The 256,915-nt window shown below is 41.9% G+C and overlaps 4 protein-coding genes and 1 pseudogene across 18 annotated transcripts; 3 read left to right on the top strand and 2 right to left on the bottom strand.

Annotated features, from left to right (window-relative positions):
• The first annotated feature begins 78,526 nt into the window (after window positions 1-78,526).
• On the top strand, window positions 78,527-162,118 carry UBE2E1 (ubiquitin conjugating enzyme E2 E1). 4 transcript variants are annotated; one of them, XM_024245074.3, is made up of 6 exons: window positions 78,527-78,718; window positions 79,873-80,057; window positions 84,126-84,176; window positions 158,339-158,471; window positions 159,921-160,068; window positions 161,322-162,118. In XM_024245074.3, the coding sequence occupies exons 2-6, from the start codon at window positions 79,906-79,908 to the stop codon at window positions 161,417-161,419; spliced, it is 582 nt and encodes a 193-aa protein (XP_024100842.1). In that variant the 5' UTR covers window positions 78,527-78,718; window positions 79,873-79,905; the 3' UTR covers window positions 161,420-162,118. The 4 variants fall into 4 exon arrangements, with proteins under 4 accessions (XP_024100842.1, XP_054408481.1, XP_009237553.1 ...); XM_054552506.2 differs by lacking the exon at window positions 78,527-78,718 and adding an exon at window positions 78,935-79,230; XM_003776300.5 differs by lacking the exons at window positions 78,527-78,718; window positions 79,873-80,057 and adding an exon at window positions 83,046-83,187.
• On the bottom strand, window positions 144,714-150,620 carry LOC103890232 (ADP-ribosylation factor-like protein 4A; annotated as a pseudogene).
• Window positions 162,119-162,868: 750 nt separating the features above from the next.
• On the bottom strand, window positions 162,869-187,998 carry NKIRAS1 (NFKB inhibitor interacting Ras like 1). 8 transcript variants are annotated; one of them, XM_054552507.1, is made up of 5 exons: window positions 181,765-181,879; window positions 178,471-178,540; window positions 173,731-173,836; window positions 171,655-171,896; window positions 162,869-164,146 (listed from the first exon to the last, which is right to left on the bottom strand). In XM_054552507.1, exons 2-5 carry the CDS (start codon window positions 178,513-178,515, stop codon window positions 163,904-163,906), a joined length of 636 nt encoding a protein of 211 aa, XP_054408482.1. In that variant the 5' UTR covers window positions 178,516-178,540; window positions 181,765-181,879; the 3' UTR covers window positions 162,869-163,903. The 8 variants fall into 8 exon arrangements, 7 of the variants coding, with proteins under 7 accessions (XP_054408482.1, XP_054408484.1, XP_009237550.1 ...); XM_054552509.1 differs by lacking the exons at window positions 173,731-173,836; window positions 178,471-178,540 and adding an exon at window positions 187,867-187,998 and having other exon boundaries at window positions 163,091-164,142; window positions 171,651-171,896; window positions 181,765-181,875; XM_009239275.3 differs by lacking the exons at window positions 173,731-173,836; window positions 178,471-178,540 and adding an exon at window positions 187,867-187,998 and having other exon boundaries at window positions 163,091-164,146; window positions 181,765-181,875.
• Window positions 187,999-188,096: 98 nt separating this feature from the next.
• RPL15 (ribosomal protein L15) lies at window positions 188,097-191,796 on the top strand. Of its 2 annotated transcripts, none has more exon segments than NM_001134220.1 (4): window positions 188,097-188,138; window positions 188,814-188,995; window positions 189,401-189,537; window positions 190,163-191,792. In NM_001134220.1, coding segments are annotated over 3 exon segments (615 nt in total). In that variant the 5' UTR covers window positions 188,097-188,138; window positions 188,814-188,823; the 3' UTR covers window positions 190,469-191,792.
• A 24,765-nt stretch (window positions 191,797-216,561) lies between these two features.
• NR1D2 (nuclear receptor subfamily 1 group D member 2) lies at window positions 216,562-253,540 on the top strand. Of its 4 annotated transcripts, none has more exons than XM_024245073.3 (8): window positions 216,562-218,953; window positions 227,902-228,168; window positions 229,387-229,475; window positions 232,690-232,834; window positions 235,001-235,629; window positions 237,957-238,142; window positions 240,772-240,982; window positions 250,148-253,540. In XM_024245073.3, the coding sequence occupies exons 1-8, from the start codon at window positions 218,938-218,940 to the stop codon at window positions 250,342-250,344; spliced, it is 1,740 nt and encodes a 579-aa protein (XP_024100841.2). In that variant the 5' UTR covers window positions 216,562-218,937; the 3' UTR covers window positions 250,345-253,540. The 4 variants fall into 4 exon arrangements, with proteins under 4 accessions (XP_024100841.2, XP_063578237.1, XP_054408479.1 ...); XM_063722167.1 differs by having other exon boundaries at window positions 218,922-218,943; XM_054552504.2 differs by lacking the exon at window positions 216,562-218,953 and adding an exon at window positions 219,486-220,014.
• The last annotated feature ends 3,375 nt before the right edge of the window (window positions 253,541-256,915 follow it).

The raw sequence follows: 256,915 nt of genomic DNA, 5'->3' as shown, positions 1-256,915 counted from the left end.
CCTGAGTACCTGAGACTACAGACATGCACCACCACACCCAGCCTCACCAAACTCCTTTGGTTTCGGTTTCTTTCATTCAACATAACGTTTTTGAGAATCATTCATGTTTCTATATGAGTAGTTGATTTTTGTTTTGATTGCTGAGTAAAATTTCATTGTATGAACACACCACAACTTGTTAACCCATAAATAGTGTCTTGCATGTATTGAAACTTCACTATTGCCAGACACTGTGTTAAGCACTTCCCAATGTCTCATAACCACCAGAGGAAAGGTGTTGTGATGGCCCTTTGTGGAGGTTTTGCCTTCTTCTGTTCAGTATCAGATCTCAGTCTTATTAGCAGCTGGATCTGTCTTGCTGTGTGGTTTTGGTGTGAAGTAAAATGCAAGAAATTAGATCCTCCTTCTTGATGGGGGTGACCTTGGCCTGGCCAGTCTGATGCTGTCTTCAGGAACTCTGGAAGCTAAGTGAGTGACATAAGGACCCAATGCAGGGGGATCTGCAGGGCACAGAGAAGATTCTTCCTGCCGCGTGACCTCTGCCGTGACTCCTGCCTGGCCTTCTGAGCATCCTAGCTTCCTGCCAGTTTTCTACTCCTCCAGGCTTCCCTCAGTTCCAATAATTTCTTTTTTTTTTTTTTTGAGACAGAATCTCTCTCTGTTGCCCAGGCCGGAGTGCAGTGGTGTGATCTCAGCTTACTGCAACCTCTGTCTCCCGGGTTCAAGCAATTCTCCTGCCTTAGCCTCCTGAGTAGCTGGGATTACAGGCATGCGCCACCACACCCGGCTAATTTTTGTATTTTTAGTACAGACAGGGTTTCGCCATGTTGGCCAGGTTGGTCTTGAACTCCTAACTTTGCGATCCACCCGCCTCGGCCTCCCAAAGTGCTGGGATTACAGGCGTGAGCCACCATGCCCAGCCTCCTTTTTTGTTTAATGTAGGCAGACTTGGTTTCTCTACTTGCACACAAGGCCATTACTGATATACCAGGTATTATCCCCATCATACAGATTAAAAAATAAAACAAAGCCCAGGGTCAGTGTGGTCAGTGACTCTCCTGGGGTCACACAAGCTACTAGGTAGCAGGATAAGTAAGGATTAGAACCAGACCGGGCATGGTGGCTCATGCCTGTAATCCCAGCACTTTGGGAGGAGGAGACAGGAGGATAGCTTGGGCACAGGAGTTTGAGACCAGCCTGGCAAAAATGGCAAAACCGTGTTTCTATTAAAAACACAAAAATTAGCTGGGCATGGTGGTGTGTGCCTGTAATTCCAGCTACTTGGGAGGCTAAGATGAGAGGATCACCTGAGTGTGGGAGGCGGAGGTTGCAGTGAGCCAAGATTGCACCACTGCACTCCAGCCTGGGAGACAGAGTAAGACCTTGTTTCAAAACAAAAACCAAACAAAAAAAAAACAGAGATTAGAACCAGTCAATCTTACTCCATGCAAAGGGAGAAGCAACATCACAACTGACACTGATAACCCTGGCCTCACTCCAGTGCTGTGACTTTGTCCCCATCCTTTTGCACCCAGGGGACAACATGGGCATGCTGGCATGAGGAGAAATGCACAGATCCCTTTCACAGCTCTCCGCTTCTCCCAACAAGGCCAACCAGGGAGCTTGAGATTGTGCCATCTCAAAATCTCACCCCTCCAACCAGATGAATCCTCCACATAACCCACTCACTTAACCATTTCTCTCTTCTTCAGAGCAGAAACAAGAACCCAGCCCAGTGCATGGGCTTCCGTGCCTTTTTCTGTGGCTTAGCTGAGCATTACTCTTAAATCCTTATTCTGATCTTTGTTTCATGTTTACAAAAGTGGATTCTTTTTATTCCTTTCTCCTGACAAGAATAATCCCTTTGGAATTTAAGCTTTTAAAGAGTAGCTCCTTGTGTTATTTGAAAGGCAGCCTACGGGCTGCCCCTTTGCACACAGATCTCCTCCTTGCAGGAGGGGGTGTGGCTGGCCCAGGGCGGTGTGGGGACACAGACCTGAAGAACGTGAAGTGCACAACAAGCTCAGGCAGTCCTGGGGAAGGGAGTTCTCAGCTCCTATCTGGCCTCTCCCTCCCCCAGCTTTCCCCCATTTCTAGACCAGTCTGCACCAAGGGCAACCCTGAAACAGGAGAGGGAGGGATGGGGGGAGGCTGTCAGCAGGAGGGGAGGAGCGGGCAGAAGATAACACTGACTTGTCACCTGCAGCCAGGGAGGGGGAGGGTGATGCCACAGTCGGCCCACCCTGGGACAGAATCTCACCTTTCTTTTTGTTGTTGTTGTTGAGATGGAGTCCAGCTCTGTAACCCAGGCTGGAGTACAGTGGTGCAATCTCAGCTCACTGCAACCTCCACCTCCTGGGTTCAAGCGATTGTCCTGGCTCAGCCTCCCAAGTAGCTGGGATTACAGGCATGCACCACCACGCCCAGCCTTTTTTTGTATTTGTAATAGAGATGGGGTTTCACCATGTTGGCCAGGCTAGTCTCAAACTCCTGACCTCAAATGATTCGCCTGCCTCAGCCTCCCAAAGTGCTGGGATTACAGGCATAAGCTGCCGCACCCGGCCAGCCTCTCACTTTTCAAGGTTCCCTGGTTATTGAAACATGAAGGCACCCTAGAGGAGGATTACAGACTCTAGGGGGCAACTGAAATGCTGTCTGGATCCCTATCCACGAAGGAACTGGCACCCAGCTGCTGGGAGGAGGCCTGTGGTGGCCAGCCTCAGCCAACAGCCTTTTCAGAGATTGCCTCTGCCGCAGACAGCCACTTCAACCAGGTGAGAAGGACAGCAAGAGAACAAAAGCCTGGTCCTATCAGCTCAGCTGAGGACAACGCTGAAAGGCCATTTAAGACTCCCTGTGAGCGCAGCACAGGCTGCCACTGGGCCACATCCCAGCCTACTTCTCACCCTGCCCACTCCTGCTTCCTTTTGCCCCCCTCCAATGGCTGGTGATCCAAGGGTGGTCCCTAACAAGTATCTTGTCTGCTAACTCCGTTGGCTTCCATAACATTCCTAATACATAAACATGCAATGCAATAGTCTGTACTTTTACATGATAATTATGATTTTTTTAATGCTGATTCACTGTGTGTGACATCAATGAATTTTTTCAATACTTGGTGCATATCTCTGTGTGTAGTATTTAGTGATACAAAGTTATATGAGTTAGTTACTATTATCCACTTTTTTTTTTTTTTAGAGACAGTTTCTCACTCTGTCCTACAGGCTGGAATGCAGTGGCGTGATCATGGCTCACTGCAGCCTTGAACTCCCGGGCTCAAGTGATCCTCCTACCTCAGCCTCCCAAGTATCTGGGACTACAGGCACATATCACCACACCTGCTAATTTTTTTTTTTTTTTAATTTCTTGCACAGACAGGTTCTCACTATGTTGCCCAGGCTGGTCTGTAACTACTGGCCTCAAGCTATCTTCCTGCCTCAGCCTCCCAAAGTGTTGGGATTACAGGTATGAGCCACTGCACCCAGCCACTATTATCCTCTTTTACAGAAGAGCCAACCAAATAACAGACAGGAAAAATAACTTTTCCAACGTGACCCATCCTACGGCGGAGCCAAGATGTGACCCCAGGCAGGCTGGTTCCAGAATCTGCGCTTACAGGGCTCTACTCACCTGCCTGCCATCACTCTCTCTGCCTGCCAACATCTCTGGGCTGTTTCTACCTACCAGGCTGAGCCATGAGGTCAAGGATTGTGTCTCAATCTTAAACACTGTCAGGGGCAGGAGGATAAAAATAAGTCTAAGAATATGAGAGAAAGGAATAGCATGAACTTGAATATAAATGGCAAATCTCAAAGTAAAAAAAAAAAATTTTTTTGAGACAGAGTCTCTCTCTGTCACTCAGGCTGTCACTCAGGCTGGAGTGCAGTGGTGCCATCTCGGCTCACTGAAACCTCCGCCTCCCAGGTTCAAGCGATTCTCCTGCCTCAGCCTCCCAAGTAGCTGGGACTACAGGTGACCGCCACCACACCTAGCTAGTTTTTGTATTTTTAGTAGAGAGGAGGTTTTGCCACATTGGCCAGGCTGGTCTTGAACTCCTAACCTCAGGTGATCCACCTGCCTCGGCTCCCCAAAGTGCTGGGATTACAGACGTGAGCCACCACGCCAGGCCAAGTTAAAATTTTTCAAAGTTAAAAACATGATTCATAAGATGAACACATACCAAACATTTAACCGATCCTATAGCTCCCTAGGGCTGCTGCAACAAATCATTACCCAGCAGGTGGCTCAAAACAACAGAAGCATATTCTCTCACAGTCCTGGAGGCCAGAAGTCCAAGATCAAGATGACAGCAGGCCTCACTCCCTCCAAAGGCTCTAAGGGAGAAACTTTCCCTGCTTCTTCCAGTTTCTGGTGGCTGCCAGCATTCTCCGGCCTTCTTGGCATGTGGCCATGTCTCTTATAAGGACACTTATCTTTGAATTTCAGGCCCACATGGGTAATCCAGGATGATCTTATCTCAAGATCCTTAATTTAATTGTATCTGCAAAGACCCTTTTTCCAAATAAGGTGACATTTCAAAGATTTGGACGTAGACATAATTTTGGGGGACCACCATATAACCTACTACACTCATTAATGAGGAAACCAGCAGGATGGTAAAGTTAATTCAAGGGAAAATTTGAGGAACAGGAGTTTATCTAGTCAGTCAGCAAAGGCATGCTGAAATAACTTTGCACAAATTGAATGGTTACTGTCTCACGGGACAATTAACTGTAACCTTTGGGGTTATCTTTTCCCGCAGACAGAAACCTATTTGGGCAAAAATCTATAAGTTAACATGTGACTTCACAGATTCTGGGCCCTAATCAATAGTAAATCAAACAAGGTACATTTGCTAGATCAACATTCCTCAATAGAACTTTCTGCAATGGTGGAATGTTCTAGATCTGCACTGTCCAATACGTTAGCCACATTTCAAGTGCTCATATATGGCTAAGGAGCTCTTGAAATGTACTTAATATGACTGAGAAACTGAATTTTAAATTTTATTTAGTTTTAATTAATTTAGATTTAAATATAAATAGCACCAGGCATGGTGGCTCTCATCTGCAATCCCAGCAATTTGGGTAGCCAAAATGGAGGCTCACTTGAGTCCAAGAGTTGCAGACTCGCCTGGCAACATAGTGAGACTCCATCTCTACAAAAAAAAATTTTTAATTAGCAGGGTGTGATGGTATGTGCCTGTAGTCCCAACTACTCAGGAGGCTGAGGTGGGAGGATCATTGAGCCTGGGGAGGTCAAGGCTACAGTGAGCCATGATTGTGCCACTGCACTCCAGCCTGGGTGACAGAGTGAGATCTGTCTCAAAAAAGAATAATAATAAAGAAAGAAATATGGATAGCTACAGGTAGCTAGCTAGTGGCTACAGTATTGGAAGGTGTGATCCCATAGATTTAAATAATCTCTACCAGGACCTAATAGACATGCTTGAATATAATATTGAAAAATATGCTGTTGCCTTATTTTCAAGTTTTTGTAATTTTTCTTAACACATTAACAGCAGACCTCAGATGAGCAAAGTATGGAGAGTGGTGAGGCCTGTGGAAAACTGACAATTGCACGTCCGTGTAATTAGAAAATCACTTCCAGTTAGTTCCAATCAATCATTGCCCTGTTGTCAGAACTATTCATTTTTTAGACTATGCCAGATGTGTGGGGTTTTATGCAAAATATCTTAATATTTAAATATTAGCCAAAGATTGGTAATCTCTGCTCTAGAGGAAATTGGCACATGCTAATTAACCTCTTACGATCTGCTTCATTCCTAGTTACTCTTGTTCATGTGCCATACTATACAGCACTGCGCCTCGTACATATTAGACCCCCCTCCTTAGTAGTACAACTCATTTCAGTTCAACAGATATTTATTGAGCACCTACTGCATGCCAGGAACTGACCAGGAAGCAGGTCATTATAAGAATTAATAAAGTGCCTCCTTGTTCTCACAGGCTCCCATTCTGAGCCAGATACCACACAAAGTCCTTTGTAAAGTAGGGTGATGGAGATCAAGGCACTAGGTGTCTGGGGAGTCAGGATGGCACTTGGCTCCAGTTGGGCAATTGAGGGAAGAGAAAATGGCAACCGAGCTGAACCTTGAGTCAGAAGAGTTGGTTGGGTGAAGTGAGATGGAAAGAGCATATTGGGCAGAGGCACTGCTGGGTGAGAGGGAAGATGCGTCTATGGGCACAGCATGGCATATGAGGGAAACCTCAAGCAGTCAGTATGACTAGAGCTTAAAATTTGAGGCCAGAATGGCCAGATGCGGTGTCTCACACCTGTAATCCCAGCACTTTGGGAGGCTGAGGCAGGCGGATCACTTGAGGTCAGGAGTTCAAGACCAGCCCGGTCAACATGGTGAAACCCTGTCTCTACTAAAAATAAAATATTAGTGGGGTGTGGTGGCAGGTGCCTGTAATCCCAGCTACTTGGGAGGCTGAGGCAGGAGAATCGCTTGAACCTGGGAGGTGGAGATTGCAGTGAGCTAAGATCAGGCCACTGCACTCCAGCCTGGGCAACAAGAGCGAGACTCCGTCTCAAAAAAAAAAAAAAAAAAAAAAATTGAGGCCAGAAGAAATAGGAGGTGAAAATAGGGAGGAAAGAAGGGTGAGATCATAGAAGGTATTATAGTCTATGATGTGAAGGGTGTTTTATCTCTGGCTTATCAAGACCATGAAATGAATGAATAGATGAATACATTCATTCAACAAATATTCTCCAAAGCTTGGCATTGAAGACAGACACTGGAACTACAGGTAACAAAATTTGTAGTTTTCTTCTCCTGGGGTTTATGTTCTAGCTGGGAGAGAAAAATGATAAACAAGTAAATAAGTGCAAAAATAAGATAGAATTCTAACCTGGGCACAGTAGCATGAGCCTGTAGTCCTAGCTACTTGGCAGGCTAAGGAGGCAGAATCAGCTGAGCCCAAGAGTTCAAGGCTGCAGTGAGCTATGATTGTACCACTGCATTCTAGAATGGGCAACAGAGCAAGACCCCGTCTCTATTTAAAAAAAAAAAAAAAAAAATGGCTGGGCACAGTGGCTCACACCTGTAATCTCAGCAGTTTGGGAGGCCAAGGCAGACAGATTGCTTGAGCCCAGGAGTTTGAGAACAGCCTGGGCAACATACTGAAATCCTGTCTTTACCAAAAATACAAAAATTAGCCAGACGTGGTGGTGTGTACCCATGGTCCCACCACCTACTTCAGAGGCTGAGGCAGGAGGATGGCTGGACTGCAGTGAGCCGAGATCGTGCTACTGTACTCCACCCTGGGTGACAGCGTGAGACCTTGTCTCAAAAAAAATAGGGCCGGGTGCACTGGCTCACACCTGTAACCCCAGCACTTTGGGAGGCCGAGGCGGGCAGATCACGAGATCAGGAGTTTGAGACCAGTCTGACCAACATGGTGAAACCCCGTCTCTACTAAAAATACAAAAAATTAGCCGGGCGTGGTGTCACATGCCTGTAATCCCAGCTTCTCAGGAGGCTGAGGCAGAATGGCTTGAACCCGGGAGGTGGAGGTTGCAGTTAGCCAAGATTGCACCACTGCACTCCAGCCTGGGCGACAGAGCGAGACTCTGTCTCAAAAAGAAAAGATAAAATTCTAGATAGAATTCTTCAGCCTTGAAGAAAAGGAAATCAGAATGTTGGGGGGAGTGGTTTAGAGCTGGGAATCAGAGGTAATTAGGTAGGTGCTCAGCAAAGGTGGTATGTGACCTGGACCTGAATGTTGAGAAGGAGATAGTTGTATGATACAGATTCTAGAAGAACAGCATTCCAGGTTCTTAATCTTCAGAATCATTCAGTAATGTTTATAGCCAAACTTAAAATCTAAATAGGAAAACAAATAGCATTTGAAAACAGAAGAGAGAAAATTCACTTACAATCTTACTACCTTAACACCACTTCTATTTTTAGGCAGAGTGTATTTCCTTTAATCTGGGCCTGCATGCATATGTTTTTTGTATCATTTATCATAATCAACTGTATATACAGTAGTTAGCTCTTTTCACTTAAAATTATAAGCATTTTCTGTGATAACCATTATATTCCCGACCATTATAATTTTCCATTTCTTCATTATTGTCCATCCAGTGGCTCTGACATATACAGGAGTTAACCTTTTCCCTATTGCACATTTAAGTTGTTGTACAAATTGATGCATATGAGCATAGACATCTTTACATACGCATATTTTTCTTCTGCTTTTGTATAACTTTCTTAGGATAGACTTCCTGAAATGGGAGATTTCTGTGTCAAAGGGAACACTTAATCTTAGAGGTTGTGATACAGGTTACCAAATCTTTTTCCAAAATAAATAGGAAAAGAGATAGTGGTAGAGAGACAGAGAGATGGCGGGGCCTCAGGGTCGGGGGCTGGAATATGAGTAGGCAAAAATATGAACCTTTATGCTCTATGGGAGTAGGGAAGGATATCCTGGTCTCTTTTGCTTATTGTTGTATATGCAGTGCCTGGCACACGGTAAGAGCCCAATAATGGAGTAGGTTCAAGTTTTGCAGCTCAAGATTGATTTGCAGCTGAATTTGTTGTTGTGCTCCAAAGGAGAGACATTTGCTAGGCAGGAGCAAACATTTTACATCACTCTGCTTTTGTAGCTTTGGCTTGTGATTAAAAGAACAAAAACAAAATAGATGTTTATGGAGATTCGACCGAGAAGGCAGGCTGAGCATATGTTTAAGCCTCCTCCTCCAATTCCTAGAAAACACTTAAAAGGTACATATTCTCCTGTTATAGATCCATTTATATGTGTGTGTTCACACATCCCACCCAGCCCCTTCCCCCAGCCAGTGGATCCAGGCCATGGTAAACAAATCCAGTACTCACAGAGATGAGCACAGCTTCAGGCTGGGTTCTTATAAATAGCTTCTGAGATGACTTGTAGGAAGCTGACTTATTAGAAAATATTCACAATAAGAATGGGTAGGGATATGGGGAATTGGGACCAGGAAGGGAAGAGAACATCCAAGGAGTGATGGCAAACAGACCCCTCAGAGGATATAACCCTGGCTTCATACAAGGAGCTCTGGAGATAGTACAGGTCACACCACAGAGGTGCCCCCATCAAGCGGTGAGGGGCCTGGAGGATCCACATCTCCTGTGCCCATCAGTACATAAACTGTCCCGGGGGACATAAGCTCCCAGGCCCTTCTGGCTGTTGGTGTACACTGGCAAAGTGCCCATCCATCAGGCTGAGGCCTGGACCTCGACAGAGGCACAGATGCTGGCTATTGGAGTAAAAGCATTCAGGAGCCTGTTTAGACGAAAGCGGTAAAGGGATTTGGGGGCAGGTGGATGGAGCTCTGCCAGCTCCTGCTTCAAGCTCACAACAGGAATCACCGTGAAAACTAACCCCATGAAAGGAGACATCAAATTTTACAAATGAAAGAACAAGCTCTGAGAAAAGAGTTAACTGAAAAATATAGAAAATGACTCTAGAATAAGTTTAACCTATATCTTCATGGAAGAGAAGCAGATATTATGTCTGCTGAATCAGAGATCTTGAAAATTAAGTCTTCGATCATAGACATATTTTTTTGAAAATTAAGTCTTTGATCATAGACATTTTTTAAAAAAGTAGATGGACTGAATAGAATGAGAGAACAAATTAGTGAGCTAGAAGATTGAACTAAAGAACTCCCTGGAAAGAGATAAAAATATGAACGAAAAGTTAGGAACATGGAAAATAATTTCATAAATTCCCATATCCAGCTAAGATTTCCAGGATGAGAGAACAAAGAGGATAGATAAGAGAAAATACTTTGGGCCGGGCGCAGTGGCTCACGCCTGTAATCCCAACAGTTTGGGAGGCCGAGGCAGGTGGATCACCTGATATCAAGAGTTCAAGATCCGCCTGGCCAACGGGGTGAAATCCTGTCTCTACTAAAAATACAAAAATTAGACAGGCATGGTGGCACAGTTCTGTAATTCCAGCTACTCGGAGGCTGAGGCATGAGAATCGCTTGAACCCAGGAGGCGGAAGTTGCAGTGAACCGAGATTGCACCACTGCACTCCAGCCTGGGTGACAGAGCCAGACCCTGTCTCAAAAAGAAAAAAAAAAAACAGAGAGAGAGAGAGAGAAAGTACTTTATTTATTTATTTATTTATTTATTTATTTATTTATTTATTTATTTTGAGATGAAGTCTCGCTCTTGTCCCCCAGGCTGGAGTGGCACAATCTCGGCTCACTGCAATATCTGCCTCCCCGGTTCAAGCAATTCTCCTGCCGATTCTCCCAAGCGATTCTCCCGAGTAGCTGGGATTACAGGTGCGTATAAAAACGCCCAGCTAATTTTTTGTGTTTTAAATAGAGATGGGGTTTCACCATGTTGGCCAGGCTGGTCTCGAATTCCTGATCTCAGGTGGTCTGGCCGCTTCAGCCTCCCAAAGTGCTGGGATTACAGGCATGAGCCACCACGCCCAGAAGAGAGAAAGTACGTTAAAAGATAACAAAAGAAAAATGTCCCAAGTTAGTGAAATATATGAGTCAATTAAAGTCTCCAACAAGACCAAGCAGGACAAATGAAAAATGCTGCATAAATAGTGGTAACATTGTAGTAAAATTTCAGAACACCAAAGACAAAGTCCTAAATATTTCTGCGAGAAAAGCAGATCACGCACAGGCAAAGAGAAACAGAGAAGGAGAATGGCACACTGACCTCACACTTCTCATCAATAGTTGATGGAAGATAGTGAAGCTAGATCTTTAACATTCTGATGGGAAAAGGTTGTCAACATAAACATCAAATGCAAATATTAGAAAATGGTAATGAGGAAATAAATTGATCGACTGTAATGTTAAGAAAAGCAGGGAGGTGTGGTGGCTTATGCCTGTGATCCCAGCACTTTGGGAGGCCAAGGCAGGAGGATTGCTTGAGGTCAGGAGTTTGAGACCAGCCTGGCTAACATAGCAAGATTCCTGTCTCTATAATTAAAAATACATAAATAAATAAAACCAGACATAGTGGTGTGTGCCTATAGTCCCAGCTATTCAGGAGGCTGAGGCGGGAGGATCATTTGAGCCCAGGAGCTCGAGGCTGCAGAGAGATATGATCATGCCACTGCACTCCAGCCTAAATGTCAGCGACACCCTATCTCTAAAAAAGGAAAACAAGGCCGGGTGCTGTGGCTCACGCCTGTAATCCCAGCACTTTGTGAGGCCGAGGCGGGTGGATCACCTGAGGTCAGGAGTTTGAGACCAGCCTGGCCAACACGGTGAAACCCGGTTGCTACTAAAAATACAAATCCCAGCTACTCAAGAGGCTGAGGCAGGAGAATCACTTGAACCTGGGAGGCAAAGGTTACAGTGAGCCAAGATGGCACCATTGCATTCCAGCCTGGGCGAGAGAGCAAGACTCCATCTCAAAAAAAAAAAAAAAAAAGGAAAACAAATACTAACTGGGATTCCCATTTATTAAACACTGTGTGGGCCGGGCATGGTGACTCACGCCTGTAATCCCAGCACTTTGGGAGGCGGAGGCAGGTGGATCACAAGGTCAGGAGATCAAGACCATCCTGGCCAACATGGTGAAACCCCCATCTCTACTAAAATTACAAAAATTAGCCAGGCGCGGTGGTGGGCACCTGTAGTCCCAGCTACTCAGGAGGCTGAGGCAGGAGAATCTCTTGAACCTGGGAGGCAGAGGTTGCAGTGAGCCGAGCACTGCAGCCTGGGTGACAGAGCAAGACTTTGTCTCAAAAAACAAAACAAACAAACAAACAAAAAAACCACTGTATGAACACTTATAATGTGTGTGTGCGACAAATAGTAACTTTGCTTATGATGACCTTCAAAGAAAGTGTCAACCAAGGAACACTTTCAAATGGATAACCTCTGTAATTTTTTAATGAACTTCACTGAAAATTGGAAAATGCACAGAGACAGGTCCACCACAGTCATAATATGTGACTCAATTAGTATGAAACTGTGAAATTAGGGTCTGGGTGGAGCCACACACCTGAGTTATTTGTCATCTGGACTAAAGGTCTTTGTCCATTGGAATGGCATCCCGTGTATGGAATGGCATACACGCCCATTGATGTGCATTCTTTCTTCTCAAACCACAGGTTCTCTTATTTTGTGAAATTTTTGGTTGACTCAGAATAAATTTGTATAATTCGCCCTTCTGGTCTTTCTATTAGAGCACTTAAATTATTCCACTGAAACCTGCCAAAAGCTTTCAGACCTTTAGCATTGACTGGGAAGTGATTGAATAACAAATGAACTCAAGTCATCAGGGAAACTGTTGTTTAAAAATAAAGGACTCAGCTGCTTTTAAACAGTTTTGCTTCAGCCCCCACTTATTTATCACACCTCTTAGAAGTTTAAAACTGTTTGCTTTTCTCTGATTGATTTGATCCTTGGATTTAGCTGTCTTCTTCCAGGGCAGGCAATGGGCGGAGGGTAACCTTCTTTGTTCAGGAGCCATGTCCTCTGGTTAAGACAGTGCATTTTTGTTTCCATATCAGGAATTTCAGTGATATCCATTCTCCTGAGGGATTAGAGATTGTTAATTACTTTCTGTTAAAAAAAAAAAAAAAAAAGAACACACAGCACTGCAGCTTGGCAGGTTCTCTAAAAATAGAGGCTTTAGGTTATTTTTAAAAACCCTCATCGAGGGATCATGACCATGAGTCACATTTATCTCCAGAGTTTGCCTGCTGAAGGAAAACCACATGGCTCTGTGGACATTTAAACCCTCCCTGAAACACTGCCACCTCTGCAGAACAAACAGTCCCATCCACCCATCCATGAGGAAATGGAGAAGAATTTGTGCATGTGGAATTTGAGGACCCAATTTAGTTTAAAATAGATATTTCATGTCCAGAGGCTGTGAACTGTTTTCTAAGCACGAGCTCTTCCTAATGTTTGTCATGCTGCTGTATGGCTCATTTTACTTATTGTTAGGTTTATTCTTTTCCTTTTTCAGAAATATTCATAATCTAATGTAGAAATATTCATTGAGGAAGAGCTCTATGGCCTGGGAGGTATCAGTCTTCTCCGAGACATCAATTTTACTTGCTTACAGAACATTAAAAAGAAATTTTATGTGATAAATGCATTAATCTACAGCTACTTATGATTAGGCTGTTCTGGCTAAAATGGAATACATTATCTGTGAGACATCTTTCATACTCCCAAGGCACTTTAAAATAATGAAAACATATAAAATAATATCTAAGTAATTAAAGTAATGGCAAATAAAAACTTAGCATTATATGGAATTGCCTATCAGAGTAATATATCTCTTTTTATAAGCCCTTTGTGACATTGCTATTAATTTTTAAGTAACAAAATATTGCTCTTGAACCAAAAATGGGATATTAACTAACATATCCACTATTAATTGCTTTACAAATGTAAAGTGCTAAGTTCTAGTTTATAAAAATAAACCTTTGAGGATATCTAATAAAATCTATACACAGTGCCTGCTTCTGAATCATCTAAGGAGTAGAGGAGACTCCTCATATTGCTTCATAAAAAAAGAGACACTGTGTCCCTTCTGTGAGTGGATTTTTCTGCCTCAGGAAACCTGGTATTGTCCATCCTCTCTCCCCACCTGGCAGTCATTCTTTCCGTTCACCCCTCTCCTTCCTAGATGACTCGGGTATTTATTCACATCCCCCTTTCTGATAATGAGTCCCCTAAGCCACAAAGTAAAACCCGCATCTTTCAAAACATTGTCACCTTCTTTTTTTTCAGTTTAGTTTGTTTTGTTTTGTTTTGTTTTTTGTTTTTGTTTTTTTCAGACAGGCTCTCACTCTGTCACCCAGGCTGTAGTAGTACAGTGGCACAATCATGGCTCACTGCAGCCTCCACCTCCTGGGCTCAAGTGATTCTCCTACCTCAGCCTCCCTAATTGCTGGGACCATACCTGACTAATATTTTGTATTATTTTGGTGAAGGTGGGGTTTCACCATGTTGTCCAGGCTGGTCTCAAACTCCTGGACTCAAGCAATTCTCTCGCCTCAGCCTTCCACAGCGCTGGTATTACAGGCATGAGCCACTGTGCCCGGCCATCACCTTCTTATGGATGGTATTCTGCCCCAGACCAGCCTGTTTTCTCGGCAACCTCCTACTGTCGTGATGTTTCCAGTCCTGTGTGTCCCACAGAATTGACCTAATGCCAGATTTTTCTTTATTCACCAGAATGTGATTGATTCAGCATGTCCTGGATTACTTAGTCCCAAATGAACTCATTTCCCTGGGGACCACACCCAATGCCCCTGTGTACACGCACTTATGCCAGGAGCCTTAGGTGCATCATTTAAGGAGGCAATCACTCTTGGATTCATGTAAGTTTAGGGTTAGCAGTTGTATAATTCAGAGAGCGAGTGCTTCCTTAAATTTGGTGCCCTTCTTACCTGAGCCCTAACTTATTCACAGTCCAGCTTTTCCAGCCCTCAACTTGTAAGTAGGTTTTACTGAAAATATCAAGCAACAGGTAGAGAGAGGAGTTAAAGTGAACGATTACTTAAAAGTGGGTACAAGGGCCCCTTTTCCCACCATACTTTGCAAGGAACTCTTCTTCTATTTCCTGAAAATAGTATCCTTGGAACTGACAGAATGGACTCCTCAGCATTGGAAATGAATTCATTTTTAACATATGAACTGTTTCTTAGCAGCATTTCTATAAACTATTTGGAGGGAAATCGCATGCTAGGTGTGTGTAAAATCATGAAATCATCTAACATTTTTAGGGTTCCCTGTTTTTCCTCTTAGAGAGTTTTAATGTATATTCATTCTAGTAAAATTCCAAGGCTGGGCACAGTGGCTCATGCCTGTAATCCCAATACCTTGGGAGACCAAGGCGGGAGGATCCTTGAGCCCAGGAGTTCGAGACTAGCCTAGGCTATATAAAGAGACCTTGTCTCTACAAAAAATTTAAAAATTCGTTGAGCATGGTGGTGGGCACCTGTAGTGCCAGCTACTCAGGAGGCTGAGGTAGGAGGACTGCTTGAGCCTGGGAGTTCAAGGCTGCAGTGAGCTATGATCATGCCACTGCACTCCTGCCTGGGCCACAGAGCGTGATGCTGTCTCAAAAACAAAAACAAAAACAGAAGATTCTGAGAATTCCTGGAAGAGGAAAAAGCAGTTTGTTTAAATTTGTTGTAACCAGCATTTGAACACAGAACCCCTTGAGATGGGGGACATCTGTTAATGCCATACAGAAGTGGTATTCTGAGAAACTGTGTTAGGGAAACCATGGAGTAGACTGAGCATTGGATTTAGGATGGGAGACTTGGATTCTAAGCCTGTTCAGGAGTAACAGGACTCAGCACTCTTATTCACTCTGTTCCCAGATCTGTACATAGAAGGATTTGGATCAGGCTAAGGACACTTCCAGATGTAAGACACAAGTGCTCTATAATTCACCTCTGTTTTTCTTTCACTGGTGACCATCTTTCCCTGCTGGGTCATAGGGGAAAAGAAAAACAACAACAACCTTTGTATACAAATATGCCAGCCCAACTTGGTTCTCTTGTATTTGGCTGCAGATCAAGAACAAACTTTTAAGTGGCATTTCAAGAGAATCCAGGAAAGCAGTTTCAATCTGGAAATTTGCTCTCCTTAAATATTTCAGAAACACATTTAGGTAAAATCAAACAGTGAAGTAACTGAGTGCCACCCCCTCTGCTAACCCAGAGGCTGAGAAGTTTCTCAGGGGCCCCCGGCATAGAAATCCAATATCAGAAACACCTACCAATACTGTAACACCCTAAATCTTTCAATAATTTTGCCAAGAATTAGGCTTTGGATTCTGCACCAGAGTTTAGTGACTTCAGTTAATTCCAGCTCCAAGCAAACTTTGGATGTTAACACTGATTGTCAGCCTAATCTTTATTCAAATATATCAATACTTTGAAGGCCAACATAAAGACAAATATTTGCCTCTTGTGCTAAAGTAGCCAACTTTTAAACAACAAAGAGACTGAGTGAATCACTAATTACCATTTTTAATCATTTTTGTCCCACGTTTTGAGAGATTTTGTCTAGCAAACTATATTTACTAAGCAATTAATTTGTTTTCCTTGTAAAAAATTAATCCAAAATGCATACCACTTGGCTGTCTTCCCAGGCAAAAGCAGACGCTTGTTATTTGAGATATATTTATTCATTCCGTTTTTTAAATTTTTATTTATTTTGTCTTGCTGTAGCTTATATTTAAGTAAATGTACAGAACTTTGAAGATTCCATTTCATAAAATACCTGATGAATACCACTGAAAGCTTGCTCTGCGCTGCTGCCGCTTCTGCTGACAGAGGCTTAAAGAATGGAATTCAGGCACATTTTAATTCATTCACTCACTTGGTTTTCAGTGGACAACTGTGAGACCTTTCCTCGGGAGAGCTCGTGTCCACTGAAATTTCCTATCCTCAGTGTAATAAACCTGTCACTAAGATCCTAAAAAATTGGTAGGGAGCGCTTATTAAATGCAGGCCCGTGGTGCGCCGCCATCCATGGCCCCACCCCGCGCCGCCTCCAAGTGTCGCTGTCGGCCCCGGGCACCCTGCAGGCTCCGGTGGAAATACCTTTCCACCTGCCTTTGAAGAGTGGCGGTTGGGCTGGCAGTTCCCCAGAGCTAAGAGACCTCCCCTCCCGTTCCCTAAGACAGTAGGGTACAGTTATGAGCCCTCTGGGATTTGGGGTTATTTTGTGTCCAGGGGTTTATTGACTCATCTACCCCCCCAAATCGGTTATTTTGGGGGGGTAGATGAGTCGATATCCAAGTGTCAGGGAGATACTAAGGATAGATGCAAAGACAGATACATGGCGGAATCAAACAGGCCAATTTCACCACTATTGGAGTGGGTTGTTACTATTTCTGAGTTAGCAGTATCCTGCCACCACCCTGGATTTTCACTTTTCCCCTCATCCCACTCCTCACCTCCAATGCAGGCTTGTTAGGTTGCTTGGCAGCAGCTCATTGCCCCAGGGGAAGGATGTGCCTGGGCAGAGCAGAAACAAAGGCATCTTCGCAGCTGAAACCTCTGGAGCTGACAAAATGTTTGCAGAAGCAAGATGTTAGAGGGATTGACGTTTGGGGGAGAGTTTCTCTAGGGCCAGAGAGAGGGGAGAAAGGGCTGAATGGGGGTAAAGAAGCCATGGGCTTTGCTTCCTAGCAGAACCCCGGGTAGGCATAAAGCCCTAAACAGGTTGGTGAAATTTAGGAGCTGAGGGCTCCGTTGTCCTGCTTCCCCTGGAGCCCCACACAGGCAGGGAGACCCCACAGAGGAAACAGCTCTATGGTGCATCCAGGCAGAGCAGTCTTAGTTTCTCCAAGATTTCCACCCCATGGGAAGTCACAGAAACAGCACAATGGGGCCTCCACTCCAACACAGGACCCAGCGCGGCAATTTGGTGTCTCTGATGATCTGAGTAGGGTTATGACCAAGGACTCCCCGAGCCCCCCATACCTTGACAAATACATAAGCCCCCTGAGGAAAAGGAGAAATGACTTAGATTGAGGTTCCACCACTCTAGGAAGATTGGAAACCTAAAATAGAAATTAGTGAGTTGTTTTAAAATTTTTGTTTTGAAAATTAAGTTGTGTTTATTTTCCATCAAAGTTATGGTATGAGATTCCTATCCACCACCTGCGGATAAGGGGAACCATAGGTGACCTTGCCTTAGAGCACAGGCTGGAACTTCCAGAGTTCCCTTCCCCCATCATCCCAAATAGATGAAACCCTTGCCCTCTTAGAAGTCAAGTGCATCCTTCCCTAAATGCCTAGAGCTCACCTCTCAGCAGTCAGTGTCAATCTAAACCTGGGGCTTAGGATAAAGGCAGGGTGGGCTCATGCCAAGGACTTAATCCCAAAGACCAACCATAAATGACCTTGAGAAAGACCAGAAAAGGACGACTGACTCTCCAGCTTGGACCAGTGTTTGGATGCAAGTGTATACAGGAAGCCGAAAGAAGGTGAATGGGAAAATCTTCTGCCTCTTCCCCTTTAACCCAGGTTCCTAATCCTTTGTTTTCTTCAAGTTTCTAGTGGCAACAAATTGGGGGGACGAGAGAAGAAAGGTTTAATTTGCCCCATCTTTAACCACATTATTCCTCTTTATTCTACAAAAGTAATAAAAATCATGTACCCACACCCATACCTTAACAAAGTATCAGAGTTACACAGAGTAAGCTCATCTTTTTACAAGAATGGGAAATTGAGCGGGGCGCGGTGTCTCACGCCTGTAATCCTAGCACTTTGGGAGGCCGAGGCGGGTGGATTGCCTGAGCTCAGGAGTTTGAGACCAGCCTGGGCAACAGGGTGAAACCCCGTCTCTACTAAAATTAAAAAAAAAAAAAATTAGCCGGGCGTGGCAGTGTGTGTCTGTAGCCCCAGCTACTGGAGAGGCTGAGGCAGGAGAATTGCTTGAACCCGGGAGGCAGAGTTCACGGTGAGCCGAGATCGCACCACTGCACTCCAGCCTGGGCAACAGAATGAGACTCCATCCCCCCCCCAAAAAAAAAAAGGAGGAAACTGAATCCCAGAATTAATAATATAGTTTAACTAAAATCCAGTACTCAACTGATATATTTGGGTAGACTGCTTTTCTTTGAAGAGGAAAGAATGCTTTAAAACCCAAGGGTCTTAACTTTCAGATTTTGCCTAGGTCATTCTCCATTGGCTATACAGCTGCTAGCCTCCCACCTCTGTCCATGATACCCGTCGGTTGTTCAAAGACTCAGCTCAAGACATGAAGAAAAATGTGGTATGGATCTGGTGCAACTCTGACATAAATTGTTGTCAAATTGACCCATCTCCCGGTAGTGGAGGTGATTGGAAATTGGAAGTTCCCAGCATTGATTCTTGTTCATTTCCACTCTGACACTAGCCTTTTCCTGTTTTCTTTCCTTTTTTTTTTTGAGACAGGATCTTACCCTGTCCCCCAAACTGGAGTGCAGTGGCATAGTGGCATGATCACAGCTCACTGCAGCCTCAACGAGGGCTCACGTGATCCTCCCACCCCAGCTTCCTGAGTAGCTGGGATCACAGGTGCACGCCACCATGCCGGCTATTTAAAAAAAATTTTTTTTGGACAGACAGAGTCCCACCTTGTTGCCCAGGCTGGTCTCAAACTCCTGAACTCAAAAGATCCTCCTCCTGCCTCGGCCTCCCAAAGTGTTGGAATTACAGGCATGAGCCACCTGCCCAGCACCAGCCTTTTCTTATCTTAACCAAGCCTCGCTTCCCTCAAGTCATTTAAAATAGGGGAACTTTATTCATAAGACTCCAACTCTCAATAGCCCACCCAGCTAATAATAATAATGATGATAATAAAAAGTCTATGTGGAAACCTGAGATAATCCAAATAACTAATTCTAGCCATTAATTTTGGACTTCTCCCTCACTGGGAGATTCGAGAGCTGCGAAACACCAGAAATAAATCACTGAGCTTCACTTCTCACAGTCTACCATCTGGTGAAGGTGCTAATGAGCAATGATGTGCCCCACAGGAAGGAAGAAATTAGGAGAAGGAGGAGAGGGACAAGAGCACCACAGGGGCTGGGAATCCAGCCCTTGGTGCCTCAAAGTTGCCTGGATTTTAACCAAATCTGTTTAGGTTTTACTTCTCCAGGTTTCATTAGCCATTAGAAATGCAAATTAGTTAGATTCCTCCAGAAAACATTACCCTGCTTCCCCCATCTCCGGCCCTCCCTTCTCCCCCTCCCCTTCCTTCCTGCCTTTCTTCCTTCCTTCCCTCCCTCCCAGCAGCATTGTTGAGCATTTATAAAGTGCCTGTCACACCATCGGTTTGACATTGCAATGTCAGGGGCCTGAAAGTAGATATGAAACTGCCAGTTTTTCCAAGGCTGCCATCAAATAATGGAGCTGTGGCCTCTAACTAAATTCCAGGAGGAAAAGATATCTCAAAGCTGGGCTAATTCTCTTTGTTTATAGCTATTTTATGTATTTATATATTTGTTGTATATATGTATGTATATATATATGTGTGTGTGTGTTTTACATATGTAATTTTTTGGCTCTTTTTTTTGAGAGGGGGTCTCACTCTGTCACCCAGCCTGGAGTGCAAAGGGTCAATCTTGGCTCACTGCAACCTCCACCTCCCAGGTTCAAGCGATTCTCCTGCCTCAGCCTTCCAAGCAGCTGCGATTACAGGCGCCCGCCACCACGCCTGCCACCACGCCCGGTATTTTTTAGTGGAGACGGGGTTTCACCGTGTTGGCCAGGCTGGTCTCGAACTCCTGACCTCGAGTGATCCGCCCACCTCAGCCCCCCAAAGTGCTGGGATGACAGAGGTGAGCCACCGCGCATGGCCCCATATGTAATGCTTTATATATAACAATGAGAATTCTTATATTATGTCCATTTGAAAGCTTGACCTTGTCTTTTGAGACAGGGTCTCACTCTGTCACCTAGGCTGGAGTGCAGTGATGCAATCATGGCTCATTGCAGCCTTGAACTCCTGGGCTCAAGCGAGCCTCTCACTTCAGCCTCCCAAGTTGCTGGGACTGCAGGCATGCATCACCACACCTGGCCAACCTTGTCTTTTTCATTATAGACACTGAAGAATGAACAAAATGTAACTGCTTTTCCAATAAGTATTTTCTTTAAAAACAAAACTCAGTAAGTAAGAGAGAGAACATTAAATGCAGATTTCTTCAGGTGACATAAGTTGAAGGGCCCCTATACTTGAGTAAGTTAGAAAGTGCAGAACTATATAATGCATATGGTACAAGAGGCATGTGGCAATTTTCCTCCTGAATTCACATGTGGGAATAATGGGAAATTTGCCTTGCTGTAGAAAAACCTATGTTTTGCATTCCCAGATATCTATCTTGACTTCCACTCTAGCATTTTATTATCAGCAGCTGTAACTCTGAAAATGTGTTAGAGTGATGTTTTGCTTAAACAGAATAAAAACTTGCTTCACCAGAGCATAAGAAAAAAAAAGTAATTCTGTCCAGTTTTATAAGCTGAAGCTGTATTAAAGTGATTGATTACTATTCTGAATGTCTTTTTCTGGGCCTCTTGTAACCCTAATAACATTTAAACCATTAAGTGTAAGATAATTGCCTTCTGAAAAGAAAGGAAAATGTGGGGAGTGTTTGCTTGTCTTCTTCAATTCAGTACCAAAGAATAGTATTGGAAGTAGGTTCTGGGATTTTCAGTTAACATTATATTTTATACACGTATCACTTAGACTATCAGATGAAGAAGATCTAATTCTGGTAGAATGTGACAGCAGAGAGAAATACAGGGCCATTGTTAGGCAAACCAGGAAATGTGACCCTTCATCTCCACCTTCCTTCTCAACCCTTCCTTGTTTATTACGAAGTACTAAATATGACAAATACATAAAATATCTGCAAGCTGGGTAAACATTTAAAAATTAGGTAAGGGTGAAACGAAAGAATAAGAAAAGAAAGTATGGAAGGTAAAAAAAAAAAAAAAAAAAGACATCAAATGGCAGAGCAGAAAGAGTTTCAGGGTCCATGAGCCTGCATGAGAATCCTAGCTGCCCCATTCAATAGGTGTATGGCCTTGGACAAGTCACTTAATCTCTCTGAGTCTCTGTTTCCTCATCTGAAAAAATGGACTAGTAGTATTTACCCTACTGGGTTTGTTACATATAAAGCACATGGTTAGTGCTCAATAAATAGTTTTCCCTGATTAGCCCACATAAGTTAAGGTTTACAGCTCAATATGTTATCATTTTTCATGGCTAATTTTGTGCTTTCACATCTTCATAAGAATGTCTGGTGCTTTAACTCAAAAGAGGAAGCCCGGTAGGAATTTCCTACATTGTGGCAGATCAATTGCAAAAGATGTGTTTGTGACATCAAGAGCCTTCAGGGAATTTATCCAATCATGCCACCAAGATATTTCTTCTGGTGCAGTATTTAAAATAAGATCCACTCTGAATCTAGGGTTTTCTGTGTCACCCAAAAACTCCTGGTCTTTTTCTGTTGGTGACATCATTGTTTGTGCTGTTACTAGAGCAGATGGTGGCCTGGGACCTGGCACTCAGAGAAATCCAGGGATGAGGTCTAAGAGGAATGACCTGCTCTTCTCTTAACATTCTCAAGTGGGTCAGAGTTAGGGTGGCTAGAGGTTTTTGTTTGCCTGGGACAGCGCCTGCATACCCCTGTTGTCCCTGAGTAATTATTAACAGCACCTCCCTTTTTGCTCCTAAAATTATCCTAGTTTGAATGATAAATTATGGAAATACCTCAATCATCCGTTCTATGGGAAAACTGGGCAAAAATGAAAAAAAAATTAAAGAATTACCTTAATCAGAATGTTTTTTATTAAGTTTACTTTTTTAAACTAAACTTCATAGTAAATAATTCAGGATGATGTTTATATGAATAAGGATAAGTCACAAAAAGGAAAATAAGAAAGTTCCCCAATTCATAGGCTCTCAGATGCTTAGATTTCATCAATTATAAGAGGCACTACCAAGTCACACACCATTAAGAAAGAAACAGACCCACCGTATTAGTTTGTTAAGACGCTCATAACAAAGTACCACAGACTGGTACAGAAATTTAAATTAGCGGGGCGTGGTGGTGGGCACCTGTAATCCCAGCTACTCAGGAGGCTGAGGCAGGAGAATCACTTGAACCCTGGAGGTGGAGGTTGCAGTGAGCCGAGATCACGTCATTACACTCCAGCCTGGGTGACAGAGGGAGACTCTGTCTCAAAAAAAAAAAAAAAAAAAAAAAAATTTGTTCACAGTCCTGGAGGCCAGATGTATGAAATCAAGGTGTTAGCAGGGTTGTTTCCTCAGGGACCTTTCTTCTGGCTTGCAGATGGCACCCTCCCGCTGTGTCTTCTCATGGTCTTCCCTCTGCATGTTTGTGTCCTAAACACCTCTTCTTCTAAAGACATCAGTCACATCAGGTTAGGGCCCACTCTAAGGACCTCATTTTAACTTAAGTACCTCTTTAAAGACCCTGTCTCCAAATACTGCCACATTACGAAGTACTGGGCGTTGACTTCAACCAATGAATTTTATTGGCCAGGTGTGTGGTGGCTGATGCCTATAATCCCAGCCCTTTGGGAGGCCAAGGCAGGAGGATCACTCGAGGCCAGGAGTTTTGAGACCAGCCTCCTGGGCAATATAGCGATAACTCACCTCTTAAAGAAAAAAAAAAAAGCTAGGTGTGGTGGCATGAACCTGTCGTCCCAGCTACTTGGGAGGCTGAGGTGAAAGGATCAATTGAGCCCGGGAGTTCAAGGTTACAGTGCACCCCTGCACTCCAGCCTGGGCTAGAGTGAGACCCCTCATCTCTAATATATATATTCATATATATATATGAATTTTGTAGGGATATAACACTCACTAATCAATTCTGACATGCGATGGGTTGTTAGAGATGTACCCTGATGTCAGAGAGATTAAAATGTAAATGATGGGCTGAGAATGGTGGCTCACGTCTATTAACCCAGCACTTTCGGAGGTCCAGGCAGGAGGACTGCTTGAGCCCAGGAGTTTGAAACCAGCCTGGGCCAAGTAGCGAGACTTCATCTCTAACAAATAATAATAATAATAATAATAATTAATAATAATAAATAAGCCGGGTGTCGTGGTGCATGTGCCTGTGGTCCCAGCTACTTGGGGAGGTTGAGGTGGCAGGAACTCTTGAGCCTTGGAAGTCGAGGTTGCAGTGAACCATTATCACCCCACAGCACTTCAGCCTGGGAGACGGAGTGCAACCCCGTCTCAAAAACAAACAAACAAAAAAGTGAGTAACTGGATCTCAGAGCTGATAAAAGATATGCTGGTTTGGAAGGGCGAGAGTCCCTTCTCTATGCTTTGGTGATGGTGGACATAGCAATTTATAAACCTGTTCCTTTGAAACCAACACTTTCTCCCCTGCAGTCTCCAAAAGATCTGGGATAGGAAGGTAGAGCTCAGCTGCCCAGATTGCTATCTTGATTGCTTCCCCTCCCTGGTGCCTCGCTTCCTGCCAATTCTTCTTTAGTAACAGTGCCCATGACTGCCCCTTCCTCTCTCCCTACCCACACCCGAATCAGCCCTTAGCTCATACCTGGACAGTTTCCACAGCCTCCGAACCGGTCTTCCCACATCAGTCCCCTTCTTTTCCCTCCTGATCCACCCTCACACAAGAATTGATCTGCAAAATGACTCTCAAAACGGCAGCCTTGGTCGTGCCACGCCCCTTATAGAAAGCCTTGGCTAGCTGTTCATTCCGCAAGGGTAAAGACGAAAGGTGTCTTGGCCTAACCTTCAGGCCCCCTGTGCTCAATCTGGCCCCCAGCCTCTCGTGCAGCTGCATCCGCTGTGCCCCTGCCTCTCACCGCAGCCAGCGTTCCCACCTCAGGGCCTTACACGCTCCATACCCCTCCTCTGGCAGGCCTGTGCTCTGGGCCTGTCTGAATGCTACCATGTAATTATTGCACGTTGTTATTTATGTCTGACTCCCCAGCTAATAGCTATCCAAATTATCAAGACTGTAATGTACTCCATTAACCGCTCTGGCTGAGAAAGGAGTTGTTTCTCCTTGGCTCCTCCAGAAAGAATGAAAAGTATTTCCCCCACCCCCTCCCATCTCCCTCCCCTGAGAGAAGGTAGCCGGGCCTTTGTGTCCTGGAAGTCTGACTTCCCTTAGCCCCAAGGAGAGTTAACAGCCTGTGTGTGTATGTGTGTGTGTGTGTGTGTTTTTCTGGGGGAAAAAGGAAAGCTGCCTGGTGGGATGGATTACCCCTTTGCTTTCTGAGATGGAAAGTTGGTGTGGCTCAGGACATCTTTGATTTGGCCTGTGAATTATTTTATATAAATTTAAAATATTAGTTGCAATTTTCTAAAAGTGAGAGATTTCCCATGAAAATCTAAATCTCTGGGTTCTCTGGAAAAACTCAAAGGTTTCCCATTTCTGGGCCCCTATTTTCACATGGAAAAATGGGAAGGATCCAAGTCCAGCTGGCGCCTTTAGGCAGGCTGTGTGCTTTCCATTCACCACAGTCCCCACCACCCGCTAAAGTCTAACACCACCTGCAACATTCGTTTGTGTACCTGCTGGTTCTTATATGTGTCGGAGTTTTCAACCCCTGCTTAGACACATCAAATGGTTAATCTGAGACATCTAACAGAAAGGAGATGGTGGCCATGAGCTTTAAGAGTGAAAGAGAGCATGGCTGCCCTATAGGTCTTGAGAACGTGAGCCTGCTCTAAACTACCCTCCCTAGGGGGCAGGACCAGAGATAGAGATGGTTGGCTGGGAGCCTGCAAGGACTAGGCTGTGAGTGCTGTCACCTTGAGAATGTCAGGGAAAACCTCCACAGCTGAGCTGGGCCCAGAGGGACTGGAGCCACGCCCAGAACTGACCGCAGAGATACCGATCTTCAAAGGAGAGTGGGCCAGGAGTAACAGCATCAGGGACCACACCAACCAAAGACCAGGCCTACCTCCATTCCCCGCCTGGCATAAGCTCCACAGTTCTTTTTTTTTGAGACCAAGTCATGCTGTTGTTGCCCAGGCTGGAGTGCAGTGGCGCAGTCTCGGCTCACTGCAACCTTTGCTTCCTGGGTTCAAGCAATTCTCTGGCCTCAGCCTCCTGAGTAGCTGGGACTACAGGTGCCCACCACCACTCCTGGCTAATTTTTGTACTTTTAGCAGAGACGGGGTTTCACCATGTTGGCCAGGCTGGTCTCAAACTCCTGACCTCAGGTGATCCGCCCACCTCGGCCTCCAAAAATGCTGGGATTATAGGCATGAGCCACCACAGCTCTTGTACAGCTTAAGCAGAGTGCGGTGAAGGGCATTACACTGCATTACAATGATTCCAGAAGGGGCCTTTTGTATCATAGTCTTTGGTATAACTTATCCTGCAGTTCTGCAGTATACAACCTGAGTGCCATACATCTGGTGGCCCTGACTGGGCACACTGTGTGTGTGTGTGTGTGTGTTTGCGTGTGTGTGTTTAAAGCTTCTCAATTGGACTGACTTAAACTTCTCACCAACCCTGAGAATGGGGGTCTAGAACTTTAATTTTTAAAAATAAATTAATATATCTTACTCCTCAAGTGTGGTTTATTAATCGAATTGTCATAAAAATATATACTTCTCAAAGACAGAAAGCATGTTTTGTACTTCTGTACTCCCCCACAGTGTTTTGAAAAATAAATGTGTTAACTCTGAATGTAAATCTGAACACCGAATCTCTCTCCCTAGTAAAAGTTAATTTTTTCCATTTTCCTGTTTTGATCGGTCCTAGTCAAAACTGGTTTGTGTCACCCAAACTCAAATTAAAGCAAAGCCACTTTAATATTTTTTATTATTATTATTATTATCATTATTTTTGAGACGGAGTCTTGCTCTGTCGCCCAGGCTGGAGTGCAGTGGCACGATCTCGGCTCACTGCAGGCTCTGCCACCCAGGTTCACACCATTCTCCTGCCTCAGCCTCCCGAGTAGCTGGGACTACAGGCGCCCGCCACCATGCCTGGCTAATTTTTTTGTATTTTTAGTAGAAACGGGGTTTCACCATGTTAGCCAGGATGGTCTCGATCTCCTGACCTCGTGATCTGCCGGCCTCGGCCTCCCAAAGTGGTGGAATTACAAGCGTGAACCACTGCACCCAGCCTATTTATTTATTTATTTATTTACTGCAGATTCAGTAATTCAGAGATGAGGCCTGAGATTCTGCATTTCTACTGAACTCCCAGGGAGGCTCATTGACCCTCATTTTGTGACAAGGACCACACCTTGAGGTGCAAGATGCTAGAAAGCTGAGGTAGGTGCCTTTAGTTCTTTTTAAACAAGCCCAGCACCTGCTTTGCATTAAAGCTATAGTAATTGCTTGAACGAAAATAAATAAATAAATAATTAATTAAATTGTGGTAAAATAAAATATAAAATTTACCACCTTACCTATTTTTAAGTGTATGGTGACATTAAGTATTTTCACATTGTTGAGCAACCATCATCACCACCCATCCATAAAACTCTTTCCATCATGGCAGGGCATGGTGGCTCATGCCTCTAATCCTAGCACTTTGGGAGGCTGAGGCGGGTAGATTACCTGAGGCCAGGAGTTTGAGATCAGCCTGGTCAACATGGTGAAACCCCATCTCTGCTAGAAATACAAAAATTAGCCAGATGTGGTGGCGCGTGCCTGTAGTCTCAGTTAGGAGGCTGACACAGGAGAATTGCTTGAGCCTGGGAGGTGGAGGCTGCAGTGAACTGAGATCTGCCACTGCCACTCCAGCCTGGGTGACAGAGTAAGACCTTGTCTCAAAAAAAAAAAAAAAAAAAAAAAAACCTCTTTCCATCTTGTGAAACTGAAATCCCACACTCATTAAACAATCACTCTTGTTCTCCTTTCCCTTCAGCCCCTGGCAACCACTATTCTACTTTCTGTCTCTATGAATTTGACTCTTCTAGGTACCTCATATAAGCAGAATCATCCAGTATTTGTCCTTTTGTGACTGGCTTATTTCAGATGATAATGTCCTCAAGGTTCATTCATATTGTAGCAGAATCTGCTTTTTTTTTTTTTTTTTCTCCTGAGACAGGGTCTCATTCTGTCACTCAAGCTGGAATGGAGTGGCACCATCTTGGCTCACTGCAGGCTTGACCTTCCGGGCTCGAGCAATTCTCCCACCTCAGCCCCCCAGCCCCCCACTCCCCTCACCCCAGTAGCTGGGAGCACAGGTGCGAGCTACCATAACTGGCTAATTTTTTTGTATTTTTTGTAGAGGGTTTTTACCATGTGGCCCAGGCTGGTTTCAAACCCCTGACCTCAAGCAATCTGCCACCTCAGCCTTCCAAAGTTCTGGGATTACAGGCATGAGCCACGGCACCCAGCTAGAATCTGCATTTTAACAAAATCTTGGAATTGTGTGTATGCCCATTACAGCCTGAGATGCACAGCTCTACTAGATTACTGGGGCCAATACAGGGGAGATAAGAAAGTCCAATACAACAGTCCTGGAAGAAACTCAGGTTTCCTTACTCCTAGAGCCACCACTTGGGGACCATTTCCATGGTCATATTTGTGGAGCAATTTTGGTTTTCTGAGATCAACCTCTTGGGCTCCAATCTATCAAAAAATGAATGGCTAAACTGGCCTCTGAGCATCAAAAGTTTGAGGCCTACAGGAGACCTGCTTGCAAAAGAATAACTTGTAAAGAACTCAATACCACTGGCAAATAGGTATCTGTAACTGGACTATATAGAGTTAGTAGCTCATTTAGGTTTCCACTAACTTAATAACACATACACTTACATAGTGCCAGTCATCATTCCAAGTAGTTACGGAATATTAGCACCTTTAACCCTCATAACAATTCCAGAAGTAGGAACATTTTTAATCCCAGGTTTACAGATGTGGAAACTAAGGCACAGGCAGGTTAAGTAACTTGCACAGGGTGATGTGGCTGGTGAATGGTAAAGCTGGGATTTGAACCCAGGAGCTGCACTGTTTCTCCTCTCTGGCAATTGCTTGACCAAGTCTTCTGTTGAAACTGAACTATAAGGAATTATGCAGATTGTGGGTGTGTTATGGGGAGGGACCTACATTTAACCATAGACATTAGTTTATATGTAAGAAAAAACAACAGAAGCTAGAATGTCAGAAGTAAGTGGGAAACCCTCGTGACATGGTGGATTTTTTTCTCAGTAGGGCAGAAGAAAATTTGGGGTCCATGCCTACATTATTAAATACTTGGACTCAAATTCTCGGACTGGTTTTCCTCCTCCCTTCCTAACCACACCTCCTCTGCCTCTTTCACAGGCTCTTTCCCCTTAGCCTTCTCCAAAGGCTTTCTTTCCTCCCTTTCTAATCTCAGTTGTTTTCTTGGCTTCCAAGCAAAAAAATCCCAAATCCATGTTGCTTGCTGTGATCTTTCTTCCTGGTTCAAAATCATAATTCATTGCTTCCTGATGTCAAAGCAAAAATGTCACAACAAGATCTCAAATTCTACGTCTGGGAAGATGAACCACATTGGCTGATACCCTAGAGATGAGAGAGGAGCCCGATGTCACAGCCAGACTTTTCTTATATTCAGCACGCCCCAAACAGGACCTGCCACCTGCCCCTCCCAAGCTCACTGCCACAGGCCCTGTCTCATTCCTGACCCCTGTCGTCCTCTCTATGAGGCTCAAAGCCTTCATTATCTTTTCCTCCTCTCTTTCTCCATATCTGAAGGAGTCTCCCTCCTCAACTGGTCTCAAATCTGTCTTCTGCTTTACATGTTGTCATTGTCTAAGCTCAGGCCCTTCCCACCTGCCTCCAGTCTCCCCGACCCTCATGTGCCTTCCCTCCTACACCCACCCCTACACACAGCTGATAGGCATTCTCCCAAACACAGATCAGCTCACACCACTCCTTGGCACTGCCTCCCAACTCCATCTCTGGACCTTGGGTGAATCTGCCAACTGCTCAGTGAAAATGACCTCCTTCTTGGCTCTTAAACAAACAAACAAACAAACAAAAAACTGAAACTTACAGGAAAGTCACAAGTACAGTACAAACAATGCTTTTGTACCCAAACCATTTGAGAGTAAGTTGCAGACCTGACCTGGTGCCCTGAAAATTCTAGTATACATTTCCTACAAACAAGGACATCCTTCTACATACACAATACAACCATTTTTAAAGCTAGGAAATTAACACTGATACATTACTACAAATCCTTGGGCCCCTTTCAAGTTTTGCCAGCAATCCCCATAATGTCATTTTTATAGCAAGTGGATTCAGTTCAGAATCCCATGTTGCACCCAGCTGCCGTGGCTCTTTGGGCTCCTTCAGTCTGGAACAGTTCCTTATTCTTTCTTTAATTTTTATGTCCTTGACTTTTTTTTTTTTTTTTTTTTGAGACGGAGTCTTACTCTGTCACCCAGGCTGGAGTGCAGTGGCGCGATCTCAGCTCACTGCAATCTCCCACTCCCAGGAGTTCAAGCGATTCTGCCACCTCAGCTTCCCAAGTAGCTGGAATTACAGGCATGCACCACCACACCCAGCTAATTTTTGTAATTTTTTTTTTCTGAGACAGAGTTTCACTCTGTCGCCCAGGCTGGAGTGCAGTGGCACGATCTTGGCTCACTGCAACCTCCACCCTCTGGGTTCAAACAATTCTCCTTCCTCAGCCTCCTGAGTAGCTGGGACTACAGACACCTGCCACTGCGCCCGGCTAACTTTTTGTATTTTTAGTAGAGATGGGGTTTCACCATCTTGGCCAGGCTGGTCTTGAACTCCTGACCTCATGATCCACCTGCCTCAGCCAGCCACCCAAAGTGCTGGGATTACAGTAATTTTTTTTTTTAGACAGAATCTTGCTCTGTCACCCAGGCTGGAGTGCAATGGCGTGATCTTGGCTCACTGCAACCTCCGCCTCCCGGGTTCAAGCCATTCTCCTGCCTCAGCCTCCCAAGTAGCTGGAATTACAGGCACCCACTGCCAGGCCTGGCTAATTTTTTTGTATTTTTAGTAGAGATGGGGTTTCGCCCTGTTGGCCAGGCTGGTCTCGAACTCCTGGCCTCAAGTGAACTACCCTCCTCGGCCTCCCAAAGTGCTGGGATTACAGGCGTGAGCCACCGCACCCAGCCTGTCTTTTGACATTTTTAAAGACTATAGGCCAAACATGTAGAATGCCATCAATTTTGGTTTCCTCTTGTTTAGATTTAGACAGGAATATTGCAGAAGTGATGCTGGATTCTTCTTATTGTGTGGGGTACAGTTTCCATTCATCCTGTTCAGGGGGATGCTCACTTAGACCCCTTGATAAAGTGGTGTCTGCCAGACTCATTGCTACAAAGTGACTCTTTTCCCTTTCATAAGTATTTTGTGGAAATCCTTGAAACTATGTAAATATTTCATTCCCCATCAAACATTTAATTGAATTTTTATTTATATCAGAATGAGCTAGTGGTTTCTTTTTTTTTCTTTTCTTTTCTTTTTCTCTTTTTTTTTTTTTTTTTTTTTTTTGAGACAGAGTCTTGCTCTGTTGCCCAGGTTGGAGTGCAGTGGCACTATCTCGGCTCACTGTAACTTCTGCCTCCTGGATTCAAGCAATTCTCCTGCCTCAGCCTCCAGAGTAGCTGGGACTACAGGTGTGCACCACCACACCCGGCTCATTTTTGTATTTTTAGTAGAGACGGGGTTTCACCATGTTGGCCAGGCTGGTCTCAAACTCCTGACCTCACGTGATCCTCCCACCTCGGCCGCCCAAAGTCTGGGATTACAGGCTTGAGCCACTGCGCCTGGCCTGTGGTTTCTTATTTTATTCATTGTGTTATGTATAATCTGTTACTATCATTACTTGTTTGCTCTCTCTGATATCTCAGCCATCCCACTGATGGAAAAGGCTTTTAACCACATTTCTGTCCACAGAAATCTGTGTTTATTTAAAAAAAAAAAAAAGTGCTGCGTTCCTATACAAGGGATGGTTGTTATCTGAGTATTTGTTACCCAAGTGCCTACAGTTATGACTTGCTTATGAAGCAAAAATTATTATCATATGAAACTATTTGCTAAGGGAACATAACACAGCCTATGCACAAATAAAGTCTCATCCTGTTCCACAGCCATTGTTACCCATCTCATCGACACCTCTGTGGTTTGTAGCACCTCCAAAATTACCATTCAAATTCAATGCAAATTGGCTCACAAAGCGAACTTGCAAATCTTGCAAAGTCTCAGGGTTTCATGGAGTTCATGAAAGTAACATAGCAGGACTGCTCAAAACCTTGAGTGAGACCAGATAACAGCTACCCAGGAGAAAATAGACCAGGGGGAGAAGACAATGTAAATTACAAGGGTTCAGAAAACTCCTTTAAAAATTGATAAGGCCATCAAATACTTTTGTGGGGAAAAAAATGACCTTCTTTATGAATGTGAAATAAAAGTCAAAAATGAAGTGAAGGATACCACTCAATTTTATCAGAAAAAAAAGTTTAGATTCTTTGTTCTAATAATTAGCACATAGCCTAAACCATGATCTAAACTTTGTTAGAAGGTGAAGTTATTTTCAAAATTTTTTGTGTCCTCTTTTTTAAATTAATTAATTTATTTATTTATTTTGAGACAGAGTCTCATTCTGTCACCCAGGCTGGAGTGCAGTGGCGCCATCTCGGCTCACAGCAACCTCTGCCTCCAGGGTTCAAGCGATTCTCCTGCCTCAGGCTCCCTAGTAGCTGTGATTACAGGTGCCCGTCACCACGCCCAGCTAATTTTTTTGTATTTTTGATTGAGACAGGGTTTCGCCATGTTGGCTAGGCTGATCTTGAACTCCTGACCTCAGGTGATCCACCCACCTTGGCCTCCCAAACTGCTGGGATTACAGTTGTGAGCCACCGCACCTGGCCAAGGTGTCCTTTTTTTCAAAATAAAATGCTAATCTATTTTTTCCCCCTCTATTTACTGTAAAGTTTCAGTCCCTTCAGTAAGTAGGTTCAATTTACATGACTTTATCTTGGTGTCATTATTCTGCAGGTCAGGACCCCTCCCTTGCACACAGTGGGAAACTTAAAGCTGCTGTGGCAATAGGGTGGGCCTGTCCCCTTAGATGCTCCTTGCTCGTGTTAGCCATCTCCCAATCCTATGAGCCCCTCTCTCTCCCCTTCGCCTCCTCTGGCCCCATGCTTGCTTTTTACTTTCTGATCTCACTTTCCTCACTTATCAGAAGAAGAAAATATCCCAGTCCGACCAACTTCACAACAAGTCATTCTTATAGTCAAATGAGTTCATGGATAATAATAGTAGTCATGGCTGGATGCGGTGTCTCATGCCTATAATCCCAGCATTTTGGGAGGCCGAGGTGGGCGGATCACCTGAGGTCAGGAGTTCAAGACCAGCCTGGCCAACATAGCAAAACCCTGCCTCTATTAAAAATACAAAAATTAGCTGGGCATGGTGGTGGGCACCTGTAATCCAGCTACTAGGGAGGCTGAGGCAGGAGAATCGCTTGAACCCAGGAGGCGGAGGTTTCGGAGAGCTGAGATTGCGCCACTGCACTCCAGTCTGGGCAACAAGAGCAAAACTTTGTCTCAAAAAAAAAAAAAAAAGTAGTCACTAACATGTATTGAACCATCATTCTATGTCTGACCATGTGTTGAGAGCTTAACATAGACCACTGCAATTAACTCTCCCCAGACTTATAAAGGTAAAGGCTGTTATTATCTTGCATTTCACAGAGAAGCAAACAGAGGCTCCAGGATGTTAAGTAATGTACTGAAGTTTTCTTAGTCTTTGGAGGAGTCAAGATTTAGTTCAAGCATTTAACTACTAAACTATCCACGCTATAAAAGAGCTATGAGGACAGAACGGTGTTCTATAAATATAGGCATCAGCATTATTATATTTCCCTGTGTATGCTCTGAACTCCCAAAGACACTGAATGATAAAGCAGAAATTATTAACAGGTCTTTTTTATGTGTATGACTGGTTGTTTGGACCCCAAAATATTCCACTAGTGGCACTCAGTGGCACCCATACGCATTGATTAATCCCACTCAGAGTCTCTAAGCCTTGGAAGACAAATTTCACTGTGAGTGGTAAAATAGAAGCAGACTAACTCACCCCAAAGAACATTTTACATGGTCCCCAAGCCCTCTCCCAGCAGCTCTGGCAGAGACGAACCTAGTCATTCTGCCCTCACTTTTGCAGGCCAAAGTGGCAGAGGCCAGGCACAATGACCTATAAGGAAATTTGGTTCTGATAGACTAACAGAGGAGATAGGATATGTGTAGGGTTCTGTGCTTGGCACTAGAATTTGTGGTTGGCAAATGCAAAGAGGCTGTTAAGTGCCCGCATATAAGATGATGAAGAATACTTCTGCCCTGTAAGCCTATTCTCAGCACTCGCAGGGGCCCCCTGTAGCAGGAGAAGTTGAGTTTACAGGGCAGGGTCCCTTCCTCTGCTGCAGATGCCCCTGTTTAATGGTCCTCCCTCTGCTCAGGCTGAGAGGGCCTGACCCTCACTGGACAGAAGTCAGCCACTGCCGTGCTTTGCATTTTCAGGTCTTTCAGATGCATTGTGTTTGTCCCCAGCCAGCTTCTGCAGGGGCCCAGGCTGGTGAGTGGGTGCTAATTTGCCTAACAGGCAAAAGGGGGTTTGTGTATCACCAATGTCTTTTGGGAGGGAAATTGCAACCTGCTGAAGGGGGAGCTGGAGGTGATCAAATGTGACTAAATGCGGTAAAACCACCAACTTCACACATCTGAGGAGACCAGCTGGGGGAAGGGGGCTGGAGGTAGAATTATACTTGTTGGCACAAACAGTGGGAAACTGGGAGAAAAGAAAGACCCCCAAACCACAGGCCTCCTTCCAATCTGGACCTTGAGTAGGAAGGAAGGATTTTGGGAAGGGTCCCCTTATCCTACAAATGAGGAAGCTGATATCTAAAAAAGCCTCAGGACTAGAGCAAGTATGTCCTCATAGTAAACACAGAGCTGCAATCAATCCCAGGCCTCCTGGGCCCCAGGTCTGGACTTTTCCATCCCAGTGCTCCCTCTATGGGTTAACATCACACACCCAAGTTTGAGCAAACATTTAGTTGTAAAACGGCTGATGTGCACGTTCTAATGAATAAGCCACAGTTTAAGCATGTCAGGCAAGAAACCTTGGGGTAAGGCATCTATTTTAGAATGGTTGGGGGTGGATGTGGAGGACATATGTTGGTTTTCCTGCCCACCAGTGCCACCACTTACAGTGTTCAGGTGTCTGTCACACAGCACAATGTTGTCCTGCCAAGGAGTCAAGTGAGTCAATATCCACCTTTAGTTCTGCTCACTCAACTGTCTGTCCTAGGTGTGGGTTTGCTTCCGCCCAGAGGAAGGCAGGTCAAAGGTGCCATCTGCTCCCCAAGAAGTGGGGGTATAGGTCTGCATCAGCCTGGAGGGGGTGCCTGTTTCCAACTCACAAGGGTCCCACATAGGCTAGCTATGGCATCTTGCATCCATCCCTTCTTCTGTTGAAGCTGAAACACAATTTTCTTTCGTGGAGTCAAGCCCTACCCAATCTCAGTCCTGTGGTTTGATGGAGCAGACCCCACTCTCATCTTCAGGAATGGACCACTGACCCAAGCCTGTAGCCGGTTTAATGATGGGCACCTGACTTAGTGAGAATAACTACAGAATTATTGCTGGAACTGTTGATACCAAGCCAATCCTTTTCCTGGAGTTGCTAATCTTGGGAGAGGTGGAGGGAGCAAAAAAGGAGATAGCATTGCAAGAAGCCTCAGAATCAGTTGAGTCTGACCAGATTCATCCTCTTACTGTTAGTTATATGAACCAATTCTCTGTTTTACTCAGGCTGGGTTAGGTTGACTCTCCCTGGCAACCAAGAGAATTCTGACCAATACAATGAGAAAGCAAAAGTTTCACCTTAAATGGATCCTCTGCATCCTCTAGCAGATTTGTCAAGAGATCTTTCCAAATCTGAACCAATCCTAAAAAGGCATCCCTGTCCCCCCCACCGGGCTTGTTGGAAAGACAGGATTGTGAAGGGCCTGTCCCACAGGCATGTAAATTATATTGAGGTTTATTTGCACACACTTGCAATATCTATTCCTTCACTTCTAGTGGTTCTAGAAGATGCTGGAGCACTTATCCCTCAGGTCACTAACAACACTGTCAAGAAAAGACCCATATTTTAAATTCCATTTAGTCTCTTTCTGCAGAGCTGGGTAACCAAATGAGACAGCCATGGAAAATATATGACTTTCATTATTATGACATGGAAAGCAGAGCTGTCTAATTGCTTTTGTCCACTGGTGTATAAAGATTGAGACCAGATGTGTTTAAAAAAAAAAAAAAAGGAAAAGAAAGAAAAAAAAGGGCTTGAGTTGGCCGTTGCTTTGAACAAAGCAGTCTGATTTCCTCTCTCTTTCTCTCTCTCTCTCTCTGGAAAAGACGACATGAAAGTGTTTTAACTGCTTGTAATTTTTCATAGCCTCGTTGATTTTGCTTTTCACAGAAGATGAAATTGTGAAATTGGCCTTGAAAACTTTATTTTCGCTTTCCTCAATTCAAAGGGACAATTGTGGAAGGAAAGAACTGAGCTGCTTGCCAGACCCAGCGCACTCCTTTTTCTCTGGACAGCTGCTGCTTTGCAGAGGGTCGTGGGAGGAGGTGAGCCCTAACGCAGATCAGACCCTCCTTCCCTCAGCCAGCCGCTGGGGAGTAGAGTCTTCGCATGTAAATCCACAGGAATGGATGAGATGATGATCGGCTTTAAATAGAACCACCCAGGGCCCAGCTTCTGTGTTTCATTTTCCAGAAGAGCCCCTAAATCTGCTTCAACATTTTTTTAACCTCTCCAGTTATTTTTAGCACACCCAGCCAACAGCGTTCAGCAGGCCCGTGGAGGCGCTAACATGTCCCCTAGTTCATCTCTTTCTGCAAAGGTGCATTTGAAGCATGAAAAAATAAAAATAAAAAAATACGTGCTGACCCAAAGAGGTGATGATTTAGAAGCCAGGTTACATGGCCCTGCTGCTCTGTATCAAGCGAGTGCTGCCCACTGGAAATACAATTCTTGTAAAGATTATATCATTATTTTCAAAATTAATTTTTGAGGCCGGGCGCGGTGGCTCACGCCTGTAATCCCAGCACTTTGGGGGACCGAGGCGGGCGGATCACGAGGTCAGGAGATGGAGACCATCCTGGCTAACACGGTGAAACCCCGTCTCTACTAAAAACACAAAAATTAGCCGGGCATGGTGGCAGGCGCCTGTAGTCCCAGCTACTGGGGAGGCTGAGGCAGGAGAATGGCGTGAACCCGGGAGGCGGAGCTTGCAGTGAGCCGAGATCGCGCCACTGCACTACAGCCTGGGCGACAGAGTGAGACTCCATCAAAAAATAATAATAATAATAATAATAATAATTTTTGTCTGAAAATTAATAAGAGTATGCATGGTGGATTGGGAAAAGAGGAGGCTCCCACAGCAGCAATTTCCTGAGGGTCCCAGTAACCATGGATCACGGTGTTGAGCGAAACCTGGGAAATGGGAAGGAACGGAAGCAGGATTCCTCCAGAAAACCTCAGAGGGCTTCTGCAGCCCCGCTCCCAGTGGCCAGCAGAGTCACTTTCTCATTTACTGGAGAAGAAGTTGGTAATTTACTGCTCCCTATGCAGGGGTTTCCCTCCCATTCCAGGGTCTGAAGCCATGTAGTTGCATCTCAGAATATTTACAGGGATCTCATAGTTCACAGGGGTCTTTTCTATTCTCTGCTAGAGCCCCCCACAGTTCATCTCTAATTGGGGCAAAATAAATACTTTTAATTAATTTCCCTCACATTTTTATAGGCAACAAACCCTCAGTGATACCAGAGACAAGAAAAGACTGTGCAAAAGAATGTAAGATGCTAAATGCTTCTGCTGGAGTGGGTAACTTTCCCCAGCACTTACTCCACACATCCATTTCCCTATACTTATGTGTATTATCGTTCCAAATCAGGGCTCTATAAAATCCAGGCCTCCCTTTTCTCCCAGTGCCCGTGGCTTTCAATTAATTCTGACATGATTTCCATAGGGAGTGATTAATGTGTAGGATGAATGGGAACAGCCATTACAGAGCAATTGCAGTGGAGAAGACTGGACTCATTGGTGCTGTACTTAGGAGCCAGGTGACCTTGGGCAAGTAATTCAGCCCCTATTAGCCCCGACTTCCTTCTCCATAGAATGGACTCCTTTGCAGCTTTGTTATAAGGATTAAAGGAGAAGGCCGGGCGCAGTGGCTTACGCGGGTAATCCCAGCACTTCGGGAGGCCAAGGCGGGCAGATCACCTGAGGTCAGGAGTTCCAGACCAGCCTAACCAACATGGCAAAACCCCATCTCTACTTAAAAAAAAATGCAAAACAATTAGCCAGGCATGGTGGCGCCAGCCTGTAATCCCAGCTACTCGGGAGGCCGAGGCAGGAGAAACGTTTGAACTCAGGAGGTAGAGGTTGCAGTGAGCTGAGATCATGCCACTGCACTCCAGCCTAGGCGAAAGAGCAAGACTCCATCTAGGAAAAAAAAAAAAAAAATTAAAGGAGAAAATGAAAGTGGTGCTCAACAAATAGGACTGCTACTATGATTAAATCATTGCCAGAGCCTCCTTAGAATGTGACCCCAGGATTCATGCTGTATGTCCCCTTAAAAGTGTGACTACCTTACAGGGAGTTTGGCACTTTGATAAATGGAACACAGGCTTGGGTACAATGTGAAACCCAGGATTCCACTGCATTCTCCTCCAAGGGCCTGTGCAAGAGAGGTCTGCTCAGATATGCTCCTTCTAAGGGAGGCTGTTGCTCCACCAGCTCACTGGAGACACTGAACGAACAGGGCTGGGAGGACAGGTTTTGAATCATGTGGCGCTACCCACCCTACCCACCTTTCCAAGACACCAACATATCAGATCAGGGAGAGACGCCTAACCTAATACCAGTACTTTCTCAGGCGGGCCAGCAACCTTTGAATACTTGGGAATTTGAATTGGGAAACCTGGAAAGACTTCCCCATAACAATGGTGTCCAAAGCTGAGGGTCATGAAGTTGGGACTAAAGAGAAATCCTGGGAAGCAAGAACAGCTAGAGGAAGAATGATAGAGCAGAGCTGTTCTCCAGTTCTCCCTTCTGTCTACCTATCTTCTTAGCATAAATCGCCTTTCTCCTGGGGCAGAGGAAATAAGGAGCACTCCATGCTTCATGGAGTGAGCTGAATTATGGCCCCCAAAAGACATGTCCACATCTTAACCCCTGAAACCTGTCAATGTGACCTTATTTGGAAAAAGCATTTTTACAAATGTAATTAAGTTAAGGCTCTTGAAATGAGATCATCTTGGATTATCTGGGTGGGCCCTAAATCCAATCGCAAGTGTTCTCAGAGAGACAGAAAAGGAGAAAACATGGAGAGACACAGGAAAGAAGACAGATGAAAGATGAACACTGCGTTTGGCATAAAGCAGAGGATCAGTAAAGCTTTAGCTTTCTTTGTCTTCTTCTTTCTTCTTTTTTTTGAAACAGAGTCTCGCTCTGTCACCCAGGCTAGAGTTCAGTGGCGCAATCTCGGCTCACTGCAAGCTCCATCTCCTGGGCTCATGCCATTCTCCTGCCTCAGCCTCCCAAGTAGCTGGGACTACAGGCGCCCACCACCACGCCAGGCTAATTTTTTGTATTTTTTAGTAGAGACGGGGTTTTACCGTGTTAGCCAGGATGGTCTCAATCTCCTGACCTCGTGATCCGCCTGCCTCGGCCTCCCAAAGTGCTGGGATTACAGGCGTGAGCCACTGCACCTGGCCCTTTTTCTTCTTCTTTTTGAGACAGTCTCACTCTGTTGCTCAGGCTAGAGCACAGCAGCACAATCACTGCTCACTGCAGCCTCTGTCTCCGGGCTCAAGCAATCCTCCCACCTCAGCCTCCCAAGTGGCTGGGACTACAGGTGTGCAGCACCACTCCTGGCTAATTTTTTTTTTTTTTTTAGTAGAGACGGGGTCTCATCATGTTGCCCAGGCTGGTCTCGAACTCCTGGGCTGAAGCTATTCTCCTGCCTTGGCCCCTCAAAATGCTGAAATTGTAGGCATCCCACAGGCAAAGCTTTGAGATGAGAGAAAGCCTGACCCTGAGCCTGGCAGTCCTCCAGAAACAGTGCATCTCAGAGACCCTTGAACTAACATCCAGTCATGCAAAATGATATCTTACAGTCTCTCGTCTCTCCAGGAGGTAGATTTCCCCCTTTGTACTTTGTCTTCCTTTCTTTTTTTTTTTTTTTTTTTTTTTTGAGATGGAGTCTTGCTCTGTCGCCCAGGCTGGAGTACAATGGCGCTATCTCGGCTCACTGCAACCTCCGCCTCCTCAGTTCAAGCGATTCTTCTATCTCAGCCTCTCGAGTAGCTGGGATTACAGGCAAGCGCCACCAGGCCCAGCTAATTTTTGTACTTTTTTTTTTTAGTAGGGATGGGGTTTCACCATGGTGGCCCAGCTGGTCTCAAACTCCTGACCGCAGGTGATCTGCCTGCCTTGGCCTCCCAAAGTGCTGGGATTACAGGCATGAGCCACCGTGCCCGGCCTCCCCATTTGTCTTTATTTTACTTTATTTATTTATTAAGAGATTTTCTTCATCTGTTGCCCAGACTGGAGTGCAGTGGTGCAATCATAGCTCACTGCAGCCTCAAACTCCTGAGTTCAAGGGATCCTCCTGCCTCAGCCTCCCAAGTTACTGGGATTACAGGCATGTGCCACCACACCAGGCTCCCCTTTTCCTTTAAAGCTATGCATTTGAAGTATTACTTAACAGACTTTTCTGATCAGGAGACTCATCTGGAGAATTCACATTCCAGGGCCTCACCATAGAGTCATTGAATTAATCTCCACTAAGGGAAGCAAGGGAACTGGAATCATTTAATAAGTAGTCCCAGATGGTTGTTATAGTTAGAAAAGTTTAGGTATCTCTGCATTAAAGCAGCATTACCCAAATTTTAATGGGCCTGCCAATCACCTGGGGATTTTGTTGAAATGCAGATTCTGGTTCAGACTTCTAGGTTGACCTGAGACTCTGCATTTCTCACAAGTTCCCAGAAAGTACCAAGTGGCTGGTTGGGGGACCACATTCTCAGGAGGAAGAGGAACTAACAATGGTGTGAACCGAATGTAGAGGCCTTAGTTATAATCCTCATTCATTGTCTATCAGTGCTTTATGACTTTGCAGAACTTTCACATTCATATCCTCTTTTAACCATCAAAACTAACAATCAGGCAGACTTCTGTAAGGAAAATTGCAGTTTCCCATGGATGCCCATTTATAAAAGGGAGACCATGCTCACTCATGCATGTAGTCAACAAATGGATTGTGCACCCATAGAGCTGCTAATGATGTCCCCAAAGGGGAAGAGAAAGGCTGGGCACATGGGTTCTCTCCACCTGCCTGGGGCTGGGTTTCTTGTTATGGAAGTGCTTTAATAGCACTTTTAAACTGTGTCATCCTTTACAAAAATTTTCACTCTGGAATCTTCCATTAAGCTGCCTATGCCAGTCATTCTAACCATCTGAGTTCACACGCAGGTCTGGCCTGTTGGATGAAGCTCACTCATCACTTCCCTACTTCTGTGCACTTAGGTGTCCTTCTGCCTGAGTGTGCACTTACTAATTTTTTTTTTTACTTTGAAATACTTTTAGACTTTGAGGAGAGTTGTAAGGACAGTACAAACAGTAAAATGATGCAGCCACTGTAGAAAACAATTTGGTAGTTTCTTTAAAAGTTAAATATATATTTACCATATGATACAGCAATTTCACTCCTAGCTATATACCAAAAGAATTAAAAACAGGCGCTCAAACAAATTCTTGTATGTGAATGTTCATAGTAGCACTGTTCATAATAGCCAAAAAGTAGAAACAACCCAAGTGCCCATCAACTGATGAATGAAAAAGCAAGATAGGTACATTTGTACAATGAAATATTATTCAATAAAAGCAAGATAGGTACATTTGTACAATGAAATATTATTCAACTATAAAAAGGAATGAAGTATTGATGCATGCTACAGTGAGGATGGAACTCAAAAACATGTTAAGTAAAAAAAGCCAGACACAAAACGCCCCATATTGCATGATTCCATTTATATGAAATACCCAGAATAGGTACATCCATAGAGATAGAAGATAGCTTGGCGGTTGCTAGGGACTCATGGGAAGGGGAAATGGGACATGACTATTTAATAGGTCTGAGGTTTTCTTCTGGAGTTCGTAGAGGTGGTGGTTGCACCAAATTGTGAATGTTTTTTGTTTTTTGTGGTTTTTTTGAGACAGAGTCTCACTCTGTCACACAGATCATGCAGTGGAGTGATGTTGGCTCACTGCAAGCTCTGCGGCCTGGGGTTCATGCCATTCTCCTGCCTCAGCTTCCCGTGTAGCTGGGACTACAGGCACCTGCCACCACGCCTGGCTTTTTGTATTTTTAGTAGAGACAGGGTTTCACCGTGTTAGCCAGGATGCTCTCCATCTCCTGACCTCGGGATCTGCCTGTCTCAGCCTCCCAAAGTGCTGGGATTACAGGCGTGAGCCACCATGCCCAGCCATGAATGTATTAAAGGTCACTGAATTGTACACTTTAAAATGGTTAATCTGACCAGGCATGGTGGCTTAAGCCTATAACCCAGTACTTTGGGAGGCTAAGATGGGAGGATTGCTTGGGGCCAAGAGTTTGAGTTCAGCCTAGGCAACACAGCAATACTCCCTCTCTATATAAAATAAAAATTTAAAAATTAGCCAGGGGTGGTGGCACGCACCTGTAGTCCCAGTTACTTAGGAGACTGAGATAGAAGGATCACTTGAGCCCAGGAGTTTGAGGTTCACATTCATATTCTCTTTCAACCATCAAAACTATTGTATGAAATAGACATTATCCTCTTTTTACATACAAGGGTCCCAGTAAACCATGATCACGCCACTGTACTCTAGCCTGGGCGGCAGAGCAAGACTTTGTCTCTAAAAAATAAAATAAAATAATTAATTTTATCTTATGTGAATTTCACCTCAATTTCTTAAAACTGCAAGTAGGGCCGGGTATGGTGGCTCATGCCTGTAATCCCTGCACTTTGGGAGGCTGAAGCAGGCGAATCACAAGGTCAGGAGTTCAAGACCAGCCCGGTCAACATAGTGAAAACTGTCTCTACTAAAAATACAAAAATTAGCAGGGCATGGTGGCAGGCGCCTGTAATCCCAGCTACTCGGGAGGCTGAGACAGGAGAATTGCTTGAACCCGGGAGGTGGAGGTTGCAGTGAGCCAAGATCGCTGCACTCTAGCTTGGGCGACAGAGCAAGACTCTGTCTCAAAAAGTAAAACTGCACTTAGACTTGTGGTACTCTATGTTTGTTTGAACCATTTATGCCAACCAAATATTTCAGCATGTACGCCATAAAAACAAATACATTATCTCATATGATTCTGGGAAAATGATCAAATTCAGAAAATTGAACATTCATGCAATACTATGATTTAAGCTACAGTCCACATTCAAATTTTGCCAGTTTCTCAATGATGTTATTTAAAGCAATTTTCTGGCCAATTTAGAATCCAAGATCATAAAATACATTTAGGTGCCAAGTCTCTTTACTCTTCTTTAATCTGGAAGCACCTCTCAGTGTTTAAATGTTTTTTATTGATTTTTTTTTGTTCTTTCCTGACATTGCCATTTTTGAAGGGTACAGGCCTGTTGCTTTGCAGACTGTCTCTTGTTTTGGGTCTGTCTACTGTTTCCTCATGAGTAGAGTCCGGTTATGCATCTTTTGTAGGAATACCCCAGAATTGACACTGTCCTTCTTCATGCATCACATCAATCTGTCCCATTACTGATTATGTCCACTTTAATCACTTGGATTAGGTGGTGTCTGCCAGGTTTCTCCACTGCAAAGCCTTTTTCTTCTTTGTACTTAACAATAGTGTATGCTGGCTAACAAGGAGAAACCCCGTCTTTACTAAAAATACAAAAAAAATTAGCCGAGCGTGGTGGCAGGCGCCTGTAGTCCCAGCTACTCGGGAGGCTGAGGCAGGAAAATGGCGTAAACTTGGGAGGCAGAGCTTGCAGTAAGCCGAGATTGTGCCACTGCACTCCAGCCTGGGCAACAGAGCCAGACCCCATCTCAAAAAAATAAATAAATAAAAATAAAAAAACAATAGTGTATGCTATTTCTAAGGTCTAACAAAACTAATTCATAAAATCATTTTTTTGGTGCCAGCTGCTATTTTTATCACTCAGCCATTCATTCAGTCTCTACTTAGTCCAGGGTTGACATAAAGCTATAGTGCATAGAATAGTCCTTGCCTTCAAAGAACTCATTGCTCTGTCAGGGAAACAGGTTCTAAAGCCCCCAAACTCTGGAGTATCAAGTCTGTTCTTTATATTAGCTATGTTTTTAAGTCAATTCTGGCCAGGCAAGGGGGCTCACACCTGTAATCCTGGCACTTTGGGAGGCCGAGGTGGGAGGATCACCTGAGGTCAGGAGCTCAAGATCAGCCTGGCCAACATGGCAAAACCCCATCTCTGCCAAAAACACAAAAATTAGCCGGGTGTGGTGGTGGGTGGCTGTAATCCCAGCTACTCGGAAGGCTGAGACAGGGGAGTTGCTCAAACCCGGGAGGCAGAGGTTGCAGTGAGCCAAGATTGCGCCACTGCACTCCAGCCTGGGTGACAGAGTGAGAATCCTTCTCAAATAAATAAACAAATTCTGTAAGCTGAATGCAAAAGAGAGCTGTATGAGAACCAAAGACAGAGCGTAATCATGTTGGCCATGAAAACCAAGCACTTGTTAAACTCTCTTATAAACACTAGAGCTAATGAGTGTAGAATATTCCACTGGATTGAGCAAAGAGCTGAAATAATAACACATAGGCTCATGCACAGACTTTTGTTGTAAAACCTATTTCAATATTTTGTGCCTTTGGCATAATAATTGCTTTTTCTTTTTAGTTTAATATTTTAATAGACTGATTCTTGAATTGTTGGAATAAAACTTGAATTAAAAGGGATACTGAAAGAGTAATGATAAATAAGTACCCAACCTGGAGGCACAGTTAAGCTGCTGTTATGTGACTGCCAATGGACTTGTTTTCACTTATTCACTTTCCCTTGTGTGATTAATCTTTACTGTCCCCAGTGTGAATTGTCAAAAGGAGGGGGAGAAGCATACTGACAAAAATATATTTCTTGTGCAACTCCTAAGTATTTATCATACTGTGTTGCTTTATTAATTTTGAGTACTGGGAAAATGGTAAAAATACAATGTAGAATTAAAGAATAACATATATATGTGTAAAATCTCAGATATTTGAAAAGATTATAGGCTCAGTTTCTAACAATTTTGCAGCAGTTTCTAATAAATACACTGCACCATCATCGTTTCAGTGCCTTATCTAGAAGAGATAAGGCATCCTCACCACCACATACCTGATGAAGACACAAGAGCAGGCAGCCCAGAGGAGGGTGGTCAGTGGGTATTTTAAGTCACTGCTTTTTTTTTTTTTTTTTTTTTTTTTGAGATGGAGTCTTGCTCTGTCGTCCAGGCTGGAGTGCAGTGGCATGATCTCCACTCACTGCAACCTCTGTCTCCCGGGTTCAAGCAATTCTCCTGCCTCAGCCTCCTGAGTAGCTGGGACTCCAGGCACACGCCACCACACCCAGCTAATTTTTTGTATTTTTAGTAGAGACGGGGTTTCACCAGCTTGGCCAGGCTGTTCTCAAACTCCTGGCCTCAAGTGATCTACCTGCCTCGGCCTCCCAAAGTGCTGAGATTACAGGTGTGAGCCACTGTGACCAGCCAAGTCATTGCTTTTTTTTTTTTGAGATGGAGTTTCGCTCTTGTTGCCCAGGCTGGAGTGCAGTGGTACGACTTCAGCTCACTGCAATCTCCACCTTCCGGTTTCAAGCGATTCTACTGCCTCAGCCTCCTGAGTAGCTGGGATTACAGGCACCCACCCCCATGGACAGCTAATTTTCATATTTTTAATACAGATGGGGTTTCACTGTGTTGGCCAGGCTGGTCTCGAACTCCTGACCTCATGATCCACCCACCTCAGCCTCCCAAAGTGCTGGGATTACAGGTGTGAGCCACCAAGCCCAGCCGTCATTGCTTTTTAAACTGAAAAAAAACCCAAATGCTTCTTCTTTGCTCTCAACCTGCCTTCTCTCAGGCCTGGTTACATTTTTTTTTTTTTTAGATAAAGAATTTTAATACTTCATTTAAAAAAATAAGCCTTTGGCACTCCTAAGGCCTGGTTACATTTCTAGATCTGTTAGTTGTGATGTTGTTTTTTTAAAAATAGTAATTATTGAGCTAGGCATGGTGGCTCGTGCCTATAATCCCAGCTACTCAGGTGGCTGAGGTGAGGGGATTGCTGGAGGCTAGGAATTTGGGGCTGCAGTGAGCTATGATTGTTCCATGATTGTTCCACCGTATTCCAGTTTGGGTGACACAGCGAGATCTTGTCTGTCTCCAAAAAAAAAAAGTCATCATTTTGTTTTGCTCAAGTAATGCATGTTTATCGTAGAAAATGTAGACTGCAGCACATTAAAAGAAAAAAATTACTCATAAATCCCATCCAGAAACAATTATATATAAATAACTCTATATACAAAATTTTAAGGCATGTTGAGTTCCAGTTCCCTTTCATAAGATAAAATATATGCAGATGATCCCTGACTTATAATGGTTTCACTTTTTTTTTTTTTTTTTTTTTTTTTGAGACAGGGTCTCACTCTGTCTGTCACCCAGGCTGGAGTACAACGACATGATTATGGTTCACTGTAGCCTTGACTGCCTGGGCTCAAGCAATCCTCCAACCTCAGCATCCTGTGTAGCTGGGACTACAGACACATATCACCATGCCTGCCTATTTTTATTTTTTGTAGAGACAGGATCTCACTATGTTTCCCAGACCAGTCTCAAACTCCTGGGCTCAAGTATTCCTTCTGCCTCAGTCTCCCAAAGTGCTAAGGTTATAGGTGTGAGCCACCAGGCATGGCCCACTTACTGGATTTTTTTACTTCAGAATGGTGTGAAGACAATATGCATTCAGTAGAAACTTCGAATACCCATATAACCATTCTGTTTTTCACTTTCAATACACTATGCAATAAATTACATGGGGGCTGGGTGCGGTGGCTTACGCCTGTAATCCCAACACTTTGGGAGGCCAAGGCGGGGGGATCACCTGAGGTCAGGAGTTTGAGACCAGCCTGGCCAACATGGTGAAACCCCGTCTCTACTAAAAATACAAAAATTAGCTGGATGTGGTGGCGTGCATCTGTAATCCCAGCTACTCGAGAGGCTAAGTAAAGTAGGAGAATCGCTTGAACCCGGGAGGCGGAGGTTGCAGTGAGCCAAGATCACACCACTACACTTCAGCCTAGGAGACAGAGCAAGACTCCAACTCAAAATTAAAAAAAAAAAAAATTACATGAAATATTCAAAACTACTATAAAATAGGTTTTGGCCAGGCATAGTGGCTTATGCCTGTAATCCCAGCATTTTGGAAGGCTGAAGAGGAAGGATTGCTTGAGCTGAGAAGTTCAAGACCAGGCTGGGCAACATAGGGAGAACTTATCTCTACAAAAATTAGCCAGGCATGGTAGCACATGTCTGTAGTTCTAGCTACTTCAAGAGGCTAAGGCAGAAGGATCACTTGAGCACAGAAATTTGAGGCTGCAGTGAACTATGATTATACCACTTCACTCCAGCCTGGGTGACAGAGCAAGACTCTGTTTCTAAAAACAAATAAATAAGTAAATAATAAAATAAAATAGGCTTTGTGTGAGATGATTTTGCCTAACAGTAGACTAATGTAAGTGTTCTGAGCACATTTAAAGCAGGGTAGGCTAAGCTATGATGTTCAGTAAGTTAGGTGTATTAAATGCATTTTGACTTGCATTTTTGGCTTACATTTTTAATTTGCAATGGATTTGTCAGCATGTAACTCCATGATAAGTCAAGGAGAATCTGTATACAGTATAATACACACGTGTGTGTGCACACACACATGACATTTAAGCCAAGTCTTTGTAAACTCTACTGTGAAGAAACTGCGAATCCCCACGGCAAATGTAAAGCCACCTCCATCCCTCCCCTGGCCAAACCTCTTTGCAGGTTATTTGAGACACAACTACTGGTGCGCTCTCTTGTTTGCAAGCAAAGACAGCTTTTTCTACTCTTTGATTTCCCAGTGTATAAATGAGGGGCTGGTCCCCCTGGGCCCTAAGCAGCATCCTCTCACAACTCAACTACTGGGCGGGTGGAAGGGTGCCAAGGCAGAAGACACATCTTGCCGGTTGCTACCCTGTATCTTTGACTTGCTGCATCTCAACTTAAAAGGTGACAGTGGTATCTTCAACATCCTCTGGACAAATGAAAACAAGCCACAACCTCTTTCTTTGGACCTATATATTTGTGCTGTAGGCAAAAAGTCAGGAACTCCCAAGAAAATAAAAGAAATGGCAAAACTGCAAACAAAATCCTAGGGCAAAAACTGCTGAGTGGTTCCAGTAATAATAACCAATATTTAACAAGTGCTGCTATAAGCTGCTCCTTATGCTGAGGACTTAGCAGGCCTTTTATATATATATATATATATCATCCTTCCTATGAGATAAAAACTATGATGACCTCACTTTTCAAAACAGTACATGAAGCTTCGAGAGTATAGCAGATGCTGCCATTGTTCTGCCCACATCCCTTTACCATTTTGGTGCACCCCAGCCCGGCTCCCATTGGCCATCTCCTGCGTCTCTGTGAGAGCTGCCTTTGGGCTTTGTCCATGAACATGACAGAACAGAAGTGTCTGGGTCTTCACTGCCCCCTCAGGAAGCCCTTAACTTGTGCCTACCAGGTGTGGGGATATACATATCCCAGCTCCCTCTCCACTTGGCTGGAATGATTGTAAGCTGTGTATTCTACTCTGTTTCCCAGAGTTTTCCTGAAGGTTTAAGCTTCAGCTGCCCATTGTGGTAGCTGGCTTTAAAATGCACCCTTATTAGCTTCCTTCCCTCCACCTTCCCTAATCCATTCCATCACCTCCCAAATAATTGACTGCACTGAATCCTCATCTTAGGGTAGGAATCTGTCAGAGGTTCAACTAAAAGAAATGTTGAGCAACTTGCAATTTGGCCACACAGGCAGTAAATAGCTGAGCCAAGGTTGGAACTGTGAAAACTCTTTCCAAAGCCAATTCTCTTAACTTTTTTTTTTTTTTTTTTTTTGAGATGGAGTCTTGCTCTGTCACCCAGGCTGGAGTGCAGTGGCGCGATCTCGGCTCACTGCAAGCTCCACCTCCCGGGTTCACGCCATTCTCCTGCCTCAGCCTCCCGAGTAGCTGGGACTACAGGCGCCCGCCACCACGCCCGGCTAATTTTTTGTATTTTTAATAGAGACGAGGTTTCACCATGTTAGCCAGGATGGTCTTGATCTCCTGACCTCGTGATCCGCCCGCCTCGGCCTCCCAAAGTGCTGGGATTACAGGTGTGAGCCACAGCGCCTGGCTGCCAATTTTCATAACTTCTAAGAGGAATAACCTTCCCTGATGTGGGGGCTTCCATGGGGAACCTGAACTTTGGGCTGGCAGGGATTCAAAGAAGTCAGGGAGAAGGAAGTCGCTTTCTCAGGTACGGTTACAAAGTTTCCTCTGCTGAGCCCATAAAACTCACCACCACTTTCATGGTTACTTCAGCAAAGGAGACATTCCTCCTCAGCCCCCATGTCGCACACTTGTCAGACCATACACTATCCTTCCATCTGTTAAACTAAGTTGTCTATACTGGCTTTTCAAACCTCACCCTGCTGTATATAAATGCCCAGGCTCAGGCATGGGGTGGCCTGAGGCTTGTGCCTAGGCAGCTCACCCACAGCTTGGGACAGGAGCAATGGCTGTCTTTGTTCCTGAGCAGTGTTCCTATTGATGTGGCCTGGCAGAACCACCTTGCCCTCCATGTGGCAGATGGGCAGAAAGTTTGGGCAGACTGTATGCCTGGCTCAAAGCCCCAAAAGGACACACAAATGTCTTTGTGGTGGACGCCAGGGCTGAACTGTGCCACAGAGAGCCTTGTGATATCTTTTAAAAAGGACGAGGCATCTTTCCTTTCAAAGGAAAACCCATGTTTCAGAACCACTAGGGAGTAAGTAGCCAGACAACATGAAATCATTATCCTTTGTCCCTCTGGGACTGAGTGTGAGGTTGCAAATTTCCCAAGGAAAGCATGTGATTTCTTTCTGTAAGGAATGATTCATTTGAGAAAAGTCTATTTTGTTCTGCTAGTGTCAGGGAATTAGAATGAGCAGCCTGAACATATAAACCAGAGCAATGTCTCCTATGATCACACTGAAAAAAAAAAGAGCCCAAATCTTTAAAAACTTTGTGAAACAGGAGGGAGTAATGATGTTCAGAGTTTCCCGATGCAGACTCTTTTAAATATTTTAATGTTGCTTAACATAATGTCAACTTGATGCTTAAAAGTCAGATTTATATTCATTCTAAAATGGCAATGCATTGCTGCTGAGTTTTAACATTGTTAGTTCAGATTTGGAAAGAACCATTATTCCATTTTATATTAAAATCTCACGTTAGCCCTCATTCTGAATCCATAGGTCCTTACTGAAAATCTGTCATGCCAACCATGAGCCTGGTGTGAGCAGAAGGTAGTTTCATTTATTTTTCACAGTGGCTCATCTGGATTTGCAGGAAGGAGCCAGGTCAGCATAGGGCAGTCAGCTGCCCTCCACCCAGAGGCCAGAATGCCAACTGGGAAGTTCTGAGACAACACATCTTTAGGATAAACTTTAACAGAAGTGTACCTAGGCCCTCCTCTTGGGAAGAGCCCATGTCTTCATTACCTTGCCCCAAGTCCCAAGAAGTAAGACCACTTTCCTTTCCTCTCTCCCCCAGCACCATCTTCCCCAGCTCTTTTTTTTTTTGCAACCTGGTTTGAACACACTATCTCCAGCTCTTGGGGTCTCCCCTCCTGTCAAGTCTGGTGCTATCTTCCCAGATTTCCTTTCTTTATTGTCCTTGTAGAAAAGCCCATGAGCCCTTTCCATGTAATATTTTTACCATTTACTGCAGACAGACTGAAAGAAAGTCAACAAATATGGGAAAAAAGATTTTTTAAAAAAAAATCATAAAATTGCAGAATGATTATTATAGGAATGAAAATGAGGTCATATAGACAAAGTTTCCAACCCAAGAAAATAAAAGAATTGGTAGAGCCAGGCATGGTGGCTCATTCCTGTAATTCCAGCACTTTGGGTGGCTGAGGCAGGTGGATTGCTTGAGCTCATGAGTTCAAGACTAGCCTGGGCAACATGGTGAAACCCCATCTCTACAAAAAATACAAAAAATATTAGGCAGGTGCGTTAGTGCATGCGTGTGGTCCCAGCTACTCAGGAGGCTGAGATGGGAGGATCGCTTGAGCCCAGGAGGCAGAGGTTGCACTGAGCCGAGATCTTGCCACTGCACTCCAGCCTGGGTGACAGAGCCAGACCTTGTCTCAAAAAAAAAAAAAAAAAAATTTGGTAGAATTGCAAAAGAAAGTCCTGGTGTGGGACATACTAAGCTGAGCTGTCTCAGTAATAATGGCCACCTCATAGTGTTCACACTCTAAGTGTCTAACTCAGCAGTGTGCAATAGAAATATAATGCCAACCACATATGTAATAAAACTTTCTAGCAGCCACATTTTTAAAAAGTAAAAAGACACAGGTAAAATTTATTTTAATAACATGTCTTATTTAACCAGAAATGATCATTTCAACATGTAATCAATATAAAAAGTTAATAAGATAGTTTATGCTGTGGTTTGAATGTCCCCTCCAAAACTCATGTTAAAATTTAATTGCCAATGTAATGGTCTTGGGAGGTGGGGATTTTAAGAGGTGATTGGGTTTCGAGGGCTCTGCCCTAGGATTAATGCAGTTAATTGTGGAAGTGGGTTAGTTATTTTGGAAGTGGGCTCCTGATAAAAGGATGAAGTTTAGTCCCCCATCTCTCTCCCATGTGCTTGCTTTCCTTTCTACCATGATATGATTCAGCAAGAAGAATTTCACCAGATGCAATCCCTCAGTCTTGGCCTTCTCAGCCTCCAGAACTGTGAGCCAAATAAACTTCTATTGTTTATAAATTACGCAAATTACCCATTCTGTGGTATTCTATTACAGCAGCAGAAAACAGACTTGCAATTTTATTTTTATTTTTATTTTTTTAAGAGAAGGTCTTGCTCTGTCACTCAGGCTGGCGTACAGTGGCACAATCACAGCTCACTGCAGCCTTGAACTCCTGGGCTCAAGCAATCCTCCCGCCTGAGCCTCCCAAGTAGTCGGGACGGTACTATAGGCGCAGGCCACTATGCCCAGCTGCAATCTTTTTCTCATACTAAGTCTATGAACTTTTTTTCTTTATCTTTTTTCTTTTTATTTGTGTTTTGTTTGTCCTAGTCTACGAACACTTTTCTTTTTTTTTTTTTTTTGAGGTGGAGTTTTGCTCTGTCGTCCAGGCTGGAGTGCAGTGTCACTGTCTTGCCTCACTGCAACCTCCATCTCCCGGGTTCAAGTGATTCTCCTGCCTTCACCTCCCGAGTAGCTGGGATTACAGGTGCCCACCACCATGCCCAGCTCATTTTTGCATTTTTAGGAGAGACGGGGTTTCACCATGTTGGCCAGGCTGGTCTCGAACTCCTTCCTGACCTCAGGTGATCCACCTGCCTTGACCTCCTAAAATGCTGGGATTACAGGTGTATTTTACTTGTAGAGCATGTCTCAATTTGGACCAGCCACATTTCAAGTGCTCTACAGCTACATATGGATAGTAGGCATCATACCAGACAGCACAGGCCTAACATGTCTTATTTTACTTAATCCTCCCCACAAGATGAGAGCTATTACTATTGCCATTTTATAAACAGGGAAACTGAGGCTAGGAGCAGCAAGTAACTTGTCAAAAGTGATCAGTAATGAACAGTGGTTTTATTAAACAGAGTCCTATTTGAATCATGGTTTTGCCACTTCCAACTTTCTTTTTCTTTTTTTGAGACAGAGTCTTGCTCTGTCGCCCAGACTGGAGTGCAGTGATGCGATCTTGGCTCACTGCAACCTCCACCTCCCAGGTTCAAGCGATTCTCCTGCCTCATCCTCCTGAGTAACTGGGATTACAGGTGCCTGCCACCACAGCCAGCTAATTTTGTATTTTTAGTAGAGACGGGTTCACCATTTTGACCAGGCTGGTCTCGAACTCCTGACCTCAAGTGATCTGCCCTCCTTGGCTTCCCAAAGTGCTAGGATTACAGGCAGGAGCCACCGTGCCCATCCCACTTCCTACTTTCATAACCTTAAGCAGGTTGCTTCAAGTCCCTTAGCCTCAATGTCCCCCTAACTGCAATAAATGAGATAAAACAATACCTACTGTTAGAGTGGTTGCAAGGATGAGAGATCATGTATGTGGAAGACTATCAAGTGGCTGGCACATAAAAAAGGCTTGATAAATGCTGGTTGTTCTAATAGAAAGAACTGGGCATCATGTCTCTGCTCAAGGTAAGTGAATAACTGCTTCCTCAGTCTATGAGCCTGAAATGGGCACCTCCTCCTCTTGTCAACAATCTTTCCTCATGCCCAGCACCCTCATGCACACTCTTGGTTGCCCCAGACCCAAACTGTCCGGTCACCAGTTCCTGCCTTCCAGAACAGCCCCACATTCCTCCTCAGACCCAATAATCTCCCCAACCCCTGTCCTTTTCTCTGAGAGACCTGCTTTCTACCGTTAAGCTAATGGAATGTGTCTATTCCAGTTATCTATTACTACATAAACATAACCCCCAAATTTAGTGACTTAAAACAACAACACTTACTTTGTTCACAAATCTGCAACTTGGGCATAAATTCAATGGCCAAATTTGAGAGGTATTTTGTGTACCTATTCAGTGCCAGGCACTATGCAGGTTCTGTGGACATAGAAATGAAGCAGATTTAGAATCCCAGCCTCGAGGGAAACAAGAATCTGGTAGGAATCTTCTCATGGAAGTGCCAGCTTTGCCCCCCATGTCAGCCATTCTGCTCCTCAGGAAGGTCACGCCTCAAGGATTCCTTGTGAATCCAGGTAGCATCAGTGACTATACTTCCACAGACTTGAGAACCCATGGTGAGGTCGGAAGACTGTAATGTAGATAAGGGTTTAGGTGGGACAGCTGTTTGGAAAATGTGCTAAAAGGGATTCCTATTAAGTAATTCCATCTTATTCCTGAAGCTGGATTTTTTTTTTTTTTTTTTACTTAAAAAACTTAGCTATGGTTATACTTCCCCATAATTGTACTTTTAAATATCCCCTATTCTACTTTAGGTAAAAATGGTTAATTTAAAAATTTCAACATCTTCTAGGGGCTTTTGGTTCAAGATGGCTGCCTAAACATGTGTGTATATCTCTTCCTTACTTAATCTTTCTGAAATGGCGGAAGAAATATAACAATGACACTAACCAACAGCAGTGCTGGGAGCTGGGTGGAATGCCACCAAGAGATGAGAGAACAGTGAGGAACAGAGGTGGGATGAGCAGCAAAATCTTATGAAACTGAAGGACTCAGCCTTATATAACCCAGAGAAAGTGCTCCCCACAAAAGTAAAATTTCCCAGCAGAACCAAGGAAAAACCCTAAGAAAAGAGGAGGCAGAGCCAGGGGAAGGAGTGAGCAATGGGTAGTCCAGTAGATCATTAATGAAAGGGCAGCAAAACTAGGCCCTCCCCTTCAGAGGCTAACTCTGGAATATGCCCCTTGGGAAATGCTGTGAGGACCTAGTTATAAAAAGAAAGTTCCCCTCAGGAAACTCCCTGAGTGGTATTGGGTGTACTACTCCTTGGATAGTGCCTTAGGTAACCTTTGCTGCCACCAGGACCTGGTAGCTCCATATCTAGGAGACACTGGAGAGGAGAGACCACTTGGTTGCACATGCTGCCTCCTGTCCCTTCACCTCTTTCTGGAGCAAAGGCTCACCTCATAAGAACATGCATTGGCTGTCAGGGGAACAAGGAGTGTACCATTCCATCTAGACCATCATCTACAAATAGAAACAGACACCCAAACATTATCAGATACTTCAGGAAAATCAATAGCATGGAAGAGAGTCATCTAAATTAATACAAGAAAGAAGAAAGCCTTAAATTATGTATCGTGAGTCTCCTCAGAGAAAGTCAAAGTTAGAAGACCCATAATAGACCTGGAGAACACATTCATAAGTTATATAAAGAAAGCACTATTATCCATAATATACAAAGAGAGCCTACAAGTCAATAAATGAAAAACAAACATCCTGATAGAAAACTGAGCAAAACTGAGTTTTCTGTCAGTTTCCTGATGGATACCTGGGCAACATAGCAAGACCCCATCTCCACTAAAAACAACAACAAAAAAAGCCAGGTGTGGTGGCATATGCTTTTAGTCCTAATTACTTGGGAGGCTGAGGTGGGAGGATCCCTTGATCCCAGAAGGTTGACAGTACAGTGAGCTATAATCATGTCACTGCACTCCAGCCTGGGCAACAGAGTGAGACCTTGTCTCTCAAAAGACAAAACAAAACAAAAATAACAACAAAAACTGAGCAAAGGGTAAGAATAGGGAATTAATGGGAAAAAGAAATGCAGGCAACCTGTGAACAGAAACACTTAGTTTTATTAGCAATTAGGGAGGTAAAAATTAAATGAGATAATTTTGCTAATCAAATTGGTAAGTTTAAAAGGTTGATAAAATACAGTATTGGTGAAGATGTATGTAAGCAGGAACTCTCATATGCTCTTGATGATATAAGATAGCAAAGCTGTTTTGGGAAGGCAATTTGGCAATGCCTATCAAAATTTTAAATGTTCATAGTCTCTGACCTAGCAATTCTACTTCAAGTAATCTAATTTACAGAAATAATTGCACACATGCACAAAGATACGTGTAGGAGGAAATTTATTGCCTCAGTTTTTTTCAACAGTGAAAAACAAAATGTAAACAACCCAAACGTTCAATAATTCAGACGTGATTAACTACATGTGGTAATACATGTGCAGTGTCTGCAACAATGTAGTCGCTTTTTAAGAGACAGATCTATATATTCTGACATAGAAAGACCTCTAACTGTATTTAGTAGAAAACAAAAAAGTCACATCTAGTGTGATTCCACTTCTTTCATTCATTCAACAAATATATTGACTTATGGCTATGTGGTGGACCCCGGGGTAGAGGCTGGGGATTCATCAGTGAAGGTAATGTTCTAGTGGGAGTGCTAGACAACAAACAAATCAATGAATACATCACAAGACAACCACAGCTTGTGATCAGCTCTATGAGAGAATAAAGTGGGCAAAGAAAGGGGGTGATTGGGGAAACCACTCTGGGGCAGGCTGGGAAGGCTGCTCTGAAAGGTGACATTTTTAGGAGACGTTGAAGGATTCAAATAATTCAGCTGAGTGGGGAGCTATACAGAGACCCTCTTGGGCAGAGAGAAAATAAGCACAAAGGCCTTCAAGAGGTAAAGAGCTTAGCGTCTTCAAGCAAGAGAAAGGAGCAAACAGAGTGACGGCAGACATGTTGTGAGGAGGCAGAAGAGGACAGGGGACAGCCTGACAGTAGAATGTGTGGTGAAATGGCTGGTGCAACCAAGTCAAAGTTGCAAGCAGGGGAGCAGGCACTGGGGTGGGGACAAGAAACTGATAGGCTGAGTACTGAAGATTCCTGATGTGGGTATCAACATTACCAACAGTGAGGACAGGCCTCAAATGTAAGGAAAACAGTAAGCCGGGAGATTAAATACTCCACGAAGCAAGTGCAATGACACAGCAGCTGGTGGAGGGCTGTGTGGGGTGATGCCAGGGGGTAGAGTGAACTGTCAAGCCCTTCCAAAGTTGTTTAGGTATTTGCAAGAGGAAGGAGGTGGCATGGTTTAGCAATAGCTCTGGGGATCAAAGTGGACATCAACTCTTTTCCTGTTCCTAATGCCCGCTCCCCCGACACCTTTTTTAATGCATAGAAAATGGCCTGAAATGATATGCACCAATCTAGTAACCATAGATACTTTGGGTGTGGAGCTAGAAGTGGAAAGGGATTGAAGGGGATTTTCTCTTTTGACTCTATATTTCTGTTTGGTTGGTTTTTTTAAAACAATGAATGGATATGCATGACTTGCACCTTTTTAAAAAAATAAAAATGGAGGATAGGATTAATGGTGGGGGAAGCCAACATAACATTATACCACCCCCATGAAAAGTATTAACAGAATAATTTTCACAGAAAATAGTAATTTTTGGAGTATATGAGTTCTCATTACTGAGTTCCTCCAATCCTATAAAATCACCAACTAGACTCCTTTGATGGCAGAGCTACCTTCATGTTCCTTGTCCTTGTTCTAATGCCAGAAATAAACAGTGGGGGCCTATTTAATAACTGATTGGGTATCAAGACATTCTCAAGCTTTTTATTTTTATTTTTATTTTTATTTTTTTGAGACAGGGTCTCACTCTGTCTCCCAGGCTGGTATGCAGTGATCATGGCTCACTGCCTCAACCTCCCAGGCTCAAGTGATCCTTTCACCTCAGCCTCCCCAGTAGCTGGGACTACAGGTGTGCACAACTACACCCGGTTAACTTTTCCTTGTTTTTACAGATGGGATACTATGTTGCCCAGGCTGGTCTTGAACTCGCAGTCTTAAGCGATCTGCCTGACTCAGCCTCCCAAAGTGTTGGGATTACAGGTGTGAGCCACCATGACCATTCTCAAGTTTTAAAAGAAAAGTGTCACTATGAATCTGTCATCCTAAAACTTAACTTGATAAAGTGAAAAAGAATCATCTTTTGAAGCTATAGTCAGAAAAAGAGAGTTGTGAGATGTTGAATGATTCTGAATCTGTCTCTATTAAAGTACAATATCATTGGGTGTCTCCGCAATCCTCTACCAGTCTTCCTTTCTGGGGAGACACCTTTATTAGGCCCCAGCAGAACAGTCCAAGAGAAAGAACTGTCTTAATGATGAACATCTTTCAGGAGCCACCTCCCTGTGCAGAGCTGCCTCACCAGCAGCGTTTGTGGTTTATGTTGAGTGTGGTTCCCGCCTGCCGGTGGTTTACAATCTATCAGGCTTCTCAGGAGGAGGCTGTGCCAGACACCCTCAGAATGCTAGCATTTCAATGCTGCTCTCTAGAGCCCCTCCCCAAAATGTTTTGAATCCAGATCACTATGAGTGGGGCTCAGGAATTTACACTTTTAACAAGATTCCCTAGGCGACTCTTCTGCACAGTGAAGTTTGAGAAATATTGATGTAGGGGCTGGACTAAGGTTGTGAAGGGTCATTTCAGGGGCATAATCATCAGCATTTGTGCAGTTCATAAAGTTTGCTTTCCTCCTTCCTGGGCATATAGTTTGACAAGTGCCATTTATTAAGTTATATACTTAAACACAAAGAAGTAAAGAAAATTATCGGGACAAAGTTGTTGCATTGTTTCTGAAGTTAGACAAAAAAAAATTTAATGTAAGCTAAATTGAAACAGGATGTATCTGTTGAGTTTTACATGCGATTAAATGGATTTTCAAATATTTTCTAAAAGTCAAGTTAAGAAAAGTCATCTCTCAAATTCCTGAGTGCTCTGAACTCTGGTGTTTAACCTTTAGATCCTCGTACTCAGTTCCCAAATCCAGAGGCTAAACCTGAAATGACAATGCTAGATGTTCACACACACACACACACACACACACACACACGGTATTTTGCTCTTCTTAAAATAAACAAGGAAATTTAGGCACACGAGGCAGAATCAGATCCCAGCTATTACACAGCCTTGTTTGTGGAGCAAATGAAAAAATCATTACATGTTTTATTACCCTTCAGAATCTATTTACAACCACGTAGTCATTCTGAGTTTGGATTTTCCTTTGAAATAAAAAGCCCTGTAACAAAAAACAAAAGAGAGAGATACTGTGTTGGAAGACTGGTGATGAAACTATAAGAAAATCAAAATAAATTATACCATTGTTGTTGTTTAAGATTTGTTCAATATTCACTTAAAAAAATAGGATCCAGGCAACATTCTAGGCACTCAACAACAGCTGTGAATAAAACTAAACAATCATCCTTGTTCTTGTGGGGTCTTATTCTAGTTGGAAAGGAGATAAATACACAAATATATAGAATATCGTGTGTTGAGAGATGCTATGAAGAAAGATAAAGCAGGGTTAGGGAAAATTGAACAAGGTAGAGGGGACACTTAAACAGAAAGGTGGCTTAGTAAACCTGGGCTCGCCCTAGGCTATGCCCTTATGGAGAAATCTTTTCTAAGTCAGCTCTTTAGGTGACAACCACGAGGAAGCAAGTTCTGCTCTTTACTAGTCTTCTAAGAGAAAGTCTCCAAGTTGTGGGGTTACACTCTTTCCCATGCCAGATTATTCCATCTTTGCCAGGAGGAACAATTTCACCCATAAAGAATTTTTATTGGGAAGAGTCCATTGACTGACCTCTCTGCTCTCCATTCTCTGAGATTTTAATGGCAAAGTCTCCTTGCTCCTGCGGAAAACACCCTCGATGGGCACACAATTGCTTTATAAATATTTAAAAGGACAGAGAACTTGGCTTAGGAAGCTGGTTTACCTAGAACAGTATTGACTATGCCAGACTGTAGGAAATCCCCTTCCTAAAATCCCAGCATCAATGTATTTGCAAAGGCTGTTTAATGGAAACAGGTAACCCTCCGAGGGATGCTTGCTTTTGGTGCAAAAAAAAAAAAGTGTAAAAAAGACTGGCTGGAAAAAATAATCTCATGGTGGAACTTGAGGCATGGAGAGCAGCTGTTTGAGGCCAAAGTGGGATTGTAAGAAGATGTCTAATTCATGTCAATAGGCACCTGTCCACCTTCTCCACTTTATTCATTCATTCATCCATTCACTCACTAATTCATTTATTGATCCATTCATCCATCAACTTTTTTTTTTTTTTTTGAGATGCTCTTGTTGCCCAGGCTGGAGTGCAGTGGTGCAATCTCGGCTCGCCGCAACTTCCACCTCCCGGGCTCAAGTGATTCTCCTACCTCAGCCTCCCGAGTAGCTTGGATTACAGGAATGAGCCACCATGCCCAACTAATTTTGTATTTTTAGTAGAGACAGGGTTTCTCCATGTTGGTCAGGCTGGTCTCAAACTCCCGACCTTGGGTGATCTGCCCGCCTCAGCCTCCCAAAGTGCTGGGATTACAGGCATGAGCCACCGCATCCGGCCTTCATCCATCAACTTTATTGATACCTACTATGTGTCAGGCCAAGTTCTGAGCACTGGGGCATAGAGATGTATCAACAAAAGCAAAAACAAAAAAAACATAATTCCTATTTTGAAGGAGCTTGCATATATGGAATGCCACTTCTCATTCTGTGTCCCTAAGGTCAAAGCTACTATTAAGAGAGGTGTTGCAACACCCAGAACAGACATGGGTCCTCTGCAGAGACTTAGAACTGCTGAACCCCAAGAATCTCCTGGGTTGGCCTTCAGTCCAACCCCCATGCAGTTCTTTCTCTAAGCATGGAGTCCACCACTGAAATACTCAAACACAGGGCAGTTCCCATCTGAATTATTGGTTTTTGTTTTCTTTCTTTTTTTTTTTTACTGTTGTTTCTATTTATGTATTTATTTTTTTAATTCTTTTATTGAGACAGGGTCTAGCTCTGTAGCCCAGGCTGGAGTGCAATGGTGCAATCACAACTCACTGCAACCTGGACCTCCCAGGCTCAATGAATCCATTCACCTCAGCCTCTTGAGTATCTGGGATTACAGACGTGAGCCACCATGCCCAGCTGTATTTTTTTTAGAGATGGGGTCTTGCCAAGTTGCCAAAGCTGGTCTTGAACTCCTGAGCTCAAGTGATCCGCCCTCCTTGGCCTTCCAAAATTCTGAGATTACAGGCATGATCCACCATGTCCAGCCCCCATCTGAATTCTAAAACTGCAGCTGAAGGAATCAAAACTAGATGGAAAGAACTTTTTGATCCAGAGTCTGAGCCTTAAAAAGCAGCTTGTGTATTCATCAGTTTAACTATTTCAAAAATGCTCATCCTGAAAATATGAAGAGAAAAAATTTCAGGATGTAAATGTACACATACAAAATGATCCCCACATATATATATACACACACACACACACCACACTCACACACGCACACACATATGCACATATGTGTAGAGAAAATATTGGACGGAGTCTCGCTCTGTCACCCAGGCTAGAGTGCAGTGGCATGATCTTGGCTCACTGCAAGCTCCGCCTTCCGGGTTCAGGCGATTCTCCTGCCTCAGCCTCCTGAGTAGCTGGGATTACAGGCACGCACAACCACACCCAGCTATTTTTTGTATTTGTAGTAGAGACAGGGTTTCGCCATGTTATCCAGGCTGGTCTCAAACTCCTGACCTCAAATGATCCACCTGCCTCGGCCTCCCAAAGTGCTGGGATGACAGGCTTGAGCCACCACATCTGGCCTTCAGGATGGTGTTTTTATGAGGGAACTTTTATGTTTTCTTCATTTTCCAAGTTTCCTGTATTAAGTGTGTATTATTTCTATTACTATTGAAAAGTAATTTTTTTAAAGAGATGGTGTCTCACTGTTGCCCACACTGGAGTGCAGTGGCACAATCATAGCTTATTGTAACCTCGAACTCCTGGGCTCAAGCAATCTGCCTGCTTCAGCTTCCCAAGCAGCTGGGACTACTGACATGTGCCACCATGCCTGACTAATCAAAAAAAAAAAAAAATTGTAGGGTCGGGCATGGTGGCTCATACCTGTAATCCTAGCACTTTGGAAGGCTGAGTCAGGGGGATCACTTGAGCTCAGGATTCAAGACCAGCCTGGGCAAAATAGGGAGGCACCATCTTTACTAAAAATTTAAAAAATTAGCGCAGCTTGGTAGCACATGCCTGTAGTCCCAGCTACTAGGGAGGCTGAGGTGGGAGGATCGTTTGAGTCTGGAAGGTTGAGGCTGCAGTGAGCTGTGATTGCATCACTGCACTCCAGCCTGGGCAACAGAATGAGACTCTGTTCTATTAAAAAAAAAAATTGTTTTTTTGAAAAAAAATTTTTACATATTCCTACTGTTTACATAGGAGCCATTTACTCAAATTTTCCCCTCAGGTATGTGAAAAACAGGGTCCCAGGAGCATCAGAATAAAAACCTATGCTCAGGGCAGCCAATATACTTAGCGATCAAGAACAGCACTAGAATGTGTACACTGATTGTCTGGGGGCTTGTTAAGGTGCAGACTCTGACTCAAAAGGTCTAGGACAGGGCTTGAGATTTTGCATTTCTAACAAGCTCCAGACGCTGCTGGTCCCTGGACACACAGGAGTGGCAGGGCAGGGAGTCAGAGGGCTTGTGTTAGAATTTCAGCTCTAAAACTGATCAGCTGTGATTTCAGATCCCTTACCTCTCTGCGTCCCAGTTTCCTCATCTGTAAATCAGGAAAGTTAGTTTCTACTTTGTGGGGTGGTTACGAAGATAAAACAAGAAGATGATATCTGTAGAACATTCCACACAATGCCAGGTTCACATGAATATTCTATAAATGTTAGACATTTTTCAGAAACCCAGTGCCTGTCCCCCAAGTTACACCATCCTTACTCTTCTTCGATGCCCACAAGCCTTACTGGAATCTATCAATGCATCTCTTATTCCAACTGCCCCAAGCACAGTCCCAACTCACCCACATGTAGATGTAAATATTGTCTAAGGGGCCTCTGTTTGCATGAAGGACTGGGAAAATACTAGGTCTTTCTTTACTGGAGAAATTTACTTTGCACTTTTTTTTTAAGAAGGTAAGGAATCCCTGGTTGAAATGTTAGGTTGGGGGCTGAGAATTAAAGAGTATGTTCCTGAACCCACCAAAACAATCTGCTGTGAAAACGTGTTTTAAAAACTAGTGCAAAGAAACATGGAGGAAGAAATAAAGAAACATGGAGGAAGAAATGAAGAAACTTGTTTGTTTCACAGATATGTCAAAGGGTTTCCTCTTCCACAGATGGAAGGAGCGGGTGGTGACTGGGAGAAAGTGGAGAGGACAGAGAAGGGGGGAAGTAAGGAAGACGCTACAGAGAGGGAGCATCCATTTACAAACTATCTGTCACATTATGTCTTTTCTCCAAGATCTGACTGTTTGGGGAATAGAGCTTCCTGAGCAAATGTTAATTGTCTCACTTGCTAAGGTAAATCTTAACAAGGAGGAAGAAGCAAATTAGAATGAATCAAATAAAAGTTCACCTGAGTTTTGGTCCCCATGCCCCTCGCCTTTCCCCCCACCACCCCCCCAACAGTGGAGGAGGATGGATGGAGAGGGGAAGGTGGGCTCTGCCTTCTGATGATGACAGGAACATGCCCACCTAGGCAGGTGCTGTGGCTCAAGCCCAGCATTTTCCTGCAGGATGACTGTCTCAAGGGCAATTGCATGGCTTAATTACACAATCTAGTTGTCAGCTGTCAGTCAGAGCCTTGACCGAAGGGTGGTTATGGCTGAGATGGAGACAAGGAAGAGCGAGATGATTCCAAAGATTTCTGGGGCTTTTCTCAGATTTTCCTAAGGTGCAACTCAGCTGCTGGCCTTCCTTGCGCTGTGGTCCACCTGCTGCAGCCTGGCATCATGAAAGTCCTTCTCAGGCTATAGTTTTGTTTTTTTCCTGTGAGTGGCATCAGGGACCCCTGAATTTTTTCCGCAATACTCTCCTTTTTTTTTGAGATGAGTTTCACTCTTGTTTTCCAGGCTGGAGTGTGATGGCGTGATCTCAGCTCACTGCAACCTCTGCCTCCCAGGTTCAAGCGATTCTCCTGCCTCAGCCTCCTGAGTAGCTGGGATTATAGGCATGTGCCACCACACCTGGCTAATTTTTTTTGTATTTTTAGTAGAGACAAGGTTTCTCCATGTTGGTGAGGCTGGTCTCGAACTCCTGACCTCAGGTGATCCACCCGCCTTGGCCTTCCAAAGTGTTGGGACTACAGGCGTGAGCCACTGCGCCCGACCTAATACTCTCCTTGAACAATGCATTTAGGCACGCCCAACTAGATGTACAAAGACTACAAATATCAGGGGCCAATAAATGCATGATGATGACAGCATCCATCTACTGTATAGTTTACAGAGCACCCCCTCCTACACACAACGTGACCTTATTTGATCCTTAGCGCAGACCGTGAGGTATGGCTTCATAGCATCATTTTATAACTGAGAAGACAAGGACCAGAGAGATGAAGTGACTTGACCCAATCACACAGAAAGTGAAGTGTTGAATAATACTGAGGAAACCAAGTTTGAAATATGAAAAAGATAACATGATATCTTGTACAGAATAAATGTTCCCCAACTTAACATGAAGTTTGGTGGAATTTACATTCTGGTCAGGCTATTTTAGGTGACCAGCTTACTATTTATGTACCTCTGCTGACTTTCTCATCTGTGGCTAGTTTGACAGCTGTTTATTCATTCACTCATTCATTCATTTATTCATTCAACAAATATTTATTGATTGACTCCTAGGTGAAACCCAAGGGGATGCGAAAGAAGACACACTCACTGCCTGCCAGAGCCTTGAGGGGGGAGGCGGGAAGGGCAATGCGGGGTGCAGAGCAGCTGTAGACACCAGGGCGGCTGTGAGCATCTTCATGAATAATGCCCACAGACTACCCAGGGGAGTGAGAAGGAGAGAAAACCTCTGGGAGTGGCAAGAATTCTCTTCCACTGCTGATGCAGGAAACAGGAGTTTGAACTCCAGCTTCTAAAACTGCATTTTATAACTCAATTCCTCGTGTTGTGTAGTTCTAGGTTTAGCAAAAGACATTCTACTAGGTTTTGAGTTTGCATCTTTTTTGAGTTTGAAATTCAGTTGATGAAAATTGTTTTCATTATTTATTTTCATCTGTGCGCAGCTGTGAGGTTGGGCTCTGGAGTCAGATAGTTCTGACTCTGCTGCCTAACCTCCATGTGACTTGGTTTAGCTACTTAAACCCTCTAAGCCTCAGTCTTCTCATCTGTAAATTGGGGATAATAAACGCAGCTACCTTACAGGGCTGATTAAGTGAAACAATGCAGGTGAAGTGCTCAGAACTAGTAAGAAAACAATATATATCAGCTAGTATTAACACTGTACAAACCCACACCCAAAGATAATGTTTAGAAGCTTTTGAGTAGAAATAAGCTATATGAAATTTCATGAAACCACTTTTTTTCTCTTATAGCCATTTAGGCATGATAAAAGACAGTTTTGATTTTTAAATTTTGTCATATCATTAGTTACCTTACCATAGCTTGCTGATCTTTGGAGTTTGGTTTCCTTCCTCCAATGGGTGATGTATATATTTTTAAATTGATTTCAAAGGTCTTAATGGCTTTCATGTAAAGTCATAATAAATATTTCCAGGATTAGGACTATTACAGCTACCAAATTAAACATTTTATATTTCTAATAGTTGAAACAGAAGGGGAAGGCAGAAGAAAAAAACCTCCTAGTGACTTTAGTGGCAAAGAGCTTCTGGGGAAGGCACACAGTGTTCACAGCTATCTTTATCGTGTGTGGGCATAAAACGTGATGGCTTTGGCTGAGGTTTCTAGGGGCTCAGATACTGTTTGCCAAGTATGATTTCACACCTTGGAGAAGACAAATGCTCATCTAAGAGGTTAACACAGAGGGCACACAGGGCAGTGTCTCTTTAGATACCGTAAACATAACCTTTAAAAAAGAAAGTGTGGCTGGGCATGGTGGCTCACACCTGTAATCCCAGCACTTTGGGAGGCCAAGGTGGGTAGATCACCTGAAGTTAGGAGTTTGAGACCAGCCTGGCCAACATGGTGAAACCCTGTCTCTACTAAAAATACAAAAATTAGTGGGGCATGGTGGCGTGCACCTGTTGTCCCAGCTACTAGGGAGGCTGAGGCAGGAGAATGGCTTGAACCCGGGAGGCATAGGCTGCAGTAAGCTGAGATCGCGCCACTGCACTCCAGCCTGGGTGACAGAGCGAGACACCATCTCAAAAAATAATAATAATAAATTAAATAAATAAATAATAAAATAAAAATAAGAAAGAAATTGCATGGTCACCTTGTTTGGGTATAATTGACCAACCAACTATCTTGATTCAAAAATCAAGATTAAAAAAAATCCTTTAAAAAAAAAGGACTTTTTTTAAAAAAACAGAAACAGCAGAATGGATCCTTCTGGAACCACATGGTCCCTTAATATTGTTTTAAGACCAACTAAAGCTATTTGGAAATCCATATTTAAACATTTTTGTGAAGTAAGCCATATGTCAAACAGGACAAAAGGAGTAAAATTGTAAAGAAGAAAATATAGAATAATTGTTTATGGTGTTATTTCCTATGTCTATTTGCCTCTAGGCAAAGTTTTTTTTTAATTATTGTTGATGTGATTCCTTTTATTCTGTTGTCAGTACCACTAGAGCAGGTACTTAATAAATGATTCTGATTATTACTTTATATTCATATTGCATGTCTCACTTTAAGTACCTATTTGTTTTATGGTTTTTAAAGTAATAGAGTAGCAGCAATGGAAGTCTGAAAAATAGAGAAAAACAAAAGAAAAATGTCTTCTCCATCCCCTAATACAACAACTGGTATTTCTGTGTCATTGCTTTACTTTTGTATGATACATACAATTTCCTACAGAGGCTCTGCAGCCGGGCTGGCTGAAAACCAGCTGTTTGACCTTGGCCAAGTTGCTTAAACTCTCTGTGGCTCGGTTTCCTCACCTATACAATGGAGGTGATAATAGTACTCATCTCTCATGGTTATTGTGGGGATTAGCTGAAATAGTGAGTGGCAAGCTCTTGCACAGGGCTTGACATAGTGATTGCTCAGTGATAGGTGGTGGTGGTGTTATTATGATGTTGCTGTCATTGTCTCCTGTGGTTTTTATCATACCTTGTGAAGTTAGAGAGACTAGTATTAGTTTTGTCTCTCATAGAAAACTGATAAAAGAGGTTAAATGATGTTCACAGTTCCAGCTACAGTTCCAGCTTCAGTTCCAGTGGTGGTAAGACAAATGAGAAGTGGTAGATATTGCTCCTTCTCAAGAGACGCTTTTTAAGTGGCAAGCAGTCATCACTTCCTGATGTGATACAATGGGACATACACAGTGTCACCTATGCTATGACTTGACTATCTTGCCAAAAATGTGTAACTGGCATTGAATCACGCCTTACTATGAAATCCTAAATTATAAGACATAGAAGAGATAGAGTTCCTCAAAAGAGAAGATCGCAGAAAAAAAAGAAAAAAACAAGAAATAAAAAGAGATAGAGGGGTCATGTTAAATGGTACCGTGTAGAAAAACAATCAAGCTAATCCAGAATGTGAGACATTCTGCAATACAAACTGGCCATATGTCTTTTCAACAAGTCAATGCTACAAATAAAAGAAAGGCAGAAGAGGTGGAATAATTAGGGGATTGTTCTAAATTAAAAGAAACATAACAGGCCCAGTGTAGTGGCTCATGCCTGTAATTCCAGCACTTTGGAACGCTGAGGCAGGTGGATTGCTTGAGGCCAGGAGTTCGAGACCAGCCTGGGCAATATTGCAAGATCCCATCTCTATAAAAAATACAAAAATTAGCTGGGCATGGTGGCTCACATGTGTAGTCCCAGCTATTTGGGAGGCTGAGGTGGAAGGATCACTTGAGCCTGGGAGATTGAGGCTGCAATGAGCCACGTTTGTGCCGCTGCATTCCAGCATGGGCGACAGAGTGAGAGACAAAACAAACAAAAGCAATGTTCATGATCTTTAGTAGAATAGTGATTTGAACCTAAAAGAAAATTAGAGAATTAAATATGGATGGAATATTTATGCAATACCAGGGACCTATTGCTAGTTTTGTCAAATGTGATAATAGTATGTGTCTAGCTTTTGAAAAATCATATTGAAGAATTTAAGGGTAAATTATCTTTTTCTTTTTTTTTTTTTTTTGAGACAGTCTCGCTCTGTTGCCCGACTGGAGTGCAGTGACACAATCTCGGCTCACCGCAACCTCCGCCTCCCAGGTTCAAGCAATTCTCCTGCCTCATCCTCCTGAGTAGCTGAGATTACAGGCTCATGCCACCACACCTGGCTCATTTTTGTGTATTTAGTAGAGATGGGGTTTCACCATGTTGGCCAGGCTGGTCTCAAACTCCTGACTTCAGGTGATCCGCCCACCTTGGCCTCCCAAAGTGCTGGGATTACAGGCGTGAGCCACTGTGCCTGGCTGGGTAAATTATCTTGCTATCTATAATTTACATTAAAATGATTTAGCAAAAAAAGATTTGAAAATTTTTGATAATAAAAAGTAAACAAAATTTAAAAGAACCATTTTAGAAAGCAGAAGCTATGTGTCAAAGTTGTTCAGGACGTGACCCAGCACAGTGCCATATCCAAATGTCCATTCAGTGATAGTGACACACAGCACAGCTCTGCCTTCCACATCTTACACAATTAGGAGTTCATGTACATTTCATGAGGAGAGGACACAAAAATCCTACATTTAAGGGGGTAAAAACACCCCACCTTATACTCCTAAGGAAAACCTCTTTAGCCATTCCTACAAAGGGTCACACATAAATTCTCTAGTTTCGGGGCCTGTGTAGCACTTAGATGTGCAATGAATAAATGATAGGATAAAATTAATAATATGGGTTTATAATATAAACACATTGGAACTGTAAGTACTTTTTAAAAAAAAAAAATCAGAGCACGGTTAATAGTCTGGGTAAAGATTGATTCACAAGCAGAGACAGAGCTAAGAAAAATCTATAGGATTTGAATTCCCAACTCTGGGATCTGCACTAAGCCACTCATTTACAAGTGAGAAAGTTTGAGGAGAGTAAATGTATTCACCTCCCAGTTCATAAAATCTTTATTTTACTTTCAAGCCAAGTTTGAGAAAAATCACAAGTTTTCATTTTATTCTCTAGCAGTTTCCAAAAATAACATCTTAAATATATACCTCATACACCAACCCACCACCCCAAAGATTTATTTTAAGCTAAGACACAACTGGAACCAAGTGAACTCTCAGCATTGGAACATAAATCTCAGTGTTAGAAAGAATCCCATCTATCTTTCTATACTAGTCACAGATACACTGGTACCAAGGAGTGATCGAGAAATTGGGGGTAACTGGCTTTTTTTATTATTTGAGAGTTTCTGAATAGAAATCTTAACTTTTTATAATTACGAGAAAAAAACTGTTTTCAAAAAAAGTTATGGCTCTCAACCCCTCAATATAGTAAAAATTAAGAACCCTAAGAAGAGAGCAAATGTTTCCTCAAATTATCCAGTCTTAAATCTTTCTTCTAGATTAGACATAAGAACCTGAATAACTCACAGATGTTTCTGAGAATGGCCTTTTCAAACAAAAAGTGCTGATTATGATAGGTGTATTGCTTCCAAGAATAAATGAGCGAATCTTACAGAGGAGAATTAGCCTGTTAAGAAGCCTAAATATTTTCACCAACATTTTCCATACTTGCCCATCTTGTGATTGACAAACTTCCCAGGGAAGTTTTTTTGTGCTTTAAACTTTGAAAATCCTAACTTGCTCAACAGCCAGCTGTTTTTTAGATCTCTCAATTTAACATTTCTAAGAGGCTGGACTACCTTTCCATCTAAAGAGAAAGAGAATTAATTCCAGTAATGGACATAAATCCTTTGAAAACATCCTTCTCTTGATAGTTTTCCAGAACAACTTAAGCAGAAGCATCACGTACATGGGCCATTCTGATTCATTCATTTAGAGAGGAACATTTCTGGGCAAAAACCCCAGATGTTTTCTGACCTACCTGTTTGTTCATGCTCTTTCAGGGCTCTTGTCAGTGTAATAATCAATCAACAGGTGGTTACTCAGCTCCTGGAATGAGCTTGGCACTGGGGTGGAGCTGTAATACAGCAGGGGTCCTGGCCTCCCTTTGCTTGCAACTTCTTGACCAGCAGGAAACAACACAAAATTGTATATAAGTGAGATTCGGCTGCATGCATTCTGGTAGTAACTAAAGCTTTCATTCTTAGCAACTCTGGATCAGCCAAAGAAAGGTCGCTGAATTGAACGTTGAAACAATACGTTAGGCCAGGAGACATGTTAGACTGGACTGATAACAGCTACTTTTTTTTTTTTTTTTTTTTTTTTGAGACGGAGTCTCGCTCTGTTGCCCGGGCTAGAGTGCAGTGGCGTGATCTCGGCTCACTGCAAGCTCTGCCTCCTGGGTTCACGCCATTCTCCTGCTTCAGCCTCCCGAACAGCTGGGACCACAGGCGCCTGCCACCACGCCCGGCTAATTTTTTTGTATTTTTAGTAGAGACGGGGGTTTCACAATGTTAGCCAGGATGGTCTGTATCTCCTGACCTCGTGATCTGCCCGCCTTGCCTCGGCCTCCCAAAGTGCTGGGATTACAGGCGTCAGCCACCGCGCCCGGCCAACAGCTACTATTTATTGGGTAGTTAGGCCGTGCCAGGAACAAGACTAAGCATTTTACAGATGTTTCTCGCTTAACCTTCAAAAAAACCTTATGAAGTGAGTTTTACTTTCCCAATTTTACATATGCAGCAACAAAGTTTCAGGCAGATTTTACAACTATCCAAGGATGCGTAGCCAGTAAGCAGCAAGGCAGGTATGAAAACTCGGGTCTGTTCATTCTCATAACTACCCTGAGCTGGGCTCTTCTCTGGGATGGAGGAGTGGAGAAAAAGGAAGCAATGGGGAAAAGGGGGCAAGGATACTCCCCAAGTTTCTGCCCCTGACTATCTGTGGAGAACCCAGTGGTGATGTGTGTAGTTTCAGCCACAAAACCAAAGTGATTATGCTCACCATTTTCCTGTTTCCTGCTACTTCACCAAGATCTGAAGAGACTTTTCAAGATGACTAAAGGCAGAGATGAAAAGGGGATGTAGGAATCTTTGCTTCTATCCTCTCAATCACGTTGGGAAAGTATCTGTGTGGGCTTCTTTTTTTTTTTCTTTTTGGGGCGGAATCTTGCTCTGTCGCCCAGGCTGGAGTGCAGTGGTGTGATCTAGGTTCACTGCAACCTCCGCCTCCCAGGTTCAAGCCATTCTCCTGCCTCAGCCTCTGGAGTAGCTGGGACTACAGGCACACGCCACCATGCCCAGATAATTTTTGTATTTTTAGTAGAGACGGGGTTTCACCACATTGGCCAGGCTGGTCTCGAACTCCTGAACTTATGATCCACCTGCCTCAGCCTCCCAAAGTGCTGGGATTACAGGCTTGAGCTACCACGCCCAGCCTTAGGTTAGCTTTTAATTAAGTAATTCAGGAAACAAGGGGTGTGTGTGTGTGTGTGTGTGTGTGTCCGTGTGTCCAGCCCAATGCTCACTACTGGGTGGATATCAAAGACTATGAGACAGCCCAGATCCTGGAAAGCAGTAGTAGCTGGGTGGATAGAACGAGAACATGCCTGCCTCCATGGAGGTTTCCTCTTGCTTCTGTAGTCCCTGACCGCTGCTCCATGCTTGAAGGATAGAGATGTGGATTCCACAAGTCCCCATAGTCAACTTTGATTCCCTCAAGGGAAAGGTCTCGGTTCTGCTGCTACCTACTTGCCTGGCCTCAGAAAACTCATCCTTCCTTCCTGCACCTTGGTGTCTTCATCGGTCAATAGAACGGGGAACACTTGATGGTCTCTAGAGCTCTTCCGGTTTGGAATTCTGTGACTCTTATGTCAAGGCTTGAATTCCTTACAATGCTGGGGGCTGGGGGGTGGCGGTCACTTTAGGCTTCACCTTGGGGTCACCCACCCCCTTTCAGTGAACAACACCCACCCACATGTTCCTTGTCAACTGCTTGATGGTGTAATCATGTATGCATGAATCACGGAACATCAGAAGAGATGGGGAAAAGAGAAAGAAAGGCATAGTGCTAAAGGCAAGGATATCTTTCATTCCCTACCTTGGTTAACCTTTTCTTGCATGCCTACTAAGGGCCAAGCACTGTTCTTAAAAAAACAGTTCTAAGCAGACAAATTCTCTAACATGGGACTTAGATTCCCAGAGCTTCAACATTAAATTAATTAAAATAAGCATGGAGAATTAGGAATTAGGAGCTGCTTCCCCAAGCCTAGACTTCCTCAATGGTGTCTTCCTTGGTTTCCTTGACTCCTTTCTGGCTTTTCTATCAAACTAATCTTCTTAAAATACCCAGAGGCTAAAATGCCTGTAATGTTTATCCCTTGTACTTTTCATCCTGTAATGAAATCCAGGCTTCTTAGCTCATTGTTGAGCCCCTCCACAAGCTCTTGGTACCTACTTTTCATCCTTCTTCCTCTCCGTTCACTTTGTTTTCTGAGTCTTTCAACCAAAATTAGTCTATTCATGGTCTTCCCAATCGCCTTCTGCATTTTTCTGCTTCCATAGATATTTTTTGTTCTTTAAAGATTCAGTGGTTGGATTTTAAAAGTATACTAAAGTAATGCACATTTATTTTAAGAAATGATACAGAAATATGTAATGAGTTAGCAATCTCTCCTTCATTCCACTCCGTTTCATTTCCTCTGAGGTAACTACATATTTATATTTTTTCAGTTTCAAACTTATGGAAAAGTCGCAAAAATAATACAGAAAACATCCATGTACCTTTAGCCAGATTTACCAATTAGTAACATTTTTTTAACTCTTTGAAATAGTTTGCAGACATCACGTGCATTTATACCTTCATAGCTCAGTGTCTATTTCCTAAAAGCAAAAATATTCTTCATATAGTTATCAACTTCAGGAAATTTAACATTGATACAATACTTTAATCTAACTTCCATACTCTAATTTTTTCAGCTGACCCAATTCTGTTCTTTATAATTTTTTTGCCGTTCAGTACAGGGTCTGATCAGGATCACATATTATATTTAGTTCTTGTGCTTCTTTAGTCTCCTTTAATCTAGAGTCTCAATTTTTCCTTGTCTTTCATGCCAGTGATGCTTTTAAAGAATAAAGGCCAGTTTCTTTTTGTTTCTAATAAAATACTATTTTGATAATATTTTACAGTTTATAATTTATATATATGTAATTTTATATTTTAATAATAGTCTATTTCAGGTCTGATGTTTTTCCACATCATTTTCAATGTCATTTCAATACCTGAGAATGTCTCTTCATTTTCCCAAGCCCTACTTGTCCTTCTAGGCTCAGCTCTAATCCCTTTTCCTCTGGTCCTTACTGGAGGCCAGAGGGTACCTCTTGGAACTCTTTACATCTTGGGTCCAGTGTGGTAGCTCATGCCTGTAATCCCAGTGACTCCACTGGGGAGGCCAAAGCAAGAAGATTGCTTGATCCCAGGAGTTTGAGGTTACAGCAAGCTATGATTGAGCCACTTCACTCCTGCCTGGGTGACAGAGCAAGACCCTGTCTCTAAAAAGAAAAAAAAAAAAAGAAACAACTTTTTACATCTGTCATAGCACTTAGCACTGTACTTAGCCTACACAGACTAATTAATAAATATTTGTTGATTAATTTATTTGAGGCACAGCCATGACTTCAATCGGTGGCAAAGACAGAACTTGTCCTGTAGGCTTAGCAAGTTGTGATTGGTATCTTTGCTGCCAATTGCTTCTGGGGTTTACAATTGAGGTAAATTTTGGATTCAAATTGGATCCCTGACTATAGATTTGCCACACCATGGAACTGTGGAGAAGTTGATATTTTTTAAAAGTTTCACAATAGATAATTAAGAACATGAAATAAAAATATTTATTCTCTACTATTTTATTCCTCCAAAGTTCAGTAAACTGGAAGAGTGTTCAATTCAGGAAAAGGTTTCAGAGACTAATGAACCAAACTGCTCAAATTATAATCCTACATATTCTAATGTAGTCTATTCTTGTGTGATCAATGTATAGAAAGTTGAAGAAGGCTAGTTTGTTTAAAAAATGGGTCCTACAGAGGAGATGCTAAATTATAAACTGAGAAGAGTACTTTCATACTAATCACTATCCTTTTGTGGACATCAAATCAACCTTTTTGCCCTTGCCTGAGGCAACATTAGACTCTTACCAAGTCTTGATAAATTTTGAAAATCACATGGTTGTTCAATGCCTCCATGTGGTAGAAAAAAATAATTTAGCTCTGTCCTACCTTCCTGTGTTAGCAATATTCAGGCCAATAAAGTATGATAGTGCTTAGGGTCCTTCAATGGGATCAGTGCTATTTTATTTTTTTTAAAAGGCCTATGGAAAAATGACCCAAATTGAAGGTAAATGCCCCAGATCACATTTGTCTTTATGGAATCGACTCTTGTTTTTGAACTTTCCTTATCTTTCTTACAAGGAATGGATTTTTCAGCCAAAGGAGAATTATAAAATGAAACAAGTCGATTGAAATCCAGTGAGTCCATTTTTCCCAGAAAGGCTTTATATAAATTCTTTATAAGTTGCAAACACAAGATTTTTTTTCTTTGGACGGAAAAAGGAAATCTTTTCTTTTTCTTTTTTATGGAGTCTCACTCTGTCACCAAGGCTGGAGTGCAATGGCATGATCTCGGCTCACTGCAACCTCTGTCTCTCAGGTTCAAGAGATTCTCCTGCCTCAGCCTCCCGAGTAGCTGGGATTACAGGCACGCACCACCACATCCAGCTAATTTTTGTATTTTTAGTGGAGACGGGGATTTCACCATGTTGGCCAGGGTGGTCTCAAACTCCCGACCTCAGGTGATCCGCCCACCTCAGCCTCCCAAAGTGCTGGGATTACCAGCGTGAGCCACCGCGCCCAGCAAAGGGAATCCTTTCTATTCAGCAATAAGGTAAGTTAAAAAACTATATTAACCAACATTAACTTGCTTGACAATTCTTTGGACATGAAATTGGCCAAAGAGAATCTTTATGAAATACTTGAATTTCAGTGTAAGTAACAAGTCAAAAAGTTAAACCAAGTCTCCTTCTTTCAACTGTATTATTTCACCTCCTAGGGATCAACTAGCACCTTGATCTTCAAGTGCTTCCACTTAAATGTACTTGATACACTAAAGATGACTTGAAGGAGAGTTGGGTCATTCTGAAAACCAGGAATAGGTACTAATAAAAACTGGAGCCCACTTTCTCAAAGTCCACAAGATGTCACAGTGTAATACTACTTGGGCTTCTGTGACTGGATGTGTTTTTTAAAATGTAAATTGAGCATTACCATCAAAGCATTCAGTGCATATGTATGCATTTGCTTTACACATGCATAGACTACAACTGAAAACTGCTTTCTCCAAAGGAAATTAGGGGTGGGAGAAGGGGCAGAAAGATATTTTCGTGGCATATTCTCGGTTTCTTTAGAATAATATAGCATGAAAATGTATTATCTATTTAAAATATATCCATATAGGCAAAATAAATAAATAATGAGGATTACTCTCAGGATGAGGATGGAGGTGGTGAACTTCAATAGCAGTCATTAGTTCAAGCAAATGTTACAAATTCAGTGATTCCCTTAGCTTGCTTCCCACTTTCCAAACTGCCTTGATTGTTAATATATTCTCAAAAATATTATCAGAGAATATTATATTTATTTTATTTATTTACTTATTTTGAGACAGGGTCTCACTCCCACCACCCAGGTTGGAGAGCAGTGGCACAATCACAGCTCACTGCAGCCTCAACCTCTGGGGCTCAGGTGATTCTCCCACCTCAACCTCCCAAGTATCTGGGACCACAGGCATGTGCCACTAGGCCTGGCTAATTTTTGCATTTTTTGTAGAGACAGAGTCTTGCCATGTTGCCCAGGCTGGTCTTGAATTCCTGGGCTCAAGCAATCTGCCTGCCTTGGCCTCCCAAACTGCTGGAATTACAGGCGTGAGCCACTGCACACGGCCCTTTTATATTTAATACATTTTTCTGCAATGTAATTGAGGCTCTTCTCCCACTCCAATATTGCCAGAACTGACAAGATCATCTGTGGATAGCACGGGTCATAACAACAATTTTGCCACCAATTTACTGCATGACCTTGGATAAGACATACTGGCTTTCTTTTTTTTTTTTTTTTTTGAGACAGAGTCTTGCTCTGTCGCCAGGCTGAAGTGTGGTGGCGCGATCTCGGCTCACTGCAACCTCCAATCAAGACTCGCTGGTTCAAGAGATTCTCTTGCCTCAGCCTCCCGAGTAGCTGGGATTCCAGGCACATGTCACCAAGCCCAGATAATTTTTGTATTTTTAGTAGAGACGGGGTTTCACCATCTTGGCCAGGATGGTCTCGATCTCCTGACCTCGTGATCCACCTGCTTTGGCCTCTCAAAGTGCTGGGATTACAGGCATGAGCCACCGCACCCGGCTAACATACCGGCCAACATAACTTTCTTTGCTTTGATTTCTTTATCTGTAACATGACAAGTGTGAACTAGAAGATATCTTAGGCCCCTTCTAGGCATAAAATGCTATGATTCCTTGAGTGTATGTTTCTCCTGGAAGGTTTCTTATATTTTCATCAATTCTAAGTTATAAAAACCCCATGTCCTCTTTTCTGCCCTGGTGACAAAAAACAAAAACATAAAAGCAACAACAAAAAAAACCCCAAACCCATGTCCTAAGAAAATTCCACTAGAGTGGAATTATTAATAATTTACTTTGCATAACAGCTAATAAATCACCTTACTTACAGATACACATTTGACCCTGCCAGTCAGTAGAGCACAGGTATTTCTGCCCTTTATGGATGAGGGAACTGAGGCTCAGGGAGGTCAATTTAGCTTTTTAGGCCTTGTAGTTAATAAGAAGGAGAGATAGAAAGTTGTGTACGAATTTTTTTCCCCTAAGACAGCTGCATACAGGTCTTAAAAACAATTTGACATAAAGATTAGTCTTTTGAGAGGACTGGATTCTTTTCTAAACATTTTGAAGTTTTTATTCCCTGTCATCAGGTCATTCCAAAACCATAAAGCACTAACTTAACCAGCTGGTATTAGAGATTAGAGGGAACGGTACGCAAAAGAGGGCAAGAAACCTTCCAGACAGGTGGTTGGGAAATCACTTTTCCTTATAGGAGGAGCCGTTAGATTTCATGATTTCTTTCACAAGGAATCAGTCCAACCCAAGCATCAGTAACGCAACACAAAATATCATGTTCTGTTTCAAAAGAATTATTATTATAGCTGGTAGGCAATTTATGCAAACCAGTATTAAAGAAAAAATTCATCTACTGTCCTGATCACTTCAGCAATTCAAACCTTTTACTTTCCTGTGATATCTGCTAGTTCTTGTCTTTATAACACATGATGTTTTTACTGGTTGTATTCATAATGTAGACATATATTTTTAAGTATCAGAAATCCAAATTTTCATAGGAGGAAATTTCAATTTTAATAACTTTTTAGATTATTTTCCTCATCCTGAGTTTATTTCATTTGCTTATTGTTTTCTTCTGAATTTACATCTTTTCATCAGAACAAAAAGAATACAATCGGTTTTTCAGAAGTTTAAAAAATTTTTTCAAATATACAGCAGAGAATGTCATCATTTTTATATACTCTACCAGGACTCCTGAAACCAAACACTTAAGAAAGGTTATGTCTGGAGATTTTTTCAAAATCTATATGCATTTCAGTGGTGGAGAAATAGTTCTGTCTGGAAGCAGGAGGCTGAAATTATGACCCTGAAGATTTCTTCCAGCTTTTGAACTTCTTATTCTATGACAACTCCTGGTAGATACAGGTTTCCTGGTAGGGATTGAGCAAGAAGCATGCACAATTACTTTATGAGTCTTGATAAAGCTGGAATTTCAGGTTGATGGTTAGAAGGAGTTCAGCTGGGTCGTGAGAATGCTTGTTTTCCTGGTTACTGGATATGCCATGGGCTGTGTATCTTGTGTTGTCCTGTGGTGACTGAAGCCACTGTTGCCGTGGAAAATGATGGCAGTTTGAATGAGATAATTTAGAGTGACCTATGGAAATCTGAGGCTGTCTCCTTAATGTACAAGACCTTGTATGTGTGGCACTGTTGTATTTGAATGGCACACATCTCTTTAGTTCCCTTCAACTGAAATGACAAAAGGTGAGAAACTGAATCGTAATTTGATGGCTTAATATTAAAAAAAAATTTGGCAAAAATGCTAAATAAGGAACGATTCAGAAGAATTGCTGATCATTTCAAAAATATTATTTGCATAGCATTTGTAGGTAGCTAAAGAAAGAGAAAAATGGCTTAATATTTTTTAAAAATTTGGTCAATTTAGCGATCTGGGAATTCTGCGATCCCCAGAACTTTCCATCCAATTTCCAAAAACCAAACCTTACATCTAATGTAAAATGACACAAAAAATTCTAAATCCAGTCTAATTCAGTAGTATATAGCTTATTCCCAGTGATTTCTCACATTCGCAAGCCCGTTACACGTTGGTTTTACCTGTCACCTAAACCTTTGTATCACTCTTATAAAACCACATCACTTTCTATAAAAAGTGACTGGAAGAATCTAATATTGTAAAACTGCACGTGCCTCGCGTGACCTGAGCAGAAAATTCCTAGTTTGGGATTTTCTCACAGGCGTGCCTAAACTGACCTCTGCTCCTAGCAGGTAAATTGCTAGAAGGAGAAGCAAGTGTCAGTCCAAAGAAAACCCTTGTTGTGTGATTTTTTTTTTCTCTTTAATCGCTTTTTAGGTGGAGTTCCCGCTGCATTCTCTAAAGTCTTTGCCACCACCAGATTACCATCGTTTTCACTAATTTGCCACCTCCCTACTCCTCTCCTTTCCAAAAGCCCTCATTGGAAAGAACTTTCTCTCGTGACCCCCCTATTCCATCTAGTTCCAATCACTCCCAGCGCCCCCCATCTCCATCGGCTTCCCCTCTCCCGCCCAGAATCCAGGTTCCCAAACCACTTAAGAGAAAATTCACAACCCTCGCCCCCTTCCCGGGCGTCCAGAGGAGGCGCTGGGCTGGGGGTGTGTGTGGGGGACAGGGTTTCCTGGGGTCTCCTGGGTCTTCCTCGCGCACCCCCAGGAGGTGTTGCAGGGGGAGGGGAGCGCGGGTGGGTGGGACCGGGCCGGGTGGGGGAGGGGTGAGGGCGAGGAGGAGGAGGAGGAGGAGGAGGAGGAGGAGGAGGAGGAGGCGGCGGCGGCGGCGGCGGCGGAGGAGTGGTGTGTGTGCGAGCGTGTGTGGCTGGGGGAAGCCATTGCCTGTTTAATAGTTGCTGTTGCTGCACTTCCGCTTCTCTCCCAGCGAGAGAGAGACACGAGTGGCCAGGCCCAGCCGCAGCCGCAGCAGCAGCCGCCGCGGCGGCACGGAGGAGCCAGACACAAAGAGAGGTACGGGGATCCCCCCAGCGGCCCGCCGCCCCCCGGCCGCGCCGCCGGGCCTCGGGGACACCCCTCGCCGCCTCCCCCGACTCGCGCCGCCGGGGCCGCCGGGCCGCAGGGCACGGGGCCGGCGGGGGGGGGAGCGGAGAGGGGCTGGGGAGCCCCAGGGGTCCGGGGCCCGCCCGCGGGGGATGGGCAGGGACCCCGGGCCGCGTGGGGTGTGGGGGCCGCCCGCATCGGGGGCGGGGGTCATTGTGGCTCGAACTGTCAGCGCTGCCCCAAGAGCCCCCACTGGCCACCGAGGGGCCCGGGAGCGGGGGTGGGAGGGAGTTGGGGGAGCCCCGTTTTCCCCAGGGGCGGGGGGTTCGCGGGGATTAACCCCTCCGGGGCGGAAGGGCTCATTGTTATTTCTTCGCTGCGGAGGCCGACCCCCCCCCGCCCCATTCCCCGCCGCAGCCCCTATCCCCCTACAGGAGTGGCGATCGGGCGTGTGCTCCGGACCCCCGCCCGACCGTGTAGACGTGAGCAGGGCGGCCCAGAGGCAGGCAGGCCGGGAGGGGCGTCGGGGCGCGGCGCGGGGGGGCCTCGGGCCTCGTCGCCCCTGCCCCCCGCCGGCCTCTCCCTTCCCCCACCCGGGCACCCGCTCCCCGCCTCCGTACCCCTGTTTCGGCTTCCTCTCTTACTCCTTCCCGCCCCTCCTCTCTTCCCGACCTCGCCAAACTCCGCTCGTGGCCCCACAGTCTCACCCGGGCCACCGGCCCCTCACGACCCCCGGAAAGCGGACAAAAACAGCCCCGAGGCCGGCCGGCCGCCGGGACCTTCCCTCCCAGCCCCGCCGTGGCGCCCCGCGCCCCCGCCCTGCCCTCCTTCGCCTCCCGGGCTACTCCCTCCCTGCCCAGCGGAGAGCCCCGGGGGGCGAGGGAGGGGCCGCTCTCCTAGCTCCAGACCGTTTTCCCACAGCGTTCCCCACTTGGGGCCAAAAATAAACAAGCCGCGTCCGATTTGCAAAAGCCTTAATGGGCCTGCAGACTTTGAAAAGCGAGTGGAGGGCGGTGGGCGGCCGCGTGCGCCCCTAGTCAATGCCCTCCTGACAGCACCCGAGTTCCTTATTTACACTGGCTGCATGGTTTGTGTGTTTCTGTTTTGTTTCCCTCCCCCTGCAGGGGCTGTTTGCGGGGTGGGGTGGGGGGTTCGCTATGTCGGATGACGATTCGAGGGCCAGCACCAGCTCCTCCTCATCTTCGTCTTCCAACCAGCAAACCGAGAAAGAAACAAACACCCCCAAGAAGAAGGAGAGTAAAGTCAGCATGAGCAAAAACTCCAAACTCCTCTCCACCAGCGCCAAGAGGTACTGTGCTCTTTTTTTTTTTTCCACAGGCTTCCTATTTTCCGAACTGCCTCTTGCTGCATTTGGTCTGCCTCCCAATGAGGATAGCTTAAACGCTCCTCATGGTTTATGTGTTCTTAAAAATGAAAGAAGGGCCTTGGAAGCCCTAATTATTTTCTCTATTGCTGCTTCTGTTTTTTTTTTTTTTTAATCATTGCTCACATGCAGCTGTTGCGGCTTGCCTCTCGCATTTCTCGCAGAAGTTTGTAAGATTCCTCATTACTTTTATTAGTGACCCCCAAATCTGATTTCAGATTTCTTGTCCTGCTAATGGTTAATCTGTGACCTTCCCCAAGGCCATGATCCCATTTCTTAATTACTAATATCAGCCCAGACAACTGCATCAAAATGAATTCTGTGACCATTTTACCTTCTCGTCACCTGTTGCATGGATGATCTTTTCTAAATAGAGCTTTCTTCACAAATTGCATAAGAAATAAGAAACTCATATTAGCAGGTACAAAATTTAGTAGGTGAAGACAGATGTTTTCTGGTGGAATTTAAAGAGATTTTTCTGAGAGTTGAGGCGAATGAATCAGTAAGGGATTATAAAATGGTTATTCTAGGTTATTTTTGTGGTTCTCTTTAAAAACTTCAGTTTACCAATTTCAGGGAGACTTGTCTTTTTTTCATGCTATTTGCTGTCCTCATGCTGTGAAAATGTTACTTTGCCTTATTTTTTCAATTTAAGTGGTCTCCCTTTTACTTTATTCGTTTCCTCTTAAGGCTCTGAAGGTAGCTACTTTTTATCCCTGCCATCCTAAGTGGTCTCCCTTTTTCTTTATTCTTTTCCTCTTAAGGCTCTGGAGGTAGCTACTTTTTACCCCTGCCATCCTTCAGTAATATCCTCTGATTGCCATGACCCTCAAAATAATCTTTAGTGGATTCCTAGGAGCCCTGAGACACCCTTTCATAAATCCTTCTGCTCTCAGAGTTAGGCAGTTGTTAAAAAGGTGGCAAACTAGGAAGATAGTAAGAACTCCAAATGATGGGTTAGATAGGGATACCCTTCTTAAAAATTTTTAAAATGAAGTAGAACATGAGACTTTAGATCTCTCCCCTGAGTAGTGAGCCTGGAAGTCAGGGTTTGAGAGTTTGTTCTGTCATTCTGCCTGACTTGTAATTTGAAAACTTGGCAGTGTTTTGGTGACCTAACCATGGGCTGATGAAGGAGTGACTTTTAAAAAATAGTGTGGAGGTCTTAAGTGGCAAGGTGCCTCTGCAAGATTGTTTCTCATTTTTATAGGTTTGGTTTGATTGTACAGCTTCTCAGAGGCCTAACTGACCCTCACTGATTAGCCCTGTGCGGTTTTCCTGGAACCTGACATCTACTCTGCCCACTTGGGACGGGCCCTTCCTTAATACTGCGCCCCACCTCAATCCTCTAGGCTCTCTGATCCTCATTCACGTTTTGGCCTCACGTGCTCAAGCCAGGATACTTGCTTTTGGTAATTTGCATTTTTATATTTTGCTAGATATCCCTGGTGTACATGAATATATTTGGGGGTAAAGACACAGGTATCAAATAGAAAATACTCTGCTTTTGTTGTGAGTGAATTACAGAGAGGGGGATTTTTTCACTAGACATACTTTGTCTGTTTATTTTAAACAAGTTAAAAATTTATTTGGAAGTTCTGGAAAAGAGATGATAGGTGTAGAAAAATGAAAGGTGGGAAGCTACAAATAGTAATTTTACCTATAAATTAACATCAGGGCTTTTGTTTTGTTTCTGCAATGAATTTAGCTCCCTGATAATCTTGCTGAAAGAGTAGCTATTAGTGTTAAAGCAGACCTAAGGTTAATAGAAAAAGGTAAAAAAATGGAGAGGGACAGTGTATCCAGGAAAGAGAATGAGGAAAATTGATGTTAGTGGGACCCTATAGAGGCTGTTCTGTGAAGTATATTGATTTGGAAGGTAGGTGTTGCCCATAGAATTGGAAGGGGCACATTCACCAGGAGTAGGAGTGAAAAAGAAGCCTAAATTGGCAAACTAACAGGCTAACTGCATGTTGGAAAGTGGTTTCTAAACCGTGGGTAGAGGAAAAGCCCCCATTGCAAGTGGTCTGAACAAGAATGACTCTCTGGAAATAGGTATGAGTTACTCCTGCAAATCTCTCGCCAGTTTTTTGGAAATGCAAATGCTGTCTGTCAAGATGAAGTTGATAAAGCTTTTTGGTATTAACGCTTCTTAGGTATTAAAGAAACAACTACCTTTTTTGTGACTTTTATAGTGGGAGTTGGGTTGGCAAGGAGGACTGAAGTCAATATGTATTTTTATATGCGTTGTGCTCCGGGGAGGAAATTTTTGCCTACGCGTGTAGGTCTTAAAATACAGTTATTTGAAAAGATGCAGGTAAAGAATCAGGAAATCAATGTTCCAAACTTTGAGTCTAATGTACAGTCATGAGTCAAACAGCGGGAGTATGAATGTCTCAGAAATGAAACGCTTTTTGGTAGCAGTAGAATTTAGCAGGACACAAATACGTGTCAATTGAGATTGTGAACAAACCCCTTTCTAAAGTTGACAGATATGTAGGGACAGGAAATGTCCTCCAGTAGGAAGGTTTATAGAACCTCCCCCAGTCGTCGTCCTTAAATCCTGTTCCTCATTACATATAGCTCGTCCGTCCTCCTGTCCTCCTACCCGCAGAAAACCTTTGGAAAGGAAAACGCATCCTTTGTGAATTAGATTGCTGTGTATGTGTGTTTAAAATTTTTTTAACTACAGTGCTGCCTCGGTGAGATTTTTAAGTTGTAACATAGCCCCATTGGGCTTTATATGATAGGAGGAGGAAAGGTTATAAAATTAGGCACCGTTTAGAAGGTGGAAGAAGCTTAGAGGCCTTAAACTTTGTCGTATTAATTGATGCTCTAAGTGCCTAGGTAAGCAAAAGACAAAGGCCAGAGCTTGGTGTGAACTGCCTGGTGGCTTCGGCCTATGAGTGGGGGATGGGGCCCTTTGTGAAGTCGAGGGTTGGTGCGGAGGGAGAAAACTGCAGGTCTCCGGTCTATGCTCAGTGTGAGCTAGAGAGCGGACCATGAAGGAAGGCGGCAGACCCCGGGAAGTTAGAGGACGCCCGGGGAAAAGCAGGTCCGGGGAGGTGGTCCGAGAGTCCCGGCGAGCGTGCGGGGCGGAGGCAGGGTCCGCTGCACCTGTGCGGCCGCGGGCCGACCACTTGGGGTCCGTGGTGCCCGAGGGGCGGGCGGGGGTGTTCGCGCCCTGCTTTCGCGCGCGGTCTCGGGCCGAGGTTCTGGGCGCCGGGAGAGGAGAGCTGGGGCGGCGCGGAGCAGCCCCCGTGCGGGCACCCTGTTCCCTTCCCCCGCCCGCAACTTCACCGGCGCGGCGCGAGCCATCGGGGGCGCGCGCGGGGTGGGGGCGGGGTGGCCGGGAGGTGGCAGCCCACCGCTGGGGAGCGACCTGCGGTCTGGGCCTCCCGGGCACGCCGCGAAGGCTGGCAGGTCACTCGGGCCCGAGGGGCCTCGTGGGGAGCGGCCATGTTGGCTTCGTCACTGAGGACTCCGGGCGGGTCGGGTGTCGGGAGAGGCCTCGGACCTTCGGCCTGTCGGGGACGCCCTGCCGGGGTGGGCATGAGAGCATCTGAGGTGTGAAAGGGGCAAGGGAGGCTGGAGGCTGGCGTCCTTCCCACACACCGATGGCTGTGATCTCTCCGTCCTGGGGAGAGGAGGTGCAGGGGAGGGACTGAGGAAACCGGTCCGCAAGTGAGAAACTTTAAAATTAGGTCCTACGTGGAAAACACCGAGGAATAGAACTGCCCTGGTGTGCGAGGCAAGATTGGAAGCCAAACTTTGCAGATGAGAACAGGAGATTCCAGGCTGCCTCACTTCCTCCGTGAAAAGTTTTTTTCCTAAACTAGGAACCTGAAGTTCTTAATGTGTAGTTTCCTCTTTGCCCAGTAGAATCCAGTGATCGCGCTTAGGTTTATCTGCAGACCTGCACGTTACAGGTGGGAGGAGGCTTCCACGCCTTAATGCTTCTTGTGTTTGTCTTTCCCATTTCTCCCACTCCAGAATTCAGAAGGAGCTGGCGGACATCACTTTAGACCCTCCACCTAATTGCAGGTGAGTTGCTTTTCAGATTTTTTTCATTTTTAAAATTGTTCTTACCTTTGTCTTGGGTTTTTTTTTTATTATATACTTTTTCTTTGATTCTTCGGCTAATGCTTGTTATGGCACTAACATCACGTAACAGCTGAAATTTATTAACCTGAGTATAATGTTTTGATGAGCCTCTGACAAGCTCAGTACTGTTGAGGAGAAGTAATGGATTTATTTGGAGTGGATTTTTACATATATGAAACAAAACTAAATTTAAAGCTGTATCCTTGGCGTAGTCATGGGTCTTTGATATGCCATTAAGGATGATGTAAAACCTTTTAGATGCGAAGGACATTTTGGTTTGGAAAACTGCTTTGCTATAGTAATCTCTTATTCAATCTCTGCTAAGCTAAAAGAACATAGAGTTAAACACTGGATCTTCAAACTTACTCCATAGCATATAGATTTTTTATTAGACTTTTGGCAGAGCAATTCAGGAAACAATTTCTGGCTTTGATAAAGGTTTTCTTTTAAATTGTAGATTTAAACTTTCATGGGGGTGTTTTTTTCACTTGCTTTATTCAGACTGTATACATATGTGTGTTTCAGTTTCAAAACAAATTGAAACCAGCTTTCTAAGGGTTTGTTGATCACAACTTTATTTAGAGAAGCCATTTTGCTACTGTTGAGTCAAGGTGGAAGACTTGATGATTTTACTAGATCAACAATGAAGTGAGGGGTGACTTACAACTATGTATTAGAATAGAGCCATTTATTTAAGGGAGGTCCTGTAACTCCCATACTTTAAAAATTAAGTATAACATTTAACCTAGTTCTCAGGATCGGCGTTGGAAAGGGATGTGAGATTTCAGAAATACTCTAAACTTACTGGTAGGAGTAGAAGTTACTGACAACAAAGTATTCAGTGGCTATACACAATTTTTAAGATGAGTGTGTGAGAATAGTCAGGTTGGAAAGCTAAATGAAGTATTTTGTTTATTAACAGTGAACTTTGGAAACTAATTAGTAGATTAAATATAAAACTTTTGCCGTTTTGGTTACATTCATTCTTAATGTTGATTAGGTGTAGGATGCTCTTCCGTGAAACTTTGTCCTGTTTTGTAAGGAAAGTCATTTTGAGTTTGAAATGCTCTTAAACTATAGTTTATAATTGAAGCACTTAATCATTCTGGGGAATTCTTTCCTGGCTAATAATCTCTCAAGATGGTTGAGAAGTGGAGAAACGATAAGACTTAGGCCTAACTCATTATTTTGATGGTGGTGGTTCACATGGAAGCCTGTAGCTTCCCTTGGTTGTTTGTGCGGAATCCATGTACATTCCCTAAGGTAGTTCTGTGCTGTCTGGTTATTGCTCCTGCTTGGTATTGTGTGTCTCCTGTGTGTGTGTTATTAATAACATTGATTAAAACATATAATGGTTTTCTTGTGAATAAGCACAGTCAAATCTAAAATTGTAAACCATTTGAAGATTTTCATGGGATTAAGCATTTTTAAAAAAACCAGCATAAGTACACTTCAGTTTCACATCATTTTAACTGAGTTTATGTGTGAGAGATTTATGCTCCTGAGGCATGTGGAACTTTTTTATCTTTGGGAAACCCTCCCAATTACCCCTTCAAGGTGAAACGTTTGGGAATTACCTGTGGTCAGGGGATGCTCCAAACTGGGTGGCTGTTGGGTGATTGATGTTACGGAGTCAAAGCTCAAAATACTAAATTTTAAGAAAAATCTCAGATTTGAGAGAAAATACAAGGCATCTTCATTTTGCAAGAGAATGTATATTATATTGTCTTTTAACAATAAAGATGACTTTATTTTCTGAAGATATTTTCCAGTGGGGCCGTTTGAGTAATGTGAATTAAAATTTTTACTTTTGGTTGGCTTACTAATGGTGCAGTCTTAATGTTATATAGTAGTCCCAATATTCAGCTCTCTTAAAAGAGTTTGGTTTTACGTTTTGTGCTGTTACCTTTTGGGATTTAATTATTTAGTATTTTAATGTACTTTATTGGAGATAAAGATGGATTATTTATTTATTTATTTATTTATTTATTTATTTTCTTTTTGAGACGGAGTCTCGCTCTGTAGCCCAGGCTGGAGTGCAGTGGCATGGTCTCGGCTCACTGCAACCTCCGCCTCCCAGGTCCTGGTTCAAGCAATTCTCCTACCTCCTGAGTAGCTGTGATTACAGGCACGTGCCACCATGCCCAGCTAATTTTTGTATTTTGGGTAGAGATGGGGTTTCAGCATGTTGGCCAGGCAGATCTTGAACTCCTGACCTTGTGATCTGCCCACCTTGGCCTCCCGAAGTGCTGGGATTACAGGCGTGAGCCACTGCACCCAGCCTTAGGGATACTTTTTGAAGTCAGCATCCAATGAAAATCTATGAATTAAGTGATATATTAAGTGCGTACATGTTTAAAATTACCCTCAGCATGAAAGCATGAGATTTGAATGAGTTAAATAATTGGTTTTCAATTAGTCTGTCTTATATTTTTACCCTTTGCCATACTTCCTTTCTTCAGTCAGCATTCATTGTGTAGTTTTAAACACATTATTAAAATATGGCACTTGGCACATAGTAACTTCTCAGTAAATACAAAAATTAGCCGGGTGTGGTGACGCACTCCAGCCTGGGCGACAGAGTGAGACCCTGTCTCAAAAAAAAAAGTTGATTATTGCAAATCAGTAGAATTGCTCCTCTTGAAGGAAGGTGCACTGCTTGTGTTCACTAATTTTGGCACTTGGCAAAAATATTTGAAGTTATTGAGCATCAAAACTTATGTGAAATGCAATTGCTCAATATGTTATAATGTATGAAAGCATAAAATTAAATTCTTAATGTTGTATATTATGTTGGGTGGATATTTTTTAGAACACAGTACAGGTTGTGTTCAATGACCTGGTCCAAAGTGATTTTAAGTAAGTATTTTCAAACTGCTTTATGTTGCCATAGAAATCAAACTCTTAATTTAGTATCTCTGCATTATTTGTGTGTGTATGTGTATATATATGCATACACACACACACAAAATAGTTTCCCAACTCACTCTTCATTTTGGTTAGGCTTTTATTCCCCTATCATTTAGCTCTATTCTTTTAGGGGAAAAAATATGTTAACTTTGTAATGATTCCCTAAAGCGTGCCAGATCTTAGATTGTAGAATTATGCCTTTTAGATAGCTGATGAACTCTGGGCCACTAGAGTCAGTTTTGCAGCTGTTATTTATAGCCCAGGGCTCAAACTTCGCTAAATTGACTAGTTATAACTAGCCTGTAGACACGAATATCTGTAGACAGTATGTCTATACAGACTAAATGGCATATTTTGCCTAAGTCCTTTAAACTTCAGATTTTATTTAATGGATATATTTGTATCATGAGTAAATGTCTCAGTAGTGACTTAACCTAAAAATTGAGATGGGGTGCTATTTTAGGATAAAATGTCTGAAAAGTCATTAAACCCTTCAAGCACGGGTGAGAATAATAAAAATACATTTCATTTCTCACTTTTTTTTGAGACAGGGTCTCATTTTGTCACCCAGGCTGGAGTGCAGTGGTGCTCACTGCAGCCTTGACCTCCTGGGCTCAAGATGTCCTCCTGCCTCAGGCCTCCAAGTAGCAGGAACTACGGGCGCTCAACACTACACTCGGTTAATTTTTTGTATTTTTTTGTAGAGACCAGGTTTTACCTATTGGCTGGGCTGATCTTAAACTCCTGGACTCAAGCAGTCCACCCACTTTGCCCTTCCAAAGTGCTGGGATTACAGGCGTGAGCCATGGTGCCTGGCCCTGATACTAGTTTTTCTGTATGTGACAGAATTTCCATTTAGCCTTCTTTTGATAGCTTTTTTTTTCCGCTAACACTGCCTATATTTTAAATAGTTTTAAGCCATTATATTATACAAGAATGCATGTTTTTGAAAAATTCAAATACAGAAGTTTGTGGAATAAAAAGCAAGAGATAGTCCTGATGACCTCTTCTGATCCTGCTCCTTGCACACAGATGCTCCAAGTTAGCACTTTGTATACTTCCACGTAGTTTCTGTGAATTTACATTGTGTTTTTCTGGCATTCCAATACCTCCTTGAATTGGTGGTAATGGTAATGAGATGTCAGTTCAGAAGTCCCAGGCTGCTCATCATGGTTCACAATGGAAAGAGATCCTTTTCTTGCAACAGTGGAGTGTTACATACCTCGTCCAGGTTCAGCATGTTTTAAATGGTTGTTTGGGTATAAGAAATAGGTTCAGCAGAAGTCATCCTTTATAAAACCCTGTATCTTATGTGCTGAAAAGTATTCTTCCTTTTAGCATCTTTCATTTATCTGATGTTACTAAATGGCGTTAAGGATAGAAGTGTGACTTAAACATCTGAATGAGGTTTAGTTTCACCATTGCAGTGTGTATACCTTTATGCATGTAAAGACAGTGTTCAAAAATTGTGACAACCAGGAGACTGGGGTTTCAGCACAATCAAAACAGCACCCATACTAGGGTCAGGCTGTTGGGAATTAGATCGTCACTGGAGGCCTTTCCTATTAGAGAGTAAAGAAACCTATCTGGAGATGAATTGCCTTTCAAATGAGCAGGAAGCCTTGTGGCGGTTGTGTTTACCAAAAGACTATATCTGGATTGTAAAACTATACTATTGTTATTCCTCAGAAAGCTAAACAGAATTACTGTATGACCCAATAATTTTACTGCTAGCTATGTACCCTGAATAATTAAAAACAGAGGCTCAAACAGATAACCTGTATGTCAGTATTCATAGCATTATTCATAGTAGCCAAAAAGTGGAAAAAACCCAAGTCTGTCAACAAACGAGTGGATAAACAAAATTTGGTTAATCCATAAAATGGAATATTCATCTATAAAAAGGAATGAAGTTCTGATGCATGGATACAACGTGGATGAACCTTAATGTTATACTAAGTGGGCCGGGCGCAGTGGCTCACGCTTGTAATCCCAGCACTTTGGGAGGCTGAGGCAGGCAGATCACGAGGTCAGGAGATCGACACCATCCTGGCGAACACAGTGAAACCCCGTCTCTACTAAAAATACAAAAAAATTAGCGGGGCACGGCGGCGGGCGCCTGTAGTCCCAGCTACTCAGGAGGCTGAGGCAGGAGAATGGCATGAACCCAGGAGGCGGAGCTTGCAGTGAGCAGAGATCGCGCCACTGCACTCCAGCCTGGGCGACAGAGCGAGACTCCATCTCAAAAAAAAGGTTATACTAAGTGAAATAAACTAGAACCAAAAAGACAAATAGCGTATGATTCCACTTACGTGAAATACCTAGAATAGGCAAACTCATAAGGACAGACAGTAGATTAGAGGTTTTCAGGGACTGAGGAGAGGGGAGAATGGGGAGTTATTTCTTAATGAATACAGTTTCTTTTTGAGGTGGTGAAAATTTTGGAAATAATGGTGATGGTTGCCCAATATTGTGAATGTAATTAATGCCACTAAATTGTACACTTAAAATGGCAAATTTCATGTTATATATATTTTATCACAATAAACAGCTATACCACTGTTAAAATATTAATCAGTATTTTGAGAAAAATGCTTATAGCTTAGAAGGCAATACTCACAGTTTTTAGGGATTCTTGTTAAATTCCTGTCACAAACTTTGAGGGCCTGTTATAAATGAAAAGGCACAAGCTGGCTGCGGTGGCTGACACCTGTAATCCCAGCACTTTGGGAGCCTGAGGCGGGTGGATCACCTGAGGTCAGCAATTTGAGACCAGACTGGCCAACTAAAAATACAAAAATTAGCTGGGCATGGTGATGCGCGCCTGTAATCCCAGCTACTCGGGAGTCTGAGGCAGGAGAATCGCTTGAAACCTGGAGGCGGAGGTTGCAGTGAGCCGAGATCGCGCCACTGCACTCCAGCCTGGGTGACAGAGTGAGACCCTGTCTCAAAAAAAAAAAAAAAAAAAGAAAGAAAAGAAAAGGCACTACCTTCAAGGAGTTCATAATCTAGTCAAGATGTTAAGACATGCACACACATATTTTGAATGGTACTTGGAAATATAAATATTATTTGGAAAATAATAAAATGCAGATATCATGTTATAAAGTTTCAGAGGAGTGAGAGATTACTTTGACTTAGGTTTGAGGGATTGTGGCTGGAGTACTTAGTGATCTGGGAAGGCTTCATGGAAGAGGTGAGAAGTGGGGTGGGGAAGAATAAGGGATATTCCTGATGGAGGAAACAGTGTAAGCCAAGACAGCAGAGGGAAGACAGAAAAAGGACACTATTGGGCAGAAGTGAGTAAAAGCTGTGTCTAGAGAGTAAGAAACATTAGTGGGAGAATAAATAGTAATAGATAAAGCTTGTGTTCTTCAGTGTCAGGCTAATGCTTTAAATTTTATTATGTAGATGCTGGAGAATCATTAAAACCCTTTTGAATAGGGGCTGTCATTCAGATAGAGTTGGCTATCTGGATAGAGACAGAGTAAGGATTGAGTGGAGCTCGGTAGGAACCAGGAGACTTGGAGATTGCTACAGTAGTTAAGGTGGAAGGTCAAGAGGGTCTGGGGTGTAAGTGGTGGCCTTCAAAGTGGAGAGGAAGGAGAGGTAGAAGACAGTAGAATCCATAGAACTTAGCCACTGATTTCGATATGGAGGACTTGAAAAGGAGTCAGGTTCTTCTGGATGTTGGGGAAGTTGGTGGTGCATTAACAGAAATAAATAAGGCAGGAGGATGAACTGGCTTGAGGGAGGCAGAGATGTATAGACCCTGTCCCCAGGGTTAAAAAAAGGTTTTGTTATTTGCTTCGTTGATCACATGCAATGCTTAGCATGTTGCTGCCACTTAGTAGGTCCTCAGTGAATATTTGCAGTTTGATTATATATTTGAGTTTATTATTAAATGAGTCATTGAACTCCCAGATCTACATGGCCTACTTTTAGATTAGATTAGACAAATTAAATAGATTATAAACTTCCTAAAAGGCAAGGACGATGATTTCTGTCTTTGATTCTGACCCTACATGTTCTTCCCAACTGCTTTAGTTTGACGATTTTCACAGCTACAGGAGAAGTTAAAAGAATGATACAGCAAGCTCCCACCATTCACCATGATTCCTCAGCAAAATTTCACTATGTTTGCTCTGTCTCTGTCTTATCTATATATGTTAATTTTGTGGAGTCATTTGAAAGTGAGCATTTTGATGCTTTCGTGTGTTTAGCTTTGCACACATTGAATCTGAGGTGGCCTGACAGTGGAGCTGAGGCTGGAACTGGTTTTGGTAGTCCACATTAGATTTGAAAGTTTGGGTGATGGTAAAGTGCACAAGATTGCTGAGATTGGAGGAGGAAAGAATTGTGCTCTGAAGGATGTCTACGGATGGAGGATGGGAAATGAAGAGGACTTGGAGAAAGGAGTAGGAGGAAAGCCACAAGGTTGCAAGAGTCCCTAGAGGGAGATCAAGGAAATTTTCTCTTGGGGCTCTAAAGTATAAGAACTTAGGTGTATGTTTTGTAGGCTGAGAGGAAGAAGCAAATATAGAGAGAAAAAGAGTAAAAATTGCTAGAGAGGCCAGGCACGGTGGCTTATGCCTGTAATCCCAGCACTTTGGGAGGAAGAGGCGGGCGGATCACGAGGTCAGGAGATTGAGACCATCCTGGCTAACATGGTGAAACCCCATCTCTATTAAAAATACAAAAAATTAGCCAGATGTGGTGGCATGCGCCTTGTAGTCCCAGCTACTCAGGAGGCTGAGGCAAGAGAATCGCTTGAACCCGGGAGGCAGGGGTTGCAGTGAACCAAGATCGCACCACTGCACTCCAGCCTGGGTGACAGAGCGAGACGCCCGTCTCAAAATAAATAAATAAATAAATAAATTGCTAGAGAGGCAGATTTAATGTTTTATAATTGTAGAGAAAGTGATGGCCCTAGAGAACTTAGGCCGTAAGTGGGAGAATGTATGTTTAGAAAGGCTCGTAGCCTGGAATTTTCTAGAGGATTAGAAGCATTTTTGGTGCTTGAGTAGCACTCTAGGTACTTGTATAGAACTGAAAAGAAGCAGCATCTTTCTGGTGTTATTTGGTTTGTGTTCTTTCCCAGCAGACTTTAAGTTCCCTGAGAGTAGGGATTATTATGTCTTTATATCCCTACAGTGTCCGAGAAAGGGTAGGTAAACAATACATATTTGTTAAAACACAAAACACAAAAACCTAATTTGGTTGGATGGTTTAATAGAACATCTTCATTACCCTCCTCAGAAAATAGTGGAAATTGCTGGGGAAATTGCTGTCACATTTTACAGCTGTCCATTGCTGGCAGTCTTTCTGAGTTGGCACCCAAGCAGTTTTAGCAATTTTGACCTTCCTGCAATCACAGAGAAGCTCTGGACGTCAGTGTGGCAAAAAAGACGTGATCTCTGCTGCAGGCTCAATTGAGAAAAGATGTATTGGAGAAAATATAACATCTTTGAATTGCTTGTTTTGACTTTATGTAAGGTTTATCATCTATGTAATGTGACATGGACTCTTAGTCTACAGAGTTACAAATGGTAACCTTATTATAAAGTTACCTTATGCTAACAAGTGAGCAAGGGTCTAGGGGTGCTAAATACATTGGGTTCCTAGAGATGGTCCCCCAAGTCCTAAAGCTATTCCAGATAGTTGATTATGTTAGAGATGCTGGCACCCGCCTGAGACATCTGACACATTCCCTGTCACCAGTGAAGTGAAACTGGGTTTCATAATAAGCCCATTCTTATTCAGCCTCTTTTATGCAGCCATGCTCTAAAGTGAAACAAAAGACCTAGTAACTGGTGTCAGAATATGCTTCTAATCCTCTGGGAAACCTCCTCTTTTATAGGCTAAAAGCTCATCAAAGCCTCTGCTTGAGAACCGTAATCCAGGAACTCTGCTGTATGCCAATGGCTCTTTTCTTGAAACATACATGCAGTGATTATGGATTGCTTTGTAGAGTCCGTGCCACATTACATAGATGATCAACCTTGGGAAGGCCAAGTTGATGTCCCATCCCACTCAGGAAATCTTACAAAGCCAAAGGTTTTCACATACAGAACATATTTAAGTTGTCACTCGGTTTTGCTACAGTCACAGCAAACCATTGGGGCAGTGTATTGTTCACTAATACTTTTAACAGAGTAGTTAAAACCTGAATTCTGTCTGCTCTCCAAAGTACATGCTGACCCAAATATGATAAAATGAATGCAAAGCCCTCATATAGCATTCAGAGGCAGATTTGCCACAGGTGCCACGTCTGACTTGTCTGTAGTGATCTGAGTCATTATTAAATTTTAAATAGTAATACAACGGAGTAGTCTTAGTAGAGTCTACTAGCATTGAAATGATGATCATTATCCATACTGCCAGTACGTTGGCCATTTGTATTTATTTAAATTGATCGATGGAAAATTGGTGTGGGATGGACCTCTAGTAAATTCTACAGAAAAAGGCATTGAGGCACATTTTCAAACAGATGAGAGTAAATAGAGTAACTTGGGATGATCTTACTTGGAGAAAAGTTTTAGATGTGATGCAGCTCAAAAAGTCAGCATTATTATGAAGCAATGTTGTACATGTGACAGCAGCATGAGTAGATCATTTAAAACATTACAGTGTCTGCTGTGTGCTAGGCATTGTTCTGTAGGTGACTAAAACAGACCTGGCCTCTGGCTTGTGAAACCTGAATTTTAGTGGACAATACAAACAGCAGCTAAGCAAAAGGATTAGTACAAGTTGTAATGGCTGGTAGGAAAGAAATTGACAGAGTGCAGTGATGGAGAATAATTGGGGAGGGTATGAGGGTTACCTAGAGAAGGCTTACAAAGACATTTAGTCAAAGACCTAAAAGATAGGAAATGGCCTTGTGAAAAGTGCCAGAAGACATCTGGGACAGAGGGAAGGTAAAAACAGGCCCCGAGGCGGGGACAAGTCAGGTGATGCTGATTATGTAAACCGTGCTAAGTAGAGAGTTTGGATTTTTCTCAGTAATGCTTTAAAAGTCTTTCCCCACCCTCCCTGCTGCATGGAAAATAGCTGGGAGGAAGACACTAGTGGAAGAAGGGAGACCAGAAAGGAGGGTATTGCTCTGTTTCAAGCTAGCTGGTGCAGGTGGCTAGGATTAAGGTGGTGGCAGTGGAGATATGGTAGAACACTGGGACCTGTTGATGGATTGCATGTGAGAGATGAGGGACAGGAACAAGAACGACTCCAAGTTTCTGTGTTTTTTTGCAGTTGGCTAGATGATAGTGATGTTTTACTGATAGGTAGACTCCTAGGCCTAGAATAGGGCCGTAGGGCGCGCGTGTGGTGGGTGGCGGGGGAGATGAGGGCAGGGTGGAAATGACTCCTTTTTGGACTTGATAGATTTGAAATCTATTCCCATGAGGCATCCAAATGAAGGTGTCAAAAATAAGTTAGACATAAGTAATTGGAGCTCTGAGGAATATTGTGAGCTTGAGATACATACACATTTGTAAAGGAGACTTTACCAAATAGAGGCTCTTGAGTGTCTTGGGAATGCCTTTCTCTCTCCTAGAAAGGAAAGGCATCATGAGAAGAGTGCCCAGGATGAAGACTCAGGCATCTGGCATTTAGAAGTGTACACCAGGAAAAGCCAGCAAAGGAGACAGAAGGAAAATCAAGAGAGTGTGGTATTAGAAAGCAATGAGCGGAAAGTTTTGAGGTAGAGCGATCAAGTGGGAAATGGTGCTGTGAGGTAGAAAAAGATGAAGACCAGTAAGTAACCACTAGATTTTACCTCAGGTTTGTTGGTGACCTTCACATGTCAAACCTGGTTTAGAGGAGAGACAATGGAAAAGGAGGAATTATTTTCAAGAATGAAAATGTGTTCGTTATTACTCTTCCTAGTTAAAATTTTTCATTGTATTTATCCAGAAAAGTGATCTGGTGTTATCTACTTCCTACACTTTAGGGCAGAATTTCTTAACACAGTATATTTAATTTTGGGGGGAGGATGGGGAAAGGGCCTACCATTTTCAGTGGATTCTCAAAGGAGTTTTTTTTTCTGATCTCCCCTCTTTCCTCACCAAAAAAAGCTAACTTCTACTTTATGAGATTCAAGTCCTTTGTGATCTTTAGGATAACGTTGTACCATGGATGTTACAAGTAAATAGTGTCAGGTTCATGTATTACATCTTGATGAATCTATTTTTCAAGACTTGGTTTGAAATTACTGGATAAATTGGAAAATCAGTAAATTGCTGCTGTCATCCTTAAAAATATTTTACATGCTTTGATTTGCATCGAACTTTTTTATTCTGTTCAAGCTGGAGAATGCACTAGAATGAGTTGGGTATATGTATTTACTTTTAACACAGCATAAGTTATTCATCATATTTAATGTTTTTCATCCCTTCCCCCGCCCCCCCACCCCCAACCCCCGCCGCCGCCCTTGCACAGACGGAGCCTTGCTCTGTCGCCCAGGCTGGAGTGCAGTGGTGCCTTCTTGGCTCACTGTTACCTGTGCCTCTCGGGTTCTAGCGATTCTCCTGTCTCAGCCTCCTGAGTAGCTAGGGTTACAGGCGTGTGCCACCACGCCCAGCTAATTTTTGTATTTTTAGTGGAGATGGGGTTTCACCATGTTGTCCAGGCTGGTCTCAAACTCCTGACCTTGTGATCTACCTGCCTTGGCCTCCCAAAGTGCTGGAATTACAGGCATGAGCCTCCACGCCCATCCTGTTTTTCATCCTTTTAATATGGGCTGTTTATGTTAATGCTTTACGTTGGATATACCTAGAACTCTTAAAGCAATTATAAAAGCATTATTTTTTTAATTGTCCACTGATCATGTCTTAATAATTTGTTTCAGATTATGCCAGATACTCTTGGTCCTGCTTACCTTGATAATTGAGGGTAGAATTAAGAAAGTTTTAGGATTAGGAATCATTCTTCTAATTCAGAGAGTAATTAGTTGGAATCACAAAAGCATTAGGTGCTGTACTGCCAGAGAAAAGCAACAAATAATACACGGAAGCACAAATGTTTTGGCTACATAGGAATTTTGCTCCACAAGTAATTTAAATTGTTCTACTACCACTTACAACCTTTCCTCCTCTATGGGAGTACATCTCAATTTTTAAGGTAATTTATTAGAATTGGTGTTATAAAAATTTATTTCTTAGCAGACTTTGCTACAACACATTTATCCTAAATAAAAGGAGATGGTTGACTTAGCAGAGAAAAAGACCCTAAAAGAAAACATTTGTTTTATTACAAGCACCCAGGAGGATTTTTTGTAAACATGAAAGATAACTTTCCTCTAACCTAAGTAAATATTTCAGAACAGACGTATGTTAAGTGATTATAGTAATGTGTGTGCAGAGACTGGCAGTACAGTTAGCAGCATCATATACTACTTGCTAGTATATCACACTGCTTTGGCCTTTTTCTGAGTAACCCTCTCTCTGGAAGTCTTCAGAATGCCTAACTTCATCCTTCAGGGAGATTGGTAGCCCCCGAAAAGACATTTATTTTTTGTAGCTTGGTATTCTGAGATGTTCTCACATCCAAAGTAAACATTGTCAAGTGATTTGGACCAGTCCTAAAGTAAATCATATATTGAGGACACAGTTCTTGTTAAAACTGAAATTTGAAGTTGTTGCCATTTTCTGCATTCACACTACTGGATTCTTTGTAGATGTGGGGATTTCTGCTTCTACATTTTACTGTAACTATTTACATTTACCTGTATTGGGAGGAAATTCTATATTGTAGCAAGTTAAAACACATGATTTTGGTAAAAAAGTAAAAACTGTTAAGATCTTGGAGCCCAAACTTATTTCTTACGGAGATTTGGAGCTAGGAGGGACCCGATGCTCACTTCTCTGTCTCTGTGTCCTGTTTATTTGTGAGGTGTATATTGATAATGAATTTGTGAAGAAAGGCATTCCTTGATGACTTAGCAGAGAAAAAAGTGATAGTAATTTTATCCATTCTGTCTCCAGATGAGTGGTACCATGTTTTACTTTCTCCTCTTTTCTCCAGAGTCACTCTTAAAATCTTTGTACAGTTAATGGTTTGTTATAGTCCAATTTTTATTGCTTTCCAAGATTTGAACTTTCTATCTGAATGTAAGCCCCCCTCCAAAAGCAGTCATCTTTCAGTTCTGAAGCTCCTCTGATACTCTTCAAGCCCCTCAAGGAGCACTAGGTTTGAGGATAGTAACATTTACTTATTGTCCTTTGACCTGAAGATGCACAGAAAGAAATGCTATGTTGGATCTCAGTATACCTAATAACAGTCCTGCAGGCTGAATTTGCATTTTCCTTTCTGGTTGAAATCTTGTCAGTTTACTCATGCATTTCTGACTTTCTCCCATTCTGGTGTGCCTCCTCCCCTTCCTGCTCCCTTAAGAAAAAAAAAAAAACAGCCAGTTCGGTGAAGTTTTCTCAGAAATTTCTTGTGGACAGTGCTAACTTAAGCCGGAAAACAGTTTGTGACACTTGACTTTTCAAGGAGATAAGATTTTGTGTACCCAGACTATATATCAATTATTATGGGGCTAAACTTTGAAAGTATGACTAATTCCCCAACAAGTATATACCAAACCTTGTAGGATTAGTAATTATACTTCTTGAATTAATTTTAAAAATATGTAACATACAACACACACATCATTTGCATCATGAGGATTGTCCATACTAATAAGAGATTTTTGTTTGTTCCAGTTAAATCTTACTCCTAGTTTTGCAAGTGTATTCAGGCCTGCATGGTTGTCAGTGACTCAGCTGGGGTGGTCAGGGCAGTCTCCAACCTGCCCCACCTGCGTTTCTCTGCCTGTTTACTTGTGACCTTGGCTGAGCAGTACAAATCATTGACAACACTGGCAGTGCTTTGGTCTGTGCCTGCCCTGGCTTATTCCATTTTTTGGCCCTTTGATTGAAGATGCAGTTACAACCAGTGACTCCTCACTATATTCAGTCATTCATTCTGATATTTATTGGGCATTTATTGTTGTGCCAGGTACTGAAGATACAGCAGCAAAAAAGACACTGTCTCTGCACTCATGGAGGTTTTATTCATATAGAGGGAGTTACAATAAAAGAAACAAATGTACAAAAGTAATTTCAGAAAACAGTACTAAGAAATTAAAATAGAGTAAAATGGCTTGGTGAGTGACTGGGCAGTTCGGGACATTGGTTGGTGCCACATTGGGGAAATGACCCTGAATGATGACAAGGACCCAACCATGAGAAGGGCATTTTAGGCTGAAGGACAGCAGATAGAAAAGGGCTGAGTGGGGTAGGCCAGTGTGGCTGGACATCGTGAATGAGGGTGAGAGTGGTAGGAAATGAGGTAGGCAGGGGTCAGATTTTATTCGAATTTCAGTAGAAAGCCGTGGGAGAGCTTTAAATGGAGGAGTGAAATACCAGATATTTGGAGTATACCTCTCGTAAAATTTCCTACTCATGAAAAGAGAGAAGGCGGGTGCAGTGGGGCATGCCTATATTCCCAGCTGTTAGGAGACTGAGGCTGGAGGATCACTCAAGGCTGGGAGTTTGAAGCTGTGGTGTGTACTATGATTGCACCTGTGAGTAGCCACTGTGCTCCAGCCTGGGCAACATAGTGAGATCCTCATTTGAAAAATAATTAGTATTCTGTTCAGTGTTTTGAAAAAATTGTATTAAAAAATAGAGGTTATGCAGATCCTCTGTAAAACTTTTTTGGCATTATATGCAGTTTTACTGACCTTTATGTAACAGTTCTATTATATCTAGATATCTGTGTATCTAACAAATTTAGACATTTTGCAAAAACTGAAGACATGTTACCAAAAATTGGTGTCTCAACCAGTGAAAGGAAGTATAGCATTACTCAGCTGGTCTTGACATAAAGGTTGGATGAAGTGTGAATGTTTGTAATGCATACATTAGTATTTAAAGCTAACAGAAACAACTTCTTAGTTGTCTTTGTAGTGTGCTTGCCTTGGTTCCTGGCTGTTCACCTGAAGTGAAGACAGCCTGAGTCTGGCAGTAGGGAAGCATCGAGTTTGGCTTCCTCCTCCTTCAGAGCAACAACAGCAAATGACACAGCAGGGAAACTAGGAGAGTTGGGCAGCTTGGAAACAGGGAACCTAAGTAGTCTGGGAGGCAGCTTGCCAGAACTCCTCCCAGCCCTCACTTGGTTATCTGTGATATCTAAAAGATTTATCTCTACGGTGTGAAGCCCCAAATCTGTGATATGACTATGGAGGGAGACTGCTTTCCAATTTTCTTGATTTGGTAGATACTTTTGTGGAGTTGTAATTTTTTCATAGTTTTTTGTTATGATAGCTGAAATATTTGTTTTGAAGGGGAGGTCTAAACACAGGTAATAAGGCTAATGAAGAGATTGGAGTAGCAGTGTAATCATTCCTAGACGTGTATTTTAAACTTTAGGTACTAAATCCCTTTTTGATATATATGCTATAAAAATGACTTATAAAATGAAATGTAATTCTAGCATATCTTACACTGTTGCCAGGAGGTTTTTGGGTTGCACTGATAAGAAATTACATGATGTCTTGCAGAAGGGTCATTTGTCTTGCTAAAGGACCAGTTTCTCATGACTCCCCCCGTCCCCACTAATAAACAGCTAAGAAAAGGGCCCTTAGGACATTTTTTTTCACTTATCCATTATAAAAAGTTATTCACAATTCTTAAAGGGACAAAATTTCAGTGCACATATGACATGGCTATTTGCTCAAAGGGAAAAACCACCAAATAATAAAAAAAATCAAAATACAAAAAAAAAATCCTGTATTTTTTATTTGGCTTTGGGGTGAATTTTGGTAATTCTAAAATGATATGAATGCATGGATATATCCAGTATTCTGGCTGTTCATTCACTTTATACAGAATAATGAAGGAACAGTAGAAAGCCTGATTTATGATATTCTGGACAGCTTTTTAGATTTACTATACAAATTTTAGCTTAGTTTCTTTTTGCTTCACACTGTGTGCTGTGGAGATCTTAAATATAGGATAAAGCTTTAATAATAACAGCTAACTTTATTAAGTATATCAATATGATTGTTATTCTCATTTTATAAATGAGGAAAGAGAACCTTAAAATGCTTAAGTACCTTGCCCAAGGTCACTAGGCTCTTAAGAGGAGAAGCTGGTATTTAGGCCCTGGCCTTCAAAGCCTAACCATTATGCTCTACTGCCTCTTATAGTGGCTTTATGAATTATAGACCTTCTTTTGAGTTGTTGATGTTAAATTTTACTCATATGCAGAGCTGTATTTAAATTTAAAAAGAGGCTTATTTTATAACATAGCCACTGATATTTGTCATTGGAATTGCCATCTACCTCTACTTGTTCTCCAGTGTAGATTTAATTATTATATTCTTTTGTTTAAAAATCTAAGGTCCCAACTGCCCTTAGAATTAAGTGCCCAAAATCTTTATGTAGTATTCAGATCCCCTACAACCTGATCCCAGCTTTTATATTCCCATCTTATTTCTTCTCTCTGTAACTTGCTGTTTTCAGTATGCCCCCTAGGATGTTCTCTCTCCCAGCTTCTTTCCTTTTTGTTTTTCAAAACTCTGATAAAAATGACTCACTCCACACAGCTCTCATCCCAGGGCACTTTAAATACATACTCTTTAAAACATTTATCACATTCAGTTAAGGTCATTTGTGTTTGTCTCTCTGTCAAGACCAAGTTTTTGAAAAATATGATTATTTTTATTTCTTGTACCTAACACCAGAAGATGCCTAAAAAGTATGAATGATTATTGAAACAAATTAAAGTACAGCATTTAGTAGTAGTTATATAAATGTTACCAGTTACTTCATTTAGATGTTACCATCAATCACAGAAATATGTAGGCTGAAGCAATGAAATCATAAATACAGTGTTTTAATCTTTCATTGTGTAAAAAGATCAATTTCTATATTGTATGTAAATGTAATATAACATTTTAAATGTAGGTTTAATTTTTGAGAAGATACACAGTATACTTAGTGATTAAAAAGTTAGGTATTTAAAGCTATGAGAAAATGGGATCATTATTTGTATATTTACCAGTGCTAATCAAAGCAGTTGCTGGTAAAGGCATTGGAGTTGATGCATATAGATAGAAGTTACTTTTGCAATAAAATGTTAGAGTCACCATCAGAACAGAAGACTTAAAAAATTTTATTTGACTCAAATTACAAACTGAGCATTTATGTGTGTCTGTGTGTGCATAGCACTGAATTAGATCATCTGAGATACGAAAGTGTGATAGATGCTCTCAACATAAAATAAACATTACTGAACAAGCTACTGAACAAGACATTATATAAAGGTTCGTTAATGACCTAAGATGTAAATTTGTTTATAATTTTTATCATAATTCAATTTCATCTAAACCTTATGTGATTTCAGTGTTTTCCTCAGATTTGTCTCACACTCTAGTCTGGTGATTTCCAGGCTTGTCCCTGTCCCAGCACACCTAAGGAAGAGGGAAAATGCCCATCAATAAGTCACAGGGGTTTACTTTCAGTGGACAGGGTAGATGGAGAGATTAGCAAATTTGGGGTGAAAAATAAAAGCCCTCCAGTGGTTCTGACAAGCTGTAGCTAGTGGGGGTGGCAGTTGCAGAAGGGGCAGTTTCTTCATATTGTGTTTTTTATTTTTTTCTTTGATTCTTGAAAATAAGTTCTTATTTTTGATAAGATGGAGGATTATTATTATTATTTTCTTTTTGAGACAGGGCCTCAAAAAAAAAAAGACAGGGCCTCGCTTTGTTCCCTAGGAATGCAATGGTGTGATCATAGCTCACTGCAGCCTTGAACTCCTGGGGTCAAGCGATCCTCCCACCTCAGCCTCCTAAGTAGCTGGGACAACAGGTGCACTCCACAAAGTCCAGCTTTTTTTTTTTTTTTTTTTTAAATAGAGACGGGATCTCACTCTGTTGCCCAGGCTGGTCTGGAACTCCTAAGCCCAGATGATCCTCCTGCCTCAACCTCCCAAAGTGCTGGGATTACAGGTGTGAATCACCACACCCAGCCCCAGCTGTTCTCTAAATTTTTTTGGAGAGGTGGGGTCTTGCTATGTTGCCTGGGCTGGTCTCAAACTCCTGGTCTCAAGCAGTCCTTCTGCCTCAGCCTCCCAAAGCACTGGGTTTACCAGTAACCTGAGTCCCCATACCTGCCCCTCTCCTGGAAAAGTGCTGAAGTGGGAAAGTTTACAGATTTAGGGAGTCCAAGGAAAAGGTTGAGGTCGAGCTAATAAGAGAAGGAGAAAGGAAAGAGGAACTGAGAAAGGAAAGGGGTCTAGAAGAGTGGTTAGAAATGGGGACTTTGGTTTTCCCCTCAGGCTTAGCTCGCTACTTTCTATAAATAAGAGATGTCTGAAAGAGAAGCAGATAAAAGAAAAGGAGAAAGCCTTCAGCAAATTTGTGAGCTGATAAGCATGGATTGATTGGCTCTGTTGGCCTGGGTTCTTGAGGAGTTTGCTGCTATTTCAGAATTTCTGTAGAGAAACCCTGGCATTGTCAGGATATGGGTATGCCACATGTTTCTTTTTTTCCCCCTTCCCTCCACTCCTTCTTATTACCTAGCTAGCTACACCTGGAATTTTGGCTCTAGAATAATTTAAAAGATACTTTGTCAAGAAAATATCTTTGGAAAAATCGTGCATATATTATTTTTCCTTTTTTCTTTTTAACTACTTCCTGGTCCTTTAGGATCCTCTAATTCTTACATGCATGTGCTTGATCTCTGGGCCATGCTTGCTTCTAGTTATTAAGTAGCCTTTCAGGATGGTGTTTAATTCATTCTGAGCCCTTTATAATATCCCCTGACAAGACCATGGGGTGGATAGAGGGAGTCTTAGTCATTATGTATTATAAATAGATTTAGGGTTCACAAAGGTCAGCAGCCTTCATCTCTTGCCCATCACACACAAAAATAAAAATCACAAATAATAAAGGATTTTAAGAGTTATACCAGTCGGGAGTGGGTTTGTTTGTTTTTTTGTTTTTGTTTTTGTTTGTTTGTTTTTGGCAAGCTGAAGTCATCTGTTGGATCCAAAAATGCATAAAAATCTTTAGGCTTATAGAACCAACAGCATCAAAGGAAGAGCAGTGTGACTCAATATTGGGGTGGGGGCAGGTTTGGGGTTTTGATTGTGTAGAAGCTCCTTATGAGAGAACAGTGTGATGCTTGGAGCTGTGGAGAATCCAGCACTGCTTTTTGTCTCTCTCCCTTACCTTATTACTCTTCTTGATTCACCTAGATGTGGAACCTGTCCCTGTTTAAGAGTGGCCTTGTCGATGCTCTCTATGTATCATGTGTACAGTAGGGAATGTGTCAAGCCAGATGAGTGGTCTCATTGAAACATCAGCAAATCAGTATATCGTAGAATTTAGATCCCCCTTGGAGGTGGTGGTGATAGCTAACTTCTGTTGCGCTCTTAACTATGGGTCAAGCTTTGTTCTAAGGACTTTGAACATTAGAAACTCATTTAAAACTTAAACCATTCCTGTTGGTGGTCACGTATTCCCATTTTACAGATTATGAAATCAACATTAAGGTTATGCAGCTTAGTAAGTGGAGAAGCCAGAAGAACCCACGTGATCTGGCTTCAGGGCCCATACTCAACCACTGTACTTTGGAGAGAATTAGTCATTCTGATACCACTTTTGTTATTAGCTAAGACTCTTTATGTTGCAGGTAACAGCAGTCTAATTAGTTCATTTAAATAAAAAGATACTATTATAGGGATATTTGAGTGTGTGTCTGATAACACAGGAACTGAAACGTTCTGGATATCAGAAACAACAGAAACCAGGAATTCTTTCCAACTCGCATCTATGCTCTCTCTCCAAGTGCGCTTTATTTTTTCTCACATTGCAGATTGCTGCTGGCTGCCCACAGCCCGCCTGAAGAACATGACCACAGGCACCCAGAGAGAAACTTACTTTTGGCCAGTTGTAAAACTCTTGGGTGAGGGACTAGTTAGTCTAACTTGATTGAGTTTTGGATCAGTCAACTATTTTGGTAATTAAAGTGAAACGGTCCAGATGACACTAGTATTGGGAGCTAGTTTAACAAAATATTTAACAAAATGAATACTTTTTTTTTTTTTTTTTGTGACATGGTCTCACTCTGTTGCCCAGGCTGGAGTGGCAGTGGTGTGATCACAGCTCACTGCAGCCTTGATGTCCTAGGCTCAGGTGATCCCCTCCCACCTTAGCCTCCTAAGTAGCTAGGACTACAGGCGCATGCTACCACACCCAGCTAAGTTTTGTATTTCTTTTCTTTTTTTTTTTTCTGTGAGACAGAGTCTCACTCTGTTGCCCAGGCTGGAATGCAGTGGTGCGATCTCAGCTCAGTGCAACCACTGCCTTCCAGGTTCAAGCCATTCTCCTGCCTCAGCCTCCCAAATGCTGAAATTACAGATGCCCACCACTATGCCTGGATAATTTTTGTATTTTTTGTAGAGACGGTGTTTCACCATGTTGGCCAGACTGGTCTTGAATGCCTGAGCTCAGGTGATCCGTCCGCCTCCACCTCCCAAAGTGCTGAGGTTACATGAGCCACCATGCCCAGCCAAATACTTTTTTCTAAAGGAAGAAAACTTAGTCATTTATCTTTAATAATTGGCTTTTTGAGTTTATTCAATACTCTAAGCTCTGTGAGCATATGGGTCATGTCAGCCATCTAGCACAGGGCTTAGAAAACAGTAACTGCGCAAACGTTTGCTGTGAATGAATGAAGGAGCAAATGAATGATTTTCCTGACAGAGAAGTAAAAATAGCATTCAGTTTCTGATCATTGTCCAGGGAATGGCTTGGATACAAATAGTTGACCTGTTGGAAGAGAATATACATTTTTAATAAAGGAGAAGGGACTGTGTTTTTCCTGGAGGGAAGAGACCTGTAAAGAAAAATATAGAGGTGTGGGGGGCTGGGCGCAGTGGCTCATGCCTGTTATCCCAGCACTTTGGGAAGCCGAGGTGGGCAGATCACCTGAGCTCAGGAGTTAGAGACCAGCCTGGTCACCATGGCAAAACCCCATCTCTACTAAAAGTACAAAAATTAGCCGGGTGTGGTGGCGGGCAACTGTAATCCCAGCTACTCAGGAGGCTGAGGCAGGAGAATTGCTTGAACCCGGGAGGCGGAGGTTGCGGTCAGCCAAGAGAGAATCGCTTCAACTCAGTGGGTGGAGGTTGCAGTGAGCCGAGACAGAATCGCTTGAAGCCGGGAGGCGAAGGTTACAGTGAGCCAAGATCTTGCCACTGCGCTCCAACCTGGACAACAGAGCGAGACTTTGTCTCAAAAAAAGAAAAATATAGGGATGTGGTGACTCACACCTGTAATCTCAGCACTTTGGTTGGCTCAGGCGGGTGGATTGCTTGAGCCCAGGAGTTTGAGACCAGCCTGAGCAACATGGTGCAACCCCCATCTCTACAAAACAAACTTTAAAAAATAATCCAGTTGTGGTGGTGTGCCTGTAATCCCATGTACTTGGGAGGCTGAGGCGGGAAGATTGCTTGAGCCCAGGAGATTGATGCTGCAGTGAGCTGTGTTTGTGCCATTGTACTCCAGCCTGGGCGACAAAGTGAGACCCTGTTTCAAAAAGAGGGAGAAAAAGAAAAATATAAAGTATTCAAGTTAATTTTAACTATATAACACCACACCTTTTGGTCAGTTTTTCAATTTTTGTCCCTTTTCTCCCATTTTTCCTCAGTCTCCATATATTTGTCTCTTAGCACTTCCTTTTATTTTCCATAACTTACCTCTCAGTAGAGTATAAAATGGAGATATTTTTTATTTTTTATTTTTAAAATATGTGTTTTGTGTTGCTTGTTCCTAACCTTAAAAAATGATTGGTATATGGTATGTGCCTTTCTTGACAGTGAACTATTTGATAGTCATATATTTAAAAGTAAGAATTTAATAGACTTTCCCACTAGGGAAGCATTTGTTTCCTAGGCACCTTTGGAAGCTGCTACATTAATGAATTTAATGTGTTTTATCATTTTAGATAAATTGTTTTTCTCCATTTTTAGAATATTAATAGAGTCAGGTTGGAAGATACAAATAAACACTGATTCAGAACGCCACATGAGAGTCTGAAAGCCATGTCATAGCAGTAGTTAAACAGAGTATTAAATGCAGATGAACAAGATGTCAGAAAGCAACGGTAATGTTAACAAAGCTAGAGAGAAGATAATTTCTTGTATTTTACAGCAAATGTTGTTGTCTATGTAAAGAAAATTATAGGCATGACTGTGAAGAAATGAGGTTTATTTAAGATGCCAAAAGTTGCTGGGCATGATGGCTTACGCCTGTAATCCCAACGCTTTGGGAGGCCAAGGCAGGAGGATTTCTTGGGGCTAGAAGTTAAAGACAAACCTGAGCAACACAGCGAGACCCTATCTCTACAGAAAATTTAGGAAATTAGCTAGGCGTGGTGGCATTTGCCTATAGTCCCAGCTACTTGAGAGGCTGAGGTGGCAGGATCACTTGAGCCTGACAAGTTGACGCTGCAGTCAGCCATGTTTGTACCACTGCACTCCAGCCCTGTCTCAAAAAAAAAAAAAAAGATGCCAGAAGTTTTGTATCAGAATTTTTCAACAATGCAAAAAAGCCTTCTGGTAAAAAATAAATAGAAATAAAATAAAACTTCAAGAGGTTAACTCTTGGTCCATTATTTAAAACATTTTTTGAAGTGTCTTTGGACAAGGCCTTTTACAGCTCATTTGTGATAGTCATACAGTTTTCTTTGCTGTAATAAAAGCTTGGTTTTGAGTCTCACCAGTGTGAGTTCAAATCTTAACTCTGCCTCTTGATGGCACTATAATCTTGGGCAGATCATTTAACCTCTAGCAGCTTTATTTTCTCATCTATAAATCAGAGCTAATAACCCCCATCAAATTCTCCTTCAGAGGACAAATGTTTGTCACCATTTAGGGTGATTTTTCTAAAATATGTCTAATTGTTCTACTTGCCCACTTAAAATTCCCCCATCTTTCTCACATACCTCTGTAGCATGTCTCATTACTCTGTAGCTTTTCTGTGTTTGCCTCTAACCTCGCTTCCTCCTGTGCTTTTTCCAAGTTCTATTCCCTGAACAGCACTGCTAGCTGCTCCTGGAAGCTTTTTATTTAAAAAATGAAAAAAAGGCCAGGTGCCATGGTTCAAGCCTGTAATCTTAGTGCTTTGGGGAGCTGAGATGGGAGGATTTCTAGACCCCAGGAGTTTGAGGCTGCAGTGAGCTATGATTGCATCACGGCACTCCTTCCTGGATGATAGAGCGAGACCCCGTCTCTAAAAATAAAAAAGGAAAAAAAAAACTTACACTGCTCTCTTTAATACTAGGAAAGCTCTTTGAGATTAGAAATTGGCTGATGTTTTTTCTTAACAGTTTTGTTTTATAAATTTTTTAACTTAAAATATTAATGTAATGAAAAATCACTTTGGAGGAAATTTAAAACTAAAATGAATTCATACTGAATTTTGTTTTAAGACTTGTGGTATTCCCTGTAATGCATAAAAAGCAATGTGAGGAATCACTGCTCAAATTGATAATGTTTAAAATAGAGAATAAGAGCATAGAAAAAAAATACAGGACTAATTGTACAATATTTTAACATTTTTAGGTTTCACATATTGAGTTAACCTGATCACCTACTTGAAGCAATCTAGCATTAACTGTTAAATGTTTAATGAAGTAGTTCTCAATGTTGGCTGCTATCACAGTTACATGTAATGTTTTAAAAAAATGCAGGCCAGGTTGGGTAGCTCATGCTTGTAATCTCAGCACTTTGGGAGGTTGAGGCAGGAGGATTGCTTGAGCCCAGGAGTTTAAGAGCAGCCTGGGCAGTATAGCAAGATCCTGTCTACAGAAAATTTAAAAATTAGCTAGATGTGCTGGTGCGCACATGTGGTCCTAGCTACTCAGGAGGCTGAGGTAGGAAGATCACTTGAGCCCAGGAGGTGGAGGCTAAGTGAGCTAAGATAATGCCAGCCTAAGCCACAGAACAAGACCTGCGTCAAAACAAAAACCAGAACAAAAAACAGTCACACCAGGGCCCCATCCTATTGGAATCATCTCTAGGGGAGGTTCCCACACCTGCATTAAAACAAAACTCAGAAGCCAAGGGTAAGAACCAAGGAAGTAATGTATACTTTTAAAGTAATGTATACATTTTAAAATTTACATACAGTGTACCTCTGGTAATTTCTAGGCTTTTATGACATATAATCATCAATTATTCAAAATAAAAAGTGAATCAATTTTAGAAACTCCCCTCTTCCCCCTTTTTTTTAGACATTAGAAGTTAAATCTCAGGGTTTACCTGTATCAATTTGCAGATTATTGTTTGAAAAATTCTGGTGAATTGAGACTGCATTAAATTTCTCTGGATAATCTACATAAATAATCCTCAAAATAAAAGGTTCATTTCAACATGTAATAGCTTTATATTTAAAGGCATTAGGAAAGGGGGAGGCAGGGAGGGAAAGTTAGCATCTGTTTCCTGTGAGTTTTAAGCTATTTCTAATAACTTCTTTTCAGCTGCTGCTTTTATGATCTAGTTTATGGCACAGATAAGATATGTATTTCAGAAAAAATTTTTTGAGCTTTTGCTGTTGATGTTAAGATTACGATTTTTCTGTTAAATAGGACATTTGGAACAAGAACTGTTTAGGATATAGATGAAATACATTGAAACAGCAAGAAGTTAAAGCATTTTAAAAAGCCTTGTGAATAAATCTTTAGAAGAGAGTTTTTATAACTAAAGTTAATAGGAATATCTAAAATGAATATCCAGCTAGTAAAATTAGCCATCCATTCATGAATTTAGGAAATAACTGATTTAGAATGCTATATAAAAAAAGAGTTTCTCTTTTCACTTAGTGCTCACAAGTTTTCACCTATAATGCATTTACTCATTAAACATCAGATGTCTTCCACATGCCATGTGCTGTATTGGGGAAGACATAAACAGGAGAGACTAGGTCCAGACTCTGTTGGATCCCTTAGTCTAGGGGAGTAAGGGATTTTAAGTAAGCAATGGAAGAGATGCGTGTGTTCCTCTGAAAACTGCAAGGTATTTCAGTGAGGCAGCTCTTTTGTTCTTTTTCCAAAAGAGTGACATTGGCTTTTCTTGGAAGTTTTAGAGCTGAAAGGGAACTTAGATCTAGTTCAGTTCCTCATTTTACAAATGAACACACTCAGCTCTAGGGAAGTGAGGTGACTTTCCTAAAGTGGCTCAGCTGAGGACTGGTATGGTTGGGATAGAACATCGGTCTTCTGATTCTTAACCATTGTACACTCTCTACCAGTAAATGACATATGACAGACAGAATCATGCCCAGGAATCTATTCATTCTGCACACTATGATTGATCTGTTTTATGCTCTCTTTGTGCTAGATGGTGGCATCACTCATGATGAAGAAGATAAAGCTCTTATTAAGTAGTTTATGGTCTATCATGAAAAGATGGGCAATTTGGGAAATCTGTGGCTTGTTACTTGTTTGGCATATTGAGTAACATGGCAGGTTCTGGAGCCAGACTGAGTTAAAATCCTAGCTCTCACATAATAGCTATGTAATTTGGGGAAGGAACATAAATCTCTACTCTGTTTCCTTATCTGTAAGATAGGGATAATAATGCCTACCTCATAGAGTTTTTAGGGTTTAGAAATGTATATAAAGCACTTGGAACAGTGCCTGGCTCGCAGTAAGCACTAATACTAACAAAAAAGTTATACTATTATTTTCCCCTCAGTTATACAGGTGAGGAAGTTGAAACATAAAGAAGTTAAGTAACTTGCCTGTGATCATAAAGCTAGAAAGTTTGGGAGCCAGAATTAAAATACAGGAGTCTGAGTGCTCTGTTTAGATTTAGGACCTGAGCCAGGGAGTGTGTTCCAAACCCAGCACTAATACTTGAGAAGCTCTCAAAACTGTAAGTATCCCCAGGATACTGGTGTCTCAAAAAGATAGTAATGTGTTAACTGTAAGCTATTTAGTGATACATTTGCTTTCTTCTGCAGAGAGGAGGGACTGAATTTTGGGACTGTTGCCTGCACCATCCCAGTCCAACTTGCTATGTGTTTTTATTTTTAGCCATTGGCTGATTCCAATTTTAAATTCAGAGGATTTGTGATATATTATGTGGTATGTTTTAAAAATTACTAGCTTCTTGCTGCATTTTATAAAGCGTTGGAGATAGTTTTTCTTTGGTTGGCTGATTGGTTTTGGTGTTTTATTTTTTAGAGGACTAGCCTACATCTGGTTTGAGTAAGAAAGTTTTGTTTGAGAAGCAGCGTTTTTACCACCTTCAATCTTTTGAGGAACTTTTGGCATGTGGAAAATTAAATACTACAAATTTTCAATAGAAGGTAGACAGGTAATATGGAGAACTGAGAATTAGAAATCTTTACCATGCTGTTGGGAATTTCCCTTTCTTTCTGCTTGTCCACTAATCTGCGTTGCTTATTAAAACAAGTTGATACTTTTAAGGCTCTACAAAGAAGTTCTTTTCATTGGTTAGTGTCTAATAAGTGATAGCTGGTACAGGACTTTAAAAATATATAATAGGGGTTTATTTTCTTTATTTTTATTATTTATTTTATTTTTTTGAGACAAGGTCTTGTTCTGTTGCCCAGGCTAGAGTGCAGTGGCACAATTACAGCTTACTGCAGCCTCAGCCTCCCGGGCTCAAGTAATCCTCCTACCTCAGCCTCCTAAGTAGCTGGGACTATAAACGTGAGCCACCACACCTGGTTAATTTTTGAACTTCTTGTAGAAAATGTTTTGCCATGTTGCCCAAGCTAGTCTTGAACTCCTGGGCTCAAGTGATCCTCCCTCCTTGGCCTTCCAAAGTGCTGGGATTACAGGCATGAACCACCATGCCTGGACTAGTGGTTTCTTTTAAACAGCATATAATTGGGACTTGCTTGTTTTTCCAATCTGACAGTCTTTGCTTTTAAATTGGAATGGTTAGACCATTAACATTTAATGTTATTGTTGATATGATTGGATTTATTTATTTATTTTTATTTTTTGAGATGGAGTCTTACCCTGTCACCCAGGCTGGAGTGCCGTGGCCTGATCTCAGCTCACAGCAACCTCCGCCCTCCAGGGTTCAGGAAATTCTCCTGCCTCAGCCTCCTAAGTAGCTGGGATTACAGGCATGCACCAGCACTCCTGGCTAAATTTTGTATTTTTAGTAGAAATGGAGTTTCACCATGTTGGCCAGGCTGTTCTCAAACTCCTGAGCTCAAGGGATCTGCCTGCCTTGGCCTTCCAGAGTGCTGGGATTAGAGGTGTGAGCCACCACCATGCCAGGCCTGATATAATTAGATTTAAATTAATTTTCAGTTTGTCCTATTTGTATTTCCTTTTTTCATGCTTGCTTTTGGGTTGAGTTTTTTTTTTTAATGATACTATATTAATTAATTTCTCTGTTGGATTACTAGCTATAACTCTTTTTTTGGTTTGTTTTTTAGTGGTTGCTTTAGAATACATCTTTATAGAATACATCTTTAGCTTATCACAGACTACCTTCACGTGATAATTATACCCCTTCACCCACAGCGACCCCTCAACAATCCCTCTCCCAGCATTAGTGCTGTTATTGTCATATATTTTATTCTGCATGTTATAAACCCCAAAATATATTGTTACTGTTTTTGCTTTAAACATTATCTTTTAAAGAGATTTAAAAAATAATTTAGCTGGGTGCGGTGGCTCATGCCTGTAATCCCAGCACTTTGGGAGGCTGAGGCGGGTGGATCACGAGGTCAGGAGATCGAGACCATCCTGGCTAACATGGTGAAACCCTGTCTCTACTAAAAACACAAAAAAATTAGTCGGGCATGGTGACACATGCCTGTAGTTTCAGCTACTTGGGAGGCTGAGGCAGGAGAATCACTTGAACCCAGGAGGCAGAGGTTGCAGTGAGCCAAGATCGCGCCACTATACTCCAGCCTTGGCGACAGAGCGAGAGTCTGTCTCAAAAAAAGAAAATAATAATTTAAAATTTTATATTTTCCACACATTTATTACCATTTCTGGTGTTCTTTTTTTCTTTGTATAGTTTCAGATATTCACTCACTGTCATGTCCTTCTGCCTGAGAGACTTCCTTTAACATTTCTTGCAGTCAGGTCTGCTGGTGACAAATTCTTTGTTTTATTATGTCTGAAAAAAATCTTTGTCTTTTTTTTGGAAATGTTCCTGTTGGATATAGGATTTTAGGCTGACAGTTTTGTTTTTTACTTAAAGATGCTATGTAACTGTCTTCTGACTTGCATTGTTTCCAGTGAGAACTCTGTAATCCTTAGTTTGTTTCTCCATATAATGTGTCATCTTTTTGTCTGACTACTTTTAAGAATTACTCTTTATCACTGGTTTTACACAGTTAGATTATGATATACCTTTTGATGTAGTTTTTTTATTTTTCGTATTTCTTGTGCTTGGTGTTTGTTCAGCTTCTTGGATCTATGAGCTTATAGTTTCATCATATTTGGAAAGAAAGTTTGTTTTCTGTGTTTCATTTGAGTAATTTTTATGGCTGACTTCAAGTTTATTATTTTTCCTTTGCATAGTCTAATATGCTGTTAATTTCAGTGTATGTTTAATCTCAGTTGTTGTATTTCTTCATATCTGGAAGTTTGATTTGGATCTTTTTATAATTCCTATGAGTCCACTTACCATGGTCAGGTATTTATCATTTTAAATTTATGGATACGGTTATAACAAGCATTTACTGTCTTTTTGTCCACTAATTTCATTATCTGGGTCATTTCTGGATCAATTTCTATTGATTGGTTTTTTACCTTATATTTTCAAGCTCCTGCACATGCCTGATAATTTTTTTGTTGGATACCAGACATTGTGAATTTTGCCTTTTTGCGTGCTGTCTTTTTGTATTCTTAAAAATATTCTTGAGCTTTGTCCTAAGGTACAGTTAAGTTGGAACTTAGTCTGATCCTTTTGAGGCCTGCTTTTAAGCTTTTAAGGCCTCCTTTTGAAGCCTGCTTTCGAGAGTGACCAGAACAGCTATTAAGGCTAATTTTTACCATCCACTGAGGCATCACCATTCTGAGTATTCTGCTGGATGGCCCATAAGTTACCAGGGTCTTTTTCTTTCTGACTAGGGGCAATGCAAACTATTCTCAGCCTTGTGCGAGCTCCGGGGAGTGTTCTCTGTGTTCTCTGGATGATTCTTTCCCTGGCATTGCGTAGTGTCCTCTCATGCATGTGCTAATTCGTGCTTAGGTAAATACTTGACGGGACCCTCTACAGATCTCCGGAGTTCTCTCTCTATGCAGCTCTGGTACTTGTGAACTCTGACCACTTAGGTTATTCCTTCCCGCACCACAGGCAATTGTAGGTCTCAATATATTTAGTTTTCCTTTCTCAGAGATCACTGCCTTGCACTACCTGATATCCAGTGTATGGAAACTGCTGTTTTATATATTTTGTCAGTTTTTTTGTTGTTTAAGTGGTAGGGCAGATTTAGTATCTGATATACCGTCTTGGTTAGAAGCCGAAGTGACTTTACGGCCCATGATACTTTTTGTAAATAAAGATTAGTCGTTAGAAAACAATACTTTCATGCTGTTTCAGCTTTTATACATCTATAATGATACTATTTACTTTTAGAGATGTGGGTGAACTATTTGAAAAGATTGAAAAGATATAAAGAGTTATTGGGTTCTTTCCATAATGAGTGAGGAAAAAAATTAAGTTCGTCTTAAATGGCTATGTTTCAATTTTATCTGCTATAAATGGGTAAGAGTTAGATTTTATTTAAAATTCGTCTTGGCATTTAGAGACTGATACTGTTTCTGGCCATATCAGCTGAACTGTGTTATTAGAATTTTTAATTGTTTTAGGGTTTTTTTTTTAAGAATAGATGATTTTTTTCCCTCTCTCTCTACTCTTATTCACTTAGAATTAGATGGGCTTTGAGCACATATTAATTCTAATACGGTTAAAGGTCAAGCCATACCACAAGAATATTTATATGTGTTGATTAGAGTTGGACTTGTAATGGCCGCATTGTTAGAGATTACATTTCTACTTTCCATGAATTCTGTTGGATTTGCAGATAAAATGTTTTCTGTCTAATAGGGAGAAAATATAAATATCATACATTCATCTCTCGTGCTTTTTCGTGTATCATGCCATTCACAGTTCTAGGATTCTGGAGCCACATTTGTAGTCACCATTAACCAAAACAAAAACAATCCCACGTGACTGTTACCTTTGAATTCAGTATTGTACTGTATTATTCTGACACAGAAATTTGAAATCCTATGGGTTGGTGAGTGAAAAAGTCACATGCAGCTGAGAGTCACAGTTTTTATATGACTGTCCTAGATCTTTTTGTTTTGTGGACGTATGTTTGGGGGTAGATGGTTTAGAGTTCTATTAGGAGAGAGATGAAGGTATTCTAGGCGGGTGTTGAGTGGCTGACTGCTTTTAGAGGGCAAAATGGGATAATCTTTTACAAAAAACTTGAGGTACATGATTTAGTACTTTGATTATCCTAGTGATTGTTACACTGGATCAGAAAATGCATTTACCTTAAAACCTTTATTGTAACTAGGTGAAAGTAAATGTGGTGTAACTTTTGGTTTGACTGTAATGGGCAGTGGAATCTCAGATGTTAGGATCAGGTAAGAAGAAAGATTGAACTATGTCATGACCCAGTAAGTGAAGGGGTGTGTGTGTGTGTGTGTGTGTTGTTGTTGTTGGCGACAGGGTCTCAATTCGTCGCCTAGGTTGGGATGCAGTGGTGCAGTCACGACTCACTGCAGCCTCAACCTCATGGGCTCAGGCAGTCCTCCCACCTCGCCTCCTGAGTAGCTGGCACAACAGGCACATGCCACGACGCCCAGCTAATTTTTCTATTTTTTGTGGAGACGGAGTCGCGCCATATTGCCCAGCCTGTTGTTCGTTTTTCTTTGAAGAATATACCTTTTTATTTTATTATCATTTGCTATAAATATCACTAAACTTTGTCATCCTAAGTGAGATAATAAGGCAAGATATTTCAAGGCCTCCTTTTGTTATGTAAGCTGAATTCATAGCTTGAGGAAATAAGTTGGAGTCTCATACCTCTGTGTCAACACTGAACAGCATTTTTTGTGACGTAAAATCTCATTATCACAAATTACAAGTGCACTATTAGGTTTTTTAAAATTTTAGTTTGGGTTCTTGAAGTCACATATAAGGTTTTATACTTTTTGAGGGAATAAAGATTTCTCATTGTACAACAGTAAATGGAATAAACAATTAACTTTGAGTCTTCTGGAATAGATGTTCAAAAGATCAAATTTTCCATATCTCTGTAATCTAACTGTAACCTCTGAGGGCAAGGGCTTGTTTTATTTGAATAAAGAACTCTATAGTAGCATGATTATGGTAGTTATGGTATAACTTTATACCATAAAATATCCCATGTGCTATTATACTATGGCATAGCATATATACTATATATGTTATAGTTACATATAAAAATATTTATTATAGTAGTATATAGTATGATTATTTGGCTTAAAGCTGTTTTTTTAGCAGGAGCATAGTTCAAGGACAATTTTTTTCAGATTAAAATGGACTTTCTTTGGGAAGCCATCTGTCCACCCAGACTAAGTTTTGTTGAGAGTAGTGACAGGGACAGAGGCAAGACCATTAGGTTACCATAATACCTGGACTTAGTTTGTATAATTATGAGGTTAATGCCAGTCTTGTTGACTGCAGGACATATAGTTCCTAACATATTGCTTAGCATATAATATGTGTTAAATATTTGTTGACATTCTGAACTGTGCACAATGTTTTATGAGTCAGTACCATTGAGTTGCACAACTGTGGCACACCATTCATGTAATGATAATATAGATTTTCTCAGTTCTGAGTTTGCTTGCTGCATAAATGTCTTAAGTCTTTGGCACCTACTGCTGTTAGAATATAATGGCATCTGAACACAAAATTATGTATTTAGCTTATACATAATCAACTTTCAATAAATGAGATCTATAATAATTTGCCTACTCCACTCTCACCTTCCACAGTCATTTCTCCCCTGCTTCCTATTGGTTATTTTGTTTTGAACCAGCACCCTTCCAACTCCCCCAGAGCATCCCACATCATTAGCTTCACAAGCATCTTCCATACCAGCGTCATCTTTAACAACTGTGTGGCAGTTTGGACAATTGACAATCCAAATGACCCTCAGATGTATTCTAGCTATTCTTGACTGCCTTCTGGAGTCCGTATTTTCAGCCAAATAGTGAAACTTAACAACAAACTGTGTCCAAAACTGAAAACTTAATTCTTCTGTCACCCAAATGCTTTTCCTGTGTTTTTATATTTTTATCTCTTTAATGTATTTTTTTTCTGGTTGCCTGAGTTACAGATATTGCCATCTTTATCCTGCAGTTGTACTGACTTACGGTATCTTCTTGATATTTCTTTCACCATGTGTAATTTTTTATGCTCTTAGGGCTCCTTTAATGAAGGCAACTTATATGTAAAATTGAGTATGTAAAAATAATTTGTGGCAGAGCCATGTGGGTGGAGTTTGTGAGTAGTCTGTAAGGCGCAGGCTACAGCTAGCTAGCCTGGTGTTTGTGAGCCCTCCCCTTCCCCCAGTAAAGGTTGATTCCTTTTTTTCCTCTTTCCTACTTGTTTATTTTATTCCATTTTATCCTCATTTTCTACTTCTGCCCCAAAAGCACCCATTCTAATGCCTTTCACTGTATTGTTTGTGTTCTTGTAAAATGTATTTAGTGTGTTTGTATTTTTAACTTACATAAATGATTCCTAATTCTTTCTTACATTTTTGTAAGCGCAATGTTTTAAGCTCTCTCCCTGTTGCTATGCAAGCATCTAATTCATTGCTTTGAACAGCCACATAGTATTCCAAGGGGTATACTCATTTTATCTTGTAGAAGACCAGATTGTTTCCAGCTCTCCATACCCACTAACAGTGAACATTCGGGTCCATAATCTTTTTTGGACCTCTGTAAGAATTAAGCAGAACTGCAAGGGGATCATAGGGCTTACTTAAATTTGATTTGACTTAAGTTGTGCCAGATTGTTCTCCAGAATGGCTGTACTCATCTCCATGCCCACCAGTAGCAGAGCGTGAGAATTCCTGTGTCCTCTTAGGTGCGTTCTGATTTTCTAATTTTTGCCAATCATACTCTACACTTACATATGGAGAATATATTCATGAACATGTAGGTCAGTCTTAGGTGTGATGCGTGGGAGACGGGTTGTTGCTCTCCCAGATATGAAGACGTGCTCCAATAATACTACACTGTATTTATTACCGTAGCCCTGTGGTAAGATAAACAGACCAATGAAGCTGACTTGGAGCACCCAGAGATGGACACGTGTATATGTAGGATTTTAATATATAATATATAATTTATGGTGGCACCAAACACTGAGGACAAGATGGGATTGTTCATAGATGGTATAGGGAAATTGACTTACCACAAGGAGGTAAATAAAACTGGATTCCTACTTAATACCATATATGAAGGTAGACTAGGTAGATTAAAGGCTTACATGTGAAATTTTAAAACTATACAATGAAAAAAGAAAATGTGACCCACAGGCCAGGAAGGATTTCCTAAGTGTAGCTTCAAAATCACAAATCTTGACAATAAACTAAAGCAAATTTTATGTGAAATTAAAATTTTCTTCTTAATGGACAGGATATTTTCTTCTTTTTACCTCAAGATCTGAGTGTCTGGCAGAATGCATTGCACACTCTTCAGGAGTGGGGAGGCTGAATTGGCTATGCACATATATACTTTCTTGATAGAAGAAAGCAAGCCTCTGTTTACCAAGTTGCCCCCATTTTATTTAGCAATGAAATTGTAAGCCACATGACAATTCCCTTTTTCTAAGCATATGGAGGAGTAGAGTGTAGATCAGTGTTTTCTGAATATATTGTTTATATCAGAATTACTTGAGGCAGTTGTTAAAAATGGAAATTCCTCTTTTGTCCATCTCCCCACTGTTTTGGTTTCTCTCTCTCTCTCTCTCTGTGTGTGTGTGTGTGTGTGTGTGTGTGTGTGTATATATAAAATTTAATTTTTCTTTTTAAACAAAACCTCTCTAGAGTGGAGGTTAGCAAAGCTATTTAGCAGAAGTCCAAGTAGTAAATATTCTAGACGTCATAGGCCATTTGATCTCTGTTAGAACCGTTCAGCTCTACCCATAGTACAAAAGCAGCCATATACAATTCATAAATGAAAAAATGTGGTTGTGTTCCAATACAGCTTTATTACAGACACCGATTTCAATTTAATAATTCGATATAAAATTTATTATTAATAGTTTTCACGTGTCATAAAATACTAGTTTTCTTTAGATTTTTTAAATCTCTTAAAAATGTAAAAACCATTCTTAGCTAGTAGACCAAACAAACAGGTTGAGAGCCTGAATTGGCCCATGTGAGTCATAATTTGCCAACTCTTGCTCCTTAGGCAACTAAGGTTTTCAAACCAGTGCCCTAGCTTATCTGATAGTTAACTGTCATTCTCTGTATTATTTGGGGAAAATTCTTATGTCAGTAACACGAATTTTCAGTACCTGTGAGAGAAAGTAGTTCTTAATGGTTAGGAAGGGATAATTAAATAAATGTCTTACATAAATCTAGTTTAAGGTAAATATAATGTTGAAACAGTTGGGTTTTTAAATTCCTTTTAAGCCTATTCAAGAGTGGGTAATAGAGCTGGGTGCAGTGGCCCATTCCTGTAGTCCTAGCTACTTGGGAGGCTTGAGGTGGGAGGACTGCTTGAGGCTAGGAGTTTGAGTTCAGCCTGGGCAACATAGCAAGGCCACAGTCTCTTAAAAAAAAAGAATGGGGCCAGGTGCAGTGGCTTGCACCTGTAATCCCAGCACTTTGGGAGGCTGAGGTGGGCAGATCACCTGAGATCAGGAGTTTGAAACCAGCCTGGCCAACATGGTGAAACCCCGTCTTTACTAAAAATACAAAATTTATCCGGGTATGGTGGCGCATGCCTGTGGTCCCAGCTACTCGGGAGGCTGAGGCCTGGCAATCACTTGAACCCAGGGGGCGGAGGCTGCAGTGAGCTGAGATCATGCCACTGCACTCCAGCCTGGGCAACAGAGCGAGACTCCATCTCATCAAAAAAAAAAAAAAAAGGAATGGGTAATAGAGTTGGAAAATGGAATGTTTAAGCTGTATTTAATAAGTCTTGGAGTATACCATTTGAGATGGAATTGTTAAAGATGGGACACAGAGAAACAGTCTTTTTAACTGCCTGTAGTAACAATAGCTAGGTGTTTAGCTACTTTTTTTTTTTCCTTTTTAAATCGATTTATCAAGATGAATAAATAGCTGCTATCTTGAAATATTCTAAGGGCAGGGGCCAGGTAGGCTGTTCGAGGTCAATATGTTAATCATGTTATTACACGTTTTAAGAAGAAAAGCTAATTCTTGAAACTCACAATAGAGGAATTCATTGTACAAAAGAATATAGTTTATCCCTAAATTTGATGGAATGGTCTTTGATTGATGTTATAAGAAGAATAGACTTATTTTCCCTTTGGTTCATCAGTAGGGCAATCATATAATTACTAATAATTACATGAGGGCAGTAGGCATAAACCAAGATTGTCTTGGGTAAACCAGGACATGTAGTGATCTTATATACCAGTCACATATAGTACTTTTAATATAAGGGGTAGATAAGTCTTTTAACTTCCTAGATGAAAAGAAGGCATCCATTAATGTCATGACATCAGTAGTACATAGTGAAAAGAGCATTTTCAAAGAAAAAAGGTGATAAACATTAGTATGATAACTATGACTGAAATGAAGCTTATTTTTACACGCTTAAGGGTAGAAATACCCTGTGGTATTAATACTTTTTAAAATATATTTCATATCTGTGTGTGTACATGTACTTTAATTTTTTTTTTTTTTTTTTGAGACAGAGTGTCTCTCTGTCGCCCAGGCTGGAGTGAGGTGGCGCGATCTCGGCTCACTGCAAGCTCCGCCTCCCGGGTTCATGCCATTCTCCTGCCTCAGCCTCCCGAGAAGCTGGGACTACAGGTGCCCACCACCACACCCGGCTAATTTTTTTCTATTTTTTATTAGAGACGGGGTTTCACCGTGTTAGCCAGGATGGTCTCGATCTTCTGACCTCGTGATCCACCCGCCTCGGCGTCCCAAAGTGCTGGGATTACAGGCGTGAGCCACCGTGCTCAGCCTTAAAATTGTTACTTGGAAATAATGCACATGATAGACAACTCAAAACAGTAGAAAGGGATATATAGAAAAAGTAAGTTTTCCCATTTCTAGCCCCAAAGGCAATAGCTGTTATCAGTTTCTTGTGCATCCTGTGTGAGTTACTTTAGGTATACTTAATCTATAATAATAGATTATACACCCCTTTCCCCTACCTCCTTTTTTAAATAAACACAAGTGGTAACTTGCTGTAAACACTGTTCTATACCTTGGTTTTTTAACTTTAGATATCTTGGACTTTGCCCACTGTTTTCACAATAAACCTGTGCAGTAATTTCCTTATTTACAAATGAAGAAAGGCAGGCTCAGAGTTTAAAGTAACTTGCTTTAAGGAAAAACATATATTAAATATCTAGGCTGGGCGTAATAGCTGATGCCTGCAATCCCAGCACTTTGGGAGGCCAAGGCGGATGGATCACTTGAGGTCAGGAGTTTGAGACCAGCCTGGCCAACATGATGAAACCTTGTCTCTACTAAAAATACAAAAATTAGCCAGGCATGGTTGCCACGTGCTTGTAATCCCACCTTCTTGGGATGCTGAGGCAGGAGAATCACCTGAACTTGGAAGATGGAGGTTGCAGTAAGCTGAGATCGTGCCCCTGCACTCCAGCCTGGGTAGCAGAGTGAGACTGTCTCAAAAAAAAAAAAAAAAAAAAAAAAAACTTTAGCTAAGCAGGTACTTAGTAAATGTTAGTTTCTATCACGTTCTCTTGCCCAAATATGTCCTTATGCTTAATAAGCTTGGAGGAAGATAATCACAACTTTAGAAAAAAAAAAACAATATACTTAAATGCTCACATAATGTGATATAATCAGTAACTACCTTGACAGTTCAGATATGGGAGAAATCAAGTGGTTTGGTTGGGGAAAACTTCATAGAAGAATAGGGAGAGATTAGAAAAGAATTTAAACAAAAGGCCAAAAGGGAGGACATATAAGAAAGGAAGAGGGGATAGCATTAGCAAGAAAGTCCTAACTGGAAACAAAGAGGGAGAGGTGTTGGTAAGCCAAGGGGGCCTAATAAGCAGTGAAGACCATGAGTTCATGTGGTTAGTGAGTGGCTTCTTTCACTTAGTACAGTGTTCTCAAGGTTCATCCATGTTGTGTCATGTATCAGTACTTAATTTATTTTTATGGCTGAATAATACATATTTCATTGTAGGGATGTACCATGTTTATCCAAATGGTGGACATTTGGTTGTTTCCACCTTCGGCTATTAAAATAATGTTGCCATGAACATTCATGTGCAAGTTTTTGCATGGCTATATTTTATTTTATTTTTTTAGGAACCTGGGAGTGGTTTTGCTGGGTCAGATGATAATGATTGTGTTTAACATTTTGAGGAGCTGCAAAACTGTTTTCCTAAGTGCATTATTTTACATTCCCACCTAGCCAGTTCCCATCTTGCTATTATCCATGTTTTTTATTGTAGTTAGCCTAGTGAGTGTGAAGTGTTGTTTCATTTTGTCTTTGATTTTCTTTCTTTTTAAAAAATTTTTTAAATTTATTTTTGAATTTTACTTTAAGTTTTGGGATACATGTGTAGAACGTGCAGGTTTGTTACATAGGTATACATGTGCCATGGTGATTTGCTGCACCTATCGACCTGTCATCTAGGTTTTAAGCCCCTCATGCATTATGTATTTGTTCTAATGCTCTCCCTCCCCTTACCCCTCACCCTCTGACAGGCCCTAGTGTGTGATGTTCCCCTCCCTGTGTCCGTGTGTTTTCATTGCTCATCTCCCACTTATTAGTGAGAACATGCAGTGTTTGGTTTTCTGTTCCTGTGTTAATTTGCAGAGGATGATGGTTTCCAGCTTCATCCATGTTGCTGCAAAGAACATGAACTGATTCTTTTTTATGGCTGCATAGTATTCCATGGTGTATATGTGCCACGTTTTCTTTATCCAGTCTATCATTGATGGGAATTTGGGTTGGTTCCAAGCCTTTGGTATTGTAAATAGTGCTGCAATAAATATATGTGTGCAGTGTCTTTATAGTAGAATTATTTATAATCCTTTGGGTATATACCCAGTAATGGAATTGTTGGGTCAAATGGTATTTCTGGCTCTAGATCCTTGAGGAATCGCCACACTGTCTCCAACAATGGTGTGTCTTTGATTTTCATTTTTAAAAAATGACATTCAGAATTGTATTTTTCTAATAGCAATGATGTTGAGCATCTTTTTTCATGTGATTATTGGGTATCTTCATTGGATCAAAATTGGCATATTCTCATTGGAAAAATGTCTATTTTAGATATTTTGCCTGTTTTATTAATAAAATTCAGGCTTTTTATGGCTGAATTTTAAAAGTTCTTATTTATCTATCTAATATATCAATCTATTAAGACAAGGTTTCACTATATTGCCCAGGCTGGTATTGAACTCCTGGCCTCAAGTGATTCTCCTGCCTCAGCCTCCCAAAGTGCTGGGATTACACATGTGAGCCACTGTGCCTGGCCATTAAAAATTATTTTTATTCCAGATAAAAGTACTTTATTAGATACATGATTTACAAGTGTTTTCTACCCAGTCTGTGGGTTGTCTTTTTATTTTCCTGATGGTATTGCTTGCAGTACAAAAGTTTGTGGTTTCAGTGAAGTCCAGTTTACCTGTTTTTTCTTTTGTTGCATGTGTTTTGGAATGGTATTTAAGAAACCATTATCTACTCCTCTTTTTTTTTTTTTTTTTTTTTGAGATAGGGTCTTGTTCAGTCACCGGAGCAGTGGTGCAATCCTAGCTCACTGCAGCCTCAAACTCCTGGGCTCAGGTGACGCTCCTGCCTCAGCCAAGTAGCTGGGACTACAGGCATGCACCACTGCATCCGGCACACCTGATTTTGTTTTGTTTTGTTTTGTTTTGTTTTGTTTTGAGATAGGGTCTCTTTCTGTCACCCATGCCAGAGCTGTGGCATGATTATGGCTCTCTGCAGCCTCGGGCTCAAGCAATCATCCCACCTCAGCCTCTCCAGTAGCAGGGACTACAGATGTGTGCCGCCACACCCAGCTTTTTTTTTTTTTTTTTTTTTATTTTTTTATTTTTTTTATTTTAAGAGACAGGGTTTTGCCATGTTGCCCAGATTGGTCTTGAATTCCTGAGCCCAAGCAGTTTACCTGCCTCAGCCTCCCAAAGTGCTGGGATTACAGACATGAGCCACCGTGCCCAGCCTATTCCTATATTTTCTTCTAAGAGTTTCATACTTTTAGTTTTTCCATTTGGATCAGTAATCCATTTTGAGTTAATTTTTGTGTGTGGTGTGAGGAAGGGTTCAGTTTCATTTTTTTGTTTGTGGCTATTCTTTTGTTCCCAACACCATTTGATAAAAAGACTATTCTGTCTCCATTGAGCTGATTTGGCACTCTTGTCAAAAATCAATTTACCCGTAAATGTAAGAGTTTATTTCTGGGCTCTTAATTAGGTTCCATTGATCTTTGTATCTATCCTTTTGCTGGTACTACAATGTCTTAATTTCTGTGGCTTCAATAGTAAGTTTTGAAATTGAGAAGGAAGTCCTCTAGCTTCGTTCTTTTTAAAGATTGTTTGGCTATTCTATGTTCCTTGCATTTCCATATGAATTTTAGGATCCGCTTGTCAATTTGTTTTTTTGTTTTTTTTTTTTTTTAAACAGTCCAGCTGGGGTTTTTACAGGGTTTATGTTGAATCTGTACACCAATTTGAGAAATATTCCCATATTAATTTTAGGCTGGGTACAGTGGCTCATGCCTACTATATTCCCAGCACTTTGAGAGGCCAAGGTGGAAAGATCACTCGAGGCCAGGAGTTTGAGATGAGCCTGATTAACAAAGTGAGACCCTCTTCTCTATAAAGAATAAAATAAGCCAGCCATGGTGGTGCACATCTGTAGTGCCAGCTAGTCAAGAGGCTGAGGTGGGAAGATCAGTTGAGCCCAGGAGTTTGAGGCTGCAGTGATTGCACCACTGCACTTCAGCCTGGGTGACAGAGACCCTGTCTCTAAAAAATTAAAAAAAAACAAAATTCAGATCTGTACAGTTTGGATGTTTGTCCTCTCCAAATCCTGTGATCCCCAGCATTGGAGGTGGGGCCTGGTGGGAGGTGTTTGGGTCACAGGGACAGAGCCTTCATGTATGGCTTGGTGCTGCTCTCACAGTAATGAGTGAGTTTTCACTTGCTTTGTTCATGCAAGATCTCATTGTTTAAACAATGTCTGGGACCTCCCCGCTCTCTCATGCTCCCTTTCCTGTCATGTCACATGCCTGCTCTCTCTTCATCTTCTGCCATGAGTGGAAGCTTCCTGAGGCCTCACCAGAAGCAGATGCTGGCACTATGCTTCTTGTACAACCTGGAGAACCATGAGCTAAATAAACCTTTTTTCTTTATAAATTACCTAGCCTTAGATACTCCTTTATAGCAACACAAAATGGACTAACACATGATTCATGAACATTAAATGTCTTTTCAGTTATTTATATTTCCCTTAATTTATTTCAATGATGGTTTTTAGTTTGCAGTGTACATATTTTATACTTCTTATGTTAAATTTATTCTTATGTATTTTACTCAAATACTATTGTAAATTGAATTTTTAAAAATTACATTTTCTGATTACTCACTGGTAGTATATAGAAATGGTTGGTTTTTGTATATTAATTTTGTATCCTACAGCTTTGTTCAGCTTGTTTATTGGTCCTAAGAGCTTTTTAGTGGATTTGAGTTTTCTCTCTACAAGATCATGTCATCTGCAAATACAGATCATGTTACTTCTTTTCCAATCTGAATACTTTTTATTTCTCTTTTTTCTTTTTTTGAGACAGGGTCTCACTTTGTCATCCAGACTGGAGTGCAGAGGTGCAATCTCGACTCAGTGCAGCCATGACCTTCTGGGCTCAAGCGATCCTCCCGCCTCAGCCTTCCCAGTAGCTGGGACTTACAGGCACATGCCACTGCACCCAGCACACCCAGCTAGTTTTTTGTATTTTTGTAGAGCAGGAGTCTCACCATGTTGCCCAGGCTGGTCACGAACTGCTGGGTTCAAGTGATCCTCCCACCTTGGCGTCCCAGAGTGCTAGGATTATAGGCATGAGCCACCATGCCCAGCCTTATTTTGTTTTTTTTGTTGTTGTTTTGAGATGGAGTTTCGCTCTTGTTACCCAGGCTGGAATGCAATGGCATGATCTTGGCTCACCACAACCTCCGCCTCCTGAGTTCAAGTGATTCTTCTGCCTCAGCCTCCCGAGTAGCTGGGATTACAGGCATGCGGCACCACACCCGGCTAATTTTATTTTATTTTTTGTTGGTCAGGCTGGTCTCGAACTTCCAACCTCAGGTGATCTGCCCACCTTGGCCTCCCGGAGTGCTGGGATTACAGGCGTGAGCCACCGCGCCCGGCTGCCTTATTTCTTTTTCTTGCTGTAATTCACCTGGCTACAACTTCCAGTAAAAATATTGAATAGAAGTAGTAAGGGTATCAAGTTCTTTTGCTCTGAAAAAAATGAAAAATAAAATAAGTAGTAGTGAGGGTGGACATGTTTGTCTTGTTCCTCATCTTAGTCATTTTGTTGTCACCATTAAGTATGGTGTTGGCTGTGGGTTTATCATTAGTGTCTGTTTAAGAGCCAAGCATTTTAATTTTGATGAAGCCCAGTTTGTCAGTTTTTTCTTGTGTGATTCATGCTTTTATCTCCTCAGAAATCTGCCTACCCAAAGATTACAAAGGTTTTTCTTCTGTTTTTTTTTTTAATATAAGTTTTATGGTTTTAGCTGTTAAATTTAGGTCTCTTCATTTCTGTTCACAATTCAGTCTTTAAATGCATATAGGAGAGTTGGAGCGGAGAGGAGACACTTGTCCCTCTTAACTTGTTTCTTGGTAATGAGTGAATTGGTGAAAACAACTACATGTACACCTGTAGTCTTGCTTTGTACAGGTTTTGCATTTGGTAGTCTGCCAGTGCTCAAAAATTCCTGGTGGTGGTTTTTCAGGGATACCACCCAGTGACCATCTGTGGTGGTCATATGTTATGTGTTCACCCAACATCCCCCTGGGGTACCAACACTCCTCATTTTATAATAATTCGTTGCATCCACGTGGTTCAAGTGGGTCTTCTTTTACCCTCCAGCGGTGATGGGCTGACCCAAACCCAGCCCATCAGAATGCTTTATCTTGGTCAGGCATGGTGGCTCATGCCTGTAATCGCAGCACTTTGGGAGGCCGAGGTGCGTGGATCACCTGAGGTCAGGAGTTTGAGACCAGTCTGGCCAACATGGCGAAACCCCATGTCTACTAAAAATAGAAAAATTAACCGAGTGTGGTAGTGTATGCCTATAGTCCCAGCTACTCGGGAGGCTGAGGCAGGAGAATCACTTGAACCTGAGAGGCAGAGGTTGCAGTGAGCCAAAATTGCGCCTGGGCAACAGAGAGAGACTCAGTCTCAAAAAAAAAAAAAAAAAAAAAGGTTTATGCTTCTACCCACAGTGATTGGTTCAGAGAGGGTATTTAACTTAATCTGAACTGATGAGAGATATACCAGAGTATTTGGGAGGGATGTTTTTAAAGCTTACCTCTTTTCCTGAGGGTATATTATCTTTTCCAAGCTATCCTATGTGGAGAGCCAGTCTCAAAATGAAGTCAACCCAAAATTGAGGGGTTAGTGAGAAACTCTTAATGACCCTGTCTATCCCTTCGGGTCCATCCTTGGCCTGAAGCCCTCTCGTGGCCTTTTTGATTATGTGGGCCAGTTTATCTTTTGACCCAGGCTCTTTTGAGTGAGGTATCTACACTTGGTAACAGAAAAAGCCCTAACTAATAAGCTATTAGTCTTCTTGAATGAATTTTTAATATGTAGGAGTTCCAGATACATTAGGCTGTGTCTTATTAATGGACAGTAAAAGGACAATAACTTTTGTGTGTGCTCTTGGAAGTAGCAGCTCCTTGTGGCTTTAACGAAATTCTGTTAAATATGTAGGATTATGATACTGTTTTGTGGAAGACTGAATTTAAGTCCTAAGGTTACATGAGAATTCACTGAGAAGCATATCTTTAAATGTCTGCTTTTAATGAAGATATAGATTAATTATTCACTTGACAAACTTGTTGGTATTTTATGGGAGAATTCAGTGCATATAGAGGCTTCAAAAGGCAGATTGTGAAGGCAGATTGTCCACTGACAGGTTAGGATTCTCAAGTGTAATTTTTTATTCCTTTAGAGCTGTAATTATTTTGTGAGAGACAGTATCTTTGAATTAAAATGAGAAATATTTTTCAACTTACAGATTCAACTCATTTCAGGGATGTGTTTAATCCAAAAATATAGAGTTCATTATGTAGTGGTGAAATTAAAACATTTATTAAAAGCAGTCTGGGTTTAAATAGGTAGATCTCAAAAGTGTCTTTTTCCTTCTTATTGGTTAACTAAGGGACACAAATACACAACCTTCTCTAGGAAACACTTCCACCATTCTTACTAGTTTATGTTTTAATTTTTCAATTTTATTAAATTAGTACATCTTGATACGTTAATTTTCATATTGTTTCATTTCATTATAATATCTTCATTAGTTATATGGGATTTTACTATGTTAATTTTAACCTTTAAAGTGAAAAGACTAACTGTTGATTATTGGAAAGCAAAAATATAGCTTTAGATTTTTGTGACAGCTGTTATTAACACATAGTTAAGCAGTCATTATTTCTTTGGAAGAGTTAGCACTTGTTCCTTAAAAATAATTGTATGCATAGAAATAGTGCTTTAGGCCGGGTGCGGTTGCTCACACCTGTAATCCCAGCACTTTGGGAGGCCGAGGCGGGCAGATCAAGAGGTCAGGAGATCGAGACCATCCTGGCTAACATGGTGAAACCCTGTCTCTACTAAAAATGCAAAAAAATTAGCCGGGCGTGGTGGTGGGCGCCTGTAGTCCCAGCTACTCAGGAGGCTGAGGCAGGAGAATGGCGTGAACCCGGGAGGCGGAGCTTGCAGTGAGCCGAGATCGCGCCACTGCACTCCAGCCTGGGCGACAGAACAAGACTCCATCTCAAAAAAATAAAAATAAAAAATAAAAAAAAGAAGTAGTGCTTTAGGGCTTAAAGGCACTTACATAGCTTACTTCCTTCAAGGTTCATTTCAGTGAGGTGTGGTATGTGGAATAGCATTAGCTATGTTTTCCAGATGAGGAAACTGAGGACTGAACTGGAATTTGCATGCTGTTCAGATTTTTTAAGTTCCCTGTGTGGTTTTTCTTTTCTTTTTTTGAGACAGAGTCTCGCTCTGTAGCCCGGAGTGCAGTGGCATGATCTCGGCTCACTGCAACCTCCACCTCCCAGGTTCAAGCAATTCTCCTGCCTCAGCTTCCCGAGTAGCTGGGATTACAGGCGGGTACCACCATGCCTTGCTAAATTTTTTTGTATTTTCAGTAGAGACAGAGTTTCACCATATTGGCCAGGCTGGTCTCAAACTCCTGACCTTGTGATCCACCCACCTTGGCCTCCCAAAATGCTGGGATTACAGGCGTGAGCCCGGCCATGGTTTCTTATATCATACTGTTAAGTGTACTTTTAAAGCTTTAAAAAGCAGTGTTAACCCTTTCTTAAAACAGATTTCAGGGAAGACAGACGTTTAAAACATTAGCCTTCTCTCCCCATCTGGAGTATGGTTTGGAAGTCATTGCTTTGTAGTAAGGCATTATTTCCCTAGTACATTTCCAAGGACCAACAACTGTTAAATCAACAAACTAAGATTTTCTTCTAAATTTTATCAGATTGTAACTTTGCTTTCTCCCTTTCATCACCCATTAATGCTTAGTAAAGCCACTATGGACCTCACGTATCTAAACCCTTCCCTGAAATGCATCTCCCTTTTCATACCACTCCAATGGGAACTCCTGTTGGATTTGTTTCTGGGCCCTGACAGATTAGCAGGAAAAGAAAGCGCTTTAGAAAAGTGAGAGGGGAGTTCAGAGGTTAGAGGGGAATCAGAAAATTAATGTCATGATTATCAAGAATGTTTCCAGAAGGCAGGGCTTATCAGTCCTTGACAAAAAGGCTGATGAAAAAAATGGAGTTGAGTGCAGCCGCTCACCTCTATAATCCTAGCAGTTTGGCAAGCTGAGGCAGGAGGATCACTTAATTCCCGGATTTTGAGGTTGCAGTGCACTGTGATCACAACACTGCACTCGGCCTGGGTGACAGAGCTAGACTCTCTCTTAAAAAAAAAAAAAAAAGAAAATGAGAAATGCCATTTAATTTTGAGCCTGGCAGATCTTTGGTGACCTTTGAGACTAATTTACTGTGGAATATTGAGGTAAAGTAGGACTGAATCGCACGTAGAGGGGTTTGTGTGTATTTAGGAGAAGCATCAGGAAATTGGCACTGAAGGGCAGGAGAAAGCTGGCCCAGCAGCCTGGAGGGGTAGAGGTGTTCAAGGAGTATGTTTTAGAGTCTGTGGGTTTTTTTTCTTTCTGCATGGGAAAGTTTGAACTTTTTGTAACCAAGTGTTCTATTCACTGTTAAAGTAAAAGAGGAATTAGGTAAAGACCACATGTTTATCTTAGAAAGAAGCACACATTTTTGTGAAATGAAAGAAGAGAGGAGTGAAAATAGAAATTTTCATGTGGGGAGAATTGAAGTTGAGGTAAAAAGGAATACCAAGACAACTGAGAAGTCCTTACAAAGAACACATTCAGTACTTTTAAGATGTTATTTTCCAAAACATACACTTTTGGGTTGCCTATCAGACTGGAGATGTATGCCTGTCGAGTCACGTTACACTGAATTTATTTAGGAAATAGTCTGACATACAGAAGTTTCACTTCTCCTGCCACTTGTGAAGGATTTGTCTCATTGGTGTGGGGTCAGCCTGGTGAGATAGGACTTGCTTGTGGTTTGGAAGCTGTCTGTGGGCACCTCCAAGAGCTGTTGTGCTCTGCCTCTTTATGAACCTTCTGTGTTTATGGAAATGGTTCCCAGCGTGTCCTGAGTGACACAGGTGCCAGTAGGCTATAAGATGGTAGCAATGACCTTAGCTAGTCTTTTTTGTTTGTTTTGTTTTGAGACAGAGTCTCGCTTCGTTGCCCAGGCTGGAGTGCAGTGGTGCGATCTCGGCTCACTGCAACCTCTGTCACCCAAGTTCAACCTCTGTCACCCAGGTTCATGCCACCGTGCCTGGCTAATTTTTGTATTTTTATTGGAGACAGGGTTTCACCATATTGGCCTGGCTGACCTTAGCTAGTCTTTCTTAAGAGGCTGGGAGCCTGAGGACAGTTGAGAGGTACTGAGCTAGTTAAACCCCAGGCGCTTTCCCTGCGAAGGCTCTATGGCAGATACCACTTGGGGCTATAGAAGCTGTTACCTACAGTGTAAATTCTGGATTTCAATGCAGAGGGCAGACATAGGGCTACTAATTTTATTTTGTTTTGCAAGGACTTTGAAAAAAAAGTCATTGTTTACTGTCGTCAGCATTTTATAAAAGGGAGGATACTTTTTAATCACAAAATATGAAGAAGTTTATTATTATTATTTGAGATGGAGTCTCGCTCTGTCATCCAGGCTGGAGTGCAATGGCACGATCTCAGCTCACTGCAACCTCTGCCTCCTGGGTTCAAGCAATTCTCCTGCCTCAGCCTCCCGAGTAGCTGGGATTACAGGCACACACCACCACACCCAGCTGATTTTTTTTATTTTTTGTAGAGACAGGATTTCGCCATGTTGGTCAGGCTGGTCTTGAACTCCTGACCTCAGGTGATCCACCCACCTTGGCCTCCCAAAGTGCTAGGATTACAGGAGTAACCCACTGCGCCCGGCCAGGAACTTTATGAGAATGAAAGACAAACCTTTATATTGAGCAAATTAAAATTTATGAAAAAAATGTAAAGCTTTCTCTTATTCTTACCACTTATATGTAAGAACAACTGACCTGCAGCACTGAAGCTGTTCATTTTTGAGAAACTTGTTCTAAATACTTGTCCTCCCTCCTCCCCACTTTCTCACAAGTAAAAGAAAGGGAGCTTGAAAGCTGGTGTGCTATCCGCTTACAGGTGAGGGAGAGGAGGGTTGCCCATAGGAAATTTTTATATTGGGCCCATTTCTAAGCCACCCTCACTTGAGCTCGTCTGTAACAATTTACCTCATATCAAATACCTCGTATTTTAATCATTTATTGTTGGATACTCCCCCACCCCCCAATTTGGCTGGTAGTTTTATGAGAGAAGGCATTAATTTTTACCATTTTTGTGTATCTTACTAGAATTTTGCCATATTCATTAAATGGAACTGATTGTTAGTCTAAACTTACTACCAGTTACCTCACTAAACACTCCTGGCCAAACAATATCTAGTGCCAGCTCTAGTTCAGCCTGCCTTTGCCTGAGGCCAGATCCTTCTGCTCTGCCCATGGAAGCTGGTTGAGAGGAAGTGATGTTTAATCTTTGACCTACTTTTCATCTTCCCAGAGAGTAATGTGCCCGCAGCTGTTCTTCACTCTCTTGTTAAATTCTTGCTTTCTTTTACTCCTTAAGGGAGGTATGAAGCATGGAAATTTTCCTCCATCTCCAACACCGCTACTCCTCACTTCACCTGAGCACATGCCCCATGACTCTCCATATTACCTGCTCCCACCTTTGTGACTTTGATATCCATGTGGATGACCCATATCTATCTGCTTACCAGTGTCTGCTTACCAAGTTCTTCATCCAGAAACATTAGCCCAAATGAAGCTTCACTCACCTGAGCAACAGTTGGCCATGCCATGGCAAATGGAGTGGCGTTTGTAATACAGAGATTTGAGTCCAATCTTTGCCAGTTAGCAGCTGAATGACCTTAAGTTAAGGTTAACTGCTTAAAGTCTCTGGGCCTCAGTTTCCTCTAATGCAAAACAGGGATATTCTCTCCAAAATGGTATTGAAGAACTTGCTGTGGCTTTGCCTTACCCAGTTCATTGAGGGTAAACTGTCTTCCCTGGTTTTTAAAGCCCTTGATGATTTGGCCTCAACCTGCCCATCCAGCAGGCAAAATTCTTTGGTACCTAGCATAATATTGAACAAATACTAAGTATGAATATGTATTTTTATTGGTTTATTATATGATTATAAAGCACATAAGGATTTATTTCGTACTCTCATTGTTTCATGCCTAACAGTCCCGACTGCTGGAGCCACTGAAATTTTCATTTACTTTGTTTTGAAGAAGCAGTTCAGAACCATGTCCTGTATGCAGGTTTTGCACACAGCAGATGTGTAAGGATGTCTTGAAGTAAGGGATGGTTCTTCTGACATTGCTGAAGGAGAAAATCATTTTGCTCTACCAGACTGAAATTCAGAGCTCAGCCCTTTGCTGCCACCTTGCTCTCACAGCTGTCTGTCCTTGGCTTCTGGGTGCTTTCACCTTGGCTAGATGAAGATGAACGTTCTGACCCGCTCAGGTTTCTGTAGGGTTGAGACTCTGCTGCTGCTACTGCTCCTTTGATGCTGGTGACTGCACCTCACTAAGTTAGCTGTTCGGCTAGACAAATCTTTAGCGCTCTGGTTTTACCTTTTTAGCAATGTTTTAGCTGGTGTGCTTCCTTGTGGCTTTGTGTGGGGCTCATGGTTAATGGAAGCGCACATTAACAAAACACTAAAATGGCCAAACAGCAACAATGACTTTAGTTAACAAAATTCTGGGAGAGGTACAATTAGTAGTCAGAAATGGACTGTATTAAAGTGGCTATCCCATGAGTTTATCTTGATACTATCTTAACCTCATGCTTATGTGGTGTTGAATGTGCCTTGTGTCTAAAGCTGTGGGTCCTGGCTCTTACAAGAAGCACAACCCAACCAAGATATCAAGCGAACTGACTAAAAGTATTCATTTTGCTTAAATGTGTTTCTTTCCCATATACTTACCCCTTTATTTGCTATAAGCCATAAACATTGAAATGGTGTTTTTTAAAGAATATGAAGCCTTATTTTTTAACTTCTTGAAATAAAACTAGGTAGTACCTAAAATAGCATGTACACCATATTTAAACTATTGCATATAATAGTAAATGAATCCATTAGGCATGTAACTAATGGTGAACACTCTTTGAACTAAAATGAAGGTACATGATTTGATTGTTTTTTTGAAATGTTAATATATAAACAGACAAGGATATATATATGTAAAGTCACATTTTATTTATTTAGTAAGTGATGACTTCACCAAATGCTACACATCCATGCTTGGAATGATGCTTGGGATGTCTATTTAACAATACCGCGGGGAGACTGCACAGGCCAGAAAGAGACAGTTTGCATTCCCTTCTGCTCCTTAAAGATAGAATGTAGACATCTTATTTGTATATGTGTTGATGCCTTCAGAGGATCTGTGGTTTATTGATAACTCTTTAGTATTGTTACTATGAAGTAGTTATGATTTCCCCAGAGACAATTTTGTTTCCATTGCCAGTGCTCTCGTCTAGGTTGTAGACCTCCTATAGCCTCTTTAATTAGGCTCTCTGCTTCACTTATTGAAGGCTCTAAGTAGCTTCTTGTTTCTGAATTGTTTGATATTTTCAGTGTTTGGAGTTACCTATTTCTGAAGACAGTGACTGGTTTTCTGTTACCTCACTCCTGATACGGAAGGGAGACAGGGAAGTGCTCGGAGGAGAAGGGCGGGTCCCTGGCAAGGGCTCCACCCCCGGGCCTGTGCCCACAGACCTAGGTGAAGACAGGCACTCCTGCCTTCACGTCCAAATGTTGCATTTCCCAAGACCACTCTGACCCACCATGCCCCCATTCTGTGCCTATAAAAACCCCAAGACCGTAGCAGGAAGACACACAAGCTGGATGCCGAGAGAAACACATTGGCGAAGGAATACACAGGTGGATGGACGTTGAGAGGAATGCACTGGTGTAGGAGCACACCGGGACTCCAGCAGGCCATTGACTGGCGGAATGACACAAAGTTTGGCAGGCAGTTGGAGAAGAGTTGGGCCACCAAGCGGCCAGACTCCAGGGGAAAACCATTTCCCTTCTGGCTGCCCCATCTGCGGAAAGCTACTTCCACTCAATAAAACCTCGCACTCATTCTCCAAGCCCACATGTGATCCTATTCTTCTGGTATGCCAAGGCAAGAACCCCAGGATACAGAAAGCCTTCTGTCCTTGCGATAAGGCAGGGGTCTAATTGAGCTGGTTAGCAGAAGCCGCCTGTGGACGGCTAAACCAAAAGAGCATCCTGTAACATATGCCCACTGGGGCTTCAGCTGTAAACATTTACCCCTAGACACTGCCGTGGGGTCGGCGCCTCACAGCCTGCCTGTCTGTATGCTCCCCTAGAGGTTTGAGCAGTGGGACACTGAAGAAGTGAGCCACACCCCCATCACACACCTGCAAGTGGGACAAGGGAACCTTTCCCATTTCACTGCTATAGACAGTGCAAAGCTATTAAAATCTGAATCGCTTAGCAGGCATGTAAGGTCCTCTCTGATCTGGTCTCATTTAGTCTTTCAGGTTCCATCTTCACCTTCATTTCTGCAGGAGAAACACATCTCTGTACCAAAAGTTCTTCGGTTTGGTCACCCTTTCCCCTGAAAAATACCTATTAAGCTCTGTAAGCATAACTTAGATACCATTACACTATGAAACCTTCTCAGTTTTCCATAGAATACATTTCTGTGTTCTGTCTGTTCCTTTGAAAAAATTTTTTTACTTTGTATTGTACTATATATGGTACAGTGTACAATGAACTATATGTCCCTGGCATATAGTTATCCCTGAACTTTATGTGCTGAATCTATAATATTAAGCTAATATGTTATGCTTGATTTCTGGGGACCAAGTAGATGATCATTTGGAAAAATATACCACCATTGTGCATGGCAGAGGAACTTCATTTGGTAAAGAATTGTGTCACATGGTTATAGGTTGTAAGGTATTTTTTCCTTTCCGTCTTATCTTTCTTATTTACTTATTTATTTTTTGAGACAGAGTCTTGCTCTGTCACCCACGTTGGCATGTAGTGGTGCCATCACAGCTTACTGCAGCCTCAAACTCCTGGGCTCAGGCATTTCTCCCACCTCAGCCTTCCAAGTAGCTGGGGCTACAGGCATGCACCACCACACTCAGCTAACTTTTTAATTTTTTTTGTAGAGACAGGGTCTCCCTGTATTGCCTAGGCTGGTCTTGAACTTGCGACCTCAAGCAATCCTCCCACCCTGGCCTCCCAGTAGTTTTCATTTTTATTGAAATTATACACTAACATAGTTTAAAGACTTTAATATTTCTTTGTTTGTTAAAAAAAAAAAAAACTTCCCAGCATTTTGCTCTCTAGTGGCAACTACTTGTACTTCGTTGAGCCGAGTACTTTGTTGTTTATATCCTGTTTTTAGGTATATACTCATATTACTTTATATTTCAATTTTTACCAGTAACTCTTGATTCATGACAATGGATGATGACAACTTAGTTCTTTCCTCCCCAGTCACACTCTTCCTTTATCCTGTTTTGCTTAGATCAGTGTTGATAAAATATTCACTGTTTATATTATGTGAGCATTATTCACATGTAGCAAACTGTGGTTACTTTTCCTTCCTTGCTTGACTACTTCCCTCCCTAAGTTAATTATTCTCTCACCTTTTCTCCTCTCCCTTTCTCCCTTCTTTCCCCTTCCCTACCCACTACATATATATACTTGTCACAAATTCAACCCCAGATGCCTTCACAATTATCTAAAAGTCCTCAAAAGACATTCAGATGCATAGGTTTTATATAAATTTTATCTTTTTTTTTTTTTTTTTTTTTTGAGACGGAGTTTCGCTCTTGTTGCCCAGGCTGGAATGCAGTGGCGCGATCTCAGCTCACCGCAACCTCCGCCTCCCGGGTTCAAGCGATTCTCCTGCCTCAGCCTCCCAAGTAGCTGAGATTACAGGCATGCGCCACCACGCCTGGCTAATTTTCTATTTTTAGTAGAGATGGGGTTTCTCCATGTTGGTCAGGCTGGTCTCAAACTCCCAATCTCAGGTCATCCACCCACCTCAGTCTCCCAAAGTGCTGGGATTACAGGCATGAACCACCGCGCCCAGCCTGAATTTTATCTTTTTTGAAGAAATCTCTCATCAAAGCCATCTGACCTCTTCTGGTTTTAACAGGCTACCTGCTAATTCTGTTTATAGCTGTCATACCAGATTCTCTTGTCACTGTCTTTTGGGGAATTCTCTTTACTATTCTACATAGAAGTTTTGTTTCCTTTATCTTTTTCTTGTTTATGCCCTTATTTTGCAGAGTACATCCCTCAGGAACTTCCTGAAAAAGGATTCTTGGGAGATAATTTTTTAGAGACCTCAAGTATCTGAAAAGATCTCTATTCTTCCCTAGCACTTGATTGATAGTTTGTCTGGTGTGGAATTTGTATTGGAAATCATTTTGAAGACATTGCTTCAGTGCCAGCTTACTCCCACTATTGCTTTTGAAATCTAAAGCCAGCTGATTTGGGGTTTCTTACACATTACTTTTTTTTTTCTCCCTGGAAACTTGATGTGCCACCTTGTGTAGGTCAGTTTTCCTCCAATGTACTGTGCCTTTTCAATGTAGAAACTCATGGCCTGGTAAGTTTTATTTTGGACCTCCTCTCTGTTTACCCTTTCTGGATCACTCTCACCATTCAAATCTTTGTCCTTCCTATGGTCCTTTAATTGTTGTATCTTTTCTCTCCTATTTGCAGCCTTTCTTCTACTTTCTTGGGAGATTTCAACTTTATCTTTTATTGAGTTTTTGAAATCTTTTGTTTGTTTGCTTGCTTTTGTTTTTAATTTCCAAAAGCTACTTTTTCTCCTCTGAATGTTATTTTGTTTTGGCTTTATTCTTTTTTCATAAGTGCAATGCATTCTGTCTCTCTGGATATTAATAAGTTTATTTTGAAATTCTCCCTATAATTTCTGTTTTCTGTAGTTGGCTATCTTCTAGTTTGTTTTGATTTTTTATTTTTATGTTAGAAAAGAACCATGTTCCTCAGTTATCTGTTCCTTAGTTAGGAAGGTCTTTCCTCTGAGTCGCTCATATTCCCCAGAAGAGACTGCCTGGAGAGCGAAGGCCGGCCTGTGTTCTGGGAGCTGAGTGGAGAAAGAAAACTGGGGTCTCACTGTCCTGCATGCATAAGCTCTTTTTTAGTACAGCACCTCTGCCCTCATCCATGTTAATGACCACTGGTGCAGAGACCCTCTGTTTCAACTTCTTCTGAAAATAAATTCCAGACTGTCAGGATTTCTCTTTTTGTGTAACAAATTACTGCAAATTTAGCAGCCCAAAACAATACACACATTTAGTATCTGACAGTTACTGTGGGTCAGGAATCCAGGCATAGCTTAGCTGAGCCCTCTGCTCAGGGTCTCCCTTGGCTGTAGTCAAGGAGTCAGCTGGCCTGTGTCCTCATCTGTAGCTCTTACAAGGTCACATGGTTGTTGACAGAATTCAGTTCCTTGCAGCTATGGGACTGAGGCCCAGGCAACTCCTAGAGGCCGCTCATAGTTCTCTAGCCCTTTTCTTAGGGAGTTTATGTCATAGGAGCTTGCTTCTTCAAGGCTAGCAGGAGACTCTTCAGTCAGTTAAGACTTAGTCCTTTTTTTGAGATGGGGTCTCACTCTGTCACTCACCTAGGCCGGAGTGCAGTGGTGCAATCTCGGCTCACTGCAGCCTCAACTTCCCGGGGGCTCAGGTGATCCTCCTGCCTTAGCCTCCCGAGTAACTGGGATGACAGGTGCATGCCACCATGCCTGGCTGTGTTTTGTATTTTTTTTAGAGATGAGGTCTCACAATGTTGCCCATGCTGGTCCCTAACTCCTGGGCTTAAGCAATCTGCCTGCCTCGGACTTCCAAAGTGCTGGCTCACAGGTGCGAGCCACTGCACTTGGCTGGAATAGGACATGTTTGTAAGTTAGCACCCTTCTCTGTTTGGGGATAATGCTTTTGGCTTCTTGGTATTAAATGACTATTTGAATCATTTTAGAAACCAACTGATCCCAACATGAGGTAGCATATGACTCTGCCGTCTGTTAACTTACAAGCCAGTTTCGTGCCTGACCAGTGGCCACCAGTATTTGCTTACCAGTCATTCTAGGCTTGTTACATTTAGGTAGCTGTGAAATGTCCCACATCAGCCCTCCATCTGTGGGCCTCTTTAGCTGCTGCTGCTGCAGCATCTAGCTTTTTGAAAGCTGTTGTCTACTGCTCAGCTAGAAGGGTGTGTGTAGACAGCAGGACCAAGGATTCGCCTGGGTGAAAGAGTTGGCAATGAGAAAGCAACCAGACCCTCCCCTCCAAGCCCAGCCCTGTATTTGACATGCAGGGCATAACCTCACTCATTCAGTCTCTCAGCCCTATGCAAATATAAACAGCCTTCCTCTTGTCTCTCCAGGCCAGCTGGGGCCAAGAAAGAAGCCAGTGATTCCCCCAAGTGCAGTAAATAGCTCTCCTCACCTCCTGACCCTGTTATTTCCTGGTAGTTCTGAGTTGTGGATCCTGCAGTGGAGAGGGAGGGAACAAAGAAGTTGCAGAGGCCTCAGCTTCACAGAGCATTGAGCAGTGGGTGATATTGTATCCTCAGGCAGGGGTTGACCTCACATTTCAGTGCAGGTCATTCTAATGACTGCTGGACCTCCCAGTGCCACTGTGAGCTAGAATGGAATAGAGTGAAGTGGATCTGAATTCCTGGACTGTGGGACCAACCTAACTTCTGAGCTGGAGAAAGTAGGTCTCATGTTCTATACCTGCTTTTTTTAGCTCTAGGGGGAAAAAAAGAATTGTGCATCTTGTTCTCTTTGCAGCTTAGGGGCATAACATTTGGACTGTAATTGAACTGATGCTTGTTTCCCCAAAATCTCTTTGGTTTTCATTAAGGTGGGGGATTCTCTGCATTTTGGGAGTCGTCCCATTATTACCGAAATTCCTCTCCTCCACACTAAGTACTCTGTGTGGTATGCTTTTATTTTCACCTAATTCATTTCTGCAAATAAAGTGATTTAATTTTTGGTATTAAGAAATTTTAATAACACCTTTTGGCAGATCACAAGATTTTCTTGTTCTTATTTAATCCTAGCTTCCATCCAAATGTGAAAGAGAAATGAAATAATAAGGTAGGAAAGGCAGACCAGTAAATGTGATTAAACAACTTTTGTGTTGAGTCCAAAGACAGATAACTTCATTTTAAGCTTCATGGGTGTAGTAAAAATATATCACCTTAAGAAAACCTGGATTGCCATTAGCCGGAACTGACTTCCAAGCTTTCTGACTTTGTACAAACAAATCACTTAATCCTGAATCCTTCTCCTCATCTTTTTTTTTTTCCTCTTTGTTTGTTTTTAAATATATTTCTTTATTTTGTATTATTTTCTTATTGTCTTTTTTATATTTTATGTATTTTATTTTCCTCATCTTTAAAATGGATAAATGTTACCTTTCCTGATTCAAAGATTCTGGGCAAAGATCAAAAGAAGTCAAAGTTTATGAAGGAACTTTGAAAATTATATATTTCTCTGCAAATGTTAGGGTACTTTTCTGTCTTTGATTTATGTTGGTTCTTGGAGTGATATTTTAGATGTACAAATAGTAGGTCAGAACAAACCTGTATGTAATAAATTCTGGAGAATTGAGTTCAGACTTTTGTTTTGCTTATATTTGGATAAATTATCATCAACTTTGTTGAGGTGTAATTTACACACAATTGAATTCACCCATTTCAAGTCTTCCATGTGTTTTGACTGTTCAGATAAATTGACAAATAGTTATCTTAGCTAACAGTTGGTATTTCTACATTAAAGAAGGGAGAAAGAGCACCCTCTTTTGGCAGAAGTTTCTCCTGTGTGGGCTCTCCGGTCCCCCTGTCTCATTTCAAAAGCAGATTTGCATCCTGCTGTTGGAGTAAACTTGAGCCCTTTCGTTTATACTGGTGCAGGTTTTGTAGTCTCTTGGAGATTCAGTATCTCAGTCCCATGTCTGAGAGCAAAGAAGAAGGAAGAGGGGTAGGAAAGAGCACCTGAATTGAATAGAGGAGGGAGCAGAGAAGGCAAAACAGTGAGATAGTGTCCATTTAGTCTGAGTATTTCCAAATTTTCCAATAAAATGTCAGTGGAAGCTTTTATCATAAGGCCAAAATCTGTCCTTCAGTGTGACCACAGAGCCACAGGAGACCCAAACCGCTTGTAGTCACTGATGATTTTCATTGGGCTATAGATGGGAATGGCAGCAGTCATAAATATTTCCTATGAATGAGTGTTCTAGATAATTTTTACCCAAAGATGTAGCATATCAGTGCGTCACTATTGAAAACATGTTTGGAATGAAGCAGGAAAATGAGTCAAAAGATCTCCCCTCAGTTCCTAAGCAACTTTGTTGTAAAAATAACTGAAAACTGGGCTTAAATGAAACACACGTTCGAATGGCTGGAGTAAGAATATTGACAGCCCAGACTCAGTATTCCCCCCACCTTTCCAAGTCCTTAAAGCATTGGCTTTCTACTCAGAAACGCTACTTACCCTAGGGTGACCATAGTTACTTTTATTTTTTATTTTTATTTATTTATTTATTTTTAGATGGAGTCTTCCTCTGTTGCCTAGGCTGGAGTGCAGTGACACGATCTCGCTCACTGCAGCCCCCACCTCCCGGGTTCAAGCTATTCTCCTGCCTCAGCCTCCTGAGTAGCTGGGACTACAGGCGCCCGCTAACACACCCGGCTAATTTTTGTATTTTTATTAGAGATGGGGTTTCACCATATTGGCCAGGCTGGTCTTGATCTCCTGACCTTGTGATCTGCCTGTCTCAGCCTCCAAAGTGCTGGGATTATAGCCGTGAGTCACCGCGCCCGGCCACTTTTACTTTCTCTTATTACTTTACTTTCTGTATTAATAGGTAGATTAGATTCCATCTCTTCTACCTTTATTTTGTCCTTCAGAATAGAAATTGGGAAGTAAACACAGTGGTTTTTTTTTTAATCTCAATAATTGGAATCTGTTTGAAGGAGAAAATCCCCTGCATCTCATCCTGCAAGTATAACCACTATTAAGTTCCGGTATATTTATATCTTACAAAAATGTTTGTTTTGCATACTGTTGTGGAACTTGTTTCTTTCAATCTGTCTGGATTTCTTTCCTTGTTCAGTATATATACCTCATTTTATTTAAGATGTACAGTATACCGTCATATGGTTGTACTCCAATGAACCTATCTCCTGTCAGTAAGTTAGCTCATTCCAAATTTTTTTCATCATATATAAGTAAGAGTCTCCAAAATATCCTTATACTATAGTCACATGCACATGTCCAGTTATTTCCTTAGGGTACATTCCAAGAAGCAGAATTTCTATATCAAAGTGTTTACTGGAAACTTTTGCCATTCTGATAGGTAAAAGTACCAGAGTGTTTAACTTGTATTTCTTTGAGTCTAAGTAAGATTGTGCATCTCTTTATTTGCCATATGTTTATTTTCCACTTTTGAGAACTGCCTGTGTACTTTATCCATTGTTATTATTTAAATTAGTCAAGATATTAGCCCTTAATCATGAACTGAAAATCCCCCCCCCCAACCTTTTTATAAACTTTATGGTATCTTTTTTTTTTTTTTTTTAAGGATTTTCAATTTTTATGTAGTCAGATCTGTTGGTCTCTTCCTTTGTGTGTGTGTGTTTTAACTTCAGTGATGTCTCAGTTTTGGTCATTCCTGCACTCCTGCCTGCCCTCTCACCCCAAGGTGACTCGTGAGATGAGAGTTCAAATACAAGTAGTTTATTTCCAGGTACAAAGAACAAAGGGAAGCTAAGGAAGAAAAGATAGTCAGTAAAAGATGTCTCATCTGGGCTCAGTGGCTCATGCCTATAATCCCAGCACTTTGGGAGGCTGAAGCAGTCGGGGATCACTTGAGCTCAGGAGTTCAAGACCAGCCCAGGCAATATAGCGAGACCCTGTCTCAAAAAAAAAGATGTCTTATTAAGCCAACCCCCACAGGGAAAATTGCCTATGCAGAAACTGGGAAATTGGGCAGAACACTTGCCTCAGAATGATCCCGCCCAAATGATCAGTTATTCATTGAGGGCTGCTCTTGGGGGGAGTGTTCCAGTTATTTATTGCTACATAACAAAATAAACAAAAACCACCATTTTTTATTATGATTATAATCTTTCATAGATATAGAGTTTGGGGCTGGGCTCAGCTGGTTGGTTCCTACGGAAGCTTTCTAATGCAGTTACAGGGGCTAGGACTGGAGTCATCTGAAGCCTTCCTCACTCACATATCTGGTCTTCCACCTGGGCTGGGAAGGCCCACATAGCTGAGGGCTGGAACACTTTGGGCTTCTTGGCTAATTCTCATTCTTGATGTGGTCTCTCCACACAGTCTCTGCAGTACTAGGCTTCTTATGTGATGTTTAGAGTTTCCAAGGCACATAGAAAGGGAGAGACAGACAGCTGCAGGATGAGATGGCGGGCCGGGGGGACCATAGCTCCTTTTTTTAAAAAAAGGAGCCAGTTGTGAAGTCACACTTATATCACTTTAGACTTAAATATCACCAGCCCATATTCAGAGGGAGGGGAATTAGACTCTGCCTCTTTGAGCAGTTTCAAACAATCTGTGGACAGTGTTGTAAAACTGCCACATGGAGTTAATTTACCTGTATTTCTGCCTATTGCTATGGGCAGAGCAGCTTTAAGCACAGAGGTGCAGATAAGGGTAGCTAGAACTTGGCCATAGCACACCAGAATCCTAAGGGATGTGTTGGTGAGGCACTGACAGCTTCTGCTGTAGTTTGTCAGTGAGCTCAGGAGTTCAAGTGGCTTCTCTTATTTCCAAAAGTATAAAACTGTTCACTTATATTTTCTTTAAGTTCCTATTTAAAATTCTTAGTTTAACTTTTGTTTTTTAATGTCTGGGAGTAAGAATCAAGCACTTATTTTAATGGTTAGCCAATTACACCAAAATAATTTTAAAATAATCTGCCCAGTGGTTCTCAAACTCTTTGGTTTCAGGACCCCATTACACTCTTAAAATTTATTTCAGACCCCAGCAGCTTTTGATTATATGGTTAACAATTATGGATTTTTACCATATTCAAAATTAAAACAGAATTATTTAAAACATCTATGATTGATTTTAAAATAACAAAAAACATATTAATATAAATAACATTTTAAATGAAAACTGTTTTTCAAAATTAAACAGACTAGGCTGGGCGCAGTGGCTCATGCCTGTAATCCCAGCACTTTGGGAGGCCAAGGCAGGTGGATCACGAGGTCAGGAGATTGAGACCATCCTGGCTAACATGGTGACACCCCGTCTCTACTAAAAATACAAAAATTAGCTGGGCGTGGTGGTGCATGCCTGGAGTCCCAGGAGGCTGAGGCAGGAGAATCGCTTGAACTTGGGAGGCAGAGGTTGCAGTGAGCTGAGATCACGCCACTGCACTCCAGCCTGGGCAACAGAGCGAGACTCCATCTCAAAAAAAAAAAAAAAAAATTTAACCTAGAAAACTGGTACTATTTCACATATTTGCAGATGACTTTAATGTCTGACTTACTAGCAGACAGGTAGGTTTTCATACCTGCTTCTGCATTCAGGCTGTGGCCTTCTCACACCTGGTGTAGATTCAGGAAAATCTCACAGTACAAATGTGAGAAAATGGGAGTAAAAATGGTAAGTCATGTTTTAGATTTATGAAAATAGTTTTGACTTTATGGGGCTCCCTTGAAAGGGTCTTGGGCGAACTGCCTAGTTTTTCCCTGATGATATAAATGCTACCTTCAGCTGAAGGCATCTTTATCCTCCAAATTCACATGAGCTCTGTACTGAGAGAAGATACAGGGAGCTGGACCTAGGATGAGAGACCCCACAGCCCTGGGAGGGTGCAGGTGGAGGTTGAAGCAGCAGCAAAATTGTCAGAATTAGGCAGTCGGGGGCGGTGGCTCATGCCTGTAATCCCAGCACTTTGGGGAGGCTGAGGTGGGCAGATCATGAGATCAGGAGTTCGAGACCAGCCTGACCAACATGGTGACACCCCGTCTCTACTAAAAATACAAAAATTAGGCAGGCATGGTGGCATGTGCCTGTAATCCCAGCTACTCGGGAGGCTGAGGCAGGAGAATTGCTTGAACCTGGGAGGTGGAGGTTGCAGTGAGCCAAGATGGCACCACTGCACTCCAGCCTGGGTGACAGAGCGAGACTCCGTCTCAAAAAAAAAAAAAAAAAAAAAAGAGACCGGCAGGAGAGTTTCAGGCTGATTGACCAGTGCAGGGAGGTGTTCTAATTCCTTCATAAATAGGGTAACCATGTAACATGCAAGTTGGAACACTTTTGAAAGCAAAAGTGGGCAGCAAAAAACTGAAAATTATTATTACCAGATAAAGTCTTTGCCAAACAATAAAATAATAGATTCACATCACAGTGACCAAAAAAATCACTATGCAAGACTGTTCACACAACTCTGCTTTGTAGCAAGTTATTGAAGTCTGTTTCTTGAACTCTATACTTGAGTCACTTCCCATGCTTCCCACTGACCTAGCAGCCCCCTGACTGCCCCACCTGGAGTTTGAGATTGGCAGCAGTTGCAGTGTGGAAGCTGCGTAAGGAGCTGAGTGTAATGGGAAACCTTTAGCTAAAATTAATTTCATAATCAAAGATGTAGGTCAGAATCTTTTCTTAGAATTGAGTAAAACCTGATAAGCTCCTTTAAGAGAATCTTGGTATCCTTTTAAAACTTTCTTTGTGACACTGTTGCTTTTGGGGATCAGCACTAAATGTGTGGAGGGTAGAGGTGTTAACCATACGTTCTCCCCTCAAAAAGTCTGAACAAGATGCTCTGCTTTTCCCCCAGCTGACTCTCACTTATCCACAATATAGTTAATCATCCCAATAGAAGAGTTGGTCGTGCCCTGTGAACTGAAGAACCAGGACTAATAACCCGTTGGTATTTACTCATTTAAATAGCAGTTTTGTATATCGTAGTATAAGCATTGCAGCTGAAGAATCTGGACTCGACCATAAGGCAGATACCAGATACCCAAGCTCTGGATTCTTTAGTGGGAGTAGAGGAGTCATCACCACACACACACGGCATTGGATTCTGTCCTGACTCATTTTTTCTAACTTCTTGGGCGAAAGGGCAGATTAGAATTGTTCCAAGTCAGGCTTGTGTAATTCCTGCAGAAAAGATCTATTGTTGGATCCACCTTTATCCTGATTTATGTACATGTTTAATCTTACGGAGGAAAATGGCTTTCAAGACACAAGGGATACTGATCTTACTTTAATTCTAATCACTGCTGTACCCCCAACCCCTGCTTCTTTCCGGCGCTTGGCATTGAACTAGTTTTGTCATTTTACTTGCTTGCTACCTACCCTCACAACTACCCTGACAGGCCAGAAGGGAAAGTGTGGTTCCTTAGCTCACTGTACTAGTAACTCCTCATTTAGCCATCCCTAGTTAAGAGTGACCCCCTAATGTCCACATTTTTTTAGGTCTGCTCTTCTTTTGTCATCCCTACCAGAGTATCTTAACCCTTTACTTACAAGTTACTTGGAAGTAGTTTTCTTTTAAAAATAGTGTCCTTACTCTATGTGCATCTAATTTTTTTCAATATTGGAATGTAAATTTCCGGATGTGCTGGACTGTCAATAGAGCAACAGCATATACAGTAAAACCTACGACTGAATGACTAACTGGGCAAGATTGAGCTTTTGTGATGTTTTAATTATTTTACCTAATTTGGAAACACTGTTATATAATCCCAAACAGTAGTACATATTTGATCATCTAATTAAATATTGGTAACTGTTAGTGTGCCAAGCCCTGTAGTATGTGTGGGAAATTACTACTCCCTAGAGACTTAAATTCTGATGTACAAAAGATTGTATCCAAATGACTATAGCATTCTGTGTAAATACCCAGACAAATCTATTCTCTTCCTGGTTTGGAACAAATTTTAAAAATGAACTCTATAGCTTCCATAGGCCACAAATCATCCTTGTGTGTCACAAAAAGTTATGTCAAAAATTCCTTTGGAAGTTTATCTACTTTATGCTGGAGGAAGACAGTAGGCACCATTTCCTCAGTGTTGGTGTTATAAGACTTTTGGAGGGCTTTGTTAGGCGGCCATTAAATGGCCACACTGTTGTAGATCTTAAGTGCCTGGGATAGTCTCCTTCCCATAGTTAGGAAGATATACCCCCTATTTAGCCCCACCGTGTTCCAGTATAACTTCCTTGATACAGTGGATACCACTAATGTGAATTTTTTTTTTTTTTTTTTTGAGATGGAGTCTCACTCTGTCGCCCAGGCTGGATGCGGTGGCGTGATCTCATCTCACTGCAGCCTCCGCCTCCCAGGTTCAAGTGATTCTCCTGCCTCACCCTTCTGAGTAGCTGGGATTACAGGCGCTCACCATCACGCCCAGCTAATTTTTGTATTTTTAGTAGAGACGGGGTTTCACTATGTTGGCCAGGATGGTCTCTATCTCTAGACCTCGTGATCTGCCCGCCTTGGCCTCCCAAAGTGCTGTGATTACAGGTGTGAGCCACTGTGCCCAGCCAAATATGTAAATTCTTGTGTGTGGGTACTAGTTTTTCTGGGGAGCCCTTTAGGTTGGCTCTAGGTCTGCAAGTTCTTTCCAAGGGATAGTTACCTGAATGGTACACTCCTCACAGTACCAGAGCCTCTTCCTTTCCTCTTCTCCTCACCTTAGGTGAGGAGGCCTTCTAACTTAGTTATTAGGACTATGGCAGTGGTCGCCCTGCTTTTTAATAGCACTTACAAAATCGTGTCACTACCCTGTTAGTTTCTTTAGTAAGGTTTTGTCATTTTTCAAGTTCCTTCTGCCACTTGCTTCTAGGTTACAAATGGTTATTGTTTTATGAAGGGATGCTGAGGGTAAAAATGTACCAAATAGATCTCATGGAGAAGGCAGCTTTCACCCGGTATCTCTGGTAGATTGCTACCTTCATAGCTTATCTTCTCTATGAATTTCTTAGCAATAGAAGAGTAAATCAGGAATGGATTTTTAGTAGTAGTTTGTCATAGGGAATGCAGATGTAATTGGATTTTTTTTTCATATAAGCATTTTGTAAATTCAGTTTTGGGTTTTTTGTTTTTTGTTTCTTGTTTTTGTTTTTTGTCTTAATAGAGCTAGGCATTACCAGGGTTGATGCATATTTGTTACTGCAAAGAGTTGTAGACAAGGGAGGAGGGAGCTAAATAATATTAATGGTAATTTAAATCTAGAAAATCAGAACTGTGGCTCACTACTGTAATGTCAGTGCTTTCAGAGGCCAAGCAGAAGTATCGCTTGAGCCCAGGAGTTCAAGACCAGTCTGGGTAACCTAGCAAGACCCTGTCTCTACAAAAAATTAGCCAGGTGTGGTGATGCACGCCTGTAATCCTAGCAACTCAGGAGGCTGAGATGGAAGGATCACTTGAGCCAGCTGTGATTGAGCCACTGCACTCCAGCTTGAGCAACAGAGTGAGACACTGTCTCAAAAAAAAAAAAAAAAAAAAAACAGTTGGTATTCATTGCTCTTAATAATCCTCTATAGCTGGCTTCTCAAACTTTAATGTGCATAAGAATCATTTGTTAACATGCACATTGATTGGGTCTGAGGTAGAGTCTGATGTCTGCATTTCTAACAAACTCCCAGGGGATGGATGTCAATGTTGCTTGTCCAGAGGCGGCATTTTGAATATCAGTCTACAGAACATTCAGGGTATATGCAAATTAACTTTTAATAATAACAACAACAACCATATATATAGATCCTTTTTTGGTGTACCAGGCACAGAAAAATAAAATAAGACTGGGATTGGAGTCTAACAGCTGGGATTCAGATTGAAGCTCTTCCCTTTACTAGCTTAACCTTGAGCAAATTTTCTCTAAGGCAGGGTTTCTCAGCCTTGGCACTGTTGACATTTGAGGCTGAGATCATTCTTTGTGCGGGCTGTCTGGTGCACTGTAGGATGTTTAGCAGCATCCCTGGCCTCTATCCACCAGATGCCATTAGCACCTCCCTCCCATTTGTGACATTCAGAATGACTGCAAGTATTGCCAAACGTCAGGGGGTGGGGTAGGAGGCAAAATTACTTCCAGTTGAGAACCACTGCTCTAAGGCTACTGTTGAAATATGGGTGTTTGGGGGGGCTTGTGATATGAATGATGTACTTTATGTAAGTGACACAGAAGCTTATCATGAAGCTTCCACAGACAAAAGGAGAATAGGCATGCAGTAGCTAATAAGCAGTCTGTGCCACATCTGGCTTTCTGAGGATGATGATAAAGCTTATTCCAAGTGCCAGTTCTTTATTTTTACGAAACATTAGTCATTGCACTATGAGATAATATCAGGAATTACTTGAGATTTTTAAATAGGTAGAACTGAGTTTCTAATTCAGTTGATCCCAAGCCTCTGCCCTTTTTTGAAATACGCTGGCACTGTTGCTACTCTGCCCCTGCCTCTGCCCCTTTCTTCATTGTTACTTCCTGCTGCTGTCCGCATGTCTCTTTTTCCCCCCCCTACTCTTTAAAGTTTTATTTCACTAATTTGAAGTCAAATGTCACAACTGTGTTCTGGTCAATTTACTATCCTTGCTTGGCTTCCCCAAATGGCAGTACCAAAAGATTTGTGGGGTAGGGAGAAGAGACCACTTTAAGAAGCACTGCATTTACTCATCTTCCACAAGGCAACAGAGTTGGGCATCTGATAATTCAACAAAACAAAGCTTCAATAGCACCCAGGAGGGCAGACAGGCAAACCAGGCTGAGACACACTGCATTTGTCAAAATCGGACCAGAGAAAACCTACTCCCCACAGATTAAAAGGTAGCGATAGTCATCATTTCTTTTTCTGTTGCCACAATGTTTTTCTTCTTTTAATTATTATCATGTAGTTGTCTCAAGTCCTTCCTTTAGTCCAGGGTTCCCCAGCGCCTGGGCCACAGACCCCGTACTGGTCCCTGGCCCATTAGGAACTACACACATAACAGATGAGCAGTGGGTGGGCAGGCCAGCCAGCTGAGCGAAGCTCCATCTGTATTTACAGCCACTGCCCATGGCTTGCATTACTGCCTGAGCTCTGCCTCCTGTCAGATCGGATCAGCAATGGCATTAGGTTCTCATAGGCATGCGCAAACCCTATTGTGAACTGCTCATGTGAGGGATCTAGGTTGCGTGCTCCTTATGAGAATCTAATGCCTGATGATCTGCTACTGTCACCCATCACCCCCACATGGGACTGTCTAGTTGCAGGAAAACAAGCTCAGGGGCTCCCCACTGATTCTACATTATGGTGAGTTGTATAATTATTTCATTCTATATCACAATGTAATACTAATAGAAATAGAGTGCACAATAAATGCAGTGCACGTGAATCGTCCCAAACCATCCTACCCCCCCACCCCCACCCCTGATCTGTGGAAAAATTGTCTTCCACAAAAGCAGCCCCTGGTGCAGAAAAGGTTGTGGACTGCTGCTTTAGTCCATCTCCTATGATTGCACAGGTAAGCTGCAAATGCCAAGGACTTGATGAGCTCAGTTCACCCCTTGCCAACAATGTATCAATTCCTGAGAGAATGAGTTCCTGAAGTCTTGTTGTTAGCAACAATAAGTAGAGGAACTGCTTGGTTTTCTGTATCCTAGTTATTTTATGAAGTTAAGTTTTAGTTTCTTCCATCCTTCCACATCTACAGAGTCCACAACAAATACAATGCCATCTGTGCATCTGGCATATGACTTCCACAGTGGCCTTACTTTGTCCTAAACACCTACATCCCAGAAGTGAAAAGAGACTGTTTTAGAATTTCCCAAGGTTATCTTAATTTTCTCAGTGTTAAATCTTTTGGTAGGTACAGAATTTACAAATTCATGAGCTGCAGCCTGTATAAGACAGTTGTCTTTCTAGCACAGTACAAACCCAGAAAAACAGTGTGGAAAGACTGAAATGAAGGCCGACTGGACAGGATAGAAATCTGGTCTGATAGTCCATTTCCCAATTTCCCACTGCAAATAAATGTCCCAAATTGAAATGCTTTCTTCTTGCTTTAGAACTTCTCTTCGTAGGTGTTCCAGGTGTAAGACTAACCATCCTTCCCTTCTCTTCACTCAGTGTCTGTCCTAACATCTGAGGAGGTGCTCTGATACCTGCCCGTGGGCACCAGGGAGGCCTGGGCCACGGCGGAGGACAGGGCACCAGGTGGGTGCTGTGTGCGTGGCTGCTTTAACAGTGCTCGCCCAGCAGTCCGCAAGTCTGTTTCTAGCATGCTTATCTTCCCATCTTCCCAGCCTCTCATCCTCTCACTTTTTTTCTAGGATATGACAGCAGATAACTAAGCCTTCTAAAATTATGCCTAGAATAATATCTGAATTATAGTTTATGTGTTTGTAGGCAAGGGTCCTCTCTCCCAATAAAAAATGTAAAAATTCATTTGATAGAAAGACTTTTAAAAAATTGATACTGGCCAGGCACAGTGGCTCACACCTGTGAATCTCAGCACTTTGGGAGGCCCAGGTGGGAGGATCACTTGAGCCCAAGAATTTGAGACCAGCCTTTGCAAGCTGGTGAGAGCCTGTCTCTACGAAAAATGTAAAAATCAGGCTGGGCGCGGTGGCTCACGCCTGTAATCCCAGCACTTTGGGAGGCTGAGGCGGGCGGATCACCTGAGGTCAGGATTTCGAGACCAGCCTGGCCAACATGGTGAAACCCCATCTCTACTAAAAATACAAAAATTAGCTGGGTGTGGTGGCGGGTGCCTGTAATCCCAGCTACTCAGGAGGTTGAGGCAGGAGAATTGCTTGAACTTGGGAGGCAGAGGTTGCAGTGAGCCAAGATGGCACCACTGCACTCCAGCCTGGGCGACACGAGTGAAGCTCTGTCTTAAAGATAATAATGAATAAAATTTTTTAAAAAATAGCTGGGCATGGTGGTATGTGCCTTTAGTCCCAGCTACTAGGGAGGCCGAGGTGGGAGAATCACTTGAGCCCAGGAAGTCAAGGCTACTGTGAGCCGAGATCACACACTGTGTTCCAGCCTGGGTGACACAGCGAGACTGTGACTCAAAAAATATCCTAAATTTCACTTTGCTTCAGGATGTTCTTTAACAGAAATCAATAATGTCATTTGAAAATTGAAATGCAGATTTGGTTTCTGACCATTGAAATGGAAGAACAGCAGAGTAGTCTGTAATAAGTTTGTACTGAGAATGGGAATGGGGAAAGACTCACAAAAACATTATTTTAAAACAAAAAGAAAACATGAATGTTACTTTGTGGAGTTACCCTGGAAGATTTTAAGTCAGTCCAGGGAACACAACAGATTCTAGTAAGACTGTGCTAATGACAGTCTTTGACAGTTGGTTTGTTAATACCTCAAATGATTTGTAGTACAGTTTATACTGTGCAGATGCTGTTTAAGACTGTGTATGTGTAAAGCAAAAGTTACTACCAGTTGATAGTTTTTTACTTTGTATACTTATCAATATAATATTGAGGCATAAGATATGTAGCCATGCTGTCCAGTGGTCATTAGGGAGAAAATGTCTCCAGGATTGTAGGAAAAGCTGTCAGAAGTGAGTCCTTGTTCATTGCGTTTATTCAGTGGAGAGTTTCCTGTCAGTTAACAGACACAGCTTCCTGTATGACAGAAGTGTCGTGGCTCGTGGCCATCCCTGCTCCTATTGTTTACATACCTGTGTGAAGTCAGAATCCTTTATAGAAAGAAGACAATATTGTGTTAAAGTAGAAATGACTCTTTTCTTAAAATCTGTATCAGAGTAATATTTATTTTGATTAGAAGAAAAAACTATGTTATCTTTTTTTCTTTTTGCCTTGTATGTATTCTGCTTATATTTTGAAAAGTGCTTTTAGTTACAAATAAACCTTAAACCTCTGTGTAGGAAAATGTGAAAGGTATAGGCATGGTCTTTTCACTTTCTCAGTTACATCCTCTTATGCAAAGGTTCTAATCACAGTTAAATTTCAATGTCTTCAAACAGGGATAAGTGGGTTTTTTAAAAGAGGCACAGTCTTATTTCTGTAACCCCAATGATACTTTGGTTGGCTGGTTTTAAAAAATCATATTACACAAAACTGAGATGACCCAGTTTAGAGAATCTCAATTAAAATAAGTGCTCAGGTGAAGACAGGGTAGACTTAATGCAAAATTATGAAATGTACTTTTCTGCTCCCATTGTGTCTGGAATTGGTGGGTTCTTGGTGTCACTGACTTCAAGAATGAAGCTGCGGACCCTCATGGTGAGTGTTAACAGTTCTTAAAGATTGTGTGTCCGGAGTTTGTTCCTTCTGATGTTCGGACGTGTTCAGAGTTTCTTCCTTCTGGTGGGTTTGTAGTCTCGCTGGCTTCAGGAGTGAAGCTGCAGACCTTCGTGGTGAGTGTTACAGCTTTTAAGGCAGCACGTCTGGAGTTGTTCATTCCTCCCATCCAGAGTTGTTCATTCTTCCTGGTGGGTTCGTGGTCTTGCTGGCCTCAGGAGTGAAGCTGCAGACCTTCGCGGTGAGTGTTACAGCTCATAAAGGCAGTGCGGACCCAAAGAGTGAGCAGCAGCAAGATTTATCGCAAGGAGTGAAAGAACAAAGCTTCCACAGTGTGGAGGGGGACCTGAGTAGGTTGCCACTGCTGGCTGGGGCAGCCTGCTTTTATTCCCTTATCTGGCCCCACCCACATCTCACTGATTGGTCCATTTTACAGAGAGCTGATTGGTCTGTTTTGACAGGGTGCTGATTGGTGCGTTTATAATCCCTGAGCTAGACACAAAAGTTCTCCAAGTCCCCACTAGATTAGCTGGACACAGAGCACTGATTGGTGCATTTACAAACCTTTAGCTAGACACAGAATGCTGACTGGTGCATTTACAATCCTCAAGCTAGACGTAAAAGTTCTCCAAGTCCCCACTCGACTCAGGAGCCCAGTTGGCTTTGCCTAGTGGATCCTGCGATGGGGCTGCAGGCGGAGCTGCCCGCCAATCCCGCACTGTGTGCCCGCCGCACTCAACCCTTGGACGGTCCCCATCGGGGAGGTTCGGGCCACAGGGGAGCCCACTGCGGGGGCGGAGGGGAGGCTCCGGCCTGGCGGGCTGCAGGTCCCAAGCCTTGCCCCACGGGGAGGCAGCTGAGGCCCGGCGACAATTCAAGCCTGGTGCTGGCAGGCTGGCACTGCTGGGGGACCAGGCGCACCCTCCGCAGTTGCTGGCTGGGGTGCTAAGGCCCTCATTGCCTGGGACCAGTGGCGCCGGCCGGCCACTCCAAGTGTGGCAGCCTGTGCCCACCCGGAACTCTCGCTGGCCCGTGAGTACCACGTGCAGCCGCAGTTCCTACCCGCGCCTCTCCATCCACATCTCCCTGCAAACAGAGGGAGCCGGCTCCAGCCTCAGCCAGCACAGAGAGGGGCTCCCACAGTGCAGCAGGGGGCTGAAGGGCTCCTCAAGTGCGGCCAGAGTGGGCACCAAGGCTGAGGAGGCACCAAGAGCGAACGAGGGCTGCCAGCATGCTGTCACCTCTCACCATCTTTCTTTAGTATCTTAATTTCAACCCCCCCTTTTCTCAATTCAGGATTTTCCATACTCTAATCATTTGGATTAATAATTTAAATTACATACCATTCTATGGTACACTTCAACCAGTATTTAAAATTAAAGTTGTATTTCTTCTTGTGGAACCGAAAGTATCTTCTGGAGGAGACAGGACATTATTAAAGGGTATACTTAGGTGACCTGAAGGCAAACCTAGTCAGTCATTTTATCAAGAAATAGGTGGGATGCGTGAACAGCCTCAAGTAAAGCTTCTCTTATTCCCTGTTCTTCTGATACTGGCCTGAGAGTTGTTAACATTGTCCTCCACCCCTGGGGATGGGACTGCCTGCCCACTTTGTAGACCAGCAGATCCTAACTTTTCCAATGAGAACTTAGGAAAAAAACAAAATTGTAGGCCCCTGTATCAGAATTTTTCTGTTTTATTCTCTGATTAAGAAAGTACACATGATAAAAAGCTACCTGAATTCATCCAATAGCAGCTTTAAGTGACTATCTAAAGCTTGATATTCAGGGCCGAGCATGGTGGCTCACACCTGTAATCCCAGCACTTTGGCAGCCTGAGGCAGTTGGATCACAAGGTCAGGAGTTTGAGACCGGTCTAGCCAATATGGAAACCCCAGCTCTACTAAAAATACAAAAATTAGCTGGGCGTGGTGGCGCGTGCCTGTAGTCCCAGCTGCTCTGGAGGCTGAGGCAGGAGAATCGCTTGAACCCACGAGGGGGAGGTTGCAGTGAGCTGAGATCACGCCACTGCACTCCAACCTGGGTGACAGAGCAAAACTCCATCTCAAAAAAAAAAGTTTGATATTCAGGTAACAATGCTTGGTCTTTTCCAGTGGATTCTCAGACCATTCACAGTAATTCCTGAGGGCCCACAGGTTAGGGATCCCTTACTATTGAATTTTCTTCAGGGTCAACTACGTTTGATATTATTTCACTTAGCATTTAATTATTTTCATATTATATTGCACCTTTATTCTCCAGTTTTGAAGTTTAATACAAGTGTAATATGTTTTTTGTCATTATGTAATTGTACTTGATTCCTTAACTTTTCTGTTTTGTCTACTTTTTTCTGAACTTCCAAAAAAATTAACACCTAAACTGCAAGCAGATTACAGAGAGATAGCAATCTTAACTGTATTTGTGGTTATATCACAGGTGATAAGCTATCACAGGTGACAAACTGTAAAATGTTCAAGCTTATGCTCCTAACTGGTTGTCCCACTAGTAACCTGTAGCAGTGGTTCCCAAATGCCAACCAACTACCTGCTTAAAGGTCATGGTTGTGGGTGGGGCACTTAAATATATAGATTCTTGGGTCCCCCTCTAGATATTCTAAATCATTGGGCCTGGGGTGGGGTCTAGAAATCTTTAATCTTTAAAGTTCCATCGATTATTTTGATGCACAGTGAAATTTGGGAACCACCAATTTTCTGTACAATCCATAAATCTGCATGTAGTGACATATTGGTAAACCTTTATCTTTTTTGTATACTAAAGGACCAACAGAATTGGGCCCATGCCAGCATGTCACCTCTAGGGCCTAGACTGCCCTCACTTTTGTTTTTTTCTAGATTGGTTTCTTAGCACTACCAAGTTGAACATGAACAGTACGACTCCTGAACTCTAGTGTTTTTTTTAGGAGGCAGCTTGGAATATTGTCAGTACTGGATTTTAGAGAGCCTGGCTTCTCTGAATGAATTCTTGGCCTTGGTTCCTCATCTGTAAAAAGATTTTAGAGTAGCCTTTTACCTCTAAGTGTTTACCATAAACTAGATAAGAGAGCATTCCTATTTATCTGCAACCCCTATATTAGTGTTATTTTCATATACAGTCCACTTTTCATTAACTGCACTCCAGGTGTCATAGCTGTATCAGCCAGTGTCTCTAGACTTTCTTCAGTTCACTATAACAAAGTACCATAAATTGGATGGCTTATAAACAACAGAAGTTTATTTCTCACAGTTCTGGAGGCTAGAAGTATGAGATCAAGGTGCTGGCAGCTTCAGGTCTGGTGAGGATGCATTTCTTGGTTTCCAGACAACTGTCTTTTTGCTGTATCCTCACATGGTAGAGAAAAGTTAGAGAGCTTTTGAGGTTCTCTTTAAGAACACTAACCCTTTTCATGAGGATTTCTACCCCCTAACCCAGTACCTTCAAAGGCTCCACCTCCTAATACCGTCACATTAAGGGTTAGGATTTCAACATAAAAGTTTCGAGGGGATGCACAGGCAAACTTACGATGACCAAGAACCGGTTCTAACCTCAGGAAATGAAGCAATAATGGCAATATCATTTCACTGGAAAAGTTACTGCCTGTTTCCAGAGGGAGTGGGCTGATTAAGAGCTCTCCCTACATTCCACCTTGTGAAAATTGCCATCAGATATCATGTAAAAGTATGAAGTCATCTTTTTTAAACACAAAGTATGACTTCATGGTGTAGACAATGTTTAAAAATCTCTGGCCGGGTGCGATGGCTCACGCGTATAATCCCAGCACTTTGGGAGGCCGAGGCGGGCGGATCACCTGAGGTCAGGAGTTCAAGACCAGCCTGACCAACATGGTGAAACCCCATCTCTACTAAAAATACAAAATTAGCCAGGCATAGTGGCGCATGCCTATAATCCCAGTTACTCAGGAGGCTGAGGCAGGAGAATCGCTTGAACCCGGGAGGCGGAGGTTGCCGTGAGCCGAGATCATGTCCAGCCTGGGCAACAAGAGCAAAACTCCGCCTTAAAAAACAAAAACAAAACAAAACAAAAAAACTCTGTGTATCTGAAACAAACTTTTTGGTGGCTTACACTTAACAATCCCAGCACTCTGGGAGGCTGAGGTAGGAGGATTGCTTGAGCCCAGGAGTTCAAGACCAGCCTAGGCAACATAGTGAGACCCCCATCTATACAAATTAAATAGAAAACATTAGCCAGGTGTGGTGCTGCATGCCTGTAGTTTCAGCTACTCAGCTGGCTAAGGTAGGATGATCACTTGAGCCTAGAAGTCAAGGCTACAGTGACCCGAGATCATGCCACTCACTGCATTCCAGCCTGGGTAGCAGATCAAGACCCTGTTTCAAAAATAAAAAATAAAACAAGTTTTTAATAGTTTTTGGTAATACCCATCACAAATAGATATTAAAGAATTAATAATAATGGTGATCACTGCCATTTAATGAGAGATACCTATGGGTGTGTTGCTCTACAGTTTCCTTCTTTCTCTCACTTAATTCTGAAACATTCCTGTGAGGTAGACAGTGTCCGAGCTCTTTCTGCCTCTTGGCCAGTCTGGGCCTTGTTCTTCCCATTACCCGCTATTCGGTTGCCCATATTTTCTCCCTCCTTTTTTGCCATGTCATGTTTTCTTCCCCAACTTGTATTCTCCTTTGCTTTTCCTTTGTAATAAGCTCATTCCCCTAACCTGTTGCATCTCTCACACCAAATTTCAGACCAAAAGAAAAACCTGTGATGGGTTTGGGGAAAGTATAGGCCCATGGGTAGGCTTTTTATTCCCTCCCTCTTCATCTCTTCTGTCTCTTAAATGAAGGCATCAGACTTTGTAACCAGTTAGCAGAGGGCATCTTGAAGGAGTTTGTCTTGTTCAGTATCAAAACCCCTGACATTTAACCCTCTGCCTAGTACATGGGCATTCAGTAAGTGAGTGAATAAATCCAATTCACATCATACATTTATTTAAAAGAGTAGTTTTGCTGGGTGTGGTGGCACTCTAGAAGCCAACACAATGCTTTAGAATGGTATTGTGGCCAAATTATGGTGTACCCAAGTGTATGTAACAGTGATTTATGATAACAGCTAACAGGGTTGGAGGAATGTCTCAAGTATTAGTATTTAGAGAAGCCAATTATAGAATACATATTGAAATGAAAATTGAATAACCTGTAACTGGATACTTACCATTCTCCTTCTCCCACCTAACATGGTTTATAATGTAAAAAGTATGGCCATCTATTAGATTCTTTTTAAGGTGAGATTATGGAGTAGAAGAGCAAGGAGGAGCCAGTTAGTGGGTCAGAAAATGAAACTTCTGTGCTTAAAATGGTCATAAGTGATGTAGCTGTGAGCAAAAACTGCTCTCATTTGTCACTAATTTAGCTTCTAGGTGCTGAGACGTGTTTCTCATTTTAAGTATTGTTTAACTTTCCTACGTGTCAAGGAGAGTTTTGAGAATTGAGGAAGGTTTCCTGCTTATTCGTAGCTAGGTAGGCTTACAATGGTTTTAACATTCTTTTATCATCCAGTTTACTTGACCAATGGCTATGAGTTTGTTGCAGCTCTGCATCCATTTCTATACTTGTTTTGTAAAGAGAATCCACACAGTAAACAAAAGAGGAGAGAGGTAATCTTTCCATTTTTTTTAATACACTGTAAAAATTGGGATAGTGCCACCATCTGTTTATTTGTTGATGTATTATTCACAGTGCTGGTCCCAAAGGCGATAACATCTATGAATGGAGATCAACCATTCTAGGGCCTCCAGGATCCGTGTATGAGGGTGGTGTATTCTTTCTCGATATCACTTTTACACCAGAATATCCCTTCAAGCCTCCAAAGGTAAGAAATCTCCCTGTATGCTCAAATTTACTAATTCCCACAAGAGAACAACTGTTGAGGTTTTTCTAAATTTAATTTTTAATCACAGAAACTAGATTTATCTTATGTCCTAATAGATCTGAGTATTTTAACATACACAAAACACTTCTTTAGGTTGATTTTGCCTTATCTGGCAGAGACCATTCTAGGAGTAAGTGCTTTGTTTTGATGGTGCTTAAAATTGTGCTATTTATAGTAATATTGTCAGCAACCTAGAATTAATCCCCTATTTTCCAGCGCAGAGAGAAAGGTTTTTGAACAGTTAAAAATGGTGTCAAGCCAGGTGCAGTGGCGTGCACCTGTAGTCCAGCTACTTGGGAGGATTGTTTGAGCCCAAGAGTTTGAGTCCAGTCTGGGCAACAAAGTGAGACCCCAAAAAAAAGGCAGGGCAGGTCAGGGGGTCAAACAACTAGAGAATCAGAATCTCTTACCAAAGCTTTGGATTCTGTTCTGCTCCCTGTCATGTTTTGGTCTTGTTCAATTCCTTACCTCCAGGCCTCAGTTTTCTTTCTAGGACAGGTGAGGATTGCCCAAGTCACCCATCTCTTGTACTCAATCTATGATTCTCATTCAGTCAGAAAGAAAACCCTGTCTTAGGGATTAGGTAGACTGCCAGATAAAAGTATAATTGCAGCAATAAGAAGTAATTGAAAGTCACTTTTTAAAAAAATTGGTAAAATTACAGGTAATTTTTACTTTGTGTTTTGGTATATTTCACAAATAAAAATTAAGAGACGCAAATAACACCTGCTCACGTGACTTGTGTTCAGCTGTGGTCCTTGCCCATTACTGGCTCTGCATCCATGGACACTCGATTATATAATAGTAAATTCTGTGATGTAGGTAGACAGGATGTCTACGGGACCTGATGTAACGGTCAGAAAAAAGCAAAAATAGACTTCTCTTCAAATTTTGTTCAGCCTTTTGGGTGTAGTCATTGTTTGCTAAGTATGTTGTTTAATTATCTTTATGTACCCATTATGTTGCACTTCAGTTTTTAAGAGGTATTTATGATTCTCAGTATTTTAAAGCTTACTTTGAGGCAGTGTAGTACTACCAGCTAACACAAGAGGTCAGCAAACAATTAGCTATTCAAACTTGGAAATGTTAATATTTAAAAGATTTAAAATTGCTAAAGATGAAATTAGGAAGTACTGAACTTGCCATCAGTGGACATAACATTTTAAATGAAATTGACACAGTCCCTGAGATGGTATCAATGAACACTTTCTAATCAAATTTATTAAGTCTATCTTCTTGACAGCTTTAATTAAAACTGCTTTTATTCACCTTCTTAAAAACTACCTATCTGGGAGTAGTTGTTTTTTTTTTCTAATTAGGGTCATTCAGTTGAATATTTAGTAAAAAGTTTGTTTGCTGTTTAAATATTGTTTGTCACTTGTTTTTTAGGTTACATTTCGGACAAGAATCTATCATTGTAATATTAACAGTCAAGGTGTTATTTGCTTGGACATATTGAAAGATAATTGGAGTCCAGCACTAACCATTTCTAAAGTCCTCCTTTCTATCTGCTCACTTCTTACAGACTGTAATCCTGGTAAGGTTCATAATTCTTTACCTTGTTTTATTCTTCCTCACCTGAAAAATACTTGTTTCCAAAAGCTTTCAAAGGACAAAACTATTTTTTCTGCACAACTTTGTGAATATAAAAACTAATCTGCTTTTCAAAAGAAAGTTTTAATCAAGAGAAGTTCAGTCTACTAGTTGAGACACACAACATTAATCGGTATATTCTAGCAACAAGGTATTTTAAACTGAAGACTGACTTAAGTTTGCCTTGGGCTTTTACAGTTTCAATTATTCTTCCTCCTTTTTTTTTTTCCTGTTGCTTAATTTCCCATATAGTTCTTATAAAACAAATCATACACTTCTAAATGTCGAGTCTTCTGCCTGGCAAGCCGCACCTGTGCCTGTGGGGTTCAGTGAGCATGTGCCCCATAGCTGGTCACTGAGATGGCACTCAATTTTGAAAATGGTAGTTGTTAAATACTTAGTGACTATTGAATTGTGACTTTTTGGGGACTTCATTTCATTTTAAAAATATTTTTCTGTAGTCACAGCTACTAGGGTGGCTGAGGTGGCAGGACTGTTTGAACCCAGAAGGTCAAGGCTGCAGTGAGCCATGAGCATGCCACTGCACTGCATTCCAGCCTGGGTGGCAAAGCAAGACCCTGTCTCAAAAAGTATATATATACACACATATGTATATATACACACACACATATATATTTATTTTATTTTCTAGGTAAACCAAATATAAATTTATTAAAGATCCTAAGATTCAGAGAAATACTATACTTAATTGGAGGTCCAGGTTTTGCCTGGCAACCTGGCTCTTTAACCAGCGTAAAGGTAAATAGTGTTGCACTGCAACAGCCCCAAAGACTTCACAGTACTCACAATGCCGTAACTGGTGACATTGAGCTAAGGGTCACATGAACACAGCTGGATGTTCATTGTAGTCTGGAGCCTTGACCGTTCATTCTCTACTGAACTCAGCCTAACACATAAAAGTAAAGAAACTCCAATCGAGTGTTGTTTGTTGGGAGAAAAATGGAATGAACTAAGATAAAGACAGATCAGTACACTAAAGCCTGAGCATTCCCTCTTTCCCCCGTTACGTTTTTTGAAATTTTGATGGAAAAATATCCAGCATGGTGGAGTGGTGTTTCGAAGATGGGTTTGATCACACATACTTTGTTGTACATATCTACCCAAGCTGTCACTATTTGCTAAAGTTTAAAATGTTCTTTTCCTTTCTCCAAAGTAATCTACATTCTTTTCTTCCAGCCGACCCCTTGGTGGGAAGTATTGCCACTCAGTATATGACCAACAGAGCAGAACATGACAGAATGGCCAGACAGTGGACCAAGAGATACGCTACATAAATTGGGGTTTCACAATTCTTACATTATTTGTCTGTCACAGAAGAGAGCTGCTTATGATTTTGAAGGGGTCAGGGAGGGTGGGAGTTGGTAAAGAGTAGGGTATTTCTATAACAGATATTATTCAGTCTTATTTCCTAAGATTTTGTTGTAACTTAAGGTATCTTGCTACAGTAGACAGAATTGGTAATAGCAACTTTTAAAATTGTCATTAGTTCTGCAATATTAGCTGAAATGTAGTACAGAAAAGAATGTACATTTAGACATTTGGGTTCAGTTGCTTGTAGTCTGTAAATTTAAAACAGCTTAATTTTGTACAGGTTACACACATGGCCATTTATGTAAAGTCCCTGTAAGACTACATACTTTTTGTTTAAAACAAAATTGGAATTTGTTTTCCCTTCTTGGAAGGGAACATTGATATTTAACAGAGTTTTTAGAGACTGTCATCTCATATATATAAAATGGACACGTGGCTATAAAACACCATATAGAAGATGAGTAATGCGTTTTATTTTATATGCCAATCTACTTTGTTTAAAAAAAGGTCTGAATCAGGACTTGTGAAAACCTGTAGTGAAATACCTTAAGCTGTTAACTGTAAGGCGTGGAATAGGAGTTGCTCAGTGGATTGGTTATATGTTGTGGACTACTTGTCTGCATTTGTTACTGTGCTAATAAACAATATTAAAAACCACCTAATACTGCTGTGTTCATTTACTTTTCTTTTGCCTTTTGGTTGCCGTTTGCAGATTCTTCTGAAATCGATAGGTATCTGCTTCTAAAACAAGCTAAAAATAATGCATATTTAGTAGATATTATTTACCTATATTAGGATCTGTACTTTACACAGCCGTAGATGAGGTATCCTAGAAAAGGTTAAATAATCTACCCCATTTAGGCTTCAAAGATGAACCCTACTGCATCTTTTTAAAAGCATTTTCTAACTTGCAGATGCTGTAGTAGCAAGTACATGAGAAATGGATTCCATCATGGATAAATTGGTACACTGCCTTAGGGGGCATTTTGGCAGTACCTAAGTATACACGTCATGACCCAGCAGTTCTGTTTCTGTATGTCTCTTTCAGAGAAACTTATCCAGATACACATACATTCATTATAGAATTTAAAAAGAATTGGTAACTGTTTGTACTAATATAGACTAAGTTGCATTAGTAGGAAACAAAGCAAACTGGAAGGTACTTATTTAAAAATCATTATGAAAGCATTTGTCCATCTATAACATGCATGGGGGGAAGCTAGATTAATATTCAATAACTGGGGGAAAAGGGTAAGGGGTGAGTTAGCATCTGAGTGGTAATTTTTTGACCAAAAAATGAATTTATGATGAGAAATTTTGAAGAATTATACTGTAGCAGCAATAGCTGATTTGTAAGTATTGTCTTTTATATGTAGTAGTTCTTTACTAGAGCTCATGAAAAAAGTATTCCATTTAAGATGTTACAAATTACTTGATGTTTTAATATGTTCTTTGCTGAATAGCTTATTTTACATTTCAGTCAAAATAGTTATTTCACAGGTGAAACCACTAAGTAGCTTACTTCCTACCTTTTAAATTAATAAAGTTAGTCAGCCACATTGCTCGAGTCTTGCCAAAATCTTTAGAGAAACAACACAAACTCAGACATCTAAGTTAGATCATCTAGAGCCCAGTATTTTTGATACTTTTATTGTATATGACTAGTTTTCTAGAAAACTATTCCAGAAGATACAGTCTTCCTTCCAGAAAATACAGCTTTACTGTCCTTAAGTGCCTAATCATTTTCAAGAGGAGGAGCAAACAGTGTGCCCTCAAGTATCTAATCTATCAACAGGGGTCTGGCTGAGGATTTTAAAAAGGGCCTTAGAGCGTGATGAACCTACTTACACTACCTGGTACCTCAACTCGTGCTAAACATTCTAATTTGAGCAAAGCTAAATCATGGGTCTTAGTCTGTTTAGCAAAATCTCCACAAGATGAAATTTAGCTTACTACCCCAAACTGTTCAATGTTTTGGGTCCAATTTAGACACAAAAAATGTTGTTTTATAATCCTAGACATTAGATTAATGAACTTTTTAAAAACGAAGTCATGTTTGGGCTTAGAAGTTTGCATAATGTTGCACAGAATGATTATGATATCTTCCCAAACAGCTTGGGGTTGGGGGGAAGTTACACATAGGTGCATTTGCATAACTATCCAAACTATTTTACTGTTTTCACAAGTACAACATAAATAACAAAGGTGCTAATTTCAAAGACAGGTTTCAAACAATGAGAATAAGAATATATTATTTCATATCAGGCAATAATAACCTTAGCCCAAATACTTTTAACATCTAAAGTGCATTAAATGACTTCCTTAGGAATTTTCCTAAGGACCAAAGGTAGATACAAATGGCCTATTTTGAATAGTAATATTATTCCATGTTCACAGACACTTAAAGGCAATCACTATTCAACATACAATTGTGGAATTACTGATTTTTAGTTCTCAGAACTAGAGTTCCCTTTGTTTTTCCTCCCAGGCAAAGGAAAGCTTGATTTGCTCTGGGGTTGAGAAAGTTTACTGGCTAATAAAGTGAATGGTTCAATCAGAGTTTTCCGATCTGTAACAGTCACCTCCCACAGTCTTACTTTCTCACTTTTTGCCCACTGCTGTGCCACTTCAGCGTCCACTTGTCTCTGCTCAGAAAGGTCGATTTTGTTTCCTAATACAACAATTGCTACCTGAAAGAAAACGGATTGAAAAGATCATACTAGTACTTTGCCAACATCAGTTCCTGGGCAAAATGGAGACATAAGGAAAATTGTTCCACTTAACAAACCTGCTTCATTAAACTGATTCTCAAGTGTGACTGGATATTAGGATTTCACCTTACTCCTTAATGCATTTTTGTTAAAAATGCAGATGCTCGGCCGGGCGTGGTGGCTCATGCCTATATTCCCAGCACTTTGGGAGGCCGAGACTCGTGGATCTCTTGAGGTCAGGAGTTCAAGATCACTCTGGCCAACATGGTGAAACCCCATCTCTACTGAAAATAAAAAAATTAGCCAGGCGTGGTGGCGTGCGCCTGTAGTCCCCTCTACTTGGGAGGCTGAGGCAGGAGAATTGCTGGAACCTGGGAGGCAGAGGTTGCAGTAAGCCGAGATGGCGCCACTGCATTCCAGCCTGGGTGACTGTGCAAGACTCCATCTCAAAAAAAAAAAAAAAAAAAAAAAAAAAGCAGATGCTCTGTAGTTTGCTAACTGTAAAAAAAAAAAAAAAAAAAAAAAAAAAAATTAGCTCAGGTATGAATGGAAGATAGACTTGGGAAATTGGCATCTAGGATACAGACTGGTTTCAATGAGTCTGCATTTCAGTTTGGCTACACTTGACGTATGAGAGATTTGCAACATAGTACTTCAAAATAAGACAACTGGAGCTGTGGGGGAGTTCTGTATCCATGAGAACAGGAATTGTTGTGTTCACATTATTCACAATACTAAAAAGGTGACTGCTAAGTATCTGTTAAATGTATGGGCCAAAAAAAAAAAGTATGTACCAATAGGAACATTTTATACGAATGCTTACTATACACCAGACACTAAAGGTGACCAGAATACAGCAGTCAAAGCTCGGGGGGGGAGAAGAGACCCCAAACCAGATTTTCAGATAGTGCCCATAAAGATTACACAAGACGATGTGACAGTAGACGATGGGCAGCAAGAACTGTCAAAGAAGGCCTCTCTGAGGAGCAGCAGTGAACTCATCAGATCTTGGAACCACTATTGTCTTCCTTCCTGTCTTACGTTGAGCTTGAGCTCCCTGTGCTCCAGGTAAGGCCATGCCTTGCTGGCAGGATGAAAGTGGGCCCAGAGCTCGGATTTTCTAGGGGAATCACATACTCTATCTCATCTTTCAAGCCCTCCTGTCATTCTTCATCACCCAGACTTTCATCTTCATGTATCTCCCCTACTGTGACCTCCATCTCCCTCTCCTCCCAACTGCAGAAACTTGTTCACTTTACCCCTTAGAACTCAGCAAGACTCACCCCCACTGCATCCTCCACCTCTGCTTTGAATGTTCCTTCACCTTTCCTAGTTGCCTTGCAGTCCTGCTTCCCCTATCACTTCCCTCCTACCACTACCACAAAGTCGGGGTAAGATGTCCTCCTTGTCCCTCAATGCTACCTCCAATGGTGTCCTTCTCTAAAACCCCTGCAGAAAGCCGATGCTATCAGTCTGTTGTACCTACTAACTCCAGGCCGGCCCCCTAACTGCTCCTCATCAGAGAGCTGACTCATGGTCAGCCTGCCCTCGCCGTTATTCTGGTCATAATTCTTAGTGATTTCACTGGCCACGTAGATGCTGCTTCCAGTAACCTGGTCTCTTATTCTTTGACTTCTCCAATGGTCTCATCATCCTTACCTCAGCCATTCACCACTCCTGTGGTCATATTCTAGACCTTGTTTTTTTGTTTTTTTTTTAAAGAGACAGGGTCTCTCTCTCTGTGTCACCCAGGATGGAGTGCAATGGCTTGATCATAGCTGGTTGCAGCCTTGAGCTTCTGGGCTCAAGCGATCCTGATCCTCCTCAGCCTGTCCAGCTATTTTTTTAATTTTTAGAGATGGGGTCTTACTTTATTGCTGGAGCTGGTCTCAAACTCCTTGCTTCAAGCAATCCTCCTGCCTCAGCTCTGCAAAGTGCTGGGATTACAGGCATGAACTACCACACTCAGCCTAGACCTTGACATTGTAACTGCTCTCTATGATCTCAGTTCCAGGCATCCCACTCTGACTCCTGCCTTCCCAGTCATGCCTAATGCCCCCAGTGCAAGAATTCCAAACACCACAAGGACATACAACCTACTGGCTCTACTACCTTTATCACTGTCCTTCCACCCTACTCATGTCCTTAATTCCTCCCTACCCAGCTTAGATTATTTTTATTCACTCCCTTGCCCCCATTATCCCACCATATTCACCTGGCAAAACCCCTCCCTTGTTAAATTTAACTATTAACCAGACTGTGCCTACACCATTTAGCTGAATATGGCTGGAGAAAAACATACAACCCCGCTGGCCCAGATCATACCACTGATCTCAAATGAACTGGTGTTCTCTGGCAAATGTATTACATTTTCTCCATTTACTCTGTAATGAGACATTTCATACCTTGGTGCCCTTCTAAAAGTTCCAGTATCTCCTCTTCCTTCCCCACTTTCCTTTCACCTGATGCCCATATTGTTTCAGTAAGATACGCAATTAGAAGAGAATTTCAGCCGGGCACCGTGGCTCACGCCTGTAATCCCAGTACTTTGGGAGGTGGAGGTGGGTGGATCACGAGTTCAGGAGATTGAGACCATCCTGGCTAACACGGTGAAACCCCATCTCTACTAAAAATACAAAAATATTAGCTGGGCGTGGTGGCGGGCGCCTGTACTCCCAGCTACTTGGGAGGCTGAGGCAGCAGAATGGCATGAACCCGAGAGGCAGAGCTTGCAGTGAGCCGAGATCACGCCACTGCACTCCAGCCTGGGTGACAGAGCAAGACTGTCTCAAAAAAAAAAAAAAAAAAAAAAGTTCCCACATTCTTCCGCCACCACATCTAACAACCTACCATCTTCCAAGCCCATTTGCTCTGCCCTAAAACCCATCCTCCTTTACCCAGACAAGGATGTCACTCCAGCACTTAGTCCCCTCATCATCAATTTTCTCCCATTAGCATACAAACACAATCTTATCTAAATAAAACAAACGGCCGGGCATGGTGGCTAATGCCTGTAATCCCAGCACTTTGGGAGGCCCAGGTGGGTGGATCACCTGAGGTCAGTAGTTTGAGACCAGCCTGTCCAACATGGTGAAACCCTGTCTACTAAAAATACAAAAATTAGCCAGGGGTGGTGGTGAACGCCTGTAATCCCAGCTACTTGGGAGGCTGAGGCAGGAAAATCGCTTGAACCTGGGAGGCGGAGGTTGCTGTGGGCTGAGATCATGCCACTGCACTCTAGCCTGGGTAACAGTTAGACTCCATCTCAAAAAAAACAAGGATGATACATCTATAGCCACAGGATGAATATTATACATCAGTTACCAAGAAAAAAAACAGGTGGGTGGGTAGGTGTGGTGGCTCACACCTGTAATCCCAACAGTGTGGGAGGCTGAGGAAGGAGGACTGTTTGAGACCAGGAGTTCAAGACTAGCCTGAACAACATAACAAGACCTGTCTCTACAATTAAAAAAAAAAAAAAAATCTGGGTACTGATATGGGAACAACTCGAAGATATGTTACATGAAAAACAGAAGGTACAGGATAGTGTGCTACCTGGTGTAAGAAAGGGAAAAAGGCTAGGCACATGGTGGCTCACACTCATAATCCCAGCACTTTGGGAGGCCAAGGCAGGAGGATCACTTGAAGCCAGGAGTTGGAGACCAGCCTGGGCAACATAGCAAGACCTTGTCTTTACAAAAAATAAAAATAAAAATTAGGCAAACATGGTGATGCATGCCTATAGTCTCAACTACTCAGGAGACTGAGGCAGGAGGTCACTGGAGCCCGGGAGTTTTAGGCTGCAATGAGCTATGATCATGCCATAGCTCTCAAGTCTGGGCAACAGAGCAAGACCCTGTCTGAAATAAGGAAAAAAAAAAAAAAAAAGGAGGAAAAATATTTTTTAATGTATACTCCTATTTGCTTGTATTTATATAAAGAAACTCTGGATGACTGCCCCAAAACTAGTAAAGGGGTAAAATATTTTAAAAAGCACGCTTAATGTACAGGATCTTGGTGGTTGAGGACAGCTGTGGGAACCAGACTGAACACAGTCCTTTTTACATATGATTGTCATTTTTGAACCATGTGCAAACATTATTCAATTTTTTAAAACCAAACATGAAAATAAGTAAATGCAACTTAAGCCATATCATGTCATTCCTTTGCCCCACTTCTGATCTCACTAAAAGTGAAAGGCAAAGTGCCCTCATCACCTACAACACACCTCCTAGCCCACTCTGACTTCACTGCCGATTCCTGAACATGGCAAGCAAATTCCGACTTCAGATCCTTGGTACTAGCTATTCCCTCCACCTGGAGCACTCTTCCTTCCAGACATCAGCTTTGCTCCCTCCCTCCTTACTTCCTTCAAATATCTGCTAAAGTCACCCTACAGAAAATAGCACCCTCATTCCCCATTCTGCTTTTCTACATAGCATCACTCATTGTAATATATTAAATATATTTATTTACTGTCTCTCTCACTCCCAAAATAGAAGCTTTATTGGGATATGGACTGTTTTGTTCTCTACCACATTCCCTGTACCTAGAACAATGCCTGGCACATAGTAGTTGCTAAATAAGCATTCGCTGAATTAATATGATTATGGGGATTGAAGAAGCATATGAGGAAGGTACTATTATTCTCCTTTTACAGATAAGGAAACTGAAGCAGAAAAGCTGAGAAGCAAAGCCAAGATTTAAGTATCTAGTACGTGAGTGTTCATTGACCTTTCAACTTCTGTGGGGCAGAGAGGGGTCTCTGGAGTATACCCAAGTAAATAATTACAGCATTTGCCTGTTTCGGTGGGAAAGATGGGAAATATCGGGGAGAGGAGCTTTCATGCCTTCTTACATCTTTTCAAAACCTTGTGAATATGTTATCTATTCACAAAGTAAATTAGTATTCTAAATAAAATATCAATAACCCAGATGTCCTACAACAGATAAATGGTTAAAAAGAGTTTGGTACATACCATGGAATACTACTCACCAAAAAAAAGAAATGAACTACTGATCCATGCAGTGACTTGGATGAATCTCCAGAGGATATGTGAGTAAAAAAAGCCAATCCCAAAAGATTACATATTGTATGATTTCCTTTTTTTTTTTTTTTTTTGAGACAGAGTCTTGCTCTGTCACCCAGGCTGGAGTGCAGTGGCATGATCTCAGCTCACTGCAACCTCTGCCTCCCGGGTTTCAAGCGATTCTCCTGCCTCGGCCTCCTGAGTAGCTGGGATTACAGGCGTGTGCTACCATGCCAGGCTAATTTTTGTTATTTTTTTAGTAGAGACGGGGTTTCACCATGTTGGTGAGGCTGGACTCGAACTCCTGACCTCGTGATCTGCCCACCTTGGCCTCCCAAAGTGCTGGGATTACAGGCATGAACCACTGCACCCGGCCTGTATGATTTCTTTTATACAAGGGGTCCCCAACCCCTAGGTCATGCACTGGTACCAGTCCAGGGCCTGTTAGGAACCGGGCCGCACAACAGGAGGTGAGCAGGGAGCGAGCAAGCATTACCACCCGAGCTCCCCCTCCGGTCACATCAGTGATGGCATGAGATTCTCACAGGAGCTTGAGAATCAAACTGTGAACTGCACATGTGAGGGATCTAGGTTGCATGCTCTTTTTGAGAATCTAATGCCTGATGATCTGAGGTGGAACAGCTTCATCCCCAAACCACCCCAACTCCATCTGTGGAAAAATTGTCATCCACAAAACTGGTCCCTGGTGCCAAAAAGATTGGGGACCACTGATTTATATAACAATCTTGAAATGACACAATTATAAAAATGGAGATCAGATTAGCGGTTACCAAGGTTTAAGGTGGGGGTGAAGATGGGAGGGAAGTGGGGCAGCTATAAAAGAGTAACATGAGGGATCTTTGTGGTGAAGGAAACGTTCTGTGTCTTGACTGAATCAACACAAATATGGTGGTTATGATGTACTAGAGTTTTGAAGATGGTACCACTGGGGCAAACTGGGTAAGGGATCTCTCTGTGTTACTTCTTAAAACTGCATGTGACTCTATAATTGTCTCAAAATAAAAAGCTTAACAAAAAATATATAAAAATCTAAGTTAACATCTAGCCAGTACTTTTTGTTGTTGCTGTTTGTTTTGTTTTGTTTTTTGTTTTTTTTCTACCATCTAGCCAGTACTGTTAATCAGTATATTATCTGGTTTCCTAGACAATGAAGAGTCTGCCACGTGAAGATCTGGAGAAAGATTTGAGATAAGAGAGTTCCAGGCAGGGAAACAAGCAATTGAGAAAGCTTAATAGGAAAACAAAACTATCATATTGAAAAAACAGAAAGTAGACCAGTGTCACTGGAGTATAGTGAGAGACAGGCAGATAATAAAGATGAGATGAAAAGGATAGGCATGGGCCAGGTAATCTAAATCTTTACAGACCACTGTAAGGCATATGAATCTTATGTTTAAGTGGTATGTGGGTAGAATCCAATAATTATTAGGTTTCCTTTTTTTTTTTTTTTTTGGCAAGCCTGAAGACAAGAATCCTATGTACCCAAGGAGATAATAAAAAGCCCAAGGAGGCCAGGCATGGTGGCTCATGCCTGTAATCTCAGCACTTTGGGAGGCCAAGGCAGGCGGATCACAAGGTCAGGAGATTGAGACCATCCTGGCTAACACGGTGAAACCCTGTTTCCACTAAAAATACAAAAAATTAGTGGGCATGGTAGCACACGCCTGTAGTCCCAGCTACTCAGGAGGCTGAGGCAGCAGAATCGCTTGAACCTGGGAGTCGGAGGTTGCAGTGAGCCAAGATCGTGCCACTGCACTCCAGCCTGGGTGAAAGAGACAGACTCAGTCTCAAAAAAAAAAAAAAAAAAAAAAAAAACCCAAGGAAACAGCAATACCAAAAAACATAAAATGAATTATGTAGTACTTGAGATAAGAAGTCATTAAAATTCAACTTGTAGATGGTAACGAGCAACAGGCAGAAAGTCAAATTCTGGTCCTAACTAAATTTAGTCAGACCTGTATTTCTTGGGTTAAGAAAAAAATTCTAGGCCAGGCACAGTGGCTCACACGTGTAATCCCAGCACTTTGGGAGGCCAAGGCCAGCAGAGCACTTGAAGTTAGGAGTTCAAGACCAGCCTGGCCAACGTGGTAATACCGTCTCCACTAAAAATATAAAAATTAGCCGGGCATAGTGGCACACGCCTGTAATTCCAGCTACTCTGGAGGCTGAGACAGGAGAATAGCTTGTACCCGGGAGGCGGAGGTTGCAGTGAGCCAAGATCGCATCATTGCACTTTGCACTCTTGCCTGGGGGACAAAGCGAGACTCCGTCTCAAAAAAAAAAAAAAAAAAAAAAGAAAAAAAAATTGTAAAGGTTTTACAGATACTAAGAATACATACACATTGTAATGATCTGAAAATAAACTACCCAAAAGTCTGTGCTATAATTTAAATGGTATTATAATTCATATTTGGCATTTTTAACATATCCACTTGCCTCTTTTTTGTCTTTGAACTTATCGATTTCTTTCTTCAGAAGCTCCACTCTTTGAAAGGATTCAAGGTTATTCACACTGTACACAAGAACAAAGCCATCAGCAAATGAAAAATAATGCTTTGGCAGCTCCACGCCTTCCTGTAGACCTCTGGTGTCATAAAGATGTAACTGTTCTTTTACTCCTCGGTCTGTTTCTACTGAAGCCATGTATACATCTTCCATTGTTTCACAATCTTCCATTCCTGGGATTAAGAAAAGAAATTACTCTTTCTGGCTAAGCCAGTGTCAACTGCTCCGTATTTTCTTGTCCTTTAGAAATTGGCTTTCTAGGTTTCCTATTTACCACATATAATAATCACATTTCTATTCTACTTTTTTTTTTTTTTTTTTTGAAACAGGGTCCTGTTCTGTTGCCCAGGCTAAAGTGCAGTGGCTCAATCTCAGCTCACTGCAACCTCCGCCTCCTGGGCTCAAGGGATCCTCCCACCTCAGCCTCCCAAGTAGTCCCTCCCAGCTGGGACTACAGGTGCCATCATGCCCAGTGAATTTTTGTACTTTTTGTAGAGACAGGGTTTCACCATGTGGCCCAGGCTGGTCTCGAACTCCTGGGCTCAAGCAATCTACCCACTTTAGCCTCTAAAGTGCTGGGATTACAGGTGTGAGGCACTGCACCTGGCGTAAACCAAATTCTTTTAAAAAATATTTCTTCTGCATATTTAATAAATCCCCTTATTTAATAAAAATCCCCTTCTTGTTTATGATCTTTTAAAAATGCATTTTACCACTTTGTTTCATTTGTGCAAGTTTTATCTCTTCAACTAGTCTCTAAGTTTATTAAGTGAAAGGAACCATTCTGTGTACACAGCAAATATTCAATAAGCCCTTATTGATAAAGGAATTAAATGGGGAAGATTAATACTCTTAATTTTAATAAGTAATGGAGAGACATGTGATAAGACAGGTAAGGTATAGTCCCAGTAATCACCTCCATATTTAAATATGAGGCCAGGCACGGTGGCTCACGCCTATAATCCCAGCACTTTGGGAGGCCTAGATGGGCAGATCACCTGAGGTCAGGAGTTCAAGACCAGCCTGGCCAACGTGGCCTAACCCCATCTCCATTAAAAATACAAAAATTTGCTGGGTGTGGTGGCAGGCGCCTGTTATCTCAGCTACTCAGGAGGTTGAGGCAGGGAGAATTGCTTGAACCTGGGAGGCAGAGGTTGCAGTGAGCCGAGATCATGCCACTGCACTCCAGCCTGGGTGACAGAACAAGACTCCGTCTCAAAAAATAATAATAAAAAATAAAAATAAATCAATGTGAGATACATCCAGAGGTAAAATCACATGGGTAACATCCTATACCCCCCCAATCATACTATGTTATAGTTTTTTTAAAACTAGTTACAGTTTTCCTAAACAACCTAAATACTGTAGAATGATTTGTTCCAGATGCCTTACATGAAATGTCCGTTAAGTATTAGATTACATAAAATCTCCACAAGTATTAGATTAAAAGGAATAATCACAAGGTAATACATAAATTGGATCATGAGAAACCAAAAATTTACTTTCATCAACATAACTCATAAGGAATGTATTCAGTGTTTAGAAAGGTAAAATTATTCATAAATCTGATTATGTATATACGTGTCTGTGTCATCCTGTCATAAATTAAGCCCTAAGGAAATTAAAGGTTATCTACTAAGACACAAACATAGTGGGCTTTGATTACAAATTAATTTAAAAGCAAAAACTACCAAGCATTTTGTCATGTGATTTTTTATCCACCAAAAGCCAGTCCGGTTACCCCACCTCCACCTGCCTCTCCAAAAGGGGGTCTAAAGTTTAGACCTTTTGATATTTTGGTACTCTAAAGATCAAATGAAGTCAAGAGTCTTCCACTAGTTCTCTAGATCTCCTCTCCCACTCCATGCTGCTGGGCAACTACCCATCTCCCACACCAGGGGAAGGCTTAAGGGTGCAATCTCTGGGGAATATAAAATAGAGGCTGTCTAGACTGTGGGATAAAGGGAATGAGTTCCACCATGAAAACGGAGCAATTATGTAACATGCCTGCGCACACACACATACTGAATGTTGAAGTCCTCCGGCTCTCCCTTTCTGCTCCCAAAACACTGGCAGCCAGCCCTTTATCCCCATCCAGAGGAATCTGGAGAATCTGGCCAACGGAAAAGGAAAAAATCCTAAATATACTGACATCTAGGCTTCCCCAATAAATGCCCCTGCCAGATCACTTTAGTGAAGCTCAAAGTCATGAACCCCATCCATATGCTTAGAGCTTCCAACTGGCTTTTTAAATCTTTTATTTATTTATTTGTTTTTGAGACAGGGTCTCACTTTGTCATCTAGGCTGGAGTTCAGTGGGACAATCTCAGCTCATTGCGGCCTCAACCTCCTGGGCTCAAGCGATCCTCCCACCTCAGCCCTTCAAGTAGCTGAGACTACAGGTACACATCACCAAGCCCCACTAATTCTTGTATTTTTTTGTACAGATGGGGTTTCACCATGTTGCCTAGGCTGGTCTCGAACTCCTGAGCTCAAGCTAACTGCCTGCCTCTGCCTCCCAAAGTGCTAGGATTACAGGCATGAGCCACTGCACTGGGCCTAGGGGTCCATTTTTAATTATCAACAGATAACCAAGGTTTAGCAGACACCTGAAGAAAATAAGAGACCAACAAGAAGAGACCGCTACAGAGAAAACCAACTATACAAAGAAAAGAAAAACAAAAACAAACAAACAAAAACTACCTAATCTATCAAAAAAATATGATAGTACATCCATGAAATAAGAACAGGATACTAACAAAAACTCAATAGAAGGGCTGGAAAATAAAGATGAGGATATCTACCAAAAAGTGGTACAAAAATATTGAGAGATGATAAACAGGAAAGGAGCAATAAGAAAATTCAAGGACTACTCCAGAAGGTCCAGCATCCAAAAAGAGAGTTCCAGAAAAAAAGAACAGAGAACACAGAGGAAAGAAAGCAACGACAAAATAATTCAAAACTGAAGAACATGCATTTCCATATAGAAGGGACTCTCTAAGTGTCCACTACAGTAAATGAAAACATACTGGCCAGGTGCGGGGGCTCACACCTGTGGTAACACCAGCACTTTGGGAGGCCAAGGTGGGTGGATTACCTGAGGTCAGGAGTTCAAGACCAGCCTGGCCAACATGGTGAAACCCCATCTCTACTAAAAATACAAAAATTAGCTGGGCACGGTGGTGCGCACCTATAATTGCAGCTACTTGGGAGGTTGAAGTGGGACAATTGCCTGAACTCAGGATACGGAGGTTGCAGTGAGCTGAGATCGTGCCACTACACTCCAACCCGAGCAAAAAAAAAAAAAGAAAGAAAGAAAGAAAAGAAAAGATCAATTCTATGACGCATCACTGAAATTTCAGAACACTGGTGTCTTAGTCCATTTGTGCTTCTATAACAAAATAGCACAGACTGGGTAATTTATAAACAGAAAATTTATCTCTCACAGTTCTGGAGGCTGGGAAGTCCAAGATCAAGGTGCCAGTAGGTTTGGTGTCTTGTTATGGCCCAGTCCCCACTGCAAGATGGAGCCTTGTTGCTGCATCCTTGGGAGGGGTCAAATGCTGTGTCCTCACATGGTGGGAGAGACAGAAGGGCAAGAGAGCACTCCCTTCAACCTCAAGCCCTTTTATAAGGATGCTAATCTTTCATGAGGGATTAGTCCTCATGAAGGTGAAGGGTGGAGCCCTCATGACTTAATCACCTCTTATAGGCCACACTGCTTAATACTGTTGCATTGGAGATTAAGTTTCAACATGAATTTTGGAGGAGACACTATCCTTCAAACCACAGCAACTAAGAACAAAGAAGAGAGCCTAGAAAAGCTTCCAAAGACAAAGCATCAAGAATCATAATGGTTCCCAGATTCTCAAAAGTAGCACTAGAAGCAAGAAGACAATAGAAGCCGGTAAAGTTAAAGAGACACACCTTCTATGAATTAGCAATTTCATTCCTAGATATGATACCAGAATTTATCACATAATAGCCAGGATACATGTACAATAATGTTCCAGAGTAGCATTATTTCCAATAGTTCCAAACTGGAAATAACCCAAATGTTCATCAAGACAGAACAGACAGAGGTAGTTTCATGCAATAGAATGTTACACCAATGAAAAGTAAACAACCACAGCTATGGCCAAATGGATGAATCTTTTTTTTTTTCCTCTAAATAGAGATGGGGTCTCCTGATGTTGCCCAGGCTGATCTCAAACTCTGGGCTCAAGTGATCTTCCCACCTTGGCCTCCCAAAGTGCTGGGATTCCAGTGGTAAGCCACCATGCCTGGCCTGATGTGTCTTACAAATATAATGTTGAGTAAAAGAAGCCAGACATGGATTAATTTAATTCATAGAAAATCCATAGGGCAAAAATAAACTAGACCATTTAGTGATACACATATGTGGCAATTAAAAATAAAAGAATGATTAACCAAAAGTCAAGGGAAAGAATGAGTTGCAACTGGACAGAGGAACACAGGGAGCCACTGGCCTGTCCTCAATGTTGTACTTTTTGATCCACGTGGAGATTATGTGAAGGTTTGTCTTATAATTATTGATTAAACCATATATGCAATGCTTTCAAAATTCTGAAAGTATATTATTTTTGACCTAGAGTTCTATACCCATCAAAATTACAATTCAAATGTTAGTGTAAAATAAAGACAGTTTCAAACATGCAAAGCCTCAGAAAATGTATCACGTATATTTTCTCAGAAAACTATTTGAGGAGACCCTCCATAAAAACTAACATGTAATCATAGAAACAGGAAGAAACAGAACCTAACACAGATATGAAGTAAAGGAAATCACAAGCACAATTAGTAAATATCTCAATTCGGAAGCCCCAGGGTCACAACTATGTGCCAGGCAGAGGGCATGTTGAAGGCCGTCATCACAGGATGATCTGTTCTACTGTACAAACTTTTCAACCCCAGAAAAGTACTGGAAAATGTGCTCCAAAAAAAAAAGGTATAAGCCAAAAGAAGATGACAAGAGATCTAGGAAACAGGAAATCAAAACCAGGGAGAGGCCAGGTGCAGTGGCTCACGCCTGTAATCCCAACATTTTGGGAGGCCGAGGCAGGCAGATTGCTTGAGGCCAGGAGTTCAAGACCAGCCTGGGCAACATGGTGAAACCCTGTCTCTACTAAAAATACAAAAATTAGCCGGGTATGGCGGCGCATGCCCGTAATCCCAGCTACTTGGGAGGCTGAGGCAGGAGAATCACCTGAACCTAGGAGGCAGAGGTTGCAGTAAGCCGAGATCTTGCCACTGCACTCCAGCCTGGGTGACACAGCGAGACTCCGTCTCAAAAAAATAAAAAACCAAAGGGAGAAACAAAGGGGAAGTTCCATGATGATGGTGGCACAGTAGATAAGAGAACACAGAGCTCCTGAAAGGACACAGCCAAGAAAAAAAATAGATTATCTGATGGAGCTGACGTCATGGAGAACTGAGAAACATCTTGACTATGCGGAAAGAACTAGCAAAAGGTATAAACAAAACTAAAGAAATGACAAATAAATATTAGCTTCCATGAAAACAAAAAAAAAAGAATCACAGTATACTATACTGCTCTGCTGAGAATACCACTGACCCTTTAACAACACAGGTTTGAACTTCACGTCTTACATGTAGATTTTCTTTCTCCTCTGCCACCCGACACAGCAAGACCAATCCCTCCTCCTTCTCCTCAGTCTACTCCACATAAAAACAATGAGGACGAAGACCTTTACAATGAACCACTTCCAGTTAATAAATAGTAAATATATTTTTTCTTATGTTTTTTTTTTTTTGAGATGGAGAATCACTTGAACCCAGGAGGTGGAGGTTGCAGTGAGCTGAGATCGCACCACTATACTCCAGCCTGGGAGACACAGATTTTATTTTATAGGCATTATCATCAAAGAAAGTGTCTTATATCCTTTGCAGTGGCTATTTTTCACTTACATTCTTCTTTTTAAATTTAAATAATGGCAACCTCTTATACATTTTAAAATAACCTTTATTTTGTAAAGCAGGTTTTGTTTTATTTTGTTTTGTTTTGAGAGAGTCTCGCTCTGTTGCCCAGGCTGGAGTGCAGTGGCGTGATGTCGGCTCACGATAAACTCTGCCTCCTGGGTTCAAGAGATTTTCATGACCCAGCATCCCAGGTAGCTGAGATTACAGGCACATGCCACCATGCCCAGCTAATTTTTATATTTTTAGTAGAGATGGGGTTTCGCCATGTTGGCCATGCTGGTCTTGAACTCCTGACTTCAAGTGATCCGCCTGCCTCAGCCTCCCAAAGTGCTGGGATTACAGGTGTGAGCCACCACACCCAGCTTCTTCTTATGATTTTAATAACATTTTCTTATCTCTAGCTTACTTTATTGTAAGAGTACAGTATATAATACACACAACATATAAGACATGGCAATTAACTGTTTATGTCATCAGGTTTAAGGCTTCTGGTCAACAGTAAGCTATTAGTAGTTAAGTTTCTGGGGAGTCAAAAATTTGGTTTTCAACTGACTGGGGGGGCAGTGTTGGCACCCCTAACCCCTGCACTGTTGAAGGGTCAATTTACTGTATTTATATATGCCAGCAGCTCTCCAACTGTGGTCTGCAGATCTCATGAGGTCTGCCTTTCAGGGAATCCACATGGGCAAAACTATATTCATAATACTACTAAGCCATTTGCATTTTCCACTATGATGACATTTGTACTGATGTTGCAAAAGCAATGGTGGGTAAAACTGCCGGTACCTTAGTGCAAATCGAGTCAGTGACACTAAATGTATAGGTCGTCATTAGATCCTCTCTTCACCATCTTGTGCTTGCGGTTAAAAAATTAAAAAGCCAGTTTTACTTAAAAATGTCCTTAATGAAGCAATAAAAATGACTAATTTTATTAAATCTCAAGCCTTGAGTATATATCTTTTCAATATTCTATGAAATTAAATGGAAACTATGCATAAAGCATTTCTGCATACAATTACGGTAACTGTCTTGAGGGAAATCTCTTGTGTGTTTTGAATTGCAAGCTGAACTAGCCATCATTTTTAAAAAGAAGAAATGACAGAAAAACTATGTATTTACAATATTTGACAAACATTTTCTCAAAAATTAATAAAGGAAGGCTATCATTTCAAGGAAAGTAACTATGGTAACAGTATTTGTTGTCAATAAAATTTGAGCTTTCAGGCAAAAATCAGAATTGTATCCATCATCATGAACTTGATAGATTCCCAATACTGACAAAATTGGTATTTCATCAGATATTAACAAAAGTGATATGGAAGATTTCCTTATCTCAGCGAACCAAAATTTCCCAAATGACCAATTCACGATGCTAAAAAATTCTGCTTGGGTAAAAGATCCATTTAAAATGCTGGATCAATCAATGAGATTTTAATTTAGCAGAGTAAAGAAGTTCACGAATATGATTTCAGATTCTACACTGCAATAACCTTTAAGTAAACATCACTTGTTGAGTTTTAGTGACATACCAAAGAAAAATACCCATAATTGCCTGAAAAGGCTATTAAAGTATTCCTCCTACCTTTTCCAACTACATATCTGTGTGCGGCTGGATTTTCTTCATATACTTCAACTAAAACACCTCATCACAACAGACTAATTACAAAGGCAAGTGTTAACAGATATGATAATTGCCTTCTATTAAGCTGGACATCAGAAAAGATTTTCTAAAAAGTAAATCAATGCCACCTTTCTCACTATTCTGAAAATATAATTTTTTTCCTAAAGTTATTTTAGGATACAATGAGTTCATTAGTGTCATTTAGAAAAAATACGTAGTTTACAAATGTCTCCATTTTCCTTTTCTTTTTTTCTTTTTTGAGACAGCGTCTCCAAAGCTGGAACGCAGTGTAGCCTCAACCTCCCATGTGATTCTCCCACCCCAGCGTCTCAAGTAACTGGGACCACAGGCGCATGCCACCATGCCCACCTGGATAATTTCTTTCTTTTTTTTTTTTTCTTTTTTCTTTTTTTTGTTTTTTTGTTTTCTTTTGTTTTTAGTGGAGATGAGGTCTCAGGCTAGTCTCAAACTCCTGAGCCCAACTGATCTTCCCACCTTGGCCTCCCAAAGTGCTGAGAGTTCTTACCTCTTAATCTCTTTTGGTCCCTCTGGATTATACCTCCCCTTTATGTACCATCAACCACCTTTAGTTTAGCATGACCAACAAAAGACCCCTGACAGCTCCCAGAACCTAGAGACAAACTAGAGAAAACTGTGAGCCATCACGCCTGGCCACAGTTTTAATTTCTAATACAGTAAATGTTCGAAGATATAGCCCACATAAACAAAAGTTGTTTGGGGTCCTCAGTAAGTTTTCACAGGGCAAAAGGATTCTGAAACCAAAAAATTTGAGAACTACTGACACAGGTATTATAATAAACACTAAATATGAATTTAACCACAATTGTTAAACATTATTTTAGAAAGCTAGAAGAGAAGCAGAGCACATCGAAATGGTTAATGAAAAACAGAAATGTGGGCCAGGCGCAGTGGCTCATGCCTGTAATCCCAGCACTTTGGGAGGCCGAGGTGGGCGGATCATTTGAGGTCAGGAGTTCGAGACCAGCCTGGCCAACATGGTGCAACCCCGTCTCTACTAAAATAAAAATACAAAAATTAGCCAGACGTGGTGGCATGCACCCGTAGTCCCAGCTACTCAGGAGGCTGAGACAGGAGAATTGGATGAACCTGGGAGGCGGAAGTTGCAGTGAGCCGAGATTGCACCACTGCACTCAAGCCTGGGAGATAGAGTGAGACTCCATCTCAGAAAAACAGAAATGTGCTTTAAGTTACTTGCCAAAAATAAATGCTTTGATGATCTCTATTATCCAACACAAACGTTATTTCATTCTAACCTGTGATATCTATCTTCCTTACTAAGCCATGACCTCCAGAGATGCTATCTTCACCTCTGTAACCCAAGGCCTGATTACATGTATCATATACCAAATATTAATAAATAATTATTTGACTCAGTGAATGAATAAATGAATGAGGTAGCCCAATTCACAAAATTAAGTCATACTAACCAAACGGCTGTTTCTTCCATTTTTAAAAATCTATATAAAGCAGCTCTGGAAAGTTGTGTTTTCTTTTTTTTTTTTTTGAGATGGAGTCTCGCTCTGTCGCCAGGCTGGAGTGCAGTGGTGCGATCTCGGCTCACTGCACCTCTGCCTCTTGAGTTCAAGCAATTCTCCTACCTCAGCCTCCTGAGTAGCTGGGACTACAGGCGTGCACCACCACACCCAGCTAATTTTTGTATTTTTAGTAGAGACGGGGTTTCACCATGTTGTTCAGGAAGGTCTTGATCTCTTGACCTCGTGATCCGCCTGCCTCAGCCTCCCAAAGCGCTTGGATTACAGGCGTGAGCCACCGCGCTCGGCCTTTTTTTTTTTCTTAAGACAGAGTCTCGCTCTGTAGCTCAGGCTGGAGTGTAGTAACACCATCTTGGCTCACTGCAACCTCGGCCTCCCAGGTTCAAGAGATTCTCCTGCCTCAGCCCCTCAAGTAGCAGGATTACAGCCACCTGCTACTAGGCCTGGCTAATGTTGTATTTTTAGTAGACAGGTTTCACCATGTTGGCCAGGCTGGTCTTGAACTCCTGACATCAGGTGATCCGCCTGCCTTGGCCTCCCAAAGTGCTGGGATTACAGGCCTGAGCCACCATGCCCAGTGGAAAGTCATGTTTTCTTAATCAGTGATTCTATGATTTGTAGACCACCATTCATTATGTAAATACACAGAAAACCACATATATACAAACGAATATATATCCATATTGATCTAGCTATATTGGCCATTTCTTTCCTTACCTGTGATAACTTACAGCAGGCACTCTTGAATTTCAATAACACTAAGACTTTTTTCCCTCCTCTTTTCTTACCTCTTAATCTCTTTTGGTCCCTCTGGATTATACCTCCCCTTTATGTACCATCAACCACCTTTAGTTTAGCATGACCAACAAAAGACCCCTGACAGCTCCCAGAACCCAGAGACAAACTAGAGAAAAACAATCTTACCAATAGTATGATTTCCATAAAGGAGCTGCTCCAAAATTGCAGTTTTCCCCACAGATAACAATCCACAAACCACAACCTTGCAGCCCTTTCCCATCTTCTCTCAAGATATCACTGTGGAGAGAATGGAAGGTCTTTTAAATTGTATACTGTTGAAATTAACCATTTCTTTTTCTTTCAGTATTTCAATTTAATAGGTAACACATGCACAGGGGAAATTTTCAAATACAGAAAAGGAGATACACAATAAGGTATAGCCTTCCAAACCCCATTCCCCAGTCTCCCATTTGCTCCCTTAGAGCAATAAGCATTATCAGTTTCTTATATATCTCACAGAGACAATGAAGATAAATATAAGAATATAGGCCAGGCACAGTGGCTCATGCCTGTAATCCTACCACTTTGGGAGGCCAAGGTGGGTGGATCACCTGAGGTCAAGAGTTCAGGACCAGCCTGGCCACCATGGTGAAACCCCATCTCTACTAAAAATACAAAATTAGCGAGGTGTGGTGGCACTCGCCTGTAATCCCAGCTACTTGGGAGGCTGAGGCAGGAGAATCACTTGAACCCAGGGGGCAGAGGTTGCACTGAGCCAAGATTGTGCCACTTCACTCCAGCCTGGGTGAAAGAGCTAGACTCCATCTCAAAAAAAACACACATAGATAGGTATGAATACATCTTTGTTTTCAAAAAGAATAAATACATTTTATATGAAGAATATTTCAATACTGATTATAGCAATCCAACAGACTCTTAAATCCTTGAAAGAGGCTGCCTACTCATGAATATTTACCCGGAAAAATAAACATTTAAGTAAAAATTTAAGGAGGCATGAGGATAAAATTTTTAGAAAATGGACATGATTTTTCAAAGACACATGAATGTTTATGTCAGTCTTTTCTCAGGAAGGGAAGAAACTGGATTTTGGTAGTTACGTGGGCTTTTTTTTTTTTTTTTTTTTTTTGAGACAGGGTCTAGCTCTGTCACTCAGGCTGGAGTGCAGTGATGAGATCTAGGTTCACTGCAACCTCCGCTTCCCGAGGGCAAGCGATTCTCCTGCCTCAATCTCTCGAGTAGCTAGGATTACAGGTGCCTGCCACCATGCCCGGGGAAATTTTTGTATTTTCAGTAGAGACAAGGTTTCACTATGTTGGCCAGGATGGTCTCAAACTCCTGACCTCAAGTGATCCGCCTGCCTTGGCCCCCCAAAATGCTACGATTACAGGCATGAGCTACCGCGCCTGGCTGTCACGTGGGCTTTCTTAATCATACTTCTTTTTGAGGAAGAATAGACAACACCAGAAAAATTGCCCATGCACAGGACTTGATAACTAAAACACCAAAAGCAATGGCAACAAAAGCCAAAATAGACGAATGGGATCTAATTAAACTAAAGAGCTTCTGCAGAGCAAAAGAAACTACCATCAGAGTCAACAGGCAACCTACAGAATGGGAGATTTTTGCAATCTACTCATCTGACAAAGGGCTGATATCCAGAATCCACAAAGAACTTAAACAAATTTACAAGAAAAAAACAAACAACCCCATCAAAAAGTAGGCAAAGGATATGAACAAACACTTCTCAAAAGAAGACATTTATGCAGCCAACAGACACATGAAAAAATGCTTATCATCACTGGCCATCAGAGAAATGCAAATCAAAACCACCAGATAACATCTCACACCAATTAGAATGGTTATCATTAAAAAGTCAGGAAACAACAGGTACTGGAGAGGATGTGGAGAAACAGGAACACTTTTACACTGTTGGTGGGACTGTAAACTAGCTCAGCCATTGTGGAAGACAGTGTGGCAATTTCTCAAGGATCTAGAACTAGAAATACCATTTGACCCAGTAATCCCATTACTGGGTACATACCCAAAGGACTATAAATCATGCTGCTATAAGGACACATGCACACGTATGTTTATTGGGGCACTATTCACAATAGCAAAGACTAGGAACCAACCCAAATGTCCATCAATGATAGACTGGATTAAGAAAATGTGGCACATACGTCGGGCGCAGTGGCTCATGCCCATAATCCCAGCACTTTGGGAGGCCGAGACGGGTGGATCACGAGGTCAGCAGATCAAAACCATCCTGGCTAACAAGGTGAAACCGTCTCCACTAAAAATACAAAAAATTAGGTGGGGCTTGCAGTGAGCCGAGATCATGCCACTGCACTCCAGCCTGGGCAACAGAGCAAGACCCCGTCTCAAAAAAAAAAAAAAAGTAGTACACTACAAATGTACTTTGATCACTCATTGATAATATAATTATCAGGATAATAGGATTAACAGACAACGTTTGCTAAAAATTATACATTGTTTTGTATTGTGTGTGTATATTAATAAATTGGGGAGTTCATTCTGATATTACCAAAGAAGTCTTCACCTTGGGCAAACAGTAAAAGTAACTGAATAAAAGTAGCTCAAAACACTAGCTAAGAATTTTAAGCATTTTTTGGAAGGAAAGCGAAGAGATAAGACAGAACAGACCTCATTAAATATTTAACACTATCAAAAAGAAAACAAAGATGAAAAGATAAGTGTAATTAATCAAAGCATGGCTGAAATATCCTAGGTTCCTGGTTGCCTTCCAAATAGGAAATACTACTACTACATAAAGCAGATGAGTGCCTTGCTACCATCAATTATAAAGTTAATAATTCTTTAAAAAATAATTAACATTTTGAATAAATAACACATACACAAAAATACTTTATTTTCTATATATGATCACTATGGCAGGAACTCACATTACAAATAAGTGGTTCTCATGCTTAGATATTTTCAGATTTACAAATAAAAACTACTAAAAGTTTGGTTCTTAAAGCACTTATAATTATGTAATAATTCCCAAACACAATAAATGTACACCACTTCCTGCGAAATATACAAAGGTGGTCATCTGCAGTATCCTGAATGGGCAATGAATCAGATGAACCGATCTTGGGATAACCAAGCCTCTTACTTAAACCTAGGTTTCAAGAATTTGAAAGGCTCTGTAGTACATGGGTCACCTTTAGGTTCAACACTGTGATGCCATGATATTAGAAGTTGCTTATCTAGAGAATACATCAACACTGAGGTGAACACAAAAAGCAGTAGTTACAACTACTTGTCACATCCCTACCCTAAGAAACTGGGCAATAAAATTCAATCTGTGACCTATTAAACCTCATCTGATGTAAATTACTAAGAGAATGTGCTTAATAGGCAAGATTCAGGGCAGTCTTAAGTACTTATTGCTTTACTTTCCAGGCTAATCAATAATGTTGCTAGAGAATAAATACAACTTCCTCTCTCCAACTTGAGGCTAAAAAAAAAAACAGAGAATAAATATGTGACCTGGTCCATTCCTGTGAAATGCTTTGTCAACATTCTCTTTGAAGAGGCATCAGAAACAGCTCCCCAAAACTGTTAGTGCTTCTGTTCTTCTATGTAAGTGGGTCATTCTATTTTTATAAGTAAAACACAACTTTCTGATGCAACCAGAAAAACAATACCAAAACACTGTTAACATCATAGGAGAGATATTATAAATCTCTAAAAATACTGTCATGTAGGGAAACCACCTACACTGTGTATTTACTTATGTCAACATTATGTATAGTGTGGAATACTTTCACTTACCCATATATGAATATATTTACATACATAAAAATATATTCAACAGGTTTTGCACACAGTATTGCACAAAATAAAATGTAATAAGAAGATTCTAGCTTACCATTCTTTTATTCATTTACCAAACATTTACTGAGGGCCTACCATCATGCCAGCCATCAGGGACAAACTAGGGGGCAAAAACAGAAATCATCCCTTGTCCTCAGGAATCTCAAAATCAATTGGAAACACAAATCCAAATTTTGTAAAACTGTTAACTGAGAAATTGAGAAACAATGTAAATGTAAATTGAGAAACAATGTAAAACTGTTAACTGAGAAACAGAAACAAATTGAGAAACAAAACTGCAAATGTGATTGATAAATTAGCAGTGATTATTCACACTACTAGAATTTTTTTTCCAAATGATTCATCCAACTTTTTTATTTTTACTGCTCCTTTAGGAGCAGGACTATGTCCATAGGCAGTATACCTACAATAGCGCATTCAACTTTTTAGTCATCCTCACCTTTGAAATACATACATGGCTGCACTACTTACCATTTTCATCACTACTGAAGTGGTCTGGGTGAGGCACCATGTTCTCTCACCTGGTCTCTCAAAGACATCGTAATCCCCCAAACCTGTTAATATGTTACTTTACATACTCATACAAGAATTTTGCGGGGGTGATTAAATTAAGAACTTCCATATGAAGATATTATCCTGAATTATCTAGGTGGGCCCAATGTAATCACAAGTGTCTTTATAAGAGAGACACAGGAGTGCTGGAGAGGACAGAAGGTATGATTGGAAGATGCTCTTTTGCTGGCTGTGAAGATGAAGGAAGCAGTCAGGAGTCAAGGAATTCAGGCAGGCTTCATAAGGTGGAAAAGCCAAGGAAATAAATGTATTCTCCCCTAGTACCTCCAGAAGGAACACAGCCCTACTGACTTTGGTTTTAGCCTGGTGATATTTACAGATTTACAGACCTAGTCTGATGTACAAACTAAAAGACGATAAATTTGTATTGTTATTAACCAACAAAGTTGCTGAAATTTGTTACAGGAGCAATGGAAGACTAACACAATTTCCTAAGTAGTCTCTCTGCTTCCATTTTTTCTCTCCTTTTAGCCTCAAAAGGAGCAATCCAAGTTATCTTTTTAAAATGTACGCCATATGAAGTCATCCTTCTGTTCAAAATCTTCCAATGAAATCCAAAGTCCATGTAAGAACGTTCACCTCTCTGACGTCATTTCCCACTTTCCCCTATTACGAATTTCAGCCACACTGCTTCCCTGCTGTTCCTCTATTAATCTTGCATGCTCCAGTCATGGCTCTTTTCCCTCTGCCTGAATCAGACCCCTACTCTTACTCCCAGACTCCTATCCTTGAGGTCCTTTCTTAAATGTTATCTTCTCTAAAAGACTTAACCTGGACATTCCATCCCAAATTGCAATCCTCACACGCTAACACTCCCTCATCAATTTCCTCCCCTTATCTTTTTTCCTTAGCATTTACCACCAAACAAAATACACAGCTTACTTCTGCTTACTGCCCGTTTCCAAGAAGGCCAAAAATTCTGCGTTGTTTGCTGCTGCAACCCCAGCAACTATGCCTGGCACATATTAGACACTTAATAAATAATTGTTGAATCAATCAATGAACCAGATGGAGACTCTTAAAAACGTAAAGCTGTGATTTAAAAAGAAAGAAAAATATGATGTAGGAAAAAAGATAATCAAAACCGCTACGATTAAGAGATAATGATTCTCTTAAGCCTTTGCCACATCTGAACGCATAATCTGGAAGGAAATTAAAGCCACATGACTTAAATTAAAGCCAAATGAAAATATTCTGGAGAAGCAAAATAAGCCAGTAACCTATTTCTCAATTAAAAACAAAAAAAACCCGCAACGCAAAATGCCAGCATTTTCTCGGTATTTCTTCCCTAAAACATTTACACCTGCCAAACAGGTCTTGGCAAATAAACATTTTGCTTTTCTGAAAAACTGTGGTTCTCATGTTAGCAAATTTGGGACGAAATCCGTATGCAGAAAAAGCGCCGAGCCGCCCGCAATCCACCCACTCCATGACCCTTTTTTAGGACAAAATCCCTGGGCGCTGGGGCCTGCTGGAGGAGCTTCACGCAGTCTGGAGCTGAAGGGACACAGCGAGCGCCCCGACCCGCGACGCCTCGACTCCGCGAAGGCCTCCCTGGGGGGCTGGGGAAGCGTCGGGGGATCTCTCAGCGCAGCGCTGGGGCCCAGATTTCTGCGCCCGTCGTGCGGTGGCCAGAGAGGGACAGCGCAGCGCGGAGACGCGGAGACGCAGAGACTCCGCAGGGGGAGAGCCCGCGGTGAGTGAAACAAACCTGTTCTCTCCTCAGACCTCAAAGACAGCGGCTCCACCGCGGTACGCGGCCACCGGCTTTGGAGCCTGGACCCCAACTTGCCTCCTCTCGCGGAGAGACAGTCGCCGACGCTCGCTTACCCGCCGAGACCTCGCCGCCAACTCTCTCACCCCTCGAGACGCCCAGGCCGCTCAGGCTCGAATCTCGCGGAGCAGGGGGCGGGACAATAGGGGCCTCTGCGCCCCCCTCGGCAGAACTCCGCCCACCAGGCGCGATGCCGGAACTACATGTCCCATGACGCTCTGGGAGGCCGCAGCTGTCCACCGGAAAGAGGTTGGCTGAGGTGGGGGAGGAGCCCAAAAGGCATTGTGGGAGTACAGTTCTTTCCTTTCCGTCTGGCGGCGGCCATCAGGTAGGCTGCGTTGAGGATCTTTGCTCTTCCATCCGCCTTTGATCGTCTTCCTCTTCAGCCATCCAGGCCCGGGGAAGCTGCGTCCTCCGAGATAGGTCTCCCTCCTGTGCGGCCAGAGTTTGGTCAGGATGCGGGACAGCAAAGGGGTGGAGAGGCGGCCCCCGGGGCGGGTTGAGCGAAGATGTGATGGCGGCGCGAATTCGAGCTGGGCCCGGATACTGGAGGAGGCGTGGGGCTGACGAATGGGGCGCCCGGGACAAGGCAGCCTAAAGTGAGGCTGCTGGTTGGGTGGGGTAGATGCATTTTTCTCGAGAGTTAATCCTCGGCGGCCGCAGCAGTACCTTGCCCTGTGGTGTCAGCGGCATCTCCTTTCAGGTCCCCGTTGGGGACGCCGCCTGCCGCAGCCGCCCGCCCCCTTGGTGCTCAGCTCTGGTTCTGTTCATTCGCCCCACCAAAACGTGCCGAGCACCGCTCTGCGCTAGGGTTGCGGAGGTGACTGAACGCGGCTCCGTGGGCGCCGTGGTGGGGGTTGGGCTAGCTGTCCCCGGTAGTTGGTGCAGAGCCATTTTCATTCCCGGAGGTTTCCTTGTGCTTGTTGGGGAACTAAGATGGACGGGTACAGTCGTCTTTTGTACTTCAAGCGGATGATATTTAATACACAGTTTGATTTCACAGGTAAGCCAAGATGGGTGCATACAAGTACATCCAGGAGCTATGGAGAAAGAAGCAGTCTGATGTCATGCGCTTTCTTCTGAGGGTCCGCTGCTGGCAGTACCGCCAGCTCTCTGCTCTCCACAGGGCTCCCCGCCCCACCCGGCCTGATAAAGCGCGCCGACTGGGCTACAAGGCCAAGCAAGGTACGTGATCGACTGCGTGGATGCTTGGATAAAATTATATTCGAGAAAAGTTGGAAACCAGCTGTTAGGAAGACACTGCTGCCCCAGTGTCTGTCTTCGCATAGGGCTTTGGCAGAATAGAGCTAGCAACACTGATCAATTACTGTATGCACTGTCTAAAGTGGCAAGTGTGTCAAAGGTTACAAATCTGAATGAGTTCAGACTACAGCAGAATAAACAGTGTGCCTCCCTGTGTGAGTAGCCTAAGGTACATTGAAGAAGACTGGGATGTGTTTTATTTTTTTCCATTTGATAGCATTAACTTACTGTTGAAGTATTTTTGGTGGAGTATTAGTGACAAGCCATTGAGTCTTAAGCCTTATGGCTTCCTATAAAATCACTAATTGTGTGTGTGTTTGTGTGTAGGTTACGTTATATATAGGATTCGTGTTCGCCGTGGTGGCCGAAAACGCCCAGTTCCTAAGGGTGCAACTTACGGCAAGCCTGTCCATCATGGTGTTAACCAGCTAAAGTTTGCTCGAAGCCTTCAGTCCGTTGCAGAGGTAAATGGTTTTGAGTAGCAGTTATATTGAATACTGCCTGGGGATGGTGGCAGAGACAGATTTAAGCAACTTTTCTGATTGTACTGAGGTGAGCTGTCTCGTGTATAAAACAGGGTTTGTGATTTTTACTAGTCTTGGTAAAGAGTAATTGCTTGAAAGATTTGTAAGTCTTTGTTACAAATGCGTGTGTATATACTGGAAGTACTTGTGGAACCTAAGCTTTGAAGAGGCAAGAATATGCAGAAGAGACCAAATGTGGCCTGCACAGCCTAAAATATATACTAAATATTTTTAAAGCTAAACGTTGCTGAGCTCTCAGTTGTATTGGAAAAAGATAAGGTCCCCAAACCCTAAATTTTGTTAACCAGATATTAACATATTCATGCCCTAGACAGGAATGGAGTATTAAGAGGGAATGATGTGTTTCAGTCTATGTGTGTTGTTTTAGCAAGTCTGCTTTATCTGATTATACTTGTGATAGTCTAGGGAGAGATGCTTAGTAAATAACTTGAGTAGTAAAAGACTCTTGTCTGGTGGTGAACTAGAGTTGAGAATTAAAATGCTTTCTGACTTGCTGCTATAGGCAATGTGGGAGACTGACCTTGGGCCTTTTTTCCTATTCTAGGAGCGAGCTGGACGCCACTGTGGGGCTCTGAGAGTCCTGAATTCTTACTGGGTTGGTGAAGATTCCACATACAAATTTTTTGAGGTTATCCTCATTGATCCATTCCATAAAGCTATCAGAAGAAATCCTGACACCCAGTGGATCACCAAACCAGTCCACAAGCACAGGGAGATGCGTGGGCTGACATCTGCAGGCCGAAAGAGCCGTGGCCTTGGAAAGGGCCATAAGTTCCACCACACCATTGGTGGCTCTCGCCGGGCTGCTTGGAGAAGGCGCAATACTCTCCAGCTCCACCGTTACCGCTAATATAAGTAAAGTTTGTAAAATTCATACTTAATAAACAATTTAGGACAGTCATGTCTGCTTACAGGTGTTATTTGTCTGTTAAAACTAGTCTGCAGATGTTTCTTGAATGCTTTGTCAAATTAAGAAAGTTAAAGTGCAATAATGTTTGAAAACAATAAGTGGTGGTGTATCTTGTTTCTAATAAGATAAACTTTTTTGTCTTTGCTTTATCTTATTAGAGAGTTGTATGTCAGTGTATAAAACATACTGTGTGGTATAACAGGCTTAATAAATTCTTTAAAAGAAGAGAACTGAAACTAGCCCTGTAGATTTGTCTGGTGCATGTGATGAAACCTGCAGCTTTATCGGGGTGCTGGCAATGCTCTGCTGGTTTATTTTCAAGTGGCTGCGTTTTTTTAGTTTGGCAGGTGTAGACTTTTAAATTGGGCTTTAGAAAATTTGGGTTAGCCTGGAGAAAATTGCCTCAGCCTCCACAGTACCATTTTAAATTCACATAAAAGGTGAAAGCTCCTGGTTCAGTGCCATGGCTTCATGGCATTCATTGATTAGTGGTAATGGTAAACACTGGTGTGTTTTGAAGTTGAATGTGAGATAAAGTTATTAAGATTGGTAAGCTAGCAATGAATGCTAGGGTGGGAAGCTGGTGAGGCAGTGGCCATTAGATAAATACCTTTCAAGTGTGAGCTTAGATGTCAACCCTAAAATACTTAACCGTAACGCTAATTGTGATCATTATGAATCCCTTCAGTCACATTAGGGGGAAAGTAGTTGGCTATAAGTACCTCATTCTTAGTCCAGTCAGTCTTAAAAACATCTTGGGTTACCCACTCTGTCCACTCCCATAGGCTACAGAAAAAGTCACAAGCACATGGTTTCCAACCGTATGTGTTTTCTGCAGTTATTTCTCTTGTTCCTGGCCAAACAACCCTAAAAATCCTTACCATTCCACAAAGTTGGACCATCACTTGTGCACCCACTTTGTGAGTATACCACCACATTGCATTTCTGTTTGCATCATGTCTTCCAGGAGACTAGACTACTGTTTTCCAGGGTGAATTTGAGTGTAAAGAAAATGTAGACAAGGAATTGCCCAATTTTAAATTCTGACTTTGCTGACAATGTAAATGCTCGTTCTGAACCAATTTTCTCCTGTCTTCTCTAGGGGTTTCAAAAGGCTCAGTTAATTGATTGCCAGGAAGTACTCATAGCAAGTTCATAAAAGTTCTTGAGACCTAAATTTCTTCACAAAAAAAGATCTTAAGTCATACATTTTAATTGTGTAGAGGTTGTTCAACTAAAGGAATAAATGTCTATTAAACTAAAACAAATGGACGTTCTGTTATTTTTTGTCATCTTATAGTGCTAATGTACTTTAAAGCAAACCAAATACCCTAACCAGCAAAAAGGCATCAAAATGTGATTATAGAAATAATATAATTTGAGATAGCATAAAATGTACTTATTCTCTCAGTTCTTTGATCATTGCATGAGTTAGGTTTTTATCTAAAACTGTTCAGCTGGGTGTGGTGGCTCAGGCCTGTAATCCTGGCACTTTGGGAGACAAGCTGGAGGATTTGTTGAGGCCAGCCTGGGCAGCATAGTGAGACCTCTGTTTAAAAACAAAAAAAAAACTTAAACATGGCTAATTTGGGAAGGAGAGAAAGGGTTCGGGCCAAAGGTCAGCATTGTCTCTACAAGAAAACCTTGTTCCTTTTCTTGCTACCCTACAGTTTTATCTCCACACAGTAGCCCAAGGGATCCTATTAAATTGATCATGGCACTCCTGTGCAAAAAAATCAAAAGTCCTCATGATAGCTTTCATGGTCTTCCCACTTTATGTGTGACCTCATGTCCCACTGCAGTCCTCACCCCAGGCTCCTTGCTGTTCTTCAAATACGCCGAACACTTCCTAATGCCTGTATGATGGGAAAGCTTTACTCCAATACTAAGGGTCACTTTATTAGCTATACCCTGACCACCCCACAAGCTGTTCCCATTTGCTTTACTATTTCTATATTGGCATGTAATTCACACAGCAACACTGATTATTCAGTTTTGTTTTTTGTTGTTTTTTTTTTCAGATGGAGTCTCTCACCCAGTCGGGAGTGCAGTGGGGCAATCACGGCTCACTGCAACCTCTGTCTCCCGGGTTTGAGCAATTCTTCTCCCTCAGCCTCCCAAATAGCCAGGACTACATGTGCACACTGCCACGCCCAGCTAACTTTTGTATTTTTAATAGAGATGGGGTTTCATTATGTTGGCCAGGCTGGTCTCGAACTCCTGACCTCAAGTGATCCACCTGCCTTGGCCTCCCAAAGTGCTGGGATTACAGGTGTGAGCCACCACACCCAGCCCAATCTTTATTTTTTGTATAGACAGGGTCTCACTATGTTGCCCAGGTTGGTCTCAAACTACTGGCCTCAAGCAATCCTGCCTTGGCCTCCCAAAGTGCTGGAATTACAGGCATGAACCACCACACCGGGCCCAAATTTACTTTAGTAATAACAACAATTGGCTGGGTGCGGTGGCTCAGGCCTGCAATCCCAACACTTTCGGAAACCAAGGTGGGCTTGAGCTCATGAGTTAGAGAGCAGCCCGAGCAACGTGGTGAGAGCCCATCTCACAAAAATTAAACAAATTAGCTGGGCATGGTGTTGCATGCCTGTAGTCTCTGAAATCACACCACTGCACTCCATCTTGGGTGACAGAGCCAGAACTTGTCTCAAAAAAAAATAACAATTGGTTTCTTACAATCCCAAAAGTTGCAGTTACTAGTATTAATTAATCCTTTTTTGCCAATGAGAAACACAAAGATGAAGCAACTTGCTCAAAGTCATACAGTGACAGTCTGAATTCAAATCCTGTACACTTAATTTGTTTTGTTTTGGTTTTTGTTGAGATGGAGTCTCACTGTGTCGCAAGGCTGGAGTGCAGTGGCATGATCTCAGCTCACTGCAACCCGGGTTCAAGCGATTCTCCTGCCTCAGCCTCCCGAGTAGCTGGGACTACAGGCACGCACCACCACGCCCAGCTAATTTTTGTATTTTTAGTAGAGACAGGGTTTCACCATGTTGGCCAAGATGGTCTCGAGCTCCTGACCTCAGGTGATCCTCCCGCCTTGGCCTCCCAAAGTGCCGGGATTACAGGTGTCAGCCACTGCACCTGGCCAACTTAAAGTTTTTGATAGATAATACATTAATGTTAAAAATTCAAAGGATAAGTATAGGCTCTACAGTACAAACCCTTCTGCCTCCTAGTTCCCCTCCCTGGAGGCAATGTGATCAGTTTAACAATATTTTTTTATTTTGAGATAGGGTCTCACTGTTGCCCAGGCTGGAGTGTAGTGGCGCGTTCACAACTTACTGTAGCCTCGACCTCCTAGGTTCAAGCAATCCTCCCACCTCAGCCTCTCGAGTAGCTGGAACCACAGGTGCACACCACCATGCCAGGCTAATTTTTGTATTTTTTGTAGAGACAGGGTTTCACCATGTTGCTCAGGCTGGTCTCAAAGTCCTGGGTTCAAGCAATCTTCCCGTCTCTGCTTCCCAAAGTGCTGGGATTACAGGTGTGAGCCACTGTGCCCAGCCTACATATGTATTTTTTCCTTTTTTTCCCCAAGTGGTAGGATATGATATACATTGTTGATTTTTTTGTTTAGTTATGTATCTCAGAGCTTATTCTTTATCAGCTCATGAGGAACTTCATTTTTTTTTTTTTTTTTTTTTTTGAGACGTAGTTTTGCTCTTGTAGCCCAGGTTGGAGTACAATAACACAATCCTGGCTCGCAGCAACTTCTGCCTCCCAGGTTCAAGCGATTCTCCTGCCTCAGCCTCCCGAGTAGCTGGGATTACAGGTGCCTGCCACTACATCCAGCTATTTTTGTATTTTCAGTAGAGACGGGGTTTTGCCATTTTGGCCAAGCTGGTCTCGAACTCCTGACCTCAGGTGATCCACCCATCTCAGCCTCCCAAAGTACTGGGATTACAGGCATGAGCAACCATGCCCGGCCAGAACTTCATTCTTTTGGTATAACTGCATGATATCCCATCATGTGGATGTACCATGATTCATTGGATGTGGACCCTCCTGATGGACATTTAAATTTCTTCCAATCTGTTGCTATTACAAAAAGAAAAATGTGTGCATACATCTTTATTCATCTGTAGAATAAATTCTTAGAAGTAGAATGGCAGAGTTAAAAATTGTATGTATGTAATTTTTTATAGATATTGCCAAATTGTCTTCCATAAAAGTTGAACCAATTTTCACTACCACCAGCAAAGTAGGAGAGGACTTGTTTATCCACACCCTCTTTAATGTAGGTAATCAAATTTTGGGATATCTGCCAGTCTGTTAGGGGGAAATGATACTGTTCTCTACTTTTATTTTGCATTCTGAGTGTGGCAGAGGCAAAGCTATGTGCATACCATAGCTTTTTCTCCCCCTGAAAACACAACTAAACTATGTTGTTTTCCTGGCCTCTCATGCATTTAGGTTGGGGTCATATTACTTCCCTCAAAGAAAAACAACAGTTGGTATGCCTCCTCCACACTTCCCACAACTGTGGAAGCCAGTGATCCAGATAGCATAGCTATTAATACAAGATGGAAGAAAGCCACTCAACCCCATCAGACAGCATGAGTGGTAAGATTTTATTGTGTCAAACGACTGCATTAGTTGTGTTTTGTTATTATGGCAGCATAGCCTAGCTTGGCCCTAACTAATTCAATAAATAAAGTTGAGCATTATTTGTACATGTAAGAGTGTTTTTTTTGTTTGCTTTACAGTGGCTTTCCACTTTTCTGTCAGAGAATGCCCCCTCCCTTATGTACCATGCTATATTAATAAATTGGAAGGAGCTGCTAGCTCATTTCTCCTATGCTTCATAATTTTTCTGCTCATGAGATTCTTATTTTTTTGAGACAAGTCTCTCGCCCAGGCTGGAGTGCAGTAGCACGATCTCAGCTCACTGCAACCTCCACCTTCCAGGTTCAAGTGATTTTCATGCCTCAGCCTCTTGAGTAGCTGGGATTACAGGTGTGCGCCACTACTAATTTTTTTGTACTTTTAGTAGAGGTGGGGTTGCACCATGTTTGCCAGGCTGGTCTATTACCCCTGATCTCAGGTGATCTGCACCCGTCTTGGCCTCCCAAAGTGCTGGGATTACAGGAATAAGCCACCAAGCCTGGCCCTGCTCATAGGATTCTTGAAGGTAACTTTATGTAGAATAAATTCTTCAAATTTCAACTGTTCATTTTCACCTTTCAATTCTAAGTTCTGATTTCATCTTTAAGTTCTGAAATTCCTAAACCAAAATAGTAGCTCTATTGTATCAGGCAGACTAAATGAGGCAACAGTAATAACCTCCAAATTTCAGTGGCTTAAAATAATAAAGATTTGTTTCTTGATCATACTTCATGTATTTTAAAGATTGTTCTCACTCTAGAATCCAGACTGTTAGAACAGACACTATCTGGAACATTGCAAGGTGTCCATGGCAGAGGGCAAAGAGCATGGTGTAGAACACCCTAACTTGTAAAGCTTCTGCTCAGGTTGTCCCATGGCTATTCCTGGGTTCAAAGGGTGGGAAAGTGAAATCTTCCAGTGCTTGGAAAGAGAGAGAGAATCAAATATTTGTGAACAGCTCTAATGTCTACCACATACACTAATCCATTTTGTTTCTCTTCAGTCTTTGTACACATTTGAAGTATTAGGGAAAACAGCTGGTATACCAAGGTGGAAGCAGGAACCAGCGCAGTCCACACTGGTAGAGAGAGTATTTTGTCACTGACATTGCTTAGCATTGCCAGAATATGATGATGATGAAAAAGAACATACTGAAACTGGGCTTGGTGGCTCACACGTGTAATCCTAGCACTTTGGAAGGCTGAGGCAGGTGGATTGCTTGAGCTCAGGAGTTTGAGACCAGCCTGGGCAAGATGGAGAAACCCGTCTCTACTAAAAATACAAAAAATTAGCTGGGCATAGTGGCATGCGCCTGTGGTTCCAGCTACTCGGGAAGCTAAGGTGGGAGAATCACCTGTGCTTGGGAAGTTGAAGCTGCGGTGAGCCAAGATTGCGCCACTGCACTCCAGCCTGGTTGACAGAGTAAGACCCTGTCTCAAAAAAAAAAAAAAAAAAAATTAAAAAAAAATATATGCACTTTTACCCAGTTTTTGTTTTTTACAATTCTCCTACAGACAATGCATTCCCTTGTTGAGTTCATTTGGTAAAATATGGTTATCTGCATAAAACTCTGCAACCAATTCATTTGACACTTTATTATGTGATAGCTTCCTTGCTGTATACCCACAAATATTCACTGAAAAATACTTTAGCTGTATGCTGTTCAATATGATAGCCACTAGCCATCTGTGACTTTAAAATTTAAGTAGGATTTAAAAGTCAGTTCTCCAGTCATGTTAGTTACATTTCAAATGCTCAATGGGCACATTGGCTACCATATTGGACAGCACAGAAAATATTTTGACCATCACAGAAATTTCTGTTGTATAGTGCCAATTTATTTATTTTTATTTTTATTTTTATTTTTTTTTCAAGACGGCGTCTTGCTCTGTCGCCCAGGCTGGAGTGCAGTGGCGCAATCTTGGCTCACTGTAACCTCTGCCTCCCAGATTCAAGCAATTCTCCCTGCCTCAGCCTCCCAAGTAGCTGGGATTACAGGTACCCGCCACCACACCCGGCTAATTTTTGTGTTTTTAGTAGAGACGGGGTTTCGCCATGTTGGCCAGGCTGGTCTCAGACTCCTGACCTTAGGTGATCCACCTGCCTTGGACTCCCAAAGTGCTGGGATTATAGGTATCAGCCATGGCGCCTGGCCATAGTACTGACTTAGACCCTTGAAATTCTTCTTTATTTCTTCTTCTTTCTTCTTCCTCCTCCTCCTTCCTCCTCCTCCTCTTGCTCCTCCTCCTCCTCTTCTTTCTCTTCTTCCGCTTTCTCTCCTTCTCTTTCCTCTTCCTCTTCTTCCTCCTCGTCTTTTTTTGTGTGTCATTCTCTAGTAGATGAAGATGAGGCATATGAAGTCTAGTTTTACCATAAAAAGTTTGATGTATAGATTTCATATCCGAATAGTATTTGTTGCTATAGATATTTTAATTGTATAATTACCACTTCCTTTGTCAGGGTGATTTTAGGTTTTTAGAAGTTTTTGATAAGAGTTTTATCCCAATGGTACAAACTGTAGAAGAATGAACTGCTACAACGCCTTTTCTAAGAAAAAAGGTTTTGGTCGAAAAAGACCTTTAGTTTTCCATTGGCTGCAATTTGGCTGCATCTTTTGCCAAACTGTTGGATCTTTGAAATCAGTTTTATAAATATTCATCATTCAGAGAAGAAACAATTCTTTGGATTTGTCCTAGAAGGATCAAGCTGGCCTGAAATACCAATAGGGGGTGACATGCACCAACAAGCTACACTTTGACCATCAGCTGCCCCAAACAGAATGAAATCCATGTGGCAGTTTTTAACCGAGCAACACTCTCCACAGCCCCAACATCATTCCAGTTCAGCCTTGGGAAGGTTGGCTAGACATTTAGCTTGTCCATCGATTTTAGTTATTCTTATTAATGATGCAGTGAACATCATCACTATACATATGGTTTTCAACCTATTTTTATATAGGAAAAATAAACTGAAAATAAAGCCTTTTAGTATAAAATGCTGCTCAAGTTTTCTTTAGAAAAAGAAAAATTTGCTGCAAGGCTGAGTGCAGTGGCTCACGTCTGTAATCCCAGCACTTTGGGAGGCCAAGGTGGGAGGATCACTTGAGGCCAGGAGTTCGAGACCAGTCCAGTCAACATAGTGAGGCCCCCATCTCTATATTTCTTAATTGAGGAAAGAAAAAAAATCTACTGCAAAGGTGCTATAGTTGGCTTGTGACATTAAACCTCATAATCAAAGCATTCAAACTTAACGAAATGCTGTAGCTAGAATGCACACTTCAGCTCACTCTGAAATCCTGGCAAAGGCCAACGCACTCCTCCAAAATTGATGAAATCATTTGATTTAATTGGCATGCTGTGAACATCTGAACTCATTTATTGGCAATTCTCATTGTCATTTGGAGAGAAGTTCATTATTTGGCAGTCCTAGTTAGTTAGAGATATTAACTGATGGATGATGTAATTATCAGTCATCAAATCACGAAACTTCTTTCTATGAGAGTGTAAACACACTATTTAGCTTCCCGAGGTTGATTATTAACTAAGCTAGGATGTTTTGCTTATCAAAAAGAAAGATTCAAAAAATGATCATCCAAGGCTGGGCATGGTGGCTTGTACCTGTAATCCTAGAAATTTGGGAGGCCAAAGTGGGAGGACTGCTTGAGCCCAGGAGATCCAGACCAGCCTGGTCAACATGGTGAGGTCCTGTCTCTACAAAAGATTAAACAATTAGCCTGGTCTGGTGGTGCATGCCAGTAGTACCAGATATGCAGGAGGCTGAGATGGGAGAATTGCTTGAGCCTGGGAGGTCGAAGCTACAGTGAGCCATGTTGGTGCCACTGTACTCCAGCCTAGGTAACAAAGCAAGACACACTCTCTCTCCTCTCTGTCTACACACCACACACACACACACACACACACACACACACACACACATCTGAGCCAGGAATGGTAGCCCACACCTGTAGTCTCAGCTACTCAAGAGGCTGAGGCAGGAGAATCGCTTGAACCCGGGAGGCAGAGGTTGCAGTGAGGCAAGATTGCACCACTGTACTCCAGCCTGGGCAACAGAGCAAGACTCTGTCTCAAAAATAAATAAATAAATAAATAAATGTTATCATTTGAATACCATTAGTGCTCAGTAACCCTCCAATCCCCCATAACTCCTTGGTGAACTGACATTAAGTTTCTAAATATATAAAATGTAATTTACATTCTTAATTCTGATGTGTGTCATGTTTGGCTTGTACAGAAAAGTAAAGATCCTGTTGCATCTTAAAAAAATGTTTATACTAATTTTTTTCCTAGAAACACTGTAATTTCAGATAATGCCATATGTGGAAGCTGACTCCAAGTCAAGATTTGTGTGCTAGTTTTTTATTACTGAAGTGCTTTTAGGGAAAACCGACAAGGGTGTGAGGAAGTCAGACCAACAAAACAGAAGCCTCAAAGTATGATTTAGGCTTTAAAAAAAAAAAAAAAAAAAAAAAGAGAGAGAGAGACAGAGAGAAGCCAAGTCAGATTGTGATTTAAATCAAAGTCCTACATGGAGCTGTTTCTTCCTGACCCCACAGGAGAACTCTGGAGTGAAGTTACGCCTCAGAGTTTCTACCAACTCATGGCAAGAATACTGGTTTTTGCGGATCACTTGAGGTCAGGAGTTTGAGACCAGCCTGGCTAACATGGTGAAACCTTGTCTCTACTAAAAATACAAAAAAAAAAAATAGCAGGCTGTGGTGGCAGGCACCTGCAATCCCAGCTACTGGGGAGGCTGAGGCAGGAAAATGGCTTGAACCCAGGAGGCGGAAGTTGCAGTGAGCCGAGATCAGGCCACTGCACTCCAGCCTGGGTGACAGAGCTAGACTCCGTCTCAAAACACACACACACACACACACACACACACACACACACACACACACCCCAAACAGACAAAAAGAATACTGGTTTTTATATTCTTGCATCTGTCAGTCATGGGCGAGGGGCTACCCGAGGAGAATGTAAACTCCCAGGCACTTTGCTCCAGTAGTGGCTTCAATAGCTCAAGGGCAAGCCTTCCAGGAGAGTTGCAGGTAAGGCCAGTAGAAGCAGAAGCACACAGAAGCTGAGGAGGGCAACATAGAAACAGTAGAAAGATCCAAAGGGATCTGGGTGAGCGTTAACATTGTCTGTCTCACAAAGTAACAGTGATTTCATTATCCTCACCTTAGTTGGGATTTTTTTTCTGAAAGCATTTTTATTATCAATAAACCACCATTTCAAGTATGACAAAACCAGTGAACAATTCTATATTATTTATCTCACTGGATGTTTTAGAACTGTCATTAAAACTTAACCAGTTTTAGGTAAATATTTAAATTTGGTGTTTCAAAATACATTTGTGCGTGTACCAGAAGCATAATTATTTAATTACATATAGTCTCTCTTACATACAACGATTTTCTAATAAGCAACTAAATATTGTAAATTCTAGGCCAAGGATATTCCAAAAAATCTTCTCACATATCTTAAAATACATGTGAGTGTTTTTAACAAAGCTTGCCCTAAATCAGTTTTAATTTTGAATAAGTAGTAAACACATGTTTGGCTTACTTCCTAATGAAGTATGAAGAGTATTCCAAGGAATAGTAAGTTGCTTTAAATTTTTCACAACATTATTGTTATTGTTATTATTGAGACAGAGTCTTGCTTTGTCACCCAGGCTGGAGTGCAACGGCACGATCTCGGCTCACTGCAACCACCGCCTCCTGAGTTCAAGCAATTCTCTTGCCTCAGCCTCCCAAGTAGCTGGGATTACAGGCACCCGCCACCACGCCCAGCTAATTTTTTGTATTTTTAGTAGAGACGGTGTTTCGCCATGTTGGCCAGGCTGGTCTCAAACTCCTGACCAGGTGATCCACCTGCCTCAGCCTCCCAAAGTGCTGGGATTACAGGGTAAGCCACGGTGCCCGGCCCACGGCATTATTTAAGATAATATTCAGGCTGGGTGCAGTGGCTCATTCCTATAATTCCAATACTTTGGGAGGCTGAGGGAGGAGGATCTCTTGAGCCCAGGAGTTCAAGACTAGCCTGGGAAACATGGCAAGACACTGTCTCTTGAAAAAACTGAAAAAAATGAGCTGGGCTTGATAGTGTGTGCCTGTAGTCCCAGCTACTCGGGAGGCTGAAGTGCAAGGATTGCTTGAGCCCAGGAAGGTGAGGATGCAATGAGCTGTGATAGTACCACTGCATTCCAGCCTGGGCAACAGAGTGGAGCCTGTCTCAAAAAAAAAAAAAAAGAAAAGAAAAGAAAAGAAAAGCTGGGCATAGTGGCTCATGCCTGTAATTCCAGTACTTTGGGAGGCCTAGGTGGGCAGATTATGAGGTCAGGAGATCGAGACCATCCTAACTAACACGGTGAAACCCTGTCTCTACTAAAAATACAGAAAATTAGCCGGGCATGGTGGCACGTGCCTGTAGTCCCAGCTACTCGGGAGGCTGAGGCAGGAGAATCACTTGAACCCCAGAGGCAGAGGTTGCGGTGAGCAGAGATCACGCCACTGCACTCCAGCCTGGGCAACAGAGTGAGACTCCATCTCCAAAAAAAAAAAAAAAAAAGGCTGAGCGCTGTGGCTCACACCTGTAATCCTAGCACTTTGGGAGGCCGAGAAGGGTGGATTGCCTGAGCTCAGGAGTACAAGACCTGCCTGGGCAACACAGTGAAGCCCCGTTTCTAATAAAATACAAAAAATTAGCCAGGCGTGGCGGTGTGCGCTGAGCCTGTAGTCCCAGCCACTTGGGAGGCTGAGGCAGGAGAATTGCTAGAACCCAGGAGGTGGAGGTTGCAGTGAACCGAGATCGTGCCACTGTGCTCCAGCCTGGGTGACAGAGCGACACTCCATCTCTTAAAAAAAAAAAAAAGAAAAGAAAAGAAAATATATTTAAAACAAAAATTAAAATTAAATGTAAAAACCGTGTTTTGTGCCAGGCGTGGCGGCTCATGCCTGTAATCCCAACACTTTGGGAGGCTGAGAGGGGCAGACCACTTGAGGTCAAGAGTTCGAGACCAGTCTGGTCAACATAGTGAAACCTCGTCTCTACTAAAAATACAAAAAAATTAGCAGGGCATGGTGGCAGGCGCTGTAATCCCAGCTACTCCGGAGGCCGAGGTAGGAGAATGGCTTGAACACAGGAGGCAGAGGTTGCAGTGAGCCGAGATCACGCCATTGCATTCCAGCTTGGGCCACAGAGCAAGATTCCGTCTCAAATAAATAAATAAATAAAATAAAAATAAAAACCATGTTTTGGACTACTGAAAAAATTTGTTTATTTATTTATTTATTTTTGAGACAGGGTCTCGCTCTGTCACCCAGGCTGGAGAGCAGTGGCGTGATCTTAGCTCACTGCAACCTCTGCCTCTCAGGCTCAAGCGATCCTCCCACCTCAACCTCCTGAGTAGCAGGGACTAGAGTTATGTGCCACCAGACCAGGCTAATTTTTTTTTTTTTTTTTGGTAGTGAAAGGGTCTCCCCATGTTGCCCAGGCTGTTATTAAACTCCTGGGCTCAAGTGATCCTCCTGCCTCAGCCTCTCAAAGTGCTGGGATTACAGACATGAGTCCCTGCACCCAACCTCTATGTTTCAATGTATTTAAAATTTGTGGGATGCCTAGACTTCTTAAACATAATACTAGCACATAAGAGATATTTTATTTTTGAATTACAGGAAATTTGGAAAATCTAGACAATAAAAAATTACCTGAATCCCATTACTCAGAGAGAACCATGTTATCATTTTGGTTTATTTTCTTCCAGTCTTTCTTGTTTTTAATTGGAAAAAATGATAGGATTCTAGTTTTCATAATGATGGAATAAGTAATTGGTGGAATGGATAATCTGGACAAACACTTCAGGGACAACTAGAAAGGCAGGTCAAATTATAAGTACATAGAATATGTCATATATATTGAGTCTACTTAAAGGCATTGGAGAGCTAATAAGCAATGAAGAATTACAGAACCCAGATCTGGAAGAACATGGGGAATCCAGAGAAAGTGTCACATTCAGAGCTGCTTCATCCTGGGGGGTATTTGCTGATTCTAGAAGGGGTAGCTGAGTGTGTGAGAGGCTGAGTAACACCCTGACAGCCTTGGTGGGCTAAAGGGATAAAAATGTAGTGGAATAAGCGGTGCAGGGGGAAGGTCCGGCTAAGCCCAACACTTTGGGTTGGATTCCCTGCAATTCGTTCTCCCAAATGCAGCAAGGATGATGTTTCTGAAGTTAGTTACATCATGGCAGTATTTTGCTTGAAACCCTCCATTGATTTTGAACCTCAGAATAAAAGATAAATAAGACCCCAAAAAAAGGACAAAAAGTCTACGCTATACAAACAGTTTTCAGTCTTATTTTGGGGTTGAAAGGACCCACCATTCCCTTTTTATAATAGGAATTTACAATGCCCTCTTTACTATTATGAAATTAAATTTACAGACAATAATCTATAAATATAATTTCATAATTATAATGATCATAAGAGTCAATAAGATGCCCAAATTGTAATATGAAGAAAAAAATAAAAGTAATCTCTTTAATTTTTTTATTTTTTGAGACAGGGTCTTACTCTGTCACCCAGGCACAATTGTGCAGTGACACAATCATGGCTCATTGCAGCCTCCACCTCCTGGGCTTAGGTGATCCTCCCACCTTTGCCTCCTGAGTAGCTGGGACTATAGGCGCATGCCACCATGTCCAGCTATTTTTTTTTTTTTTTTTTTTGGAGAGACAGAATTTTGCCATGTTGCCCAGCTGATCCTCCTGCCTTGGCCTTCCAAAGTGCTGGGATTATAGGTGTGAGCCACCACAGCCAGCCAAAATAAAGGTAACCTATAATAAAACAATATGTATTTCAATATGTAAATATCTGGATACAATTAGATCACAGGATATAATGAAGTTGTAAGATGGTGTTTATACCTGTATTCAGAATCTTTGTGTGTGCAGCCTGATACAGTTGTGTATGCTATCAGTGGCTCTAATACCATAAACAGTGTTTCCATCATTGACCTGGTTTCTGAAGGGGTTTGAAACTCTTGGTAAAGTTTCAAACAAAAAACCAACCTTCCCTTCAATCACAAGATTATGTTTCTGATTTCATTTCCTACTACATTTCTCTTTACTTTTGCTTCTGCAGCCATCCTGGCCTCCTGTCTCTCAAATTTGATTAAGTATGTTCAGCTTTAGGCTCTTTCAATGCCTGTTCTACCTGGACGTTCTTCTCCCAAATATAGTCGTGGCTCACTCCCTCACTTACTTTGGGTCTTTCCTCAAACATCCATTTCTCAGTAAAACCTTCCTGGATTCTTTACTTAAATTTAAACATAACTCGTCGTCGCCCTTGGCACTTCCTTGTCTCCCTTCCCTGCTTTATTTGTCTCCTTAGCATCACTATCTGACATGCTCTTGTGTTTTACTTATTGTTTATCTAGCCACCTTCCCACCCCCAGAGGTTTTAAGTTTAATGCATTCATTTTCTCTTTGTTTTGTCCACCAATACACTCAATAAGTATTAGTGGAAGGGAGGAAAAAGAAATGGAAAGCAAGGAGAGAGAGAGAGAGAAAAAAAAAAAAAAAGAAAGGTAGAGAAGAAGGGCGGGATTCAGGAAGTAGCAAACGGTCATGAGACCCAAATTTGGTTTCTTGCCTTCAACCACCCAGTGACTTCAGAAACTCGGCATTGGCTGTCAGCTCCTTGCCCCAAAGGCTGTCCCCTTTCTATGGGCACTGGGCAGAGACAGGGTGTTCTATCAAGTCTTTGTCTGGAGTAGTGATGCTTATTATTAGTCAGCAGAGTCTGCTGCTTGTTTTTAATTTTGAGGGGAGAGATGGGGGAGAACTTCTGTAAGCTATACTACCCCGAAACCAACTGACTACAGGTGATTAGAAAGGAGTATGGCTGGCCGGGCGCGGTGGCTCACGCCTGTAATCCCAGCACTTTGGGAGGCCGAGGCGGGCGGATCATGAGGTCAGGAGATCGAGACCATCCTGGCTAACATGGTGAAACCCCGTCTCTACTAAAAAACACACAAAAAAATTAGCCGGGTGTGGTGGTGGGCGCCTGTAGTCCCAGCTACTCGGGAGGCTGAGGCAGGAGAATGGCGTGAACCCGGGAGGCGGAGCTTGCAGTGAGCCGAGTTCACGCCACTGCACTCCAACCTGGGCAACAGAGCGAGACTCCGTCTCAAAAAAAAGAAAGGAGTATGGCTTGAAGTTTTTGATTCTCTTTCCAATGAGATGTATATAATTATGGAATTGAAAACTCACAACTAAATGGAAGTCAGAAGTGATCATAGAGTGACAGAGTTTGCCAGGGGTATTTAGAGTTAGTCCTAGGAGGCAACCTTTAAACATCTGTGAGAGTGCCTAGAAAACAGGGCTCAATTAAAGGAGACTCAACAAATAAATAAATTACATAATGAAATTCCAGTTATTAGCATAACTTTCTATACTAAATGATATACAGAGGTCCCTTACTTAACCTGTGATTTAATGACCTGAAGTGTACCTCTCTAACAAATTAATCTCGCAGAAGGACTGTCTATTATCATTTGCTACAAAATAACTTCTAGGCCTGTAATCCCAGCACTTTTGGAGGCCGAGGCGGGCGGATCACCTGAGGTCGGGAGTTCAAGACCAGCCTGACCAACATGGAGAAACCCCATCTCTACTAAAAATACAAAATTAGCTGGGTGTGGTGGTGCATGCCTGTAATCCCAGCTACTAGAGAGGCTGAGGCAGGAGAATTGCTTGAACCCAGGAGGTGGAGGTTGCGGTGAGCCGAGATGGCACCATTGCACTCCAGCCTGGGCAACAAGAGCAAAATTCCGTCCCCCCCCCAAAAAAAAACAGTAACTTCTATAGTTTTAGGAAGAAAACTGGCAGAGAAGATCACTGGTGCCTCTCATAGGAAAGAGCAAAAACCAGCAGTTTTTGCTGATTTTGAAACCAAAATCTGCTTGATTTCTCTACGCTGGGAGTCAACAATGTTAACAGTAATAGAATCACTCCATATGTATTTGTGGGAGGCAGAATAATGGCCCCTCCAATGATGTCCACTCCTAATACTGGAAATCTGTGACTATGTTACATTATAAAACAAAGAGGAATTAAGGTTGCAAATCAGCTGACTTTGAGATGGGGAGACTTCAGGCCTAATGTAATCACAAGGCTCCTTGAGATATGGAAGAGGGAGGCAGAAGAACATGACAGCCAGAGAGCGATGGCTTGATTTTAGTTTGTTAGACTCTGACCTACAGGAACTGTTAAGATCATACCTCTGTATTGTGTTAAGTGCTAAGTTAGTGGTAATTTGTTAGAGCAGTAATAGAAAACAAATACAATATTGTTCTACTGTCTGCATTTGTCACTTAATCTCACACACAGAAGTTATTTTCTCTCCTGCCTCACGTCTCCAGAATTCTTTCTCACTGTTGCTGGTTTCTTGTAAATTACTCTATCCCAGTGGTTCTTGATGGGGTAGGGGAACAATTTTGTCCCCCAGGGACATTTGACAATGTCCAGAGACATTTTTGGTTGTCACAACTGGGAAGTGGGTGGTATTGCCACTGGCATCCAGTGGATAGAGACCAGGGATGCTGCTAAACATACTACAAGGCACAGACAGCAAAGAATTGTCCAGCCCAAAATGTCAATAGCACCACTGTTGAGAAAACCCTGTTGTACGTATATATCAGCTTGTATCACATATGGGGTTTGGGGATAAGTGTCTACGTGCAAAGAATTCCTGTGTCTATCTCCCCCACTCCTACTCCCCACTTTTTTTTTGGTCCTGCTTTTTTATACGTGCATTCTCAAGGGGGTAATATCACCCCTAAGGTGATTTACCCCTAAGGGGGTAAAAATTGGTTTTTGAGGGATGTCTTAGTCACTTTGTGCTGCGATAACAAATTACCATAGACTGGGTGGCTTAAGGAACATTTATTTATCACACTTTTGGAGCTGGAAAGTCCAAGATCAAGGCACCAGTAAGTTGGGTGTCTGGTAAAGGGCCCAGTCTCTGCTTCCAAGATGGCGCCTTGGCTGCTGCATGCTCATGTGGCAGAAGAGCAAAAAGGGCCAGGACGCTTCAACATCTTTTACAATGTGGCTACTATCATTCATGAGGGTTCTGCCCTCGTGACTTAATCAACTCCTAAGGGCCCACCTCTTAATACTATTGCATAGTGATTAAGTTTCAATATATTAATTTGGAGGAACACATTCAGACCATAGCAAGAGGTTTCTAAATTTAGCTCAAAGAATGGCAAAGTAATGAACTGAACTTTATATTAGTTCAAACGAAATGGGGGAAGGTTTGTCTGTATGTGTTTATCATTCATTTCTCCCTTCCTTTATTCCATCACATATATGCAGAAACTTTTTTCCATAAAGAAAAACTAAACGTCATCTCACCTTTCCTCACCCCCAAACAAACCACTCCAATAAACCAAAACCAAAAGCCAAAAATAATTGTATCCTTATGCTCTGCCATGAGTATAAAGAAAGCACACATTTTAGGCAGCTGTGGGCCATGCTGTCATAATGATATGTCTCTTGTGATATTGGGAATTTGAATGATTAAACTGAGTATTCAGTTATTTGAATGATGTCATTCTGTTGCAGGTCCTCTGGCTATTCTGCTTTCGTACTGCAAATGTGTTAAAAATTTAAGTCCCAGCTTGAACTTTTCTTTATGCTGAGATCAGCCCTGTGGATTGTCTCATTATACAGTGCCTTCAGGGGTGGCACTTCTGGGCACGCTGGCAGCACTCTTGGGTCAGCAGGAACTATTTCAACTCAATTTATAAAGCAAAAGAAAGGGATCTGGTTGACCTACAAGGTCCGACTCTGCAAGAATTAACACTAACCACAATGGTGATTATTCACAACTTGCCCATCTTCTGAGAAACAGAGCCTTTTTCAGAGGTATTTTTCCCTCCTTTAAATAGAAGCATCCATTCTTGCTCTCTTGAAAAAAAAATTTACAGAGAATATCACAAGACTTATTATCTCTGAATTGTTTTTAATCTATAGAAGATTGCTTAAGAGATCCATGCAATAAATGATTTCTAAATCCCGAAAGAATGGCAAAATAAGGCTGTGAGGATTGCTCAACAGGACCCGCTCCAATCCAATCCACCCTCTATTTCCCTTTGTACCTTGAAGGTGATCTTAAAGCTTTCTCAGTTCTTTTTATTTTTATTTTTGAGACAGGGCTTTGCTATGCTGTCCAGGCTGGTCTCAAACTCCTGGGCTCAATGGATCCTCCTGCCTCATGAATTAGGTAAAAAAGAAGCAGAAACCATCAGGCTTTAAAAGAATATCAAATTTATAATGAATATTATTGTTTAAAAAACCCTGAGAATGGCTAAAACTAAACATGGTAAGATTTATTGCCAACTCAAAAATAATAAATCTTAGCAAAGAGAAAATCTACAAAATTTGATAAGGCAGATGGAAGAAATTAGTTTATGAAAGAAAAATGTTAATGGCTGAGGTTCTGATTAGCCAAAAAAAAAAAAATGAACTGATCAACAACTCTTTTTTCTTTTTCTTTTTTTGTTTGCGATGGGGTCTTGTTCTGTCTCCCAGGCTGGAGTGCAGTGGCGTGATCAGGGCTCACTGGAGCCTCTACCACTAACACCTAGGCTCAAGTAATCCTCCAACCTCAGCATCCCAAGGAACTGGCACTATAGGCACGTGTCACCGTGCCCAGCTAATTTTTTAAACATTATTTGCAGAGACGAGGTCTCGCTAACGTTACCCAGACTAGTCTGGAACTTCTAGGCTCAAGTGATCCTCTTCCACCTCAGCTTCCCAAAGTGCTGGGATTACAGGTGTGAGCCATCGCACCTAACAAGAAGTAAATTTGTTTTCTAGAATGTAGATAAATACATCTATAGATAGATAATTAGTAAAGGCTCATGGTCAGGCACAGTGGCTCACGCCTGTAATCCCAGCACTTTGGGAGGCCAAGGCAGGAGGATCGCTTGAGCCCAGGAGTTCAACACCAGCCCAGGCAACACAGCAAAACCTCGTCTCTACAAATAATTTTTAAAAAATTAGCCCGGTATGGTGGTGTACACCTGTAGTTCCAGCTTCTTGAGAGGTTCAAGTGGGAGAATTGCTTGAGCCCAGAAATTCGAGGCTGCAGTGAGCTATAATCACGCCACTGCACTCTAGCCTGGGAGACAGAGAGGGACCCCATCTCAAAAAAAAAAAAAAAAAAAAAAAAGCGGGGTTGGGGAGCTCATTGGTGATAAGCATAATACGAGTGTTTATTATGCGAATAGCAGGTTTGTCCTAGAGTCTATAGGCAGAAATCCATCCAGGCATGGAAGAAGATCTGGAATCATAAACCCAAGCAATGTGCTCTTTGCATTTAAAATTCTATCCTGTCATATTACAGGGCAGAAATACTGGTCGCTTGAAGGTGTGGAGCAGAAATTCTAAAGGGAGGCAGCCACTAACCTTATATACTTAGTCACATTGGCCTGTTAAGTCCTGGAATACAGGGCTGATCAATTTTCTGGCTACTGGCTTTCTAAGCTGGTGCTCTCCCAAACTTGAGAGTGCCTCAGAATCACCTGGAGGGCTTGTTAAAATACCAATTGCTGGCCCTGCCCTTAGAGTTTCTGATTCATTAAATCTGAGGTAGAGCCCGAAAAATTGCTTTTTTTTTTTTTGAGACGGAGTCTCACTCTGTCGCCCAGGCTGGAGTGCAGTGGTGCGATCTCGGCTCACTGCAACCTCTACCTCCTGGGTTCAAGCGATTCTCCTGCCTCAGCCTCCTGAGTAGCTGGGACCACAGGCGCGTGCCACCACACCTGGCTAATTTTCTGTAGTTTTAGTAGAGATGGGAGTTCACCGTGTTAGCCAGGATGGTCTCGATCTCCTGACCTTGTGATCCACCTGCCTCGGCCTCCCAAAGTGCTGGGATTACAGGCGTGAGCCATTGCGCCCGGCTGAAAAATTGCATTTCTAACAAGTTTTCAGGTGATGCTGACGCTGCTGATCCAGTGACCACACTTTGAGAATTATTAGTCTAGGACTTTCCCAGTGAGGGAAGAATGCGCTGCACTTGGAGAATTCACCAGTGGAGGAGAGCTCCTAATAAACCGAAGCTGAGTGAAGAGTTGATTGTTGAAAAGGGACCCACCTGGGTCTCTAAGTCTCCTCTGAGTATTGGCGACAAGGTAGGCTAGAAAATTTAGGAGAGACCTGGGGTGGTGTAATTCCAGCACTTTGGGAGGCTGAGATGGGCAGATCACTTGAGGCTAGAGTTCAAGACCAGCCTGGCCAACGTGGTGAAACGCTGTCTCTACAAAAAATACAAAAATTTGCCGGGTGTGTGCCTGTAGTCCCAGCTACTCAGGAGGCTGAGGCATGAGAATTGCCTGAACCCGGGAGGAGGAGAGATGGAGGGCCATAGACTCTGTCTGGAAAAAGAAAAAGAAAAAAAGAAAAGAAAAGAAAAATAAAAGAAAACTTGAGAATGGTCAGTTAATGAACTCATGCTAGGAGAGATTGCACTGCTGGAAGGAATTCTCACTGAAGTGGATTTTCAAAAGAATAAACAGGAAGATTGAATGGGAAAATTTGTGAGTCAGCAATATATATTGTTCCTTTAGAGAGCATGCCCTGTTGTTAGGGCAAGTTTTGTGTTTGATGTCTTTTTTTTCCCTCACCCCAGGGAAAAAGTAGGATCTCTTTTTTTAACTGTGACCAAGAGTACTGAAAATAATGAGGCATTTCATATTGAACTGTCATGCAACTTTTCTTATTTTCTTTCTTACTTTTTAAAAAATATCTGTTTAGTATGTTATTAAATCAATGCGGCACTTAAAAATTTCAACTAGGGTTTCCAGGTGGCATTAGATATTTTTTCCACTCTATTCAATGAAGTATCTTGGCCAGATGGTTTCTGTTGTTGATTGTTTTGGATTTTTATATATACATTATTGTGTAGACTGCACTCATTACATGTAGACATAACCCTTTTTCCTACTAGATTATTCTCCAAATGAACGAAAAGATATTAGATATTATTAAGATTGGACAATAAGAGACTCAGAATAGGCAAGAAACTGGGTCTATATCTGAAACATCATTTTACTGACCTTCAGCTCCACAGAGAATAAGCTCCTCAAAAATAGAGTGGAACCATTATGTGGAGTGGGGGCTTTTCTGTATCCACTTCTTATCTGACTTTCATTCCTTTCTCTGGAGCACCCATTCTCCTTATCCTAACACTTAGAAAAACACTTCCAGGGTGGAGGGGATAAAACCCTCTCATTGAGAAGTACAGTATCTTTTTTTTTCTTTTTTTCTTGAGACAGGGTCTCATATTGTTGCCCAGGCTGGAGTGCAGTAGTACGATCACTACTCACTGCAGCCTCTATCTCCCAGGCTCAAACGATCCTCCCATCTCAGCTGCCTGGGTAGCTGGGACCTCAGGCAGGAGCCACCACACCCAACAAATTTTTTAATTTTTTATAGAGACGGGCGCGGGGGTCTCACTATGTTCCCCAGGCTAGTCTTGAACCCTTGGGCTTAGGCCATTCTCCTGCCTCAGCCTCCCAAAGTGTTGTGATTACAGGTGTGAGCCACCGTGCCCAGCCATGTTAAAATTTTAACAAAGTAATGTGGTCCTTGAGTCAGGGTGCACTGTATATGTGTCTGATTCTTTAAAACTGTTCCCTTTTGAAAATGATAGTTGCAAAATATATTCCATCTCTTATGCTATTCAAGATATGACCTTGATGCTCCTGTTATAAAGAGATGAGGTCCATGTCCCCTACCCTTGGATCTGGGTGTGCTTGTGACTCCCTTTTAACCCATAATGCAGCAAAATTCATACCACATGTCTTCTGAGGCATGATCAGAAAAGGTGATGCAACTTCTCCCTTATCCCATGGAACACTTGCATTGGAGCCCTGACCTGCTCTGTAAGCAGTCTGACTGCCCTGAGGCTGCCATGTTGTGAGGAAGTCCAAAGTAGCCCACATGTAGAGATCTTGTGGAGGAGCCCTGTGACTACCTAAAGAGGGAAGTGCAGCTAGCTCCTAGCTGCTCCAACCCCCTGCTGTTCCAGCTCCACCCACTGTCTGATTGCCAAGAGACCCTGAGCCAGAAATGCCCAGCCAAGAGCTTCTCGGCTTCATCATAGATAACAAAATAATGCTGCTATCTTAAGCCACTAAGTTATGGGGTGATTTGTTATACTGCAGTAGTTGACTGGAATGTTCCCTAAAATGGGTGAGAATGATTCAAAATAATTCTATCAGTGAGGTTTCCTTAGTTACAAACAGGAGAAACTGACTCTGGCTAATTGAACAAATGTATACGATAAATGTCCAAATCAAGAAATGAGAAAAATAAGATAAAAATAAAATGGAAGGATGGAGATCAAGATAAAGAGCAGAAATCAATGAAACAAAAATAATTTAGTGAATCAATAAAGCAAAAAATTAGGCCATTGAAAAAGTTAACAAAGTAAATAAAAGTTTTGTAGGACTGATCAAGAAAGAAAAAGCACAAATAAATAAAATTAAGAATGGGAAACCAGGCCAGGAATGGTGGCTCACGACTTGTAATCCCAGCACTTTGGGAGGCCAAGTTGGGTGGATCATGAGGCCAGGAGTTCGAGACCAGCCTGACCAACATGGTAAAACCCTGTCTCTATTAAAATACAAAAATTAGCTGGGCATGGTGGCATGTGCCTGTAATCCCAGCTACTCAGGAGGCTGAGGCAGGAGAATGGCTTGAACCCAGGAGGAGGTGGAGGTTACAGTGAGCCGAGATCGTGCTACTGCACTCCAGTCTGGGTGACAGAGCGAGACTCCGTCTCAAAAAAAAAAAAAAAACAAAACAAAAAAAAACAAACAAAAAACAAAAAAGGGAAACTGTAGAGTTGATATCAATCAAAGAGATAAGAGGATACAAACAACTGTATTCCATTAAATGTGAAAGTTTATACAACATGGACAAACTCCTAGAATAATAGTTTATCAAACTGATTCAGGAAGACCAAGAAAGCCTCTAAATCTGTAATGATGAATTTGGTTGCCACTAGTCACTTGTGGCTATTGACACTTGAAATGTGACTACAGCAACTAAGGAATGAAATTTTGAATTTTATTTCATTTTAACTAATTTAAATTTAAATTTAAAAACTGACCAGGTGCATAGGCTCACACCTATAATCCTGGCACTTTGGGAGGCTGCGGTGGGAGGACTGCTTGAGGCCATGAATTCAAGACTAGCCTGGCAACATAGGGAGACTCCCATCTCTACAAAAAAAAAAAAATTACTGGGGTGTGGTGGTACACACCTGTGGTCCTAGCTAATTGAAAGGCTGAGGTGGGAGCATCTCGAGCCCATGAGTTTGAAGCTGTAATAAGTTATATGATTGCACCACGGTACTGCAGCTTGGGCGACAAAGCCAGACCTGTTTCTAAAAAAAAATTTAAAAAACTGCAACAGTGTGAATTTTTTTTTTTTCATGAAACACAACTTGACAGTTTTGGTTGGGCCGTATTTAACTTCAACCACTACATCTCATAAGCTATTATTATTGCATTGTAGTGTGTGTGCTGGAGTTGTGTACTGTTTTCAGTATTGCCCATAAACACATCACTGATCTTGTTGGTGTCAATGGATTGATTCAGTTTGAATGAGTTTTTTCTATGCACAGATGTAATAGTGGAATGTGTTTATTTGAATATTTTATGAAGACATCAAATCAGAAGACATAATTTACACAGTGATACATAAATCGTAATGGAAATTTTTATTATTTCGTTATAACAAAATCATTTTTCTAGTTAAAAATTAAGTGTAGACAAAGTTTTAAATTTAAAATAAAGACATATTATTGAGGCAGAATTGTGGAGAAATATAGAAGCTAATACCATGAATGAAACGGTAAAGAAAAAAATAGCCTGGAAGAAGGTACGTCACAAATGTCATGATGAACGGCAACTGCAATTGCTGTGGCACAGCAAACTGCCAGAGCTATTTGTTGCTATGTGATGACGTCACTGCTCTGAGACAAACATGCTTGGAAATTTTTGTGTTTTAAATGTCTCTGTTATCATTTCTAATAAGTAGATCTTGATATAGTCCACAAAAAAAGCACTTTGTGGTCTTCAATAATTTTAAGAGTGCAGAGTTCTGAGATCAAAAGTTTGAGAACTGCTGATCTAGGGCATAGAAAAGGCAGTTTAAGTGGCATGTTGTTTCGGTATTAGGAGCTAGCAGGACTCATTGGAACATTTTAAAATGAGGAATGACCTTAAATGTTTTTAATTGGCCTTATCTTTAATAGACTTCATCTTTCTCTTTTTTTCCTAATGCCCCTCCTTCATCTAGGTCCTCATACTGCAGTGCACCACTTGGCCTATCTTACTTGAGTTTGGGATAAGAGGACTCTAACATTTAGGCTCTTCTTTCCTTTATTCATATCTAGATGGATCTATCTTGTGTTGTTTCGCAGGCTCTGTTAATTGTATGTAAGGGCTAATGAGGTAGCTTTCCCAGGAAGTAATTTGCATTTTTAACAGATAACTTTTGAAGACATAGTCACTTCATTCAACAGTTATTTTGGTCAGAATGAGGAAGGTGGAGCAGGTAGAAATCCACCATGAATATTCTGAGAATCCCAACAGACTAAGCCATAGACACCACAGGATTAATAAATGAGGCTCCTTGGAATGACAGCAGCAAAAGGCAACTTCCACTGCAGCTACAGCACGCTGGGTACTGCTCAACCAGAGGATGCTGCTGAGCATCCTCCTCTGGCACTGAGGAGCCCAGCGAATTTCCAGTGGCCAGTGGTGTGGCTGGTGACCGACTTGGGTTATAGCTCTATAGCCTCTACTAGTTACTTGCAAAATCTCATAGGAAGAAGGCAGCCTCTAAAAAACGCTGAGGCTCATAGACACTGATATTATTTTACAGACATTATCATCGAAGAGAGAGTCTTATATCCTTTGCAATGGCTATTTTTCACTCACATTCTTCTTTTCAAATTTAAATAGTGGTAACCTCTTACACATTTTTAAATAGTCTATTTTATTTATTTACCTATTTATTTATTTATTTATTTGAGACAGAGTCTCAATCTGTTGCCTACGCTGGAGTGCAGTGGCATGATCTCAGCTTAAGATAAACTCTGCCTCCCGGGTTCAAGAGATTCTCGTGACTCAACCTCCCTAGTGGCTGGGATTACGGGTGTGTGCTACCACATCCGGCTAATTTTTGCATTTTTAGTAGAGACGGGGTTTTGTCATGTTGGCCAGGCTGGTCTTGAACTCCTTGCCTCAAGAGATCCGCCTGCCTTGACCTGTCAAAGTGCTGGGATTACAAGCGTGAGCCACCTCGCCCAGCCTAGAGCAGTACTGTGAACGTCAGAGTTCCCAAGCACCTCCTGCCTCCACAAACGCACAGCTTCTCCCACTATCAAACATCCTGCAACACGGTGGTACATTTGTTACCACTAATGAACCTACACTGATACATCATTAAAAGCCACAGTTTATTTTTTTATTTTATTTTTTAGAGACAGAGTTTTGCTCTTGTTGCCCAGGCTGGGCATGATCTCGGCTCACCGCAACCTCCGCCTCCCAGGTTCAAGCGATTCTCCTGCTCCACCCTCCATATTAGCTGGGATTACAGGCATGTGCCACCATGCCCGGCTAATTTTGTGTTTTTAGTAGAGACGGGGTTTCTCCATGTTGGTCAGGCTGGTCTCGAACTCCTGATCTCAGATGATCCGCCCTCCTCGGCCTCCCACAGTGCTGGATGAGCCACCGCGCCCGGCCTCAAAGCCATAGTTTACATTAGGATACACTTTTTTTTTTTTTTTTTTTTGAGACGGGATCTGCTCGCTCTGTCACCCAGACTGGAATGCACTGGGGAGATCATGACTCACTGCAGCCTCAACCTCCCAGATCAAGAGATGCTCCTGCACCAGCGTCTTGAGTAGATGGGACTACAGGTGCACACCACCAAACCCGGCTAATTTTTGTATTTTTTGTAGAGACGGAGTTTCGCCATATTGCCCAGGCTAGTCTCCGATTCTCCAATACCTGGGCTCAATGATCCTCCCACATCAGTCTCCCAAAGTGCTGGGATTACAGGTGTGAGCCACTGCGCCCAGCCAGGGCTCACTCTTGACGTTGTAGGTTCTACAAGTTTTGACAAATGTGTAAAAACATATATTCATCATTATAGTATCATACAGAATACTTTCCCTGCCCTAAAAATCCTCTGTGTTCTATTCATCCCTCCTTCCCCTCTAGCCTTTAGTAACCACTGATCTTTTTTACTGTCTCCAGTTTTGCCTTTTCTTCTTCTTTTTTTTTTCTTTTGAGACGGAGTTTCGCTCTTTTTGCCCAGGCTGGAGTGCAATGGCGCGATCTCGGCTCACCGCAACTTCCGCCTTCCGGGTTCAAGCGATTCTCCTGCCTCAGCCTCCCGAGTAGCTGGGATTACAGGCATGCGCCACCACCCCGGCTAATTTTCTATTTTTAGTAGAGATGGGGTTTCTCCATGTTGGTCAGGCTGGTCTTGAACTCCCGACCTCAGGTGATCCACCCGCCTTGGCCTCCCAAAGTGCTGGGATTACAGGCGTCAGCTCCCGCGCCCGGCCCAGTTTTGCCTTTTCTAGAAGGTCGTATAGTTGGAATCATACAGTACATAGCCTTTTTAGAGTGGCATCCTCTTTTATTTCTTTTCTGCCTTCTAGTCTGTTCATATTAACCTCATTTTACCTGTGTAGAAGCAGATGGCAGTTGATACATGAAAATGAAAAAGAAAGCAAGCAAGCTACAAAGTGTGGCCTGGGGAACTCTTGCATCAGCATCACATGAGGGTGATAAATTCCAGAAGTAGGGAAGAATAGAGGGCTACTGTGGTTAGGGAACTGTGTTTAGAAGGGTTTGGGTATCAAGAGAGCCTTGGAAAGAGAAGCAGGACCCACATCTGTGCAGGGCGAAGCAGGTCACGTTAAGCCGTTGAATTTTTTCAAAGTGTAACACGAAGCCATTGGAGAGTTTTGAGCAGAGTAATCAGATCTTATTTACATTTTAAAAATAACACTTTCACTGCTGGGGAGAAGTGACTGTAGGAGGACCCAAGGAGCACTCTCCTAGTTAGGGAACCAGAGCAGTAGCTGAGCCAGGAGATAATGGTTTGTTCTAGCAATGCCAACGGTGAGAAACAGGGATTGAACATATTTTGAAGGTAGAATAGCTCAGACTTGCTAATGGATTGAATGGAGAATAAAAGGCAGTGAGAGAGAGTGTTAGGAGAGAAACATAACTTTGCTGGCTTCACGAACTTGCAGATTTACCAAAATAGTAAATATTGATATGGTGAAGACACCTGGGGGTGGGGAAACAGGGTGTTGCACATGTAAATGTCTTCCACGTGACATTTTCCCCACATGTAAATGTCTTCCACGTGACATTTTCCCCACATTCTATACTGAAAAATTTCAGAGCAAACTGGAAAGAATTTTACAAGCAACATCCGTATCCCCATCGCCTAAGTTTAACATCTTACTATATCATCTATTCATGCCTCTATCAGCCCATCTTACTTTACTAATGCGTTTAAATTGCGGGCATCAATGCACTTTCCTCATAATTCACCTCAGCACGCATACAATTTATGTCTAGCTTTTTTCTTTTGATCTAAAATTTACATTCAAGGTGAAACGCCCAGATCTTGACTGCACATTAACTAAGTTCGGACACACGCGTACACCCGTCTAAAATATGAGATGCAAAAAAGCGGCATAATCAAACGGGCTGCTGCATGTAGGAATCTGGAGATTAGAAGAGAGATCTTGGCTTGAAATATAAATCTGGGAATCACAAGAACATAGGTCTACTTAAGCTATGAGATTGGATAAAATCACCTAGAGGGTGCAGAGGAAAAGGGTAGGGTTTGTGCCCTCCGAGACCAGCGTTTGGAGGTCGGTCGGGCGGGAGCTGGGGAGCGCAGGGGTTGAGCACGCCCGAGCCAGCCGGCCCAGCCAGGGTCCTGAGAAGCACCTCTGCTCGGCGCCAAGCCACCGCTTTGACCTAAGAGCCACCAGGTGGGGGGGTAGGGCTAGGGAGCAGGGCGTGGAGGGGACTCCCGGCCAAAGGCGGGAAGGGCAGCCGGGAGGGGAGGAGGAGGAGGGGAGGAATATGCGACGGAGGGAAACGGAGAAGAGGTTTACGGCACGGAAGGGAAAAACGAAGGAAGAGGAGGGGCTCGGCACGGAGAAGGAAGGGGAGAAGGGGGAAGCGCAGGAGAAAAGGGGAGCCGGGGAGCCGGGAAGCGAGCGAGCGGGCAGGCGGGCGGGCGGGAGGCGAGCGGTGGGGCGGAGTCGCCGCAGCGGCCGGCCGAGGGCGGGCGGAGGGAGGGGGTGTGTGCGCAGGTCACATGGTCGCGGCTGCCCTCCCAGTCAGCCGCCCTCGCCGCCGCGGTGCGCTGGCTGCAGGAAGCCGCCGCGCCGCCGCTTTTGTTGTCAGGGTCCTCGCGAGGAGCGCCGCTCGCCGGCCGCCGCCACCCTTTCTCGCTGCAGCCTGCTCTGCGCTGCGCTGCCTGGGGCCCGTGCGCCCCGCCCGCTCTGCCCATGAGGGGGCCCCGCGACCACCGCTGCTTCCATCCCGGGGCGGCGCGGCGCTGAGGCGGCGGCGGCGGCGGCGCTGCCCCCTCTGCGGGAAGCAGGCGGCCCCGGCCCCCTCCGCGAGGGCACCATGGAGGTGAATGCGGGTAAGAGCCGGACTGCGGCGGGTGGGGGATGGCCGGAGGGAGCGCTCGGAGCCCGTGGGGCACTTCGCGGGGCGGCGGCAGGGGGTGTCCCCATGGCCGGTGGGCGGGGTGGGCTGCTGCGGGCCCCGTGTGCGCCTCTGGCTCGGTTCCCATCGCCCCCCGGGCCGCCCCGCGCCCGCCCTCCTGTCTCCCTGCAAAGCCGCAGCGCGGCCTGGCGGCGGCCGGCCCGGCCCCCCCCTCACATGGCCCGGCCGCGCGAGCCACGTGCGCGCTGTGTTTACGTTCGGCGGCGCGCGGGCGCCGGTTGGCTGGGCGGGTGCGTGACGCGGCATTACATAATGGGCGCTGAGGCGGTGGCGGCGGGCGGGGACACGTGAGGCCGCTCGGCTCCCTGACCCACATTCCCCGGGGCCGCAGGGACACGTGGGGGCGGGCGCGCGGGCGCGCGCGCTGGCTGGGAGCGCCGCAGCCTCCCGGGAGGCTCCGCCCCTTTGGAAGCCTCGGGGCAGTGACGTCGCCGCGATTCCCTCCTCCCCCGCGGGGTTGCACACTGCGGAGGAGGCCGCGCGTGCGCGCTCGCTGAGCTCCCGCGGCGGGGCGTCCCCGAGGCGGGCGCTGACACCGCAGTGCGCCGGACGCCGCAAGCTCTTTTCGCGAGGTGACCCCAAGGCGCGGACCCCGCGCAAACCAAACGAACCGGCGCCTGGGGAGGCTGGTAGCTGCATACCTTGCAGATTCCGAGGAGGAAGTGCGGGGCGAGGGCGTGCTGCAGGCCGGAGGAGGCGCCTCGGGGAAGGCTTGGGGCTTTCCCGAAGGGATACGCTCGAAGGAGATCCGAAGTGCTTCGATCCCGAGCGACGCCCCGCAGACTGGGTAGCACCGCCCCTGTTAGGATGCCGCCTGACTGTTTACAGAAAAAACCGTTTTCTCTAGGATGCGACCTGTCTCATACACCCACAGTCTTAAAAACTGCTTCCAGATCCCTTCGGGCTGGAGTTTTCCAGTAAACGGGTCACACGCGGAGCTGAGCGTGCAGCTCACGTATGGTCAGGATGACTCAGGTGATCATAGGTGACTCCAACACCATATGTAAGACTGGCCATTCTTCATTTAAATTAAAAAAAATTAACCTGTGGGTCGCTGACTTTTCCTGAATCTGATCAAGAGAATTTGGCTTTATAAATATTTTTGTTCTCACATTTTGTTACATTGCAACGGAACAACAGGGTGCCCTTCCCTCTTCTTGTCTGCCCCAATTGATGGGGCAGATCTGAAGTGAGTGAGGTTATGGAAACAGCCAGCTTTTGTTTTATTTTTTGAGTTGTAATGCGCCTCTAAGAATCTTGCCTCGATAACAAGTGTATTGTGAACTTTTCACCAAGAGTAAAAGTAAAGTCATTTTCTAATTGTGTTTTATTTACCTATTTTTAGAATTTACTTATTTTTTTAACCTGTTGCCTCACAAAAATCTGGATCTAATTGTGTTTTGATTACCTAATGGGCCTACTTAGCCTTTGAGGGTATTTTTAAAATTTAATGAGTTTATCATAGAATTAAATTTATACATGTCAGAATTCAGAGGTGATCAGGGTGAACCTCTTCTAACCCACCCTTTAGCATGAATTCTAATAGCTTTGGTAACTTCATAAGGGCTGGCTCAATTAGGAAGTTTTTCTCTGGTTTGAGCCCTCTTCCAATACTTCGCTGAACAAAATCTTGCCTTGTGGAGCTACACATTATAAAAATTCCTCTGGATGAATGTTGACCATCCCCTTTCCCCTTCAGTTCTTCCATTTACAGTTCTCATCTCTTGGTCCTTGCCCAGCATTGTTTTTTGTGATCACTCATCATCCTTGTTGCCCTTTGGGATGGAGCACCCAGAAGTGAACAGGCTCTTGTGGAAGTGGTTGGATAATTATCAAGTTCAAAGTTGCCCTCTTTGTCTTGAATCCTGTTGCAAATGAATTCCCTGGCAGGCTTAGTATTTTTGGCATGTTGCTTTGCTGACTCACAGTAACCTTGCAGTCAACTAGGACCTTTCATGTGAACTATTATGAAGTTAGATTTCATTCATTGTGCAGATAATTGCATGACCTGAAGTATAGGAATTTACAGTGACCATTCTTAAAATTTCTCTTGTTCATTTGGCCTTAAGTTCAAAGCTGTTACAAGCTGCTACCCACCACGTTTACAGTTTCTGCCATCTATCTGTAAGCGGGAGGTCTAATAAGAATTACCTTTAACTGGCCGGGCGCAGTGGCTCACGCCTGTAATCCCAGCACTTTGGGAGGCTGAGCCGGGCGGATCCCCCGAGGTAAGGAGTTCGAGACCAGCCTGGCCAACATGGTGAAATCCCGTCTCTATTAAAAGGACAAAAATGAGCCGGGCGTGGTGGTGGGCTCCTGTAATCCCAGCTACTCATGAGGCTGAGGCGGCAGAATAGCTTGAACCTGGGAGGTGAAGGTTGCAGTGAGCCGAGATTGCGCTACTGCACTCCAGCCTGGGCGACAAGAGCGAGACTCCATCTCAAATAAAAAAGCCTTTTAACTTTCGAATTTTTGTAAACATTGACCAAGGTGGGGCCAGATTCAGTGCTGTGTGGCACACCTCTACCCTTCCCTCTAGTTTGGTATCAGTTGACAAACATTCAGCCAGTGATCCTGTAATCTTACTGTCCTTCATGACATCTCTATGTCTGCTCGCCCCGTGAGTAACATGTGAAAACAGTGGAGTGAAAGACTTGGAAAAAAACTGGAGAGGTGGAGCAAGGAAAAGCAAGAATTGAAGAAAGAAGTTGTTCGACTGGTCAGTAGGGTTAAGAGATTCAAAAGGTAGTGTGGAAATAACCTGCAAAGAAACCACTGGATCCTTAAGACACATTAAAAAATGAGGTGAATAATGGATAGGGAGGATTAGTTACTTTGGTTTGAACCATTCTGATGGAACTCTTCTAGTATAATGATGACGAAAAAATAATCATCAGCTTCTTACTCTGTGCCAGGCCCTTTACATGTGTTCCTCATGTTAATTCCATGAAGGAAGGTGTTGCCACCATCTTAATGATGAGGGGCTAAGTAAATTGAAGCTAAATAACTTACTCAGGCAAGTAGTAGAGCCAGAATTTGAATCCACGAAATTTACTTGGGAACACAAACTGTTAACTACTGTGCTATATAATGTACTATAGCCTGCATAATATTTGAAGATTTATGCGCAACTTGGTGGTCCTGTCTTGAGGGTGAAGGAGATACTGCATGTGTATGGATCCCCACTCAATTTGCAGTAATATATGTAGGTTATAGCTGGTGGAAAAGGATAGTCATCTGCAGGGCCTCCCAGTTTCATCAGTCCTCTCTTTAGTCATGCTGGCTTATTTCTAGATATTAGATTACACCTTGACCTCCCTTCTCCAGTAATTTACATGGAGATAAAAATAATGTCTATTTTATAAAATAAGACCGATTTGGCTGGGCGCGGTAGCTCATGCCTGTAATCCCAGCACTCTGGGAGGCTGAGATGGGCGGATCACCTGAGGTCAGGAGTTCGAGACCAGCCTGGCCAACATGTGAAACCCTGTCTCTACTAAAAATACAAAAATTAGCCGGGTGTGGTGGCGGGTGCCTGTAATCCCAGCTACTTGGGAGACTGAGGCAGGAGAATCGCTTGAACCCAGGAGGCGGAGGTTGCAGTGAGCCGAGATCATACCATCGCACTCCATCCTGGGTGACAGAGCGAAACTCCGTCTCAAAAAAAAAAAAAAAAAACCCACACCATTTATTTTTGTGTCACCCTATTTAAAAAATGTCTCTTATGTGATACATCGTTTGATAATTTAAACAGTCTTCAATTCCCCACTTAGATATTGCCACCTTGGATGTGTTTGCCCCTTGATCTCTGCCCTCTTTAGTATGATCCTCAGCAGTTCACGATCATTTGTATGAAACATTGCTCCTAATAACATAGGTGTTTCCCCAGTTGGCCTATAAGGCATTTCAGGGAAAGGACCATGCTGTTCTCTGGACCCCTGACACCTAGGACACAATTGGAATTTTAGTGCTTCAGTTAGGTCTACTTTACCACCCTTTGAGTAGAAATTATTTATAACACTTTTAAAATGAGAAAACTAAAGCTTCCTGGTGATAAAATGTTTTGTTCTGAGTCACAAGGCAGAAAAGTACAGTCATGACCTGAAGTCAAACATAATCTCCAGGATGGTGGACAGAGGGAGTTGGGAGGGTTTTGATGATGGACAAGTCTAGAAAATGGGTAAGAAGACCCCAATATATGCAGGAATATCAGTGCTTCCTAGGAGTACAAAATTGGATATTGACTTAAGGCTTGTCTGAAGTTGACTACTGGGTAAGCCCTAGCCTTGGGAACCTGGCCCAGGCCCAGGGTCCCTTTCAACTGAAAATAGAGGACTGCTTCAGCTAACTTTAGCTCAGGGTTTCAAAGAGGTACATACTGCCTGTTTCTTGGAGATGTTGGGACTTGCTGGTTTGGGGATTTTTACTCTTCTTACTTTATCATCAAAAACAGTGTATGAAAAAAGCGCTTTAATAATCCTTATGAACACCATTTCATTTCAGTCTTGTAATAAGTGGCAGATATTCCAATTTTATAGAGGATGACTCAGGCTTAGAAAGATTGAAAGTGACTTGCTTGCTCAGGTCTTCTCACCAAATAAGTTTGTACTCCGGAATTGGACAACCTTGACTTTAAACTCTGGCCTGCCACTTAGTGGCTGACTTATCCTCTCTGAACTCCTTGTTTACAAAAATGAGTTAATGAAAGTTAATTCACAGAGTTCTTCTTGTGAGGATGAAATTGTGTCATTTTATTCCTGACATCCAGTAGGTACTTGGTGACTTGTAGTTTCACTTTCCTTTCTTCATTAGGTTGAGGAACTACTAGATGTACTCCTTATCTTCTAAGAAATTAAAATTTAACCCATTTGGGTTGCTATCAGTCAGGTTTATAGATGGGTGTCTAGTAGCAAGAGTAGATGCTAAGACAACTAAATCATTATTGAAGGTCTTGCTAGGAGAATGCAGCTACTTCTAGATGGGTCTTCTTTGATTTTCTGGTGCCTGGCACAGATGCTTATTTTCTTAAGACAGGAATTGGATCTTCACTGGATTGATAATAGCCCAGTAGTTTCTTTTAGGTTGGATATTGAAGCTTTTGCAAAGGAAATTGTTTTTTGGTTAATTATGATACAGTCCATTGCCCCATCAGTGCTTGCAACCAATTTTTAAGCTATCTGCATAGCTCTAATTTCTTTTCTTTTCTTTTTCTTTCTTTCTTTTTTTTTTTTGAGATGGAGTTTCGCTCTTGTTGCCCAGGCTGGAGTGCAATGGTGCCATCTTGGCTCACTGCAACCTCCACCTCCTGGGTTCAAGTGATTCTCCTGTCTCAGCCTCCTGAGGAGCTGGGATTACAGGCATCTGCCACCACACCTGGCTAATTTTGTATTTTCAGTAGAGATGGGACTTCTCCATGTTGGTCAGGCTGGTCTCCCGACCTCAGGTGATCCGCCTGCCTTGGTCTCCCAAAGTGCTGAGGTTACAGGCGTGAGCCACTGTGCCCGGCCAGCTCTAATTTCTAAAAGTTTATTTCTTAGCTAAGGTAGTCAGCAGATCTTGTGAACATAAATGACTGAAAATGGGGGCCCTAGGAAAGTCTTACTTCCAAGGAAAAACATCACTTTCTTATCTTTTATTTTCCTGAGATGTTAGATGTGAATTTAGTACCAAAGACACTGTTTTAGAGAAGACAAATAGCTGTGAGATCTTCCTTTGGAATTTCATTGAGGACTAAGAATATTTGTCTTTGTAAAGTGTCCTATTGTGAGTGGAGACACCTGTGAAAAAGTAGCAGTGTGCTAATACCTGGAATTTTTAATGTGGACTTAAGATCTCTAAAGTTATATAAAGACAGCACAATGGTTTTATCCAGTAACATGACACTGGCTAGGTTGCTAGGTTAAATTGGTTTCTCTTTGGATTCACAGGGTAGTAATGATACTCTGGAGGCTGTATTGATGAAAACATCAATCTTTAAAACTATAGGCCAATTTGTGTTTGAATTCACTGATTGTAGCCATTTTTAAACTTCAGTGTGCAAATAATTGCCTGGAGAGCTTGTTAAAATTGCACGTTCCTGAGGATGTGTTCTCCAGTCTGGGCAGGGCCTTGGAAACATGTATTCTGAAAAAGCACCAGCTAGTTTTGAGGATATGTATTTTACATAATTTCTCTGGGTGATGAAAATAAACTCGAAGTTGGGAATCTTTCTTCTTGTGTTTGTAGTTTTGGAGTTTTTAGATTTTAGAATGAATGGTAGATGAAAACAGCCTTGGTCACTTTGTCTTCCAGGGAGCACAGATGAAGCAGTTGGCTTGTGGCAGTGTTCTTCAAACTTGGATGTGCATCAGAATCACCAAGAAGGCTTATTAAAGTTTCTGATGCAGTAGATCTGGAGCAGAGCCTGATAATTTGCATTTCTAACAGATTCTGGTGATACTGATGCCCCTAGTCCAGGGCCCACACTTTGAGATGGTTGGTTTGTAGTTAGGGACCACGTTGCAGGAAAAATATTAATTGCAGGATTAATTAAGGTGAGATGCACATAGCAAGAGAGCATATGGACAGTGGGTCTAACTGGGAAGAGCAGATTTGCACCTCTCACCTCATGATCGATTCCAGGCATAGGCTTCCTGAATAAAATGATGGAATTGTCTACGTTAGTGATATTTTTGTCTTAAAAATCAAGTGCATATAGTTGAATTTATGTATGTTAAATTTGTGTCTGGGCTGGGCACGGTGGCTCACACCTGTAATCTCAGCACTTTGGGAGGTGGAGGTGGGTGGATCAACTGAGGTCAGAAGTTCGTGACCAGCCTGGGCAACATGGTGAAACCCTGTCTCTACTAAAAAAAAAACAAAAACCAAAAACAAAAATTAATCAGGCGTGGTGGCGGGCGCCTGTAGTCGCAGCTACTCAGGAGGCTGAAGGAGGAGAATCACGTGAACCCGGGAGGTGGAGGTTGCAGTGAGCTGAGGTTGCGCCACTGCACTCCAGCCTGGACAACAGAGCAAGACTCCATCTCAAAAAAAAAAAAAAATTGTGTCTGATGAAAAACATTGTGTGTTTCTTGGCATAGTAGGCACCTGTTTTATCTTCCCTTCTGGGTTGCACTCAAACCCCTTGAGAGTTGTGGTTGTGCCTTCCTCCTCAGAGGGTTTGTTTCTTAGCCTCAATATATATAATTGGTGCTTAAAAACATATCTGTTATCTACTACCTGACAGACTAAAAGTGACTTTAAATTTCTCTGCCTGTTTTTTTTTTTTTCTTGCCTGAAGACGGAAATGTCTATCTTTTTGGGATTGTTTTGGCCTCAGCGTTTTGCTGTGTGGATTTTTGTTTAAAAATGATTGATAGGCCGGGCGCGGTGGCTCACGCCTGTAATCCCAGCACTGGGAGGCTGAGGTGGGTGGATCACCTGAGGTCAGGAGTTCGAGACCAGTCTGACCAACATGGTGAAACCCCATCTCTACTAAAAAAAATTACAAAACTTGGCTGGGGGTGGTGGCATGCGACTGTAGTCCCAGCTATTCAGGAGGCTGAGACAGGAAAATTGCTTGGACCCAGGAGGTGGAGGTTGCTGTAAGCCAAGATCGTGACACTGCACTCCAGCCTGGGTGACAGAGTGAGACTCCATCTCAAAAAAAAAAAAAAAAAAAGTCAAGGCCAGTTTTCAGAAGGGTTGTGGCAGTTATATAAAATTGCGAATCACATTTTGAAAATAGCTCTGTGTAGAGGGAATTAGCTTCAGCCTTACTGTTATTCTGTATGTATAGCATGCATTCTTCTAGCATCTTTAACACCTATAAAGAGCGAGTCAGAAGAACAAGTAGTGAGTCTGGATTTCTTAAGAGCTGCTTAGAGATGAATGGCATAATGGGGTAGAGAAGGGAGAGTATTGAACTGGGGATTGGTTAGTGGATAGACTATTGAACTGGGGATTGGTTAGTGGATAGCCACATATGTCTTCTGGGAACACCAAAACAGAAAGGTGTGGGAGCAAGGGCTGTGAAAGGATCCCTGTTTTGAGATAATTTACCTTATCTACCATTCTAAATGTTACATCTGTTCTGGATTAACCTGTGCTTTTAGCCAAGTGTTGGGGGAGGCAAATGATAAATTCATTGTTTCTAGGATTGTGTCAGATAACAGTATAACAGGAGGCAAAGAAGAGACCAGAACCAGATTTCTTCATGGCCAGTTTGTTTAAGCAACGAAGTTACTTAGGAGCATTTTTTAGTCCTTTTAGGAAAATATTGGAAAATGAAAAGCTTTAGGTGTGAGGGTCTGCATGTGCTCAGAATATCCAAGCCGGTGAAATCCTTCTCACTTAATTTTTTCTTTCTTTGAGACGGGGTCCTGCTCTGTCTCCAGGCTAGAGTGCAGTAGCATGATCATGGCTCACTACAGCCTTGAACTCCTAGGCTCAAGTGATCCTCTCACTTTACCCTTCTAGTAGCTGGGACTACTAGAGGTGCTGGGTGCAAACCACATGCAGCAAGTTTTTAAATTTTTTTGTAGAAACAGCATTACCTTATGTTGCCCAGGCTGGCCTCAAATTCCTGGGCTCAAGCTACAATCCTCCCACCTCAGCCCCCAAAGTACTATGATTACAGGCATGAGCCAGTGTGCCGGGCCTATCTTCCTTTTTAAATCAGTGGGAACATGTGCTTTGAACTTTGCAGAAGCAGGACGAATAATGGGAAATAAGGAAATACTTTACTTTTTGCTTTTGGTGTAAGCAAACATTTCATATCAGTATCCTGTTTCTAAAGTTAACGGCTTTACTGTTGAGATTTGCAAAAATAAAAAATACATATTATCTTGTATCTAATTATGTGATTTTCCTCCTATTTTCTAGGAGGTGTGATTGCCTATATCAGTTCTTCCAGCTCAGCCTCAAGCCCTGCCTCTTGTCACAGTGAGGGTTCTGAGAATAGTTTCCAGTCCTCCTCCTCTTCTGTTCCATCTTCTCCAAATAGCTCTAATTCTGATACCAATGGTAATCCCAAGAATGGTGATCTCTCCAATATTGAAGGCATCTTGAAGAATGATCGAATAGATTGTTCTATGAAAACAAGCAAATCGAGTGCACCTGGGATGACAAAAAGTCATAGTGGTGTGACAAGTAAGTTACTTTAGTTTTCTAAAGATTGCTGCCATTAATTGCAAATGGGGCTTATTTTATCAGCTTTTCATTTAGGGGACCATTATGTTTCTGGGTACAGTTTTCACTCCCTGCTGGGTAATCATACATCATTAGTTAGGGAAGAAATCAGTGATGATTTTAGAAGTTATAACCTAGGGGCTGTCATTAATTCTTGCCTCAGAGCAAGATATGTGGTGATGTACTCTGCCTGACCCTGGTCCCTCTAGGGTACCCTCTTTTACTATATTTCACAGTTACTTTTCTTCTGAACTACTAGAACTAAGTCTTGTTTCTAGAACAGAGTACTTGCTCATTGTGGGAAGGGGTTACATTAGTGAAACTGGATTTGGGAACATTTGGGATTAGGAAATGTTGGATTGGGATAACCAAATGAGTAGAGGGATTTGGACCTATCTGGCCTCTGTAGGTGAAGTAAATTGACACAGCTACCTGTGGAGAGACATCTCTTTCCACCTTTTATTGATTGATTTCTCTGTCTGAATTCTTAATTGTTATCCAGAGAATTGTTTTCTTAGTTCTGGTTGCATATCTGGTGTAAAGTAACTCTAAATTTACAAAATTTCTTATTTCCTGCCGACAGGTCTGGAAAAAAAATAAATTTACAAAATTTCAGCATAATTCTAAAATCAGGAAAGGAAAAATCTGGGTCAGTGAGGTATTTTTGTCAGTGCCATAAGTTGTATTTAAAAGAAAATTATGGCTGGGTGTGGTGGCTCACACCTGTAATCCCAACATTTTTGGAGGCTGAGTGGGGCAGAGTCCAGGAGTTCAAGACCAGCCTGGGCAATATGGCAAAACCCCATCTCTACTAAAAATACAAAAATTAGCTGGGTGTGGTGGTGCATGCCTGTAGTCCCAGCTACTTGGGAGGCTGAATGGCATGAGAATCACTTGAACCTGGGAAGTGTGGAGGTTGCAGTGAGCCGAGATCACGCCACTGCATTCCAGCCTGGGCGACAGAGGGAGACTCTCTCTTAAAAAAAAAGAAACAAAAAACATAAGAAAATTATGATTATGATTACTTTTGATTTGAAAATATTTTTCTTTTACATTGTGAAAGTAGATACGTATCTTTTAAAAGCTCTTACAAGTTGAATGAAATAAAATATCTAATTGGAAAGAAAACAGACTCAGTGTTTCTTCCTACTTTTTACTTTACGTCCTTTTGTGTCCTAGAATTTAGTGGCATGGTTCTACTGTGTAAAGTCTGTGGGGATGTGGCGTCAGGATTCCACTATGGAGTTCATGCTTGCGAAGGCTGTAAGGTAAAGCATGCTTTTGTTTCTTTAAGCTACTGATTCTGGGATTTAAGAAGTTGGGTTTAGATTTACCCATTTCTGCAATTGATAGTCTGAGAAACAGTGAGAAGTCAGCTGCTCTTTTTAAGTTTTAAGCATTTTATGTAGTGTATAAGCGTAACTTGTTTTGAATAATATTCTTAATTCAGTGAAAGTATTTCTTTTTTCTTTAAGATTTTGAACAAAGTAAATTTGCTATCTCAATTGAACATACTTACTATGTTAAACCAAGTGCACCAAATGCTCATTCATTAATGTGTCAAGCACAGTTCTAGGTGGTAGTGAAATAACAAGGAACAAAACAGACAAGGCACTACTCCTTCCTTGTTGGAACTTAGTTTAAACCAAACTTTGAATTAGGTCTCATCATATACTTTGACTTAATGACACGTCAGGTACTGGGAGCTGGGAATAATTGCTAGATACTTGAAAAAAATGTGGTATCTTAAGAAATAATGCCAAGTGAGTAAAATAATCCTGAATATAAGTTGAGCCCTTGGGAAAGCTAGTTTATTTGTAAGTTTAGTTGACTATTTTCTAGTTATTGCTATTAGAGTGTTGGTCAAATAATTCCAAGTGAGATGGTCTCTACCTCCCTACCTATATACAGGGAATATTTCTCTCTTTTTAAAAAACTTGGCACAATCTTTTCTCCTGAGTATCAAAAATTAACGTGATGAAGACACATGTTCTTGCTGTTCTCTGACTTGAGGCCACAAGCAAGAATCTAGTTTGGCAAGATATGATGGGTAAACAGGATAATGAATATACATGATGGGAGAGTAAATATTTTCAATTCTGAATGAATTGTGAATTTGCTAGTTTTTTTTTTTTGAGATGGAGTTTTGCTCTTATTTCCCAGGCTGAAGTGCAGTGGTATGATCTTGGTTCACTGCAACCTCTGCCTCCTGGGTTCAAACGATTCTCCTGTCTCAGCCTCCCGAGTAGCTGGGATTACAGGCACATGCCACCACTCCAGGCTAATTTTTGTATTCTTAGTAGAGTCAGGGTTTCATCATATTGGCCAGGCTGGTCTCGAACTCCTAACCTCAGGTGATCTGCCTGCCTCGGCTTCCCAAAGTGCTGGGATTACAGGAGTGAGCCACGCGCCTTGCCAAGTTTGCTAACTTTTAATGGCTGGGTAACTTTGTGAGACAAGTCAGTATTTTTTATAGATGTAGCATTTTTTTCATTGTTTAAAAAAAATTCTCCTTCTCTCTCTCTCTATTTTTTTGTTTTGTTTTACAAAAATGTGAAGTAATATTGGGGCAGGCATTATTCTTACTTTATAGCTAGAAAATAAAAGCACAAACTGAATGAGCTGATTGCATATTCTTGATAAATACACATCTGTGCAGTACTCTTAAAAATGTGTCTCAGCTCTTGTAGTATCTAAGTCAAGTGTATAGTATCACAATAATAAAATATAAAAATGTTGTGTCCCATGACTACTTAGTATAGATTTGGGAAATGTGTTCAGTTGTCATATAAAAGGAAAATGCAGTTTAAAATAATTTTGGTAATTGCATTCTTGAGTTTTCTGTCCTCCCTGGTACTATGAAACTGGAGATCTTTGGAGACCTATTACAGAACACGTACTTGAATTGTTTGTGTGTGGAGTAAAGGCAGCTGTTTGTAGCCATCTAGTTGGGAACTGTCTTTCCTTGGATAGTTAGCTGCTCTGTTGGTGTGTGGTGTAACACTTACCTGTTGCTGACATGTAGTCAGTGACTTCTGTCATGTATAAGTAGGCCTTGCCAGTGTCAGCAGGTAATGATCCTGGAAAGACCAACTTCTATTAATGTAATCCACAATCTAGTGAGGGGATTATAGCTATCAAACATATTTCTCAGTCAGCTTTTTAAGAAGTAGTCATTTAGGCTGGGTGCAGTGGCTCAGGCCTGTAATTCTAGCTCTTTGGGAGGCCGAAGCTGTAGGATTGCTTGAGGTGGAGTGTGAGACCCACCTGGGCAACATAGGGAGACCCCATCTCTACAAAAAGTAAAAAAGCTGGATGTGGTAGCACATGCTTGTGGTCCCAGCTCTTAGGAGGCTGAGGCAGGAGAATTGCTTGAGCCCGGGAGTTCGAAGTTGCGGTGAGCTATTATTACATCATTGTACTCCAGCCTGGGTGACAGAGCGAGACCCTGTCTCTTAAAAAAAAAAAAAAAAAAAAAGCTGGGCTCGGTGGCTCTTGCCTGTAATCCTAGCACTTTGGGAGGCCAAGGTGGGCGGATCAGTTGAGGTCAGGAGTTCAAGACCAGCCTGGCCAACATGGTGAAACCGTGTCTCTACTAAAAATACAAAAAATTAGCCGGGCATGGTGGCAGGTGCCTGTAATCCCAGCTACTGGGGAGGCTGAGGCAGGAGAATCCCTTGAACCTGGGAGGTGGAGGTTGCAGTGAGCTGAGATAGCACCACTGTACTCCAGCCTGGGCTACAGAGCAAGAGTCTGTCTCAAGAAAGCAAACAAACAAACAAAAAATCAGGTCGGGAGTGGTGGTGGCTTATGCCCTGTAAGTCTAACACTTTGGGAGGCAAGGCTGGCAGATCACTTGAGCCCTGGAGTTCAAGACCAACCTAGGCAACATGGCAAAACCTCATTTCTACAAAAAATATTAGCTGGGTGTGGTGGCATGTGCCTGTAGTCCCAGCTGTTTGGGAGGCTGTGGTTGGAGAATTGATTGAGCCAGGGAGGTTAGGGCTGCAGTGAGCTGTGATCATGTCGCTGCACCCTAGCCTGGGCAACAGAACGAGATCCTATCTCAAAAAAAAAAAAAAAAAAAAAAAAAAGAATCAGTCATTCATACTTCAAGAGTTTTGGAATTTGTAGTGAATAAAAGTATGAGATGGAAAATGTGACTGCAGGCAGGGTCTGGTAACAGGGTAGTGTGGTTGTTGCAAGGGGTGCTTTGGGTAAGGACAAAGAATCGCTAAAGGGAAGAAGAATTTTGTTTGGTTAGTAGGTGTTAGGTGCTTACTCATACCAATAAGAATCAAATTAAATTCTGTGTGTCAACATTATATTTCCCTCTGTCCTAAGACATAGTGTTTCCCAGATAGCGAGTCATATACTGGGACTATAGTTCGTCATATATGCTAGATAGGTATGGGAGCAGTGTTTATAAGAAGTTCATTTGGGTGTTTTTAAATGGGTAAGTAAATCTTCCTTTGTTCTTAGGGTTTCTTTCGGAGAAGTATTCAACAAAACATCCAGTACAAGAAGTGCCTGAAGAATGAAAACTGTTCTATAATGAGAATGAATAGGAACAGATGTCAGCAATGTCGCTTCAAAAAGTGTCTATCTGTTGGAATGTCAAGAGATGGTATGTTCCCAGTTTAAAGAGTGTTCCTAAAGTGTATGGAGCTTGGCTTTTATTCCTCATGATGAACCAGAGCTGTAAACCGGTTACCAAGGACCCTCTTGTATTTAAGGTGAAGCAGAAAACATATTTTCATGCTTTACAGGACACCAAATTGATTAAAGTCGTATTTTAGCATTATCATACCAGAAACAGTTTTTGGCTAAACTTTTGTTGTTGTTGCTTCTTCTAAAAAGAGCCATTTTTTTTTCTGTGCAATTTGATTACTTTTTATTTTTTCCTAAAACCAATGGAGTTTAAAAACATTTTATATATGGCCGGGCATGGTGGCTCACGCCTGTAATCCCAACACTTTGGGAGGCTGAGGTGTGTGAGTCACTTTAGGTCAGGAGTTCCAGACCAGCCATGGTGAAACCCCATACCTACTAAAAATGCAAAAAAAAAAAATCAGACGAGCGTGGTGGCATGCACCTGTAATCCCAGTTACTTGGGAGGCTAAGGCAGGAGAATAGCTTGAACCCAGGAGGTGGAGGTTGCACTGAGTTGAGATCGTGCCACTGTACTCTAACCTGAGTGACACAGTGAGACTCCGTCTCACTGCAGCCTCCGTCTCCCGGGTTCAAGTGATTCTCCTGCCTCAGCCTCCTGAGTAGCTGGGATTAGAGGTGCCTGCCACCACACCTGGCTAATTTTTGTATTTTTAGTGGAGACGGGGTTTCACCATGTTGACCAGGCTGGTCTTGAACTCCTGACCTCAAGTGGTACACCTGCCTTGGCCTCCAAAAGTGCTGGGATTACAGGTGTGAGCCATCAGGCCTGGCCAGGAGTTTCTTGAGTAACAGGTTTCAGCAATTGATGTTTTGTTTTTTCAATTGCCTGAAATTTTTTTTATAGTGCTAAAAGTACTAATGCTAAAAATAGTCGATGGATATTGTGATTGCCCTAAAAGAATAAAACTGACAGTCATTTGTGAAGGGAGGAGTAGAGGTAAAGTATCAAACATGATTAAGTTGTTTGTTTTTGGTAGCAATAATGTTAGAGGCTACAATTAGATTAACAAGGCTTTCTGGGCAAGTATATGAATTTTTATTATCTCTGTATAAATACTAGACTGGAAAGAAGCTGTTTTTTCTTTCATGGATAGGATTATTGGAGACAAGACATCTTCTAAGACTAGCTTCTAAAAGAATAGAGGATGACTTATCTCATTTTTACTTAATTCACTGGTTTTAATTAAAATCTACCAAGTTTATTTTTCAGTAAGTGTATTTCTACTGATTTTGGAAGTTTTTTTGAAAGATTTTTTTTTTTAAAGAGGCTGGAAAAGAAGACAGCAGATAATTTCATAGTTAGATCTTGAGAGTAAAGTTACAAAAATGAATTGACAAGGGCCAGGTGTTCAGGGAGTGATTTTACCTACCGGGTTCCATTAATGGTAATGGATGTGTGTAGCTGAATCACACATGCCTTCCTGGGAACAGTCCTCAGCTTTGTTAGTAAGGAGCCGTGTAGTAATACTGGTCTGCTTCAAACTGGTTTTCATTAGCTAATTTCGTATTTCTTTTTTGTTTTTCTTTCTTTCTTTCTTTCTTTTTTTTTTTTTTTTTTAAGATGGAGTATTGCTCTGTCACCTAGCCTGGAGTGCTTTGGCACCATCTCGACGCACTGCAACCTCTGCCTCCTGGGTTCAAGCGATTCTCCTGCCTCAGTCTCCAGAATAGCTGGGACTACAGGCGCCCACCATCACACCTGGCTACTTTTTGTATTTTAGTAGAGACGGGGTTTCACCATATTGGCTAGTCTGGTCTCGAATTCCTGACCTCAGGTGATCCACCCACCTCAGCCTCCCAAAGTGCTGGGATTACAGGCATGAGCTACTGTGCCCATCCAAATTTCCTATTTCTTTTCTTAGACTTTGCTTATAAAATACCTAGGAGATAGATGTCCTTAACTTTGTTTTGGGGGAAAATGGAAAATTTTCTCTCCCTCTCCTACTTCCTTTGGTGCATCAAGACCAGCAAGTTTAGAAAAATGTGGACCAGAGACATGTAGACTCATTCTTTATATGTATGACTAGAGGCCATAACTATTGGATAATTTTGTGTTATTCTTTTATACAAAACAGGTCTTATTTAGAATATAGATGTTAAATATCTTTTTCTTCAATAGCTGTTCGGTTTGGTCGTATTCCTAAGCGTGAAAAACAGAGGATGCTAATTGAAATGCAAAGTGCGATGAAGACCATGATGAACAGCCAGTTCAGTGGTCACTTGCAAAATGACACATTAGTAGAACATCATGAACAGACAGCCTTGCCAGCCCAGGAACAGCTGCGACCCAAGCCCCAACTGGAGCAAGAAAACATCAAAAGCTCTTCTCCTCCCTCTTCTGATTTTGCAAAGGAAGAAGTGATTGGCATGGTGACCAGAGCTCACAAGGATACCTTTATGTATAATCAAGAGCAGCGAGAAAACTCAGCTGAGAGCATGCAGCCCCAGAGAGGAGAACGGATTCCCAAGAACCTGGAGCAATATAATTTAAATCATGATCATTGCGGCAATGGGCTTAGCAGCCATTTTCCCTGTAGTGAGAGCCAGCAGCATCTCAATGGACAGTTCAAAGGGAGGAACATAATGCATTACCCAAATGGGCATGCCATTTGTATTGCAAATGGACATTGTATGAACTTCTCCAATGCTTATACTCAAAGAGTATGTGATAGAGTTCCGATAGATGGATTTTCTCAGAATGAGAACAAGAATAGTTACATGTGCAACACTGGAGGAAGAATGCATCTGGTATAGTGAAATTGATTTTTTTGCTTACGTTGTATCAGGGAAAGCTTTGAAAATTTTCTTTTATTTGGGAGATATGCTAACTTGGGGGGATGGTGTCAGAAAACCTAAGAAATTTACAGACTTAATTTTGTACAGTATTTTAGGTCAAATAATTTTAATAAACATCATCTGATGAATGACCTAATTTCATACCCAGCTAGGTACAAGCATGTGATTTGATTGATCTGGGATTGGGATTAGGATTTTATGTAAAATATGATTCATGCAGAATTGGTCCTTTAATTCTTGGAAATCCCTTTGAAAATTTAAGCATTCTGATTAATTAGTACTTTACTAGCTTTGGGATTTTCTCAAATGGCTGAACTTTTCACTTGCCATAGTTAGAAATTCTTTGATTTCTATAGAAAGAGGTTTTTTTTTAACCATTATTATGCAAAAAGGTCTTTGGATATAGAACACAGATGTTTTATTGTTTGATAAATTTAGGAGTATTTTGATTTCATAGGCTGATTTCTAAGGATTTTCTCAGACTTCATTTTATGAGATGACTTAATGTTGGTCATATCATTCAAGCTTTTCTATTTTTCCATCAAATACGACATTCTACATCAAAGTACAGTGTTCATATTCAGCCAAAATTTCATCAAAAACAGCAGTACCACACCATTTCCAGTTTAAACTATGAGGTCCTTTGATAGTGCTTGGTATTTTCTACTGACAGGTAATTAAAGTCGTCTTTTTCATTTTCAAAATAGTTGACTCTACCTCAATCTTCATTAAAATTTTTGTTGTCACTTGCAGTTATTTGATTCTGTGGACCTTATGTTAGGCTAAGTCATTGCTTTTTTGTTTTTTTTTTGAGACATTCTTGCTCTGTTGCCCAGGCTGGAGTGCAGTGGCGCGACCTCAGCTCATTGCAACCTCCACCTCTTGGGTTCAAGCAGTTCTCATGCCTCAGCCTCCCAAGTAGTTGGGATTACAGGCGTGTGTCACCATGCCTGGCTAATTTTTGTATTTTCAGTAGAGACAGGTTTCACCATGTTGGCCAGGCTGGTCTTGAATTCCTGGCCTCAAGTGATTCACCCACCTCAGCCTCTCAAAGTGCTGGGATTACAGGCATGAGCCACCACGCCTGGCCAAGTGGCTGCCTTAATGAAGGAAAAATCTGTAGGCATTTTGGTTCTGATTTCATGATATTCTCCATGGTTTTGTAATCATCCCATTCTTAGATTTTGTATGAATTTAGTGAAAATTTAAAGGCTGATTTTACTAATAGAATATACAGAGTGTGTTTCATCATCTTTTTGGTGTTTTTCCTATTTTCCCTCACCCAGTCCTCATTTAGAAGGCGCACCTGTATCTGCAGTCCTTGTTTCCTGATTGAACAAGTAGGAGTCAATGATCACACCATTGTTTTTGAAATAAATGGGCAGTGACTTTTTTTTTTGAGACGGAGTCTCACTCTGTCACCCAGGCTGGAGTGCAGTGGTATGATCTCCGCTCACTGCAACCTCCGCCTCCCGATTCAAGTGATTCTTCTGCCTCAGCCTCCTGAGTAGCTGGGACTACAGGCGCGAGCCACCACATCTGGCTAATTTTTTTAATTGTTAGTAGAGACGGGGTTTCACCATGTTGGCCAGGCTGGTCTCAAACTCCTGACCTTGTGATCTGCCTGCCTCGGCCTCCCAAAATGCTGGGATTACAGGCGTGAGCTACTGCGCCCGGCCAGGCAGTGAGTGACCTTTGCAACAAAATGAGGCACCTTGCTGTTTTTTCCTCTTGGAAATTACAACATTGTAATTCTACCTATTTAGAAATAAAGGAGTTTTGAAATATTAACTAAATGTGAATTTGGGCCTAGACTTGTGACTTCTAGCTGTGTTGGATAAATCACTAAACCTCTCAGAGTCTCATTTCTCCACCTAAGAAATGGAAATTATAATCTGCCATGAATAACAGATTGAGAATCAAACAATTGAATTTGTTTGCAAAATTATAAAACACCATATACTAGCATAAGGTGGCAGCAGTGTTACAAAATAAACTCTTAAACCTGTGCAACAGGTGTTTGAAATAGCTTGTTATAGATGATATTTTTGCTTAGGGTTTTTTTTTATGATAAGTTAATTGCTATTTATATTAGGTTGCCAAGAGGCTTTCTACAGTATGGTGGGCAGCAAATGGATGAAGTGCTAATATCTCAGTAGATTTTACTTGTGTTTTGTGGGTTAAATTCATGTTGGGGTTTCTGATAATTGAGATGCTGCTTTTGACATTCCTTTACCACCTCTTAGCATTCAAGAGTTTTTCTGTTTTGTGTATACTAGGTTTGTCCAATGAGTAAGTCTCCATATGTGGATCCTCATAAATCAGGACATGAAATCTGGGAAGAATTTTCGATGAGCTTCACTCCAGCAGTGAAAGAAGTGGTGGAATTTGCAAAGCGTATTCCTGGGTTCAGAGATCTCTCTCAGCATGACCAGGTCAACCTTTTAAAGGCTGGGACTTTTGAGGTAGGTTTTATTTATCTTGAATATTGATGCAGGCAGGGCATGTAGTATTTGATTTTCATGGATGTTTTAATTCTTTTTTTTTTTTTGAGACAGAATCTTGCTCTGTCACCCAGGCTGGAGTGCAGCAGTGTGATCACAGCTCACTGCAACCTCTGCCTCCTGGGTTCAGACATTCTCCAGCTTCAGCCTCCCGAGTAGCTGGGACTACAGGTGTGAGCCACCATGCCTGGCTAATTTTTTTGTTTTGTTTTGTTTTTTTTTTGGTAGAAACAGGGTTTTGCCATGTTGCCCAGGCTGGTCTCAAACTCCTGAGCTCAAAGTGATCTGCCCACTCTGGCTTCCTAAAGTGCTGGGATTACAGGTGTGAGCCACTGTGCCCGGCAGATGTTTTCATTCTTTTCTAAGTCAGTATTTATAGTCCAGAGTCTGAAAGTATCAACAAAATAATCATCATCTCAGGATTTTGGGAAGAGACTTGGGAGACTTGGTAAATCCAGAATTGTTTAGGATTTTATATTTATTTTTTTACTTATTATTTAGGATTTGAAATATAGGTATTCTGTATCTACAGCATATGAACTCCTAAGTTCTAGTATTGCTTTTAGATGTGGACTTCACAAGTTTCTGCAGTGTTAGACACCTCCTGAAAGCCTAGCCTAGCATTTACTGTATTCGATACAGAATAAGAAGGGCAAATAGAAGGTGATTTTTGTTTTTTGAGAGACTGTAGAATATTTTGGGGATATATCAGACATTTCTTATGTGCCACCTTAGCTCTTCCTGGTTTCACCTTGCTTCAGGATCCTTGGCTACTTTTCTGTCCCGCTTCTCTTGCAACACTGTATCCTGCCTGGGCTTGGGGTAGTCTCTACTGTATAACTTACAGATGTGCCTCTCCTGGTCCTTAGGTGTCTTTCACTTTCTGTCTGCCCCAGGGCATCCCTTTTGCTGCCAAGGTGTGAGATGCTTTGGGACCTAATTAAGGACAACTCTGAGATTGGGGTGGTGAGGGGAAGTTGATGTTTGGTGGGCCAAATCTTTGAACCTTTCATGGATGGAAGAAGTGAGCCAGGGCTATATTTTCACTTCTCCCTGGATTTAGTATAACAGAGGGAGTGAGATAACTAAGTAATATAATTGTTAACTGATTTAACTTGGATGTCAATTATAACATGGTGCTTAGAACACTTATTGTGATAGCTTTCTTTGTGGATAGTCTCTTTGGGTTATGGATCCTTGAAGTAGTTCAGTTAGACTTCATCTGCTTCCTTTGCCTTGGCTGCATTTGATGTGTTGATGTTTCGAAGTGTTGCTGCATTGGAATTTTGCTCTTTTTACTTAAGGCATAGAGGCCATGTGGTATACTTGGCAGCCTAAAGAGTTTCTTTAATGCCTTTGGCCAGGGCCCAGTTTTAAATTTACTGGCACTATTTCTTGCTCTAATTTTATATTGCATTTCAGAATCTTTGTTAATAGAGTGGCAGAGTATCTTTGCCATCAGTGGCTAGAATTTCTTTTGATGTTCTTCTTGGAGTATTTATTGCTTTGGTAGAGAATTTGTCTTAAGAAAGTGGTTTTGGGACCGGGTGCAGTGGCTCATGCTTGTAATCCCAGCACTTTGGGAGGCCGAGGCAGGCCGATCACTTGAGTCTAGGAGTTCGAGACCAGCCTAGGCAACATGGTGAAACCCTGTCTCTACAAAAAATACAAAAATTAGCTGGGTGTAGTGGTACGTATTTGTATTCTCAGCTATTCAGGAGGCTGAGGTGGGAAGGGTCACTTGAGCCTGGGAGGTTCAGGTTGCAGTGAGCTGTGATGGCACCTCCAGCCTGGGCAACAAAGCAAGACCTTGTCTCAATAAATAAATAAATAAATAGGCCGGGCGCTGTGGCTCATGCCTGTAATTCCAGCACTTTGGGAGGCTGAGACGGGTGTATCACCTAAGGTCACGAGTTTGAGACCAGCCTGGTCAACATGGTGAAATCCCATCTCTACTAAAAACAAAATTAGCTGGGTGTGGTGGTATGTGCCTGTAATCCCAGCTAGTTGGGAGGCTGAGGCGGGAGAATCACTTGAACCCGGGAGGCAGAGGTTGCAGTGAGCTGAGATCGTGCCACTGCACTCCAGCCTGGGTGACAAGAAGAAAACTCCATCTCAAAAAATAAAATCGCCTGGCATGGTGGCTCACACCTGTAATCCCAGCACTTTGGGAGGCTGAGGCGGGTGGATCACCTGAGGTCAGGAGTTTGAGACCAGCCTTGCTAACATGGTGAAACCCTGCTTCTACTAAAAATACCAAAAATTAGCTGGGTGTGGTGGCACGCACCTGTAATCCCAGCTACTTGGGAGGCTGAGGCAGGAGAATTGCTTGAACCTGGGAGGCAGAGGTTGCAGTGAGCCAAGATCATGCCATTGTACTCCAGCTCGGGCCACAAGAGCGAAACTCCATCTCAAAAATAAAATAGAATAGAATAGAATAAAAAATAAAATAGTGGTTTTGAGTAAAAGTATACCCTATTTTTCTTTTATAACTTTATGTGTGGGATGATTCATAACTCACTTGAATACTAAGTTGTTTTTTATTATTGCTATTAGACTTCTCCAAATACATTTATTTTTCTTTTTCCAGGTTTTAATGGTACGGTTTGCATCATTATTTGATGCAAAGGAACGTACTGTCACCTTTTTAAGTGGAAAGAAATATAGTGTGGATGATTTACATTCAATGGGAGCAGGGGATCTGCTAAACTCTATGTTTGAATTTAGTGAGAAGCTAAATGCCCTCCAACTTAGTGATGAAGAGATGAGTTTGTTTACAGCTGTTGTCCTGGTATCTGCAGGTAAGCAGGCTGGTTCAAAATTGTGCCACACCTAGCATATAGTGACCAAATGGGTAGAAGGTGGCAGTTAACAGGGTTCCAGAAAGTTATATAGAGGGAATAAGGCCTTAAGGAAGATGCTAAATTGTATGACCCTGTTATTTTTGTGTAACTAATTTTTTCATTATAACAATATATGTCGAAGTACTATAAGAATAAAGTAATACTTACATCTAGGCCTTGTATTTACCACTGTTATTAGTCTTTAGCTTTTTGTTCATAATTTTTTTGAATCTAAATCTCTATTTCATGAATTTGTTAGAACATTATGTATCTCCAGGTAGGTAGCTGTAATATGAATTTCAGTTTCCATTCAAATACAATGTGGGTTACTTGAAAACATTAAAAGTATCAAGAGGTATTAGTATGGTTTGTTGCAGAGAAATGCAAATTAGTTGTAGGCTTTAGTCCAGCTCTGCCATTGAATTATGTGGGTAACTTGGGTAAGTAACTTTACTCTTTTGGGTCTTGGGCTCCTTCCTCATCCTGTCAAAGGAAGGGGTTGTACCATGTGAGCCTAGTGTGGTGTCTGGCATAGAAGAGCTACTCAGTTACTGTTTGAATGAGTGAGCAAGATTTTTGAGTTTTTAATGATTATTAATATGAGTCATTTATGATGTTTCCCAGTGTCCCTGCCATCTTGCATTAATATTACAGTTATTTCTGACAGTACACATTAAGGCAGAGATTGTTACTCCCATTAACAAATTGGAAATTGAGCCACTTTCCTGGTATGTCTAAGTAAGTGCCAGCTATTTTTAGGCATCATTTTATTTTATAACATTTGGGAATTTTTTGGTATTTGGTTATGACTTTGTTTCCCATTTGCTTCCTACTGTGTAAAGGGTGCTGTGCTAGGCATTGTGAGAGTTATAAGTTACGGCTTCTGATTATGTGGCTAAACCATAAATTAGTAGCTCTTGAAAGAGAACAAGTTCTTGGCCAGGCGCGGGGGCGCACGCCTGTAATCCCAGCACTTTGGGAGGCTGAGGCGGGTGGATCACCTGAGGTCAGGAATTTGAGACCAGCCTGGCCAACATGGTGAAACCCCATCTCTACTAAAAATACAAAAATTAGCCGGGCGTGGTGGCACATGCCTGTAGTCCCAGCTACTCAGGAGGCTGAAGCAGGAGAATCGCTTGAACCTGGGAGGCGGAGGTGGCCGTGAGCCAAGATCACGCCAGCTTGCATTCCAGCTTGGGTGACAGAGCGAGACTCCGTCTTAAAAAAAAAAAAAAAAAAAAAAGGAACAAGTTATTTGTATGATTTTAAGGACCTGTACCTCAGTGGAATAAAGACATGCCATTTGGTAACATAATTTGGCTACCTTTTCTGACCAGCTCTACCTGGATAACTAAAAATGTGTATATGACATGGGAGTAGTATGAAAGGAATATGTCAATAAGGGATATCTGTTTATAGCTAACTTATAATGCCTCTTGCATTTTACCTGTCATTTGTAGAATCTCTTGATAAGTAATTAGTATTGGTTTGAGTTGACGTCAGATTAATAAATCGATTATTTTGAAACCACAGATAATCAATACTTGTTAAATTATTTATGTGATGAATATGCCTTACCTATTAGGTGCTCAGGGGGAGACAAAAAGCTTTAAGGCACAAGCTTGCTAAGTGTTTTCATTCTTTTTGGAGAGATGAAACTACACAAAGAGCTTTATGCTACTAAACTGTGTAGTTCTGACTGAGGTAAGCTGGAATTGTAGAAAGGAAGGTGAGATCATCTTGGAAGGCTCTCTGGGGAAAGATAGAAGTGGAGCTGGAATTTGAAGGTTGAATTATTAGGCTTTCCCAATGAAGAAGAGATGGAAAGGCATGGGAGAGTACGAGGTAGGGCCGGGGAAGGGTCAGGTGGCCAAAGCCTGGAGTGTACATCAAGGAGGAAGTGGGACAAAAGCCTTCAGAGTTAGGGGAGCACCAGGTTATGGACTAACAGCTATGAGAACTAAGCAGAGAGGTTTTAACCAAAATATGGGGCAGAAGAAAGTCTGTGTACCTTCTTAAGTAGGAGAGTGATCCGGTTGAACAAAGTGATGTTTAACATTAATTCTGCATTTTTATTGTGGTGGGCGGATTAGATAGGTAAGTCATTAGTGCTAGAGAGTTAGGTTGAGAAGCTTTTGAAATGACATCAGGTATGAGGCAGTGGGGTGAACTCTTCTAAAATAAATTAAGGCAGGTGAGATGAAGTAGAAGGGCCAACTTCCCAGAGGTAGTTCAGAGGAAGAAATGATGGCAAGGTGGGAGAGGGAAACTCTGTATGCCAGGAACCTTGTTATTTCAGGATAGGAACATGATTTTTAGTTTGATTTAATCTGTTTTTGAAAAAGCCTTTTTTTCTGATTATAAATTTAATATGGGTTCTTTGAAAATGTAGAAAATATTAAAATGGAAAAGAAAGGTTATATCACTACCAAAAAAGATCACTATTAATATTGGGGATCTTTATCCATTTACCTATCCATCTATCCATTCACCTATCCATCTATCCATTTACCTGTTTGTTTATGTAGGATATATTTTAAAAATGGAAAATTAAGTGTGAAAGACTGATTATAAAAGAATACAGTGCATTCTAATTTTTGTTATGTCACTGTATGAACATATACAAGTACACATATATGAAGTTTCATGTCAAATTTTAATCCTTAACACTTAAAAATTACTAGCTGTTTTTTTTGTTGTTGTTGTTATTTTTTTTTTATTTTTATTTTTGGAGATGGGGTTTCGCTCTTGCTGCCCAGGCTGGAGTGCAATGGCATGATCTCTGCTCACCGCAACCTCCGTTTCCTAGGTTCAAGCAATTCTCCTGCCTCAGCCTCCTGAGTAGCTGGGATTACAGGCATGCGCCACCACACCCGGCTAATTTTGTATTTTCAGTAGACAGGGGGTTTCTCCATGTTGGTCAGGCTGGTCTCGAACTCCCAACCTCAGGTGTTCTGCCCGCCTCGGCCTCCCAAAGTGCTGGGATTACAGGCATGAGCCACCGCGCCTGGCCAAACAGCAGGGTAAATTACTAGCTGTTTTTAAAGCAGTATCTAGGCAGGAAAATAAAATTCAAACGCGACAGAAGAGTTTAAAATGAAAAGTCTCTGCTTCTTTCCTCTTTCCTCTACCCCAGCCTTATTCCTCAGAAAACTGGATTTCTTAATACCCTTCTTTTTAATTTTCTGGTTGTTGACCACCCAACTCTGAATATAATGCTTATATCTCTATACCTCTTTTTTTTTGAGACAGAGTCTTACTCTGTCACCCAGGCTGGAGTGCAGTGATCTCAGCTCACTGCAACCTCTGCCTCCCAAGTAGCTGGGATTACAGGTGCCCAACACCATGCTCAGCTAATTTTTGTATTTTTAGTAGAGATGGGGTTTCGCCATGTTGGCCAGGCTGGTCTTGAACTCCTGACCTCAGGTGATCCACCCTCCTCGGCCTCCCAAAGTGTTGGGATTACAGGCGTGAGCCACCATGCCCAGCCTATACCTCTTTTTATTTAGTGAGTATAACTTATAAATAAAAGTATCCTTACTTTTCCCTCTCAATTTTTTTATGTTTTATTTTTTAATTTACTTTAATGGTTTTGTTTGTAATTTTAATATACTCACATTTTTTGACCTTTACTTATACATAATGTCTTTTGGATAGTTTAGATAGAATCTCTTAATTGTTCAAAGACACAGTTTTTCCTTTGTACTCTGACTTTGCTGTAACATTCCTTTTATGTAGTCAATTAAAACATTTATATCTTGTTCTATAACTGTTTGTCATGATTTGATCAGTTGATTCCCAAAGTTGAAAAGTTGAAAGTCAGCATTTATGGTATTATGATTATGTAAATAGCACTTACAATGTTCACACAGTGAGGTTGAAATGGTAAAGAATAACGGAAACCTCTTCTCCAAACCTCCACCTTGAAGGGTGATGTTCCTTGTTATCAGGGAACAAATGGATGGTTTATTTCAGTTCTCTATTAATTGTTTAGAATTAAGTAACATAGTTTGCTTTATCTTTAAAATAGCTTTTTCTTTTTGGGAATGTATAGTTGTCTTCTTTTGTTGTTTTTGGGTTGTCAGAAGAAATACTAGTTAATTTCTATATCTCATATAATTTTATCCTCACAGTAGATCCCTGTGAGCTGGGACATGTTATTCACAGTTATACAGACAAGGGATTTGAGGAACAGAGGGGTTAAGTAATTTACCCAACATCTATTTTTAATTACTGGCTAAGCAAGTATTTGAACTCCCATTAGTCTGGCTTCAAAGCCTTTCCATTATACTGCTTGTTAACAGAATAGCTGTAGCTGCTAAGGGGGAGAAAAATCTCAAACATGATGTTTGCCTGTAAGATTGGAAGAATCCTAATATCATGGAAGGGGAATTATACCTGGAAGATAAGTTTCTTTTCAGGTTGTTGAAAGTAACAGCAGTCACTTGCAGTTGAAGATTAAGGACTGGCATGTAGGTGTGAGGTCAAGGCTCATTTACATACAAATTTTAGTTGTCTTCATAGAGATTTTTGTTGAAGGTTTGACTTTCATCCTGTAGGAAGTGAAAATAAATAGAATATTTGGTGAGGAGTACAAGCTTGGGAGTGCAATGAAGAACCAGCTAAGGAGAGAGAAGATAGATGTGTCATAAATTAAACTCTACAGTACTAGTGTAGCATTTAGTACACCATTTAGAAGATGAATTTCCACTTCAATATGTGTACTCTTAACATTATAGTCTCCAGAAGATTGTTTACCATCCAACCAGGTTTGTACCTTAGGTTCTTTGGCCTTGAAATCTTAAAAACCATGGTTTTAGAAATGGAGACTTTAGAAAAATTTAATACAATCTATAGTTTTAGATACAGGCATCCATTTCCCTGAAGTTCTGAGTTGTATAACGAAGCATAGGTCATCTAAACACAAAATAGCCACTGAAAGACCAACAACTTAAAACATTTTTAAATTTTTTATGTGACTTCCTACACCTGTCCAACCAACTACTACTAATACTAGTTCCCACTCAGGTATCTTCCCCATTTATCAGTTGTTTCTTTCTTTGCCCACCTAGATTATTTTGTTTGTGGGGATTACTGTCGTTCTTTCTCAGTTTTCGGTATTATAAATTACTAATCATATGATTGAAACTAGAGTCATGTGTCGCTTAATGACGTAAATGTGTTCTGAGAAATGCATTGTTAGGCAATTTTGTCATTGTGTGAACATCATAGAGTGTACTTACATAAACCTAGATGGTATGTCCTACTACACACCTAGGTTTTATGGTATAGCCTATTGTTACTAGGCTACAAACCTGTACACCGTGTTCCTGTGCTGAGTACTTAAGTCTTTGTGTATCTAAACAAAGAAAAGGTACAGTAATAATAGATATGAAAGATAAAAGCTGGTATACTTGTGTAGGGCATTTACCATGAATGCAGCTTACAGGACTGGAAGTTGCTGTGGGTGAATAAGTGAGTGAATCGTGAGGGCATGTGAAGGCCTAGGACATTACTGTATATGACTGTAGACTTAATCACTGAACACCTACGCTACACTAAATTTATTAAAATTTTTTTCTTCAATAATAAATTAACCTTAGCTTGCTCTGTTTTACTTTATAAACTTAAATTTTTAAAAGCTTTTTGAGTCTTATAGTAACACTTAGCTTAAAACAACACATTGTACAGCTATACAAAAATATTTTCTTTATATCCTTATTCTGTAGCTTTTTTCTATTTATAATTTATTTATTTACTTAAACTTTATTGTTAAAAACTGTGACAGACACATACATTACCTTAGGCCTACACAGGCTCATCATCATCAATATCACTATCTTCCACCTCCACATTTTGTTCTACTGGAAGGTCTTCAGGAGCAGTAATATGCATGAGCTGTCATCATCTATCACCTTCTATATTTCTATGATAACAATGCATTCTTCAGGAATATCTCCTGAAGGACCTGCCTGAGGCTGCTTTACAGTTATCTTTTTTTTTTTTTAAAGTAGAAGGGACGGGCGAGGTAGCTCATGGCTGTAATCCCAGCACTTGGTGAGGCCCAGGCTGGTGGATCATTTGAGATCAGGAGTTCTCAAAAAATGAAGTAGAAGGACTATACTGTAAAATAATGATAAAAAGTATAGTATAGTAAATACTTAAATCAGTAATATAGTTGTTTACTATTATTAAGTGTAATAGGTTTGCTTACCCCAGCATCACTGTAAACGTGTTAGTTATGTGTTGTGCTATAATGTTACGACAACAAAAGCTGCAACGTCACTAGGCGATAGGAATTTTTCAGCAACATTATAATTTTATGGGACCACCCTTTTATATGTGGTCTGCCATTAACTGAAACATTGTTATGTGGCACATGACTATTTTCTGTCAGAATGTAAGCTCCTTAAAGGCATTCTGGTTTTGTTCACTGCTGATTTCCAAGCACCCTAGAACAGTAACCAGTACATATGTTTAATAAATGTTTGGCAAACGATTTCATCAAGTGAAAGAATGTTTTTTTAAAAAAACCATTACTTGAATATCAAAGGCAAGAGGGACTCTTCAAATCATTACTGAAGGCTTTATTTTTATAAAGATAATTTATGATCGACCAAAGTTAAATGTCAAGAGAAAGAGGTCTCTGCCAGTAGTTTTGTCTGAAAAATTGTGACCCTCCCCCTACCCCCACAAACCAATATCCGATATATATATATATATATATTTTTTTTTTTTGAGACAGGGTCCCACTCATCACCCAGGCTGGAGTGCAGTGGCATGATCTCGACTCACTGCAACCTCCATCCCCTGGGTTCAAGTGATTCTCGTGCCTCAGCCTTCCAAGTAGCTGGGATTACAGATGCCAATCACCATGCCTGGCTAAACTTTGTATTTTTAGTAGAGACGAGGTTTCACCTTGTTGGCCAGACTGGTTTCGAACTCCTGATCTCAGGTGATCTACCTGCCTTGGCCTCGCAAAGTGCTGAGATTACAGGAAGGAGCCACCATGTCCTGCCCAACAGTCTTTTTATTTTTTGAGGCAGCATCTCACTCTGTCACCCAGACTGGAGTGCAGTGGAATGATCGTGGATCACTGCAGCCTTGACCTGGGTTTAAGTGATCCTCCCACCTTAGCCACCCAAGTAGCTGGGACTACAGGCACGTGTCACCATGCCCATTCAATTAAATTTTTTTTTTTTTTTGTAAAGACAAAGTCTCACTATGTTGCTCAGGCTGGTCTCAAACTCCTAAGCTCAAGCAGTCCTCCTGCCTTGGCCTTCCAAAGTGCTGGAATTCCAGGTATGAGCCACCATGCCTGGCCTTTTTTTCCAAAAAAGAATTAGCACATAGTTGTAACGTTCAAATTTTGTTAAATATGAGATAAACTGGCCAGGTGCGGTGGCTCATGCCTGTAATCCCAGCACTTTGGGAGGCTGAGGCGGGTGGATCACAAGGTCAGGAGTTCAAGGGCAGCCTGGCCAAGATGGTGAAACTAAAAATATAAAAATGAGCCAGATGTGGTAGTGGGCGCCTGTAATCCCAGCTACTCAGGAGGCTGAGGCAGATAATTGCTTGAACTCGGGAGGCAGAGGTTGTAGTGAGCTGAGATCGCACCACTGCACTCCAGCCTGGGTGACAGAGTGAGACTCCATCTCACAAAGAAAAAAAAAAGATAAACTTATTTTTATCATTTTTCTGCATTTAGAGTTAATCAAACTTTTCTTTTTTTGCCCTTTACTATTAAATTTTAGTCCTTGTTTTAAGTGCTTGCATTGCAAATGACCTTTTTCAGCTATCACTTATAATGGAAGACCACCTCAATATCCTTGTAAAAAAACGAAAGGGCATGAATGGCCAGAAGTTTTGCTTCCTTGTAGAAGTTAGAAGTCTTTTTCTTGTTAATTACAACCTCCTATGTGGGGGACCATTGAATATTTTTGTGTACTCCTGCCTCCTGTTGTAAAGGGAAAAAAATACTCTTGCTGATGAAAAAGTCTATGGGTGATCTACATAGGTTTGCCTAATTTTAAGAAACTTTATTGCAGGCTTATGCCAAATGACTGGTTTATTAACATATTGTATGAGAAATTTAATAAACACAATATGCTAAATGAAAGTGAATGTAGGGTTACATAGCAATAAAGTTGCATAGTGTATTAGTTACCTATTACTGCATAACAAATTGTCCCAAAATTCAGGGGCTTACAAATGCAAACATTTATTTAATCTCACAGTTTTTGAGGGTTAAGATATGATATGAGAGATAGGATATGATATGTGCCTCTGACTCAGGGTTTCTTAGGAGGTTATAGTTAAGCTGTGGACAGGGCTGTGGTCTCATATGAAAGCTTGAGTAGGGAAGGATCTGCTTTCAGTTGTATGTAGTTATCGGCAAGATTCAGTTCCTTGCAAGCTGTTGGACTGAGCACCTCAGTTCTTTGCTGACTGTTGGCTAGAGCCCACTCTTAGTTCCTTGCCATGTGGGCCTCTCCACAGGGTGGCTCACAGCATGGCAGCAGCTTTTCTCAGAGTAAGTGAGCAAGAGCGTACCTAAGATGGAGGCCACAGTTTCTTGTAAGCTAATCTCAGAACGGACATCCTATCACTTCTACCATATTTTTTTTCATTAGAAGTTAGTAAGTCTAGGTCCACTTAGTAGGAGGAGATTGCACAAGGGTGTGAATACCAGGATGAAGGGATCATTGGAGGCCATTTTAGGGGCTGCCTACCACACATGGTGACATACAAATGGGAGTGTATTCCATATGTATTGAAAATATGTTTATATACTACATTATTTTATTTTGCTAATTAGAAGCAGTTGAAATCAGATGACATCTAATTTTAAAAAGTCAGAACCTCTATGTTCTTGTGAATAAAAATTCTTAAGCAGTAAAGAATTTTGATTTATTGAATGTTTTATGTGATATATATGCTTTATAATATAGTAACTAGCTAACAATTTGTTACTGAGATTTTGAGAAATTCGTCAACTTTTGCCTTTATTCAAATGTATAAAACCTTGCTTTCTATTCATTAGTGACACTGATGAACAAGAATTTTATTTATATTTAATGTTAATTTATCCTGTCTTTCATATTTCCCTATTATCTCTCTTAGATCGATCTGGAATAGAAAACGTCAACTCTGTGGAGGCTTTGCAGGAAACTCTCATTCGTGCACTAAGGACCTTAATAATGAAAAACCATCCAAATGAGGCCTCTATTTTTACAAAACTGCTTCTAAAGTTGCCAGATCTTCGATCTTTAAACAACATGCACTCTGAGGAGCTCTTGGCCTTTAAAGTTCACCCTTAAGGCCTTTGTTTATTTAAACATGAACTGATGGTAACTGTATATTTTGTGCTAAAATGCTTATTTATATGTGTATACCGTATGTGGAGATAGAAAAGACCTTTAAGACAATAAAAGATTGTAGGCTATCTCTGTAATCATGCAATAGCTGTTTGGATTGAGAACTCTTCAGCCATGATTAGACATTGACCGCATCTCCCTGATAGACCAATCAGCTGTGTCGCACTTAAACTGGAGAAGTTACACTGAAGTATAATCACACTGAATGTTAGACTTTTTCATCTGCCAAAACCAAAAACCATTTTGATCTCCCTGTGGTATAAATATAACGCACAATCACAGGTGTATGAAGACTTAGAAATTAATCCTTTGTGGTAGGAGTTCTGTCGAATGATGGAAATCTTATTACTACCACAAGACTATTTGATCTGGTAATTGGAGACTTTGGGATTTAGGAGATCTCCATGTCTGTATTTACTCTAGCACTGCTGAAGTGTGTGGTCCTGGGTAGTTTACTTGCTTGTGGAAAATGAGAATTGATAGTGTCCCCAGTGCCCCACCTCACAGAGTTACTAAAAAATGTCTGTAAAGCATATTTACCTCTTGGGAGATAGGCACTATGTAAATAAGGTAAAATTTTTGTTATTATAATTATTCATAATAATATTCTTTTCTTATTTCTAAGCCTTTCTGGGAAATCATTTCAGTCCACACCAACCATATTATTCAGCGTTCCTGCCATATGTGTGGGGGTATCCTACTGATACACACGTATTCAAAGTTTATGGGTACAACAAAGACATAGTACATGTACATAATATGTATGTGAATATAGTTAAACATAAATATATTTCTTCACAATATTTTAAACTGTGAAGAACTTTATCATACAGTAAACTTAAAACAAGAGGTGTCAAAAGACCCAAATTAGGTGCATTTTACCTGTTTATGATGGCATAACCATTGCTTTAAAATGTTTAGACAGTAGAATATTGAATTTATGCTCTATTTTTGTTTATTTAAGCAACACTTAATGTAAAAGTGCAACAGGCAATTGAGTCCAAATTTCAACAACAAAACCATGTATTTTAGAGTTCATCTTTGGCAAAATCTTTGGTTCAGGGTACTGGTTGTTTAAAAGTTGATTCATATTCTTACCTTGTGCTGAAAAAGGTTGCATTGCTGCCCCTTATACACATGCTGCAGCTTGATGTTAAAGAATTTTTATTCTTTCTGAAGAACTAATTAATGTTTAAAGAAACTGTTTAATATGATGGCACGTGTGTGTGCACGTGCGTGTGTATGTTCTGAGTCCACTTCTTTTTTCCTAAATAACACTACAGGGATTTTGTCATATTAGATTTAATTTATAATTTGAAAAATCATCTAGTGTGTGACCTACAGGCTTAGAAATGGTATAGTCAAAGACATTTTATCCACATTTCTAATAGTGGACTTGATTAAATAGATAAGATCAGCATCTGTTTATGGTAGTAGGAGAAATAGCCAAAGTTGAGGATTTTGTGTATGTTTTTCTGTTTCCCTGGAAAATAGCAATTAATTGGATTTTTTGGTAAAGATTGTCTTCTGTATAATGTTTGGATTATATAAAATTGCAAAAATGATGAGAGCCCACTTTACTGTACTAAGCCTGTTACTTTCATGACGTGTGAGCAGAATGCCTTATTTTGTAATCTTGTTTAACTTGTTGCTACTGGGACTTGATTTACTGTGGCACTAGTTAAGTAAGTTAAAAAAAAGTTAAACCCTCTCATTATTAAAGAGGAAAGGCGATGATGATGTCTGTAATACAATATAAACCATAATTGTGATTTACCTTAAGTAGGTATAACTCTTATGGGATATACAGTATAGTTTTTGTGAATCTTTACATGATAGCATTATCTTTTTATAATTTTTTTTCCTAAGATAAATGCATAGTTTTCTTCTATGGGGGATAGAAACAGCTTTTTGAAGTAATATTGAAAACCTCAAAGATCATGTTGATTCTTAATTTTTGCCTTTTGCATAAGCCTCTTTATAACATGTATCTTTAAAACAATTAAGTCTTTAGGAATGTGTAACCAGAACTATGTTAGTATTGCTTATAAAACTTTAGTTAGGTTCAATATATACATATATACATCTCTATATAGGTATATAGATTTGCATTTTGTCTTGTAAAATTTTATTTGAATAAATTCTTCCTGTAGGTAATGGGAAACAAAATTAATAGTTCATATGTCACTCATAGCATTTCTATATTTGAAAGTAGCCCAATATAAAACTTCTGATTCTAAAATTAAACCAGCAGCCTATTACAAGCACATTCTTTGATTGAGTCATTGGTTATAAACTTACTAAATGCAGAGAAAGCAGCCAATTGAGGAAACTTCTGAGTTGGTGGGACACTGTTGATTAATAATGTACTGTATGAATTAAGTGATGCTTTAACTTTGATTTTACATTTTAAAGTTAAAATGTGGGCATTATGTCAGCAAACTTAAGGGCATTATGTCAGCAAGCTAAAACATTTTTTTTCCTGTGCTTTTAATGTATCTCTTTACATGATCTGAGAGAGGATTCAAGTTGATAGAAATAGCTGAGGGGAAAAGGGGAAACATCTTGGGATGAAGCTTGTCGTTATGGTGATGGTTTAATTACAGATTAAAAAATTAGAAGGAAATTTCAGTGGATTAAGTGTATAGCTTTCATATCTACATTTCAAGAAATTACCATTGTAACTTGATAAGAGATGATTTATTTTATGTAAACATCTTTGCAAAGCAAGGTGTAGCAGCTCAGCTAGATTTATTACTGTGCACGAAAGTAAATACCTATCTCAATTATTCTTTTTCTTTTCCAATATAAAGTTTGCTGAATGTACAAGAAGAGTTTATCACTTAGGATATAGAATTTTTTTAGGGGTTGGGGGGAGGGGATCTGTTAGGAAACTGTTACCTATAAACAAAGATTGACTGGATTCGATCCAAAAGATAAAACTTGAAGCTATTGTGGCACTAACATGGAAAAATGAAATGGCTATTGTTCAAAAAAATGATAGAAATACATTGTTGATGGGATATGAGTTAAGTTGATTTTCTACAAACTGTAATTGATGAGGACATGGATAATATCTTCATGTTTCTGAGAAGTAATCTGTATGTGGGGGGAGGGGATAATAAATATTTCTAACCAACTGTGGTGTTTGGTGTCTAATCTACTTTGCCTTTTTTGTAAAACTACGTATAATTTAACTCACTACAAGTATCTTTCCCCTGAGCATAGCAGGATCTTTTATGTAAATCTCTGATTCAGCATGGGGAAATGTGTGTATGTATATGTATATATATGTGTGTGTATATACACACATATATGTATATGTATACATGTATGTGTGTATATATATACATGCACACACACACAAAGGGCTTAAAAAAAGATTTTAGAGTTTGTTTAGAGATTCTGGCAAGGACTGTTGCTATTTTCTATAATGCCAACTGAGTAATGGTTGGTTGTGTCTAATAAGGTAGTCTTTCGAGGAAGGAGATGTGAGAGAGGAATAGGGTACTTGATAGAACCGGAAATCACCCTTGGCCATGAATGGGGTGCACCTCAGCAAGACTACTAGCCTCTTTTTCTTTTCCTATCAGTTGTTCCCATGTTGGCAAAATTAAGATAGCTACTTAAATCTGCATTGTCTGCAGTAATATTGCACCACAAGTTAGGCAGTCTTGTGGGTGTTGCTTTTTTAGCTGGAAACCTGTGGCTGGTGGCACCTTTTCCTGAGATTTGCTCGGGCCCACTGGGCTTGTTCCACCCACTTGGCCTGGCAGGCTGTACTCAGCTCATGCTCCTGGCCTGGATCCCACGCCTCCAAGGGAGACTGAGTCAGGCATGGAGCAGCAAGGGGTGTGTGAGCGAGTGTGGGGTCCAGCTACTGTGGAGACACGTCAGCTGCTGCCACGGGATGGACATCTCCAGGTGCCGGCTCTCTGCGAGGCTGCAGCTGGACCAGGTGCACCATAAGCAGCTTTCCCAGCTGGCACCGGGGAATGCAGTGGTGGCCAGAAGGCTGAAGATGCCAGGAACCACAGGGCCCCAAAGGGAATCACAGCCTTGGCTTGGGGAGCTCCCAGGTATGAGGTCCCTGAAGAGCTGGCTGCAGCTTTTCTCTCCTTCGCCCACAGCGTGGTGAGCAAGGGTCATGTTTCAATCCTGTTTGTGTTACAACTTTTAGCTTTGCCATTCAGTGGGTCCCAAGTTCTTGTCCTGCAACCAGGAAGAATGAGGTACACAGACAAGTGGACGGTAAGATGAAGAGGAGCTTTGTTGAGCGATAGAATAGCTCAGAGGCGACCTGCAGTGGGCAGCTCCTTTCTGCAGCCAGCGGTATCCCAATGAGTGTTTAGGCCTAGCAGAGAGGAGACCTTGGAGTGGGAAGCACCTTGCTGTGGGCAGGTTGTCATGCCACTCTGTGGAGCTTTCAGCAGAGGGGAGGCCCTAGAGTGGGTGGCTGCTCTCTGCAGGCAGGTCATCTTGTCTCTGCAGCTCTCAGCAGAGAAGGTAGTTCCTGTCTACAGCTGGCCATCCCTTGGTGTCCCCATCCTCTCAGCAGAGAGGAGGCCTTGGAATGGGTAGGTCCTCTCTGCAGCTGGTCATCCCTACCTCTTCCCCAGCTCTGACAGCCTAGGGATTTTATGGGCCTCGGAGAGGAGGAAGTGCATGCTGATTGGTCCATGGGCAGCTATGGGTGGGCCTGGAAAAGGCACCACAAGTTTCCACTCTGGTCCACAGGGCTGGCAGCTCAGTTGCCAGCCTTCAGGCCCTCTGTAGCCTGAAGGTGGGGCCTCACTGGGGACCCGCCTCCTGCCCAGGAACCCGTCTATCTCTTGCTGCTGTTCATGACCCCAGGGCTTGGCCTCAACTTTGCTTCAAGGTTGGAGTGGGTGCCAATAGCAGGGGGAAGCCAGGCAGTGGGAACAGGCACTTCTGAGCCTGTGAGGGCAGGGGCAGTGGGGGGGCCTTCCTTGTGCCCCCAAGAGTGCAGGGTGCTTTAACCCTGGTGGAGGAGGCTTCAGTGAGCCGAGATTGCACCACCACACTCCGGCCTGGGCAACAGAGGGAGACTCTGTGTCAAAAAACAGCAACAACAAAAACAGTGCAGGGATGTTTGGGCAGCTGCAACTGCACCCAGATGGGTGGGCCTCCCACTGGCTTTATGGAGCATGCAGCCCTGGAGGCACCTCCTTGCTGCAGCTGGTGTGACGCAGCCATGGGCCGTCTGGAGCAGCTTCTGCCATAAATATCCACTATGTTTCTGTGGATATGAATTGATGTTAGGTGGGAAAAATGGGCTCCTTGATCAAGTAAGTTTGGAAATTCTGGGTTAAACGAGGTTACTGAGATGTCTCCATGTCAGTCCTGTTCTGCAGTGAGGCAGTGTGCATTGTGAATCCTTTAAGGAAGGGTTTAATGAGATGCCATTTTCATCAAACTGTCTTCCCTAAACAACCCCTTTGCCTTTTTTTTGTTTTTTTCTGTGCTGAGCACTTGTTGGGACTCTTAGGAAAGACAGCTTTTGGGAGAAAAAGCCTTGTTAACCTTATACCCATTTTGGGTGTTGATCAGGATGTTGATTGAATTCAGTGCATTATTGCACAAATTTAATTTTATTTTGTCCCCTTCTTTGCACAGTTTAATAAGCAAGCTCCAAGTAAATGTGTGGTTGATGGAAAACAAAATGGATTAAATTCCTCCTGAAATTGAGGAATGCTGTCTGTGAATACAGGAATAAAGATTATCACTTCACAGATCTGGTTTTAGTTTTTACACTAGATTGGGCCTGTGTTAAAATTTGTTATGTTTGATTTTTTTTTATTCTCTATGTAAAAGCTTGGAAACAGCTGTGGCATGTGTTTTAGTAGCCACATCAGTGTTGCTCTTCGCTGTATAAGAGTTGGTTGCTGTGGGGTGATTTTTGACACCAGAGTACAAAATCCACTTAGAACAACACTGAATGCAGTGAGTATAGGAGCCCTAAGGGGAGGTCTTGGAGGAAGCTCAGAATCTCTCCAGTTGCTTTAATATGGGGCACATTCCCCGGAATGTAAACATGCTCTCAAAGTTAGCATTTCCCATACTTTTTAATGCAAGTTACTGACAGGGGTGGGATCAGTGTTTTTAAAATGACTCAAAAACAAAATCCACAGGTGAATACGGTGTTCTAAAATTTTTCCCCCTATTTTTTCTACTGGAGTCTGCAGAGTCAAATATGATCTTCTTAAAGTGTCTGAAGTCAGTTCTGTATTTTTTTTTTCTATTGTCTCATATTGCTCTGAACACCTTAATTCCAGCAATTTCCCCCTTATTATTTTGTTGCTTTGCTTATAAATGCTCATTTGTTTTCTCCCCCTGCAACAGCTGTTTAATTTCCTGTTCAAATTCTGCAGTTAAATGCAGTTAGGGTCGTTTCCAAAGTGGAAAGCACCTCCTTTCATTCTCTTGATCAACTTTTTGTTCCCTACTATGGCTGCTGTTTTCCTAGGCTGTTTTATCTGATCAGATTTTCAGT

Source organism: Pongo abelii, chromosome 2, assembly GCF_028885655.2.
Source record: "Pongo abelii isolate AG06213 chromosome 2, NHGRI_mPonAbe1-v2.0_pri, whole genome shotgun sequence".
NCBI classification, from domain to species: Eukaryota; Metazoa; Chordata; class Mammalia; order Primates; family Hominidae; genus Pongo; species Pongo abelii.
This window is presented reverse-complemented; position numbering and strand designations above follow the sequence as displayed.

What these genes read in the sequence shown, in the direction of transcription:
- NKIRAS1 (XM_054552507.1), bottom strand. Translation starts at nt 178,515, where the DNA reads ATGACGACCTATACATTTAGTGTCACTGACTCGATTTGCACTAAG. An exon ending in CTGACTCGATTTGCACTAAG is followed by an intron (nt 173,837 to 178,470) that starts GTACCGGCAGTT and finishes TCCGTTGGCCAG; the next exon opens with ATTCTCCAGATTCCTCTGGA. An exon ending in AGTTCAAAGACAAAAAAGAG is followed by an intron (nt 164,147 to 171,654) that starts GCAAGTGGATAT and finishes GTTTTCTTTCAG; the next exon opens with GTAGCAATTGTTGTATTAGG.
- NR1D2 (XM_054552504.2), top strand. Translation starts at nt 219,888, where the DNA reads ATGCGACCTGTCTCATACACCCACAGTCTTAAAAACTGCTTCCAGATC. An exon ending in GTATGGTCAGGATGACTCAG is followed by an intron (nt 220,015 to 227,901) that starts GTGATCATAGGT and finishes CCTATTTTCTAG; the next exon opens with GAGGTGTGATTGCCTATATC. An exon ending in TAAAGGCTGGGACTTTTGAG is followed by an intron (nt 238,143 to 240,771) that starts GTAGGTTTTATT and finishes TTCTTTTTCCAG; the next exon opens with GTTTTAATGGTACGGTTTGC.
- UBE2E1 (XM_024245074.3), top strand. Translation starts at nt 79,906, where the DNA reads ATGTCGGATGACGATTCGAGGGCCAGCACCAGCTCCTCCTCATCTTCG. An exon ending in GACCCTCCACCTAATTGCAG is followed by an intron (nt 84,177 to 158,338) that starts GTGAGTTGCTTT and finishes TATTATTCACAG; the next exon opens with TGCTGGTCCCAAAGGCGATA. An exon ending in ATCCCTTCAAGCCTCCAAAG is followed by an intron (nt 158,472 to 159,920) that starts GTAAGAAATCTC and finishes CTTGTTTTTTAG; the next exon opens with GTTACATTTCGGACAAGAAT.
- RPL15 (XM_009239272.4), top strand. Translation starts at nt 188,824, where the DNA reads ATGGGTGCATACAAGTACATCCAGGAGCTATGGAGAAAGAAGCAGTCT. An exon ending in GGGCTACAAGGCCAAGCAAG is followed by an intron (nt 188,996 to 189,400) that starts GTACGTGATCGA and finishes GTTTGTGTGTAG; the next exon opens with GTTACGTTATATATAGGATT. An exon ending in GCCTTCAGTCCGTTGCAGAG is followed by an intron (nt 189,538 to 190,162) that starts GTAAATGGTTTT and finishes TTCCTATTCTAG; the next exon opens with GAGCGAGCTGGACGCCACTG.